The 288358-nt window shown below is 44.5% G+C and overlaps 2 protein-coding genes across 4 annotated transcripts; one reads left to right on the top strand and one right to left on the bottom strand.

Moving 5' to 3' along the window:
* Positions 1 to 14713: 14713 nt before the first annotated feature.
* Positions 14714 to 153611, top strand: NEURL1 (neuralized E3 ubiquitin protein ligase 1). Its single transcript, XM_058810793.1, has 6 exons — positions 14714 to 14859; positions 95249 to 95490; positions 99870 to 100191; positions 138528 to 139208; positions 152246 to 152392; positions 153197 to 153611. Exons 1-6 carry the CDS (start codon positions 14775 to 14777, stop codon positions 153436 to 153438), a joined length of 1719 nt encoding a protein of 572 aa, XP_058666776.1. The 5' UTR covers positions 14714 to 14774; the 3' UTR covers positions 153439 to 153611.
* Positions 153612 to 170200: 16589 nt separating this feature from the next.
* Positions 170201 to 233018, bottom strand: SH3PXD2A (SH3 and PX domains 2A). Of its 3 annotated transcripts, XM_058810395.1 has the most exons (9): positions 232855 to 233018; positions 229037 to 229168; positions 196751 to 196864; positions 192706 to 192789; positions 181618 to 181735; positions 175799 to 176133; positions 174889 to 174938; positions 172683 to 172802; positions 170201 to 172552 (listed from the first exon to the last, which is right to left on the bottom strand). In XM_058810395.1, the coding sequence occupies exons 2-9, from the start codon at positions 229143 to 229145 to the stop codon at positions 170657 to 170659; spliced, it is 2826 nt and encodes a 941-aa protein (XP_058666378.1). In that variant the 5' UTR covers positions 229146 to 229168; positions 232855 to 233018; the 3' UTR covers positions 170201 to 170656. The 3 variants fall into 3 exon arrangements, with proteins under 3 accessions (XP_058666378.1, XP_058666376.1, XP_058666377.1); XM_058810393.1 differs by lacking the exon at positions 232855 to 233018 and having other exon boundaries at positions 229037 to 229480; XM_058810394.1 differs by lacking the exons at positions 192706 to 192789; positions 232855 to 233018 and having other exon boundaries at positions 229037 to 229480.
* Between the last annotated feature and the right edge of the window lie 55340 nt (positions 233019 to 288358).

The raw sequence follows: 288358 nt of genomic DNA on the forward strand, positions 1-288358 counted from the left end.
GTAGCTTTTCTAGGTGAGCTGATGGATACGGCCTCCAGCAGCCTTTTTTATCTCCTTGTTTTTCATTTTGAGGGCTGTCCCACACAGCAAGCAGTCACAGCCTCCAGTGGTGCCTGGTCCCTCCCTCCAGGAGATGGTAACTCTCTGTGGAGAGCCATTGGTGGATGCCTGTGAGCTGCTGTCTGCTGATTGAAACCTGTTGGGTGATTCACTGCCCAGGAGAAACCAGGTAAATCAATGAGCTCATCCGTGCTCCTGCTGCTGCCCCGCTTCTCTTTGCATGTCCCCAGCCCCGTATGGGGCAGGGGGAAGGCAGGGAGCACACACCTGGCTCAGTGTGCTGCAAGCTCAGATTTCCCTATGAAAATGGGCTGAAAGGACCAACCCTCTAGTCAAGAGGATGTGAGAATCCACAGCTTTCAAAGCCTGGAATGGCACCTGGGGGCAAAGGCTGCTCTTGGCTGTGCATCCTGTATGTACTGGGGTATTTGTACCATACCACATCCTTGTCCCCCTGGGGCACTTCTGGCTTCCATCAGAGGGCACCATGCAATCAGAGCAGCTGGTTCTTTCGTCCCATGGGAGTGGGTTATCATCTTCATCAGCTTTTTGTCTCAGAAGTTCATTTTACAGATAAAGACAAGTCATTGCCACACAAGGAAGTTCTGAGGTTTTTTCCTGACATATTGAACATAATTTTCCTCTCCCTGACTTTCCTCTGAAAACACTTCCAAATTTCTTCTCAGCTCAGGTTTCCAAATGTATTCAGGAAAGGGGGAGGGAAAAAGGGTGTTGCTTTCAACTATTTCATTAAAAAAGAGGAATTCTCTCCTATCTGCCAGCACTGTTTCTGCCCATGCTTTCTCCCATTGGTTGCATTGATGGGATCATGTTGAAAGGATCATCAGGGAGGAGGTACCTGTATCTGTACAGATGAATCACAGATGAATGCCATCTCCTCCAGTCTGAACAGCAACTTGCACAGTTGCTTTAATGAAATACATTTGCTTCAACCATAATATTTGTGCTCTCCTTTACCTGTGAGTGAATTGCCTGTTAATGTTCATCCATCAGCAATAAAAACCCCTGGCTAACCAGCTCATGTTTCCATTATAGGACATCAGGACCCCTCCACATTGCTGTTATAGGGCATTATGACCCCTGGCTGAACTCCACAGTTGATATTTAGCCAGGGTGCAGCCGGTCTTGATTCTCAACTGCTTCAATACTCAGTGGGTTTCTCATTTAATGGTTTACATTTATGTGCTGACTCGGCTTCAGAAGGTGTTGTGCACTCTCTGTAGAACAATTGCTTTAGAAAAATCATTTTGCCTTTCTGGCTCTCCTGGGCAAAAACACAGTAAAGGCTAAACAGCTCCTTACAGCTCAGGAAAATAAGACCTAAAAAGAGCAGGAGACTTCCTCTGGACAGGACGATCTACAAGGGAATTTTACTTCTCCCAGGTGCCTCTAACCTGGATGTTAGAGGTCTGTAAAGGATGCCTCAGTGTAATCACTGTGCTCTGTTGTGATTGGGATATCACCAGAGATTCAGAGCTGAGACATGGAGTTGTTGAACTATAGAAGAAAGGGAATATTCCTGAACTTGCAGAGAAAGACATTCAGAGCTTCCTGGGGAAAGAGAGAAATGCCTGTTGAGGTAAGTAAATAGCTAGAGATGGACAAGTGTTCAAAATGTTTCTCAAAATTTATCACATTTGATTAGTCAGTCCTTAGGGCAAAATGAAGAGGAACCAAGGATTAAAATAATCTCTCTCCTGTCCTCCAGCATGTTGACCTGCCCCATTTCCAGCAGTGGGTACTGTGAGGGTGAGTAAGGCACTGGTGAAATGTCACATCCCTGGATGTGGGAGCACCCCATGCTTGCCCAGGTCACCATGGGAGGACTGTGCTCCAGTCTCTGTTTTGAGCACCTCTCAGCTGCTGAGCTGGAAACCCCTTCCACCTGGCTGTGTTTATTCAGAGGACAAGGGTTGGTGCTTTTTCAAGGCTTAGAGGAAATTTGTCACCTTGTGTTTGAGTGAAGGCCATTGCCACTGTAAATGGCCTTTTGCAGCAGCTGTGCCTGCAGACCAGGTTGCTGTTCCTCTGCAGCTCAGCTGAGCCTGTTCCAAACCCTTGGGCCCACAGGGAGACACCCTGAGAGCCTGGACAGAGTACACAGTCTATGCTTGGCCAGCAGGCTGCAGCTGAGCTTTATCTTCTCTGGCCTTTTGGAAACAGTTTGGGGGCCCAGTCCTCCACTGAGGACAGCACAGCAATATGATTGCCTTCTTTTTTCTCCAGATCTGGCAGAGGATTTTACTCCTCACTGAAACCATTCAGCATCTTCAATTTATCACAGCAGAAGTCAACTTCCATTTCAACTGCCCATGAAGATGGACATAGGTGGTATTTCCTCCTATGCAAACTGCTGATAGTCACTGGTAGCAGTGACAAACATCAGCTTTGTTGGCTCCACGGGCAGGGACCACCTGAATTCTGTGATTCTGTGGGTATCTCTGCACAGCTGTGTACTCTGTCCAGGCTAAGTAAATAATGAGTAATGATCATTAAATGATTAATGAGATGCTAGCAAAAATAATGGCAGCATTGTAAAATGTAGTTTATCCTCACTAATGATGATCTCTGGAGATTAAATATTCCTGTGTTCTGCCTTGTAACTTCATTAAAGCACCACCATGCAGCTGACTGCCAGTGAGGAAATATGTGGCTTAGTTATGTGTTTTTCTTCTTAAGAGCTCATTATGTATTGCTGTCCTGGCCATTAACACTTTGCTTTGTGGCTTACTTAGTAGACTTATTTCCTGATCTCTGCATTATCCCAATCTTGACCTAATTCACACCATTTCTGACTGAGAGGGAGTTTTGTAAGGCCATTTATCTGCTTGGCTTGGAGCTGGTGCTGCAGTGACATCATTTGAGACAGAGTCTCTTCCCAGCTAAGAGGGAATTAGGGAATAAGGTGGAGAATGAAGAAAACAGAGTATCTCTAAATATTGCAGCTCAGAGATTTTTCAGACTTTTTTTCAGATTTGCTAATATCCACATATCTATTGATGTTTAGCTAGGGGTATTTTTGTGTGTCTTGTTTTTTATTGTTTTTTATTTTGGGTTGGTTGGGTTTTTTTTTTTTTTTGTTTGGGTTTTTTTGTTTGGTTGGTTTTTTGTTGTTGTTCTTTTTAGACACTCAAAATTAAGCTCCAGCCCTGGGAAATCCACAGTTTACAGGATGAAGACCACTGATAAAAAACTTTTCTTGAGGGATCAGTTTGTCTTCAGTTTGCAGAGATGTTACAGAGACTGTTTAGGTGTTTAAAAGGAAATGGAAGTTGAATGACAAAACCATCTCAGTGCTGTGACTTTGGGAGTCTGTATTTGGATTTAAGGCTGACCCAGTCTTTGTCCAGTGTGACTACTCTAGGAAGCAGACCACATCCCTCAGTAGCCTTAAAAGATTCATGGCTTTTAAGTCGAAATTTCTCTCTGTACTGTGTTATTAATTCACCAAAACCTCTTAGGTAAGTCATATCTAAAAACTATATCTGATGTCACAGATATTTTGTAAGGAGTGATCCTGTATTTCTCTAATTTGTGTGTCAGGAATGGAAAAACTTGTAAGGATAGAAAGAGAAAATTGTAGGTAAATTTTGCTCTTTTTTTCCTCAAAAAAAATTTTTTTTTACTCGAAGGATGAAGCCCAGCTGACCGTGTTTTGCAGTCAGGCACAGGGCTGTGAGGCACATCCCAGTATCCCTGCTGTGTCCTGGGGTGCAGGATAAAACCGGGGAGTGAAGGGTGCCTGCATACAGAGGGATTAGAGCGGGAGGGAAGGATGGAGGGGAGCAGAGCAAAGGCTCGAAACGGTGAGGAAACATCTTTTCTTTGTGCCACAAAAAGGCTGTGTTCGGCAGTGTTGGGTTAGAGCGAGCTGCTGTCCTGTCCTCAGCTTGCAGCGGGGCCCGCCACCACAGAGCGGAGCTGCGGCTCCTCCGGCGCTGCCTTCCCTCCCTCCCTGCCCTTCCCACGCACTCAGAGGCGAGAGGGAGATTTTTCAGCAGTGCCGAGCATCCCTGGAAGCGGAGCCGGGCGGACCAGCCCTGCCAGCGCTGCTGTGGTGCGCTCCGGGATCGGCGTCAGAGCTCCCACAGCACCGATGTGAGGCTGGAGCTGGAGCACAGGTGTCCTCCAGGATGCTTCAGGGCTCACCTCATGTATGTGACTCCACTACAAACCTTCATGAAGTTTTGGCAGATACCAGAAATTTTCTGGGCTGCAAAGGTGCTAGAGCCATCTTGAGCCTTTCCTATGTGCTGCAAATAAACTGCAGAAGGAACTGAGAGGGAGGACTGGGTGGTGGCAGGATCCACTCTGCTGAAAACTGTGCAGCCATAGAATATTGCCAGTTGGAAGGGACCCACAAGGGTCATTGAGTCCGACTCCCTGCTCCTCACAGGATTATCTGAAATTATTCAGGTGTCTAAGAGCATCATCCTGATGCTTCTTGAACTCTGTCAGGGTTGGTGCCGTGGCCACTTCTCTGAGGAGTATATTCTGACTGACAACCCTCTTAGGGGAGAACTTTGTCTTGATGTCCACTCTGAACCTCCCAAGACCTGCCTCTAGGTATATCTGCAAATACAGAGGTACCCATAAAATAGAACTAGTTACTATGGGGATTTTTTTATTTGGTAGACCTTGAAAAAGATTTGCAAAGGGGGAAAAGAACCACAACATTCAGAATGGAATCCATGAAGAGTTTCCCAAGAAAAGCGAGGTATGCATGAAGACATCATAAGTAAAACACTACAGGTATTTTCTTGTTCCAAGAAGACCCAATCTCTCTCCACAGGTGTTAAAATTAATCTTGTCTTGGTCCTCTGAGGTGGGAGCTTTATTCTTCCAATGCCATATGTCTCATGGGAAGTGATGTTTAAAAACCCTGCTCTGACAGAAGGATCTGTATTTAAATTGGTCAGGGTTTGGATTTGGATTTGCCTTTGCTTTCCTTCAGGTACCAGTGCTAGTCTGAACTTGCCTCAGAGCAAGTCAAAGACAGAAAAAACTCAGCTCATTGCAGCATTTCTCTGCAAAACTCCCCAAACCCAGCATCTTTTCCCATCAGAAGCCAGCAGTCGCACCCTTGGACAGCGGCCGTGCCGGTCCCGGTGGGGCAGCCCCAGCACGGAGCGCTGAGCCCCTCACTGAGCCCAGGCAGGGCAGCCCCAGCACGGAGCGCAGAGCCCCTCACTCAGCCCGGGCAGGGCAGCCCCAGCACGGAGCGCTGAGCTCCTCACTGAGCCCGGGCAGGGCAGCCCCAGCACGGAGCGCTGAGCTCCTCACTGAGCCCGGGCAGGCCCAGCACGGAGCGCTGAGCCCCTCACTGAGCCCGGGCAGCCCCAGCACGGAGCGCTGAGCCCCTCACTGAGCCCGGGCAGGGCAGCCCCAGCACGGAGCGCAGAGCCCCTCACTCAGCCCGGGCAGGGCAGCCCCAGCACGGAGCGCTGAGCCCCTCACTGAGCCCGGGCAGGGCAGCCCCAGCACGGAGCGCTGAGCTCCTCACTGAGCCCGGGCAGCCCCAGCACGGAGCGCTGAGCCCCTCACTGAGCCCGGGCAGCCCCAGCACGGTGCGCTGAGCTCCTCACTGAGCCCGGGCAGCCCCAGCACGGAGGGCTGAGCTCCTCATTCAGCCGGGGCAGCCCCAGCACGGTGCGCTGAGCTCCTCACTGAGCCCGGGCAGGCCCAGCACGGAGCCACAGCCGCTCCTCGGCCCCGCTCGGGCGCTGCCAGCCGGCCCTGAGCCCGTGAGAGGGGCGCTGAGCGCCTCTGACAGCTCTCTGCCCCCGGCTGCTGCTGCTTTTCCCAACGCCTTCTCCTCCAGACAGAAACCTCTCTTGCTCTGTGGACTCCTGTGGAGCGAGGGGCCTCAGCTGGAGCACGGCCGGACTTTTAGTTGTTCGTTCAAGAGTAGAGATAACAGGATCGTTTAGAAAGAGGACATCTTGATAATCCAGGCAAATATCAATGTTTTCTCTCAGAGCTCTTGTCCTTATTTGGTACAAATGAGTTTTCTCAAATATCTGGGGTTCAAGTAACAGCTTAAATAGTGTGGAAGTTGGTAGAGTGTACACACACACACACACACACACACACACACACACACACACAGACAGACACTGCTGTCTGGCCATTAGCTCCTCTGCAGAGTAACAGGTGACCTCCAGTCCTAAAAATCCATGTTCTGGTACAAAAATGCCATTTCATATTCCTCCTAATGCCAGGGTCACCTGAAGCACACATCACTGACGCATTTGAAGAAAGTTGGTGCTTCACAGTAGCTGCAATTCATCATCCAGCAGAATTAGAGTCCTGCTTCACCAAATTGTCTTGTCATCTAGCTCTTGTCTTTATCTGCGTTTATAACCCACCTGCACATCGTTAGTCTTCCTTTCTGTGTATATTTATAATATTTGTATGGTGTTGGGTGTCTCTAGGACACTGTGAACACAAATGCATTTATCTGACTTTCCCACAGGAAAATGCCATCCTGACTTAACCTTTTCAGGAGGGTCTCTCACCAGCAGCAGATATTATCTGTGATGGCAAGAGACTTGTGGATAATCTCTGTGGCAGATTTCAACATATGCTTGACCATGATAAAAGGGAAATTAACAAATCATAGGAATCTCAGGATGTTTAGACTTGAAGATACAGTTTTCCTTTCTCTGTTCAGCTCCCATTTCATCTCTCTCACACATTCTGCCTTTGGAACTTTTTTTCAAGCTTAAAAGCTCAAGCTCTAACACCTTTTCAAAGGGAAGATTGGAGGAGGAGGTGTCTGCAGGTGGGTTTACTGCTGCATTGCTGGGCTCTGGCAGGTTCCTGCTCACTGCTCTTGCCACATAATTGTGAGGAGTAATTAATGCATGCTCTTAAAAGAAGCAGTTCCAAGAGAGCAAGAAAAACTTCCTCCAAAACAGCAGGTAATCTTACAGAATCTGTAGGGTAAAACCCACCAACCATTCCAGCTGCACCACCATCCCTACCATCCCCATCCACCCCTTGACAAGCTTTTGTAAAGAGCTAAGGAGAGAAATGTGCCAACATCAGAGACAGATGGTTCATCACAAAAGAGACTCTGTCCTCTCTGTCCTGGGCCTCCTTGCAGACCATGAAATACCTTTTAAAGACAAGATTATATATTATATTAAAGACAATTTATAACTTTACTTAATACTAACAATCATGGACTCAGAGGAAATGGTCTTTGAAGGTACACTACAATTTTCCATATCCTCTGTTCCAAGCTAAATTCTCATGGTTGCACAGACAGTAATTACCTGCAGTGCCTTGTGTTCTGCAGAGGATAATCATCTTCTCCTGCTGCCTTTGGTAACATCCCTAACTACTCCTGTCTTTCCAAAGCAAATAGCTACAATCACACCATGCGGGATGATGGGATCCTGTGGTGCTGTGACAGCCACCCCTCTGCTCCTTGAGGTTTATCTGCTGTAACAGGGCTTTGGGTATGGACCTTTTCCAAGAGCTCTGAACACCCCTGAACTGTTCTGTGTTAAGGTCTCCTGGGGAACTCAGTGTCTTGGCTTTGGTACCACACACAGACTAAACATGCTGTTGTAAATGAATCCCTGTCCCTCATGGCCAGTCCCCATGTCCCCCCTCATGTCTTTCTCTCCCTTCTTGTCTCTAAACCTCATTTTCACTTTCATTTAGCACAGTCCATCTCTGCAGAGTAACGTGCTGTAGTGACTCTGAGGGGCACAGAGAACATTTGGGATCCACATCAGAAACAAGGATGGAGTGACAGCAGAGGTGAGTGAGGAGCTTCATGAGAGTGCTGATCCCTCCCTGGCTTGGTCTCAGCCAGAGCCCTCAGCAGTTCAAGGCTCTCTTGACACCAATTTCCCAGCCAAGACGCCTCACCTTCAGCCCAGCTCTGTGCCTTTGATCTGTTCCTGGTGCTGACCTGCCCTTTCCCAGCCATCAGGCCTTCCCAGCCTCATTTGCTCTTTAGGAGTAAATCATCTCTCTGTGATTGAAGATGATTTTGAGGGGACCCAAGCCAGCACCCAGTGGCTGCAAAGCCACCACAAAGTGGCTTCTCTGGCCCTGGGCACACACAACACCCAGACCTGATTTCACTCGGGTGTTTGCTGGCTCACAGCCTCAGCTCTCCACCCTGGGCAGCACAGCAGAACAGTTCAGCCATGTAAGTGTAAGGCAGGGATTGCACTTTGGGTTATTTCACACTACCACCTTCTCAGTCTCTGGCATGATCACTGTTTTATTGCCTGTGTGCTCTGTTAGCTGCAAGTGCACTCTGGAAGTAGAGAGAAGCATTGCAGATCCAGCTCTTGTTATTGAATTCCCTCCTAAAATGAGGAGACAGAATTTCACAATAAAGGTTTTTGACTACTGCAGAGATGGAGACAGTGAAGAAAAGAACTGTGAGAATAAAAGCAAAAGGAAAAAAGAATAAAAGCAAAAACTTTGGCAATTAGCCTTAACTTCTAGCAAGGCTGTAATTAGGGTCTTGACCTGTTCCATTTGTGCAGAAGAAGGAGGAATGATGGAACTACAATTCATAAGTATCTGCTTTGCCTTTTGGATCAAACACAAAAGTATCTAAGAAACTCCACTGACATGGAACTTGCAACTCAGCAAATTCAGACTGGAAGTTGTAGGATTTTAACTGACAGTCATTAGAGTATTGCAAAAATTAGCCTAATAGTGTAATAGCTTTTCCTTTGTTTTCAGTCTTAAAATTAAGGGGAAATTTGTTCCCTAAATGTCTCAGAGACATTGAAAATATTGTCAGTAATTCAGAGGCAGAGATGCAAAATTTCCTTTTGAATGCAGTAGCTATAACTCATGCAGAAGCTTTTAGAAGAGATTATAATGTCAGGAACATGTTGTCAGTAAACGAGAGCTGAAAACTGTATCTGCTCATGAAGTGAATAATGATGGGTGCTGCTCAGTTACTAAGCTGTGAAGCTGCCTGCAGGATTTTGGTGACAGCGTGAACAATGCGAGTGGTGCTGTTTGAATCGGAGTATTTATTCATATGGAAAGGGAATATTTAGTCCTTGCATCCCCATTTATCAGAGCCCAGTGACAGTACCTGATTTCATATTGTGATCTGTTATACAGACTGGAAATTCTGAGAAAAGAACAGATCTGTCAGCAAGATTATTCAAATAAGTGCTGCTGGGGACTTGTGCTCTCTCCTGTTCCTCTCTGGTTTATTTGAGCATTTCAGCAGAACAGTTTTGATACTCATTCTAGCTGATCCTGGCTGTTAAACCAAAATTAAGGCTAATATTTGTCTGGAGGGGTTAATCCTCACTGCTGGGACTAGATTGTATCCTTGGAAAAGGAAAGAGTTGTGGCTGATATGCTGAATGCAGCAGTTCATGACATTCTCCTGGTGGGAAGTGCTCCTCATCATGATGCTCTTTAAATTGAGAGTCAGTGGAGATTTATGATAGCAAACTTGACATTTCTGAGTTTGTGCTGGCTGGCTTCCACTATTTGCATCAAGGAGCAAAGAGAAATGTTGACTTCAGATGCTACCAGCAGGCTACAGATCCAGTGCCACCAGCAGGGCTCTGTAGAACGAGTAGAGAGAGCTTTTGCTGCAGTTTCCAGGTCATCTTTTTGAGATTCAGCCAATTTCCCTTCAGTCAGCCTGGAAGGCCCTGTGTGGACCAGGAGGGAATGAATGAGCAGTCTCAGCCTTTCTGGGACCCCTGAGGGTGGTGCTCAGCTCCAGGGACTACAGAGGGCCTGACTGACTTGGATGAGAGCTCGTCAGGAGGACACATCTGAACACATCCTGTTTCTATGGCCAGTTTAAGGCTGAGTCAGATGTGGGAAGACCATCTTGGGTGGCTCTTTCATACTGCTTGTGTCACTCTGTGTGGTGGTGCTGGCTGTGTGCAGGCTCTGCAGACTGTGGAAGACCGGGAAATCAAAGCCAAGACTTTTCTTATTCCTTTAAGTTTATTTGGAGCTTGTAGTCTTTGGAACCTGTGAAGATACACTGTTATCCTGGAACCACATGGAGAAAGGAAATTCTGACCAAATACACCAAAGCTGTTGGGTGTCTTTGATAATCTAATCCACCATTTAAGGTACTGAGGATGTCAAACACATTTAGAGGTTCAGACTAACATCCTTAACATCCTGAATACACTTCTCCTTTCTCTAACTCATCACATTTAGTAAATATTTGGTTTTTTTCCCAATATTCCTCAAGCATGCTGACTTCTCAGCATAATGTAAAGTTGGCTTGCAATGACCCATTTAGAAATCTGGGCACCTCCACTCTTAATTTGCACAGTAAATTCAATTAAGAGCAAATATTTTGATGCAGAAATAGGATATGAGATTGACACTGGCATCTGTCATCAAAGTCTTGATATATCCCTCCTTTAACTTACAGCCATTCAGATCTGGAAAGAATGTAGGATCTTTTTTAGAAGGCAAGTATCCCTCAGAGTCTGTGTTCTGCTACAATGGGCTGCCTGCCACCTCTGTAGCAATACCCACCATCTTGACAGAGATATGAAGGTGAGACTAAAAGGAAGGTCCATTGTCTAAGAAAAAGTTTCAAGGGAGAAATTCCCCAAGAGTTAAGTGAATAGCAACAAAAACCCTGCAACACTGGTCAATCTGTGAAGGTGGCAAACTCACTGTAAAGTGCCAGGGAGAAATCTCTGGCTCCTATTGCTGGAAGTAGGGGTTCAGGCTGTTTGACAGCCAGTGAAACTCCAAAGGGAAGATCAAAGACTTGACTATTAGTTGTGCTAAATTCCTGTTAGATTTCTCTTGTAGATCAAAGGACCCTTTAAATAGGGAGGAGCTGATTCCCCTGGAAATATCCTCTGCTCAGTACTGGCCTTTCTAGTAAGCCCCAGCTTAGTGGTGAGATTTGGGCCACAGGATGTGGCACAAATGTCCCCCTGAAGCTTTCTGCTGTGGGAGGAAGCAGACTTGGGGTTGCTCTGAAATACACTTGGGGCTCAACAGGCTTCACTCAGTTTCCCAGTATGAGGGGCACAATAGACTTGAATTAAAAGGTACTTAAACCCTCCTCACAGAGGCATTGCAAGAGTATAATTGTGCTTTCATGTCAGAGCTCAAAAAATGTAAGCAGTGCATGTGGAAGAAATTAATATTTTCCAACCACCTGTTTGTTCTCCCCTGTTTTTTTGGTTCTTTGTCTTCATATGATTGTCTTTGAGCACAGCTCATAACAAATATTGAAGTAGCACTCTGCAAAATGGCTGCTAAAATATGCAAAAGCTTCCTCTTGTTATCACACTCTCAAGTGAATCCATTGCTGATGAATGGGAGAACTGCAAATGTAAAGGTCAGAAAATAAACAGAATTAATCTAAAGCATCAAGATGTCTGCACAAAGCATTTTCCCCAGTCTGCACACTGTACAGTCAGTACGTCACAGAAGATGGACACTTCTTTCCTGTCCCGCTCATATAAAACAAGTATCTACGTTTCTTAAATAAGAGGTGACATGGGATTTAGTTTTTTCAGGGAAAAAGCATGAAATTGGATGATCACTTGTCATGATGGCTTTTTTGGACTGCTGTCTGAGACTAAGCATCTTAAGAGGCTTTATATCTGCAGATCTTTTTTCCCTTCTTCACTTTAACATATTATCTCTATCTTCACATACTCTTCTGGTTGCTGCTGTGAAATCTGTTGTCCTGTTAGACACAAACACAGTTGCTCACCTGTGACTGAGAGTGGTCTCTTGTCATCCTGTCCTATTTTAACTCACAAGGCCAAATTTGCTTCTGTCTCATCTGACTCTTACATCTAGTTTTCATAAGTTTCCAAGGTGACAGCAATGGGCTAAACCTTCCTGATGTAGTGGCTGCAGGGTATTTGATTTTTGTATGATGCATGCCACATCAAGAAGGCCTGTTTCATTCAGGCACTTTAAAATACACAAATTAGGGATTAGCTCAACAATTAGATGCAATGAATATCTTCCAGAGGATCTTTTCTCCCTGCAGTATGCAAATCTCCAGATTTCATGGATAGGTGTGTCCTTTTCTTCCATGTCTGTTGAAGTTCTGATGCCAGTGCACTGATCTGACCTTGCCCCCTTTGCAGTCTGAAAGCACCCCTGTGCACCCAGCCCAGCAGCTGGTTATCTGCCTCATCATCCAGCACTAGATCCTCCCCTCCAGCCTCTACAAATCCTCCTCCACATCCTGTCTCTGTGGTGTTTCTCACATGCCTGAGCTGAGCAGCTGCAGCTCATCCTTGCACCCAGCTCCTGGGTGGAGAATTGATGGGTGGTTTGGTGACTTCTGTTCCATGAGCAGATGTGGCTGTGCAGAGCCTTCTCCTTGTGCTTGCCCATAGTTACAGTCACAGTGCTAGCTGATACTAACTCCAGGTGAAATTAATGGAGTGGCTGCGTTGTCTCCATTGACTTCTAAGCACAAATTACAAATTGGAAATCAGGTGCCCATGCACAAATTCAGAAAGTGGAGAGGAGTTTTAGGTCACTGTAAACTCATCCTGCTCTGCACCAGGTCCCCACTGCCTGGCAGGGCTGGTACTGAGGAATTGCATGTCTCTAATTAGCCAATTCAATTGATAACACTAACACACAAGGAAAGTCCTGACTTGCTGGTGTGAAAGCCCTGCAGTTTTAGCAAGCTGTTTCAATGCTCCCTGTTGCTAAAGCACAGGAAAAGGCAAAAACCCAGAATCAGTGTGATCCTGTTTTGTCTATCAAGGGCCCCTGTGATCACAGAGCATATTTCTCACCCTGCTCAACATTTTTTGCAGGAAGAGCTGACATAAGTTGGCAAGGACAGCAAGCAGCCCCTCCTTCTCCTTCTCCAACCAATAAAAGGAAAAAATTCAAAGGCTCTTTGATAAAGTGAACCAAGGTACAATCACAACAACCCCTGGTGCTGTTTTGCATTTGTCCCCAGGTGTCAGCTGCAGGCTGCTGTGCCAGGCAAAGCAAAGCCCATCCCTCATGGTAGCTGAACATGTTGCTAAAGCAGGTCTGTAAGGCTTCCTCTTTTCGCTGATGGAACTGGGCTTCACCTTGGTTATCCAGGTTGAAAGGGGAGGTGGTTGAGCACAAACCCCACCAGCCATGTGGGGCACAGTTTAATACTCTCACTATGGCACCAAGGTTAAAGTGGTGCCTGGTGTCTAAAGCTCATGGTGGATTTGGCAGAATCCTGGTAGAATTTCCCAGAAAGCACATGGTCCTTCTGGGAACAGGTTCCCCTCGTGTGAGCTATCACACAAGGCACAGTTAGCAGCCTGCTCTCACATGTGTGAGTGCCTGTCATTTAATGGATGACTGCACAGAAATCTTTCCTGTGCTTACATGGATGTTCCCTATGCCTCCAGTCCAAAACTGGTGCCGTTCCTTTTTCAAGATCTCTTTTATACAATGGAAAGATGCTTCTTTCCATTATAATTTGCCTTACATTGACACCTCTTTCTGCCACATTAAACATGAAACTTCCCAGAAAAGTGACAGTCCTTGCTCAAGATCTTTTGCAATTCAAGGACAGGCAGAGAGAGAGATTAGAGAAAAGAAATGGAGAAAGAACAGGTTTTTTTTTTTTTTTTTTTTTGTTGGTTGGAGACAATTAGGTTCAACAGGATGGAAGGTATTGTACGATGAGGAGGTGGAATTGCCCCTCTAAGGGCCATTCCAGTCTTGTGCCACAAATCACAGAATATTCTGAGTCAAAAGGGACCCACAAAGGTCACCAAGTCCAATTCTTGAGTGAATGGCCCATGCAGGGATTGAACCCACAACCTTGGTGTTAGCACCCTAATCAACTGATCTCATCTCAGCATCATTTGTTTCTTTTTGGGCTCACAGCTGGCTGGAAATACAGAGTTCATGTTTACAAATGAGACCTGCTTGCCCCTCAGCCCAGCTGCCTACTCGTCCACTTGCCCTACGACTGTGCAAGGAGCTGCTTGCCCATCTTCGCCAGAGCGTGGCTCTGACATGTTTGTATCCATGAGAATCCTAGTTGCTTTAGGACAGCTGCATCCCACCACAGCCGGTCTGCCTGGGTGAGCGTCCATGCATGATGCAGCTTCTTTGGAGCGCCTGGACTCCGGGCTTGGCCCAAATTTCCTGTCTGGAAGAAGGCGGCTGGGGAAGCGGGTTGAGGGCCAGCAGGTGCGAGGCAAGTCCCGGGTTGGCAAGGGAAGGGAACAATGTCCCTGACCCCGCGTCTGCCCCTCGGGGTTGGTGGTCCTGGGCTCCCTTGTGCTGGGGCGGGGGTCGGCGGGGGCCCCGCGTGTCCCCCCCACCTGTCGCGCCAGCGGTGGCACATCTGGGCGGGGCGGGGCGGCCCCCGGCGGAACAGCTGTGTCTCCATGGCGACGGGCGCGGCGGGGGGGCCGCGGTGCCGCCGCCCCTCCCCGCCGAGCTGAGCCGAGCCGAGCCGAGCCGAGCCGAGCCGAGCCGGGCGGAGCCGAGCCGAGCGGAGCCGAGCGGAGCGGAGCCGAGCCGGGCGGAGCCGAGCCGGGCGGAGCCGAGCGGAGCCGAGCCGAGCGGAGCCGAGCCGAGCCGAGCCGAGCCGAGCCGAGCGGGGCGGGGGGCCCGGCAGGCGGCATCGCGGTTCTCGGCGCCCTCCGAGCCGCCACAGCCCCGGGGACAGAGACCTCGCGCGGTGCCGCCCGGCCCGGCCCGGCTCGGATGCCGCCATGGGGAGCCGCTTCTCCAGCATCCCCGCGCTGCCCCGCGGCGGCCAGGGCCGCCTGCACCGCGCCCGCCACCACCGCCTCAAAGGTACGGCTCGCTCGGCACCCCCGGCACCCCGAGCATCCCCCTCCAGGCGGGCACCCGATGCAGCCCGGAGCGGGATGGATGCTCTGGACACCCCGGGATCGGATGGGCACCCGGCAGGACACAAATCCCGGGTACCGCAGGGAGCCCAGAGTGGGGTTAGACCCCTGGGACACAGAGCACCCTGAGCACCCACGCCGGGCAGGCACCCCGGACACCCGGGGGCAGGTATCCCGGACACCCTGGGACAGGCACCCCGGACACCCTGGGACAGGCACCCCGGACACGCGGGGGCAGGTATCCCGGACACCCTGGGACAGGCACCCCGGACACCCTGGGGCAGGCTGTGCTCCCCGGGGTAGGATGCTCCGTGCCCGGCACCCCGAGCCTCTCGCGGTGTGAGCCCCCTGCCCTGCTCGCAGCACTGTCACTTCTTCCCCAGCACTGCCCTATGGGCGGCTGATGGGTGCAAGGCTCTTTCCTTATCTAGGAAAGCAAAGGACAACGATTTGGGGGAGAAAGAGCACCAAGAGTCCCCGAGTGCTTATTGGTGAATGAAGGCTTTGCTTTGGCGTCTCTTCTGAGAGCTCCATGAATGTGTGTGTGCATGGGACTGTCAGTCCTGTTTGGAGGAGGGCAGGGAGTATTTGGGGTTCCTTGTCTCGCTGATGTGGCTATTCTGTTCCTCAAAAGGATGCCATCCCTTTTCTGAACTGCTGGGGAACTATTGGCACCAAATGGGATGGGGGTCACTTGGGTAATGTGGGCAGGAGAGCCTGCCAAAGGTCTCCTCTGTCTCTGCTCTTTTTTACCCCTTTTGCTGTAAGTTGGGAGGGTGGTAGCAGAAAATAGCCCATCGTTCAGGAATACAGTCTGCTCAGGCAGCAGTACACACATGCTGTGTGTGTTCAGCACTACCTGGATACCTCTTCTCTAAGGTCATTTTCACAGCCAAAGACACTCGCCAGTGGGGGTAGAGGATGTCACACATCTCTCTGTAAGCAGGGAATGAGGGAAGGTGCTGCTCTAACAGCCATTTCAGATTATTACTTGTTGCAGCTTCCTCTATGTGTTGCAGAATTTGCAGCCACCAGCATGGAAAATAGGAATGCTACTATTCACCCTCATTTTTTGCTGGGCTTTTGGATACTTCTTTGGCATGATCTAGAGGAGTGGAAATGGTTAATGATGAGCTGGGCAACTGGTTGTTATGGGGAAGGATTTTCTGATACTTGCATTATTCTTCTGCTGAATCTCTCTGCCCCCTTTGTCTGTACTTGGGTGATTTGCAGAGGTTGTGTGAACTGAGGGTGGTTTTATCATGGCCATGCAAGGAGATGTTAGGAGTGCTCATTGCTATGTCACAGACAAAGTCAGTGAGAAACTCAGCCCAAGCAATGGTGGTGCTTCAAATCAGACTGGAAAGGAGGGGCATGCTGAATCCTAAGCAGTGAACCATCATCCTCTATCAGTGCAAACATGAAGGCACACGCAATGCTGTGGTTGTTGGTATGCAATTGTAAACTGCCAGGGAGGATTTGTCTCTTTAAGAATCATGCTGTCAGCTGGAAGTCTTTCTGGAGCAACCTTAAGCAGATAAGAATTTATAAACTGAAGCCAGAAGGGACACTGCCACTTAATCCATTAACAGTGGCTTACGTGAGATTTGGAGGATGCTCTGTATGAATCACCTGATTGTGGGGGGGTGGGAGCAGTGAGTTGTGTGTTAATGGCACTTTGTTTCTATATTTCTTCCTTTAATTTACATTTTAATTCTTTTTCTACCTGTGCTGAGGCAGCAAGCATAAATATTCTCTAGATTCTAATGCAACAGAGCATTGAAATAATTTTTATTTGGAATAAAGAATGAACAAGGCATTGCCTTTGTTGTAAAAGCTAAGCAACTGCCAGGGACAATATGTGCCTTTTCTGTCTTTTTTGAAACCAGACTGCCTCAGGTCCTATTTAAATGCAGAATAAACAAGTCTGATTGCATTTGACAGGTTTCTGTAAAATGGACTCGAGGCATAGCAGTGAAAGTATGAATGTCACACAGTTTTGTTACATATCTGCCATTTAACATTTTGTAAAGTATATTTTAGTTGAAGGTCCCCAGTTGTTCTTCCTTCAGTGTCTGGCTTAGTGTTAGGGATACAGAACTTTTATAAGTTGGCCACCATGTAATACTTTCTTACTCTGGGACAGCCTCTTCCTGACCTGGTGTTGGGGTGATTAGAGCTCATTCTTGCTTGAGAAGCAGCTGTGATTGCATTTCCCCAGGTGGTCTGCACACTTTGAATTCAGTCCCTGTGCCTTACAAGTTCATCTCACCCAAGTAAGAAGTAACATCTCTGCACATGGTAGAGCTGTCGCCCACTTGTGCTGGAAATTTTTATGTCTTTCTCTTAGTCCTGCTAAAAATGGTCACCTTTAGTTACATAAATCTTCTGAAGACCATGTGATACTTCTGGTGTTGAAGGCATGAGACAGAAATCTCACGAAGGCTGACATGGCTGGCAGAATATTTGCTTTGCTGTGGATGGTCCTGCAAAAGGAGGAAAGCACACAACTTGACTCTCAGGCTTCAGCTGCAGTTTTAAAACCAGGTAACTGAAGTAGGCAGGTCTTTATGAAGGTACCTGCAATAACAAAGCTGGAACCCCAGGCTGATGATTTTCAAGTTGCTTTTGAGTAAGGTGATACTTTAAAATCTATTATGTCCAGCTGTTTATAAAAGCACTTCACATAACTGTTCACTAGGAATCACTAGACTTGAGCACTTTGGAATTATCTATCTGTTCTAGAGCAGTATGTCATATCTGCATTATGAATCCAGACTTTGGGGCCATAGTTGTGCCTACAGGCTTTGCTCTTTTGGAGACAGTGAAAGCTGAACTCCTCCAGGACTGCAGGTGATGCCATGGTCCTGATGTGGCTGTTTACCTTGAAGTCCTGGCCAGTGATTGGAAGGAGATTTTCACTTGGTGATATCATGATGGGGAGGTTGAGGTGAGATTATTTTCAGAATTCCTGTTAGTATTTCCCTTCCCATAACCCAGATGTAGTTTGTCAGGGGTGACAGAAGGTGATCCTTTGTGTACTTTCCTAATGCTGTGCAAAAGATTATGATTATCTGGTAACAATCTCCTTAAGGATGCAGCCAGATAAACTCCAGGAAATTTTTGCTGTCCACCCTCTCTGAAATATGGTTTGTGATAACTATCAAACAAGGTGTGTATGGCTGTTTGGAGGGAAGCCAAGTGGGAAAACTCCAGCTGTATCTAATCTGCTGAATTCTGAGATGAAAAAGATCAGCCTTCTCATCAGTGGCTCTGTGTACTGTTTATTTAGTTGTGTCAGGGCAGTCTGCATTGAACTGTTCCAGCCAATGAGAGTTTTATTATTTCTCAAGAGATGGATCCTCAGTTCAACTCCTTTCCTGCCCTCAAGGTTCTTCCAAGATAGTCTATTCTATCTCCTCTATTAGCCATTTTTTCTAATCCTGGTGTATCATTAAATTCCCCTCCTTGCCTAGTGTTACATATTCCCAGTCTCTGGCTTTTGCATTCTTTCCTTAGGTACTGCTCAACCTTGCTGGAAGTGTTTAACTCTTCCTCCTGTGAGATGTGGGCTGTGTGCCCTGTTTGAGCTGTGGTGTAGCTCCCAGATGTGCTGGGCCGGGATAAAGACATGAAGTTTTTCTAGTCCTTGGGTCAGAAGTGAGACACAGGACTTGAATGCCATCTCCTGTGCTCCATGGACATGTAGCTCTTTATCCTCCTTTGTGTCAGCTTCAAGAAGGCTTAGCCATTGCTGTAGACAGGAGATAAATATTACATTGTAAAAGCTAAAAACTATTACTGTCTTCTCTCTTAAATCCTCTCCTCCAGCCTCCTACTCAGGTTTGGTACTCCTTCCTGAGCCCCTCTTGCCTTGAAGAGTGAGTGGCAGCAAGCAGGATTTCTTCCTGTTGATTTTCTCATAGGTGAATGCACCTGTGATATTTTTGCAAAAGGGTGCATGCACAGTGTTACAGAAACAGCCCCAGCTGCCAGGGATCCTCTTTTCAGCAGTGCTGATTACTCATGGGTTCCTCTTTTTTATTTGTATTCCAGTGGCATCCGGAGGCTCCAACAAGATCTTAGTCACGTTGTGCTGGGTGCTCCTATGGCTGCCTGTACTTATTGCTCATTCGTCCAGACAGCTTTTACTCATGGGTCTGGGGGATGTCTGTACAATGAGGTGGGGTTTACACTTCAGAGTATCACATGAAGCAGCCTGGCACCTCAACAGAGCAGTTCTTAGTCCTTTTGCTGGGACACCTGCAGTCAGTGAGGATCAGCAGTGGTTTGCTGAGGGGTGTTACCACCTCTCTGGCTGCAGCCCCCAGACTGGCAGCCTTGGCCAAGAAGGCAGAGGCTTTCCTGCTTTCCCTCACCCATGGAGAGCACCAGTCAGGATTTCACAGTCCTGCATTTCTGCAGTTGCTGCTCCAAACATTATATTCCACTGACACATAGACATGTCAGACTTTTTCTCCATTTCCCTGGTGCTTTATGAGCTTCTGAAACACACATAGAAGATAGTAATCTGGCTGGTGAAGGCATTTCAATAATTGTTTATTGTTGAAAGACTGTCCTGCTGCCAGCTCCATTTTGTGCACTCTTTAGATAGAGCTAAGGGGGGGAGTAAAAGGTTATCAGCAACTGATGGTCACAGGGCTTAGAAGTTGGGGTGCATCACAAGCATTTTTAGACATCACAGGCAGTGCATTGTGGGGATACCAATAGTGATGCTGTGAGATAACCTCAGCTCCCATTGCTGTCATAATTGGTTCTTCTTTGAAGTATTATATTATTTTCTTCCAGCCTTACAGGGTCAGAAGTTTCATCATTCAAGGCTTTGAAGGATGCCTCCTGCTTCCTGCCCTTCTACTTTTACTCTGTCAAGGGTATGCTTGTCTCCCTCTGACCTGTCTGGGTTGTGGGTTTTTCCTGCCTGAGGTTGTCAGGTTTGTATGACCTTCTCCCAAGCACTAGATTTTTCCTCAAGCTACTGAACTTTGATTTATTGCATTTAAACTGCCTAAAATTGCTCAGTGTTCCAAACACAGCAATTTATTGATCTTACTTTTCCTTTCCTATTGTCTGTTTCATAAGGCGATGAAGCCTGTTGGTGAAGCAGGTACTGCTGCAGCTTTTCACAAATTTCCTACGAAATCATGTAGTTGGTTTCTTGCCTCTATATTTCTCAAGTGCAGGAAAGTCTGCTTCTGAAAACCAGTAGGAACCAAAACATCAGTTGGATGATTGAGCTAAAAATATTAGTGCCAGGCCTCAGTAATTAAATAAAGCAAATTAAATACTAGAAATTATAAGGGAAGCCAAACAGAGGAAAATAGAGGCCATTAATAGATTGTTGTGTAAATGTGTATATTATGTATAGTTCTGGTTCTTCTCCTTCCAAAATCTCAGGAAAGATTCGGAAAAAACTGGAAAAGATTCAGAGGTGAGTAACAAGAATGGTCATAAGTCTGGATTAATTTAATATAAGGAATGATTGAATAAACTAGGACTGTTGTCTCTGGAAAAAGGGACAACTAGAATGGAAACGACTTGCAAGTAAAGAAGGGGCAGAGCTCCACTGTTCACTGTCCCTTCCAGTACAAGAATTTGGAGGACATAAAATGAACAAAAGGTGACTGTAGCCACCTGCAGTAGGTAGTTGCTTGGTAGAGTTCATTATTGATGGATGCTATGGATGCTAAAATGGATCCACTTCTAAGGAAGATTGGAAGAAGTCATGAAAGAGGAATCCTTTGACATTTGTGACAGAGACCATTTGGCCTTCTCATTTTGACTTCCCAAGGGCATCTTCCTAAAGCTACCTGTGTTTATCTGATAAGGGTAGTGCTAAAATGAGAACTTTAAACTTCAGTGAAAGGTGCAGCTGGGTTGTTCAGACCTTGCAGTGGTAGATGGAGGCATAGAGCCGGCTCTCGTGTTGGCTGGTCTCTAGCTGGATCCATCCTCTTTATCCTAAGTATCCCTGCCTGGTTGTTTACAGGGTGGTTCATTGCCATGTCAGTGTCAAAGCCATACACAGAACATCCAGGCTTTATTTGGGTGGCAGAAGAGATTGTAACCAGGTCCCTGTACAAGCTTTCTTGGATGTGACTGTGTCTCCTGCACACTGTGACTTTGACCGATGCAGTTGCTTTTCCATTTGTGGGCTCATTTTGACTAAGACAAAGCAGGTTCTCTCTGCTTACAGTGACCTCCTAATGGCAGAAGCCTAAGTAGCCCCTGCTTCATTTTGCTTCCTAGACTGTTGAAATGGCAGGTTTTGTGGCTATTCCCATATCAGGGAAGATTTCTCATACAGTGGCGTGGAAGATTTCCGGTTTGGCAGCTGTTCTTACCCACTGCTGCTAGGATAATTGCAGGAACCAGCACTTCTGCAATGCTGAAATTGTTGCCTGTGGCAAGTACATAAGTACATGTTGTTTTACTTACAGTATGTATCTTCACAGGGGCTACTTATTTCAAGCTGGGGATCCACACGTGCTCTGACTTGGTCTGCCTTGAAAGTTTAGGACATCTGAGTAATCCAGTTCTGAGCTGTGTCAAGGAGTGGGCTCCACAATACTTGTGCTTCAGGATTGTCTTCATCTAGAAGTGGTTGATCTAAGATTAACCTTAATCACTGCAGTGTGCAGGTGCTCAGTGCTGTGCTGAAAACTGCCAAATCCCAAAGTAGTTTCTCACTTTAATCACAGCACCATGTAGGTGCTCACTTTTGTGCCACAAATACCAAAGTAGTTCTGGGGATGAGAACTGAATTTTCACTGAAAGTTAGGGTCTAACTGTGGTTAAAACTTTTGTTGTGAGTGTGACATATCCATGACCTTAGGCTGCCTTTTGGCCTGGCTAACCAGGGCATTGCTAAGCTGAGCAGGGAGAGGAGGGCAGACACTTACCCATACTAAGATCTGGGTTGCTGCAAAACTGTGGTTAAAATTGAGGTGAGAATAGGTTTTCATCTCCCTTTGTTCATGGGGAGCTCGAGATTGTGAAAGTATGTTATTAGAAGATGCTAGTTCATGTTTACACTCTTGGTTATTTGGCCTTTCAAGTACAGGATTAAAATAGGATTTTGTTTTGAAATTATAGGGCAGAGGATGCCATGGTGGCATTATGTTTATACAATCCTCTATTAGTCCACCTCATTTCAACTTTTTGCTGAAGCATAGGGAAGGAATCTCAGCTCTCAGAAAACTGTCAGGTTAAACTGTAGTGCTGCTTTATGCAAAATTTTGAAAAGTAAATATTAATAGTTCTTTGCCAGCCTCAGAGATAAAATTCCATGGCAGGTTTTTTAGTTTCAAAAAACTCACTTGATGTAAACTTTTTGTTAAAAAACCAATAACAACATTTTAGTAAAAATTTATTCTAAAGTACAGACATTACTTGTGGAGTCTCCCTCCTCTCTTGTTCCTCTGTATTTAGTATTTGAGTTTCACACTGGTAACACTGACACTTTCCAGATGTTCCTGCATGGGTGTAGGCATGGATTCACTATTGACATAATCTCACAATTTTTATGATATGACCACCACACATCCTATATCTAGCACCGGTGCTTGGGAAGATCTGTTCATCAAAGCAGTGGCTGGGGTCAGTAGCTAGCAGTGGGTTAGCAAAGAGGGAGCCTGCTTTCTGAGGAGACAAGGGACAGATAAGGCAAACAGATCTAGAAACAGAGCTAATTTACCATCCAGGTTCCATGTTTTCATCAAAAGCTTAGTGCAAATCTCCTCCTTAGGTGGTATCTTTTAATGTAGCATTAATTGTATTGGTATTACTCATGATTTATTTGGTTTGGGTAAATAGTGCCATTGTGTTTCTAAATATCTATCTTGCAAGATAATTTTTGTCTGTGATGAATGCCTATTTTTTATACTTAACAAGTCTTTACTAGGCAGGAATAGAAGAGATGGTTTCCCATTAGAAGAGATGGTTTCCCATAGAAATACTGAGTCACTGTAGAAGACAGGGCACAAATAACTGTAAATGGTGCAAACAGAATGTTTCTTATGTGAGTGAGTGAGTGAGTCAGTTCAATAGATGTGATAGAAAATGGAAAAGACAAAATGTTCCTCACTAATTGATTGTGTTCGTCAAATACAGAAAGTGGACAAGTAGTTGAAATTTACTTTCTTTATTAAAAATGCAGCAAAAACATAATGAAGGACCCAGGTTACCTCTGATGTTTAGTACTGGATTTCTACATTCCTACTCCTGTTTCTGTATATCATTTAGTGTTCTTGTTTTAATGGTATAACTCCTCAACAATGACATCCTTAACAAGCATGAGATAAAATAAAGAAGTTCTCCCTAATAAAAAACATGAATTTTTTTTTTTTACAAGGTTTAGAGTTGAGATGCTAAGAGATAAGTACTGACAGCTGAGAGCTTTGCTCCTCTGCTTGAAATCTGCCTTACATTAGTTGTGGAAGAAAGCTCTTACCATCTGCTGGGCAGAGATCATCTGCTGTTCTGTGCATCTCCTCAGGATGGTTGCTCTCAGGCCTTACAGGTTGTGCACTGGAGGGCTCAGCAGAGAGGTCAAAAAGTGGCTGCGGGCTTCAAGCAGAGAAGCTGTGCAGGTGGGACCTGTAGCACTGAATGCAGCGAGCTCTGGCTGCTCTTGCCCACACAGAGTGTGTTTGGTGGCTGAGCAGACACTGTCAGCCTCCTGCTGTCAGTCCAACTTGAAGCCCAGGAGGAGAAATTACAGAGTGATGGGTGGGAGCACTGACTGAGGGTGAACTCCCAATTTGGAAATGTTAACGCTGCATCCATCATTAATAACCCCACTGCAAAAGCAAAAATGCTTTGCTGCAAACGAAGCTGGGACCCAGGGAAGTAGCAGGCAAAATGAAAATTTTATACTTGTCGTGGTCTTACAATAAAGGTTTTGTGATACACATCCAGCAATGCTGCTATAAATAGTCTCGTTATCTAATCTTCCAGCTCGGTGTATGACAGAAGATTGCAAGTAAGAAAACAGTTCAGTGTAGCTTTTAGCTGTTTTCCCACTGCTTCCCTTGCTCCTGCTGGAGCATTATTACTGTGTCCCTTGTAATTCATATGGAGACAGCATTATTCAGAAGTACAGAATGTCACTAGGAGGAGGAGAGTTCAGAGAAAACCCAGAAGATTTATGACATAGTTTAGATAAGGCCATGGAGGAGCTGACATGAGGGAAGTAATGACAATTCGCAGCCCAGCAGCATTTCTCAGGGGGTGCTGAGAACTTCTTCATGCCAGCTCCATCAGGTCAGATTCAGAGCAGAGCATGCTTTAATAAGGTGTTCTACATGCTTGATTGCAGAGGAACCCTTTTGCTAATAAATAATCCAGACACACCAAGTCCTGTCCACATGGGTCTAGGACCTGATCCAAAACCAACAGAAAGTCCTTAGAAAATTTCACAGAGGCACAGCTAGCGCAGAGAAAAGCTTTTTTTTCCCTTTTGATCTTATTTCTCATGGGAGAAGGAGGAGCTGGTAGACAGGGAGGTTCCTTTCTTCCCCTCTCTGTGCTTGCTGGTAATGCAAATCCTCATTTCTGACCCTTCCTTGGAGATTCCCCTGGCCTGTTTCACATGGGGTACCTGAACCCTCTGGTGAGTGCTGTGTCCTGGGAAAGCTCCCCTGGAGCAGAGGCAGCTAAAAAGGACCTTCTGCAGCCTCTGTGTGTGGACACAAGCAACCCTTTCCCAGGGAGGACTGAAGATCACTTTCAGAACTGTCACGGAGTTTTGCTGTGTGTCCATAGGAAGAGGCGTGAGGGAGTGTGGCTGTTGTAGATCTGGAGCCCCATGAAACTTGAACCATCCATTTTTTTGCTCTATGAGAGGAGCTAGGAATCCTTTGAGTGTTTGTTCAGACCCCAGCACAGCTCCCCTGCTGCAGGGTGTCCTCCCCACCATGTGTCCTCTCCACCAGCACTGTGCTGGCCTTGTCCAGCCAGCTCAGGGGAGTGTGGTGGTGGGCACACAGGTGTTCTACAGCCATGGCCAACTGCAGGAGTCTTCTTCTGTGCCTTCATCACACCGTCTCATGGAAGAGCTAAAGCAATGATAAAACTTGAGGAACTAAACCTCACCACAGCTCTTGTAGGGAGGGAGGAAAGAACCTCTGTCATCCCCTCATCCTGAAATAGGCTGACCTGGAGCCTGATACTGCTAGGAAATTCTTTACCAGTCCAGATTCTGGTTTTCCATCTTAAATTCCCAGGCACAGGCAATTACAAGCCCTGGCAGGTGAAATCTCTCTGGACATGGGCTCACTTGTGCTGGAGCCTGTTCAGCAGGAAGGAGTTACCTTCTCCTGATTAGATTCTGTAGGCAGATCTAATTTGCTGTTGGAACAGAGATTTTATATATAGTAAAATGCTCCCAGGTGTGCTTTTCAGTAGTGCTTCTTGTCTAAAGGAAGGATTTATTAATAAGAGGCACCCAAACCTTATTACCCAGTGCAGCAGAGCTGGAACAGGGTGCTTTTGCTCTGATTCAGGGAGCTGATTGAATTCAGTGACAGATGCCAAGTATTTGTGTCCTTGCCTGAGTTTATCTTTTAAATTTGAAAGTGTTAAAAGCAAGAGTTATTTTTGGTATAAACATATTAAATAGTGATGGAGAGCTCCATCTGCATGTTGGTGGGATGGTATTTCATTGTTACATGTCGTTGACCAAAATGTACTGCTCAGACCATCAGAACAGAAACCTGTGGGGGTAATACACTGCTCTAGATTTGCATCAAAATACTGGATGTCAGAGGGCCCAGTGACTTTGCTTGTGACATTGCTTGGTACCATGAACAGCACAGTAAAATTATCTTTATTGTATATTTACAATAAATACAATACATTGTCACACAATTATAGTATTTCCTGTGAAGTTCCAGACAGCTGTCCATATTTCTACATTAATGTGTCTGTGTGTGCAGGGATGCTATTTGAATTTTATGTTTTTTATCATATTGACAAATGTCCAAACTCTAGAGAAGCTGTTAATTGCCTTGGAAACCATTGCCACCCCACCTCTTGGTTGCTCACTCTCCCTCCTACCAGTAGTCTTTTGAGCTTCTATATTCAATTTATTCTGCAACATCACCTAAAATAGCCCCTGGCCTTTGTTTTTGTTTATAGCTAGTCATTTAGAGTTTAAAATTATTTCTATTTTATTATCATCTCCATAATGAGCATTTTACTGTTTTATTTAGGGCAAAACAAGTAATTGTTGTTTAGCTGTTTAATCTTTCCATGGGCCATCTTGAAGCCCTTGAATGGTGACTCTTTACAGCTGAACCAAGACTCAGGGTGAGGATGAACAGCTGACCCATAAACTCCAGGCAAGTTGTCGCATTTTCAGTGCCTCTGAGCCATCTTGTGCCTCAAAAATTAATGCTACTTACAAATTGCCTTCTGCTGTGCTCCATCAAATGCTAAGATGCTGTAATTATTTATGACAGTTAAAATCTCCTGATGCATTCAAATAAAAGCCAAACACATATGGAAAACATGTCCTGTGGAGGAAGGTTGCAGCATGAAAGATGGCTTGTTCTGACTGCAGGTCACATTGAGGGGCAAGCTTGAAATGCACGTAAGAGATGGAGACCTAGATGTGTTAGATTTTAGGGGAAACTCCATTGCTGCTGTCATTGGACTATTTTCAGGTGTTTGGATGAGTGAATGACCCAAATATAGTTTAAGCCTGTGACTGTTTCATTTTAATAGCAATGCAAATACAGTAGGTGAAGGCTAAGAGAGCTGCATCTAATTTAGCAGTGTTGCTTTAGCAACATGGTGCAGGATGCAAATAGTCTCCTTGGCAACACTTCCTAAGTGTCATTAGATAAGCCATGCTTATAAACACGGAAGCAGATCAGAAGGAGAGGCATGCTCTTGTGCTGTGCCTTTTTATAGCCCCAGACATCACAATTAGCAGGATGGCAAGAGGAGAGGGGAAAGCTGGGGCTCATAGTGCTTGTGAGGGTTTGTGTGTTGTGGTTTGGGAAGCCACACCAATGGTGATGGGGTTTTCTGACTTGGTTTAAATAAAAGCCTTGAAATAAAGGTTTAAAATAAAGGGAGGTGGTTGTTCCTGCCCTGCCTGGTTGACACAGACATACATAAGTTTCCTCATGCCTCTCCAGCAGGTGCAGATTGCAGATGTTAACACTTCTTCCCTCTAATGGCACATTCGAGTCTTGGTGAGTTTTGAATCTACAGGTTGGGAAGGGGAGAGGAAAGGAGACCCCAGAGCTCAATGTGAGTGTGACTCTCCCATGTTCACCCTGGAAAGAATGTGGAGGTTGAGGTGGTGGTGAAGGATCTGCCTCTGGGCTGGGATTAAGTACAGCATCCGCTCCCCTTCTGGTGATCTTGCCCTGTTCCACTCTCATTGCCAGTGGATCACCTCTCCAGAGCTAAATTTGGCTTTCTCTGTTGAATTCCGAAGACCCTTTCCCAGGGATCAGCAACAGAGTAGAGATGAAAGTGAGAAATGGGGGCTAATTAGTGCTCAAAACCAGGGCAGCTGTTTCTGCTGTTGGCATTGCCATATAGAAAAGACTCATGAATTGAGGCAGAATCCCACTGGTTGGTGCCTGAGGAACGCATCCAAGGAATGTGAATGCTTGATGATGTCAACTGGAGCACATGAAAGACACTGGAAGGAGCCAAGTCCACAAGAGCATCAAAACAGGTTTATTCTGGTTTGGGATGAAAGTCTGAAAGAGCAGATGGTTTATTTTATCATGAGCTTGACCCTGTGTTAGTAGAGGCAGACAACTGGTAGACTTTTGCAGTGTTTTTTTGGAAATTCTCTCAACCAAAGCTAAGCTACACCCTTTCAGCAAAACCCCTCCTGATCTGTAACCTTCAGGCCCACCCACAAATCCTTTTACTGGAGACTGGCCAGTCCAAGCAACCTCTTTTCATTTCAGTGGTGTGTAGCACTTTGCAATTTAGATACATGGCAGAAGACCTACTGCAATTTCCCCCTTTCTAATAGAAAAAAAAGAATTCAAATATCAATAGTCTCTTTTTACAAGGAAAACTCAAGAATAAGCAGAACAACCATCCTTCAAGCCTTTTTTTTGCTCCCTAATCCTCTTGGAATTCATCCATCTTTGTATCACTCATGTCTCGTGGTCTCTGTTGTAAATGTCAATGCCAATTAATGAGACCTTGGCCCTCTGTGTAGCTGAGTAACAATCCCAGGTTTGTTTGTGAGATGGGTGCCCTTCCATGTCCCCAGGGGATGGCACTGGGGCTGACAGCCCCATGTGTGACAAGCTGTGAGAGGCAAGGTCTGAAACACCTCTCCACCTCTGTAGTGTCCAAAGGTTTTCCTTGGAGAGCTCCAATTCACACACAGAGCCTGGCTCTCTTCCTGGGCTGATGTGAGTGCAGAGCCCCACCGGGAGGCTGTGAGCCAGAAATCCCCCAGTCTCACCTTGCACACCTGAGGCCAGAGGGCTCTTGCCATTGTGCAGTTGCAAACTTCCTTAAATCAGAGTTTCAATACAAGCAAGGCAGTGCTGGCTTTTATGAGAGTTTGTGGGGTCTTTTTGTTTTTTGGGTATGGGTTTTTTTTTCGGTTTTTTTTTTTTTTTTGTTCCTAGTGGGAATCAGGAGTTTCACACTTAGTTGTGGCTTCCTAACCCTAAAGGAAATCCCTTCTTTTCTCTCTTGGTCAGTGAATGCTGATGTTTTGCCCTGCAGCCTTGATTAGGGGCGGGGGAGCAGTGTGGGGTCACACAGTGGCTCTGAGGAGGGATGGAGGGATGCTCAGTCCCACTGGGGCAGTGACAGACATTGCTCCAGCTCCTCACCTGCACTGCTCCTGTCCCCTGGGCACTGCTGCCTTGTGTCTGCCAGCCAGGCTCCCCAGGCAGCCACAGGGGCTCCTTGCCCACCTCCTGGCCATGGGGAGTGTCTGTAGATGAGGGCTGAAATGTGTCCCCACAGCAGGATGGCATCCCAGTGCCCAATCCAGCCAGGAGACTTCTCTCTAACCCGCCTGTCCTGATCTCTGGCTCTTGCTCTGCTGCCTGTTTCTGTGAAAATGCTCCTTTCCGATTTTCTTCACAAAAAATTAGAACAGACCACAACCAAGAATCCTTTGGCTTGTGAAAGCTCCCCCTTTGACACAGAAGTCCCTTATTCAGTATTCACCTCTGAGGACAGCTGACTTGTGCCCACTCTCTGCTTGCTCAGATAGGGGTGTTCTCTGTTGCTTGCTGGGCGCTTCCTCTGCAGCTGGGAGCTGCTTTCACAGCATGCCATGACCTGCCCTGTCTTGGACTGTCACCCTTCTCTGTTATTTTTATATTTTTAGTGGCCTTTCTTGTGCAATAACATGATTTTTTTTTCATTTGATAAGCATTTTCTTAGCAGAATATTAATGCATATAATTAAGATAGTATTTGGCTCTTGACTCACACTGTTCATTCTGAAATTGTCTTAATTACACAGCTGCTCTTCTAGAATGAAGCTCTCTTTGTTTAAAAGCTTAAATATGGAAAAAGAGACAAAATTTCTTCCTCTAAGAAGAAAACCTCCATTTCACATTTCTGGCTATGGTGGAATCAGTGGCTTCTCTGTTTTAAGGAAGGGGATAAATCCAGGAAATAATAATGCTGAGTTTTGTTTTAATCCTCTAGCTGGAGTAAATCTAACTCTCTTGATTTATTTAGTTGGTGGTTTTTTTCCCCTTTTCTGCATTATTGAAGATAAAAAATGTTCAAGGATCTTGCAATCTTTGAGGTGGTTCACATGCAGTTTCTCTGGTTTTCCATTCTCTGACATCTGGAAACTCAGGCATCCCTAACAGCCAGATGAAATCTATCAGATAAGACACCTGCTTTTCACCAGTTTCCAGTTTGTGAAGCATAAACCTAGCTTTGACATGAGCCTTACTTAACCTGTTAGTGTTACAATAACATGTTAAAAAATGCCTCAGACAAGTCTATGGAGTTACTTCAGCCTTCTGCAAGGCAGCTGAGAAGTTATGTTCAATTTGCTGTCAATTCTTCTGCTTTAAACATTGCTGCTGTAAACTATAAGCCTCTTCTATGAGTACATTGGTGTTTGGAATGATGCATTAAATCAGATTATAGCTGTCCTTTATTAACTCTGATGCACAAGATTTCAGCAGTGGAGGTTTGATTCAGAGAAAATGAATGAAGATAGTTAAAGTCAAATTATAAATAGAGCTCACTAAGAAACAAACAAACCAGCCTTTGTTTCATTATGTGGCTCTTAATTGTGCCATGAGTGTAGAAGTATCTTTCATTAAAGTCTCCTGGCAGCTGCCTTCTCTTCATCTCCTTCTGCAAACTCACCCACAAACTCCTAGGATTTCCTGGGGACATGAACCCAATTTACACCTTGCAATGGGACACAAGGGGACAAAGCAAGAAAAAGAAGCCTGTGTGCATGTGCACTCAGTAAGAAGAGCATGGCCTTGCCAGCCCATCTGTACCTGTGCATGCTGCCACCCCTCACCTGCACCCAGGACCCCTCTCCTGCACTCTGTCAGTGTGCAGCATTGTCCTCACCTGGCTGGGCTAAGCCAGAGCCCTCTGATCTCTGCTCCCGTGCCTCAGCTGGGCTTTGTGCTGGTGCTGCTCTGGAGGCAGCTCCACGTTCCCCAGGTGCAGCTGCACTGGGAGCACACAGCGTGGTGGGGTCAGCATCCAACCCCAGCTGCTGGGGGAAAACAGCCCCTCTGCGGCCCCCTGAGCCCCACAGCAAAGCCCAGTGCTGCCTATAAAATGAAAACAAGCTCCTTATTGCTGGGTGCAGTCTGTGGGGAGCTGCTGCCATTCCCTCAGCACAGACACGAGGAGAGCTCAGAGTCTGCCTCACATACCCGCCATCCCTGTGTGGGTGGGTTTGTTCATTTCTGGTGGGTTTTTAAGTACATATGTTTTGGGGGAAGAGAGAAAGTGTAAAAGCAGGGATGGAGTCAGAGCCTGGAATAAATCCAGCTTTGGTAGCAAAATGCAGTGTATAGCAGTCTGTGCTGAAGAAGGGAAGGTTGCTGAACAGTACCCAGTGCTTCCAATTCAGTAATGTACCATCCACAATTACCTTTAATGAAGCTTCAGCTATTGCCTTAATGAACAAACATGATCCTAAGTGTGAAGTGAATAGGAAAATAGTCCTGAAGGGCTACTGGACAGTGTTTGAAAGGAAGACCTGTAGCTCTGGCAAAAGAAGCTACTTTTCAAGCAGAGTTAAAAGATGTTTTATTTTAAAAAGAGTCTATTAAAGACTCTGTGAGTCTCATTACTGCTCATGCAACAGCACAAGTGGGAGATTAATACTCCTCTTGAAGAAATAAAACTGCAATATCTCTTGAGCAAATCTATTCCCATATGGATGAGTGAGCTCAAAAGCAAACAGCAGCTTTCTGCTATTTACAATTGTACTCCTGGATCACATGTGGAGCCTGCAAGGGCCCTGGCAGTATCAGTTGCACTTTTCTCATGGTTTCTCCCTGAAGTTCAATCCCACTGTTATCATAAACTCAGTCCCAGCATTACTAGCCCTGGGATCACGAGGCCATGAAGTCCTTGGTGTTTTAAAGCAATGCATCAGCTACTCCTGCTCCCTGCAAGCTTAGCTGGCATGATGCCTGAGAGCCCAGCACAAGGGCTCCCACAGCTCCAACTTTATGTGGAAAATCATTCCAAAGTTTTAATTAGTTTTAATTCATACTCACAGAGCAATTTGGTGTGTGCAGATGGAAATTAGTAGACAAGTGCTAGTATTTTTATGTATACATATGTTTTGCAAAAAGAGTTGCAGTTTACTCAGAACCTGGGCTGGACTGTGACTGTTTAATTACTGTTCACACAGAAGTCATTTGCAAAGTGTTAATTTCTGAAATCAATGCACTCCAGTCCAATAAATATTTAATGCTTCCATCTGCCGTTTTTTAAGTTAGTTACCAACCCTGCTGGATGAAGTCTGTGAAACAGTGATCTGCTGTTGACATAAAGAAGGGTTTTCAGATCCAGCTTTCATGGAAACATAGAAGAAAGCAGGTTTCCTGAACCCAGTTTTATTCTCTTTATTAGGTTAAATGTGGGTATGGACAGCATTGCAGGTAGAGACATGTTCATAGCAGGCAGACCAGTGTAGAATTACATCTTCATTTTATGAGGGAAAATACATTGAGTCTTCCCTAGTAAGGCTATGACTGAAGGTCCTAAGTTTGAATTTTGGGAGGAATCTAGTGGGAGCATGCAGTATCTTTTCCACTGGGAATAGCCTGATAAAGGGAAGGTCATGGTGTCCATCCCAAGGAGCAAAGAGGAGGTGCAGCCCCTCTCCCTGCCCAGACAGGAGGGAGCACACGGGGCCCTGCAGGCAGCTGGGGGTCCCATGGGTCATGGTGGGATCTCAACTCACTCTGCAAAACTGGATGTGGCAAAACCTGTCTGCTTCTGGCTGCATGACACACTATTTAATTACTGATATTCATGGAGGATTTGGAGCTCTGTGCATGGGAATGCCCCGTGCCAATGCAAATGTCACTGCTCGTGGCACAACACAGGGCCCTCAATGATTAGTTCTGTTTTACTGTTTTTCTAGTACAATTATGTTTAATTCATGTGTTGTTTCATCAAAGTGTCTGTCACTCAGGGCTTGGCCTCATCTTCTTCAATAGCTGGGTATAAAATTACAATGTGTTCCTCCAGTGAGACCATATTTCCAGAGTATCATCTCAGCTTTATGATGACACAGGGCTTTCTATTTAGCTAAATAGACACACTGAATCATAATTTTAAAAAATAAATATCTCTTAAGCTTGGATCATTAAACTTGTGCCGTCTCACATACTGGGTTACTCTGAATCAGCACAATAAACAACCTGTGACTTAAACACTTCTTGTTGAGTCAGGGAACACCAGCAGCATCACGGGCAGTTGCAAATTGCAAAGCACCAAACAAAACAAGACTGGTTTCTCAGGAGATGTTCTTTCTTTGAGCCCTTCCCCAGCCTAGTGGCAGCTTCCAGGGGTTATTTGGAAAGTGGTGGATTTGTCTGAATGACCCTTGTGTCCCTGTGGTGCCTAAAGCTCCTGGAGGAGCATTGCTGCCAGCACCAAATGCTTTAAATATCAGATCCCAAAGTGCCCATGTGGGCTGTGGGATGGATGGAAGCCTGTGCCTGTAAATATGAATCTGTAGTTTAGATAATGGTTTTAGCAATGCATTCAAATTATTGCCCAAAGCTATTCCCTCTTGTGCCCTTGCATGTGAAAAGCTCAGTCTAAGCCTAATGGGACCCTAATGAAATTGTTTCCTGTAGCTTTATGCTGTGCAGCTGGATGTAATAACTCCAGCTAATGCACCAGGGACAGGCAACAGCAAAGTTCTCATTGCACTTGATGAGGCTGCTGCAGTAGTGGATGGATGGCTGTGGGGATGGGTAGATGTGTCAGCCAATCTATAATGAGACTTCTGGATTGAAGAATTTTGCTGGATTATGGAAGAAGCTTTTGAATTGCTACTGTGATGGGCTCCCCTTGTGTAACCAGGTACTACAGTCTCTTTTTGGCTTTCATGTGGGTGGTGATGTGCCAGAAAGGAGGAAAAAAAGAGAAGCATGGGAAATAGTGTTGGAAGCATGATTTGCAGTATTGCTTTGGTCCCTATGTTTTATTTGAAGATGGCTTTTAAACCTTCTGGGGCAGGTGCTGAATGGTGCTCCATGGTTTGATTAACCAGCATCTAACCTCAGGAGATCCCCAGCAGCTGTAAACAAATATTAAATTAAGTAATCTTTTGCCTAATGGCTGTTCCTCTACTGCCAGTAAAGTGGTGTCTGGGCAGTTTTCTTACTGCTTTTATCCAGTTTCCTGAGGGAGCCAGGACCACTGTAGTCAGGTGAAGTGCAGGGGGACAGGAACCACCTCTGTGTTTGTTACTCTAGATATGGACATGTGCATGGTGGTGGGGCACTGCCAAAGAGCATGAGGCACTCTGTGTCCCCATTATCTCCTTTGCAGCAATCTCTTCAGGAGAACAGAGTCTGAGCACTGCAGAAATCTGCCTGGTAATGTGAGACAGCATGGTCTACTAGTCACAGCAGGGCTTAGTGGAGATAAATCCCTGTACTTGATGTTCTGAGTTCTCCCATGCAGATACCAAGGCATTTCACCTCTCTGCACCTCAAAATACCTCTATGTAGGGATAAAGGAAGGAGAGATTTAGAGTTGTTGTTATGGTAATTCTAACCAGAAACAAGCTGCAAGAAAGAACCAACAGTTCCCAATTCCTGCTGCTGTCATTTAGACCCAAATTAGTGACTCAGTGTGAATTCAAAGGAGGTTGGAGGCGATCAGTGTTGGGTTTGCTGTGGACCCCCATTCTACAACTGGGCTGGTTGTAGAATGGGGGCCCACCACTCAAGAAAATATTTTTCGCTGAAAAAACAATTCCTTTTCCCCCCACATCTTATTTTGAGAAGTTAGTTTTCATTTGCATCCCTGAATGGACTTGCTGTGCCATGCACATGTCCTGAGGCGAGGGATAGGGCCAGATGGTCTGGCCAGGGAGGGAGGCCAAGGAAGGATTGTCCCATGTGGCTTTGCTGGAAGTTAAACTCCTTTGGGGGGTTGTACTGAAGACTGAAGGCATGTCTGAACTCAGGGTGTGTCATTTGACCAGCTTGGTGCCTTAATTTGATGAGCTTTGGAATGATTTAGGGAAGATTCTCCTCCTGCTGAGATCTCTTCTGCCCTCTGTGCAAGCGGGTTCCTCCTGGAGATGACAGTGTGTGCACTGATTTGCAGGGCAGTCCCTTGCAGGTTCCTGAAGGCTGGATTCCCAGATCTTCACATTTTTGTGAATGGACTGTATCTGTGCATCAGGGATTCAGCAGGAGGAGCCAGCAAGGCAGCCATGTTGTTGTAGTGCTTCCATCCCTGTTTCTCCACCACTGGAACCTCTCTCCTGTCTTGCACAGAGGCCAGGCGAGATGCTGGGTTTGGAGCAATGGGATACCTGCAAGACAGCACTTTGCCTCTTCAGGATTTCTCAGCAGAGGCCTGATTGTGCTGCCTCTGTGAGCTTCAATCTAGAAGCTGGCTTCCCAAGACCATATTAGTATTCTGCAAAGCAAACAGGAATTCTTTCTTCATTGAGCCAGCTCAAGGGACTAGTGTGGGTTGGCTATTGTAGGAAATAAAATGGCTGCTGAAAAAAAAATAGGCATTTAAAAAAAAACAACCTTATGTTCTGCTTTGAATTATTGAGGTTCAAAAAATAAATTGGTTTAAATGGGTGGGGGCTGGTTCAGGAGAGCAGTGTTGAGTGTTGTGAGAGCCAGCAGCCCCCCAACCTGCTGGGTGAGATCCCTGCATAGAACTTGACTCCTGTGGTTTCCTGCAGGGCAGCCAGCACAGAAAGAGCCTTGTGAAAGAGAGAAGGAAAGGCAAGCTGGGGAGGAACAGCACTTCAGTAATACTGCACTTTCTGGATATCAGAGTAATTTTATTATACAGGAATTTAATAGTACAAATCTGGCTGATAAACGTTTTGGTAAATAATAATAAAAGAGCTGTGACAGTTCAGCTCTAGCATGACTAATGTAGTGATTTTATATATCTTGAAGAGAAAAATACACCAGCACAGAATGTTCCTTTCTGCTGTTTGTCAGGTGTGCAGATGTCATTGGGGAACATTTGGGCCCATGCAAAGGGACCAGCAAACACACACCTTTGGGTCTGTGTTAAGCTTGGTTAAAATACCCTGTTTCTATGTTCTGAACATCTGTGCTTGATGCATTTCAGCTCCTTCCCATCTTTAATGTGGGGATTGCCTCTCTAGCAGTCAGGGAGATGACAGCCCAGGCAATCTGTTTCTCCTTTACTATGTTAATAGCATTTGCTGGTGTTAGGAGACCTCTGCAGCCCTGGACAGAAGTAATGGTTACTGTGGTTTTTAATCTAATGACTAAGAGAAGCTGGAGATGGTGATAAACCTGGCTAAGCATCAGGTGCTCAATGACAGGGCTTGTCTCTGACCAGGTGGGAAATGGCAGGGGCAATGACCCTGCCGTATCTTCCAGCACCTCCCCAGGCATACCTTATGGCATTAAAAGCTTGGAATAGTTTTGTTTTGGGTGAAGTCAATTGGAATGGGCTGCTGAGTTAATTGGAATTAAGTAGAATGGGGCAGCTGAGTTATATTTTCAATCTGCATATTAATGCCACCTCACACTCTCCTTCCCTTTCCATGCCCAGAAAGCAGAGGAGGCTGCCTGGTGCTGCCCCTGTGGCACAGGTGGGTGTTGAAACTCTGAGACCTGGCTTCTCTCCCCTCAGTGCAGTAACTGCTGAGAAATGCTGCCTTCCACCTGCACATTTGATTTGCATTTGTCTCCTCTGGTTGCTGAGGTATCCCACCTCTTTTTTTTTCCTGGAGAGACACTGATGTTTTTATGTGACTAGCTTAGGAAAGGTCTGCCTTTAGCAACAAGGGGATATTGGGAGTTCTTCTTTTAACTGCAACTATGCAATTTCTCATCCATAGCCCAGATGAATTGCCAGCTGCATTTTCATTTAAATTATGCTTCTCAGGACAAAGGATACAACATAAAAATCTAACTTGATTCTCATTTACTTGGATGAGAATGGGCTCTGGCTTTCAAAGTGTTAATAACCAGTGTTTTTGGAGTTTATCTTACAGCAAGCCAGGAGCCCCTCTAGGATTATGGTCCATGTGCTCTGGTGCAGTAAGAAATATACAGGCTGTGCCTTGGACAATGTGTGCTCTTTTAAAAATGGTCTCCTATACATCTTTATAATTTGTCTGTCAGGCTTTTAGTGAGCTCTGTGTTTAAAGAGACAGCTTTAAGTGCCCAAAAGTTCAGCTTCATTCTTCTTTCATTATGCTTGTTGTATTTAAAGCAAAACTAAATTAATTAAAATGGCCACTTAAGTAAGGTATCGTTATTTCCAGCTTTCTAAGAAAGTGTTGGAAAGGAAAAGTGCAAACCTTTGCTACATTTGGCAGCTTCCTTGGAAACTCTATCCCTGTGTGAGAGTGCATTAAAAATAATGCTCTCTAGCAGCTCTTTTGGAGCCTGGAAGATTAAAGGTAGTAACCAGCTCTGTATCACGGATATCTTATGTTAAATCAGAAATCACAAATATCTGAGACTTACTCCTCAAACTCATGGGGAGAAAAGCCCCTGGTCACACTTAATTTTAATGATGTTTCAGTATTGCATGTTCTTGCTTTTCCCCCAAGCACCGTGATAAGGTTTGTGCTCTCAAATGATAGTGCAGGATGAGCCTCACTGTGGCTCTCTGGTGGACAGTTCCCGTGGGTTGAGTTTGCTTGGAGCTCCTCTGCTGATGCCTGCTGCTGTATGGTCTCTGCAGCTGGGGCTTCAGCCAAGTTCGTAAGCAGAGATGAGGCTCAGCCTCTGAGTTTGGACCCAGCTCTTGAGTTTCCTCCTGGGTGCCCACTGGCCAAGTGTTGGATACCAAGTGTACCATCTCTGCTAATAAACCATACGGTCTCAGGTGATAAAAATGGGTTTCTAAATCCAGGATACCAAAGGAAGTGGTAGCTCCTATGCAGTGGGAAAATAGCATCCTGCCTCCCAGCTGTCAGTAGTTAGAGACGTGAGCTGTTGGAAAATATGTTTTTTTTCTTTTATGTCTCTTTCACTTTTTGCATAGAGACTTAGCCATTCAATGCTTATCACAGTGCAAGAGTATTAGTAAACATAAGCTTGTTGATAGTTGGCATTCTGATGCTTGACTGGAGGGAAGATCTACAATTTAAAAGGGGATTGGAATAAGAAACCCCCAAGTGTAACCTATGGTTGGGAAATAGCAATGGTTGCTGTTAGCCTGGAGGGTGTTGGGGTTTTTGTGTAGCAGTGAAATAAGATCCTTGAATGAGAGCTATGTAATTGTGCTGGAGCTTTGTGTCTGGGGTTGTGGCTCCTGCTCCTTTTCAGTGTCATGTGTGACCTGAAGAATTGCTTTGCTAAGGACACTGAGAGGTGGTGAATTTACAGGTATCTTTACCTACAAGTTCTCTCTTTGATTCCCTTAAACATAAGAATCAGACACTTTGCCTCTGCTGCAGACAGGGTAATTTCTCTGCTTTTTAACTCTGTTATCCTAACTAGCAATGATAATTATTCAATAGTAGCATCCTCTCAAAAAGAAAAAAAATCCTTTTCTCACTTGGCACAAAGGTTGTACATTAAGGAGAGCTGGATGTGTGACTGGAGAGGAGGATGATGGCACAAATATTGGCTTGACAAGGCTGTGCATGCAATGATTCTGCAAAATGCACCAAGTCTTCAGATCTTGATCCTCTTGGGATCTTCACAGGGCTTTAATATTGCTCCCTTTTCTCTTGCCCAGACATCTTGCTTTGATTTCAATGCTGTCAGCTTGAGCCCCTTTCTCTGCCCTTCACATCAATGGGGCACAGTAAGTGTTTTGTGCAGCAGAAAACACCGTAACCTCCTGAAGAACAGCGCTGTGATATTTTCCCCTTGTCTCCCACACAGCTGTATGAGCAGGATGGTGTCAGTGCCCTCTCTTCCCACCTCTGTCCCCCCCTGCCTGGTGAAGTGCAGCCCCTGTGAGTTGGTGACTCACTGCAGAGCGTCTCAGCACTATATAAACCCCCACAAAACCAACCTGCAACGCAATTGTTCTTTTCCACCAATTTTCCGATTTTTCTTCCAGGGCTCTGGCTTTGCTTGCAGCTGGGTTTTTAGCCCGTGGCCACCTGCAAGGGGCAGAACTGTCACGTTACTTTTGCTCCAGCAGCCTCTAGTGGGGAGAGTTAATGGGGTTACAGCCGGGGCAGGAGTCCTCCTGTGCTGTCACTTTGCTGCCTTTGGAGACCACCCAGAGGAGCGATTTAGTGTCTGGAGTCTGAGATTAACTCTCCTTTAATCTGTGTTATAAGGGAAAGCTGACAAGTAGGAGAAAAGGCTATTTATTTCCCCCCCAAGAGGCCAATATGTTTTTTCTTCCTTTGTATTTTAAATGTGTAGAAAATAAAACTATCTAGAGGTGAATGAGTCACTTTCATGAGTCACCAATAGTGGGAAGAGGGGATTTAATATTTGCGAATCAGAAGCAAAAAGTACAGTCTGTTCCCTGCTTGGTGTGAGAGAGAAAATAATGGACAATTTAAAAATGCTGTTTTTCTCCTGAAAAGAAGAATAAGGATGAGGTTTCAGACTCCTCAGCATCTAGGGGTGAATGGCTAACACCCCTCCTGGTGCTGTGCTCCTGCTGGTCCCTTGACTGACTGCAGTCAGTCCCACACTGCCAGTGGCTTTCTTGGTGTGACCTTGGGCATCCCTCTCCACTGCTTGTCCCACAGTTTCTCCTCTATAGCATGAGACCTTTGCCAGTAACTTAGAATGTACAAAGAGCCATCCTTGTGCCTTCAGCAGCCCCTTTTCTGCCCCAGAGAACACAGACTGGGCAGACACAGGTGGGTGCAGCAGGAGGGGAGGGTGAGCCAAGGAGGGAAATCCTGCCCTGGCCATGCTGGGAACTCTCAAATGCCTGGCTGGTGTGGAACCACCTGAATCTGACTCGTCTCCCCAAGGTTCCGAGGGTCGTGACTCAGCCTAGGAGGAGGAGGAGGATGTGCGGGGCCTTCCTCCCGTGTCCGCCAGCTGTCACTGTTGCTGCACACACCCGGATGGCCGGTGCCTCCTGTCCGGCTGGGATTTACTGCTGCCCCAAAGCACGGAGCTTGTTTGGCTCGCCCGGCCTGTGAGAGTGTTTATCCTCATCTTCACAACCTGTTCCTAAAGCCACAACTTTATTGCCTCTACTAAAAGGCTCTTTGAGATCTCCAGAGATAATTTTAGTCCATACACATTTTCCCCCACCTTGGTTGTAACAGTTTTAGATTTTTTTTCTTTTTCTTTTCTTTTTTTTTTTTTTTTAGGCATTGTTGCAGAACTAAAACTCCCTCGAAGTGCTTCTCTGATTAAACAATGGTTTGTAAAACTGAGGAGGTTGGAAGTAATAGTAAATTAGGAGAAGTGGTCACAGCAGGATCTGTCAGGCTTTGGCAGCATGCATACTCACACAGATACCCACATATCTGTCTCTGTGTGTGTAGGCACTCAGCTTCTTCCACCTTGTATTCCATATGAATTTGCCTTGAATTAATGAGAACTGCTTGTGCTTGTAAAGTGAAGATTATGGATTTTGCCTCCCCAGTGTGAAATAGCTCCAGATGGAAGTATGGAGGTGTTTGCTGAGGGCTATTCTAAAATTACTCTTAGATGCAGTGAGCATCTCTTCAAGTATTGCACTTTCACCATCTGAGCTGAAAAACATGAAGTTTGATTGAGCAGGTGCAGACTGGACACCAGAAAGAATTTCTTCTCTTGAGGGGGGTCCAGCATTGGAACAGGTGCCCATGGAAGTGGTGGAATTGCCATCACTGGTAGTGTTGGATTAGATGACCGTGGAGGTTTTTTCTAACCTTAAGGATTCTAGGAAATTAGCCTGATGTTCACTCTATGGTTTAAGAGACCTTATATCAATATTGTAATCAGGTTTTTCTTGAGTTCAGATATCCCAATACTTTACACCTGAAAGGACTGAGTGAGCATAGTGTTACTTTAAGTTACTATTGATATACTTTGTGGGGATTATGCAGAAGCAAAATGCCCCATCATGTGTTTTTTTACCTGTAACCATGTTTTGGGTTTGAGGTCCCAATACTTATTGAACCAGGTTCTGCTGTGGGAGACACAGATGTAAACTGGAAGTTGTACTGCCCGTCAGCAGTGCTGCAGCAAAGAGCAGCATCTGGCCTTCAAAATGTAATTCTGATAAAAGCAAGCACCAATTGACACAATTTTCTCCATTTAGATTAGATCCTGCCTCGTGCAAACGTAATCCAGAGGAGAAAGTGAGTTCCTGGCAGAGAGAGATGGAAAATCCAGTCCCTGCATTGTGCTCACGTACTTGCTGCTGTCTCCTTTCAAACCTGTGTTTTCTTGTTGGTTGTCTCTCTTGAAGCTAAGCATTAAGAACAGCAAATTGATGGGTTTTTTTATAGTTTTCTTAATTCCTGACCAGATAAAAAGGGGAGGAATCTGTGGGTACATGTGTCTGTGCACAGCCAGACCTGCCTAGGACGTCTCCTGGGAAGAGCCGGGTTGAGCTTTGAATGGGTCTCTTGCATTGATGTTTCTGTATCAGTCTGACCCCTCCTGTGCCAGGTGGCTGTTTGGCCAGAGGGAGAGAAGGCACCTTTGCCATCTGCATTTCTGCTTTTAATTTGGCAGCCCAGAGGCCTGGTTTGCTGCCAGGTGAGTGGCTGTGCTCGCAGCCGTGCCTGTGCCCTCCGCCCTGCTGTGTGTCTGAACCAGGGCTGGGGGAGAAAGAAGCAGCAATTTGTGATCAAAAAGGCTGTTTCTTTCTGTAATGAGGTATTTATACATGCAGTTCAAATAAACACAACCAGAAATGGGGTGTCCTGATGTGTGCTTTGGAAACATGGCTGGGCTTGGGGATGTGGAAGGAGGCTGATAAGGAGTTTGGCCTTTTCCAAGCTCTCTTGCTGCCTGCAGCTCACTGCTGCTGCTCAGTGTTTCTCCAGACTATTTTTAATTGTTTTCTGCTGATGTGGTGACTTCTGTCTGGGTCTCCAGGGAGCAGCAGTAACATGGGTTGTGCTCCCTGCCTAGCAGTAAGGGTGGAATGGATCCTTATCTGGGCTGCAGCCTTGCTTTTCTGCCTGCTGCAGCCCCAGTGTTTCCCACTGCAGGGTGGGGAGCTGACAGCCCACTGTGCTGGGTGTTGGAATAAAAAGGTTTCTCAATAGCTTAATTATGGGCCATATAATGTATTAATGGAATTGATGGAACTTAGTCTTGATTTATGCAAGAGGAGCTGAGGCTGGGTTTCCTTTAAGTTTTTGTGAGTGATGGGGTTTGTGCCCTTGTTGACTTGTAGGGCCTTTCCTTGTTTCTCTTCTGCCTCTCTCCCTCTTTATTTAGCTGCAAGCACTCTATTGAAATTCTGTTGCTGAATAAATGTCACATCCTGGGCAGTATTGTCTTTGTTTTCCATATTTCTTTGCCACATTGAGGCTCATTGTGTTTATCAGGTTTGAATAAACAGCCTGTGGCTGTGCAGAGATGGGGAAAAGCAAAGGAAGGGTTAAGTAGGCAATACACAGATCCTGCCAGCTGGGATGTGAGCATATGTCCATGTGGCAGGCTGAGGTGAATTCAGTTTGCCTAGGCTGAACCTGAGTAAATAAGCTCTGCTGAGACCTGGTAATATTAGGTTGAGCTCAGTGTTGCACAAAAAGTGGTCATGCAGCTTCCTTGTGGATTAGTGGTCAGATAGAGTAAGAATGCATCTGTTCAAGGAGTGCAGCCTAAAAATACTTAATTCAAGCCTTGTAGGACTAAATAACAGTCCTGATAGTTAGAAAGACAACTAAAACCACTTAAATAGCAAGAGGGAAATGAAATGGCCTGTTCTGATTTACATTCATGACAGCAGTTACAAGAATCGATGTGGTGCAAGTTTGCTGTAAAGCAGTGAAACTTCCCTTAATCTGACATTTAATAGATCAACTTAAAAAAATAACAACCTGACTGTCACCCTGGCAAAAATAATGGGGAAATACAACAGAAAAACTGCTCTGGGGGCCACACACTAAGCCACTAAGCCTGGTGCATATTGAGAGAAACTGGAGGAAGACATGTGGTTGCACCAAAATGTGACTCGGGGCTCACACGTGTTTACTCCTCACTGAATCCATCCCAAGGACTCTTAAGAGAAAAGAGATAACCCTGTGCTGCCTTCGCTCTGCTGCGGTTTCCAAAAGAGGCTGCTGGCTGCAGGACTCCCCTTCATCTGCACTCTGGAAACAAACAATCAATTTTTCATTTTTAGTGGTTAATTCTGAAAATATGAAGGTCTGTTTAGTCTTGTCTCCCTAACATAAACCAGCCAGAACAAGGCAGCTTGAGGGGAGTTTGCAACAAGTTCCCTTATTTGGAATAACAGCCGCTGGTGTAATGTGGCAGCTGTGGGATGTCCCCACCCTGGTGGGGCTTGAGGGGTCGGGATGTTCTTGTGATGGATCACAGGGCTGTGCTGGGGGAGCTGTTGGGGCGATGGACACATTTGAGGAAACACAATGAGTCAGATTTGATCCCAAGCTCTGCCTGTTACTTGCACCCAGTTTGTAGGAACAGGTTGTGATGTGAATGGGGTCTGGAAAGGTGAAATACAGAAGAAAACAAAATTTGTGTTGAGCCAAACTTTTCCACAGAAATTCCGTGGCTGTGACTTTCTGCTTTTCTTCTGTAGGGCATAATACTATCCTACCAAGTGTTCCAGGAAGAGCTGCTGTCCCCTGCCAGTCAGGTGCTTGTGGGCAGATGCCACCCTAACAGAATCCTTGTGTCATGGCTGTGAACAGGCTGGAGCAGTGGCTGGATGTCTCTGGATGTGTTCAGCACCTCCCTGTCACTGCCCTCCTTCCTTCTCCTCCTCCTCTCCACAGCTGTTCTCACCCCGCTGCTCAGGAGGACTCTGATCCTGCAGAAAGGAGCCTGGAATGGCCCTTTTGGATGTTGGATTGTCCTTAGTGAGCTCTCCTTTTCTCTAGGCTTCAGATATCAGTAACTTGCTAATTGCATGAGCTTATAAATCTTTCAAATGTGCAACTCTCTGTGGCCTGAAATTTCCCCTTGGCAAAAGGGGAAATGAGTTCTCTGAGCTCCTGCTGAAGGTATGCTGGGAATTAGGGTTTGGTGAGCTGGGCTCTGCTCAAAATGTGAAATGTTCTCCATGTTTGAGGTCTGGTTACTATTTACCTTTGACAACAGAAGAAAAAAATTTAAAGTGCATTTCATTTGGATGTGACTTTTAAGTTGCCCTTTATGCTGAACTCTTAATTTACAGCCCCCTCTAATGCCATCTTTCTCCATTCATTGGTGGTACAAGAGCCCTTCCTTCCTTCCTTCCTTCCTTCCTTCCTTCCTTCCTTCCTTCCTTCCTTCCTTCCTTCCTTCCTTCCTTCCTTCCTTCCTTCCTTCCTTCCTTCCTTCCTTCCTTCCTTCCTTCCTTCCTTCCTTCCTTCCTTCCTTCCTTCCTTCCTTCCTTCCTTCCTTCCTTCCTTCCTTCCTTCCTTCCTTCCTTCCTTCCTTCCTTCCTTCCTTCCTTCCTTCCTTCCTTCCTTCCTTCCTTCCTTCCTTCCTTCCTTCCTTCCTTCCTTCCTTCCTTCCTTCCTTCCTTCCTTCCTTCCTTCCTTCCTTCCTTCCTTCCTTCCTTCCTTCCTTCCTTCCTTTCCTTCCTTTCCTTCCTTCCTTCCTTCCTTTCCTTCCTTTCCTTCCCTTCCCCATTGCACACTTGTCCTATGGCAGATACTAAGTGCATTTAGAATATGATAGTACTTGGGTATGCATTCATCACTGAAAGAGCTGATTTTATTTTTATTTGTTCAGTAAAGCATGAATGACAAGTTCAGATCCCACAAATTCTGTTCCCTCCCAAGATTTCTTTCAGTATAAATAAATTTGATTTTAATACAGCCATCTAATAAATTTGCTCATGAATTTGGAAGGTAAACTTGCCTCTATAGGTAGGTATTTATCAATTTATGGTCTTCTAACCAAACTTCCATAAATGGTGTTTGAAGCACTGTCTAAATTATTTCCATGCCATCTCAGATGTTTCAGAGACTGTTTTCATATCCTAATGATGATTTTCAGACAATGGCAATCTGCATTGCCATGAAGAAATGTTTCCTTTTCACACAGCTTTTTAAAAAAGTCATTATAATCACTTGTATTCCTGCTCAAGGTGTTTTATAAAATCTCCTGCTAGTTCAGCCATCCACCCCTACTTAACAAAGCATTTTAAGTGTGTATTTGAATTATACCTGCTACAAGAGAATGAATCTAAGTTCACATGTCAGGAGCAGGAAAAGGTCCAGAAGGACCAACTCTCTGGCCCTTGAACCATTCTAGAGGATCTCAGGACATTCCTGTGAGTGCTGCAGCTGCCTGTCCAGGGTTTTAGCCACACAGTCACTCCAAGATTTCTTCTAAGATGAGTTAACATGGAATTGGAGGAGCCAGAGCACATCTGATACACTCAGCACTCTGTCTGTTCAGCGTTTGTTAATCAGTAAGTTTTGGAGGAACTGCTGCAATTAGCTCATGTTCTGTGCTTGAAGGATGGAGCAACGTGGGAGTTGTCCTGGCTCCAGGGACAGAGGCAGCGGGGTGCTTCTGAGAGCTCCTCAGTCCTGTTCATACTGCATCATCCCACACCATTTGTGAGCAGCCAAGCCCTTTGCTTTTGCCTGCTTACTCAGATGGGTGGGATGAGCTTTTGTACATTTGCTCTTTTTTCTTAATCTTTTCCTTACTAGCACTTGGTCTTAACTGACAGGCAGAACCACAAAAGTTTATTCTCCCATTCCACCCACCTTTTCCTTTAAAATTCCCACTTCTAGAGGGAGCAATAGTTACAGATGCCTTCAAATTGCATTGCTCCCTCTGTAAACAAAGAGCTGACATCTGGCATATTTTGAAGTTGCTTTATTGGATCCTGGTCATTCCTGTGAATAGGCTCCATGTCTTTCATACCTCAGTGGCAGAGAATCGATGGATTATTCCTGCAGGGACTGAGGGGAGAGCCCTTCCTTCCCCTGTGCTGGCCACAGCCCGGAGGAATGATGCCCTCAGGACTGTTTCTAGGAGAGTGGGAGGGTGCACACACTCTCACAAATACCTTGGGGTTACAATGCTGGTCGGAATCACAATAGGATGGATAAACATAGATGGAGGAGACAAAGTGCTGGTAGAGTTTAGCAACGAGTCAGTTTTTGGGTGAAGCCTTGTTTTGGTAGACTCAGATGTAGATTGACATGAAGCTCAAAATATGTTATCCAGATTTAAAAGTTTTCCTTTATTTTTCCTCTATTCCAAGCTAGTGTAGTATGAAGCTTCAGAGTTTTGAGTGTGAGCCAGGTGTTTAAGTAGGTTTCATTTTTAAAAATTGGGGGAGAATCTGCTGCATTTCCCCCATTGCTGTATAGTTGGAAAAAACCTCAAAAGCTTCAAGCTTGATGGTGTGGAAATCTTTGTACAGCTTGAAATCCAAAGAGAGCCAATGGCAGAGAAACTGGAGACTGAACAATGGTTTTTAACACCAAGGTGATGTCAGCTCCTTACTCCATGCAGCAACCACCTAACTAATTCCTGCTGTTGGATTTAAGATCACATTTCCTGCCTTCCTTATTGCTAATTGGGGCCTTAAAAATCATTAACAGAGGCTATTTTCACATCTTTCTGCTGAGGTGAAAAGTGTTGTTCCTAATTTAGAGGCTGGAGGATAGGCAGAGGGAGGTGTAATGATTTGTCAGGGATCATAGAGGAGGGTTAGTAGGGTCAGGAATTGATCCCAGATATCCTAGGAGCTCACTTTTTTGCTGTGTTGGGGAAAGCAAATGTTCTGCACTTACTACAGGAACTGACAGAGGAAAATATTGTTTTTTTAAGCTCCATTATAAACACAATTCCTTTTCAATAATATGTGTTCGTGCATATCCTCTGACGAACTATGACTGCAATTTATTATGAAGGGCTGTAATTCTTGCACATCAGAGGGGGAGAAATGAAATATTTATCTTCATCTCTATAGCATATTCCATATTTTCCTTGCTTTTGGTTACATTTTTGTGAGGCGAACGATGAATTCCCTCGCCTATTAATAATTTATTGTTACTGGAACATAATAATGTAGAATGCAGTTCGTCCAGGAAAAAGCTTCAACAGGGAGTGACTCACTGATGGTAATAAACTTCCGTTCCTCTCAATAGACCATAGGACTGCTTAGAAAAAATGTTTTTGCCATGATTCCTGAATTGCTTGTGCTCTGTACAGCAGCTGGTAGAGATAAAACTGAACAGAGCTGGGCAGACTCCCTGTCTCCCCTCTATTACTATAGCATGTTTCTGAATCATACACAAAAAATGTTTTGGTATGTAAAAGTGACTTCAGAAAAGCAACCCTGACTAGAAATCAGCCAGCAGTGAGCAAGGATGCATTCCCAGAGTGTGATCTTGAGTGTGATATCAACCATATCTGTGGTGCTCAGGGGGTTAGCAGTGCGTGGCTGTGCAGTGCTGAGCTCTCCAACATTACCCTTCTGTGAGAAGTGTTGTCTCCCAGGAGCCCTGGGGCCTTCAGGAGGCAAATCTGAGCTGAATCTGATGGTGTTTCACAGCTGCCTGGGTTGGGGTGCATGTTTGCATGTTACTGTCTGTAACCTCTGTCTTGTTTGGTGTGCAAGATTTCAGGTGCAAAGGACTGGTCTTGTGTTTGATGGAGCACATCAGGCACGTTCCCTACTCTGCTGGATCCAGGTCCTCAGAAGCAAGTGCCCCATTTGGGTCCTGGAGAGTGAAATGTATTTCTGGCCATGATCTTGTGCTCTTCCCATGAAGAGGCAGTAGGATTAGTGACCAGATAGATAATAAACACCTTTTGAGGATGTTGGCTCTATTAAAAATGGTATTGGTGGGGTCATGAAGGGCTTAAGCATTCCCCAGTCAGAGAATAGTTTCTCTAGCGTGGGTGTTCAATGTGGTGTGAAGGGTTAAATGCCTTTAACATAATTTCCAGCCTTCTTCCATCAGAGTCCTTTCAAGGCTCCTGGTCCTCCAAAATGCTGCTGCATCCACAGGGGAGGGTGCATCATGGTGTTGCTTTCTGGGAGCTGTGTTGTTCTCAAGAACTGAGCATAAAACCATGAGGGACACACCCTGCACAGCTCATTAGATGGTGTATTTTATATCTGTGCACAGGCTGCCAGACATGGAAATGTGATGGGCAAAGGTTTTGCAACCTAGGCCTGAGGGAAGGGAAAGAGTTGATGTAGCTGCCATGTGAACTGTAGGGCTATGGCTGGACAGTCACTTTTGTAGCCCAGTGCCAATGGGAAGCTATGTTGCATAAACAGTAAATGCATCCAGCTTTGCCTGAATAATGCTTTTATTTCTCATTTTTTATATGGTGGCTTTAGTTGACAGATTTTGTGATTCTGTTATCCTTCAGGACATGTCTTCTTTGTAAAGCCTGCAGTTGAGTGACTTTGTGTTCTGTGGTGTTGTCTGTAACTCTGCCTACTGCAGTGCTTATACAAGCTTTCCCCCCCTTTTTTCAGTATGGCATTAAGCCTTTTTTTTCCCCCAGGAGTTAATAAGGTATTACGTATTAATACTTTTCACTACCTCATCATTTTTATCATGTTTAAAAGATTTCCAAATCTTCTTTCATTAGAAGCCTCAGTAGATTTCACAAATTTTCAGAATTCTTTGCCTTTGTGTTCCTCCCAAGTGCAGCACCACTTGTGCAGTGGTGCCCAGCAGCAGCACCATGGCTGGGTGTGCAGGTTAACACAGACAGGCTGTGCAGCTTCCTTGCTGTCACCACCTCACCTACAGGGAAGCTGAAGGACCCATCCTGATCAAACATCTTTGGGTTTTTATCTCCTCTGCTGAAAGTAAGAAGTTCTCTTTGAAACACTGTGACACATGAGGATGATGAAGCCTCTCAAAAAGAACCACTTCCTTCCCACCTTCAACAACTGAAGGCTTTTCACTTTCACATGAAGCTCCTAGCCTACTGTTAGGGATTTGAACATCTTGCAGATACTCACACACCTGCCTTCCTGCTATTTACTAGAAGACACAGTCTGTATTCCAGCATCTCATGCAGGTCAAGGTCACAGCAGACTTCTTGCCTCTCAGTCCAGAAGGTACCCTCCTAAATATTTGGTGCAGCCACTTGAGGCTCCATCATACCTGTTGTGCTCTGCATCTTCTAATGTTTTCTCCATTAGTATGTGCAGGAAAGGAAATTTCACATAGATAAAAAAAAAAGGTATTTGCATTCACAAAATGGGTGTTCATGTGTTGCACTGCTTGTCCTCTCAAGTGCTTCCTCAGTCATAGAAATACTTGATAGATTTCCACAAAACTGTGCTTTATTGATGAGATCCCCATTGACCTGCAAATCCCACCTCCAGTGCAGAGCTGGGCATTCTGGCATTTTCTTTATTCAAACTCCAGCTGCTGAAGACTTGGAGGTGTTGAGTTTAGTGCTGTGCTGCTGCAAGGAGCCTTGTTGAGCCACTGGAGCAAATGGGGCTGAGGTGGAGCTTACAGAGGTCGGAGCAGAGCGGGAGCAGATTCTCCCTGAAGCTCCCAACACGAGCTCAGTGCAGCTCTGGGTGCTGCAGGGCAGTGATGTCTCTGCTGCTGCTCACTGAAGTGGGCATCACTTGGGAACTTGCACCTTCCACGTGGCCCACCACACTGCCTGCTTTTCCTCTCTTCTTGTGACCTGTGTGTGCTCTGTGGTGGTGCTCATAAACAGTTTTGTGGTCGTTAAGATATTCTTCAATGCTCACGTTTGTCCATGAAACAGCAGGAAGGAAAGGGCAGAAGGTAAAAGGAGATGGAACATACTTTTCTTGGCAGTGGATGGGTGCTGGATTGATGTGTGGGAAGGTTGTGCTGTGGGTACTGGGCAGGCAGTGTGCAAGTGTGAACTGCGAGTGCAGGGATACTCTCCTTCCCCTGGGTACGTGCTGCACCCACAGGCAGTGTCGATGCTGGGTTATCACAGACTCCTGACCAGCTGTAGCAAGCTGGCAAAAAACCCAAGAAATTTGGTGCCAGTTCTGGATAGTCTCATGAATCTTAAAAGCCATGAAAGCTGTGTGAATAATCTCTAGAGAAAATAAATGCAGAGTGCTGTGGGGAAGGAAGGCTGGATGCTGGCTGTCTGCTATCCCCAGGTCTTGCTGGCTGCTACATTCAGCTGCCCTTGTAACCCAGCAATGATCCCTGATCCTGTGAGATGTTCTCCTTCCCTGGACCTTGCTGACCAAACTCTGCAATGACTCAGTTTTCTGTATTCATTTCTTTCCACCTCTATCAAATTTATTTTTCTTTAGTACTTGTTAGGATTTTTCAAATGAACAGGTTTCCTTTCCCCACAGAATTTATTTATTAGGGATATTTCCTTAAAATGTACCAAATTTGTGTCCTTGAAGTCTGCTTGCCCTCTGCTGTCTTCTGCCAGCCTTCCTATTGCCTCTTGTTTATTTATTAGGTCTTCCTAGTGATTGCATTTCCTAATTAGTGTGTTCTCTCATTTCACTTACTGTGCTGTGTCTCTTTGGGTGATGTGTGACTGGATGTGCAGCTGTCCACCAAGTGATCCTATGGATACCTTGACTAACTTCCTCCCAAACACAGAGTCATCTGTCCCATAGAGTCTAATTACTGGAATTATCCTGAATATCCTCATGGTTTCTTCCTGTCAGCTCAGCTACTTATATCTGTTAATGGACCTGACTGATGGAATGTGCACTGCTCTCTATCAGGTTTTAAAACAATTCCTGACTTTAATTTAATAATTCTATCAATTTTTTTTCACCCACTTTTCATATAATTTTGAATTTTAGAAGGTTTCATTTACTTTATGAATTAAGTCTCTTTTTGAGATTTTTTTTTCTATAATTGTCACTTTCTGACATCTGGTAAAATATATCCATCATCACTCATATTTTTCCATTAATTCTCTTTCCCAGCTAATTTTGCTTGTAATTGCTTTCCTTTTTGTGACTTGGGTCTTTTTCTCATATGCATTATTCTGTAATTACTGTTTTGAACCTACTATATTTCACATGCCAAATTCAATCAAGTTGAGGAACTGGAGCACCTGGCTGCTACTATTTTTATTCTTTAACTCCTGTTTCTGTGTGGAGATGAGATCTGGTGTGGCATTTCTCCCCTTTCTGGAGACCTCAGGTGAACGCTCAAGTTTCAGCTTAGCTCCAATTAAACCCTTGGGTCTTGGGATGTTGGGCAGGAGCTCCTCACTGCTGGCATTGCTGGGTCAGGCCCTCCCTGCTGTGGCTCTGTGTCCCCCAGGCAGCTGCCAGCCAGGCACCCAGCCCCAGTGGGACTCTCCTTGCTGTCCTTACTGGAATCTGTCCTGCAGAAGTATTTGCTCTGTCTTCTCAGCATCCAAAATCCTTGCTGTGGGTGTGAGGAGCCGAGCACTCACCTGGTGCTCTCCTTGCTGCTGTGCCAGGAGGGCAAAGAACACAGTGCTGATCTCACAGCATCAGGGCAACTCAGAAATAGCCAGGAAGATCCTTTATGTTCTGCCTCTTGTCCTGGAGAGTCTTAAAATGTTTGAGTTGTTTGGTGAAGTAGCCCACTTGTCACGATCTCTCTGTATTGATTATCCTTTGTGTGATAAATAAGATGCACTTAGGGCAGGCTCTTGGTGTGGTGATGCTTCTGAAATGAGTATTGCAAACAAACCTTCCCTCAGGGATAGATTCACCTGCATGGGGAGAGAATCCCTAGTGTTTTACCACACATTTCAGCAGACTGAGAGCTTGGATACCCCCAGTTAGTCTGGCTCACTTGCTAGGAGGTAATTAGTTAAATAACTGGTTATGTGTCCATGTCTGTCTTCAATCCTTTAACTGGATCAGTGACTTGACCTAGCAGAGCAATTCCTAATTCCTTTATGAAACTTTGCTGAGAGCCTGGACTCTCTGCAATCCAAGAGGCTGCTACATTTTCATTAGTGGCTCTCCAGGAAGGCAGCTAAGAGCAGCCTTTAGACTTGGTGTCGAGAGTGATGTTAAAGGAATATTTTTCTTATTTGAGGTGAAGTAAGTCCTTTTAAAAACAATGAGTTGGCCAGAGAAAATCTCTCAATTGATCAAATACCTGCAGGACCCCTCTGCCTACAGTATTTATCTTGCCTTGAGCAGATGAGCTCTGAAACAAAGATATGAGGTATGACTGCTGGAGACTTAAATGAGATGTTTTTTTTTTTATAAGAAATATATATTATATAATTGTTAGTTATATATTAAAAATATAAGTAACAATTGTATCAAAAAGATGATCTGAAAAATGCCTGTGTGTAGTTTTTTCTAGTAGCTTCATACCTGAGGCAGGCCTAAATTCATACAATTGTTTGTTCACTTCATTTGAGTGAAATCTGCAGAAAGGTAAGTGCACTATTTGTTGTACCAGCAGATCAGACTTGGAAGCACTTTACCTACTGGAATCTCAAAACAATCTTAAAGTTTAGGAGGTCATTTGGAATTGTCAGGTGTGACTCGATGGAGACAACAGCACAATGCTGTTCTTGGACAGAAGAACTTGAGGGTGCAGATAAATATTAGTGCAGTGGGAGTCTGAGAGGAAAACTCATGAGAAATTATATCATTCTGTTGCAAAAGAATGAAATTTTATGGTCAGGGGAGGTGAAGCCCCACAGCTGGACTGGGGGAGGCATTCCCCTTAGTGATGAGGGTTGAACTGGGATAACATGTTCACTTTTGGTCAGCATACTTTGAGAAAGGCATGGAAACACTTGATAGAGCCCAAAATACATGAACAAGAACCATGAGGCAGAGGGAGCGCTTTCTGATGAGAAAACTGTAGAAAGTGGATCAATTTCCTTTAGGGAGGTGAAGGGGGGTGAAGTCTTTGTTGGAGAAGGCTGTGAGAAAGGGCAGAGCAACCCCCAGTCCTTCGGCAGGGAAAGGAGAACCAACTTCAGTGGGATATTTTAGTCAAATATTTTGGAAAAAACTTCTGGAGGTGGAAGAGTAGGTAGGCACTAGCACCTGTTACTGCAAAAGAAACCAGTTTCACAGGAGGTTTTGTTATCAAGTCAGTCCACACACACCAGGTCCAGTTCCTACACTTTGTGCCCTGTTCGTGCTGCAGCTCACTCTGTCCCTGCTTCCTCACATCCATCCCCGTGTGCTCTGTGCATCCAGGATGGTTGTACTGATGATCCTGGGCTGATCCTGGCAGAGGAAATCCATCACCAATCCCTGCAACAGCAGTGGCACCTCTGGGACGAGCAAGAGTACAATGGCTAAACCCTGACCTGGTGGGACCACCATGGGAGTGAAAGGGTGCTCAATCCTGTGGAACAGTGTTATATTATAGGATTAGGGTTGATGGGCTTAGGGGTCAGATGGGCAATCCTGGATTTCTTTTAGGAAGGCATAGCTGAAATCTAAATTACAAGTCTAGTTATAAAATTTAAAAAGGGGAAAAAAAATCCCTATTTGTAAAATCAATAAAAACAATTTATAGGCACCTTGATAATCTTATCTCTTGCCAATAAAAAGGAGGAAAAATCAAGGTGCCTGGTCTGCATGTATCTTAGAGTTCAAAAAGCTAAGAGAAGTAGGCAGGTTTTAGGTCTTGCCTTAGGGAATTTTCCTCTTCCTTTTAGATATTTCAGTTTGATACCATTTTATACATCTGCACATCTGACACAACAAAGATTTTTCTGTCTGTGATACAGGAAGTATATTGGGACTATCACTTGGAAACTTTAATGTTCTATAATCTGCTTTTAATGTTCTTTAAACTGCTAAATAGTTGGTTACATTTTCACAAATTTTGAACACAGCACAGTTCTCCTAAACCCCCTCTGAAGCCTCAGGAGTTTGGTCAGCGGGTATCCAGCTTGTGAATATCCAGCCTCTGAAAACCAGGCCTGTTTGTTTATTTGCTCTGCGTGATGCTGGTTACTGTTGTGGGATGGACGAGCTCTGAATGCCCCTGATCTGGTGCTCACCCTCCACCTGTGTGCAAGCCCCAGTTCTTCACCAGTGCCTGCATTCCATGGCAGGATGCTGTAATGGGAGGAAGTGTCAGGGCAGAGCAGAGAGGAGCTTTGTGAGAGCAGATAGGAACAACTTGCGCTGGAGCAGCAGACGTGGCTGTTGTTTTGTGCAAGATTATTCCCTAATCCTCTTAAGGCCAGCCTGGGCAAAATCCCCTTTGTGACAAGAGGCACAGCTCTGGGCCAGGTGGCCCCAGCTTCTGTTGCTGCTTTGCTCTGAGGGATCTTGTGCTGCTGCACAAACAGCCACGCTGCCAGCTGTGGGCACAGCCCTGGGGACAGCCAGCACCAGGCTGCTGTGACACCTTTGGCCAAGTGCAGCCAAGCACTCAGGGCCTCGGAGGCTGTGGGTGTCACAGAAATGCTCTTTCTAGCAAGGAGGGCGGTAAAATATTTGGCCAAAATTAAAAGGGATGACTGTGAGGTGAGGGAGGAACGGGATAGTATGGGAAAAGCTTAACGGTGAGGCGAGGTGGCACAAGGAATATCTTAGAGCTCCCTCTGCCTTTCTCCAGGGAAAGCTCCTTTCACTGATGTGTCTGGCCTGTGTAGTTGCAAAGGAAGATTTTCCTTGTGGTTGGATTGTGACTAGGGTGGTGAAGGAGAGTGAGCAGGAGGTGGAATGGTGGTCTGACACCTGCTATAATTTCCCTGCTGTGTCTTAGACTTTCTATGTGACCTTGTACAAATATTTCACCCTGGAACATGGAAGGGACTCCAACCATGCAAACAGTCTGAAGCAAGGACTTGGAAACTTTGACATTTCTCCCACTTGCCTTAGCTGATATTCATTGTACAAGTGAGTAGTGGTCTTAAAAAGTGTTATTGTCCATTAATAAACCATTTTATGATTTCATGCTTAATGAAAAATACCCTCATCAAAAGTCAAAACCTAAGCCCCATCCCATTGCTTTCTTTCTTTGTGCCCTTCAGTAATTTCTCCTCTCCCACTTTTCTTTGCATTACACTCAGCTACCAAAATCTGCACCTTGCACTTGCCTCCATCTTCTTTGGTGCTACAGGGAGTGGTGAGACCCACTATGAATGCCATATGCCATCTTTGTATTTTTAGCATTACTGTGAAGACAAATGGCTTTGAGATTGTTGTTTTCCTTTCAGTTTGGTGGACACCACTATTTTTGTCCTTGCTTTAACTAGCCAAAGAATTTTGGTAAGCCAAAATTCATCTTTGGAATGACACAAAAAGTATTGTGGGGACCCATTAAGGCTGTGGAGTTCTCTGGATTTTGGTGGGGATAATTTTGGAGGGTGCAGTTCTGAGGTTTTTACTTGGGCAGATCTCCCGCTGACTCATCCAAGACTACCATGTTAAAGTCATCAAGAGGATACAAGACTGTATGTGGTATGTTTCTGTAATACATTTTTTGTGTGTCCAAAGCAACTGGTATTAACTTTATTTCCATGTTTTCTGAATTATTTTTGATTTCTTCACCACTCTTGCTCATCTGTTGTAAAAACACCCTTCCTGACACAAGAAAGGATACAAAAATTTCTGGCCTTGCTTCCCTTGTAAGCGATGGTGATGGCAGTGACTCGAGTTGCTGGTAGCAACTGCTTCCTTTGGGGGGGAGAAGATAACAATTTGTCCAATAAAATTCAACATCCCTTCTGGGGTGACACGCAGCACCCTCACTTAGTCCTTGTAACTCCAGATTCAGTTTATGTAGAGCTGGCACACTGCAGGCATTTCTAGGCTGGATGGTGTTCAACATCTTAGTGTCAGTCAGCTACTCACTCTCTTCTATAGATTATATGGATCATGTGTCAAATGTAAGATGTGTCACTTCACAAAACTGTTTTCAGATAGAGGCTGTGATTTTCTTGCTCTTTTGTGAGTTTAAAGAAACTTAGACATTTCAGAAGAGCTTCTTACTTAAGTTTCCTAACAGTGTGCTGAAAGTCTGGTGTCAGCCATGGAAGCCCAACTCCATGGATCAGTCATGTAAGCAGGAACAAGCTGTCCAGGATTTTTCTCTCTTCATATCTTTCCTCAATGAAACTTCTGTTTACAAAAAGAGACTACAAGAAGGAAAGGAGTCTGGGGCCTGAGCTTTCAGATGTTGAAACAAACACTTGACCTGAAATTTGGCCATTCTGGGACCTGTTCCTGGCTCAGCTCCTGCTTTTGAGGAGCTTCAGTCTTTGTGGGCTTGGTTGCATTTCATTAATAGGTAAAAAGATGATATAGAAAAAAAAAAAAACAAACAGTGTTTTCATTAAATTAGCTTCCTCAAGCTGTAAGGATGGAACTGTTGCAGCCTTACATACTTTTTTTTTTGCTTCAGTAGAGCTACTCTGCATTTTTACTGGTACAGAGAAGATCTGAATCTGTCCTCTTGGCTGCTCCACTTCAGCAATTGATTCTAAATCAGCCTTGCTATGCAAACATGTAGAATTAAAGATTTGTTACTAATTATATAGCTGTAATTCCTGACCATTTTTCTTCCTAGTTTAGTCAAAATCCCTCTGACATTTAGCAGATTGACATTCTCTTAGCATCTCCACAACAATCTGTCCAGTTTGTTTAAGAAGACAACATTTTTGGAAGAAACTGCAGCATCTCTGCTGGAAACTCAAGTACCTGGCAAGAAACACTTGAGATGCTTGTTGAGCTGGCCAAGTTCTGCTGTTATGCTTAGAGATGGGCAGTTGTGTGATCTCATGGGTCTTTGGCTGAGTAGGGTTCACCTTTTGTTTTCTTCTAGAAGGCTCAGGAAGCAGCAGTGTGGAGTTAGAGAGCGCTGCAAGAGCCCTGCTGGCCTGGGTGGTTCATTCTCGGCAGTGCTGCCTGCTCCCTGTGGTGAGAGGTGATGGATGCCAGCATGACAGACACACGGTCCTGTTTCCAGTGTGTCCTGTTTCCACATTTCCTCATTCCCATGGGACAGTGACTGCCGGCCAGTCTGACACTGTCATCAGCACTCAGTGACTATCTCACCCACCTCAGGGAAGATAGAAAGTGCTGGGTGATGGTTCCTGTTCCCGTAGGTCTGGGGAAGCCTGGCCTGGGGCGGGGGGGGGGGGGGGGAAGTTTCCATTTTAGGGCTGTCACTTTGTATTTTAAGGGTCTACCTAGTTAAGAACTAAACCTATCCTAGGCTAAGGACTCAGGATCTGTGTCCTCTCAAACCAAACAACTACTGAAAGGCAGTCATCACTCTGCAAATGAACATGGATAAAATCACATTGTTTAAATAAACAGTTTAACCCATGGTTGTATTTTTTCAGCCACCTGGATTGTAATCTCTGCTGCTGTCCAACACTGCTCCAAGAGCCTCCCAGCATTTTTCCCTGAATAGCTTTGCTCTGCACTTAATTTTATTTCCATCAGTTAGTGGTGATGTGATCTGTCAAAGAGCCTTAAAAGATGTGAAAACATCTCTAAGTGTGTAAAATGTTTTTAAAGAGAATTTTTCTTTTGTTTTCTGTTGTGGGCTGACAAACTTCCAGGTGTTTACACCCAGTGCATTTCACATTTCACAGTGATCCTGCTGACCCCCACTGGTGCCCCTGCAGATTGAGATGGGAATGAGTACATGATGTGTGCTGTGAGCAAGGCTTAGCTTTTTCTGGTTGTTCATTCTTTATTGTAGTTTGTGTGACTGCAGGCATTGTTCCATGTTATTGGGCAGATCAATTATCTTGCAGGATCAGCTGTGCTCATTGCAGGCAAAAGTGGATTGCAAGTCTATTTTTTTACATAATTCAATGCTGAGCAATAGTCACACTGACAGGTACTGAATTCCAGGTTAGGCACACTGAATATGCAGTATTTCTGCTACAGTTTATTTTGGCCTTTAGTGAAACCACACTGAGGGCTAGTTCAAGCAGTTGGTAACACCCAAGGGTTGCTCAGAGTTCAGCCTTTTAGCAGATACTTACCTTATCTGTACTTGTCCCAGGAAGATTGCTGTTTATTTTCATTTTGAGCTCCATGATTTGGATAGCTTTTTACACATTGCTCATTATAAATTATACTTAGTGTGTTTCCATTTGGCCTGGATCCTTCTCTCTTTAAAAGCTTATTCCAGGATTTGTTCACTATCTCTGTTTCATATTCAAGCGTCCCTTTTATAACCTTGGTGAGAATTTACAAGTAACTTCAAGCCTTGTGTCCAGTTTCAGTTTGCATCCCCCTTTCATTTATGGCACAAGCACAGACTGCTGTAGGTACAGCAGTTAAAGCAGTGATGTTGAAAAGTGGCGGAAGATTTGGTTGCAGAGACAATTTACTGACAAGCTGGCCACTGCCTAAATTTCAGAACATCAGTGGAGAAAACATGAGATCTGTGCTGAGCCAGAGCATCAGTGATATCACAGGAGCAATCAGTAGCTCTCAACAAAATATTTACTGGTGGATCCACACTTGTCAAAACCTTGGGGTAAAAAAGGCTGAAATAGATGAAGAAGTACTTTCCCTCTTGCCTGGGGCTTTTTGACTTCATCTAAAGATAGTTTCCTGTTTGATCTTGGTGAAGATTAGGTGCTGCTCACTCTCCCTGTTGCTTTGCTGTCTGAGAGGCCATTTATTAAGTAGTACTCTGGCAGAAACTTACACTCTTTTATATAGTACTTGTCATTTGAATATCTCCAAATCTGTCCAAAGTGTAGGAAATTTATAATCTTTATCTTGTGAATTTAGAAACTAGGGACAGACAGACAGGGTCAGAAAACCATTGCCAGCACTGGAAACAGAACCCAGCTTTTTGTTGTAGTTTCTGATCTTGGTAAAAACTAGATACCAAGTGGGGAAAGGAAAATGATTCTTAATTTCCTTCTGAACCTATCTTGTGTTGCAGTTCAGTTGCTAGGCTGCCATGATCTCACATTTACCCATGCACAATAACAATACAAAGGTGTTTGCAGAGTGTAACCCAGACCACTGCTTTGCACACAGGGCAGGAAAGCCTTGCACAGCTTAGGGCTGGGGGGTGTGGGCCGGTGCTGCCCTGTAATGCAGCCCCAGCTATGGAGCTGGATCCTAAAGAATGGAGATTATTTACCTGAAATGATGGACAGAGCCTGGCAAAATGATGCCTTCAACTTGCTTTGATCCAAGATGAAATATAAATCGTATAATAATGTCTTTTAGATGCAAAGGCAGTGAACTTGTAAGAAGCAAATGGAAAATAATCACTTGCTGCAGCATCCAGTGAACCTGCTATGCTTTCTTGCTTCCACAAGTCATTCACACATACTGTTTCACTCACTGTTAGGAGGTAGAGAAGCCCTTTCAAACCTACTTTGCAATCAAGTAGAAGAAAAAATAGTTATTTGTGCAGAATAGCTTCAGACACTGTATTCTGTATGCATCTGACTTGGAGAACATCAATGCTGCTTTTAAAAACATCAGATACTGTCTTATTGCATGAGGTAGTATCTCATTGGGAAAGACACTCTCCTAAATGCCAGCAGTCCACTGTTAGAGAAAATGAAATTAATTTTTCATTCTTGTCTCTGATGTAGTCATCTCCTTTATGTGAATCACAATTCCCATCACTAGAGAAGGCTGGAACAGAATGAACATTTCATTTGTACCTATGTTCTTAAATTGGTCCCCATCACTGCATTCAAACATCTGCTCCCTGGGGAAGACCATTTGCTTTCGTATTTTGATTTGGGAACTGTACTGACATAAATAGACAGCAACATCAGATTCAGCATCTTGAATGCACTTTCCAGTCTTTGCATATCTTCAGGCTATCTGCTAGGGAAAAAATTTGAAAGTATTTTCAGTGAATTCACTTAGATGCTAAGTCATTTAAATTCTCAGCCTTTTTAGCCATTGTTGTTACCAGGCATTTGTATAATGGCACAAGGGAGTGTTTCCTGCCTCCCCCCCACATTCACCCCAGGATGTGGTCTGGTGGGCTTGAGGACAGCAACTTAAAAGGATCCCTTTGTTAAAATGGGCAAATCATCTCTGAAATGGAGAGTGCCTTGATCTGATTGGAGATGGTGGGTTCTGGTTTTATGGAAAAATACAACAAAATGCTCTTGTGTCACACTGAAATAACAGGCAACTTTCACAATCCTCAGGGGAGGAGTGTGTCCAGCCACCCTGAGAGCAGCCAGGAGTCTGAGATAGCACACATCTCTTGCCTGTTCTCTGTGATAGCTCTGGGAATGTATTTGGCTAATTCTGAAATGGGAACTGATTGAATGCTGAAAACCATTTTTGCAAACTGCTGCTGAGATGAGGTGACAGAACTTCCCAAATTTCTGTTACTCTAAACCAAAGCAAAGATGTGTGCTGTGCTTTTCCAAAAGGTGTCCCAGCAGACTTGTGTTAAAGACAGCTTGTAGAAGGCTGGCCATGCTGTTGTGTTGTCTTTTCTGTTTTATAGCATGTAACTTAATAATCTTTCTTTCAGGTTCTCTTGTTTTGGTTTGGTTTGTTTTTTTTTTAAAGTTTGGGGTGTTTTTTTCCTGATGGATGTACAGGTATCTTGAGGGTTTTGAAGGACTCATTTAACATAAGAAAAGTTGCATTCTGCTTGACCAGTTATTCTCTTGTATTTTTATATCTAGTTTTTCTACTGCTGCTCTGCTTGTGTCAAGGTAGATGTAAGAAATAGTGAACAAATTTAGGATGATGCTAAACAGAAGTTGCACATCCGGTGCTACAGCTGCATAATTTGACTTGGTTACTTCCAATCATGGAAGTATGTATATATATGTACTTGTAAGGTACTGGGTACCTTGGCCTCTGAAACTGTAAAACACTTAGCATTTCTGGGATTTGACAAACACACGGCTATTTTCCTTTCTCACACATGTTCTTCTCTGTGTGAAAAGTGTGAGAAACAGTTTAGAGAAGGGATGAGCTCAGAGGGTAACCTAGGTCTTTTCTAGCTGGAGAAAGAGGGCAGATGTTTTCCATTGGTGCTGTATCTCTCTGTTCTGTCCCTCTAACTCCTCCTGTCTCATTTGCCTCATAAAGCTCCTGGGCTGAACAGGGGCTCTGGGGCTCCCTGTGATTACTTATTTATGGAGCCACGGCAGAGCGAAGCCCACGAGCGCAGAGCAGGCTGTGGTGTTGAGGAGTGCAACTCACACCCACCCTGCATAATGCAGGCACTCAGAGTTCCATTTAGTTTCCTTGTCTCCTGTTTTACAGGACCTAGCAAACAGTGCTCTGCTCCACACGTGGCAAGAGGGAGCTGCCTCTGAGGGAAGAGTGGCTGTAAAGGAGCAGCAAAGGCTGTGCCAGCTGAGCTGCCCCACTGTCCCCTGTCCTTGTGTTTGGGGGACAAAGCCCTGCTCTCCTTGTCTTTTCTTTAGCTCCCATTTGGATAGAGCAGTGGTAAAGATGACCTTGGGCATCCCTGTGTTGTCCCCTGTCCCAAACCACAGATGGATGAGCAAAGACAAGTTTGGTGACCAGGAAGCAGACAGGCGTATGGAGAGACTGCTCCACGTGGGAAGAGGAGTGAGGAATGACCAGTGAGATCCTGATCCCCACCCACAGCCTTGCTCTTACTCTGTCAACAATCAGAGCAGGTTCTGTCCTGCAAGAGATGTTTTGTTCTTAAGCCTCAAAGCAATAAAGTGCCTTAGTCATGTTTTGCCAACAGCTGATGGTGTAAGCACAGTGAAATGAGTGAGCTGCAGTGTAAGAGTGTGCTGTGGATGTTATTCTCTGGACTGGGCATGGAGCAAACCCTCTTACAGCTGTGGGTTTTTCCCAGATTTCACTGCTGTTGACAGTCAGTCATCCTCCAGAGTCCCTCTGGACAGTGAAGACAGCATGTGTCAACTAAAGTGTCTGAGTAGGTGACCCCTAGGAAAGGAGATTTTGCTTTTGATCATTTTTCACATCACAAGCAAGAAAAATCACACTTGAAATTTCCACTTTGCTGGGAATGTGAGCAGAGGAGCCTATAATGGTGGTGGCTGCACAGAAGGTTATCCCTTGAAGGTGGCCTGGGAACATTGGGAAGGGTCACTGTGGGGCTGCAGTGGCACCATGGACTGGGTGCTCTGTGTGCAGTGAACAGTTTGAGTGGTCCCATTCCCAGTTCCTTAACTGACTGTGATAAATCCATTATTTTTATACATGTGTTAGTTATCTAAAGTTCCTCTGCTCCTGGTTGAACAATTAATTGCTTCTGACCGGTTAATAATGAGTTTTCATTCACTGCTCATTTCCCTGGCACAAGACAGAGCTCTTCATGATAATGCCTCTTCTTAGTGGTTGGGTGATTGTAGCTGTTTGGTTCGAGAGGGGAAATACACTTTCTCCAAATATTCCTGTTAGCACAATTTTGCTTGTCTGTGCATTAATCAGTGATGAGTGTAACTTATTTCTGCATATGGTGGGTTCATGTTTGCTGTTTGTGTTTCAGACCACTGTGAATGTCTACAGGCTGGCTGAGGGAGAACTGTGGTGTTGTGGCAATTTGTAAGGCTTGGACAATCCATGCTGTTTGATTTTTGCATCTTTTAACTTTAAAATAGGTTTTAAACAGTTTTTTTTTTTTTTTCTTAATTATATAATTCCTATTTGAATAGGGAGGAATAGCAAACGAACTTGGTCAAGCAGGGAAGCTTCCTGTACATAAACAGTAACCAGAAAAGATGCTGAGCTTAAGCCGTGTGGCATTTGCAATGATTGCCATTTCTCTGGGGCTTGGAATGAGGAACTTGCCAAGTGTCACAGCTGGTCCATCACCAGTGATGGCCCATTAAAAAGTTCTTTTTTGCTTGGCTTTCATCCCTTGTGAGAAGAGGGTAGAGGAGAGGGCAGCTCTCGAGCAACGTGTCCCAGTTCTGTGCCTCTGATGCTGGCTGCCCCTCACTGGGGATCTGACCCTCAGCTGGTCAGCGGTGGCAGCCTGAGGTCCTAAAGGACTTGGGGTCTGACCCACCTGTGACACCCCTGGCCCTTGCTGGCATGTCTAGATGTCTGCATTCATCCAGCATTGCTGTTCCTCCTCTCCACACCTTGCCTGGCGTTGGATCTCTCTGTCTCCATGGTGCCTCTTCGTGTTACTCTTTGCTTATTTAAAAAGGGAGAAGAAAGCCAGGTGGTGTCAGTTTCCATCGTGTGTGCTGCTAGTTCACCCTCTTACAGTCCTACTCTGTAATTTTCCCTGTGACTAAAGGGGAATCATTCCACCCAGTGCTCCATTAAAAAAAAAAAAAAAATTCTAACAAGGCTTTTCAAGAGTGCAGAGAATAAGTGAAGAACCCCCATAATTTCTTCTTTAGAAGACAAAAAAAAAAAAAATTATTATTTTGATTAAAAAACATGAACACCTGACTTGTTAGGTAAAAAACAGATGGTAGACGCTCGAGGGGTAGTGTGCACACACAAAACATCTGCTGTGCAGACAGTATTTAGAAAATTATGATATCAGAGCCTATTGCATCCCACAGGCTGTAAATTGTGGAAATGCCCCTAAAAAACACAGCTCCCAGAATAGGAGGTAACCCCAGCTTTGAGTGCCCTGAAATGCTAGGCCTGGATCTAGTTGTGTTGCCCTGATAATGGTCTGTTCATGCCCCAAGGGTAGTTGTTTAGGGTTAGGTTCCTCACCCCGTTCTTCGGCTGTCCCCCAGTGCAGGTCTGCTGCCTGCATGATTTATCCATGGAGTACGCCAGATGTGAGAGTCCAACTCCTGTTTCTCTGTTCTGCCTTGTTATCTTCATTATATGTTCTGTGCTCAGAGAGATATTAATTTCTGAATATCATGCTTCCCATAGTGACTGCTCAGCAGCCACATCATTGTGGTCTTAAAGATACAAGGCCAGATGCTTTCATTTATACTGGATAAGCCTCTGAGGCTTATATGATCAGTTCCCAAACAATAATTTGCAGAAATATTCTGCCTTTTGCATTCCAAGAAGTTTGAAGGCTACTTTGACAATAAATTACTTACAACAAATTTTATCCAAATTATCTTCTATGTTGTATTTTAATCTATTTTCCTCTCACATGTTCTTTTGCTTGGTGTCTTTATAGACTTAACATGACTATCCAAATGGAAAATCTCATCTTAAATATGAGTCAGCATAACCAGCTTTTACAAGCATGAAAACTCTCCAGATTACGATACCTTTGTACTGTGAAAATGAAAATTTAAAATTATATGCTGCGTATGGTGAATTATTTATCTATCTCATAGGCAATTAACTACAGCAAATTGTATGAGTCTGACAAAGCAAATGTCAGATGTTGTTTCCATTTCTGCTTTTGCTTTGCTTCACTGGCAAAATTTTTACTGATTTCAGAAGTGGCAGATTAAGCCTTGCGTATGTTTAATTTTCATAAGCCAGCAAAAATGTCTTTCCTCTTCATTGAGCCCATTTCCTTTAAATATTTCTGTGTGTCTTTACACAACTCTCCCACTCAAATTTCAACATCTTCCAAGTCTCCTTCCTTGGCTCAAGTTGTCTAAATCCCAACAAGTATTGGCTCAGACTATGGTCTCACCCAGCTAAGGGTCCATCCCTGCTGTGGGAGACAGATACTGCTTCTGTTTGCTGGAAGGTGAAATAAGGTATTGAATAAAGATGCTTTTCTGCATTGCCTAATTTTTGAGCCTCTTAGGTGTTTCACAGACTTGCAAAGCAGCAGATGGATAAATGGTGTCAGCAGTATAGTGTAGGCTGTGAGGAAAAAAGCAGTTACTGAGCTTTAGGCTAGCATGAACAATATCCAGAAGGAGTGAGCATCAGGCAAACCCTGGTGTTTGAGCATCCAGGGACTGGGGGCTCCCTGTGCTCCCCAAGGGCAGCCAGTTCAAAGGAGAGTTGCTCAGGGGCACTGTGGTATGGGTCTTGTACATATTCTCTTAAATAAACCTCTGCCTTGACAGCAGGTTTGGGGTTTGTCTTGAAGCAAAAGCCAATGTCTGGGAAGATCACAAACTCCTAAGTTGTGGATCTTCAATACACTTGAACCTGTTAAAAAGAGCATCATCTGAAATAGCCTCATGTCCATGTAGTGTGCAGACTTGTGCTGCTACCATGGAGCATGCAGAGATATTTATCTTGTCATGCCCATGTCTATTGTTCCTATCTTAATCTAGACAGACAGAAAAAGATTTATACTTCTTAACTGCTCTACATTAATGAAAAACGTTCTCTTCTGTTCTCTCACTGAAGCTGAAGGGCAAATAGTCTCTGAAGTGGGGGTGAGACCACAGTCAGACCTTGAATGAGGTCTTGGAAATGTCAGTGGACTCTGTTCACTGTGTGTGAGTTAGAGGTGTGGCAGAGTGCAGTTTGCTGAAGATCCAGTTGAAGTTGTGGAGCACTGAGCATCAGTTGTCTGTGTTTTCTCTTTGGAGACAAAAGCTGGGTCAGAGTCGAGTAGGGATTCCCCTGGGACGTGCAAGTGTCTCCTGTGGACAAGTACATGCTGCTGCCTCCAAAAGTGGTGCTGGTTCTGGCCCCTCAAGCTACACAACAAGAGGGAATGTGTGAAAATGTCCAGCTTAGAAAATCTGCTGAAGAGCGTGGTGGCTGATCTGCTTTAGAGGCACAGGTGAGAATTTGCTTTCAATAGAGCAGTGTAGGTGGATATTGGGTGAAAGCCTGGTTAAAGACTGTCAGCATTGTGATGACTGTGGCTGCAACTGTGCTGATAAAGCCATTGAAAGATGGACATTTTTTTTGTCCATGGGGCTACGAAAGGCTAAAGTGACAGGAGTCATCATAGTTGGCACGAAGCTGCAAAAGTGAAAATGCTTTTGTGCAGCTAAAATGTCTCCAGGACATAAGAACAGCTGAGTTAAGATGACCTGATAGGGAGGAAGAGACACTCTGTTTGGATTGGTGTTGTAAATGATGTAACTGCTGATTTTTACTAGCCTGGGGTATGGCTCACAGGTCACCTTGAACAAGCAAATAGCTGCACAGAATATCTTTGAGTTTTTGAGTCATTCTGTGGAGCATACACTTTGGTCCTAATAAGCAGTGTTTATTAATCATTGAAACTCAACTTTGATTCTAATCACAAACATTATTTTTAGCCCCTCATGCTGAACAGACTTCAGGTGTATTTTATCTGCTCAAGGGACCAGTTGTGCTGGGGTCAAATCCTGCCTATTATTAGGAATGTGTGTATTTAATAAAATATCTTGTTTATATCTAAGTTAAGCATTTTTTTTTCTTAGATAGGTGTGATTTAATCTTTCTGTTTTAAGATGTTTTTCTCTGTTCCCACAAAACCAAATAATAGTTTGGGAGACCAAGAGAAGGAAGGGTGGGAAGAAGCAGACATCTAAGTAAAACATATGTTGAATGGGAAAAAAATCAGTCATCCTGGGTTCTGGGCCTGTGATTATTTCCACATGCCTGGACCGTACCGCTGTGCTGTGTGCCATTAATGTCATTAGACGCTTTATGCCAGAATGGTTTTTTTGTATGTGCTGGTGAGATTGCAGGAGTGGGACCTTGATGGGTAAACGTTGCCACTGCCATGTGGGCACGGAGGGGGTGCTGCACCTTTCCAAACCCCCTTCTTGTGCTGTGTGGGCACATGCCCAGGCAGCCCAGCAGCCCCTGGAGTGCCAACAACAGCCTGGCTGGTTAAGGAGCCTCCAGGCAGGCAGCAAAGCTCGTCCTCAGCTCTTTTTAAGAAAAACTAACAAGAAAACTGGCTAATCTAACCCCACCTTGTAAAATCTGATATTTTTAACTGGTGCTTGGGGCTGGGAGAAGGTTGGAGAGAAGCTTGACGTTCCTATTCAGAGGTGCCTGTGTGTCCAGAAGAAATACCAGCCCCTCATTTTTGTGAGGACTGATTTGTGAGAATGCGAGGCCTTGGGATCCATTGCCATTCCCTTTGGTTCATGGTGAAAGGAAAAGAGATTTGCTTGCTCGTTCCAGATAAAAATACAGAGGAGTCTTCCAGGCCAGAAAACTACTTTTTTTCCCCCCTTTTCTTTCCTTTTTTTTGTTGTTATTTGAGCTTGCCAGATTGGTCTGCTCTCCACTCTCCAAGTGTGTGGGCGGCACAGAAGAGGTTGCAGAGACAAAGAACTGGGGGAGGGAGGAAGGAGAAGTGAAAAAGCCCTTTGGATTGGAGGCATGGTGTATGGGAGGAAGAGGCACAATGGCAGGAGCAGTTGGGGTTGTTTTGGTTTGCGGAAGCTCGCGGCAGATCAGAAGGAGCTGTGGTAGGTCAGAGACGCTCAGTCTAGATGCTGCAGTGGTGAATACATTAGCATGGTTTAGATCCTGGGGATATGGACATTCTTCTGTGTTTGGTAATATGAGTCTCACGTCCTTCTCTGATCCCTTTTCCTGGAAATGGAGATGTGGGATGGAGAAGTGAATGGAGGGAAACATGACCATTGCTCTGCTTAGTACAATATTTGCACTTTATGTTCATCTGCTTTGTGCTTTGATAAAGTAGCTATAAAACAAGTGGCATTTGGTGAAGGTAAAGCTGTGATCTTTTGTCTGATTAAAGACAGGACTGATTAAGTCCTGTTTTCCTGAGCTGAAGAACCAAAACACTTTTCTCATTCCAATATTAGCTGCCCCCAGTCTACTGCATCTGGCTTGTGACCTTTCAGGATACTTCTGTGAGACTGAGTTAGAGTCACAATGTCTTTTGGTTTGAATAATAGAAGAAATAACAAGGTAGGGAGGCTAAATTTCAGGTAAAATGTGAAAGGCCACAAAGAGTCTAGGATGAGGAGGTACAAAACATTAGTGTCTGGTGAGGGAGAAGTAGAAGAACAGAGATGGTGAGTAAAAGATGAACAGAGGGCGTGGGAAGGGGCAACACCTGTAACAAGCAACAGGTAATTTGTTTGGTATTTACACCAGCAAGATTCCTCTTACCAGGGCTGAAAAATTCACCCTTGCCATGCATTTTGTCCTTGAGGTATTTGACCTCCAGCTCCTTTGGTTCCCTGGAGACCAATGTAAAAGAGCTTGTGAAAGCACCTCTGTACAAGAAAGTTCTGTAAGTAAGAAACATTTCCTCTGAGATGGCCATGTAGCAGGAGACAGGGCAGTTTTGGGGTGAAAAGGGGTGCATGAGAAGCCATTCCTGGATGAGGATCACTGAGTGTCCTCTGTGACCCTGGGAGCCTTTCAAAGCCCAGGCTAAAACTTCTGTGGGCGCAAACAGTGAGGAGCGTTCTCATGGACATGAGGGGTGAGCCTGCCTGCCCATCTTGCCAGCCCAAAAGGTTTCTTTTGGATCCTGCTGCCCTTCACTGTCCTCTCTGGAGGACTTTCAGCAGGGTAATAAAAAGGTGTTCTCAGCTGGGCTAATATTTACATCACAAACATACAGTGCCTTTGCTTGGTTACAAACATGTAAGTGAGAGGCTTTTCTGGGAAAGGGTGGCACAGGAAACAGAGAGGTTATTCACTCTTATCATTGTATCTGCTAAGAAATATCTTTAGCAGCTGCATTTCTTTGACAAGGGAGCGTTATTTAGATTACAAAGTCAGGCTCCCAAAAGCTGTCACGTGCTGGAGTGGAAGTTGTCTATCTGACCTTGGTGCCGGTGCTTTCTGATTGTCGTCTTTACCTCTTTGGTTTCACAGAGGCCAGCCTGTGCCCTTTCTAGAGGGCATTGAATGAAGATTGTTAGAATGAAATAACCTGTTGCTTGAAAAGATCCTTTTTAAAATTTTTGAAAAAAGTCAAAATGTCCTTCTTTAGCTCAGGCAGAGAGGCATCACCATTTCCTACAGTAAACTATTGTGGAAGTGAATGCAGTGCTTGCTCTGCACTCATATGTTAAAGCAAAAATGCCACAAAAATACTGTTGATTCTAGCTGGTGATTTAGTTTTTCAGTGCAGAATTTGGATATTGCCTGTGATAAGGTGTGAACAAGCTACTTATATAGTATAAAAATATATATACTATACCAGTATTCCCTGTAACTTTGTGTGGAAGGACATACTTGGGTTGCTAAAGTCTGCCATAGAACCTTATCATGTGATACTGTTCAAAGTTTCCAAATATTTCATAGCCACAGAACTGGGCTTGAAATAACACATTTCTCAGTCCTGCCATGTTGTCATTGTGCCGTACCTCCAGCTGAAATAAAAATAAGGATATTCTCATGAGATTAAAGAAAATATTTGCTTTAATATAGAAACTTTAGTTTTCTCTGTAGTTCTGAAAACATAAGTCAACTCAGGTGAGTGTTATAAATCAGCATTTCTCTGGTTTTTAAAATTACAGTGTTTCTTCTGGTGATGTGTTTTTATATTCACTTTCCATTTGATTTGGATAAGCCTAAGATTCTTCTGAATCTTATTGTGCTTGAAGAAGTAATGTGAAATGGCAGTGAGAGGCAAAGCTATTAATTTAGCATGGAAATGAAGGTCAGAGCTGGAGGCATTTGAGGGCCTAGTTGGTGTCATGCACAGCATGATACTTGCCCTCAGGAATGGGCTTCTGGCAGATTCCAGGGGACCTTGCCCCAGACAGACACGGTTTTTTCAGTATCATTTAAAAGCTCCTGGTTAGTGTTTTCTTGCCAGGCACATCTTATATTGAATTCTGTGAATTTTAGTCCTTGCTTCCTCTTTGTTTCCCACAGAGTTTTCTCAATATATTATCCCAAAAGTACACAAGGAAGAGGGAGCACTCTTGGCTTTTGGTGCAATAATTTCTTTCCTGACACCTTCATGCCCTGAGTCACTCTCGTTAAAGATAAACCCCCCATCCAGTGGGGGCTTGTGAGCATGTACATGCTGATGGAAAAATGTTGTGCAATTTGGCCTGAGGTCAGTTCAGTTCCTTTCCATAGAAATCCTTCTTCTTGCTCAGCTTTTTGTCCCTCTCCAACTCTGCTGTTTCTCTGTTCCCCTCCTGCAGACAGTCAGGCAGGGAGGTTATGATAAAACGCTGAGTGCTGGCAGTGTCAGGGTTAAGACTTGGAAGCTGTGGCAGCTTTGGTTTTACATAAACAGGGGTGACAGCCCTTGAGCAGTGGCATGAGGGCTCTAGCTCTCCTTCACAACCTGGACATCCATTGCAACACCTCCCTGATGTCTTTATTGCCCTGCCAGAGACAGTCTTTACCACTGTGCTGCTGCAGCTCCTGTCACTAAAGCAAACACAGCTCATGTCTCATTTAAGCTAAGTGCAAATGGGAGGTGGTTAGTCAGCCTAAAGATTTTTTCGTGTCCTTAAATTCCCCTTCCTGCTGTGCCTGCAGAGAATTGTATTGGGGTAATTGAGCCACCTGGGTTAGCAGTGGCAGTGCTGTAGTTTGTAGGTATGAGTCGTGATTTTGATTTTAAAAATTTAAGCCAGAATTTTAAATTTCCTTTGACTTACACTGTGAGATTTGGCTTTCATCCAGAGCTGCAGCTTTATAATAATGCTTAATAATGACATAACTCATTATATTCCCAAATGGCTGCATAAACGTCAGCTAATCAGCATATTGCTTGCTGCAGCAGTATCTGTGTCTTTGCATTGCAGAAAAAGGATTGAAGGTGGAGACACACCTTTTGTCTAAGTCACCTCTGTAAATGGCAATAAATTAATTTTAAAGGAATGCATAGAAGGCAAGGCTTCCTAGCTGTTTCTTGTGCATGTTGGTGAGACTTTATTTTTTGGATGCTTTCCAACTGAGAACATAATTTTTCCTCTGAAGTTACAATGGCATAGGTTCCTGAAGGAAATCTGTTTTCTGTACAGGTGAAACTTCCCCCTAGGAGCAGTCAGAGACTCATGCTGAAAAAAGACCTAAGAATGTGTTCCCATAAATTATCCTATCTTCCCAGATGAACTCCAGTAGCTGAGAGCTACTGCATTGAGTGAAAAAGGGCAATTTCTAGTCAATCTGTTTGTTACCATAGAGTCAAATGTAAGTGGTAATGGAGAAACTGATTGCACTTTTAAACCTTTTAAAAAGTCATTGAGAGAAGATTCCATGTACCTGGTGAACATTAGATTGATTTCCAGAGTTCCCACCTTTTACCCATGCTGATATTCAAGGAAACTCCTTGGACTGTTTCTTGGCTGGATGTCTCTACCTGCAGCACCGTTAAAGGAGGTGAGATCCCCATCAAGAGAGGTTTTAATTCTTGTTTTGTCTCGCTAACAAAGTGTAAACTCCAGTTCTCCATAGAGCCAAATCCAGTTCCAAAGGACTTCTAGCTGCATGAGGCTTGCATGAACTGGATTTTCATTTTCTTGGCCTGGCCTATGCATAACTGTGATCTTATCCTTGATCTCCCTGAGTTTTCATCCTTTTCTTCTCTCTTTGTATCTCCTTCTGTTTCCTCCTGTATGAGACAGGTCTCTGCAGAGCTGGTTCTCCCTGCTGTGGTTCCCTGCAGATATCTCTTCTGCTTTCCCTCAGTCAGGGTTGAATGGGCTCTTTGGCTCTGTTGGGATGTCTTTTCCCAGACCATGATGGTTCTTTGGGATCCTCCTTGCTGACCTGCCAGCCTTCACACCAGGACACCAGGAAAGCAATGCAAATAGTCATAACCCTTCCTGGCCACCCTGTCTGTACCCAGGGCTGGGAATTTTACCCTGGGAGGGCTGGGAGAGGTGCCCCATTGTTTGCTCAAGGCTGCTTGGAAAGACCCAAGGTTTTAGCTATGGCTTGATGTCTGTGAATCTATTTTCAGAAGTGCTCTGCAGCCTCAGCATCCTACTCTTGTGGTTAATAAGTATATTTAGCAAGATCAGACACTGCCTCAAAATACTCCTGCTGCAGATTTCTCCTGGCTTGGACAGCAACACTGCTGCTTGGCCAGAGTTTGCTGGATGCAGTTCATGAATGGAAATGGATTTAGGGGCTGGGTTTTTGTTGGGTCCAACCTAATACCTTTGTCAGTGATTTAGGAGGGTGTGCAAATGGTGATGTTATTGATTTTTATACTTGACGCCAAAATGGGAGGGTTTATCCTTATTGACAAGGGCAAAGAAACAGCCCAAGGGGATCTGGAGTGTATTGACAGAGAGAACTGTCAAACAGGAACAGGGCAATGGGAAGGATTTCCCTTTGTCTAGAGGAGAACCTGAAACATGAAAGACTCAGGAGTAATTTGGAATAAAGATCTGAAATGGGCTTGGAGGTGGCCAGAACAAATCAGCAGTAAGTTTCAGTGTGATGTATCTGTGAAGGAAAGATTTGCCATATGGCAAATAATCCTCAAGGAATTATCACAGAACAGGGATGACAGGCCATTCTACTGCTGTGGATAGGTCTGAGGGTCTGTGTCCCCCAGGAGCAGCTCCACAGCACCAAGGGAAGCTCAGGGGTGGGAGGGGATGCTGGATTCTTTTTGAAAAAAATCCCCAATTTTAAAATCAATTGAAATTGTTTATAATTTTCTGCCAAACAGGATGACTCATTCTGGCAGTCTGCCCTCTCCACCCTCCCCTTCAGACAAACAAACAAAGCCAATAAGTTACAAAAAATAAAATAATCAGACAAGATAGCAATTCACACTTTTCCTTTTGGTGTATTCAAAACAAAGGGCCTAATTTATTTTTTCTTTAAGGACATCATTTCAGAGCTGGATTGAATGACCATAACTTGAAAAAATGAAGTAAAAATAACTCTGAAAATAAAATGGCTCATTTTGAATTAAAGAAACATTTTGTTCAGTGAGACGCACAAAGCATTCATTTTTGGGCCAACATGAAATTATATTTTTTTTTCTAGCAATCTCTTGGTTGAGGCAGTGAACCAAGAAGTCAATTATTCACAGAGCTCTAGCAAGATTAAGGTAAGGATGGAAAGCAGAGCTGAAATGAGAAACTGAGGGAGAAAACTTGGGATTGAATGTCCAAGTCAATCTTCATTCCTCCAAGTGAAACGTGGTATTTGATGTTGTAAATTTCTGGACCCTTTGCCTGAGAGGGTGACGTGCCCCCCAGAAGATGAAAGCAGCAGTGTCCTTGTGGCATCTGTGGGTCCCCAGCAGCCAGGGAGCAGAGCAGGGTGCTGTGATGGGTTGGTGTGACCTGAGAGATGTCTTGCACCCACTGGGGCTGTAGGGGCCCCACCACGGTGCTCGGGGCACGTCCTCACCCCACTCGCTGCTGCAGCAAATGCAGCATCATCTGGGGAGGGGGAAAAAAAAATAGAAGGGAAAAAAAGCGAGATTCTTCTTCTGCCAAGAAGCTGCCATGAGCTCTGCAGAGTGTGACTTTGGGCAGGGATGAGCAGAGTGCTGCCTGTGTGCTGCTCAGCTGAGGAAGAGCTGCTGCTTGGCTCTGGAGAGCACTCTCGGCTGGGCAGGTGGGAGCAGGGGTGAGCTGGCAGCGGTGACTGCATGGAGAGCTCGGGACAGGCTCCTCTTGCAGGTTGAAAATGCTGGACACAGCTTTCCTCAAGCACGCAGCACTAGTGCAAACACCCTGACTATGCTTTTTGGCTTGGGCTTTTTTTGCACTGCCTTTTTTTTTTTTTCCTTTTCTTTTTGTTGTGTTTTTTTTTTTTTTTTTTTTTTTTTCCTCCAAAGTGCTGAGACCTCAGCACACAGACATCCTAAGCAAATAATCCTTACAACACAGGCAAGAGAAAATCTTATTTCCCTTTTTTCCGGTGGCAGAATCGAGGCAGTGGGATGGCAGGATTTGCCCAGCACCATGGTAAGAGTTGGGAGGCAGGGCTGCTCTCGCGGCTGCACAAGTTTCACTGCCGCTCCTTTGCAGAGAGGGGAGCGACTGCGGCGCAGCACAAAGATGCATGAGCTGGTTTCCATCGAGCCAGCTGGGATCTGCCGCGCTGGCTGTGGCAGCTCGGTGCCTGCTGTGTTAATTTACCCACAGAGCAGCGCACAGGAGAGATGCAGGGAGAGGAGCGAGTAGGCAGGGGCGTGCGGTGCTGGAGATGGAGAGGAGGGAGCGAGCGAGCTCCTGCACGGACTGCGGGATGCAGAGAGCAACCGAGGGACCATCCCTGGCTGCGGTGCCCTGCGCACCTCCTCGCACCGCTCTCGGCATCCCCCTGCTTTCCCTAACGCTGGCCATTATCCATCAGCGGAGGTAATGAGCTGGAGCGCAGGAGGCATTGGATCTGGGCTGAGCATGCCGGCCCCGCACAAAAGAGTTTACGGGGGGTAATGCTTTTATTATTTCAGTCTGTGGCGAACCATTCTGCCTTTCGAGCACTTATTTATGAAATAATTAATAAATATTAATATTAGTAAATATTAATATTAATAAAACTATTAAATAATTAATAATTAGCCCGCAAAAGCCGTTTGAAGACTGGTGTGGTGATGTCTGGTAATAAATTTTAGCTTTTCTTTTTCCCCGTTCTAATTTATTCCAAGGTTTTGCAGTGGGGAACGAAAGTTTCACGTGGCCAGAGTCGTTTGGTTTTATAAATGAGTTCTTAATTTTTGTTTTCTTTATCTTTCCCCGTGGAGTCAGCGGTGCCTCCCGCTTTGTTCGCAGCACCGCCGGGTTTGAGCCGGGCCGGCTGCCCCGCTCGTGGGTGCCGCGTTCCGCGCTGCGCGTGGGGAGGGGGACACGCTCAATCGGTGAAACGCCGGCAGCTATTTCAGGAGGCGAAGTCTCCTCCTTCTTATGTAAATAAAGATGACAGCTCGGAGCGCCGGTGCCGCGGCGGGAGGCGCGGGTGTGGGCGGAGGCAGCCGGCGCGGGGCAGCCGCGTCCCGCGGGGCCCGGGGACTGCGGAGCGGAGCCGGGGCCGGGCGGGGGCTGCGCCGACATGGGCGGGCAGGTGACGAGAAACCTGCTCTACGGTAAGCAGCGAGCGCGGGAGGCGGCTGGGAGAGGCGCGGCGGGGATGCCGGGGATGCGGATTCTGCCCGGCTCTCCTCCCCGAGCATCCCGCTCCGGGAGCGGGGCTGGAAGCCCGGGCTGGGATGGGGCTCGTCTGGCTGAACATGGGGATAAGGCGTAGATACTTGCCCGGGCAGCGCTGACAGGCTCGCTGTGAGGTGCCAGGGTGGAAGGAGAAGTAACTGTGTCCGTGTGTATCCGTGTGCGCCGGGTGACAGCCCCGCCGGGAAACGCCAGCCCCGCTGCCAAGGTTACTCAGCGGGTTCCCAGAGCAGTCACCTTATTTCTCCTTCCCACCAGCAGTTTCTTAGCTGAATTGCTAAGGTTCGGAACGAATGTCGGTGTGAATTGTCGGAGCTGAGGCTCTGAGAGCAGCCCTGTCCCTGGGTTTGTTGGGGGATGCACAGCGGGGCGAAGGAGGAGCTGGGGAGGGACCGGAGTGCCCTGCACAGGCCAGCCTTAAACGGAATGTGAATCCATGGACAGTGTGAGACACGTCCCTGCCTGCACAAATCTCGTGCAATTAATACTTCTGTGAGAATATTGCAGTCCTTAGCATGAAACCCGTGTCTTGCTCTGAAACGTTCTGCGTGCGTTTGCACGTAGTATAGTGTGCTGCCTGCTCCGTGAGGTGTGAATGGGGCTTTCAGAAACCCTTCCTTGTCACAATAGTAAACATGGATATGGGAGACACAGGTAAAGCACTGTGGAGGATCTCATATCCTTGAATAGAGATACATGAGGTATATACATTTACACTGTGAATATTCATATTACAGCCCTGATTCTTCTCATATTTTCTACCAAGTCCAGACGCTATAGTTTAAGGAACAAATGGACATAGTTAGGAAGTAAATGACTCTCCCCAAAGATATTTAGCAAGATGATAGTGATTTTTTATTTGTTCATTGTGTGTATTCTGAAGTTTCTGTGGCCTGGCCTTATTTCTTATTTAATCTCATGATATGCATGCAGTATGCAGAATAATTGTACTTCTGGGTCACCCAAAAAAAAAAAAAAAAAAAAAAAAAAAAAAAAAAAGAAAAAAATAAAACCCCTCTAGCTGTTATCTTGTGATTGTAAGTGCCTTTTCCCCTCTGAAGCATTATTTGAATGAATTTTTTTTTAAATCAGTGAAAGAATGAAAAATATATATGTTTCCTGTGTGTGCCAGGGGCTTTTGGCATTCCTGTTGGGGCCTTCTCCTGCCTGCAGCTGGCAGTGCACTGCACAGCAATCTTGCAACTTCTGCCTTTCAGCAATTCTACTCCAGCAAGCATGCTTCTCTTTAATTTTTATTTGTTGGAAGATGGAGGTGGTGTGGCTAATTAACTCAAATTTTCCTCTTCAGAGTGGCCACAGACTGTGTTATATACAGAGGTGATGCACTGCTTTGTTCAGCACAGTGATACTTGAAAAAAAAAATAGGGATTATATATAAAAAAATCGTGCTACAAAGGCACATTTAACAAAAATAGACTACATCTGCACTTGTGGTTTGTCTGTGGCTACTGTTCCTCCAGTTCCATCTTTCTGTTGAATATTTGTGTTTCAGATGTGTCTCAAAATAGCTGAGGAAAGAGAACAGAATCTGTATCCATTTCTCATAAACTGAATTGAAAGTGAATGTAATGATACTGAAAGGAGTTGTATTGATAGCCTTAGGACTGACAATCCTTGTCTTACATAGCACAGATAATTAATTAACCAGTGTCCTTCAGACATTTCTGGTGACCTCTCCGTGTGGCAAGGATGAGGTGGGATTTTTACAAGCACCTGTTCACTGAGAATTAGCTAAACTGGGGAGATGCTGCTCATGCTGTGCTGGGCTGGTCCTGGGCACAGAGCAGGTTTACTGAGACTTGTGCCCAGAGCTGGGCACACCCTGACCTTGTCAGGGTCATAAAAGCTAATTGAGATAAAAGCTCCTGAAGTGGCTCTTGAAGGAGGCACTCTGTCAAAAACGCCATAAAATCAGGTTGTTTGTTTTGAAAACTGTGGTGCCCTGATGTAAGAACAGAGGTTTTGTGTTGGCTGCCAGCCAGCTGAACATGAGCCAGCAGCGTGCCCAGACTGATGGCATCCTGGCCTCTGTCTGCAGTAGTGTGGCCAGCAGGACAGGGCAGGGACTGTCCCCCTGTACTGGGCACTGCTGAGGCTGCACCTCGAGTGCTGTGCCCTGTTCTGAGCCCCTCAGTCCAGGAAGGACATGGAGGTAACCAAGTGAGTCCAGAGAGGGGCCACAGAGCTGGTGAAGGGTCTGAAGGGTTAATCATTTGAGGAGCAGCTGAGGGAGCTGGGGGTGTTTAGCCTGGAAAAAAGGAGGCTCAGGGGAGACCCTGACACTCTCTACACCTGCCTGAAAGGAGGATGTAGTGAGGGGGGGGTCAGCCTAATCTCCCAAGCAGCGAGGGATAAGGACAAGAGGAGATGACTCAAGTTGTGGCAGGAGAGGTTTTAATTGGATAGCAGAAAAAATTTCTTCTTTGGAAGGGCAGTCAAGTGTGGGAAGAGGCTGCCCAGGGAAGTAGTGGAATCACTGGCCCTGGGAGTGTTCAGAAAGCATGTTGGTGTGGTGCTTAGGGACATGGTTTGGTGGTGGACTTGGCAGGGCTGGTTAGGAGTTGGTCTTGGTTGTCTTAGAGATCTTTTCCACTCTTAATGATTCTTGATTCTAGGTTTGCAGCAGTCATGTACAACCACACACAGACCATGAGGAACACCTGGCATCATTTTGGCCCCTTTCACTCACAAATGTGCTCTCAAACAGCAAAGATAATGCAGCAATCCTGCTGGATAGAGGAGACTCAACATCCTTTGGCTCAAGAAAAGTCATGAGTGGGTGACATGTCATGCATGGGGTTGCATGGCCATGGTGGTGGCACTGGATGTCCCTGGACCTGCACTGATGCTTGGCTGTACTGTGTGAAGTCCTGCAAGCCAGTGCTGCTGATCCTGTTTGAGCCACACTGTGAGGTACACACAGGCTCACATGCACAGGCATCTCCCTGGGTGAAAATGCTGCCTTCCCATTGATAGGTGGCTGCAGAGCCATGCTCCTCTGCCCTAAGGTAGAGATGGTGGGTGCTGAATGGGCCCTGAGTCACCTGAAGGAAAGTTTCCCACCTGATGAGACTGGGAGGAAAAATAAACTTTTAGCTAGCATCACTAAACCTAAGAGAGCTCCATTTCTGACTTTATTCCCCTCTACCAAACAAACCCCAATGGCTTGTACCATGAAGAGCAGTATGTCTGTTTGTGAAAGGAGTCATCTGGTGGCTTGAGATGCTGTGTCATGGGATTGCAGTGCTGACACCCACTCAGGCAGTCTCCATCTATGTCCCTATTCCTGGCACTGTGACTGTCTCTGTTCCTCTTTCCCATTCCCCCCTGCTTTCCCACACCCTCTGTAGAAATCTTTGTGGTGTTTTCCAGAGCAGTCTACGCAGCAAGAAGAGAAGTCAAAATAGGAGGTTCAAAGGTAACACAACCTTGATGGACAGGATGTTTACTTGCTACTTGAAGTGTAGTATCTATATATGCACTGCTTAACAGTATTTTAAACAGGAAGTGCTGATATGGTTCCTTGTGATTCATAGAAAGCTGGTTTCTACAAGAATGCCTGTATACTACAATCTTCCTATAACAGAGTCAGGGTTTATTAAATTATTATATTAAACTACTTGCTAGCTAATCATGCTTGAAATAAAGGTCTAATAGATGCATATGTCATAATACTCAGGTTCTTTTTATGTGTTTGGTACAACTTTCATCTGCTGCAGTAGTTTTTCATGCCTCGTACGGCCGTGAGTAAGCTGCTATTTGTAAAAGATCCTATTCTTGATTTTAGGGGCCAAATCTATGAGATTCAGTCTAAGGAAAAAAAAAATCCCCAAACACGTGGCTGCTTTTTATGTCTCTTTCACTAAGAACCAAGCTGACCCAAAGTCATGGTTTAGCCAATGAAGCTGCTGCACTGTGTGGTGGAGGGGTTCAGTGTAGGTAGGCGTGCAGAGGTTATGATGGCACGTGCACATCTCTTCAGAGGACCTTTGACTTGCCAGAGTTTACACTGTGGGTTAGTCCATGTGCAGGGAGTATGTCAGTCTGCATAGCTGCACATTTACTCAATAACTACTCTACCACCACTGGTAATTATTAATAAATCATTAGTTGCAGGGCTTTGTTTCACTTTCAGTTTAATTACTCACGTCACTGGCAATTCATCAGAATTTTGCTGTGGAATCACTTTTACAAGGAGCAGGGGAAAAGGCATCTCATGGCACGTTTTCCAAACTGTAATTGTATGGCATCAATGTAATTGCAAAGCAGTCCCAAGTGAGACATATCTGGTTTTCAGCCCGGGAGGTGGTGCTGACTGACAGGTGTGATTTTCAGTTGGAAGGGCAGAGTTTTTAAGCTGCTTGCAGAAGGTGCTCTGTAAGCTGTGAGTACAATATAAATAATGGCTCGTGGGTCTTTGTGTGGTGTATGCAGAGGATCACATAAGGGCTCTGCATGACCAGATTTATATCCCCCATATGTAGGTCTGGTGAGCAATGCAGCCACATTTGTGTGCTGAAAAATGGAAGAAGGAATCAGAAATTAGGAATTATAGCAGGACTTCATCCACACTGCATGGGAATAGGCTTTTGGGTGGCTATCTGGATTCATTTCCCATTTCATCGGGATCTCATTTTCCATGGACATTCCTTTCCTTCCTGGCTGGTCATTTATTCCTGTACAAAAGAGTGTGAAGCTCTCCCATGATCCTTCCCCCACATTTTGTTCTCCTGGAAAACAGTTTCTGGGTCTTGTTCACACATGTTGGTGGGAGATCTGGAACATCTGAGTGCTGTGTGGAAGCCTCAGCCCCCATGGCAGTGGCTGAAGAGCTCTGGGGAAGAGCAGAGGGTGGAGGCCATTTCCCCAGTGAAAAATGGCTATGGTATGCAAGTTATTTCACTCTTACTTTGCCCTATAGAGCTCTATTTTTTCTCTTTCTCTGAATTCCTTGTAGAATGGTGGATGATGTATCTATATGCATGTGCTGAAACCAGCCCCACACTTCGTGTCTTGCTGTCTGTTCATTGTACTGCAATAACCATTCCAATTACCACAATTTACCCCTGCAGTTAATGTCACTAAACTGCATTGTTCTCAAACACACACATATATTCTAGCTTAATGATTTCCATCTTCTTACACCTAATTAAAACTTTGTGTATCCCAGAAGAAATAAGAAACAGCAACCCAAAAAACCCCAAAAAACCAAACCAACACTAACTGCTAGTGAGATTTCCCTGCAAATTAGTGTTGATTTATATTCTAATAATCTCTGAGTTGTTGTCTAGATTTTGGGGTAACTTGCCATTTAATGGAGTCACTTGTGATGATATCAAACTCACTAAGGGATGAACATCTCCTCTATCCTTCAGACAGTTGCTTGTTGAGAACAAATACAGGACTGAGGAGAAAAGGTTGTTTCTAAACCCCCTCTGCTTTCAGCAATTGTCATATAGCCCTGAAAGCAAGAGAGTCTGTGTGTATGAGGAATTAATCCTGTTCAGGGTTGGATTAACTGGTGCAGAAGACCTTGGGCAGGGTGCCAAAACAGTGTTGGCATTTGCTGAAAGTGGAACTTCCAGAGATTATTTTGGTGCGTGCCTCTGACCCGTGTGTCACCTGCCAGTGTCCCAAGGTGACCAATAATAGAGTGTTATCTGCTGCTGACAACTCTTGTGACAGGAAATGTAGCATCTCTGTATGTGGAGATTTTATGGGTAACCACGTTTATACCTGAAAACTGCTTTATTTATGAATGGCAAATGAGTTTTTCATTAGCTGTGGCAGTTTTTGAGTGTAGGGGTCTTGCTCCAATGCTGAAAGCTAAGGCTGTTCCTGTTCTCATTTTGTCCTTTGCTTTCATGGCACTTTCTCATTAACTTTTCTGCCAGCTTTGATGCTCTGTCCTGGTGGGACCTTGGGAGTGAATGTTGTCAGGTTTTGTTGCCTTATTTGTCTCCTCTTGGACTGCTGCTTTCCCTCCTCTGTGTGAATGCATTCTTACCTCTGATCCTTCTTCACTTCTTCCTTACTTCTCCTGGTTTCTTAAGAATGATGGTTGCTATATTAATCTATCATTCAATTAGTTTAGAGGCAGCAGGTGTCTCTTCAGGAAGGTTTGCAGGGTCTATTGACATGTTCTAGGGAATCATTTGCATATTTAATCAAAGCAAGTACTCCCACAGCCTGAACATTCACATTGTTAATAGTATAAAATAAATTTACCAAACAGATATGATTACCATTGCAGACATAAGCATGAATTAAGAAGAGGTTATCTCTATACATATAATCTCCAAACTTATATGGCTGCTTTAGTTTCAATAAAGAACTTTGCATCAGTGATATCTATATGTGCACAGGGTTGCATGAAGAACAGTCTAAAAATTAACCCTAAAGGAAAGGGAGTTTCCTGTAAAGTGAAAGCAAACCAAGGGGTGGAATTAATGTTTGCTCTCAGGAGTTGTCAGGGGTCAGCGATGACACAGAGGGTGCTGAGCTGCAGGAGTGTGACTGTGAGCCACAGGATTGGCAGTGCTTGTGCCCATGGTTGGAGCACATGCTCCAGCCCTGTGGGTCCCTGAGCTTTGCTCTGGGGTTGATTCCCTTGACTGTTCTTGTCCTTTCATTTTTCGTCTTGTTTATTCACCTCTAAATCAATGTTTTACTTTGAAAATGGTTTTCTCTGAGTCCAAAATGAGTCAGAGCCACCTTCTCTGTAGCTCTTGTTGATTTAGTCTCACCAGTATTTCTGTTCCTTGACTGTGTCTCTTGAAACGACACTGTAATTTGTTAGCATTAAAAATAACATTTCAGATGACTGCAGTTGATGGTGCTGAGGAGAAAAATCCTTTGGTTCATCTGAGATTTACCATGGGCCTGGTAGCTGAAAGGGGGTGGGCTCAGAGTGAGGCATAATTGATTGGATGCATGAACTTACTTTCTTCATTAGACACATTGATAGCACTTCTGTTTTAAAGAAGAAGGGAAATAGTAAAATAGTCATATAATAAAAGCTATACACATCCATGAACATTATACAGTGTGCTCCTGATTGCCTCTCCTCTAAGAGCCAGCATCAGCAGAAATCTGAAGTTCTTGCCCTCTCCATCAAGTAAAAGAACTTTTTTTCAGGAGAAACCTTTGTGCTAAACCAAGGCCCCTTGCTATGAAAATCAGCTCCTTTTTGGGGTTCAATTGACATAATTTTCTGCCTATACCTGTAAGTACAGAGAGGGAACATGTAGGGGTCATGTAACACTCATACTCATGGTCTGACTTTGCCCCATCAGGCTGTAGCTCACAGGGTGGTTCTGCACAGGGGCTGTGGGAGGCAGCTCCATGCCAGGTGACCTTTCCAGACATGCTGGGTCAGCTCCCAGGGCTCAGAAACTTGCTCACAGGAGACTTTGATGAGGTCTGGAAAACAGAAAAGGACCCAACACTTGTCTAAAGGAGAAAGGATGTGACTTTCCTATAAGGTTTGCCTGGAGAGCAGAGGCTGATCCCATCTTTGACTATCCTGACAAGAAAGTTCCCACCAGTGACTTGCAGATGGCTCAGTGTGATTCTGAAAATGCTGGTTTAGTCTCACTTCTGGTAAAGTCTTTGGGTTACTTGCTGTGATTTCATGAACCTTTTTCAGGCTGACAGTGCCAGATTTTCCCTGTGATAGGCCCTGCTGTGCAGCCACGTGGCGCCGTGTGGATGCAACACTGGAGGTTTTGGCCAATAGACTTGTCAGTGAAAACAGGGCCTGCTGTGAGATACTGGGGTGGGACTGAAATTGTGTTTTTCAAGAAACTCTGAGGCTTGTGGCCTGGCTTAAGCAGAGCCCAAGCAGTGTCTCCTGAAGCAGGAGGGAGTTTGAAGGAAACGTGTGCCTGTGTTTGAGCTGCACCTTGGCAGGTCTGGGAATTGGTTGTGGGGTTTTGGCTTGGACTCCTGCAAGAGCCTGTTTGTCAGCTCCCTGCAGTGCTCCCCAGCAGCTGAGCACTCAGCTTTATGGAGTTCAAGTGATCCTCAGGCTACTGCAAGTCCCAGAGCTGTGTTATTGGCCAGGGGGAAGCTGTGCAGCCTTGAGAGAAGTGGATGGGTTTGATCCTGGGAGAGCTCTGCCTGGGGAGAGGAGGTTTCTGCCTACAGAGCAGGGATGGGAAGGTGCTGTGCAGAGCCCCAAGGGAATGCTCTCCCCTGTTTGCAAGAGTAGAAGGGGATTTGAGCTATAAACCACATTGTGGCACACAAAGAAGCCATTTTAATTTCAGTCTCTGCTGGAGGCACCACATGGAAAAGAAAATGCGATTGGTATGAAAAGAAATGTTTATGTTTCTAGGAGCAGAGACCTCCCAAATAATTAGTATCACTTGACAAACTGCTGTTTAAAATGCAAGTGGTTTAAGTGCTGCAGATCAACAGGCATTTGTCAGAGCTCTGGTGTAGATGTGATCCCTGCTCTGGGTTGGTTCCTGCTGTAAAGAAAAGGAGATTTACAGTAAACATCTTTTGCTTAAGGAAAATTTCTCCATGGTTTTATCTTTTCCTTGGTTGGATAACCTAAATGTTACAAACTGGACAAATGGCATCTTGATGGCAAGTGGTGTTTGGGATGCTGTTTTGGAATGAAAGAAATCCTGGATTTTAGTTTTTGTTCATCAGACCAGGCTTTTGGTCGGAAGAAAGGTAGAAATGTCTCATTTTCTTTAGCTTTTGGGAGGAGGAGAGTAAAGGAAAGGCTTTTGGGTGAGAGTTTTGAAAGCCACAGCTTTTGATCTGCCTGTCTGTAATATTCACTGACTCAAAAAGTACTAAAAAAACCCCCTTACTTTTCTCCAGGGCTGTTTGAAAACTAACTGAAGACATAAGGGTTGTTAAGAATTGGTATTTTTCAAAGGTTAAAAAAATGGCAGCTTATAAAGAGACTGAGATAAAAAAGAAAAAGTTAAAAAAAGAAGTCCATGGAAGATGGAAATAAATGGGTGCTTATGATGTACTGAAGCATCCCAAATCAAAATGACTTCTGTCTTTGCACACCAAATAGAATCAGATTATCAAATATAAAATAGAGCTTTAAGAATCTAATTGCTTTTACAAAGGCATCACTGATGATACAAATTTCTTGCAACTTGCAAAAGGAGAATTGCTCAATTTATTTTCTCATTATCTTAAACTAGTTCAATGCCACCCTCTGTTTTTCATCTCTGAAGGGTAAGAGACTATCATTTGTGGTGCCTTCTTGTTTTATGGTTCTGAGTGAAGCTATGTGCTTAGAAGGAACACAAGACACAAGATTGGGAGTCCTGATGGGTGCTGGTCCCATACAGATCTCACATGGAGCTGGAGCTATGGCATGGTAGGAGCTGCTGTTGTTCTTCTCTTAATCTCTCTGCACATCAGTGGCTTTGCAAAATTGGCCAAAGAGACCTTGATCAAGAAGCATGGCTGTGACAAGGTCCCTGGGCAAACCTGTCTCCTTCCTGACCAGCCCAAGGCACTCTTGCTTGAGCAAGGGTGGGTGACTCAGTATCTTGATGCTGTGTCTCAGTATCTCAACACTTGCATTTTGGATAGTTGCTGACTGTAAAATGATCTTGCTCTCTTTGGCCTGTGCTATTTTGTGCATGGATCCCAGCAGTCAGGCTTAGGTAGGAAAGTGGGCAGTGCTGTCTTTGGGATGCTACAAAGGATATTGCCTCATGTTAGAAATTAATTCCTGAAAATGGAGATGCAGTGATTGCACTTCCCTGCATCCTTCCTACACAGGCGTGCAATGGCATTTATCAAACAAAGGATAAAACATCCAGGATATCTGTACCAATGGTAAAAAGGATGAAATTCAGAGAAATATCCTAAAAATGTACTACAGATAGATTTGAAAGGGTGCTAAAGTCATTCACCAAGTTTGCAAGAGCTGACTGCAGATCTCACAATGCTCCTCACCAGAGACTCTGGAACCTCAGCCATTTTGCTGGGAGATGTTTCTATCCTGTTAGTTGTAGAGTGGGTACCTGACCTCTCTTCACCCACTCATGAGTTACCCCAGACAGACCTTTCTGCTCTGAACCCTCATACAGCAAAGTTGTTTCCTGGGGACTCCAGGTCATGCCTCATCCCAAGCTGATTGCAGCTTCAGACTGACCCTGCACAAGTGGTTGCTTGGGGATTCAGAAGCTCTTTAGCATTTGATAACTGGAATATTTTGAGATTTATTTGCTATATATACACATGACAATACACACTTTCCATCTTCTCTTAATGCTGTGCTTTGGAAAGTCCATACTTTAACCCTTGGGGACAGACTTTATCAGTTTTGTCTTTAGTGATGTGTCAGAAGCAATAATCAGAAGCAATAATTTTGTGATACCATGGCTGGTACTGCTGGCTCAGTTAGTGCAGAGTGGGGTGTGTCATACTGAGTGAGCAGCTGTAATAAAGTGTAGATATGAGCAAATTGCCCTTAATAACTTCAATATTCCAGAGATTTTGAAGTGTACCCTCTGGGAAAAAAAATACAGATTGATGGTGGTTTGGGATTTGTGCAACTTCAGTTTGATAACAAATATTTTGTGTTTTTCCTCTCTGTGCTCTATTTACAGCAGTAGGTTCATATTTTGAATTGAGATCTGCTTTTGGGTGCAGAAAGCTAATCAGGGAGATGCTTCATGGCCCAGAGGTCTGGATTTGCAGGCTCCAGTTCAACAGCTGCATCTGCCTGTGCTGTCAGAAAGAGCATCTGTCAGGGATGCAGTGTGGTCCTTATTACATTATAATTTAGTTCTGTGGCTTAGAAAAACAGGAGCGTTTATGTACTTATAAAACAACCCCTGCAAACCCCTAAAAAAATTTAAAGCTTCGCTGATCTTTCTTAGCAGAAGAAATGCCCCTTATCTGAACATTGACTAAAGGATGTTACACTTTTTTTTTAAGCTAAAAAAAGCAAGGAAAATGGATGGATGAGTTGGTCTCCACACTCAATTGCTCCTTGCTTTTCTGAAATAGTGTATGTGTCTTTTCCCTGAGAGAATACAGTCCCCTGAGCCCTTCAGGCTTGTTTCCAGTTCACACGTGATCTTCAAGGCTCTCACACTATGAACGTGGCTTCATCAGGAACAACTGACTCGTGTGGCATCAAATTTCTTCCTCTTTCCACTCTTATCAATACATCAATATGGAAAAATGCCCCCTCTGCATGAATTGTAAAACTGTGTGTTGTTCCCATTCCAGGCTGGCTCGGTTTTCTAGCCCATCTCTCTTCCTTCAGCTATTTAGAAAGCAGTCAACTTTTCATCCTCATGATGTTCCTCCTGTGTCACCTGCTGTACATTACCCAGCTTCAGTAGATGGCAACTGGTCATCTGTGCCAGGAAAGGTCATGCAAGTAAAACCTGCAGCAATGTAAAATTGATGAAAACTGAATTATTGGGAAGTTTTTTCCTGTTTTACGCACCGATATTAAATTTCAAAGCCAGAGATGGCAGAACTTCCTTGGTGTGTTCTCACAGGAAACATTGGGTACCTCCTCTACAAAAGAGCTGACTCTGTTACCCACGTCAGTAGAAAATAGTCATGAAGGTTTGGGAGGGTTCTGTGAGAGCTTATAATGAAAGGGCTTGGAGCTTCTAGTTTGAATTGTATTTTTGTCTATGCAAATCAGAGAGGACTAGAACTAACTTCCATGTGCTGTTGTGGTGACAGAATCAGTCACCTCCTGCTGTCCTCTGGGACAAGGAATAGCACTGGCCATGAGCATGGAAGAGCATGTCCTGACAGATCCATTAAAATAACAGAAAATCAGATAAAACATACACTTGCTTACAAAGATGTGTTCCTCTTGTTCCTATTTATTTTCTCATATGCAGCCTGTAAACACTTCTGGGCAAGACCCATCTCTTCTTTCTGTCTTTGTGAGATTGGGCATGAGGTGGTGGCTAGCAGGTAGGATGGCTTTTAAAGAAATAAAACAGAGCTGTGTGCTCTTGTCCTCAGGCAATAAGAATTCAAAACCCTTGGTCTTCTACTGGCTGATCCATGGCAGCAAATGCTAAGGAAAGCAAGTTCCTGTATGGACTGCTCCATCAGCTGTTTGTAGCAAAACCTGAAGTGAGAACTTCATGGAGCTGGCATGGGAATTGCTGGGGAGGGTGGTGGAATAGTATTCACACTGGTTCTTTGAATAAACACCAGAAATACTGCTTATTTTAGTTAAAATAAACTGTAACTCTATGGTCTGACTGGCTGGTGGAGTTTCATGTTTTAATTCAGTGGTCCAAGTTCAAGTTCTGCTCTGCTAAAGAAACAGAGTTATTTACTGGTAAAGGGTGTTGAAACTGGTGCAAGTGATGTGCTGCAGAGCCAGATGAGAGTGGGAAAGTCAGTAATTTAGATTCCACTTGTGACTGTGGTACAGAAAGTGCAGATTAATGAAGGAATGTGTGCATAGAGGGCCAAATTCTTGCGTAAAGGGAGAAATGTTGCCCTTTCTCCTGGTTTTGCTTCAGCAGTACTTATATTATTTGCCCAGAAAATAAAAATATTTTAATGGTGTAGCGGTTAACACTTCTAATGCTACTGGAGTCCTCCCTGGTCTGGGCAAAAGTTCTTGTTTATAATTTCTGTTTGTGCATTGAAGGTGCTGGAGAGCAGGGCTAGTGCCCTGCCCTGGGCTGGGAGCTTTGCATTGGGCCCTTGTGCTGTCTCTGCCAGTGCACTGGGAGTTTGAGAGGGGATGATGGTGGGACTCAGGCATGGAGCTCTGTGCTTTCATCCCAGCAATGTACCTTAAAAAATGCTATTTTGATGGCAAGCTTTTGCCTCGTTTAGTACCCAGTGCAAGTTACTTTGCAGGAATATGTTACAGATTAACTAGTGGTCTGCCAAAATAAATCCATCTCTTTATAACTTTGTGAGATTGGAGAGCCTTGGTTGATCACAAGGGCCTGTTGTGCTTTAGGAGACAAGGAGTTGGTTTTTTTATTTTTTTTTTAATAAATAAATAAGAGGGTATGAAGCATGAGGAGAACAAACCAGAATAGTACAAGAGGTTGGAAAAAAAAAAAAAAGGAGTAAACCTAAGTGAGAGAGAGAAATGCTGGATAAAGTGGGGCCAGTGAAGGAAGGGGAAGACTTAAAAGAGAGAAGTGGCTGAGAAACTTTAATACTTGTGGCAAGGGAGGAGGAGTAAGAAGGAGGAAGGGATGGCAGAGAAAGCAGAAAGGAAGGTTGCATGTTATGTGAGTTTTCCTGAAGAAGAAATGGACAGAGAAAGAGAGAGTGGAAAGGAAGGATAAAAAAAAAATGTGGCTCCTATAATCCTGAAATATTTAAGAGGATGTTAAATGTGGCCAAATAGTAAAAGTAATAGTAAATTTTGACCTGCCTGATAAGTTGCTAGCTCAAATAACCCCTTACTTTAAGGATTTGTTTGCTGCCAAACAGGAAATAAAGCCAGTGGAATCAATGTCTTTTGGGTCTAGTCAGTGTGCAGCAAGATTAGAGTTTCAGGTAATTTTTCCTTTGTAAGCACTTTCATATTCCATTTCACAAGAACATAAACCCTACAAAACCCCCTGCATAAACAGCAGCCAGGTGACCCTGAGTAGATATATATTTAAAGAACTTCCCTTTAGGACTGCTTTTGGACTTCATATTGAAAGAAAATTTTTGACATTTGGGTAACTGATGTGGATGGAAATAGTTTGGACTCTGTCCTGACTAACAGCAGAGAGCAGTGCAATTTTCTGATGCCGATAAAGAGAGTTTTCAGTTGATCAGAAAGAAATTAAAATAGGCAAAAAACCCCCAACCAAACAGCATAGAAAAGATATACTGGGTGAAGTATTTCCACAGCTGCCAGTCTACAGGAAGCTGCCAGTCTGAGTTTGGGGACATAGCACATCAACATCAGATAATTTTGGCAAAAGATCACTGCACCTCACAAGTTTAAATATGGGTGGGGAAAGGAGCTGGTTGTGGCAATCATGCTCTCAAGAGACCCTGCAAGGAAAAACAGCAGGGGATTTTCAGGAGGAAGGGTGTGAAACAAGAGTGGTTTGAGCACTGTGTTTTTAAAGAAGACCACACACAAAATGACCTACCTTTACAGGATCTTGAAGTGACTCTAAATAGATGTTTTACACTAGAAAAAAGGCACACTCCAAGTGTAATTGTCATGTATGATGGAAGAAAAACTGCCTTCTGAGAGTCTGTAGAAATGTCATTACAAAATAAAACTTCATGATAGGTGGTACTGAACACAATCTAAACTCTCCAGCTGGGTAAGAGGAGATGCTCTTGTGCTGCTCTACCATTCATCCCAGTGCATGTCCTTCTTGATTGGAGGTGGTCTCATATCAGGGAGCTGTGCTAAACAGGACACTGGGGATGGGGAGGCATCCTCCAGCTGATCCTCCACATGAGCATAATTCAGATATGGTCCACAAAATACCCTGTCTCTTTCCACTGATGCAAAGAAAAACATCCTATTATATTGTCAATATGCAGTGGGAGTAGCCTGATGTGGGCCTAATTCCGCATCTTGAGTCTAGGGGCACATCTTTGATTTTACATAGACACAACTCAAAGCAAACTCTAGTGCTTGAGTTCAGAACCACACTTAGCTTCTCTGATTTTCTTTGCATGGCTTTGTCAGTAGGCTGCACCATTTCTACCATCTCTGGGATTTTGGTTCTACAGATCCATTTGCTTGTCTCTACTGCTCTTACCTTTGCTTTCTCCTGCTCTCCATTGCTCCCACATCCTTTCTAATCCTGACAAAAAAATGAAGTTTAACCTTGATAGGTTACCTCTGTTTCTGGTGAACTCTCAGTATTCAGACTTTCAAGCTATTACACTGTAGATGGAAAATGTGCCCAGGATAGACTTTCCATTAAACTGTATTTAAATTGGAAGAGAATGCTGGCACCTCAACAAGTATTCCAGTATTAGATCCCAAAATACTGAAGCTAGCTAATCTTTTGGAAGAACAAAAAACTCTTACTGATTTATATTTAGCAGGGGGAATGCATTTTAAAAACACAGCCTATATGAGGCCCCTTGAAGAAAACATCTTTTACATTGATTTGTAGTGCATGGAAATACTACACAGCCATAAAATATTTGCACTTGGGCTCTGCTTTTATGTCTTTTTTTTTTTTTTTTCCAGTATGAACTGTCATGAACTCTCTGAGAGTGGCTGCTTTGCTGCCTGTGGCTGTGCAGTGAGACAGGGCAGCTTTGCTGCTCATGGTGCTGTGCCCAGCGTTGCAGGAGGGGAAGCAGCAGTGCAGCAGCACCACGGTGGGAACACCCAGCTTGTGACTGTGGGGCTTTGGTTCAAAGTGGCTGCAGGTATTTGTGCTGTACCTGGGACCTGTGTAGAGAGGGACGAGATTAGGCTGGCCCTAATCTCAGCAGCACAGCTCGGAGCTGAGTGTCTGCAGTGACTGCTTGGGCTTGGTTTACGTGATTGTAAATGAGCAGGAATTCTGTAATGGTAATGAAAGTGTAGCGTGTTCTATGCATAGTTCTGATCTATACCAAGGAAATGATTAACTGGAGTTTCAGTGGATGTGAGAGGTCAATGGCTTATCCCAGCTGGGCAGTTTCTGGAAAAGGAGCTATGGTAAGAAGCGGGTCTGTTAATGCAGTGAGTCAGAAAAGCAAACATAACTTATAAATTATATGTAATCTTATGGCCAACAGTGTATCAGTTTATCTTTGAGGAGATAAGGATTATCAACGGACAGAGCATGGAAAGTTCTGGGTGTTTTTCTTCCTTATGTCCCACCATCTGCAGCACAGACAGATCAGCCATCACCCTGGGCAAGCTGTTTCTATTCCTCCTGAAGCATCAGATATTAGAAGAGGAGAGATTAACAAACTGCACATTTACAGGAGGATGATAAACAGAATTTTTGAAACAGCCCTAGACCATAAACCTAACTAGACTTAACTTGCTTTCTTTTGTTAGAAGACATATATATATTATTACGTTTCTCTGCTGACAGAGCCTACCTGATCACAGCAGAGCAAAAATGTTCTAAATCAAGAAAGAAATTTTAGATGCTTCCACAGCATGATTTTTTACTTTGATCTTCTCATTTCCTACCCACAACATCAACCTACAGTAGTAAGTTAGTTGTCTGTAGTAAAAAAAATGAAGTTGCAGAAGCACCAAGATGCAAAAAGAATAAGGTCAGAAATGCCTCCCTGCTGTCAAGAACATAACTATTGCACAGGCAAGTTGTTCCTGCCTGTGGATCAGAGGAGCTGCTGCAGGCTGCTGGAGGGAGGAGTGGCTGCTCCTGATGCAGGGATGACAGATCTCTTTCCATGGATTTGTCTGGAGCCTGGGGGTGCAGCTCCCAAGGCAATTCCTCCTGCCCAGCAGCTTCCAGGGGGGCTGCTCACCCCCTCTCTCCTCACCTGGCAGAAGGCAGCATATGGCTGCTTATGCTCTGCTGTTCTTATGTGCTTAGTGGGCTTATGGTCCAGAGGGGCTCGGGGGGATTTGCACAGGGAGAGGGCAAGGAGGGAAAGGATCTACATCCATGGGAAGTGGAGTGGTACCAGAGGTCTCTGTGTGTGAGAAGAGTAACTGAATTTTTGGGAATGACTGGCAGACATTGAGTAAACAGTGCCTAATTAGGGATCAGGAGCTGATTAAAGATTACACAGCATCGTAACTGAAGATATGAAATTTAAGAATTAATTTATAAGGAGAAGAGATTTCTTCTCAACAGCCTTGTGTCCATATAGAACTATATTCACACTTTTCTTCTTGGTATCATCTATTCTTCAACAAAGAAAAGGGCCTGATCAGCCTTGGTATTTTTTAAGTGCTTGCAGAGCCATCAGCTGGATTGCTCTTCCTGGAGATGGTGTGTGTGAGGATTTGACTCCTCAGCTCAGTCCTGCATGGCTGTCCTCTCCTTCTGCCTCTCCTGCATTTTGAGGGTCATTGTCACCTTCCTTCCCTCATCTGGCAGAGTCTTCTCTAGGCTCCGCACAGAGACGTTTTCTCATGCCTCTGTGTAATTTCAACAACAAACATTAGTTTAGCCTTATCCTTCCTGTAACAAATTAACAGATTCACTTCTCATCTGTAGTACTTAAATCTACTTTGACCAGCCTAGACTTTTGCTCTGAGTATTTTGCCTTTAAAAAAGAAATTACAAACAACTCAGGCTTATTAAAACTGAAGCAGAGCTCTTATTCTGTCACTCCTCAGCTCCTTTCATCTACTTTTTTCAAGCTTTACAAAAGTTGCCACGCTCCTGACTCTTACTGATAGTCAGAGCCTCAGCATTGTCTTCAAGCAAGCTTTTGTGAAGCCTCACTTCCAGGTTCTGAGCAGGGGCACCTGAGTTGAGGTGCTCAGCTGTGTTGCTAAAAAAGCCCCATCCCAGGCCACTGCCTGGCACTCCTGCAGAGGCTGCTGTCTCTGTGCATCCTGTTGGACTGGACACGTCTCTGTTCCTCAGCTGCAGCACTGCAAGAGATGGAGAGCAAAGGCACATCCCAGCTGAGCAGGGAGACAGAGGAAATGCCAGTGTCTCTCTGAGCTCAGCCTCCTAAAAGCCCTCAGACACAGCAGTGTGAGTCTTGCAGATCCCACTTGCATCTGTCCCATCTTCAGGACACAGCCTTTCTCCGTTCCTTTCTGTTCTGAAGCTTTGAAATCATCTCTTCTGCCCTTGACAAAGTCTTGCTGTGCTTGTATTGATTACAAATTTCACCTGTTGCACCTATTTTCCTGCCCTTTGTCCTTGCTGTCACTTTTTGCATCTCTTCCATTAATTTAATTTTTCTTTCTGAAATGAAGAATCAGCTTCTTTACTTTGAGGGCTCTACACAAATGAACCACTCCCTTCCCACCACTTGTCAGTCAGGTTTGAAGGATGGATCCATTGCAGATCATCCTGCAAACAGCCCCAGCTTCTGCTGCCCAAGTTTTATACTGGCTGGAGGGAAGCTTCTCACAGATGCTGTAAAACCACCCTTGTTGTCTTTCATATCTCTCACTGTAAAGACAGCTTAGACAGCTTTGCATTTCAGGTTAAAAAAGAAGAAGGAGGACTGGTACTATCTCCTTTCCTATGCATGTGGTTTGTCTGCACCTGCCTCTTGTCGTGCAGTTTGCAATTTAAATGGAAAATCTTCCCCTGTGCACGAACCTCCTCGCTTGATACATCTTGTCACCTCTAAAATAGCACAGATGAAAATAAGTTATGCTTTGGCTTTGACTTCTTTTGGAGTCGTGGATGGGAATGCTAGATCTGACCAGCTGGCTGAGATCCACCTTGTAGATACTTCCCTAATTCACTAAAGTTTAACCCAAAACGCTCCTTAATTTGGATCTAGCACTCTACAATTAACCCTTTGCATTTGTATCATTGAATACCCCAACACTTGCAAAATAATAGTCTCCTCCTGTGGAGAATCAAAGCTTTGCTTTGGCTTCTTGGTCATCTTGCCATGCAGACATGAGTTCTTCACTGTGGTGACAGCAATCTGACAGGGTCTTTGTCATCCCACAGGCCCAGGGAAAGCTGCATATACACTGGAAATACCTTATTACCTACTCCCTCCAGAGCAGCAAACATGTTTTAAAAGGCAGTGAAGATTTGCATTAATTTATGGTTCTCTTTCTTCTGTGTACATGCCCTGGGTCAGGCTGCATGTGAGAAAACAAGGTTTGTAACCCCTTTCAAGTTTCCACTGGTGTTAAGCTAATGTTTATTTTTAGTAAACTGTATTTCAAATTGTGCTTTTAAGAATCCTTTTGCAAAGCCTAGCACAACAATTTCAATACGTTTTATCCTTCTGAGCTTTTTATTAACAAATATAAAAGGGTATAAAGGATTAGTGTAACTAGTTATTCTGTATTTCACTGATAATTTTCAAAAGTATGGGTCCAGCTCGAGAAATGGTAAGGATTACAAGCATTCATCTCAGCTGAATTTTTTCTCCCTGTGCTGCTACTAACTACCCAGCTTTGGGAAGGCTGTGTGGATGCTCCTTCAGGGCAGACCTTTTCTGCTGTGCTGTGTGGGTGTCCCTGTCCCCACACCCACACATGGTTCCCTTTTCTTCGTTCTCAAAATCCTTCCCTTTTAAGTGCTTATCCAGTAAGGCCACCTGCCAGATAAAGCACTGTCAGCCTCTCTTGATAAGGTAATAACTCTGAAACACTCTTCTCCACGCAGAGTGTGGTGTTTGCCCTGCCTGCTCCTTTCGCTTTCCCTTGCCTGCAGCACAGGTGCCTCTGTCCCACCCCAGACCTCTCCCTCTCCCCAGGTAGACACGAAAATATCATTTCCATTTGCTACTGCATGTCAGTCTTTGGGCTCTGTTTTGAAGTCTTGTTTTCTGTTTCTTTCAATTCTGAATGATAGTTATTTCACACACTTTAAGAAATTTAATACTTGCAGTCAGCTTCCAATCTGCAATGATTTTTTGCAGTATTCTCATAAGTACTCAGCCTGAGGATGTGCTGTTATAGCTTTGTGTAGCTACAAGCTAAGACTACCCAAAATGCTGGCAAGAAGAGGGTCTAGACTTTTTATTGCAAAACCAAGAGTTATATTAGAGGTGCAAGCATTATTTTATAGTAGCTATAGAAAGACATAGCAGTGAGCAATTAGTTTGTGTGAAGAGTATAGATAATTAGTTTCTATAGTTTGCATGTTTGGAGAGTACTGTTTAGTCATGCATCTCTGCAGCACAAACTGGCACATTCTTAAGATCATGTTTGCTTTTTTAGTGTCCTTCAGTCTGTCACAAAATAGTCCTGTATTCTATTGGTACTCTGATTCCAAATTTAGGAGTATTTCCTCCCAAACATGTGCATGATGCAGTGTGTATGTGCACACAAGGAAGAGGAAGCAGATGACTTGTGTTCAGTGGAGTGGTTGTTTTGAGCTGGAATGCTGCAGGCTCCCTGTTGGAAGGAAATGTGCCTGTCCATTCATTCAGGAACAAAGCTGCTGTCGTGGCTGTGCTGATCCTGCCTCAAGGCTTTCTGTAGAGTTTTGAGTGGAGAAAAATGTAATTTCTTCCATCCTTCACAGCCTTTCTCCCTCTTACCTTTCCTCACTGAATCATAGTGTGCTGGCCAATGCCTTCATTTCATGTGGGATCTCAGCTGGGGTTCTTATCAGTGCAGGAGAGAGGAGACTGGATGGGAGTTGGTGGAAAGATCCAGCTGGATCCCTGCTCAGGGGTGCTGGGGTATGAATTAGCAATGTGTGTGCCTGAGCTGTCACATGGCACAGCTGGATAGGGCACCCAGGCACATGGAGACAAAAATCAGTGGAGTTGCTGTTGCAAAGGAGGTATGAGAGAAATGGTCAGGTTGTGTAGGAGTCCTCTGGAAGTGGAAGATTGTTCCCTAGGTGTGACGGCTTTGATAGAGCAACTTTACAAGTGCTTTAGAACCAATTCTTGTGTTCTCTTCTCATCTGTGGCCTCAAGATGGCCTGTGATTTCAGTGCTGAGGTGCAGTCCCAATGTCATGCTCTGTACTGTCAGATTGTCCAAACAGGAGTCTTCAGTATCCTTGCAGTTTTTTACTGCAGAAGATCCTCTAAAATCCCTTGCTGGTTTACAGTTTAAGGATTTGGCTACCTTTGTTTTGTTTTACCTATACTTTCTATGTTAAGTACCTCTGCTTTTTTTTTTTTTTTTTTTTTACTTGAAAATTTCCATATTACTGACAGTATATTTGAAGCCCTTTTTTTCCCCATTCTGCTTTCAGATTCCATTGGTGGGTCGTTTTCAGCTTCCTCCCACCGATGCCACCACAAGCAGAAGCACTGTCTCCCCATCCCACAGTGTGGAACTCTGTCCATCAGCCCTCTGCTGTTCCATCCTCACACAAAGGGATCCCAGATCATCATGGACACAACACAGAAGGCAGTGAAGCGCCAGGCTAGCTTCTGCAATGCCATCACCTTCAGCAACAGGCCCATTGTTATCTATGAACAAGTCAGGCTTAAGGTGAGTAGATTATACCTTCCCTTTTGGCCAGGGGATCTGCTGGGACTGAATGCTGGGGTGTAGGGGGCTTTGGTGCTTGCAGCAGATCTTTAGCCCTTCCTTGAAAAGTGCAGTAGTCAGATCTTGGACTTAAAGGTCTGCAGTCTTCATTGGTACTTCTGCTTTTGTCACTGTAGTTCTTGGAGCCATAGGTACAGGCTACTGTAGAAACTGAGAGCAAAAGGGAAATCCACCTCCCAAAAATACTTACATTGATGTTAGACAAGTACAACAGATTAAATTGAGATCACTTGGAAAGCCAGGAGATAAGATGTCAAAAAGGACCCAGAAGTGAAGGTTCTTACTCACATGCATGGGAGGAAAAACAAAAGAGTTTGGAGGAAAGAAGGAAAGGAGCAGTCAGTGTGATCACTGTTGCTGTCTGAGAAAAGGACCTTTCTGGCAGCCTGCTGATTGCTTTGTTGAATCAGTCACCTGATAGCATTAAGATCAGCGGAGAGAACATTGCAGGGATCACATTTTTCTGACTGGCACAGGCTGATTTCACTTCCTTTGTGTCTGTGGTGGCCTGGAGGATGGAGTTTGTACCCCTGGTACCAGGCCATGCTGCAGCTGGCATGGGAAATCCAGCTTGTCTAAGACAACGTGCCTCCATGAACACCAGGAGCTGCTTTCTGATGAAGAAACTCCTCCATGTCCTTAGGAACTGAAGCACTTTTCAGGTTATTAGCATCCACAGATACTTTCCAATCTTTGTGCCCTCTATTTTATGGGACTGCATTTCTCTGTTCATAGCCAATCTCATGCCTTTATTGGCACAAAAAAGGTCATCTTTGGCCACTTTTGTTCGTGGCACACGAGTGATCTGACTGCAAATCCTTCATTTGTGCAGAAAGAGTTTTCCAGAAGGTTTGTCAGCATATAGATACATGGTTTGAATGATCTTGCTGTTGCCCATTTTTAGAGGTCCTGGAATGCTGGGTCCTGCAGCAGCATTTCAGCCTTCCCTGCCTCTTCCCTCACAGCCAGCAAAGAATGAGGAACATGCTTCTTTTTGTAAATCTGGAGATTTCAGTGATTTCAGGCTCAGGCCCAGAGATAGAAAATCCCCACTACAGGTTTGTTATGCTTCCTGTGGAGCTCTTACTGCTTCTATCCAGGCTGGAAGCCCAGCAGGAGTCTCTCACATTGCCTAATGAGATTTCTCCCATGTTGGCCAGCAGTTTGGACAAGCAACTGTGACAAATAATCTGGGAGAAGATGAAAGCAGCATTTCACTTTTGAAGACACCATCAAAGATTTGAGTGGATTTAGTGGTTTAGGCAAAGGTTCTGGGTTATTTCTTCCTCATTCTGAAACAAGGTAGCTATCTCTGGAAATTCACACTTGTTTATCTGTGTGTATTTGGGGATTTTAGCTTACATAACATATGTGAAGGATATGCATGCAAATCTGCACAGGAGATTTATGAGCAGAGCTCCTGCTGACTCCAGTGGGAAGGTCTCATGGGAGTAATCAACAGGCTTTAGCAGAACTTGTGCTCTAGGGAGGGATGAAATGGGAAAACATCCTTGCTGTTGTATGATAAATCCATCCTGCAACTGCCTCGCTGTTGTTTGTGCTTGTGGAAAACAGCACCTTAGACCTTCTTACCAGCCACACACTAACCATGAGCCCACTCATTCAGGTCCTATAAAGTCTAAACTCCCTCTGGAAAACTGAGGGAAGAAGTAAGGAGATTTCATTCTGTTTATTAGCTATTGTATCTCAGGTTTTACACTGACATTATTTTGCAGATATGGGAATATGGCTGTCAAGCAGCCTCCGAGGTAAATGCTTTCTTCCATGTAATTTGGGGCATTGCTAGGAAGTGTAGCTCTCAAAGACAGCATAAGGCAATAAAGATCAGGAGCCTGTAAAATTTGTAAAAGCAGAATGGTCTAGCAGTTTGCATGTTGATTCTGTATTTTCCTCCCCTTCTGGTACCCAGTGGACCTCCCAAGCTTTTCTGCTAGCAGTGGCTGCTGAAAAGAGAATTTGATCCATCATTAACTGTTGCCTTTTTTAGCAAAACTGTGTGCCCTTTGTCCAGCTGTGTCTAATTCTTGGCAGGCTTTATACTTGATTTTAATTTGGATATTAGTTTGCCTGTGGTCAGACTGTATTGAGAACTGTTTATAGGTGCTGATTAATACATGGAACATGTGCAGCCTCAATTACCATATGAATATTTACTTCACGCTGCCCGTGATTGCTGTGAAGTATTGGCAAGAGGCTGAATTGTACAAATGACAATGAGGCCATATTTATCTTAGACCCAAAAGCTTTTAGGGCTTGCAGTAAATTTGCTGCAAAAAATAACCCAGGCTTCTTCTTGGAGTGTGTTATGTTTCCCTGTTTTGTCATGTGCACACCCTGTTAACCCCACTTCTACTGGGGACATGCATGATGCCATCCCACCATGGCGAGATATATAAAATAGCAAATCTGCTTCAGTCCTTTTTAGTGTCATCCCAGTGTCCACCCCACAAACAGAAGCTTCCCGTGGTTCCTGAGGGGGAGGTCAGTGCTCAAGTGTTTCATGTAAACAGTTCAGGTGCCTGGATGGACTGAGTAGGGATAAAGAGCAGCACTCCCTTAACTGAAAACTTGTCCATTGATTACTTTTTTCTGAGCTCTGAGTTATTTTCTCTGATACTTTAATTATAAAAGAGAAATCTCTGGGCTTTGAACAATGTCTTTGTTGTAAGATTATTGTGACCCCAAGGGCACGTACTTCAGATTTGCCTTGGAGAAATATGTAAAAGAAGAACACAGTATTTACAAATTTGATTAGCAGGGAATTCAGAAGTCCAAAGAAAACATCTTGTAGAATTCCTTGGTGAAAATTCTGTGCTTCCAGGCTGGGACATGTGCGGCTGCTGCCAAGCTTTTGAGAACAAAGTCCTGCAGTCCTGGACAGTTCAGTCTCTGTCATTGCCATTCATCTGAGCCATTAGTGCTTTGGCAGAGCATAAAATTATGGAAAGGTAACAAGTTTTTTGTGGCCCCTGGTAGGTAGGTGGTACCTCTCCATGTTTCTGCCCTTGCCCCGTGGCCAGCAGTGGAGTTGCTTGAGGCTGCCAAGGCATTGACGGAAGATGACTATCTCAGGTGCTCTTGTGTTTGCTGCAGGTTCAGAGTGTGAACAGATGCTCTGATTGTGGGCCAGCTGGCATTCAGGAACTGTCCTGGCCCCACATCAGAGTTGGATACACCATCCTTAGATCTTTCATGTCAGTCCTCAAGCTGACAGGCTGAACCCCTTTGAGAGGAACAATTCCTAACAGGTTCATACTCAAGTAATAAAATGAGAGGAAAAACTTCACCAAGGACATCACCTGAGGACCATACTAACTCTGGAAGACTCCTTGCTTCCATGGGAAAAAAAAGAGACCTTATAACTGGGTAGTAGTGTTTCAATGAGCTGCATGTATTTAGGACCTGCTGCCTGCTCCCCACAGGTCCCCTGCTGGCCAGGGCTCAGCTCTTGTGAGTAGAAGCTGATGACTCTGGAGGTATCTGTGATCCCTTGTCCTGCTGTCTGTCAGGTGCAGAAGGATGGGTATAACACATGAACCATTCCAAAAACCACAGCAGATGTTCCTGACCCTGACACACTGAGCAATTGCATACTGGCAGGTTGGGGTGTAGTTATGCACAACATATTTCACAAAACACTATTCACAGCTGAAATAAGTAGGTTTTCCCAATCATAAGATAACATCTATTGTTGCTTCAAAATTTTGTACTTAACGAAGTCAAATACTTTATATTATGCTTTCCCACACACAAGTTCTCTGCTGTAAGGCTGTGATTTCAATATGTCATCCAATATGACAAGTTAAATAAAGGAAAGACTGTCTTTTACTTGCCTGAGAAGCCCAGAAAACCCTGTGGAGATAACTGTGATTCTGGAGCTTTTCTTTCAGGTCAGAGAGATGAGAGACCCCATCATCTGAGCACCATGTGGGAAGAACTCTGCTGGGATTAAAGGTCTTGTGCCCATTTTTGGCACATTTTGTGCGATGGTTATTCTTAGACCAAAAGGAATTACCCTAGAAATAGAAATGAATCATCATGCAGCTGTAATTACATTTCACCTATCCACATAGATTTAATTTGATTTATTTGGTTTTAAATATGGGCATCGTATCCTAAGTGTGCAGCAGCATTGCTGTGTGCAGCCGAAAAAGCTACAGCAGTGTTGGGTGGGTAAAATGTTTCCTAAATCTGGTGGGGCTATCTGCACGCTGGCCACCAGTGTTGGATGCACAAATCCTGTGGTGTGTGAGTTGGTGTTCAGTGGCCAGCCTGTCATTGCTGTGTTGTCTTTGCAGATCACCAAAAAGCAGTGCTGCTGGAGCGGGGCCCTTCGGCTGGGCTTCACTTCCAAGGACCCATCGAGGATCAACCCCGACACCCTGCCGAAGTACGCCTGCCCTGACCTGGTTTCCCAGAGCGGCTTTTGGGCCAAGGCTCTGCCCGAGGAGTTCGCAAACGAGGGGAACATCATTGCCTTCTGGGTGGACAAGAAGGGACGGGTGTTCTACAGGGTGAACGACTCCCCTGCCATGCTCTTCTTCAGCGGCGTGAGGACGGCAGAGCCCCTCTGGGCCTTGATCGATGTCTACGGGCTCACCCGGGGCGTGCAGCTCTTAGGTGAGTGCCTGGGAACAAGCTCAGGGGTGATGCTAAGGCATCCCTAACAGAGGATGACACTGCCTGTCCCCTCTCTGTGATGGGACAAGTACAGGGAAACAGCTGTCCTTCCTCCCCAGAGTGTCTTGGGATCAATTTGAAACTTAGCAGGTAAATATAACCTCAGTGGGAGGTGGGAAACAGCTCCTACAACATACACTAGAAGCCATCTCTAAGTAAGTGGATTTCTGCTCAGATGTGTAGCTCTATCAGAGAATAGCCTGGAGTGTGTCATATACCTCATAATACTGTATTTTTATATCATCTTGTGCTTTCCCTGTGCCAGAGTGGGGAAGTGCATTTTATGCACTGTGGTTAAATCCTTCCTGGATGGCACTGTTACGATTTTCTGTCAGGTTTATTGGACAGATTTGAAACATGACTATCTTTCAAATTACCTGAGTCTGTGGCTGGTTTTTCCAGGATGTTTTCACAGAGGAGTTTGATTTGTCCTCTGGAGCCTGAAGGTTGCATATACAGCAGGGGTTGGAGGGTGAGGAGTGCTGAGTGTCTGTGTCTTTTGCCATGAAGATAGCTTGGTATTCATGAGGACTCAGTCCCAGATGTGCAGGCTGTCAAGGTTTGGGCTATTTGAGTTTATGCATCTTAAAGAGCTGAAAAGGATCTCTGAGGACTGAAGGGCAGCAAGGTTGCTGGGGGACCAGGAGTGTCAGCACACACCCTTAGAGGTGGCTTTGCATTGTCACTGGGAGGCAAATTGCAGCACTTCTCCATGTAACAGTGGTTTCATGGGTCTTTTTACCATGGAAAAGGTTAGATGGTACCTTCAGGAGCTGAAGTTCCTTCTGAAGATGAGATGATCTGAGGCTGAGAGAGATCCTAGCTTTTTTCTGCCATATACAGCTTCATGCTGTATATCAAAAACATCAATTAAACTTCCTTATGACAGTTCTACCTCCTTCCTGCATTCTGTGCTCTATTAAAAAATATGGTGGCAGGACTACCCATAGCAATCAACACAGCAAGGAAGAGGGATGTTCAGGAGATGAAGAAATGAGACTGATCTTATTGCAAAAAACTCCTGGCCTGAGATTGCACAAGGCAGAGGAATTGAAGAATTTCTCAGCTGCTTTTTCTTTTTTTAGGTGCAGAAAGATTTATCTTTTGTTGTGAATCAGCTTGAATCAGAGCCACTAGTCAACTGTTCATAGGCCAAGGTGGTGATATTTGAATTGGGATGGAGAATTTGGGCAAATGTCATGCCAAGGGTTCAGTTAGGAAGAGCTTACAAATGACTCCAAGTCCTAGGGCTGTACTTGTGAGATTTGGCTCCTCAGAACCACTCTGCCTGATTAATGAGGGTCCATAACTCTGGATTATGTGTTTCCTTTCAAAACGCCCGAAAATCCATTTCCTATCCATCATCTGCCCCTGCATTGTCCCAGCATCTTCCACATCCCCTTTCACAAGGAAAATGTGACTTCTGCCAGCCACTGGCTTACCTCTAGTCCAAGAGGCTCCTGACTCTTTGGTGAAGTCCCTGAATGAAGCAAGCAGCTTCTGAGTTTACACAGTTGGCGTGGAGCTCAGATATGTATTTATAGCTTGTTCCAGCAGCCTTCAGCAGGCTTTGAGCCTGAAACTGTGCTGAAACAGCTTCCACCCGAGTCCTCTCCATCTCCATTCATTATTAAACAGCACTAAAAGTCAGAGAAGGGAAATCATCAGCTGTGTTGCCCCTGGATCCTATAGACATTCCCGTTACTATGCTCTGCATGCCTGCTGGAGTGTAGCAGACCACACATATAGCACAGGACAACTTGCCAAAAACTCCCAGGACTTGACAAATGAATTTCATAGCTTAGCTACAAACATATGGTCGAATTCAGCCTGGTATGGCATGCAGGGCATCTGATGGAGGCTGGGGATGCTGGAGCAGTATGTTGAACAGAAGAGCCTAGCATTTCAGATTCCAGCTCAGTGATTTATTACCCCCTAACCCCAAACATATTTCTATTTCACTATTTTCTCAATGCTTGTAGGGTTACAGGGTCAAACTGAACCTCTGCACAGTCTCCATTTGCTTTTATGCATAAGGATCTCACCAAAAACTTTACCATTTCTGGTGTCTTTCTGTTTATTGCAGAATTACTCCCTTCTCACTCCCAGTAATGTAACTTCACTTCCAAAGTGAGACTTAACAAAGGAAAGACCTGCAGCAGTAATTCTTGTGTCACTGCAAGATCCCAGCTCTGCAGGGAAATGGACAGTGTGCATTTGTGTTCCCAGAAGTGACAGCATCCAAAACTGCACATTTTGATTTGCTTTTCTGCATTACACTGGCAAATCACTTCCAGCCCAAATAAGGGACTCAGTAAAATGGGGTAATGACTAAGGCTAGTGACTCTGTTCCTGTCTTACAGATCTAATAAAGACAGATTGAATGAAGGGAGGCCCAAAGCCTGTGAGAGTTAAGTGACTTGCCAGAGCAAAAGGTGTCACCTGCCATCATCCATGTTACCCAGCTCAGTCCTGCCTCTCTAGCCGCATCGCAGGCATTGCACAACATTCTGGCATCACTGAAAACCAGCTGGTTTGTACCTCAATTTTTCATTTTCCTCTGCTTATGGCTTTAGTGACAGCATCAGCCTTAGTGACAGTTACCCACATGTCAGTACTGCTGTCACTGCACAGGTGCATGTGGCTGTCACAGATGTTCCTGGGTCTGACTGCCCTTGCTGTATGTTCAAAGGCACAGCCCTTTAAGCAGCTTCTTTGCCAGCTGGATTTTGAAATGAGCCAGGTGAAAAGATTTGCACAGTCCACTGCTCTGCAGCCAAGGGGAGCTGGAGCTGAGCTGGGACCATGGTTTGCTGTCACTGCTGGAGTGATTCAAAAGCAGGGACTGGTTTAAATCCACCTTGAGTTGGCTTCAGTGGTGACAGTCACAGGTGAGAGGCTGCTCCTTGCTCTCCTCTACCCTTACTCTCTCTCTACATTCTAGAGATGAAAAGGCTTAAATTCACCCTGGAATCTGGTGTCCTCTGACCCTCTGACCACAGGGTCTCAGCTGGTTTTCTGCTACAATGTAAGGGCCCTCATAGAGGAGTCTGTGGCAATGGAGTGCATGCATGTGCTGTGTTTTAGGGCATGAGTTTCAGTGTAGGTGCAGGCTTACATGACCTGTAAACATGCCCTTATACAGTGACTCTCCTGCTGACATGCTCAACTTGCAGGCAGGGTGGTTTACAGCTCTGCTTTCCTTTTTGGGCAGCTAGTTTTGCACAAGTGCACTTTTACATTCCAGGGTAATTTAAAGTAATATTTACTAAAAATGTGGTTTGTCCTTATGGTATCACTTCAAGATACACACATGCTCATTCACACTTTTAAAAAGAGTCCGAGAAAAATGGAATATAAGCAATCTGCTGTCTGCTGCTATAATAAAGCATCAAAAAAAAAAGGAAAGGAAAGGCCCAGCTGTTTAAATTCTGGAGTCTTCAGAGCTGTGGAGGAAGGATGGCAGCTCATGGGAACCAAGTGGTGATGTTTCATACTAACCTGTTTCTTTCAAGCACTGGGCTTGAGCCTGGCATGTGCACTTTCCATGGATTCACTGCAGGACAGCAAGGTTGGCAACTTCCCTCAGTCACGTGTGCAGCACAGCATGAGTGTTCTCAGCATTTTCCTTTACCTTTGGTGGGGGATTATAGAAGAGGTTTGCCTCTTCTATATGGTGCCTTTTTGAAAATCACAACATTTTTTTTCCTTTTTGAAAATCACCCTGTTTTTTGGGCAGTGACATTGCAGCACAACACTGCAGAGTGGTTAAGATGGGAAAGGCCCTATGAAGATCATCTAGTCCTACCACCTACTGTCTTTTCTTTCAAAGCACAATGCAGGTACTCTACAAGTACAGAAAAATAGGGCTGCAAAACAGTTATGATTCCAGCATACTTCACTTCTCATCCTGTTTTTCCAGTGAGAAAATGTTAGGTACAGTCTGCTAATTTTCCTTGGTCCCATTCTTTGCTACTATGATCAGCAATCACACCCCTTCACTGTTTATTACTCTGTTCACACTCTTCTCCCATCCATCACTATTTTCATTCATGCAGTATTTCAAGAGTATTCTCGGTCTTTTACCAGCACAGGCTTTGAAAATCAAGGATAATTTTATTTAGATTGGCACACTGAGAGGCACCTGTTAAAAGCTAAGTCTCACCACATCTTGTAAATATAAAATATGTGAAAAACTAGTAAGACTGTGCAATATTGGAAAATTTTAAATGCATGTGTATTGAATGTGCATATTAGATTTGCCTGAAGTAGAAACATATATAGTATAAATATATATTTCAGTCATAAATATATGTACAGATCCTGGGAGAATTAAATGGAAAATGGAAATTCTGTATATTGTATTAGATATTTGAGAAATCTCATTTCACCAGATCCTCTTCCTACCTTCTTATTGTTTGATGTTTGCAAAGTATTAAGTCAAAATGTGAACTGATCCTGGATGGAAATGTACCCATCTCATGCCTCAAGCTGGTGTCTCTTTGACAGGGAAGTTACACATTTTTTAGGGAAAGAAAGAAATGTTTTTATTTCTTCATGCCTGTCACTTCTTACGTAGTTCGAATCTCTAGCTCCTGGCCACCTCTAGAAGAAACATTAAATAAGCCTCAAATGAGGTAGATTTATGGGCAAATTTCAGGTGTTAATGGTATAAGACTGTTGATAAATCTAACTTATTGCATGCATCTGCAGTTTTACTGTGTGGTTATTACTGTTTTATTTTCCAAGTGCAAAGCTTATTTTCCATTGCCCACGGGAATCCATTTTGTTGCTATTCTGACAACGTGCAAATAAGCAGACTGATGTGCCAGGAGTGCTTTGCACTAAACAAAATTGGATAATCAGATATGACTGCAGTGTATTTTTATAGGGTATTGTTGAAAGTGGAAGCTATAAACAATTAATCCTTTTTGTGGAAGTCTGTGACTATCTGATGGAAAAGCATAATAAGTGCTTAAACAGAGTCCCACTTAATGAAGGCAAGAGACACAAGACCTGCAAGCAGTCAGTTGTCTTTGTTTTTCCCCATCTCCTAAGGGGAGAGAGAATTTAAATTGCTCATAAAGTTTTATTGTCTGTAGCTGTTGTCTCTATGGCAGCTGCAGGAAGCTCTCTAACACAGCTGAAAATGTGAAAACAGTTTAATAAATAACTTATCTCTTGCCATTTTAATCAATCCCTGTTTTGCCCTAGCACCTCTGGAGGGAAGTGTTTTCCAGATGCAGCAGGCACCCAAAGTAGCCCACAGACCCAGGCAGCCCCTTGTGCTTGAGGGTCTGTCTGTCCTCCAGCTCTGTCTGTCCAGGTTGTGGTGATGAGCCTGCTGGACACAGCACTTTCAAGCAAGCCAGATCTCCTCTTGGCCGTGTGAATGCAGTGGGGATTTTTGTTCTCTGTGTGTTTGTCTGCCAGCAGTGGAGAGTTGTGCCCATGAGCTGGGGAAGGCAGCGTCCGCCTGCCCTCGCGGTCAGCACGGGGCGTTTGGGATGAGCAGCAAGTGGCAAACACCAAGGAAGTCAGAACAGGCTGATGCCAAGTGGAATAAGGTCCCTGAGGGGTCAGCGTTTCAGGCTCCACCGGGTCTGGATGAGGTGTTGGATTTCAAAGTCCCACAGAGGCTCTGCAGGTTGCTGGTGTTTCCTCAGCACTGCAGTCGGATAGCTGCAGTGCTCAGCACTGCTGCTGTCACCTGAAGCACCTTTGCCTCAGCAGGAGCTCTTGGCATTGCCACAGGTGCACAGAAAGGACAAAATCTGACACATGATGTGCTATAAGGCGCTTTGTATCAACAAAGTGTCCACCTCAGCGTCAGGAGAGCCTGCAAGGGCTCCTGGGTAGGAATAAATTTAAAAGGGATTAGTCTGGCTTTTATTTTCCAGACTGAGAAAAATGGAGGCTGCTGCAGGATAAAACGAGCAGTGGAAAAGTACATTCTGTGCTATAAAGTTTCTTTAGTTCTGGTGATCTGAAATACTGTTCCTAACACAGTCAAGAAGGGCCACTTTACCCATAAAAAACCCAAGGAAATATGAAAACTCTGACAGTTGTAAGTGGTGTTTATGTTATGGGTATGTTGTAGTTCAGACTACAAGATAGGCCCCTATGTTAAAAAAAAAGTGGAGTCTTCACATTAAATATCTGTTGTGGTGATTGATTTGGCTGTTGCTTTAAGGAGGTAAATGTTGCTGGTTTACAGTAAGAAGTTCATCTTGCCTTTGCTATGTTGGAAGCATGGAAAGTAGAGTCTGGAAACAGTGGTTCCAATTAAAAAGCTTTTGACTTTCTTTTACTTCTGCTAAAGATACTTGAATAGTTGTATGTATACTGAATTTATTACACACCTATAATTAGTTATAGACATTTCTAGCATGGACAGGGCCTTAGAGAATAATAATCCTCCACTAATGGAGCAGTGTATTCTTTTGAGAGGAGTTTCAAAGAATTCCATATGTTAGCAAAATTTCATACGTTTCTGATTTAAACCATTAGGATATCTATGCTGCTCTTTTTTAATGCACTCTATTAACTGATACTTAATGCCACATATAATTGCATTTTACTTAGTTTGTCTAATATAGTTCCTTTTTTGAAATCTGTAAATCAGAGCTGTCTTTAAAAAAAAGGGAGAGAGAATATGCTGGGAAAGGAAATTAATCTTTGCAGCTTTTTTAATACCTTTCTCAATTCAGCCAAATGGTTTAAACTGTTCAAACCTTGGCCTGTAAAGCTGAAGGCTAATTCCTCTTCATTCATAAAGCTATAGCTTGACAAAAAGAGTGCATTTGGAGTTGGGGCTAAGTTTTGGATGTGAATGGAGTGGTCTGGTAAAAGTATAACAACTAATTGTGCTAATCTTGCAATTCCAGCTATTGCAGCTGTTCCAGCTGTGGAGGCCCTTTCCCCTAAGCCTGTGTGACAGATGATAGCTAAACACTGCTAGTATGATAAAACTAACCACTGTCTCTGTGCAGTATGCCTCTGCTGGCCTGAGATAGCACTTTGTCATTTCAATGTCTAATTGGCCTCACAGCTGCTGAATGTGCAATTTACCATACAGAGGATGTGAATTGTTATCCCTGTAGGTGTCTGGGTTATTAAAAAAGTTTGACACCTTTAATAAAATAAAATTGGGTTTTCCTTCCATATCAGCAATAGAGCTAAAAATTAGGTTGCTCTGTAGTCCAGTCTCCTTCTTTTTTTCTTCTTTTTTTTTCCCCCCCAAGCTGCATAAGCAGAACTGTTATGGAGCTCAGTCCATACCTATAGCCCAACTTTGCTCTCAGTTTTGCCAGCCTAAACTTGTGGCTACCTGTGGAGTCACTCTGGGTTTGCACTGTGAGCAGAGTCTAGCCCTGGGTTTTTGCTTACTCATCCCTTTGTTTTGACCAAACACCGAGCAGAAGAAGTTCCTCCAAAACTGGCTTATCCACAGAAGAAAACAAAACATTTTGACAATGCCGATTTTTGAAGCTGTGCTGATTCAGGCCAGAATTTCTCCTTCACAGAATCATGGAATGGTTTGGGTTTGAAAGGATCTGAAAGATCACCTAATTCCAATCCCACTGGCAGGGGCAGGGATACCATTCACTAGATCATGTTTAGTCCTGCTGAGCTATTACTTCTTTTCTGAAGGTTTTCTACTTGTGTTGAGTCTACTCCCAGTTTTGATGCAGATGTTACATCAGCTCTGCTTGAGATGCAGCTGAGCCTGCAAGGTGCTGTGCTCAGTGAGAGCCTGAACTCCTCTCTCCTACTCAGACATTTAGATAAATCTTGATCTTTCATTCTTCTATGTTGCTCTCTTAATTGCTTGTTCATAAATATGTTCTTCCGACAATAATTTTTAGATGTTTCCCCTCTGTTGTGGCTTTTGGTGAAAATACCATACCTTGTACTGACATGCACTAGGTAAGTGTCGGTTCCTGTTTTCTTGGAAATTATAACAGGGTAGTGTTGGCAGAACTTTGTGAAATTTATACAAAGCATTCCATGTCTATTAGCTACGACAGAATGTCCAGTCACAAGTTTTGATTCTCAGACATTTGCATTATTTTGATGTTAAAGGCCTTTACAAAATAGATTTTTAAAAATTCCATTCCATCTGCTCATATTGGATTTAGAAATTAAAATTATTAGGAATTGGTAAATTTTTGGTTGGTGGCTAAGGATAAAAGATTGATAAAACAGATTGCTAGCCACTGCCTATGTGTTTAAGAAGATGAAAATCTCTTGTGATGCATCTGGCTACCAGTGTGACTGTTCACAGACGATTAATTCTCTTCAGGGAAAAAAAAAAAGTTTAATTGCTCTATCTTTTTAAGAGGATAAAGACCACTCCAGGGAAAAAGCCTTTCAAATCCAATAATCCTATTCCTATGCTGGTGCTGTGCCAATAAATAGTGCACCACTTGCAAGGAAAGATCTGAAGCTTCTAAAATCTTTAATGCGCAGTGCTCCCTCTTTGTCTGGCCAAGGCTGGAGGACCCCAGTGCCTCTGAGCCCCAAAGGTGTTCACTTGAACCAGGAGACTGGTGGCAATTTGTTCAATATGTTCTGAAGGTATTTGCGTTTCCTCCTCATTCTGCAGTGGTGTTTCCCTGGTTGATTTTCGTTGCTCTCTCTGGTGTTTGTGGGCAGCAGCCATCACTCTCCTGAGCCCTTCCCAGACATCAGCAACCTGCTGTTATCCCAGCATGGCTTGTGTGAAAGATCTTTTTGACAAAAACACTGGGCCTTTTGGGTTCTGCCCCTGTTTGTAGCCATTTCTATTCCAGATAGAACAGATTCAGTGTTTCCATACACTGGAATGTGTATGCTCATATCAGAGGTGGGCCTTGACACTGCCTGCATTTGTCAAAATGCATTTTTATTCCTTCATTCCTGACATGGTAGAGTCTTAGAATCTTGCCTATAACACCCCCTGGCCAGGTGGATGGAAATTGGCCTCATGATGGAGATCAAAGCTAGAGATAGCAGGAAAGAAAACTGAACTAATGAGAATTTCATTGTGGAGCTGCAGGGATGCACAATTTCAACTCAGCCTAATTGCACACTCAAGAGAAATACATAAATAGTTTGGTTTTGAGCCATAATCACTATTATGACTATTTTAATGATATTTTCTAGTGCTTCAGTTTTGGGTATGATATGTAGAAGATCAGTGCTGCACAAAAAGCAGACAAGATATGAAAAGTCAAAGTAACAATCTGATAGTGAGGTAGAGGCTGCTCTGTGTTGGCAGGCTAAGGGATGAGAGCTGGTGGAGGGAAAATTCAGTGGGAAGTAGAATACTATATTTTTAAAGGTATTCCAGCTGAGCAATTGGAACCCATTCTCAGGTGCTCAGAAAAGAAGACTGCATAGGCTGCAGGGCCCAAATTCAACAGGATGATAAATTCCCTACCCATCTCCATGTATATGTAGTTATATGGTGTGCCAGAAATCAGATGTATGCCTGAATAAGTATGTTAATTCACATTCCTAAAGATAGCCATGTGCTTAAATGCTTTGCTGGATCCTTTTCTTTGCCATCTGCTTGTTACTGGATTCTCTGCAGGGCTTGCTAGGTCAAAACCTAGCAAGGTGGTCTGTGGTTAATCAGTAATCAATGGTTATGCAGGGATTAGCCTCTGTGCTTAATGGTTTTTCTGGGCAGCAAAGACTCTTTTAGGAGGAGGAGGAGGAGGAAGAGGAGAACATGAGTAGGAGAGGCTGAATGCACTGTTGAAGTTGGAGGGGAAGTAAAAATGTTGCCTCCAGGCAGTGCTTGACTTTCTTGGAAAATGTGTCTGGTTTCTGTGCAGGAAGGATTAAGAATGGGTCCAGATGCCCAGGGTAGGGAAGAAGGAAAATGCAAATGTGGAAACAGGGTGAGCTGCTGTCTGAAAGCAGTGGAAAGGCAGGTTTGGCAAAGAGGGATCAGGTTATATTGATGGGGAAGGCAAGGACAGCCCAGTGACCAAGATACCATCCTTTGCTTGCCCGGTTTCTTCACTGACACCAGTGGCTCATTTTGTCTTTGTGATGGCAATTTATGAGCCATAGGCCTTTTTTTGCCTTTTTTCCCCCCTTTATCTGGACAGCACAGGGTGTTAGGTGTGTTTGAATCACTTTGCATGGGTCACCATGAATGTCTGGCATGTTCCCTGAAGATAAGTGAGCTTTTATCAGGTCAAGCACATACTACTGACATCTCTATCATAGGGATCATGAAGATACAGAAGAAAACAGCATGGACAAAGAATCTGAGTCAGATTTGTTTCTTGCATCCTGAATTAGATTGATGGCTCTTAGTTCTGCTCTTGAAAACACCTATTCCTCTTCATGCAATGGTTCTTTCATCATATAATTAATTTATTGTAGAAGTCTTTTTGCTAAATAACAAATATTGACAAAAAGAAGTATCAAAGTGTTTATTTGGATGAAGATGAGCAGTTTGTAGGAAAAGAGATGAGAGATATTCCTTTTGTGCTTTGCAGTGAGGATTTCACACTCTTCCATCTGTGTCTGTGGAATTTGTTGCCAGATGAACTCCTGTCTATTAAGTTGGACTTTAGAATCTAATCTTGCAATTAGCAGCATCTCTAGCTTGCTTGGCTGAGAAAAAACCCCAAGCAACCATCTCTAAAATATATACTGAGTGCAGTTATTTTTCCAGCAGAGGGTTTAGTTACAATGGGCAACCTAGAAAATTAATTCAAATTAATAGCAAATGTGACTTTAGAAAGAACTAGCTATGCTTACCTGAATAGTTGCTATGGGCAAGCATTTAGAACTGAAATATCCTGATCTGATTTAGTTACATTCAGAGTGAGATCAGCTGACATCTAATTTATTTAGGAGTTTTGTTGACAACCACAAAAGTGAGAAAAAAAATAATCCTAACCCCTCTCTGAGACAGACATGGGGTGAATGGTGGCCACTGGACAAGGCCAGGCAGCTTTTATCTTCAGCTGAAGGGTGAAAATCAGCAGTGACTGCAAGGAGATTCTCAGGCTGTTCTGGGTAGTCTTAAAGACAACTCTGCCATCTCTCCTGGAGATGTGTCACTGATGGTTACTCTGTCATAAGTGTTGTCTGGGACATTTTTGCAGCCAGCAGTGCCAGATGTTTGCAACTGCTGTCCCCTCCTCAGGATGTTCCTGTTGGCAGCTCTTTGACCAAACTATTATTTTATGGTGTATTTAGTTCTTTTTTTATCTTTCCTCACTGTCAGTCTATACAGAACAATAATCATGTTTTCTTCTTTACCACAGCCTCCATATCCTCCTGTCATTCTAAAAATGCTTCTGTGATGTTAAATCTTTTCCAGTTATATGATGAGAATTAATTCATTCTGACACAGCCATGAAAATCTGATTCAATTCCTTTTTTTGGTATCACAGTTTTTGATCACAAATCAGCATGAGTCAGAATTTCCCAGGTTATTGATTGCAACCCTGTCTCCATATTTAATATCCTTTTTCTGACAGAGGTGGAGCAGAGCAGTGGAGGCTGCAGTGATTTTGTCTGCAGACCTGTCTGTTGTTCTGGCATTTGACACCAGGAGGAAGAGGTGACACCAGAGGATGTCCCACAGCAGTTTCAGTGCTGCAGTTTCCTGCCATTAGGGAGTTGAGTCCATGGTGGTTCTACCATGGTATGTAAAAGAAGTGTAAAGAAGACTACAGAACCCATGAAGATTTATTACGCTGGAAACTAAGAAATCTTGGTTCACAGGTGGGGATGGGACACAGTGGCTTTATCAGCATATGCCAGGACATGAGAATTAGGTAGAGTTTTTAAAACTATCCTTTCTAAGCACTACTGTGCTCAGATCTTCTGCCAAAGCAGACTGCCCTGAAATATTCCATATAGATGAGTTTGGAATCCTTTTGGAGTCAACTATTTAAATTAGTAGCTTATCTGAAATTGCTAAAAGTACATCAGAATGAAAAATAGGTAGTAAATACTCTCTTTGGGGCCCTTATATCTCATTTATTGTCTCCAGTACATCTTTGTCTATCAATGTAATGTATAGAGGCCAGGACTGCTTGGACTGCCTATTGAAGGGGGGGATTTTTGGTGGAGTGCTGTCAGTCTGTTTTGTTGGGCTGGGCTGTGGCCAGGAGGTGTTTGGGGGCACGAGGAGGCTTCCCTTTCCTTATGCAGAGCCTCTGGCAGGAGGAAATCCTGCTTCCATTGCCTTTGAACCTTCCTTGTTCTGAAGCTGTGCTGTCAGTGAGCAGGAAGGAGCAGGCAAGAGCCTGAGCTGGCCCTGTGGGGTTTGTCACTGCACAAATTCAATGTCCAGCCTGAGGGCTAAGGAAGCATTTCCATATTTCTGTTGATGGCTGCAGTTTCCTTTTGTGTTTCTCTTGGGTTCTTCAAATAGGGCAATGGTAGCTTTAATGCCCACTTGGGGTTTTTGTTTGCTTGGTTGTTTCCTAAAAGCTCTATGAATATATTTTTTAACATAGAAAGAGTAAAACAATGCCCAGAGAGAGTTAGGTCCACTATTTTTATGAGGGAATAATATTTACCAGGAATTAATTGTGCAGGAAAAGCAATCAGGCACTGCCTGCAGGAAAAAACCCTTACACACTGGTGTGAGTACATCAGATCAGTAAATAGTGATTAGCAGGGAGAGACAAAAAGCCATCCTTAGCTTTAGTGGTAAAGGATCCAGCTCCTGATTCAGGCTCAGATTACTCATTTTCCTGAGACATATCACACAAGTGCCTTCATTTTGCAGGATGGAGATACTGCTTTTCTCCCTGACAGGGTACTGTGGGTTTCAACTCCTCTGAGTTTTTGGACTCCTCACAAGCTAAAGTGGGCAAGCCAAGCTGCTGGTCTGACAGAAATGCCTCATCTTGGTTTGCCTCATGTGCCCTGTGAGTGTGTTTCTGGCAGAGACCTGAGATACCATTTTATTATTTGATTTTGTATTGTGTTGCACATGGCAAAGGCTGTGCTGGGCTGCCCTGCTGGACACTGGTTTTGGAAGCTTAAGGGAGTGAATGCAGTTTCCCCTAAAATTTCCAAACAATTCTAGGCTTTATTGGTGAGGAGAATTAGGATTAGATGCTGAGCAGAATGGGTGGCCTTTGTGAGGCTCATCCATTATTAATCAGCCATGTAATTTCCCTTAAGTGGCAAGGTGAGGTTGCTTTTGTTTTAGGTGCAATTGCATCTTCATGCTAGGAGCAGAGATGGGACCCTCTTGTCTGCATTATTGTGAATTACCCATCTGGGAAATGAGGGTGCTGTAGGTTGGAGATGCTGCCTGGGAGCTTGCTTGTGACACAGGGACACAATCAGATGCTGAATAAGCAAGAAATTAATTCCTCCTTTCCTTTCTGTTTTTCCCCATAAGAGATGGGTTTGTTTTTGCTGGAGCTTTGCCTGTGTAAAGGCTGCAGTGTGGAGCCAGTGTTTGCTGTCACACTTAACCTTTGGCATGTCAGAAAGCAGCTTGTGGTGGAAACCAAAAGCCTTCTCCTCTGATGGTGGTAGCTGGGCACAGGGAGGACCTGGGGGAGCCACCCAGCCCAACCTAAAAATACTGGAAAACAAACTCCTGACAGATGACACAACTGTAGGACACTGATTTAGTACAACATAATAGTTGAGCTTCAAATGCCTTATAATGGAGAACAAATCTGTATACTCTTAGCTAAAACCAGAGTGATAGCATAATAAACGTAACCCTGTTGAACTCCAGGAAGCATAAATCACTTATAAATCAAAATAATTATTAAAAAATACTTATAGTTCACTGCTGAACTCTGATTTACAGTCTGAAAAATGCTGCTTTGCTTTCATAAAGGCATTTCCCTTGATCGAAGTTGCTGCAATTAGAGGGAGTGGTAATGAGCCAGAAGGCAGCTGAGTGATGTTGCCTTTTGAGGATCTCTACAGCTGCCATTTTCTAGCATGAATAGCAATGCTTGGTGCTGCAGAGAAGCTCCCGTGGATCAGTGCTCAGAAATTGGAAATGTTGTGTTTTGTAATACATCCCCACTCCCCTAAACCTACTGTGCTGTTGAATTCCATCCACTTAAAACAGAGCCTATGTTTAACAATAATTTAAATCATTATCCTGCCTGTCAGCTCAGAGTTAAGGGGCTCTGCAACTGCGATTCTCTGTTTAGAAACTGCCTGGAATAATAACTTTCAGATGTCTCAAATATGCACCACTTATCTATAACATCTAAATACAAATGTCTCCCTGCTGAGCAAGCCCAACACTGTTTACCTATCGTGTCCAAGCCATTCCAGAAGGTTTGCTTGGCGTGGAGCGGAAGGCCCTATATCCGCAGCTCCGACGGCGCTGTCACTGTAATGTTTTTCAACTCCTCCTCACCCTTAGGTGATCGCAAAGAAAGAAATAGCCTGAGGCGGAGAGTGACAAGTGAAGGATGTCCCTGCGTGTGCATCGCCCTTCCCCCGCCACGCTCCAAGGGTAAAAGTGCACGGGATGGAGGGAGGGAGGCAGGGATGCAGCCCGGTGCGGCCGGGATGATGCTCAGCCCGCTGGCTCCCTTCCAGCTGCTGTGAGATGATCCAAATGCTGCATCCCGGGCCCCGGGCGCGCTGGGGCCGAGCACAGCCGAGCCGCTGTCGCCAGCTTGGGGGCCCCGGGCTCTTTCTCGGCGTGCAGACCTCGGTGGGACCTGTCAGGTCTCATTGAGCATCAGGCCGGGCAATTGGCTTGCGCCGTATGCTGCCCCCGAGGCGCGGCGTGTGCCGCAGCTGGGCGGCCCCGCTGCCCCGGAGCTGCTGTGCTGGCACTCGGCGGGGATGGGCTGAGCTCTGGGGCTGCCCCAGCAGCTCATCAGCAGGGAAAACTGAAAAATCCTTCCTTGCTTCACTATGTCTGACCTGTGGCTTAATATCCCAGAGCCCTTGGGACTTTCGGAGGCTCTCTCGAGGCATGGAGTGTCTCATGCCACCCACCTGGAAAGAGGGGAGCTCCATCCCCATGGCTGGCATTGGGTACCAAAGACTTCTGCACAGTGCTCTGCAACCTAATGGGAAACCTATGTGGTTTCCAAATTTCCTAATACACTCCAGAGAGCCTCACATGGTACTTGGGGGGGCACACAGAGCACCCTTAGCTGCTGTGCACTGTCCTGAAGCAGTGAATGAAGGTTAAATCAGGAGAAGTGAGAAGCTTTTAATGCATCTTTGCATCATCTTTGGTCCCTAGGTGAAGATTGAGTCACAGGTCTTGTTCATATATCAGGTCTGTGATATCAACATTCTTTCTGGGCTCTTATCCCTTTGCTTTCAGTTAACTCCTGCATTACTTGTGTCCAGCCCCTGCAGCACTGCTGCTGGCCTCAGGCTACACAGCAGCAGGTTTTTTGAAATGAGCACTGAGGGGCCACAGTTCATACCAAATTGTTTTACATGACTAAGGTTATGGAAGCAGGCCCTCCCCCCTTGTCCTCCAGTGCTGCTGCCTCTGCAGTCAGGTTGGGCCCACAATAGTGTTTTTAAGAATAGCTGCAATTAGTGAAGTGGGCAATGGCAGGTTTCTTCCTCCTTTTTCTTTTTTTTTTAATACAGACTTCCTTGTAGGGATGTGGCTTGGAGAGGAATCCTTTATAGTTTGCTCCCAGCCTGCTTAGGAAACCAGACTGGTGAGGCTCAGTACCTGATGACTTTTCTTCATGCAGCACAGCTGCCTCCATGCACATGGATATTCAGGCCAGTTTACTTGCTTGGAATACCCAAACTGTGTTTCTGTTCTTCCTTCACCTTGTGGCTATTGTTAGTCAGATTCTTCAAGTTGTGGTTTCTCTGGACAGAAACATGCACATGTTCATGACTTGGTGCCTGCTTGTCCTGCTGGAGCTGCCTGTCCCACCTGCTGCTCCAGCACTGTGGTGATGCAGGAGAAGTTCTGCCTGGGGAGCTGGAGGCTCTGCCATGCTCAGGAAATTAGCTGCTCTGTCACTGTCCCTCTGTTCTTCCTCCCTCTCTGAATAGTTGGGGGGTCCCTCTTTATGGCCCTGTCCCCACATACAGAAGCATCAGGTAGAAGATGGGAATGAGAGCAGCATGCAGGATCCACGGGCTCTCCATCCACAAGCTGGCCCTTCCTGCATGCTCTGCAACTCCTCAGCAGCTCCTTGCTGGTATTCCCATCATCACTCATGCCAGAGCTCCTGGAGCAAGTTAGCACACTAGAAAAATTTCATCTATTTAATCCATTGCTCTACTGTGTATCTGTGCTGGTGGAGTGTGGCAGTGATGTCCTCTCCACAGAAAATCACATTTACCAGTCATTTTCTGATACTTTTTTGCAGCTTGGCCATGGATGCAGAAGAATAATTTGCAGGCACTGGTGCTGCCTTTATTCTGTTCATTGCTCTAACTGTGCTGGGGTGTTGGCTGCCCAGACAGAGAGAAGGCTGTGATAGCCGTCCTGGCAGCCCAGGTGACTCCAGTGAGAGATGACCAGTGACGTGTTTCTGCCCCAGTGGCACCCTGTGGTGACAGGGCAGAGTGACAGATGGCGTTGGGTGGCACAAGAAGCATTGCTGGCATGAGGGGTATAAACAGCAAGGCTGAGCCCACGTGATCAGTCCCAATCAGTCTGTCCAAGGAGCCGTGGCTAGTTTCAGCTGTTGGGGGTGGGAATTGTTTGCTATAAGCTAAAGGTTGAAAGCTGAATTGAACCTCAGCTCCTCCAGCAGCCCCAGTGCTCTCTGATCTGGTGTTTTGATTAGCTGAACCCATTTTAAATGCTAGCTCAAGTGTCAAGCCCTTGCATTTCCATTTAGCTGTTCAAGGGAAACAATTTTAATAGCTACTCAGCTATTCATCAGGATTAGGCCCTCCTGGAGTAATTTGGATAGCATGAGAGCTAAGTGCAGTGTGATCCAAGCTTAACTTGGAACATCCAGAGGCACCAAAAAACATTTGCTTCTGTAACTGAAGCGCTCTCCTCAGCCCCCGCTCTTCATACCGCTGGCCATGTCCAGGACCAGAGGAGGAGGCGCTGGGGGACAGCCCTCCCTCCTGTTATTCCTGGCCCTGACAGGAACTGGGAGAAGCAGAAATATCAGCAGGAAGCATCCACTTTTGGAGCTCCCACCCACAAGTCAATGTGAGCGCAGAGGAGAGAAGGATCCGTGTGCTGGGGTGCTCCCCACAGAGCGCACCCCCCTGCCCTGGCACTGCGGCACAGAGCACAGTGCCCTCCCAGGAGAGCTCTGGAATTCCAGGGGAGCAGGAGCAGTTAATTTGGTCTTTATTTATTGCCCAAGTTTAGATAGCTAGTATATTGCTCTGCCAAATGCTGAGGGGAAAATTCCTTGTTCCACGTTGTGTGTTTCTTGGAGTGCCCCTTGCTGAGCTGCCAGTGCCCAGCCAGGCAGCGCTGAGCAGGGCTTCATGGTGCAGCTGAAGGTTTTGCTGGTGGCTTCAAGACTTGGGAATGCACATGGATTTCCTCTCTTGTCTACATATGTATGCATCAAGAAGTTTTGGTTACTTAATCTCCTGTGTGTAGTGGGAAAATGCTAGAAAATGTTCTTTAAAATATTTTAAACTTTAAATTGCATAGATTAAGGTTGTTTTTATGCTGTTCTGCTGACTGGCTTTTTCCTATCCAGACTTCACCAAGATTTTTGTGAGAGGCTAAGGCACTAGAAAAATTTTGAACATTTAATGGCTGTGGTGGTGAGGACCTGTCAAGGGTGATGCTGTCTGCTTTCTGTATAATTGCTGAGATCTGAAAGTGGGAGCTGGAAATCCCTTGAGAATCTGGTCTCTTTAAGCACTTTGAGCCTTTGAGTTGGCTGTGGAGGCTCCTGGGACAGCAAAATTTATGTAAGACATTTTGCAGTGTCATCTTTTCTTTTTTTTTCAGTTTTGGGAAGTGTTGAGGCTGGATGGAGTTCAGAGGGTGAAAGGAATGGTTCTGTTGCCTTTAAAAACTGCTGCTCCTTGTTCCTGAGGCTTGTTGCTTGCTTTACAAGGGGAGGCAGGAGGGTATCTGCTTACTGTCTGGTAGGACAGTGACTGTTTTATTCACAGAATGGTCTGAATTAAGACAAATTACTGAATCTTGTAAAAATCATGATGGTGAGACAAAGCCTCTGAACCAGCTGAAAATAATGGCTTTTTGAAGCCCTCTATAAATTTTTACAGTGCTTTCTCTTTATATATATGTATATGTGTAAATGTAAAAGTAAACAAACAAAATACTTGAAACACTGCACAAAGATTAGAAATCTTCCAGACTTTCACCTTTTCCATAAAAAAATAAGGGCAAAGTAACACATTAAATTATTTGCACTTTTTCAGTTGTCTAGATAGTGCTATCGTGAAATAACACAGCTGAAAAGGGAATTCACCCAGGACTGCAGATCACATACAGACAGCAAGGAGGAATTGTTGAAAAGCTTCAGAGATTGGTGAGGGGAAGCTCTCCGCTCTTCACTGTCCACCTGGGCGTTACATCTCAGAAGAGATGCTGCAGCTGAAAGGGACTGCTCAGTCCCTGAAAGGGAGGAGGAGGAGGTCAGCTGGGACCTTCAGCGTGTACAGAAAACTAAAATATCACAGGAGAATGGGCCTCATCTCTGCTTCTCTGAAAAACAGAGAATTACCATGTTGAAAGTGAAGTAAGACTATGAAGGAAGGAGTTTAGCTCTCATAGTTTATGTATTTAAAATACTTTGAGGATCTGAAATAAAGGAGAAGAGGGAATTTGTTGTTGTTTCTGTTGTCTTGGGACTGTTCTCCTGGTGCTGTGCTTTACAGTGCTGCACAAGAAGCACAAGATGCAACTTCTGTGTAAGAGGAAGTGTGGTAAGTCTCTTGGACACTTGTTTCCTTTTTTTTTCTTGGACTCTTGATTCCTCTCCTTGGACATGCATTGGCATGTTCTTGTGGTTCTTTCCTTCTCCTCACCTCCCCAGGAAGAGAGATGGCCAGCACTGCTAGGAAAGCATGGACAGAGATGGAGCTACACCGAAATATTTAGGCTCCCCTGTGTGTGGCTTTTACAGCAGGAGCTGTACAATATCTCTAAATTCTTACAGGCTGTTTCCTCCCTTCACCCTGCTCACCTTCAAGCACAGGATAAAACATTTGCAACTGAACACATGCAATGTAAGGAGTAGAAATCAGAGCAGGACCTGATGTGCTTGAATTTTAGGCATCCTAGAGTTTTGTAGATTCCAACTACCCTGTTTTTTTTAAGATGTGCAGAAGATTCAGCCCCATAACTTTGTCTGCCATCACCTATTGCTAACTGAACTGCCAGGACAGCACTTAGGTGTGATCACAGCAGAGCCTCATGTTGGGAAGCACATTGGCAGTGTTGCAGGACAGGATGGTGGATGCCCTTAATGAAGAAGCACTTAAAAGTTATGCCAAGTGTCTCCTCTGTCTGTCAGCATCCTCTTTCCTGAGCAGGAATGTGCTTAGTGCTGTGTGTTTGTCTTTGGGGAGCCAGGAGATACCTCTGCTGAAAGCTGAGACTCAAGTCTGAGCATTTGAGCCATCAGACATGAAGTCTCTGATGATTTTACTTAGCCACTGGATGGTGAAGACAAATTTGGCCCTTGCAGAAACTTCAAAGCAAAGAGCTGGCTGAGGAGGGAGAGCTGATCCCAGCACTTCCTCCAAAAGCAGGAGCTGAGAGTCCCCTGCAGCCCTGGGAATGCTCACAGTTATGTTGAAAGCCTTTCATGCTCAGCCTCAGGAAGGCTGCTGAAACAGCAAGGGCGGGGGGTGGATTGTGACTGTCACTTGTGGATTGTCAGTGACTGTGCAGACTACAATGGGTTTATTTAAAATTTCATAGGCTGTGTTTCCCATTTAAAACTACAGAGATTTCCAGGAGAAGGTCAGCTGCTGGCCACCTGCTCCCCAGAGAAGTGCTTAAAAGGGCCTTCTCTCCCTTTTAACACCTAAAGCCTTTCAAAATTTAGCAAGGCAAGCGTGGGATCTGGCACTGAGGGCTCCAGACCTCAGTCCCTGCAGACACCAGAGGGTATTCACTGCATCATAAGCTGCTTGCAGGAGGAGAACCCAAGTCACAGGTCACAGGGATTGACAGACCTCCTGAAGGCTCTTTGGGGAGGACGAGGGACAGGAATAGACACTGGGGAGCCAGGCTTTCTGCCCCTCAGTCTCAAGCACAATGACACCATGCCCTGTTCACATGGCGCACTTGATGACTGTAGGTGTGGTGAGTGAGTAGTGGGAGGGGAGCTTTGGGCAGGAGGAGTGAGAGGCAGAGAATGGGATGAGACAGAGGCAGATGATTGTGGGTATGGAGTTACCTTAACAGCAAAAGCAAAGTAGAAAACCCATCAAAAGGGCCATTACAGAAAACACTCCTTTTCCTTATTTTGGAGAATCCATATATTTTGTTAGAGCACCTTCATGGGACGACTTGCCCAGTGTTTGTAATCTGAAATCCTGTTGTCTAACATGTTTTTGACTGTTAACATTTTCCAACCTATTGTGTAAATAGCTTCTATTTTAACATTTTGGCAAACTGCTTCCTGGGAAAAGCCTGATCCTTCCACCACTCCTCCAGGGTCTTATTGTCCGGGGTCTTATTTTTCCTTCCTGTTTCACATGAACGTGCAGAGCTTTGACAATTGCACTTTGTAATCTTGAAATGTGAATACTTTCCAAGTCTGGAAGGAGTCTCTCAGTTTTTGAGATTGACCTTTGATTTCCAGTGACAGCCAGAATGGATTTCTGCAATTTTTCATGTTGCCTAGGGCCTGACATTGACTAATAGGACTGGATATTCAGCAGGAATGTCAGGAAACCTTTGGTGATGAGATTTATTCAGGCTGTCCATGCATAGTTTCAAAACTGTAGGGCTAAGTTCCTGTTTGGGATGAAGGGAGCAGTGTTACAACATGGGTGAACTTAGACCATTGCCCCTGCTTTCATTCCACACCCCTCCAGATCTGTCCTGATCAACAGCAAGCAGTCTGTTCTGCTTCAACTACTACAATAAGGACATGCAAAATCACATGGTTTTCTGTTGAAGACTAGCAGCAATTCCATTGAATTTGCCTTTTGTTTATCTTTCTTAAGAAAACAGCAGATTCTGCTTAGTTTTACTGAAAAAGTCCATTGCTGGCTGGAAATTACTATCCATAAAAAAAAAAAATTGCAGCAAGATGTAGGTCAGTGTGCTTGAGAAAGGTTTCTGCAGAACTTCTACACTGACTTAATCGGGGGATGTGTGTGGGAAACAACTCACAGGAACCAGGGCACATCTATAAAAGCAATTTTCCATTCTGGTTATGTCTTTTTGGCCCACTGTGCATGTGATCTGCTCCTTTTGCCCCTGGTGCTTGGGAAGACATCAGAGACCACCAGAACTCTGCTGCAGGCACAGGTTCTTCAGGGCACCCCAGGGCTTGGCTGTGCCAAAGAAAAGGAAGGGTGCCAAGCGCAGTGGGGGACTCTGCATGGTCCAGATTTGTCTTGGTGCAGCTTCATCCTTTCCAACAGAGCAGATGGGGCTGCAAGGGAGAGGAGAGGGACTCTACAGTTTGTCAGAGATCTCTGAGGCTATCTGCAAATGTAGATAAATGGAATAACTAGACCCTCACACTGAGCTTGTCCACAGAGCACTGGTGATGATGACCTGGTTACATTGGGGCTCTACTTTAAAATTCTTCATTCAGCTCTCCAGCTGTCCCTCAGTACAACCTCACATGACTAAATAAAATTGATGTTTAATGCTTGATTCATTCTTTCCTCTCTTCTATATCTAGGGCAGGGGGAGTGAATGAAACTTTTTTTTCTCCTATTTGCCAGTTCAGCACTGGTTGCATCTAGGGGAGAGTTTGATTTGTATTTTTATGTAAGTGAAGCAGTATGTGAAAACAGTCCTTTTTTATGGGAAGTTTTGTAAAAGATTACTACTGTTTTTTACAAAACACAGATTTTGATCTGACAGTATTGTTTTCAATATAGGTTTGCTTTAAACCGGCCACTCACCCTCCTTTGTCGTTAAGCCACTGCAATGGGTTTCACAGGAGCTGAAAATCACATTTCCATCAGCTGGAATACTCTCAGCAGCCATTAGAGGCCCTAACTTGGTTCTTCCTTTGCACAGCAGCCAATGGGATGTGTGAGATGTTTGTTTTCCCTTCTGTCTCCTTTATATTACCTGGCAGGCAGTGGGTGGGCTGCAGAATGCTGATCCAGGGGGGAAGGTGTCCTGACCTCCTTTCTTTCCAAGCTCTGGCATGGGGCTTCCTCCTGGCCTGGAGAGGATCCCCACCCCAGGAACCAGCCCTGGAGGCTCCGTAGTCCCTGCAAGGAAGGTCCCTATAAAGGATCAGCAAGCATTTACTTGGATATTTAAATACCCCTTTGGGCCCCGGGGATCAGAATCTGGCCCTGGTTCAGGCAAAAGAAGAAACAAACATTTGCTTCTCCAACATTCAAAGCAATGTGAGAGTTTTAAACTGATTTCAAAATAAAGACATTAATTTGGGCATAAACAAACAGTCACCAAAGAAAGATCCTCAGAGAAATTTAGTTGCTGAATCCTTGACCTCTAAAGGACCCCTAAATATAGTATTGTATGCAATGTGCCTCTTCTTGTGGGTGAGATATTAAGAGCTTATTTATTTATTAGAAAGTGGTTTACAATGTAACTAAATTAGTGAGTTCCAAAGCCCTCTCTCAGCTGCCAGATGCTGGGAGGATGTTTATGACCACTGTAAATAATTTCATGGCTTAATACAAACACATTTTTAGAAATCAAGGGCTGATGACTGTGTGTTTATAGTGCAGTTGAGGATTTATCAATTCCTCCAGAGTATGAGAAAGAAAACAAACAGTATTTCAGATATTTTAAAAATTCATAAAAAAGAAAAACCCCAAAGGTATCCTTCATTCACAGTGCTGTGGGCTCAAGTCTGCATTGCCTTGGCTGAGCTCTCCCAAGCCTCATCAAGTCAGTGAGATCAGGAAATGCTCAGCATCCTTCAGGACCCAGCCCATGCATTCTGGACACTGTGGAGGCTGGGGTTTCAACAGCACAGACAAGTCTTCCCTGCACTGCATTTGCAGATCAGTTTGCTGCTGCTGAATGACCTTTCCCAAGGTCAGCTTCACATGACAGAAATCAGATCCTTCCCCATCAGCAGAGCAGCAAGGTGGAGCAGCACAAGGGATTTGCTCTATGTTGTGGCTAAAAGGTAATAAGGACTGAGTAGCCCCTCTGGGTACCAGCAGAAGGGTGGCTCCAGAGGGAAACCTGCTTCCCAGATGAAAGGCATAGGATGAAAATGGGGCTGGAGGGAATTTCCTTTTCGAGGCATGTGTGCAGCGAGGAATTCGAAATCGGCAAGGTGACGTCAGAGCCTATGTGGGATGCTTGGTAGGATTTCTGTGAAAAGTCTCAGTGCCTTGGGGAGGGATGGGCAGAAATGAAGTATTACAGATGCTTCATTTGAGCTTTAAGTCTATTTTCAGCCTTTGTGTGGATGGCAGCGGAGAGCCTGAAAATATCAGCAGAAGCTGTGGGCTGCTCGAGTCATGGTGCCTTGTGGTAGCTGCACGTTCCCATGCTGTGCTCTCCATAGCAACATATTTTCAATGTAAAACCACAGAACCAGCTGAATAGTTATGAGCATTTACACTCCCATGTGCATGGGAAAACTAATGATGCTGCTGAGCTGCTGCAAGGCAGAAATGGTCCTTGCTTTAAACTGCAGCTTAAGCTGTGCTTTCAGTCTAGGGATGAAATGAAGTTTGATGATGGGAAGTGCTTAGGCACATGAATTCACAGGTGCCCTGTTCTCTTTGGGGAAAAAAGTGACCCTTTTTTAATTACCTAAGAAGTTCTGGGGGCAGGAGAGTGCCCTGGATCTACAACAGGGCAGAGTTAGGTGGGTTGACACAGTGAGGTTTGCCTGGGCTAATGGTGACAATTAATTAAGGGCAATTAATTTAGGGTAAAGTATGCTTTTTTGCAGTTTTTGAGAAAGCAGTCAAGCCCAGTGCAGCAATGCCTCAGATCTGGCAGGCTGAGGTTTGGGTGCTCTCATTGCAGCAGTGTCAATTTTTTGCAGTGAATGTTGTCTGGCACCATGCTGATCCTTTTCCTTGATGGTGCTGGGTTGTCCAGCTTTGAATTCAGCTGAGGGGCTGTAGTCTCCAGCAAAGCAGAGTTGGCTGTGCAGTGCAGGCAAGGCACAGCCATGGGCATGGCCCTGGGATGGCCAGGGAGGTAAATGGATGGAGCCTGCAGGGCTCAGTGGCCAATCCTGGCCATGCCTGGTTTCCTTGTGCCTTGAATCATTCCCCTCCTGCCAGTTTCTGGGACCAGCAGTATGTGTGCTGGGAATGGCTTTGAGGTGTTTTGGCAGGTACCACAGTGGCAGAGCATAGCCTGGGTGTGTGTGTGGCTGTTGTCAAAGGAGCTGCTCCCAGGCTCTGCCTCCAGCTGCCCACAGAGCAGGCATGCTCAGCAGGATGGCACAGAGACAGTGACAGCATCTGACACGCCTTTGCTGAATGGCTGGGAGTGCTGGGGAACAAGGCTACTGACCTGGAAAACAAGCCAAGATTAAGAAATGTCAAATTTCTGGGGAGAAGAGGGTTTCCCAGAGGGCTGAGAGGTGGAGAAAGTAGACTTTGGAGGTTACTTTGGGATGGCTCATTTCAAATGGACCATAAACCCTGACATAGCACTGGTGTCTCTGGGAAGTTCCACCCTGACACCCAAAGCTGAGACTCACCCCCAAAAATGGGGCTCTTGGGCGCAGGCAACTGTTGACATCCTGACAGGAATGTAGAGGTGGCTCTCCTCCTGGGGGCAGAGATGGAGGATGATCTCTGCTAATCACAGCCTTTAGGGAGCTCCTGGCAGGGTTGATGTCGCAGTGGGCAGGGTGAGGCAGGCACAGGAGCCACACTGTCCCTCTGACTTGCCCCCAAAGGTGCTGCAGCTGTCTGTGCCCCAGCAAAGCCACTGAGTCAGCAGCTTCTCCTGTGGTTAAAAATTCTGGTAGTCCCATCCATGTTCTGTTTGTTGCAGATGTAAAAGTGAACCCAGCAGCTATCCTGTTATTTGTTTCCTTACTAAATCATGTTTTCTTCATGTTGCTCACAAATATGAATTTTCAAAGCACTGCAAACTCGCTCAAGAAAGAATTGGCATTGCCTGATCTGTGAGACCACGGGCGACTGCAGCAGCCTCGACAGACCTGAGTGAAATGCTTCTGGCAGGACAAATCACTGAAATGCAGTGGGTAGCAAAGTTGTCATTTATCACTGTTCCTGCAGATTTGGGCCATGGTGGCAGTCCCTGTTCACTTGTGTGCAGACAGGGCAGTTTTTCTGCTGTGTCAGCTCTTGCAGCTGTGACAGAGCTGATGTGGCAGAGCCGGAGGGCAGAGCCTGCAGCTCGGGGTGACCCTCACCTCTCCCAGCAGGATGCAGCATCCCCCATGCACTGTGCTGGCTGTCAGCAAGCCAGCAGGCACACACTGGTTCTGTTCTCAGTGCTGTCACTCTGTCCCCCTGTAGCAACAGTGTATGGTGTGTTGGCTGTGGGGACAAGGCTGTAGTGACTTGGAGTCTCTGTAACTCAGGTGTCTCTTTGCCTACTCCAGCAGTCCTGATGATCCCCATGATTTTTCCATGCTATTTTAGGGAGTAAATGCTGTCCCCATTTTCCCCTAGATGCCCCATTTGGAAATGGTTGGACTGCCAAGAGCAGCCCATTTTCCTTGTTGGCAGCATGGAGCAGGACCTGTGTGTTCAGCACCCTGGCCTAGTGGAGGGAGGGATACTCAGTCAGGAGAGATTTCATGGACTTCACAGCTCTTCAGAAGGGCTGCTATCCCCAGGGTGGAGGGCTCAGCTTGGCCTGGAGAAGCTGTGGAACCCATCCTAGCCAGGGCTGAGCAGCTGCAGTATAACACACCAGCAGGAGGTTTGCAAAAATGAGCAGGGATGCAGAGCCCTCTCAGTGTTTAATAGGAAGAATGAAGAGCTGGCAGGGCACATGGGCAGCATCTCAGCATCTCACCCTGACCCTCTTCCCTGTGTTTATTGTACCCTCTCACTGTGTTATGTCTAATAAGGGCCATAAACTCCCCTGGATGGGACTTCCCATTTTTAACTGTCAGGCACAAGGCACACCTAAGCCACCTTATAAATAATCTTTCTGTGCAGAGGGAAACTTGACTCTGGAACAGAAAGGGGTGGCTATGGCAACACTGTCTGGGTGCTCTGTGTCTGCTGTGGGCTCAGAGCAAAGGGGACATGGCTTCTCCTGGGCTGGAGCAGAGGGTGCACAGCTTCCTGAGGCTCTTTCTGCACGTGGCCATTGACTTCTTCCTCAGCATAAATCATCTCCGTGCCTTGTTGGGATTTCTTCTTTTTCTTTCCCCTTTTTTTCTTCCTTTTGCATACTTTGATATGAAAAAAGTTACAGAACAGAAATACAGCAATTAGTAACCCTTTCTTCTCTGTTTTAGATTACAGGAGAATATGATCACATCCTCTGCTTTTTCTGCCTTTCAGAAATGCTTTTACAGGTTTAGCTATGTGCCTTCCCAGGACCACACTATGGTGGCTGGGAATGGGCTTTGATGTGAATTATCCAGGTTCTGATCTGATCACTAGACTGCATCTGTGCTTGGAAACAAAGACATTTATAAAGTCCGAATTGTTTTAGTGCCAGCAACAGTGGGACTGTACTGAGCACAGTAGGAAGAGGTCTTTTTGCTCTGATATCCAGGTCCCAGACAGACCTGGGATCAGTCCCAGGTTCCTTTGAGCAAGGCATTATTGGTGTTGGTGATGATATTTCAGTTGATGCAAGCACATCATACTGCAATATTTATTATTATGTAGCAAGGCTTTGGTAGTCCCCTACAACAGTTCAGAGTAGGTGTAGAAAGGTTCACAATAACATTCTTACCAAATATTGCTTTAAACATTGATGCTGAAGAAGGCAGAAGCTGAAGAGAAATTAATCTACTAATGGGGTGAGAAATTCTTGAATTTGGGAGAGTCATCCCTATATTGGTTACCAGATTGGTTAATAGATTGAAACTGGACAAGTGGATGAATGATCTGTGGATGAAGTGGATGCTATGATCTATGCATTCAAAATACTGATAGGCAATGAAACTTTTATCTGGGGTGGGTGAGAGTGAAATTTGTCTTTTGCTTGTTAAGGAGTTGGCTGAAGCTCTGGTAGCAAGATTCTTTAGTTCCTTTAGATCAGGGTATCAAAATAATTTTTAAAGAAATCACAAGCCTGGGGATTTGCCATGAGAAATCACAAGCATAGGCATTTGCCATGACAAAATACATGAAGAATTTGTAAAAGAGATGACCTTTTCAGTTATGTACCTTTGTGGAAGTGAGCATGGGCTCTTTCCCTGATTCCCCCATAATTTTGTCCAGCAGGGACAGCTAAAGTGGGGGATCTAGGCTTAGTTTCAGGAAATCTCCTTTGCTGTTCTCTCCACTGGCACAATGCAAGGGGACACATGGAAAGTGTAGTTTAACAAAGAAATTTTTTTTTTTTTTTTTGTTCTGTGGAATGTAGGTTTTAAACCTTACCCTGTGCTCCTGGTTTGGGGCTGCTGATTTGCTTATGTGCACATCCTGCTACCTTCAGTGGGATATAAATACTTGTTTGGAGGAAGTGTGTGTTGCAGGGCTGTGTTGACCTGGAACATGCCTAAACACATACAGAACTCTTCAGAACTGGTGCAGACAGCAGCAATTGTGCTATTTTAAAACAAGCTCATATGCAGGGCCTTGATTTGCTGTTTCCATGTACAGCTTTGAGAGTGCATCCTGCAGACTCCACCAGCTCTGGAATAGAAGTGAGAGGCATGGTGTGTAATGGTTGTACAGTCATTTTGTACATGTGGAAAGTGAGTCAGAAACTTTTTGAGAGCTCCTTCATGTTGATTTATGGGTGGAAATTCTCCAAGAAAGAGATGTTAAAATGAATTTAAACAAATAAAATATTCTGGACAAATAGCACTATGTGCATTCTTTCAGATATATGTTTTTTGGATCTTTAGATGAGGAACCAGCTTGGAGGAGGAGAGATATCTATAAACTTGGTTAGTCATGGTTGAAAAATTGAAATACTTTTGGCAAACTCTAGCTGTTTTCTTTTACTATTTTCAAAATTCTATATTTCAATGTTCAGTCTTGAAATAACATTTTAATCTTGAAAAAAATCACTGGCAACAGTGATTTCCAAACAAGCCGCAGAAACCAACTGGAGAAACTCTTGATCCAATATTCATTTGCTTTTATAAAAGGAAGCAAGATAAGCTGAACACTCTGCTTCAGGTTAGCCTGAAATACTGTATCTTCACAATTAATTGATTTTTCTTCAGGCAGGCAGTGAAATATTATGTATTATTACTGCATTTCACAGGCTGCATCTTTAGTAGAAAATGTGCTTTTAGCCCTAAAAGGTAGGTGAGTTAGCAGCAAAATCCTTGTGATGCCCAGGCAGTTTATCATTTAGCAGTGCTCTTTGAATGGAACAGGGCTGCAGCAAGCCCAGGCTCCTGGCATTCCCAAGGAACTGAGTTTTCCCCCAGTGGGATGAAATCAGCTCAGTAAGCAATGGTGCTGGGTGAAATGCTGGCCCTTGGGAGACCCTGCCAGGTAGGAGGTGGTTGTTGCTGGGCTGAGCTCTCCCCCAGCACTGTTTGCAAAGCCACCAGTGGTGGCAGGAGCCTGGCACTGGGAATGTGGGGAGAAGCTGCAGAAGGAGCTTCAGCATCCCCATGGCTGCCCCAGGGCACAGGGGTAAATGCAAGTGAGTGACAAAGGAGAGATGCAGGAAGGGAGGATGACAAATGGGAAGGAGGCAGAAAGTGTTTGTTTTGAAGAAAGTTGCTGTCAGGTGATTCAGGGGGTGAGGGAATGTGTCTGGTTCAGCTTGGAAATGTGCTGTGAGCACTGAGATGCTGTGGAAACATTTGCACAGGAACATAAGGTTGGAAACAGGCTTGTGGGAGGGCTCACAGCAATCTGTGGCAGAGCACATTGAGGTAAAGTTGTGGGGTTAACACTGCCTGCACTTGTGTTCTTACCGGAATAGGTGAAATGAGAGAGACAAAATTCCTAGGAGAACAGGAGGGTAAAAGGGATGATTGTGCCAAGAGTAAGCAACAGAGTCAGAGCTATGAGAAGACAGCTCTATAAAGTTATTAGACAATAAGAACTTGCAATTATTGCCCTAATTTCCCATAAAGAATGTAAAAACAAACAAACAAACAAAACAAACCCAGAGCTTTTCTATAGAGAAATTTACATTTTAAAGATCAGGAAAGATAAGATAAAGTGGCAATTGACAGACTCCTGGGAGAATTAAGTCTATTACAGGTAATTAAAAGAAGTGAAAAAGGCTTTCCATCTATAGAAATAGTCAAAGGAAATGGAAGGGAAATGTGGGTCACCCTACAGAGAGAGGCAGGACTGAGATTAAAATAATATTGGCATGGTCCTAAAAGTGATGATTGTTTTTCTGTGGTTTCCAAGAGGGATAATAATAATTGATCATGGAGGAGGCCTGGGCCATGGAGGTGAAAATCATTGATTGGGGTGGAGTGAGGTTCAGAGACTTCATGTGTTATTCAGGGATGGATTTAGGGGTGAATAACAGGATCTAGGTTGTCTCCACAAAACCCAGGGCATGTGGTTTCTGTTCAAATCATATTTCTCTGACTTTAAGGGAAGTTAGGAAACCCATGAACACAATAAAGGGAATCAGACCAGGAGGAGCCAATATCCAAAGGTGGCTTGTGGTAGTGGATAGGCACATCTTCAACCTGAAGGATGTTTGTCAGTCTTCAGAACTGCTGGCTGGGGAGGATGAATTTGCCCTGAATGAAAAGCCTGAATGAAACTCAAATGTGTTGCTGGTAACACAGATGTTGCCAATACCCTACAGACTCTCTATGAGCATCAGCTTTTGTAGAAAAGAAAACAAATGCAAAATGTAACACACATATGGAAGTTTGTTCTCCATAACCTACTGTCAGACTCTTTCAGAACATTCATATTTTCTGAGGAGAGCAGCAGTAATTTATTTCAGTTTTATGAGGGGAGTTATGCTCTTTGTGCTGTTTCACATGTGCAAATCAATTTGCCATGGTTACAGATGTTAGGCAGAATTGTATGAATATTTGTTATAAAGCAGACTGGTTCAGAGCACTTTATTAGATAATAAACACCCCAAACTACAATTTATTGATCCATGTATAAGACTGTATGCTATCATTCCTTGGATTTTATTGAAGAATATGCAGATGATCAGTTCAATTACTATGCTGACCTGGGAACTGCAGTTGCTCACTCTGGCTTAAAAACAGCCAGAATTCTCTAAAGCTCAGGGATTTTTATTTTCTTTTCTGAATATTTCAGCTTGGAAACTGGCAGCACATGAGCTCACATCCTTTTAGAATCCAGATTGCTTGTTTGTTTTTTTCTGTTTTGTTTTGCTATGATATTTTGTCTGTACCATTGGTACAACATTGACAACCCATGGCAAGAAATCTGTGATAGTCACAGCAAACCAAGGTCATATTTGTGTTCTTGGAAAAGTGAACAGGTCCCAGGGGTTTTCCTGAGATTCATTTACCAGGACACCAGCTGCCTGGTGGTATGAAAACACCATTACCCCAAAGCAGGATTTGGTGCTAAATGGCCACAGGAAGCCATCAGATCCGCACAATGAATTTATCAAAGACCTAGCTGTTGGTAACAACTAAAGACTAGGTTTATTCTCTTCCATCCCATTTTTTATCACCTCTCCAAAAGTGAGTCATGCAAACCAAATAGTTTTAGTGCTCAATATCTCCCAAATGCCTGTAAAGAAATGCTGATTTTTATCCAAGTAAATGCAATCACAAAGCAAAGATGAGTCCAGGGAGATGAACAAAAGCATTGTTGATTTCCAGTAATTTCTGTTAAAGTGGCAGATGTTTGTAGCCTTGCAATTGGTTCCACAGGATGAATGATCTGCTTTCTTTTGTAAACCAGCTTTAAATTTTTGTGACAATTTTTAGTGTAAATATGAATTATTTCTCCCACAGAAGAACTTTGGCTTTGGACTCTTTGTAACCCTTGGCTTGAGCTTTGACTTCTGCCCCTTGGTTATTGTAGAAATTTGCTCAAATACTTCCATCAGTATTGGAAAAAATATCTGAATGTCTTGCCAGGAAGTTGATTTAGGACTGTGTTGGTCACAGGCACACAAATGGACTCAGGTGATTTACATACCTGCTACTCCTGCAGTGATAATGGCTGATATGAAAAAGCAGGTAATTTGCCTCCCAGGCTGCAGTGGGCAGGAAGCCAATATTTGCTTGTAGCAATTAACTCCTGCTTTTCCCAAGTGGATGCGCATGAAATGTGTGTGTGCTCTCCACTGACTGTGCAGTGATCCCAAATTGGCCTGTTGGGGAAGGAGGAATTCTTGGAATGGTGGCTTCCATGTTGGCCACTGGGATCTGTAGTGGATGAGGAATCCAATGTTGACTTTTGAGGTGAGAAGAGCAACCTGCATACAGAAGCAGAGGAGCAGCAGATAGAGAATAATGCAAGAATAATGCATTGATGAAGAATTAGGAAATGAGAAGGTTTATCATGGAAAATGGAGTGGTTTTGTTGTGCACTGAGCTAAACCCTAAGGGTCTTCACTTAAGAGTTCTGCCGGAGGAGCCATCTATCCCTCCGGACTGCTCAATCCATCCCACAGTTTCCAGTCTATAAAATAAGAACACTAATTCTTCCTGCCTGCCACTCACCTCTTATATATACTTTCTGTTTACATGGTGAGGAGTGTCTTCTGCTGCAGAGCCTGGCAGCTGGGTTCTGATCTCAGGTGCAGTTTGCCCCAGAGCAGATTTTACTGTCTCTTAAAGAGCAGCCTGGCATCTTCCATAAATAGCTGGTACAAGTGGTATTGTCTGTTGGCTGTAGTTTTGCAAAGAGAGGAGCCAGAGCAGTGAGAGCAAATGGGGGCACCTCCATTTGAAATGGGATATTTATGCTGTCAATGAAGCAATGAAATGCACATAGCAAGATATTGTGTAAGTAGATTTTGACTGATGTCCTTGATTTGATGTGGGTGTTTTCAATATGGAATGGTTGATCAGAGGCAATAACTCAGTTGTTCATAAAGAGAAATGTACTTTGTAAAAGTGAATTCCTAAGTATATGGCAGAAGACGTTTTTAGTCTGAATCATTCCTTTGAGGGATTTTAAACATTTGCCTCCCACATACTACAGTAATGCTCTGGAAGTGGTTTCATTGTATGGTCCGAGAAGCTGCATTCTGGCGCCTGATGGTTTATGAGAAATAAACACAATGGAGTGGTCTGGGGTTATATAAATTCGCCATTTAACAGCACAAGCAGTGAGGGGAGAACCTGTGTGCAGCATCAGAGCAGGAGGACCTGTCCAAGAGCGTGGGTCTCTGCAGCATTATGCTGAGCGTGGCAGATCCCAGCCTCCTCTCCAGACCTCACATGGAGAGTAAGAGTTTGCAGAAAAACAAATAGTTTTATAAGTATCTCCTCTCACACGGCCAGCAGGGAAAAGCACTTTAGACATGCTCTGTGAGTGGAGCTTTGCCTCTTAATGACTGTGAGCAGGGCCTCAGCATTCTTAACTTCTGTTTTTCTCCTGTGTTTATTTTAAGTAAGGATGATTTTTACTCTCCTGCTTGCAGAGCTCCTCCTGCTACAACAAAGCAGTTAGGAGGCACATGGCAGAAACTGAGGGAGCCTAGAGCAAAGAATCCCATGGTGATGAGGATGTCTTCACACCATGAGTACAGCAGGCACTATGAAAATCTTCTTCCAGTTACCCTTTAATTTTGGTGGGTTTTGAACCCAGGGCTACAGAATGGTCCTTCTCTTCCTAGATCCAGTCACAAATGCTTTTCTTCTTCCCACTGGAGGTGATGCTGTGGGCTGAATGCCATACACGCATCAGGCAAGCTGGCAACCAAAGGAGTTTGAGAACAGGTATTACTCCTTGCCACCAGTTGCACTGATCTCTATCCTTATTTTAGGAGAGATAAATGAGAATATAAGTTGCTTCCATTTTACCACATTTTCAACCCTCAGTCACCTTAAAGTACATAATAAGTTGAGTTATAAACAACATACAGACATTCGTCTGGCCACTCTGCACTGTGGCATGGCAGCCCCCAGCAGTGCACATCAGCTTGCCAGGACTGAGCCAGCGAGGGAGCAGTGAGTGCCACAGCACAGCACAGGGCAGCTGAGCTGAGATTGATAATGCACTGCCATGGTGGGCAGTTGGAGCCTGGGAGCCACAGAAGGGTCACAGAAACACAGGTTTATTTCTTGTCTTACAACTGGTTGCTTTCTCCAATTGCCCTTGAGTGTGATGCTGTTTTACAGCGTGGTACCTCTGCCTCATGTTTCAAACACCTCTCTCTGCAACATCAGAATCCTGCCAAATGGACTCTTTGGTGCATGCAGACCACAGAGAGGCACTGCAAGGTTATAGGTGTTGGAAGGGCAGCTGCCCTCTCTGGGTAACTCCTTGTGGCAGGTAGAGCTGATGGTGGGAAAAAGAGCCTTCATCTGCACTCCTGAGTGGGAATGCAGCCACTCCAGGGTGGCGGGAATAGTACAGTATACATCCTTTTGCAGGTGCAGGTTTACACAGAATATTTTTGCAGGGGCCTCTGATTTCAATGTGTATTTTGGTAGCTCAGTACCCCTGAGGTTGCTTGGTCGTGGAAATTATACCATGAGCACCAGTACTCACTGAAAATACCATTACCCAGTGAAGTGAAGGATTAAGAGAAGAAAATTGCACTTGTGAAAAGTAAAGCAAAGAACAGAAGGAAGGAAAACCATCAGTTTTTCACATGGAAAGGGAGGTATCATACCAGCAAAATTCTGGCCTTGCTAATTTTTTACTCTTGGTTTAGTAGCTAGGGACAGAAATGTTCTCCAGATGCAAGGAGTCACCAAGCACTTCCTTGACTTCTCAGCATTCTCTCTTCTGGAAGGGAGGGAGGATCATTAGAAATGGACTATATTCTTAAGGTTTTCACAGAATGGTCTGAGTCCCCAAATTAAAAGTTATTTTTTTGTAGTAGTAAGAGTCACAGTTGGTTTATTTACACTAGGTGTTCCATAGCTCATTCTGGTGACTGGTTGCAGACCTCATACTCTGAAGAATTACAATTCATGGAGGCCATAGGATTGCACCAATCTCAGGAAACGGATCAAGAAGAGGTCTGTGTCCCTTGAGCTGTAGTTAAACACAAGTCTGAGTTTCCAGCCTGTGTGTGCATCCAGCTGAGTTTGCTCTGCTGTCTTAGATCCTTTACAGGTGTAGGAATACTGGCTGCTCATGACCTTGGAAAGTCAAGCCTTCAGGCAGTAACAGACAGTACTGAAAAAAGAAAAAAGAGGAGGCAAATGGTGATTTGACAGTCTGACAGCAACACATTCCCTTTGGGCATGTGTGGGGCTGAGATGATCTGTGCATGCTGGTGTATTCAATTTGCATGTATGTGATCTCTGTATATTATAGAGATAATGTATGTATTCTACATATTAACATAACACATGTTTAAGGAAATAAATTATTTTGACAAGACAACATTTGGCAGTAGCTCAAAAGAAAGGTGGTAGTGAAATACTTTTGATCTGAGTGCAGTGATTTCAGGTGCATCTGTCTGCTCACCAGCTCCTTGTATAAGCTGTTTTAGAGAGTTGCTGCAGTTGCATTGAGCTTGCACAAAGTGGGAAGCTCTTCCATGCCCTCTGAGCAGGAAAATGGAAAGCTTTGAAACCTCTCACATGAGGAAGATACTTGAAATTATTTTTCTGTGTCAGGAATCACCTGCTGAGAATCTAAATTTTGCAGATGAACCCCACTGAAGAGGAGAAGAAAACAGAAAGCGGCTGAACTGCTCAAGTGCCCTTATTTCTATTTAGATAAATTAATTACTCCTCCTAACCTTTTTCTTAAACAAATCTAGAAAAAAATACAAAGTCATTTGTAAAGATAGACATCCTTTAAATTCAGTGTCTCAGATTCTCCAACTGAGGAGCAGAAAATCTGTATTTAGTAGAAATCCTTTCCACTTTGGCTTTGTGTGTACTGCTACCAGAAACTATAAGTCTCAAAATCCAGAAATAACATCGTAACTGCACTTATGCAGAGCTCAGCAAAACCTCTCTGGAAAGCTACCTGGTCAGCCAGCTCCACTGAGCTGCCATGGTCAGGGCCAGCTGCTGGTGGTGTTAATGCTTGCTCTGGTGGCTTGGGGACAGCTCTGCTGTTCACAAGTCCATCTATTCTCACCCAAGGAGATCTCTCATCAATTGAATTTTCCCAAAGTAACACTGCCAAGTGTCTTATACAAGAAGTTTTATAGCCTTGGATGTTTAATGACGAGATGAATGATTTCTAAATTCTTCAGACTGAAGCTGGGTGGTCCTTGGTAATAGGCTGTTGGACCCATTTTGTGTCTTATAGTCTCATCACATGAAGTCTTTCAGTCTTTTTGATGTGTCCCCCAGATTTGCCTCTGTAAATGTAAATGCTCCTGAACAAAGGAGTCTCTCCTGTGTAGGCATTAAAAATCACTTGTAAATGTTCTGCAGGGCTAAGGCTGTGTTATGGGGCCACTCCAGCATGAAGAGCTTAAATCTGTTTTCAGCGTGACTAGTTTGGTCTGTGTTTAAAAAGTGAGAACTGAAGCTTTAAAGGAAGAAAACAACTAATTCCTGGGCATCTTCTTCTGAAAGAAAGTGGTCAACGTCATCTCATTTGTTCCACATTTCACCAGATCTGTTCTTTCACAGCCCTTGGCCTTCATCAGTTATTGTGGGTAAATGGCATTCCACATTTCTTCCAACCTACCTACTACCCCAAAAGATGAATCCCACTTTTGTTTTGATTTATATTCAATGGGATTTTTTTTTTCCTTTGGCTGGATATTTTGCAATGCAGGCCAGCATCTCTTAGAGACTCATCTCTAAATTTTCACAAACATACTTCAGAAGCCAGTAAACTGCAATCCTTTCTTCCATGGTTATTTGAAAACATTAATGAACTAAGTGTCACAGTCACTTCTATATGCTAGAGACATTTTATTCCTTAGGCAGCCATGCATCTGAGCTACTGAGGGATTTAAGTAAAACAGTTGGATATGTAACCCTGGTTTGCTATCACTGCCATGTGTCTTGTCTGCAGAACTCCATCTCTCTTAACCTCTTTTCAGATGGAAAGAGATATTCTGTCCAGCAGCCAAAGGGAAATGCAAGCATCCTGGTGGAAAACAAGCTGTTTCAAAACCCTGGCTGCAAGCTACCCACACATCACAGTTGTCAGCCAGGCTGCACATGTATGGTTACAGGGAATAAAATAGAGAGGACCTTCTGTTCCTATTCAGAAAGGTCTCTATCCATTCACCTACACAAAAGGATTGTCATCAGCTGCCAGTATTAATTTGTTCTCCTATGTAGGTTTCCAGCTATAGGAGGATAAAATAAGTCCAGTGCTATCCAGCAGGAGCACTTGGAATGCAAATGCTAGCCCATTAATGTGACCCACTTCTAGATTACTTGGGGTAATTTCTGATCTTATTTATTCCTCCTTTTCTTCAATTAACTTCTGAGAGGCTGAAATATCAGTATGCAAAAAAATAAAATATGAGAAACAAAGCCCATTTTTATTTTAGGACTCTTCTTCCCTTGTAATAGCAGTTTATTTAAAGAGGAGCCTGGAATAATCCAGTTTAAGCAAAGCAAAGAGCTCTACTGAAGCCAAACCTTGTGTGGGTGTGCTCTTGTCAGGACTCCCAGAAGAGGAGGACAGGAAAGGCTGTTAGTCAGACCACAGATATTGCAGGAGATGTTGGTTACTCAGTAGCTGGCATTATTCCTTGGCATACCAGTACAGAGCTACTACTCTGGTGTACTGGGAGACAGTACATCCCACTGGGAAAATCCTCAGATAACCTGGTGTCCTGCTCTTTATTGTCATAAAGAAAACCCCAAGGATATGTGAGTGGAAGAGGTGTCCACTTCAAGGGCCTAGCATGTGCTTTAGGGACAACTTTGCCTCTTCCCCTTGTTCCACCTTGTGCTGTGTTTGCAGCACGTCCCACGCTGGGGTCTGGTGTGTTGCTTGTGTTGTGTGGGGTGGTGTCACCTCCTGCTATTTGGACCTGGGCTCAAAGCCACAACAGACTTCAGTCCAATTGGGTCACAGCTTCTTACACCATCCCAAGAGTTTCCACATACTCAATTTTCACAGAAAGTTGGACATAAAAATAAATTTTTGCATTATCTCAGCTTTCTTTATAATTTTTTAATGAAGGTGGTTTTTTTCAGTATATTGTTCTTTCAAATTTCTAAGACAACAGCACAGCTAAGGATGTAGTAAATATAAGTAATTTCAGTATTAAAGACAGGGGAGTATGTTCCTCAGAAAAAAAAATAAATTGATTAGTTCTTGAAGCAGCAGGTGATACTAACAAAGAAAATAAGGTTCAATTTTGTTTCCACTGGTGGATTTGAATGTCTGAGCATCATTTTTCTTAGTTATATATCTGTGGATTTGAATTTTAATTATTTGGGTTGGATATAATAAATTATTGTATTGTATTTCTAAAACCTGGCATATTCTCAAATTCTGCACTGTAAAATGCATGTCTGTACTGCTCTGCACTGAGAACCAGAACACTAATGATTAGCTATAGACAGAAATATTCATTAAATTTCATATGGTGATAAATAATATAGAGCTGAACATAACAATTTCTTTAAAATAAAAAAAAATTGTAGCTAGATATTTATTTCGTAAGTCTGTGAGAATTACTGTAGACAATAAAGAGGGCATGAAAGAGAGCCTGCATAGATATTGATTGATATGTTGAGGGTGTATTTCAGATATTTATCCTCTGCTTTCCCTGTCCAAGGAGAGCCTCCCTTGGGCAATTCTTGCCATTGATTTTGAGTCTGCCTGCTCAGAAGCTGGAAATGTTGTTGCTGGTGGGGAAAGTACAAGAACAGCAATTGATTGCAAATACATTTTATGATACTCTGCTCCCATATTTCAAAGGGGAAAATGTATTAATGGCGGCAGGTCTCGGAGTCTCCCTTTTAAACATATCGAGCAAACCCATATTTTTTCAAGCTCCTGGACATTTTTATTTTCTTGGAAAGTGACCCTTTTTTGTTTCCTTTCTCCCACAGACAGTGAAATCATCCCTCCCGACTGCCTGCGGCCTCGCTCCTTCACGGCCATCCGCCGGCCCTCACTGCGGCGGGACACGGAGGACACGCGCCTCTCGGTCAGCCTGTGCGACCTCAACCTGCAGGAGGACGCCTTCCATGTGACGGCCACCACCTGCCCCATCCCGCAGAACTCCCTCAACTCCCAGCACTCCCACCTGCTCCCGTCCCAGCTGGAGAGCGACCTCCGCTTCCACCTCCTCCGGGGACCCCACGTCAAAATCCTGGATGACCAGACCGTGGCCCGCCTGGAGCATGCCCGCGAGGAGAGGACTTTGGTGTTCACCAGCAGACCCCTTCGGATCAACGAAACCATTTTTGTCAAAATCAACAAGTCCAATGCCGTGCGCACAGGGACGCTCTCCTATGGGGTGACGTCCTGCGACCCCGGCACCCTGCGCCCCAGCGATCTCCCCTACAACCCTGAATCCCTGGTTGACCGAAAGGAGTTCTGGGCCATCTGCCGAGTGCTGGTGCCCCTGCAGAGCGGAGACATCCTGGGATTTATGGTGAATTCCGATGGTGAGCTGCACTTGAGCCACAACGGTGCCGGCGTTGGCATGCAGGTGTGCGCGGACTGCTCCCAGCCCCTCTGGATGTTCTTCGTTTTACACGGCGCCATCATGCAAATTCGATTGCTGGGTATGTTGGGCCCCCTTTTTCCAAACCTTGTGCACAAGAAAGCAAGGAGGGAGGTACATCATGGGAGAGGGAGTAAATGGCTCCCTCCCTGCTCTAGGTTGAGGTACAAATTTTGGTTTGTATTTCAAAGAAGGTCTTTCATAAAAAGAAAAAGAAATGCAAAGGCACAAACATAGCATATGGGTGTGAGTTACAAGACAACCTCCTTGCACTTCAGTAACACCCTTCACATGATGGTCTCAAAGATCTTTTCAGATAATGAATTAAGCCTCAGGGACCTCCATTAAAGTACAGATGAGTCATCACTGACCTAAGACAAGCAAGGAGGGCAGAGGAGAGGTGCTTTGGGCCGAGCTAATGTAAGGCGTAGCCAGCAGGAGAAAAGAGATCTGATGCCCCTCTCTGTGTGTTAGATATCTGGGATGATGGACTCCCAAAAGAGGGGTGTCCTTGCTTTCCCAGGCTAGTATGTGAGAGGCAAGCCAGCAAGCAGAGAGGAAACCCTGTGCTTCACTGAGCATGGCACTGACCATCTCAACTGGAGAAAGGTTTCCTTGTCCTCCAGCCCTTTTTAAGGCAGTGTAGCTCACACAGGTTGAGAGACCTCTGAAGAGCTGGCCTCTTGGTATTTTTGCTGTTTTTTCAGCTCTTTTAGCTGACATACTTCATTGAAATGCTTCAAGTCACAGTTGGAAGGAGTGGAGGGGGAAGCTTTGAAATATCATTTCTCAGGATCAAATTTACTTTCTCGTGTGTGTGTTTTAGACCAAGTATAGGATGTGTTCAATCATTAATTGATACCATATCATGGTTCTGCTCTATCAGTGTCAGACAGTAAAAGATGGATTCTGAGAACATGATGTAATCCCCAGTACCCCTATAAATGAAGACTAAAAAATGCTCCTTTCTGTTTATACTGTTGTATAATTTTAAGTATACTTATATTCCATTTTGCTTTAAATCCTCCTCATACCTAACAGCAAAAAAACCTCCAACAACCTGCCTCTCCATCAAACTCAAGAGCCAACAAACACCTCCTTTTTTAAGGATTTATAGACAGTATTAGAAGATAAATTGTGAACACACACACATCTGTCTGCAGGGTCCAGTTCACCTTAATCACAGTATGAAATGCCTTGTATAATTTGTTTGAAGTTGACCACAGGCCTCTGCTGTGAGTGTTTTGTGGCTGTTAAAGGCTCACAGAAGACAAATGTAATACTGCAATTTATTTCCAGGAGCCCGAGACTCAATCCCTGCTAATTCAGCCTGATTACATTTGATGTGGGTACTGTGCATAATCCGTGGTTTGCTCTGCTCTCCACCAGCATGTCATTGTGATAATGGTAGGTGAAGTCAAACAGAGCCCAGTAAAGCAGGAGATTAAATGCTCCTGTGTATGTTAGAAGGAAAACATACTTAGGTCATTGAGCTGCTGGTGAAACTAAATCATCAACCAGTGCTTCCTTTCATATGAGATCACTGATTCTGGCAGTTTGGCACAGAGCAAGGAGCCTGTTTGCAATGAGCTCTGAAACAGGGCAGCAAGGATGTGTCTTCCCAGAGGGACAGAATCACATCCTCATACTGAGTTTGACAGAGCATGGACATGAGCACAGATCTCCTGTGTAAACCTCCTGCTGTGCATGCCCTGCAAATGTCCTCCCTGCTTATCACAAGTTCAGCCCAAACCAGAACATCCCCAGTGTGTGTTTTAGATAAATCTACACTTGTATGCATGAAATGAAATGTGCAGAGTTGGAAAACCCTTCACTTCTTGGGTTTATGACCATGACAGACTTTTCTAGCCTTGATCGCTGGAAAAGAACCTGAAAATGGGCTATTGTTCCTTAGTGAGATGTAAGTGAAAAGATCTGGACTTGCTGACCTTGCCTCTCTCAAGGAAAGGGTAGGACCCTGCTGAGTGTACAACTTTATCCATATCAGCTTGGGCAGCAAGCTGTTATCTCCAAGTTAAATGCTCTGGAATTGGAGCTTGTCTGTGATTTTTAACAGGTATTAAAACACAAATAGAGCTTTTCATAGCTATATTTCCAGTATAACAATGCTGGGAGCAGGGAGCAGTGCAGTCCCAGTATCAGTACAACATGAGTGTAGTACAACTGCCCAGAGAAAAGCACTGATGCTGTCCCAACAGCATCTCTGCAACTGCAGTAATTACATGGATCAGCAATATCCTGACAGAAGGCAAAGAAAATAATGAACTCCCAACTCTAACTATTGCAGTTTTATTAGGGAGGTGATGTGCACTGTTTGCACTGCAGTGGAACAGATTATGGTGCTTGCCATAATATGTGTCATTATAATATTAGAAAATGTAAGAAGAATGTAAAGTGTTCATCTTTCTAATGACATGCTCCATCTTCAGAATGCAAACAAGAGTAATTTTGTGAGATCTGTCTTTTGTAATTTGGGCTTTATATCACAGCAGAAGACATTTATAGTCATCTTTTTCTAGTTTAAATAGAAAAAATGAAGTTACATATCCTTGAAAGAAATGAGACACAAATATTGCAAAAGGCATAATTGTACCAAATATATCCTAAATAGCAGATGTCATTCTGTTTCTGGGGCACACCATTATGAGATGAACCAAAGTCACATTATATAGTGTTAAAGCAACATCAGCACTACAGCTGACTATAAAATTAAATTAAAGTTTCTGGGTTTGCTTCTTCTCCAGCTTTTCAGTTTTGTTTGGAGAATGGACAGCCCCTCTTACACCTAGATAAGGTTTGTTTTTGACTTGGAGAACAAGATGACTCCAGGTATTGATCACTGGAGACTGTATTTCATGACTGGACATTATTTAGTAGGTCCTGATGCAGAGCAGGAGCAAGCTCAGGTCTCTGCTGGCCTGTGACTTTGCCATAGAAGCTGACATTTGCTGACTGCAGCTATTCCACAATGCTGGAGATACAACATTTATTTCCTAATATCAGGGGAGACCATCTCTACCCAGGCTGGTGATCTTACAGGACTCTGTAGGAGAGGAGGGCAGTGTGGGGTTAGCTGGATAGTAAAGAATTCTGGCTTCTGGTTTCCCCTTATCAATCTGTCATTGTATACTGGCAATATATTTGCTGTAAGAGAAATGAAACAGCTGAAAATAAAGATGAGGTCGGAAACACTATTATTCTTCATGCCATCCCAGTAAAAGTAAAACAAATTAAACTCAAGTCTCACTATAATGCAGTGAGAGGCCACAGTCATCTGTAGAGGAGGCAGAAGAAAGTCAGTTTGTTTCAAAGAAAAGTTTAAAAGGCAACTTGACCACATAGAGCAAAGATAAATGACAGAGAAGGGCACTTTAATGTGGCAGATAATAGCATAAAAAATATCAAGCTGCTGGGAAATGGACACAAATTTTAATTAAACATAAATGAGGCTAATTAACTATGGGAACCAGCTATTGAGGAAGGCAATAGATCTTTTTTGTCAGGGAAGCCCTTCTAAATATTTTATATGTTAAGTGCTGGTCTTAATTTAGTAGTTCTGGGGATTATGCACATAAAAACAACCAAGCAGAGACCCAGATAATTAGACATGTAGAAATGAAACAGTCTTTGTGTGTCCTTTAGGAATTTCATTAGTTGAGGATTGGGTTGGTTTTTTCAGATATCATTCCTATATAGTCAACAAAACCAGCCAATTAAATTTGATTTACTGCTCTCAGCTTTTGCTGGTAAGCATTTCAGCTCTCACACAGTTTTATTGACAGCTCTGAAAGTTTGAAATGAGCCAGTCTGGATACAATGGTCTGGTTTTGGTCAGGTTTTGGTGGTGTAATTCATTTATGAAGTTAAATTGATTGACCCCATAAGGTTTCAGAATGTATGACTCATGTCTGGAGAAGCTATCACAGCAATAAGTTTATATATTTAATGTTTGAGGATCCAAATGGTTGGGGATATTCTTTTATTTTCTTTTGTCTCAGAGTTGAATTGCTAGCAAGTAAAACAACTTCCTTAATATCTTTTTTTATTTTGTGGTTTTGGTTTCCCTTGCGAATTTCATCCTTTCCAATAATATTGAAGCTTTCTTTTGAGCAATGAAATAACATGTTCCATCAACAGTCACACTAATGAAGCCAGGTTGCCAACTTATCTGTCCTTTCTTTCCATGCACTTCAGTAACTCCAGCCCCACCAGAACAGCTGCACAATATAGCAGCTTTCTGGATGTCTCCTAATGCTGGCCAAGAGCCAGTCCTAGGCATGAAAAAAACAACCCAAGAGGCAGCATTTGTTGTGGGCAAGTCTGAACTCACATCCATGCTGGATAAATGCAGAACCTGGGACACTTTCCCACCTCCTTTACCACGGACATGAGCTGGGGCTCCTTCTTGGCTGCCCACTGAAAAATATTTACATATCAGTTGTTGCTGAGGCTTGCATCCTTCTTTAAGACTTTATTGAAATTGGACAATGTGCTCAAAACTGAGGAGATGAGTAAGAAAGATTTGACATGGGACTTGCAGAAAAACCAGCTCTGTGTCCTTGGTTCCTCGGGATTTCTGACAACACCAGTGGGCAACAAACCAAATTGGAAATTAGCTTAGCAGAGTACTGTGGGACACAATTTGCTGGCAAAGGGCTCTTTAAATCAACAGTGAAATTTGATCTGGAGTGGCCTTGGTGCCAGTCTGAAGGACTGCCAGCTGCAGCCAGTCCCAGTCACAGGCAGGCTTACTCGGAGCCGTGCCCATTATGACTCTTACTGGTGGTCAAACTTAGCAGCCCTGGTAGTGCTGCCCTTGTTAAAACAGCCTTTTTCCTGGAGCTGACTGAAAAGACCTGAAACTTCATGGATGAACAGAGTAGTGCCTTGCTTAGGTGTCAGAGAGCAATGGTTTACCAGAAGGAATTACTTTGCTTCTGTGATGTTCATAACACTGCCCTGTTTGGTTTTCCTTGACTTTTGCTCTATCCCAGGTGAGTGACCAGCTCACCACAGACCACTTATGATTCACAGGCCATTGGAGACTGCCCTCTCCCTTCTAAACAAAATTTTTTCTCCATGTCCCAGAATCCTTTACTTAATCTTGGTGATACTGTTCCTGCAACTACTGTCTCCAGCGTGTCCCCATGGGAGACTTTCTCCTATTCTCTCTTGTCCCTGCTGTGGCACTTGTCTGGCCTGATCCTCCTAAAAATCTGTAGGACTTCTTGGGAGATGATCGCATCTTACCTCATCTTTCCAAGCCTTTGTTCTCAGTAAATGAGATTTTTATCCTGTGGTTGATCCTTGACTGTCACAGGACTCCGACATCCAATGGCAGAGATTCCGTCCCTTCCAAAAAGCTTCTCCTCTCTGGTTGCACTTAGGTACTTACTTGGCATGTACAATTCCTGCAGTGAGCACACAAAGTATTTAAATGCTATTTGGTATGTGCAGTTGTTACACACATTGCCCACAGCACAGGCTGTAGGTGAGTTTGTAGAAAAGTATCTCACACAGGTGAGAAGCATCCAGGATCTTGGTCCTCCAGCTCTGAGTTTAGAAGCCTCTCCTGCTTGAGGGAAGATAGTTCTTGGCAGTAGCAAATCACACCCCCTCCTCTCTGATCTCTGAGGGGGTCAGTACATTATCCATTTGGAATTTTGATCATCCTCCTCTTTGGTTCATTGCAGTGACATAGAAATTGTTGAGTTAAACACAGCATAAGAGAAGCCTGATAACTGCCTAGACATTGTTGCATAGAAATGCACATAATGAATCTCTTCCTTTAACAGACTTTCAATTAGATATGCTCCAGAGTTCCATCTTCCATGTTTTGATTTTTATTGAAAATTGCCTCATTTAAGCTGATTGGGATCTAACGGGCCCACATGTGTGTCATTTAACAGCCTGGAATTCCTGTGCACTGCAGGGTACAGGGTAGTTTATGGTGTGAGAGACTGGGGGAAGGAGGAGAGTTAATATTCTGTGCCTCCTGGAAGGCAATCCACTTGTATTAATTGATGCCTCATCATAAATACGCCTATCATGTATGGTTTGCTTTCCCTCTGAGTGAAGTACACATTACTGATGGTAAGTTGAAACAGCTGCAAAGAGAAAACAGCATCCTTAACTGCTTGGCTTGATTCTAGCACTGCACAGAGCTCTCCATTCACCTCTTGTTTTATATTCATTGTTTCAAGGGGGAGTTAGCACAAAGAGAAGCTGCTGTGTGAGAGAGAACAAGTTATAACTTGGGCCTTGGAAAACTGGAGAGGTGGATGCAGTCAAATGCTTGACTTCCCTGTGGTCAGTGCCAGCAATGTCAGTGTTAATACCTGCTCATGGCACCTTTGTACCACACACTGCAGATCCCATCACACATGACACATAATTAACCTGCACTTGGACAGGTGGTCAGTGACATCAGCCTGTGCTCTGAGGTGTGAGCTGGTATCCAGGTAAAGGCTAGGGAAAGCAAACACGTCTTGTCCAGCAGCAGCCACAGGGCTCCCAGATGTCTTGTCCTCTGCATATCATCCTTGACAAAAGTAGGAACTATCATCATCATTAATATAAGAAACAATTACTGGCTGCAGTGAGATTTTCATAGTGAGTGAGGTGTAGATTTCTCTTATCTCATAATACCTTTGCCTTCCTACAGTAAATATACAGGATATGGGATTCCATACCAGCCTCTTTGCCTTCCAACTTGTCTGTGAGGACAGATAAAATCCGCCTATTCTTTGATCTAGCTTGGTGTGAGTTAGTTATTCTGGCTACTGTGAGAATCACATAGCAGATTAAACTCTTTCTTTGATTCTTTGTCAGATCCCTTTGCATCCAGCAGTGCCCATGGAAATCCAGAGAGTGCTGGCCAAGAAAAGTTATTTGTGTATGCATCTACCACCCTATTTATACCTGTCCCTCCTGGAAAAGCACAGAGCTGGGAGGTGCTGGGTTAGGCAGCAATTTTCCTTTTGCTCACAGAACTATCTTTTCTGTGGTCTCCCAAATACCCTTAATTTGTTTCTCTTAAACAAGATGAAAGCAACAACTCTCATTTTTTGTGGTTTCAGCGACTTCATCCAGGCTTCCTTTTTCACCTCTTCTTGATGTAAGCATGTGCCTGGGTGCTTTGTTGCTCTGGAATTTCTCAGGTTGAGAGGTGGAGCTCCAACTCTATGACTCTTTCACTTCAGTTCAGCCATTCATTGCATGGTTTCCATGCCCTCAGGATTTTGCAGGATGTAAGTGCTGAGTGACCACTGAACTTCACCTGTCAGGTTGAGACAGATCCCCTGTAAGTCTGCTGTGTGCTCTTTGCTTCCAGGGAGCACACTGGGTTTGGGCTGTGAGAGCTGCTGAATCAAAAACCTCTGTGGCATTTGGAGCTTTCCTGTTTCCCCTGCTTAGCTGGAGTGTGCCTGTGGCTGCAGGAGGGTAATGGATGTGCTGGTGCCCCGCTGCCCTTCTGGACACAGCAGACAGCAAGGCTCCAGTAAAGCCATAAAGTACACTCCTTTTCTATTCCTCATGAAAGTCTGAACTGTTGTTCTCCATGTGGTTTGGATCTAATTTTACTTCCTTAAACAGTGGTTGTCTGACGCCCATCTGCAAACACAGACCTTATGGTTTTGCATGCAAAATCTGCCAGGCTGCTTTTTGACCTATTTCCGGACATTTCTTTAGCATAATGCAAAATCCTTTATGTTTCTATGGGCCTGTGAAGGACAAAATGTGTTATTGTTCTATTCAGAACAGTTTTTAAGTCCTTCAGGAAATGCTTGAATGCAGAAAAGCCCATGGATCAGCAGCTGACGTGGGTCACCAGGTACTGATGTACCTGAGAGCAGAGATGAGCTGCAGCACAGAGCCTGGGCTCTGAGAGCCCATGGTTGGCCAAAAACCATTGAGCCCAAGGGGAAGGAAGCTCTGGTTTCTGGCCAGGGCAGTATTGTTCCCATCGCCATGGGAACACAACCAATGGATGTGTAAATACATGTATTTTACAGCAGTCAGAAATGATGGATGTGCTCACATCCTTCCCCAACATTATCGTTGATCTTTAACTACCACGTAACCAGGCAGCAACAGATGCTTTGTTCTTTTGTTTTAGCACAATGGATTCAGAGGGCCCTGTTGGGCAAGACCTGATGGGGCTGGGGGACAGAATAGCTCTCCTGCAGCATGGCTGGAAGCCAGAAAATCTGAAGAGGACCTGGATGCTCTGGTGTCCAATATCCAGTGCCAGGAACGTCACAGCCCCCTCACTCTGGAGCAGCTCATGTATTACAGGACAGACCTACTAAGAGAAATGTTCACATGAGCTCAGAACACACATTTGTGCCAGATTTTTGAAAGAACCTGGATCCTGTTTAGATAACAAAATAAATGGCCCTGATACACTCAGAGTGTTAAATATGAGAAAGGGTGTTGAACAGTTTTTGAGACAGGGTAAGAATTTTAGCTGATATGCTTAAACAATCTGTCTCCTAACAAAAGGAAATAATGTTGAGGGTTTCAAAAGGCATCTAAGTGATGCCATCATACAATATACCTATGACTGCCAGGTACCCAGTAATCACTAGGCTGAAATGTATGAGAAGTGCAGAGATGGCTTGGACTCCCTTAAACATGCTGCAGCCAGACCTGAAGAGCTGTACTAACCTTTTCCACTGTGTGCTGGAAGCTCTGGGGCCTGTGGATGGATGGAACAACATTGAAAATCTGTGATTGCTATTGATAATTGCCTCATCTTTATTATCTGTCCTATTCATGCAGCAAATGTGTTATAAAAGAGAAGGGGCTGTCAATTTGCTCAACATGAAACTCAGCATATGGGCAAGTTCCTATGTTGCATAAGACTTTATTCTTCCCTAGAAACTGTGGAAGGAAGGTCTGGTAATTTGTCTTTTAGGAACAATGTTTAAGTTAAGTTTAAGTTAAGTTTCTGGAATAGGTGTCAAAACGATTATGGGTAGAGAAAGCCCATAAAAATTTTGCAGATCATCAAACTATGTGAACTCTGACTTGTAGAGTAGTGGACATTCACTGACTGCATCCTGTAAGCCAGGAAAAACAAAGTTTAGGTGAGGTAGGTTCAAAGAGGGGAAAAAGGATGATTCTGGAGTGCAGACAACTAGTTCTGCATTATTGTTATAGAAATGTATGTAGAAATAATGTTTTTATAAAATAACTGAGAGGGAGAATTAATTGAAAACTGAATTTTTAGGGAGCATTAACTGTATCTGATCTTCTTACCATTATAAGTCCTCCAGCAGTACAGCTCTCCCCAGACAGCTGCCATGAGGAGAGATGCTTGGAAGTTGGGACAGCCTCAGGAGATAACCTGGAGAGTGGATTGCAGGGTTCTGGGAAATCACCCTGTTCACCACAATAGATACAGAGAATCAAAAGCATCTCTGATAGCCACAGCTGCTGTATTTTGGTCACAGGACATTTTATAAAAGGGTAATTATGGATTCAGATAGCTACTCTCATAAAAATTGTAAATGCTGTATGGGATCCCAAGAGACTACTTACTTAACCTTCCTGTCCTGAAAGAGCTCTAATGATGGAGATGCCATGGTCTCTCTGGGAAGTCTGATTGCTTTACAGGCTTCACTATCTACATAATGTCTAACCTTAGCACCTTAGGAGACCGAACCCATGATTTCTTGTCTTACCCAGAACATTCATGAAGAACAGATTGTTTCTTTACTTCATTCATCAGGCTGTGAAAAATTTTGCCATATAAAAATTTAAAAAATCATACAATATTTTAGGTCAGAAGGGACCCCATGGAATTGCCTAATCTAACTTCCTGCTCAAAGCATGGCTAACTTCCAAGGTAGCACAAGACTTTGTCCAGTTGAGTTTTGAGTATTTCCAGGGACAAAGATACCACAGTGTCTCCAGCCTCCTTAATCAGCCTCACATGACCCTGGATTGGCTCAACCTTTTTGTAACAGGATGGTATTCTTGGTTTATGATCATCTTGGTGACCTCCAGCAATTTCCAGGCCTTTTTTCTGTAGGATGTCTGTATTTCAGATAGAATGGACTAATTCCCTGTCCTGTGTTTAGGTAACTATCTCTGAAGTGCTGCATTTTGCATTTGATCATGTTGAACACCATACCATTTATTTCTGATCCTATTTCCAGACTATTTTGAATGACAAACCTTTAGCATACTGGCAGCCTATCCAGGCATGATGTTGTCTGTACATTCCATGGTAAAGCTCTTCTGAAAATATAATACTCTCCTTTGGCAGTGGACAGAGAAGTCCATTTATTTGCACCTCTCCCACAGCAGTGACAGAAGTGTAGTCAAAGCATCAATCTGCATTGGTCTTTGACAATAATTGAACTTTGTAAAGATAAAACAGCGAATGGAATTTATTCAAAATCTATTTAAGAGTGATTCCAGTGTGTTTGAGATCATGCATGAGACAAGTTAGCAGCAGAGACAATTGATCTTAGGGCTTTAGAGAGAGAAAGAATGTTTAAGTTGATTTACTTGAAATTATTTAGTTTTTTAAGTCATGGTTTGAAAGCTGGCTCTTGGTGGGAGCTCTGTGCACACAATGAGCATGTTTGGCCTTGAGCTCATGTATCTGGTTTTAGTTAAGCCAGGCTGGCCACACTCATTCCGCTCTGCTCATGATCTCATTCCATGCTCCTTGTCATGATATCTGCACACCATCCAGCAATATATTAAAGCATGAGTAACATGTCTTATGTTGATTATTCTGTCACCAAGGGAGAAATGTGTCTTGTCTGGTAGGGAACTCAGATGGTTTTAAACAAAGCTCTATACTGACGCTGGAGAAAAGTCAAGAGCTGCGCCTTGTATTAGAAGGAAGAATTGGCAAGGTGTCTGCTGGCCCTTGGGTAAGGCCATTTTGGGACTCAGACCAGCTACAACCAGAGAAAACCATGGTTCCTTCACTGCTGAGCTCTTCCTTCACTGTGGAAAGGCCATTTGCCCTGCTGCCAGCATGCTTCATCAGCTCATACGCTGTGATACTTGGGGCACCTCCAAATTCTCCCATTAGTCCAGGAAGAGAAACACTCCTAACAGCCTTTATTTTGCCTTTAATGAAATGACCAGGTTGGTGTTAGAAATGCAATGTGCTCTGTGTCAGCTGAGTGGAAAAAAATGCCTCCAGGCTGTAGGGAGGAGAGGAAAGGCTTGAAAAACTTGTTCAGCTGCTTAGTGTTCATATTTGTGTGTGCAGTGAACGAGCTGAACCCTGTGTCCTGCTGGGCCTGTGCTCAGTGTGTGTTACCACAGGGCAAGTTTTCTGCTTTGGTCGTCTGTCAGACTGGAGGGGAAGGGCTCTTGCTAGTAGCTGTCATTAGAGGATGCATCATTCTCTTTGCTTATTTACTGAGCTGAACTCCAGCCTCAGCTCCCATCTGTGTTATGAAGGAGGTAGCTCTTTACAGTATCTCAAGTGTGAGAACTCCAGAGCCCTTTATAGAGTCTAAACTTCAGCTTGTGCCTGGAAGAAAAATGATCCTTTTTTTTTTTTGGAGAGGGGTGAAACTGAGGGACTGATGGCTTAGGCTAATTGCTTCTTCTCTCATACACAGTCCTCAAAACAGATTTTGACTCAAACATGACCCCTTCCCAGTTCCTGTGTTGCACTTTCACTGCTCAGTCTTGTTCTGCTAAAAAGAGCAGGAGAATCTGTATGTTTGCTGTTTTTCACAATCCACAGCTGGCACTAACAGTCCCTGTCTCTCAGGTTTGGTCAGTAGCCTCCCTGCAAAGAGGAACTGAAGGACCTTTCTGGCACATGGGGTTTTCCTGACCTCCCACTGCTGCTTTTTCTCTGGAGAATAGCCTCCAACTCATTGAGGACACTGTGGACCCAAACTCTCTGTGCCTCTGGCTCCTTATATGGTAACATGAAGAAGTCTGAACATTTTAGTTCTCATTTCGAGTTATCCTGGTTGTCTTCTCAGCTGGGGAAATAGAAACTTTAAAACCTTAGGCAAGCTGGTTCTTACCATCAGGAAACCATCCCTTAGTTCAAGCCACGTGTGTGCTGCTGTCTCACCACTTGCTTAGCAAAAACCAGGCTGCATTGGCAGCAATGAAAGTCCCCTGCAAAATCTTTGCAGAGGGTAGAGTTTTTTTTTTCCCTTCTGGAAGGCGCTTCAAGAGATGTGTTGTTACAACAGCAGAAGAAGGAGACTGAGATGGAAGGAGGGTGCCAGACAGGCTGTGGGACAGAGGTGGCTTTTCTAGCAGAGAGCGCATTAATACTGATGGTGGGCAGTGGGAGCAGGAAGTAATGGAGCTGGGGATATCTACAACAGACTTGAAGAAGCTTTGCACTCTTGAGCTGCATCCAGACATGCAAGTGAAGAAAACATTCCTGAATGATGGAGAGGTGTCCTTGTTCATCCTAGATCTAAATGCATTTTGGAGACTTATCCCTACCTCTGACAAAAGCCACACAAGAAAGAGGCAGAACAGTGAGCATAGCTAAGGTTTCCTGATTGCGAGGCCCTCCTATTTGTTTCTGAAAAGTCCTTGAGTGCCTTTGCATGAATTTATTGAATGTATTTATTTATTATTCAGTAACAATAAATAAATAAATAAATAAATAAATAATTACTTAAAAGTGCAGTTTTGCACAACTTTTTGACAAAGGGATGTATTCTTGTGTTGGAGTCCAGCCCACCCTTCCGCAGGCTGTGTCCTCTACTGCTACAAGCCTGTGGCTGGCTCTAGTACTGGTGGCACATATGAGCATGAAACCACATAGGAAGTAACTGCACTAAATGATTTGAGATACATTTAAGGGCAGAAACAAAGGGTTATGGTAGCTGAGGGAGCTCCAGCCAATTTCAGGGGTCGTGGGAGTTTGATGTCCCTTCAGGATCAGCTGCTAGCATTAAAAAGAAGGCATATGAGGATTCTTTTGTCTCCTCCCTAGATTTCATGCTGATGAGACCAATCCTGACAAGCACTGAGAGCTGCAACCCCTGCCATGTACCCCCAGTGCCTTGTCAGCCTCAGTTTTTAGAAGTAACCACAGATTTTTTCTCTCACCCGCAGGTTCCACCACCTTAGCAGAGCGGCTGGGACTGTCAGCACCGAGCTCCCCCTCATCCACACCCAACTCCCCCACCGTCCTCTGCAGTGGTGTCTCTGGCCCCTTGCTGTCTACGTGTGGCTCTGGCCCCCTCTGCAGCTCCATCAGTGGTAAGAATGGTGGGATCCCCTGCTGCCTTCCCTTTGCCTCCCTTCACAGTCTCACACTCGTCTCCCAGAAGGGCTCTAAAACCACAATAATCAACAGATTATTATTATCCCGTCAGCTCCCCTGGGGAGGAAGGGAGAGCCTCTGCAAGGGCTATTTTCAGTCTGTTTTATGTGGAAGCTGCTTGGATGCCCAGACAGCAATATTTCTCTTACCCTTTTCATCGTGAAAGGTCCCAAGGGAAGCAAAGGATTTTCTGCCGCATGCATGGCCCTGTGATGCAGAGCTCCTTCTGGAGAGCTGTGTGGCACTGACATGTCTCACACTAGCTTGGACTGGAGCTAAAGGTCGGCCTACACCTCCCCTTTCTCCCTCCACACTCCTTCAGTAAGACACAGTATTGCTATTTCTGAAGTGCCAATAAAGTACAGATATTTAGATAAATGCCCATGCAGTAAAAAAGTGTAGGCTGTTCTGCAGCACTTCTAAAACTCCAGACACCTGCACAATCCCAAGGCATTGATGGTGGGATATGTAACTTACCAAATCCTTGTTGCATGGGAACAGCTGTCTCTTGGCTTGCTCCTCATGGGCAGCAGACCTGAGTAGATGTTGCCTTCCTGCTGCTTTGAGCCTTGGCATGTGAACCAGGACTCAGTGAGTAGGACAGCAGGTCACAGGAAGGAACCCTGGTCCTGGAGCATGCATTTCTGCTGGAGCATGGTTCGTCCCTCTGTGGCTGCAAGGCAGAAATTACCTTGGGATGTCAGCAAGAGGAGTGACCATGGGTTTTTTTTGTGTTGCAGGCACAGGTCCCAACTCTCCAAGCAGCTTGCCTGAGTCACCCATCTCCCCGTCCGTCTCAGGGCCCTGGGTAGATGAATGCACCATCTGCTATGAGAATGTGGTAGACACAGTCATTTACTCCTGTGGACACATGTGTCTCTGCTATTCATGTGGGCTGAAGCTCAAGAAGATGGCCAATGCCTGCTGCCCCATTTGCAGACGGGCCATCAAAGATATCATCAAAACATACCGCAGCACTTAGAGCAGCAGCAGATGCCTGGTGGGGACTGGGCACGTGGGGAGGAGGCTGTGAGACAACACAGGCCTTGGTCTTTATTCATCACCCGGGAGATTCAAAACTCATCAACCACCACCAACCTGACCTCCTCTTCCATGGACAACAGATGAGACAAGCTTAGATGCTGCTCTTCTACCCCCCAAGCAAGCCCTGCGGCTGAACTCCAGTGTCAGGGAAGTTGCAGTGGACTTCTCTCCCTTGTGGATTTTAAACTTTATCTCAAAAAATGCCAGCCAGTGCAATCATCCCTTTCTACACCATGCACAGCAGAGTGGAGTCTTGATTCTTTAACATAGACAGCAAGTGGTAAAAGGTTCAGTGCTACACATCTCCTTCCAGAGGCACCCCACATGCAGAGATAGCTTAGCAGAAGAGATGAGCAATGTGTTTCTGTGTACAGCCAGCCTGACCAGAGGAGGCTCCTTGGAAAGGATTGAGCAAGGCAAGCATTGACCCAGCGAGGGAGGAGCAAAGCACACTCAGAGCAGGGAGGTTGGGGCCAGTGCAGAAAAGAACTCAAGAGTTGTGAAGCAACACCCACCCCATATCTGCAGACTCCTGGCAGCCCCTTGAGGGCTGTTCCCAACTCCTCCTCCATTGCCATTCTCTGACAGAGGCTTTCATGGTGGTTTTGGCAACAAACACTGGCAACAGCTCTGCTCCTTCCCAGCAGCATCAGCCACCTCCTGTCACCACCCTGTCACATGAGGAGCAGCTCCCAAACCCCACCACCACCATCTTGCGTGTGGTCTCCACGCAGCACGAGGCATTCAGCAGCATCTCTTCTCCCCTGGGCCTGTGAGAGAGGGAGACATAACTCCCTCACCTTTCTCCCCCCTGCCATCCAGACAGCACTTGTGAGGAAAAACCCCAGCCTCACGGGGGAAGAATGTATAAACCCACACATCTGTGGGTTACCTTTACTGGTAACTTTATCACTGTGCTTTAAGACAAAACCAGCCAGGTGGTACTCAGCTCTTCACAGCCACACCGGCAGGACACAGCTGTCCTTATGTGTTAGGAAGTAAGGAATGAGAGAAAAATAACTTGAGGGGTTTGGTTTGCTTTGGTTTATTTAAACAAATCTCCTCTGCTGCCTGAGTCAGGAGCCCAGCTGTGCCCAGCAGGGACAGTGGTGGCCCCCACAGTTCCCATGCAAACATCTGCTGCTCTGCCATGGCCACAGGTGTGACCCAGGGCTGCTGGCCCTTGGGGCTGGGCTGTGTGACTTCGCAGCAGCAGGAGCTGTCTGCCTCCCTTCCCAACCCATCCTGCTCCTTCCTGGGCTGCAGGGGAGGGAGGGACTGTGTCTGGGTCCTGAGCAGAGTCAGGGCTAGGGTGCCATGGCAGTGGAGTTTGCCCCCACCACATCACCCCCTGGCCAGACCAGGGGAAGGCCATGGAGTCACAGCATTCCTGCTGAGCTTCCCCTTGCACCCGAGCATTTGGCCATTGATGGGACAGGGGGGAACAGTGTGGTGAAGGGATAACAGTATTAAATGCACACATGCGCTTGCTGCAGGGGACATCATGTTCCCCCCACCCCCCAGCAGCAGGTGGGTTTGCACCACCCACACTGGCAGAGGCTGATCCTAAAAACACCTGGAAAACACATCCTTGCTCTGTCTCTCAAGGAGATGCAAAAAGAGACTGCTCACAGGGAAGCACATTGTAGAGCCTTTCTCTGAAGGTGCCACCATCACTGCGGCCTACCCAGGGGCCTGCAGCTCCCCGGGCCTGCCCTGCTGGCAGCACTAACTTGAATGCTGACACTCTGGGTGACAGGGATTTATGTCATTTCCTGGTATACCTCTGATGTACAGCCCAAACCCAGCCCTGTCCCAGCTGTCAAAAGCTCCAGAGCTCGTGGCTCCCATTCCCAGATGGCCTCACTGAGGGACAGGAGGAGGCTGGTTGGCACAACCTGGGGGAGTCAGAGCAGCCCTGCAAGGAGCATGGCTGGTCCTCAGGCAAACAGCCACTCCAGCTGTGACCAGCACGCACAGGGAGCCTTTTTCAGTAGTTAACGCAAACTCCAGTGTAAAGATTTCAAAAAGGAGGAAGCCAAGGGGTAAGAAGGTGTTGATGAAAGAGTGGATGTGGGGAAACGTGCAATAAGCAGCCTCCCGAGCCTTCACCACACCAGTGGGACCAGTCCCACTCCATGCAGGGAAAGCCAAGCAGTAAATTTTATTTTTCAAGAAATTCCATCCCTGGGTACCAGTGCAGTGGTGTAAATTCCCTTTTCACCTTTTGAACTGAGAGTGTTTTAATATATTAACTGTGTTTGTTTTACTGTGGACCAAACTCTAGGAGTTAAGAGAAGCTGAAAACTCCCCCAGCATCTGAGTTCAAAAATTGGGGTTCAGTCCTACCCCTGCACAGGCTGGCCTCCAGCTGTAAGCAGGGAAGAGAAAAAGGCTCTCTCCAGGGAGGAAAAAAAACCAGCAAAACTAGTAAAAATAACAAAAATCCTAATCTTTTGTTTTGTTTTGTTTGATTGGTGTAGGTTCCCATGTACCTCTGTGTTGTGTCATCTGCATTTCATTGCTTTACTTTAAGATGTTTTGTGTTCTGTTTAAAGACAAGAAAAACTCATTGTGAATAATTGGATAACTGTGATCGTGAATAAAGTTGATTTAGATATCCTACAGCAGCACGCGTCGCTGAGAATTTCCCACTTCACGAAAGCAGCAAAACACAATGGCCAGCACAGTGTGAGGCTGAGGTAAAAGTAAGGGTGGCATGAGAGCCTCTTGCTTAGGGGGAGCTGGGGGGAGACATCTCAGACTTTCCTTTAGTTCTGGAGGATGGGAGGGCATTGGGAGGTGGGTATCAATATCCCCTTGGTGGACACCACACACACGTAAGGAATAGAGAAAAGCACAGAAGTAAAAGCAAGAGTTAACATAATTTCTGAAAGCTTAGGCCTCACACTCCTGAGCCTCTTCCTGCCCTCCCTAGAGAGAAGTCACAGTTTCTTTACTCTCACTGCCTTGATTACAGTCTCTTCTGTAACCACAAAAAAGCACCCTCCACCAAAGAACTTGTGCTGTGAGGAAAGCCAGGACATGCTGCTCAGCCTAGGAGGGGGCAGGTGGGGTGGCTGAAGATGAGGCAGAGCATCATCCCAGCCCTGGCAACAGGGCCTTCCCTGCTGGGAAGGCCCACTGACAATCTGTGGTCTGGCCAAGCAAGATGCTGAGGTAAGGTGCAGATGCTTACTGGGTACGTAGCAAGAGACACAAGGGCACAAAGGGAATTTGGATTCTCCAGAGATCATGCCAGCTCCCTCAAAACCCAATCCTCTGCTGCAGGTATCTGCTCAGAAGCACATCTACAATACAACAAATGTGAGCTTTTTCTCCTCATCTTTTTGTTTAACTATTCAGTAGATGAGGTTATCTGGATCACACTCTTGTCGTGGGACATATTTGAGGTGGCATCTTCTCCCTCAGTGGGGATGCTCCATCTGCCAAGGGCCTGGGACAGCCCAGGAGTGGTGTCCTCAGTCTCTCCAGTTGAAACCATTCTACTCTAACAGTTCCTCAGTAGCCTGAAACATTCTAGGCTGGGTAAAGTGCCAAGCCAGTTTTCTCCAGCACCAGCCTTAGGAGATCCCAGCGGCTGGGACAAGGCAAGTCTGCACAGTTGTGTGCTGCCTTCCAAGAGCTGTTCCAGCTCCTGCTTTCCCGGGGACAGGATGACCTCTAGTGGGTCTGGAAAGCCTCCTCATTCCCTCAGGAGCAAGGGACAGGGTTGCACAGCACAGAAAGCCGTAGGACCTGGCAGCACTGTCTTGCTGGATGTGCTGAGCCCAAGCACTGCCACAGATTAGGATGAGTGAAGTGCAAATGCTCTGGGCCAAACTCAGATCTCCTTCTTCCTTGGCACCAGCAAGAGGTACCGTGGCACATCTGCCAGGTTTCCCTCTGCCAGCCTCAGCCTGTGCAGCCCCTCATGCTGCCATGTGCAACAGTCCCAGCGAGCTTTGCATCCTCATGGGCTGAGCATCGCTGGAGTCACCCTGCCCTGCCTGCCCTCCCTCCCCACATCCAAACCGGAGTTGTAATTTCACCATTGCTCCCCAAGGATTCTCCATCAAGACCAGCTGGGATGCAGAACTGACCTGCCCTAGCCAGGGTGCCCCAGCCCATCCCGCTGCTTCAGGCAGGGCTGCTCGGCTGCGGCACAGCCCGGGCGGGCGAGAAGGAGGCGGAGGAAGCTGAGAGGGAGGATGCTCCGAGACTGGTCCAGGAGCTGCAGCGCTGGTCCAGCATCGCCACCTGGTGCCCGGCGCCCGGCCCGGAGCTCAGCTCATCCTGCCGAGATCGATTCTAACAAACACTGCAAATACACTGAAGTAGGACCAGAAAAATTCAGTCTGGAGTGCAGCACAATTCTGGTAGTGGTTCTCCGAGAAAAAGGGGCAAGAGGTGAGCAATTAACAGTGAATTACAGTGTACAAGGGGATACATTAGTAAATAAATTGCATTAGCCCAAAAAAACCCTTTCAAGCTGATTGGCTCACTCAGCACAAAGGGAAGAGAGGACACAGTTTCCAATCACACTTGGCACTACGTTTGTGCCCAGGACTGTGTACTGCATCAGATTCAACTCCTGGCATCCTTCAGAGAGCAACAGGACTCCTTGGGCACCACTCACCTACATGCCAGCACAGAGGAACATCTACAGTCAGGCTGGGAACTGAAGAGCTAAAAAACAACCTTGTTACCCCTCTATATTACATCCCTTGTTAAAATCTCCTTACCCAATATATCCCCTAATCCACTGCCTTTGGCATCCCCAAGAGATGTCCCTGCATAAGGAGAGGGGATCCATTACCAGAAACTTCAGTTTTACCCATCTGCTGCTTTGCACAGCAATGACCCTCTACTTGCTGAGCTATCTGGGCCTCCAACCTTCAGAGACAGGCAAGAGGAATCAGCAGTGCCAAGACACCTTGCAGGATCAGACCTCAGTATCCCCTGTCCAAGCACCACCTGCTCTGCAGACTGCACACAGGGCTCATCCCACCTTGCAGAGCAACACTAATCACAGAACCAAAGGACCACTTTTGTAAAAGTATGCTTTTGTTCTTATTTTGAACCTATCCTTCTCCAAAAAGCATCCTTCCTTGAGTACTGTGAACCTTAAGAACTTGCTCAACACAGACTAAAGTTCTTCATGTTTGAGGGCTCAAATGACTTTTCCATAAAGTTTGTGGAACAGAAAAAATACAAAAATACAGCATACACTAACAACTTTGGCCAGGGAACAAGACAAGGTCCATTTAGCCTAAGATGAAATTTGCAATTGCATGAACACACAAATTAAAAGTTATTTTGGGAAAGATAAATTCAGTGGAATTCAAGTGGAATCAAAACAGTACTGAAAAAATTAGAAGAAAAACCCCAACAAAACAAACCAACTGGATCACAATTAAAAAGGTCAAAAATTTATTTTTCCTTAGGGCATAAGAGGCATTGTAAACAAAATACCAACAAACAAACAAACAAATCACAAGTCAATTCTTACAGTCTGCAAGCATTTGAAGATAGAGTACCCTTTTCCCACCTCCCCCCAAACACTGCAAGCCTGCTCAAATGGTAACAGGCAACAATCCTGGGCCCCGAAGGTCCAGGGAGTTTTGCCATGTCCCAAGCTGGGACTAAATTTCTCATGTAAGAAGGACACTGCATCTGTTTTATCAAACACTTAAAAAAAAAAAGTCCAACAAAATATAAATATTACAGACAAAGATCAGATTTAGCACCACCTTTGGTCCAAGCAATCAATGAACTGGGAGATGACGGGTACAGTTTGTTTAGCAAGTCCTTTCTGCCTGAGTCTTTGAAAACATTAGAGGTTCATATTGCAAGAACTTGTAATTTCTCTGAGAAAACACTTCTCAAATTCTGGCAGTCCCTCACAACCTCCCAGGGTCCTGCACACAGGGAGGGGGGAGCATCCTGGCTGGGCAGCAGCACCCAGGCCAGCAAAGGTCACTCAGAGTGCTTGGCAGAGCCCTGTGGGACATGGCAAACACTGTGCCAAGGGTCTGCTCCTGCTGTGGCCCAGCAGAGCTCTGACTTCAGGCATGGAGCAGGAAGAGCAGTGACAGCATGAATCCTGAATTTCCCTTTCCACCAACATTTGCCACCCTCCACCACCTGTGAGCTGCCAGGGAGGGAGACGGCAGATGCCTGGAAGGAGCTGAAGTTGCCTCAATATAAGTTATTTCAGCATATCTGGAACATGCAAATCAGGAGTTCTTTTATCAGCTGTAGTTTACTCCAATGCCTTTTTAGGCTCATCTTTTCCAATACACACATGCCCATCAGATGCATGGTTCTGAATTTTTGCAAAGAGGTGTCACTGACCAGCACTAGTGTATGCCAGGACACAATCACAAGGACCTGTGACTTCCTAGAAGAAAAATTAGGTTAATACAGCACCTGGCCACAGTTTATGTTTCTTACAACTCCCTCTCCTATAAGTGTCCAGAACTCAAATCGTCTTTTCCTTTCCTGCAGGAATTTTTGAGCAGTCCTGATTAACCATTATTAAATACTGTTCAGTTCCAAAATAACAATAGCTCTAACAAATGCCTATAGAGAAATGCTAAGATCTACTTTTAGGCACAGTAATCTGAAGTCTTTGTTCTGTATCTTCATATGTACAATTTCCCAAGACAGATGGTATTTCTTATTCTCTGTTGAGAGACCCATGCTGAGTTTCCACCTCTACAGAGACATGATTAAAATTTCCCAAACAAGCACTTGTTTTTACTTCTTTACTTTTACTGCTTTAGAATACGCTGCTCTAGGGAAAAATCCCCAACCTCAATTGCTTTACATTGTTTTGCAGTTCTCTGAGCAAGCAGTTGGTCATGGCACAGAGAGGAGGGCAGCCCCTCTGAGTGCATTCCCTGTCCCACACAGGGCACAGCCATGAGGACGGCTCTGAAATAGTTCTGGTCTGGGCACTGCAGTTAAGTAAAGTCTGCAAATCTGGATTAAGGGGGAGCTTATGCTTTTCACAGCTCATTCCCCCCACCACTGTTGTATCCAGAGCAAATGAAAACATTGTGCTATGATGATTTCATTAATTCTTGATGGGATAAAGCTACACTTCTGTTGTCCCAGTCACAGAAGCAGGCTCTCAGTACCATATATATCAGCTAAATCCTCACAGGTCCCAGCTGATTTGTGCTGAAGCCTGAGGAAAATTTCTAGAGAGTCATTTGGCAAAAAGGAGATCTGTATTCTCCTCAATGCTAATACATCTTTTGTGTTGGCCCACAGAAAATTTGCTCATTTTGTTAACCAGTACTGTAATGTGCATCCAGTCTTTACAAATGTTTACACACAGACTCAGGGACTGGTCACAAAAAGATCTGTTTTGTGGCAGTTCAGACAGACTGGGGCATCTAATCCTCATTAACAGTACATCTTGCCATCAATGGCAAAAGATGCTCTTAAGTGCAGAAAGTGTCACTTTTCTGGATTTCAGTTTTACTGGGACGACTGAGAACGGCAATATTTTTTATAATGCATATGATTTCCTGTCCTAGGAAAACCCCTCACAGACTCAAGCTGATCAGTACCCTTGCAGGAGTTGTTCATTGTACAAACAGTTTTATCCAACTGGTCAGCATCTCAAGTTCATTAAATAAAAACTGAACAATGTTTGAAGCTACAGTTATTATTTCTGTCCCTAGCTCACATTTGTTATGACACATTATGAATGTCATGATGTCTATCACCTCTCTAAGAATTAATTCATGACCAAAATCTTTAACATCTACATGATCAACAATATTCACACTCCACTGCCTTCAGTAGAGCTGGATCAGAGGCCAAAACAAAATATGGTCCAAAGCTGTTACCACAAAAAAGGACTTCCCCAGACTCATTTTCTTTCTCTCTTAGCTTAACTTGCAACCCAAAACAAACTAAATGGTCTCCTGCCCATAAACTCTCTTAAAAAAAAAAAGCAAACCAAGAACAAACAAACAAAAAAAGCTCTCAGCTAACTCCTTCTCATATTTACTGCAACAGAAACCACACCAACTTCTAGACCTTTTCCGAAGCAGAACAGACAAATTGGTTCCCATATTAAAAACAAAACAAACAAAAGACAAAAAAGTGTCACCAACTTGACCACACACACACTAAGACCAGCCACACATTTCTCTACCTCTGGTCACCAACATACTCTCCCAAGACTCCAAGCTACCCCAGGTACATTCCCACCACCTAACCACTAAAAAACGGAGCTCTACACCAACACAGAAATGACAACAGCATCTAGTTTTCAAGGTCACATGAAGAACACCAACCACCCAAGAAACCCACTGCAAAATTTCACTGAGACCAGGCCTAGATCCATTTTTTTTTTTCTTTTTGGTCAACGAAAACTTTGGGACAGCAAACCCTCTAGGAGCTTCTAGTACAGACATGTGTCACTGCTCTGCTAATGCAGAGGAGAACAATAGCTCAAACAAATTTCAGCCTTTCTTCACCAACAGGTTTAGGCTCCCAGGAACTCACTACCCACAGTTTGCAGAGATAATCTGGGCTAATTAACAGCTCTGGAAACAGCTACAGATGTACACAGGCATCTGAGCTGCTTTCAACACCCAGCTGGAGTTATCCACATCCGAACTTTAGCCTAAGCAGCAATCAATCAAGCTGCTGGCAGGGCTTCTCCTGATATGATATTTGATATTGAGCCTTAAGTGAGGAGGCTCGTCTACATGATCCTTCCTAAACACTGCTAGCGGAATAATAAGCACTGCTGTCTGCAATTAAATCTGCACTAAAGGAACAGCACTGATGTCATGTGCAAGTCAGCCAGACAGCAGAAATGCACTTACTCTGTACACTACTGACCCCACTTCGGACCCTCAGTACAAAAAAGTCATTGTAATGCCACACATGCTTTGCTTTTGCAATATTCCAGGTTTGAGCTCATCACGAGTAATGAGCAAGACTTTTCAGCAAGCCTGGTCAGCGTGACACAGAAAAATTCCTCCTAGCAACTGGAAACAATTCTAGCTTCCTCCTTCCCTGAAAGTCCAAGACAGGAAGTAGTTAAGTCAGCTATTCACTTAAATACTTCATTTTTAAAAAGGTTTATTTTTCTTTTCTTTTTTATTTGTTCCAGTTTACTAATTGCTACAGACCAAGCTCCTGTGACTGCACTATTCTTTTCTGTCCTGCTTCAAGGGGACAGAAACAAACTGAATTAATGTGTTCTGGGAGGCCCAAAGTCAGGACAGAATTGAATGCCCCTCTAGGGATTTTGTTTATTTATTACTACTTCCCTGGTGACCCAGAAGCAGTTCAAGAACAAGCTCTCCAACCACAAAGAACTGTTTGCACAGAGAATGCTGCCACATTGCTTACCTTTCAGTCATCAAATACAGAGTCAATAACACCTTTGATGGGAAATATCTGGAGAAACCTGAAATATTTACCTGAATATTAAATATCATATTTTGAAATTTTTCTTTCAGTGCCAAGTGATTCTCCCTTCCACCTGTTTTTCTCCTCCACTAAACAGAGACCAGGACAAGTACCACTGTAACCCAACAACCCTGAGCATCAGGGAAAGGTCACTAAAGCCAACATTTTTCCAGAAGCACTACTAGCACCAGGTTGCTCCTGCCAACATGGACAGGTTTAGAACAGCCATGCTTGCCCAGTCTACCAGCTGAACCTTGGTGTATATAAACTCCCAGACACCCAAACTGCCTCATCTGCAACAAGCAGATAACCTATGTTTGTCTTCTGTTGGTGGATCGGTGGCTTCAGGATACAGGTTATCACAGTATATTAGGGACTGAAAAAAAATCAACTTTTCTCAATAACAAAAATCCTGTTACAGAGCAGTGATGTATTTAAACCATCTATACAGAGAAAGCACCTGCAGTGTCAGACCAAGTAATTCATGGCCTTATTAGAAACATCTTTTTCCTCATATTTTATCTATCTCTCCCCCTGCCAATATAGTTACTTCTAATTTCTTTTCTAATTTCTTTCCAAATGATCAACATAATTCCCATAATTTCAATTCAGTAACAAACAGGAGTCTCAACTCAGGACAGTAGTGGCTTATGCTGACAAGAACAGGTCTGTAAAACGCCAGTGTGAAGCTTAAAACCAAATTTATTTATAAAAAAACCAAACACAAAACAAAAAAGATTGCACTCTCCAACTAAAAATCAACACTACCTTGATGCAAGAACAAATTAAGAACATAGTTGATGGGACCAGCCCAGCCCTGACAATATAAAATGGGGAAACTAATTTGTTCTGACGATGCCAGCCGTGTCCGCACGCAGTGCGGCGCAGCTTCCGCTCCAGGAATTGCTGCAGACTCCCGGCCCTGATGCAAGGGCACCCAAGAGAAAAGAGCTCCTCATTCCACCCTTGGCCACCCTGCAAAACTGACACCCCAAAGCAGAGTTACAGGTGACTCCTTACAGACACCTGTGCTCTGCTCCAAATTGGGTCTAAGATGGAGGAGGAAAAGCAGCAACAGCAACAAACATCCCAAGCCAAAGTCAGCTGACTGGGGGCTCCTGGATCCGGCCTTATGTACAGTACTTTGTTTGAAAATTACAGACACACACAACAGACACGACTGCTGAGCAGCACAGAGGGAGAGAAAGAGCAGCACAAGCACTGGGCAGCGTTAGCAGAGGCCATCAAACAGTTCAAGTGTGCAGACACATTCCCATGCATCATCGCAGTGCTGGTCCCTGCTTCTAGCAAGCAACAAAGAGCAAATGAAAACAAAATAACTTAGACAAACACATGCTCTCAGACCATCCTACTGGTACTGATGGCAGCTATCAAACACTGCACTGATACACAGCACTTCACTACGTGGCTAAATAGCATCTGAAGCGGACAGAGAATGAGCTGCTGGTGATGGAAAAGCACCAGCAAATAGCAGCAAAGCTCCAGCTGGTTTTAAAGAGCTGCAATGTTGGCAGCACAGTGGATCATGGCAGAGCAGCACCAAGGCTAAGCAGCCCTGTGCACCCTTTGGAGGTGTAGGAACAGAGTGCACAGGGCTTGCTTGTGCTGAGAACGGTCCATGCTGAGCACCCACAAGTGTCTTCTGTCAGTGTAACTCTACTGATGCTTGTGGGCCTCTTGCCAGTTTAGACAAGGGCATGTGAAAGAATTAAGTTGGCTCCTCAAAACCAGATTGCTAATTGGTAAAGTATTAGAGGTTCTCCAAAATCACATGTTTGATATACTATTTCAATACAGCTGCAGAATTCCGTTTTTCTGTTTGAATGCAAAGGTCTCTGGTAATATCAAGGCTTTTTGACAAACTTAAGAACAGCAGGACAAAAATTAAGCAGAAAGTTGAGGTACATCTCTCCAGAATAATTAACTAGAGCCACAGGAGATGTACTTTCCAGAGCTCAGTGAGTCAAGTGCTCTGGCTTTCACATTTCTCTTGCACCTTACAAAAATAGTCCAGTTTTTCAAAGGTAGTAGATTTTGCTGCTACCTGTAAAGTCACATTATTTTTGACAGCTGGAAGTTCTCCTTCCATTCAAATAGAATTTAATACAATATCTCTTTTGAAGAGCAAAGTTTCTGCCCAACTTTATTTAGGACCTGACAGATCCACCTTTGCAAGCCAAGAAATATGAAATCAATATCCAAAACATCTGTGAAATTCTGCAGGTGAGAATTAACCCAAATAAAAAGGAGACTTTTTCTTCTTAGGTTAACAATAAGGGCAGAAAAGTAAGGACCTGTAAAAATATTTCCATAGCTCTTGCAATAAATACAAGTAACAATGCAGTAGCCAAACTTGGGACTGCACCAGCAGAATTATTTTCCCTTCTGAAGCTACCACCAAATCTGAAGTGCAACAGAGGACTTAACTAGCAGAGACAAACCAGAAGACAGAATCATGCATGGATGACATACAGAGTGTTTCAAGCATAGCTCAGAAGTCCTGTATTGATCAGGATGTTAATGCACATTCTATCCATAATCCTGGTGACATGCTGCATAATCCTTATGCTTGCATTAACAGGTGATACTTGTTTATGGAAAGCATCCATTCCCAACCCAAGCCACCCCAGCTGTCAGTCTCTACCTACCTAAGGGTCCTGTTTTCATCCAGTTGCCCCCTCCCCTGCATTTCCCCTTCCCTAAGAGTGCATGAATAGAGAATTGCAAACATTTCACACTGCACGTTCCACTCCAAGTCCTGGATGAGGGGCCTGTTTATTCTATGAATATTGCACTTATCCACTCATTGGATTTGCTTTTTCTCAAGAATGCAGAATATTTGGGAAAAAATAGAAAAAATAGTAGGACACAACACAGGAAAATATGAGTTATTAACAAGCTAGCTATGAAGATCTAAAATTAAATAGTACTAGTTCTATTCTGTTAATACTAGTAATATGAAAATAATGAATGCTTTATCAAATTCCCTTGTTTTTCATATAAGATAAAAGCAGTAACTTTCTTTTTAAGTGAGGAAAGCAATGAATATATATTACAATAAAATATGATTCATTAAGATCTGAAAGTGATGAAAACAATTATATAATGCCTTCGTCAAACTTTATAGCATCATAATGGAAGGAGTCTTTGGGGTACACATCCACAAGGGACAAATGCATTTTTTAGCTATACCCATGCAGATATGAATTTCCATTTTGAAGAGTCTAGCTGCAAGACAATCCCAATCTTTCCTTGTTGTGTATTTGCTACTACTGAATACATCAATTTAAAAACTTCCTGTTGACACATCAGTTGAGTACCTCAACATGTGCCCATCATCTCTTTTATCTTGAAAGGTGTGGCTTGCAAAGAACTGGTACATAGGACTGCACGGGGTGACAGCTAAAACAATGAACAGGAATTGCCTCCCACAGGGAAGGACTCCTAACAAAATGCATGACTCTTGCTGTTATGAGGAAGTGTTTTGAAAGGGGAGACAAGGGAAATCAGCAAATAAACTTTTCAGGCATTATATAAACCTCAATAACGAACTCAGAAGTGCTCATTATTATTAAAGTTGCAGTATACAGCAAGACGCAATTTTCACATTCTTTAATTTTGTTCTCTGGCATTGGAGTTTGGAATTTCTGCTGGTCCAAATTCAAGACTTTTTGGAAAATACAGAGAGTGGGTGAGGGCAGACAGCATGAGCAGCTGCCTCTTCCCCCAGAGGAGGGCCCCCTTCAGCTGCAAATGGCTTTGCTCAAGCCCTGCAGACTCTTCCTTTTAACAATCTGAAAGAGAAATTTAAACAGTACTATTGATTTCTGCATTGAGTGTTCACTGAGGTGTACATTACATTTAAATATTGCTCTTGATCCAGTGTCAGTTCTGACAAATTTAGTAAATAAAAGGTGATGTTAACATTTTTAGAAAAGAGCTAAAACACTTCTAACAACACTACACTGCCCTCTGAGTACTCTGCCAGGTTTTCCTGCCCTGCAGTCAGCTTTGCTGATGTAGCTTAAGGCCCTTCCCTCTGCTTCACAGCTAAGAGTGAAGGGCTTGCTATTTCAGGTATCAGTAGAACTGACCAAAACTAGCTGCTCGCCGATGGAAAAAAAATTATTTTTCTGCTATCTCTCAGCTGAAAGCATCAAAAAAAGAGAGAACATCTCAGTGAGAGATGCTATGACAATGGTAAGACAGGAGTGGGAAAAATTACATTTGGAGTATTTGTTTTAAAAGTGCCCTTTTAAACACAAGCAGCCAAAACAACTACCAAGTGAACGGAAGCCCAAATGGACGCTCTTCCACCAGGGTGGAAGCCAGCATGCCAAGTGGTGGCCAACAATAATTTCTGGCACCAAGTAGGCCATCTGCAGCCCATCCTTTTTGCTGGTAGAGGTGAGGGCAGAGGGAGGCCACAAGTGTGGCTCTGCAGCAGCCCATCTACAGGGTCTGGTCTCTCTCAGGAGGGCATGAAGCCTTTGAGATGGGATAAAGCAGCAACTGAGCCATGGAGCTGCAGCTGTGTAAGAAAATCCTGGCAGTACTGCAGGCAGCCTCATGCTGTGCCACCCTGCCCTGCCTGAGCACTGCAAACCACCTCCCTGTAAAGCCAGAGCTGGAGAAGCAAGCCAGCAAGATGGAACAGGAGCTGTGGGACAGACAGACATCTGTCTCAGGCAGATCCTGAAGTCTCCTAACCCGAACCTCGCTGAGAACCTGCATCCACTGGGGCCAGCCCTGTGCAAGGCAAATGGCAGCCAGGCACTGGAACTGTGCCACAAACACCTGTGCCACCCCACACCCTGCAAGGACTCCTGCAGTTCACAGGTGCCCAGGGCTTGGCTGTGCTGGATGCAAATGTGAGTATTTCCAGCAGTCTGGGTTCTTCTGTCTCCTTGCTGCTCTTCCCTCCTTGGATAGGGGCTCATATCAGACCATACCATACTCAGAGAATTCAGTGGCTCAATGCAGAAGATCTGGGAGCTGTGCTTTACATCCCCCCAAAGAGATGACCTAGTGGGAATGTATTTAAACAAAACTTTAGAATATTTTAAATAATAAGTTAATTCTTAATAAATATGTGCTTCAAGAAAATGATAATTATATACTGCACCTTTAAATAATGCACTTAGTTCTCTGCATTGGCTTCCATTTTGGTTTCTTTTATTGTTAAAGTGCATTAATTCAAAATAATGAACCACTTCCGCATCATTATTGTTAAAATAAATCATAACATTAATATGAATCACTAAGTCACTACTATTAGTACTGCAATCTAGCAGATAACTCTATGTATTGCTCTATTTAATACTGTCCAGCAGAAGAATATAATACTTCTATTATAATCTCACAACAGCTCCAGCAGTCTTTTATGGCTGCTACCATATTAGTACAACTAAAAATGGGGAGAAGTATGAGAGACAGGGCCACAATGTCTCACACTGACACACACCCAGTGAGATGAAGCTAACTGGACATGCACTTACACATTGCACGGTGAGACATCAACATACAGAGAGGACCCTGCAGTGGGATATGAGCTGTTGTGCAGTTACACCTCCTTCTCCTGCCACCACAATTGAAAGGGATCCCAAACAAACAGCCTCCCCTCCCCACCTGCATGCAGAGAGCTGCCTGAACTACAGCACTGTTTGTAGCCTGTAGCTGTGGCACCTGAATGTTTTTTCAGCTACCGAAAGGACATCAGCCACATTAGCTGTAGGCAACTCTCTTAGTGTAATCATGGAAATTAATGAAACTCCCAAACCACACTCACACATACACACACAAAGAAAAAAAAAAGAAAAGAAAAAAAAAGGAAAAAAAAGAGGAAAAAGACAAGAATAACATACACGTTTCCTAATTTTTTTTTTTGGCAGTGAAACATCCCCAGTAACATATGGTCTTGTTGTGCTGTTTTACTCAGCCCCTTGATCTCAGCTATTTTGAAACCTTTATAACCTTCAACTTCCAAGCCAAATCAGTGTGAAACTCTGGTGGAAAAAAGGACATGTAATGCATTGTGTAAACCAGTAGTGAAATGGTCTTCTGTCCCCCCCATCCCACCCTCCCTTAGAACAGATTTACAATGTTGCCTATTATTTAAAGGAATTAGATATTGATCTTGAGTGATTAACAAGGCCATTTAAGAAAACCCCCAAGCATGACTTCCTTAAGCACAGTAGGGATTTAGTAAATTATGTTTACAGTACAAGGCTACCACACAAATAACTCCATGTTCCTAGCCTCTTCTGATGGGTATCTCTTCCACTTCCCACACTGTGTGCCACATTTCAAAACATGAGTTACAAAAGGCAAACAGAACTGGAACTAGAAGAGGCAGCTTCCTGGTTAGATGCATTGTAGACCAAATCGCTTTGATATGAAACCTCTGAGCCTGAGAAGCCCAGGCCCACTTTCCAGTACAAACGTACTCTTTGGATTCAAGTGGGAACAGAAATACATATTTGGCTCCTACTTCAGTTTTAAGCCTTTTCTGGTAAAACTAGACACACATACTAAGAAAATACAGTAAACCCAGAATGCACAGAAAAGACAAAAACAAAACACAAAATCAATTCCCCAAAAATATACAAATTATGTGCAGACTGAGTTTGATGGCTTTTTTTTTTTCAACTCATTGTAAACAGTGATGTTGCGGAAGGTTACAAATTTTTCTCACTAATATCTTGGTGGGCCCTGCCAGCAATCAGCACCCTTGGATTTGGACCAGAGGGCAAAACAAGAATTAACACATCTGACAGCTTTGTCTTTAGTGTCTTAAGGGACTTTGTTGACCAACAAAAAGTTGGATAACTTTTGAGAAACCTAACTCTGGGAAGAGAATCAACCAGTGTCACCTGGCAGGAGTCAGGCACAGAACCAAACATGAAGCCTACACAGTAACAGACATGTTTAAGCAAGGGGTTTGTAGGTTTGTTTTTACAAGCACCAGTAGGCATCACTGCCCTTGAACACCTGAAATCTCAATTCAAAGAACAAGACAGAATGAAAGGAAACAAAAAGCCCCCAACCCACACCACCTCATGGCCTTTTCCGGTGAGTTAGTCATAACAATACTGAAGTCAGAGACCAAAACTCTCCATGATGAAATGATGAAAAGGCTCCAACTCTGGACCTACCAACTGTTGAGTATAGTAAAAAAAAAAAAAAAAAAAAAAAAAAGTGAACATCTCCAAAGGATTAGAGTCCCTCTGTGTTTCAGAAACTTTCATTTGCTTCTCACTTTAAGTTGTGGAAAAGCATCCATAATTCTTGAGTATTCCACGTATTGACAAAAATGAGGAGAAAGGGAGCCAAGATTGTAAAACAGTTTGGCACAGAACTCCCCAGGTAGATGCATGTGTATTTCTCTCACAAAAGGCACACATTTGGTTTCCTATCAATAATGGGAAGGATGGGATGTCATACCCTGTTACACATACAAGATTATTAACAACTTCACAAAAAGGCATTTGACTATGCTGCATCTTCCTCGTAGTTGCTTACAAAATGTAAACCCCACAAACCTCTCCAGAACATGGCAGATTTGTCCTCATATAGACTCCTTTGTACAAACTGGAGCACAGGGAAACGTCTTTTTGTGTAGCAATTGTTTTTTCCACATGTACACAGCAGGAACAGTATAAATTAGGGAGGTTAAAGATATTGCAATATTAGTTCTTTTTCTCCAAATAATTTGAGGGCACCCAGCCTTTGAATGGCTTCACACCACTCATTATCTGGCAGTACCACCAGCCGTTCGGGTTCCTTTCGAGGACCTCCATGCAGACACCTTCCTGAAACCCCGCAGTCTCCTCATCCCCTTCATAGTCTGCAATGGAAACATAGATGTCCTTGAGGTTGTTGTGGATGAACTGGGATTTCTCAATGGGCTTTGGCCTGACTGTGGACACAGGGATGCCATTCCTCTGCGTGGGGAGGTTGGAGGTGGTCTCAGAGCTCTCTGTGCCCAGCTGCTCCAGCTGCTTTCCCTTTGTGTCACCGGGCTGTGACCAGGCGTTGCTGAAGGAGGAATTCCGACGGACGGTCCTAAGTTGATCTGTGGCTGTTAAAGACTCATTCCTGCGCAAGGAGCACGACAGGTTGTTATCCTTTGGTGGTGGAGACACAAACACTGACTGCGGACGGACAGCAAGTTGCCTCACACCATTCCTCATTTTAACCGGCCCTGATGCTTTGGAAAAGCCACCAGGAGGTTTGCTTGGGATGGGTGGTGTTGCACGTTTGCTCTGGTTGATGGTGTTCAAAGCTTGAACCCTCTTCTCTATCTTCTCTAAACTGTTTGACTTGTTTTCATTTTTCCTGTTCCTGGCAAAAGAGGAATCAGTCTCTGCTGACATAGTTTCTCGCTGGTTATCAGGGAGAGCCAAATAATGGGAAGGAGCCCAGCCTTCCATGTCTCCATACTTCAGGTACCACCATCCACTGGCTTGCTTTTCCAGCACTTCCACTTCTACTCCTGCTGGGAAGCAAATTTCAGAATCCTGTACCTTTTGGTATGAATCAGTGGTCACATAGAAACATCTGGAGTCATTTTCTTGTTCAGTTTTGGCAGTGTGGCTGGAGCAGAAGACGCCACGGGAAGGAGCTGTGATGAAATCAGCCGAGCTTCTCCGAACAGGGTCATCCTGGTTATCAGAAGCGGTGCGTGGGGGGCTCGCAGACTCCTCACTTCTTGAACCTTTGAGTCCACCTCTGAGCTGCCCAGTTGGCCTCAACTGACGCCTTAAAGTGCTAATATCCATCTTTTCTTGGCTCTGAGAGTCTGCCTTGTTCAGGAAGGGTTTGGGCCTAACGATTGGCTTTGCTCTGATGGAAGGACTCTGCCCGGGATCTTTCTTCATGCCTGTTCTTGGCACGCTACGTAAGCCAACATCTGAAGCTGATCTTGGTTTTGTCTCCTCACTCCTGGAATAGTGACATTTTCCAAGATCAGGCTGAATGTTTTTATCTGTTTTGAGCTTCATGAGTGATGATTTCGGAGAGCTGGAAGATGGAGAATTCCTTCGGATCAAGGACAGAGAGGAGCTTTTCTGAGAATCAGAATCCCCACTAGATTCCTTGTTGGACAAAGCATCTTCCACATAACGCCTGAACCCCTCGTTCTCATAGATGGTTTCTTCTTCATGAGCAACTTCTTCTGAAGACTCTCCTACTTTGAACTTAGCTTTCTGAAGTGATGACACAGGTGAAGGCTTGAGGGGCTGAAACAGTCGTTTTTCAGGAGTGCCCTCTTCATGGTGACTTTCACTCACTTCACACTCCGAGTCAAAGCCAAAGGCAGGTACATCATACTCAGGTTCTTCGTATTTCAGCTTGTGGGGAGAGTCCTGGGCATCTCCTGAAGAAGCTGCTCCAGGAGTTGTTCCTTCTTCAGAGTCCTTTGGTTTACTGGGAGGTGCTGGGGGTGGAACCTTTGGGCGCGTTAAAGTACTGGTTCTTCTGTTCAAATTTGGTTTCTTTCTCTTGTCAATGTAAGATGCTGGAGCCCATCCTTCCTTCTCTCCAATCTGCACATACCACCAGCCCCCAGAATTCTTTTCGATAACCTAAGAGGCAACAAGGAACATGTTACTTAGAAAAAAATCTCAACTCACTGCTTCCCACTCCTCCCCTTCCAATCCACTCCCATGCAACAGATATATATTACAATTTTTCAGATACACTGTTAAGGCTCACCTCTGCTTTTTGTCCTCCACGAAAGCTTATGCCATCAGAGATGCATGACTGGAACTCAGCAATGGTGTAATATTCCACTTCCACAGAGGGTGGCTCTGGTGGCTTGGGTAACTGAAAACCCTACGGCAAATAGGATGCTTTGTTCATTTAAACCAAAGACACAGTCAGCTAAACAGCAGTATGAAAAGTAAAAAGCTTTTATTCACTAAGACTCTTCCTTCTTCCTGCGCCACTTCCTACTGCTAACTGCCCAGTTCTCCTGAGCAGGAGCTGATGTATTGATATGGGCCAAAAGAGAAAAACCTCTCAACATATGCACTGCTCATGCCACCTTCACCAACTATTAAAACTGTAATAATCTTTACCTGAATAGTAAAATGTTGTACTTGTGGGTGATGAAGTATGAGCTGCCACTGCAGTCACACTAAGAGCAGCCAATTTACCCTCAGATTTTGTCCAGAAAGACTCAGCTCTGGATAACATGCCACAACTGCAGAAAATTGCATTGCAACAGACCCCTAACAGATTCTGCCTGTCATTAAATACACTATCTTAAAATGTCATCCCAATGAATCATTGCTCTGTATCTGCTGCTGGACTTTTTAAACAATCTGAATTAGTGAGTAATGTGAGCTAATGGGCATCTCTTCTAGCAAGAAACAAGGATAATATCATAGACCCCCCTGCTTTGCCCAGGTGAAGTGCTAGAAGGGAAGGACTTTACTGCTTGATCAAAACAATTCCAAAAAGACCCAGAACCTCTACTCAATCCTAACACAACCTTGCTAAAGGTTCTATAAGAAGTGAGACACTGCTATTTACAGCCATTCTGGCAGCATAGCAGGCTCCTCCAAAAGTTAAGTGCCTTTACGTTAAGGTGTCACATTTCAGAATTTGCTACAATTATTTTTTAAGGTGATAAATGTGAAAAGGGTCCTTTCAGGAATTTCAGTATTGAAAGCTTTTCAGATGGGCACAGTGCTCATCTGCAGGGCAGCTAGGTGAAGCTGCACAGCTTCTGCACTTCACTACTTAGGATTCTGTGAAAGAACCATAGGTCAGAGCATCCACAGACATAGCACAGGACAGACAAAGACACAAAATGATCCTGAGCCATCAATGCGAGAAGGGCAAATCACACACTGTGCTTTATTCTCCTGCTCCTCTATTTCTATGATACCCTTTCTGTAACTAACAGTCGATGTTTCATCACGCACAGCATGTGGCATCTCACAGAGAATGCAGCTCTGCACCTTAGGAACCATGTCTAACAATGTTATAATTGAATGTTTCTGCACTATAAATGCTGAAATACAGCAGAAGCACAGCATAATAAAATGCTTTCAGATAATAGGATAGTTTGGATTAAAAGAAGATAATTAAAACCAGCAGATATGCTCAGGGTTTCACATGCAATATCACTGTTATTTTTAGCATGGGATTAAGTGTCATAGTCTTGCCAAAACAAAGTCTAATTGAAAATAATGCAAAGAAAAATAGGAAGAAAATGCTAATATGCTATTCGTGTAGTGTGTTAGGAAGCATCTCTGGTGACAGAAAAATTACAAGTCGCATACGGCTCATAAAGGGTACAGCGAAGATTAAACACTATGCATTGCCTAGATAAACAAGCTATTAGCATGACTTTTTGTATAAATATGCTACTGACTAGTTCCTATTGAAGATGACAGTTCTAACCTCAAATTGGTACAAACTTCCAGGATTCTAGCTTTGGGGATAAGAAATCATAGGGGGTCTCATTCCTGTAGCACACATCCTTCCACAGTATTCTGAGCCACTCCAAACATGCACAAGAGTGAAGCTCAGCCACCTCAAAGGGGGCAGCAATGGAAACAGGGGACACATTCCCAGTGGCTTAAGACAAGAGAAGGTTGGAAATTTCAGTCTGGGCTAAAGACACCCAAAAGACATTTAAACCTCCTGAGTCAGCCAAACAAGTTTTAATGCACAGAACACAGCAGCTTTATCCTATTCTCCCTTCAGCCCTGATTAGTTGGGGTAACATTTTGAAAAACAGAAAATGTGATTTATCATTAGGATGCCCAGAGGTCTGCTCAACACTTAAACAATGAAATGAACAGGTATGCAAATAAAGGATCCCTCCCACCTTGTAGAACTGCACAAAGTCTCGCAGAGCACCCAGACACCTACCCACTGCTAAGATAAACCATAAACCAATACACACCAGACTGGACTCTCTTCGTGGGGGTGGCCTTGTTCTTAGATTTGGAGAACCTGAGTAGGAAAGGGAACAGGGAGAGTTTATTTAACTTCACAAGTACTGCTAAACACATTTTTCAGCAGCTCTCTGCTGTTACATAGTTTGAGAATAGAAGCCAGTATGTGCAATATTTAAGGCATCTCTATGAAACAAGATAGGAAACTATGAGAATATATTAGAAATACCAAGGTAGCTTAGCTATTCATCTCTGCTAAGCCAGCAAATTTAAGAGGAAATCACTGCCAGAAAGCAGTGGATTGTATTTTCTCCTGGATCTGACCAGCTCCATTGGAGACTGGATAACAAAGGACTGACTAATACCTATTTTTCCCCCAGCAGTAGAAGTAATTCACTAAAGACTCACACTGTCCTGTCTCCTGTTATTTTGCCATTCCTTGCACAGAATAGCATCAGCATCTGCATTTTGCAGATGAAGTAGTAAAAAACATCATAGCAACTTGCCCCCAGGAAACAGCAGAATAAATGCAAGAGACGACACAGGTGGTTTCCTCAACTTGAACATGCTATCACATTATCTACTTTTCTGGCCTAGAAGGGCACATTTTAGAGCTTTCAAAAGGGAAAAAAGTATTCTCTGGTAAAATTAACAAAGCAAATACATGTAGGCTAAGATAAAGAACCACCAGTCAGCCCCTGCATAAAGTGAAGTTAAATTTTATCACTACTAGTGAAGGATCACATTCTGGAGTCCCTCTTGATACATCTACAGGCTATGCAAAGGTCTGCTTGTGTGGACTTGGCAGTATGGCCAGGACATGTGGGACCTTAGCTGACAGGCAATGCCAGCACTGAAAGTCAGAGAACAAGAATTCACTGCAAGCCTGTGAAAACCCAGACTAATTTACTGCCTTACTTATTTGAGCTCTTTGTGGTGCTATCCTTGCTATGGCTGGGGATCCCTGGGCCAGTTTGGAAGCCTGCTTGTCTGCAGTCATCATAGCATTGCCATTAGAGTCATTGCACAGGATGGGCAAACTGATTTCCTTCTTGGTGATGTGAGTTTCTGCAGACTCGTTTTCTACTTGAGCTTCCTTGTCAGTAGATGATTTCTTGTTCAGGAGGTTACTGATCTCCATGATGTTTCCTATGATTTCCACTGGCCCAGTTAAGTTCTTTTTCCTAGATGGAAGATCATCTTTAGCCTTCTTCAGATATGAAGCTGGGGCCCAGCCTTCTTTGCCCAGATACCTGGAGAGCCAAAAGGAAAAACCATCACATCAAACACAGCCTTCTCATGCATTTCAGGTAGAACAGATAAAGCAAAGTGATGGATGAAAACATCAAACAAAGTTTTCAGTTCTCAGACAAGATTTTGTAGTCTCTACTAATTTATTATCTATTGATTAGACATATCAAAGTCAGTTGAGCCAGCAGTGAACTGTGTAGATGAAAGCCACTAATCATCCTAGGGAAGGAGCCTTTCTGGACAAGAAATAGTTACACACAAGGTAAAGAGCTTCACCAGGTTGTTTTATGCCTCCTCTAGACAGTACCAGGCAAACTTTGTATTCTCCCACACAGTAAAAAAGCAAACTAGTAAGTAAAATATTTTAATAGTTTTAAACTTCCTAGTAGCAACACAGATTGAAAATGGACTAAAACAGGGGTGAGCAACACCTTGTACAGAGAACCTGCACTGCAGTTTAAGATCCTTGTGCAAACCACTCTCCCTGAAACTATAAAGAACACTGGCCCTCCTTCCGTAATTCCCAGCCCTGCATGAGCAGCTTTTTGCCATGGAACATGTGGGACCTTAAACTACTGCAGCTTCTTCTAGCACTGCAAGATCAAGAAACAATTTGTCTGAGGAAAAATGGCTTTAATGGAGACTCATTTTCCTGAACAAGCTAGAGGCAATTTGAAGAAATAAACTGGGAAATGTGAACAGATACCTGAATCCAGTACGTGCTCCTGAAACACCACCCTGAGCTGATCATGCTACACTTCAAACTGAGGTCATTCTTCCATAACTGGGCTTTAGGGAAGATTTCTTTTTCTAATTCCTGCCATTCCTAACACCTCAGCAGGGACTTCAGATTACAATCAGACTCCAGGGAGCACCATGTGGACGAACTCTGCTTTCCCTAATGAAACCCTAACTTGCTACAGTGAGAGTCACTGAAAACTTTTTCTCTACTCTCTCAAGATACCCAAAGCAGGCACTTGAAGTGTAAGTGAGAAAGCAGGCATCATTAAAATCCTGATGCTCAGGAAATCTGCAGGAAATACAAAGGTTAAAACAGGAGGACTCTAAGGTTCTTTATTGAAAAGGGAGCCTCATTAGACAGCAGAGGAAAGAACAGGGGCACATGGGATATGAGCAAATCACTTCTGGGCAGGTGAGCTTCTTTGTCATGACAACACTTGGATTCTGAGGTTTCCAGTGAGATTTCTGCATCAAATCTCATCCTGGTCTTCCTCACGACATCCACACACACTGGGTCTGAGACTTTACAGGGAGAACAGGAAAACTCAGTGTAGATTTGATTCTCTAGATTTCTTTATCACTCTTCCTGGATAAAAGCAAATACAATTCTAGTAATGACTACAAGGATCTTTCTGTCCAAAATTCTGCCTTTTCCTCCTCACCCACCTAGACCAGGCAGGATACTAGAGATTCTGCTTCTCCTTACATACTTGCCTTCTGTCACACATGAAGGTAAATATCTATGATCTCTCCTGCTCAGAGAGTTTAGTGCAAGGTTTTCCAGTGATTCTGATGTCAAAGGAAAGCATTCCAAGAGCTCTGAGCTTTCTGTGATGCATGGAGACTAACAAGAAGTAGCAGCCTAGTACTAACTTGATTTGACTTCAAAAATATACAGAGCATCCACTGTGTGATGCTATGTCAAGAAGCAATTTGGATCCATTCAATTTGGTCCCTTTTGAGGCTTTTCTGCTAGGCCTCAAACCAAGCCAAAAAAGGAAAAGGAAAAGGAAATAAGGAAATGCCACAATTCCTGCTGTGTCAAGGCATCACCCAGTGCCATTTTCCAGCCCTGAAGACTTTTGGTTTCATTCCCTTTTCCAGCTAACAGCCCTTTTGCAGAGACCAATGCTCCCTGCTGCCTTTGCATCAAGGAAGTTTTTTTAAAGGACATTTTTGAGTTTATACAATGTGGAGGTGTAGAGGCCTCCATCTGCGAGAAAGCCACGGTGGCCAATGCACTGAGCACTCCAGTTCCAAAGGTTACTTTCAACAGAGCTTGATTGTGCAAAATCACCACGAAAAAATAGTTTACATCCATCTTAGTTTGTAGGAGACTTAGCACGTTTGAGATCAGAAAGGCAGCCACAGGCAGGTTCTGCACTGGCCTGTCAGCTCTCCTGCCAGCTGTAGTATTTGGATAAGCCTGGGTAACCCCACTGCTACAAACACCTCTGATCTCCCACAGTTTCTCTCCATGAATAACAGCAGCAAGAGATGGACAGTTAATAACTCTGAGCAACACATCCTCAGTAGAGAGGCTGTTGTAGGCTACTGCCTCCTGTGCCAGCCAATTTAACCTGAAGTTAATGCTGAGCAGTAGTTACCAGAAACTATTGTTTTATTTCTGCAATATCACAAATAAATACTACTTATGTAAGCGAAATATGCTTACATTTTTTACCTTAGTCCTTGAATTTGTTCATCTTTAAGCCCTTTGAAGAATAACCTTGGAAGATTCCTTGATCTTCCCCATTTTATAGGTGAAAGAACTGAAACAGCTGTTAATAAATTTCAGCCAAGTTCTGAACCAGTAACAATTTTCATTTCACATCTTAAGAGTTGACTCACAAGTATCCTTCCTTCCTTTATATTCAGAACCTACTGCAGTCATTTGAAACCCCATCCTAGACTCCTCCTCATTTCAGTGCTGCCAGCACCTCCCAGCTGTGCTTCATTCTCATGGGCTCAGAGCAACCACAAAATGAAGGACATGAAGGCAAATAAAAAAGCTTTACTTAGCATATTGGTACCAACTTGCCCTGCAGTCAGTCCACTTGGGCACCACATGATTGTACCTGCTGCTGACACCTGGAGACAAAGTAAGATCTAAATGAGGGATGCTAATGCCAGCTGTGGGCACCCTAGGAAGCAGAGATCTACTGAATTCAATGCAGCAGTAAAAAGGATCCCAGGACAGAGCCTTTCTTTAATTTCTCCCTAGTCCTGATTTATTTAAAGTCATAATGCATGTGGGGCAGCATAAAGACAGACAGCAATATTGCCTCTAGCTTGTACAGCATTGAATTGGGAGGGTCTCAGAATTAGGTGCAGTGATTTGGTTCCTTCATGCTTCCAAAATCCTCCCTGTTTATATTACATGAAGGAAAAAATGGATTAAAACCATAGGAATGTTGAAAAAAGTCAGAAGTGCCTCTGTAAGTCTGAGAGTCACATCTGCTTTCCAGCTCCAGAGCACTGGAATTACTCCAGAGGGAAGCAAACTAGGGAAATAAAAAAAAAAAAAAGAAAAAAAAAAGAAAAGAAAAAAGAAAGAAAAGAAAAAGAAGGACAGGAAATGAGGATCAGCACATGGCCAAGATTTTGGAGAAATTACATATTTAAGGTGGAACAAGCTAATGTCTTTAAGGTGGATTTAATTACAAACTACTGGATTTGTTTTCCTCTCTACACATTGAAGTGTGTTCAGCCTGTTACCCAGCCCAGGGTTCAGCTGCATTCTCCTCCTGCTCCCTCTCCCCTCACACTCACAAGAGGAGGAGGAGTTGCTCCTTCAAAGGCATTCAATACCCAGAGAAGCAAATTTCTGCAGGAAGGGAATCCTTGTCGGAGGGGTACCTAACAGCATTCAGGCCAGTTTACATGTAACAAACAGCACAACAGCTGGAGATCAGCTACCCAGGCTGCAAAGGACCAGCTTGCAGGATGGATCATCAACATTTCTGGAAGTGTTGCCCATGGGAAAAAAAAAAACCAAACTGTTTCTAAGAGTTTAATCCTCCAGGAGGAAAGCAGCACAGTGGAGCACAGTTGGCACCCCCTATACTTGTCACACATACGGGAGCACATAACATCTTCCAAAAAGAAGAGGGGTTCCTCAAATCAAAATGCCTCTTCCAAAAAAGCCAAGTACATGCAATCCCCACCCATCATGGGGTGGCTGGGGTATGCACTGTCCTTTCAGCAGATTCCATGAATGGAGATGCCATGGAAACCACTGCAGCAAGTGTCATCATGCTTCAGAAGGCACTCCTGGCATATAGAAAAATGTGTATTTTGGGTTGACTCAAAGAGGTGTGTGAGAAAAAGGGGAAAAAATTCAACTAATTGTAGGAGTGCTAATATGGCAAAGGGAAACCTACAGTAGTAACCAGGCTACATTGCAGAAATAAAATAAAAAAATAAACTAGAGGTGTCTTGCAATGGTTCTCCCCTCAGAAAAACCTATGAGCTTGATTCCCCCATCTGAGACTTTGGATTCCACTTCTGTAGACAATTAATGAAGAAAAAAATGTGACCTAACCAAACCCAGGCATTTCTGAGCTCCTCCTATCTAGAGTGCCTTCCTGGCTCCACTGCTATCTTTATTAGCTTATTTACTCCATGGGATCATTAGACAGAAAAGGGATTTTTTTTTTTTCCTTCTAAGTAAGGGAAATCAAGAAAAACAACAACACTGCTTCAGTCAGCATTTTTACAGTCCTCATCCATAGCCAATAAATCAAGCAGCATTCAAACAAAAGCAAGCTATAACTTGGGGAGGGAAAGAGGAAAAAAATCACTATAATTACATGTTGAATGGAAAAAGATGACTGTATGAGATGCTCTGCACTGCTGAGAGATCAACCTCCATTTTAAGCTACTTGTTGCATCACATCTCGTTTGAAGAGAAATGAGATGTCCCAGCACTGAGAGGTTCACACACAGACATAAAACAAGAGGCAGAACCACAGAAGTGCACTAAAACCCAAATGCTGTGTGAACCTAGATGAAGAAAACTCTCATCAAGTGCTCATCCTGACACCCTACATCACTGAGGCAATATCTAACTTACAGTCTCCCCATAAGCATTTGCAAAGGAGATTCTTAAGTCAAAACTCTCTGCTAGGACTGCTGTTCCAACTACATAACAAAATTTGATATACAATAACAACTTCACCTGCCTTTGGAATGCAGTCCCTCTACATTAGGAATAACCAATGTAGACAGGTAAAAATCAAAGCAAAATAGCTGAAACCATGGATAAGCTTGCACAAGGGCTATAGCCAGTGAATTGATCTCATATCCCTGAAAGTAGCACTACCTGCCCCAAACAGCTCAAGAGATCACAATCAGCCTTTCAGCATTGCTATAAATAAATTTAAATAGGTTGCAGAATAACTCTTATACTGGAAACACATGAAAATTATACACAACAGAAAGCCTTGTTAGGTCTCACAGATCTTAACTTAGATATGAGCTTTTAACTTGAAGCAAGGAAAAAAACTCTAAAACTGCAAGTTAAGGCATTTCCTCACTGGAATGGCCCACAGCCTTTGCAGACACTCTAGTGTTACTTTAGTCATCCTCCAATTGCCTCTGACTTTTCTTTATATTTCTTCAAGAGGCATTATGAACAATTTGGGCTTCCCTGTCCAGCTACAGTATGATTTAAATGCTAGCATTGAGTGAATGACCAGAAAGGCTCATTGTCACAGTTTCTGCAGGTTGCACAGATCCTTTACCTGATGTACCACCATCCTTCCAGGTTCTTTTGGATGACCTCCACGGTGACCCCTTTTTCGAAGCCAATCTCATCCTTCCCCTGGCTGGCGTACGGCTGGATGGTGACATATTTCTCTTCTGGTGAGGGGAGAAAAGGCAACATCAGTTAGGGTCAGGATCAGTCCAGCTGCTTTTCTGCACTGCTTGCTTTTAAACTGTTCTGCAGCGATTACGTGAAGCCATCACAAAGGCGGAGCCCTGCTCAGGGGCCCACTGGTTATTTATGCTGACGACATGACAGATAATCAGCCCCTTGCCACTACCCTGCTGCTGATAATCACAAAATGTTTCCATGCCAATAATGACACAAAGTCCCCAGAGAGCTCCCCCCCTCTTCTTCCCACCTCCCTCTCCTCTCCAAGTTCCTCGAGCGGGTAAGGGAGAGGATTTGAAGCTGGACTTAACTCCCGGACTGTAACTTGACAGAATCAATCCTGCTGCCAAATCAGCCGAGCATCGCGGCGGGAGCTGCAGCCAGTTGGCTCTTTGCACACACACATGGCTGCACGGAGCATTGTGTTACTGAAACCTGAGCACTGCATCCCCAGGGGGACACAGCTCCCAGCCCAGAGGGGCTGGCCCAGCACGCTGCTCTCCTTGCACCTCCCAAGCAGCACAGGTCTACAGCAACGAGCTTGAAACATTAAAAAAAAAGTGACAGAAGAACAAAAGAGGTTTGCATATGACAGGAGGTGACACAGCATGTACATTCATAGGTTGAGAAGTGTTTTACAAACATACTTTTGCTAAATATGACTGCAGAGAAATGCTCATGTGACACTGGTGAAGGAGGGCCAGAACTAAGACACACACTTCAAAAGCACAGACTGGATTTCAAGTACAGTGTTGGAGCCAAAAACTTAGCATCCCTATTCATCTCCAGCATCTATCCCCTTCCCAGCTGGGCAGAGGTTTTAAGCAGACTTGCTGAGAGCAAGCCAATAAGCAGAGCAGAACAGACACTGGTCAACATCTTCTTCCACCTACCCGGGAGTAATTACTGCAGCATTCCCATTACACCCGAGGTCACCCTTTCCCTCTGGAGCTTAAAAAATTACACCTGCCATTGAAAACTTGAACTACCATCCTTCCTGTGCAGCAGCAGACATGGGAAGTGTCACAGAACCCCTCTCCTCAACCCGAACTATGGTGCATGTGACAGTTTCTGTAGCCAGATTAAAGGCAGGGAAGGCAAGCAATGAAGTGCACCCCAGCCAGCTTTCCTAGCACTTCCTACCAGCAGTCACAACAAGGCAGGGAAAGAATAAATGGAGGGCTGTCAGTGCAGAGGAATGGGGAGGAAATGAAGTGAATCCAAAGCTCCTGACACTGCAGAACAAAGGAGCCATGAAAAGGCTGCAGCAGCTTGAAGTGAGCACTCTTTAAGAGAGTAAAACAGATCCAAGCAGCTGTTTGGTTTTGTGGCTCAACTGTATTTTGTTGCTGGGTGAAGCATGGAAACTAATGAAAAATAAACCAAAGCCCTTACTGAGATAGAGTAAGAAATAATACCTCAGAAAAGGGAAAATAATGTTGACAGAGAATCTGATGCCAGTGAACTCAGCAAAGCTACATCTCTGAAGTCAAATTCCCTTGATTGGTCACATTTGGATCCTTCTAATTCTGATGGGGCAAAATCTGTCAAAACCTTTGCTACCAAGAGGAAAAGACTCTCTGCTGCTCCCCCCTAGGAGGGCTGCTTAACTGGCTTATAACTGGTAAGAAACTCCAGCTAGTTTGTAATTAGCACCATCAGCTTATGACACTTCCCCACAGAAATATTCTACTACAACATGGGGCCTGAAAAATGAGACCTGGCAAATGAAATCCCAGCCTCCAAGTCACAGGACAGGAGAGTTTTCCTAGCTAGGTTTCTGCTCTGGCTGGTAGAACCGGACTAATTTTCCCTCTATTTTCAAGTCTGCTGCAGAAGGAGCTCCATGTCTGGTTTCCACTGCATGCAGTCCACTAAACTGAACTGCAGAAGATCCCATGGCAGCTAGATTGTGTCCCTGTAAGGGCCAAGGGAAAGTTCAGAGCTGCTCTGTCCAGACACACAATGTTTCAGACACTTCCAGGGATGTTTCTAGGACAGTAATACTGAGCTAAGCATATATTTGCTGAGTCTTGGAAGAAGGCCCTCTTTTTTCTTTCCCCCATACCAAAGCTGCTTTATAACCCAGGCTGTCAGAGGTCACCCTTGCCACTAGATCTCCCACAGAAATTGCTGTGTTTATTCAATTTTCCCTCCAAAAAAACACCAGGCTCTGCTTCAGCTAAAGGCAGCTATTCAGCTCCTCTTGCTGGGCAGAGTGGTCCCACTCCTCAGGGATGTGGCTTCCCTTCTTCTGCAGATAACGATGCACAGGGTGCTCATGCCTAGCTTCCTACAGAACTTCCCAAACTCGTGTGGGAGGAACTGAGACAGTGGTCACCCATCAACACCAAAGCACTGGAGGCTGATCACTCAGGAGAAACAGAAAGGCTCTTCTGAACTGCCACTGTCTCATTCTGTACATGAGCACCCTTACTGCTTACATCTTCAGTCCTGTGGCTGTTAATTCAAGACTACTGCTTTTTGAGAATAAAGCCCTTTAGGTGACTCCTCCCTATAGAGAAGAAATAATTTTTAAGAGTGCATGGAAATATGGAGGGAAGAGAGAGAAAAAGGATCTCCTATGAAGCAAGACGATCAAAAGTGTTGAAAATCAAGTCTAGAAAAGAAGGTCCCACAATGTTTTTGTTTAGCAGCTCTATTTTTAAGCCTACAGATAAAAGCCAGGAAGCCACCATTACAATTTCCCCTTGCAAACTACTTTGACAGCAAAAATTACATTTCCAAGATTACACACATTTGGTTCCTGTCAATGCTGCAGGAGATACCACAAACATACATGAGGTTTGTAACTTAAACAAACTGGAGATATGGGCCCCCTTGTAATCAAAGTGTAAATTCTGTTTTGTTTCTCAAAGATTATCTCTAGCCAGTGGACCCTCTGTATAAACCAAAATTTGCTGAAGGGAGCAGGGGAACTCTCAGTGGACGTGTCACTGAAGAGGACCGATAATAGCATTCAACATATCAGATTATTATTCAAAAGTCTTTAGAAAAGATATTTGACACTTCATGACTGATATGTAAAGTTACTGTAAAGACTTAACTCAGATAAATGGTTTCATGAGAGAATCAGCAGAGCGTCAGACAGCAGAATGACACTGCTGTGAGTTACACTGACAAATCTGATATATCATGCTGGCTTCATTCAGCTTCTGTGACAGGCAAGAGTATAAAACAGAAGTCAGTGAACCATCCCAGACCTACCATTGAAGTTATATGCTCAGATCTACAGAGAATACAAAAGCATATAATTTTGGTTCATTAAGTTTTGACTTCAGAATTACCAGGGAAAAAAAAAGACAAACAAAAGGATAATTCGTATTCCCCAGCTGCAGCTTCTGTTACATCAACCTCAGTGTTGAGGTCAAGTGGGCAGAATAAACTTTACTACATGCTACAAAGCACACACACCAGCTAAAAGGCTGCATTCAGCAACACTGGGATCAAAGTCTTACCCCCTTTGAGCTAAAAATGGCAAGAAGGCAGCTCTGCTCTTACTGAGTGACATCCAGAGATCTATTAATTGCCAACTCCACTCCCATTCCTTTATCACTAATTTCAAGGCCCTAGACACCTTTCCCAGCTGAGCTGAAGGAGGTTCCTCTCTGGATTTTGAGCTGCCCCAGTAAATCCAAACAAGGCATGCATGAAGAGGCAAAGCCCGCTTGGCAAAGAGCTACAATACACATCTGTCACATCATGCATTATCCAACTGCAACCTGCTTGGGTCGGAAGGAAAGGATTACTGTGTGTCATTCTCTCTCCTCCCCAGACACAGACACTATTTAAAATACACACAACCAGAATTTTTGCACTATTTCAACCACCCAGCTCATACCTTGCTGCTGTAGCTGTGCTCTCCCAGCCCTCCCAGACACCGTGGCAACCCAGTGCTCAGTCCACTACTTATTCCAAAGCCTCAATTCCCTGTCAATGTACCTTTCTCCTCTTCCTTTTCCTCCTTCCTAATAGAAGGCAGGCTTTTATTTTGCTCTGGTTCTACCTAAAGTCTCCTGAACAAATACAGTAGAGAACTGGGATCAAAATATAGGGACAGATCTTGGTGGATCACTTGGAAAACAGCATGGACAGCAGAGAGCAGTACCTGTGTCCTTGGAACAGCTCACAGTACTACAGAGAGGGCTTTTTTATAACAACAAAGACTTTCCCCCAGAAAATGCAGCACAGGTAGGGCTGTCCAGCAGGAAGGTGTGCACATACACAGGACAAAGGATCAGAGTTGCACAGTGCCCTGCATGACAGCCACATAACACCACATGGTCTATACAGATGTACACAACAGCCCTGGTACAAGCAAATCACAGATGTTTAAATGTTATGGATCACTTTCTCACAAGTTTTTAACATCTAATGTCCTTCTGTAACCACTAGAAGAGGAGAAAAAAAGGAAAAAGGAAAGAATACAAAAACCCCGCCAAAACAGGAACACAACCATTTTGTGTTCCTCCAGCAACACCGTGGTGTTTTGCCAAGCTGAGGCCTCTTCTATACATAAACAGCAATAGCTCTAAAACTAAAAAGACACTTTAAAACCAGTTTTTGAATGCAGAGCAGAGTCAAAACAACTCATACAAAACTTAATCTAAAATCTGGCTAGTTTAGGCACGCCCATGTTTCTTGTCCCACCCATTTTAAGATGAAGTTTAATGAAGTGCAACTTTTCACATAAAAAGAATTTATAATACAGCTATTAAACCATCATATGATTTACAGCAAAGCAAGATGACCTGTAGCCACCTTGGCAATGCTCATCATGTAGCAACAGGTCACCTCTGCAGTCACAGTGTAATAAGGACTGAAATACTACTTCTGTCTTGCCCAGCCCGTTCACTGGCTGTGATACAACATACTGGCTGCAGAAAAATTAGGGATGAGACATCTGACTTCTTAAATTTTAGGAGGACTTAATGTCAATGACAGTTATTTTTGGATAATTGCAGACCTTGACAACTGTGCTTTTTTGGTTTTTTTTGTGTAGGATCACAGCTTGCACATGGTGAGCAGTTGGGTGCATTCCAACACATTCCCTTTAAACAACCTATTTCTGAGTAAGCTTTCTTTTGTTTCACCTGATGTATTTCTGTCAAGTAGTAAAGGGGAATCTCAGAAGAATTTTTAAGCATTGGTTATCGCATTTTCCATACCAAGCAACCTGTTAGGACACCTCTCTCACAGGAAAAACCTCAGGACAGCTAAGATGAAGCTCCATTCCCTCCTGAAGAAATTGTACTGACTTGGCTGACAAAGCAAGACACTGAACCTGACAGAGCCTGTGAGGCTCCTCCAATCCCATCTGTCAAACAAGAATTCCATATTTTGCATGTGTGACTGAGCACATTGAAGTTATGAGGTGTCTTGAAATGGCAACCTGGTCCCTCCTCCTGGCTGTCTGGATTTATACCTAAAGTCAGGTCAAGGAAAGCAGACCTATGGTTTTACAGCTTGAGTTGTCACAGAGCTTCAGTAGCTCTTTCAAAATCTCCTTCATTCTATCTTCCCAGTTCCCTTGGCACTGTTATTGCAGATTCCTCCTAGTCTATCACTGAGGTGACAGACTTGCCCTGACATTTTCAAAGTTCTCCACCACTGCTACTCCTCACTGTCCCTTCAGTGACTCCTTTGTACAGCCACTGCAGCCACCTCCTGCCTGCTTTGCTTCCTTCCCAGCCTTTCAGCACACACTGCTCTTGCAGAAGGCCCTTGGCACAGCACTTCTCCGGCATTTCAACCAGACTCCTACTAAGGACATTCCCAATTCAGTTGCTCCATCTTGAATTTTCAAGCCTGTGTGCTGTGCCTTGCTTTAATGCCCTACTACACACACTCACATGTTCATGTGGATTTCCCCCTCCTTCAAATTCTGTGATCTTTTCCCACTCAGCCTCATGCCTTTCATATGATGCTTCATCAACCTGAGCACGCTACTTCCTTGATCAAATATCAAATAACCTGAGGCTCTCAAATCCTTCCTAAAAAAAGCCTTACCTACCCTGATTTCCTGCCTTCCCAAACAAGCTTAGTTTTAGTCCTTCTCTAAAAGCTTTTAAAAATACTGAAGAAGGATCATTTTACACTGTGAAAACCCCTTTGGTTGCAGTAAGATTCATGCCAAATTGCCACTTGCCCACGTTCCTTTGATGCACAGATCTCCCTCTCTTTGTTTAGGCTGTAAACTCTTTGGGACAGGAGCCTTGCCTTGAAGCAGCTAAAATACCACGCACGTTTCCAGCCCTGCACAATCTGCCTCATCTTTCCCAGGCAAACAGCCAGTGCTCAGACATTTCTGCTTCCAAGTTCTGAGAGCCACATTTCACATTCCTCTCCTTCACCTCTGTTTTGTAAGTTTTCTCTTTTCTGCCTCCATTAATAAGCGTGGAAGTTAGCAGCAGTGCTCCAGGAGCCAACCAAATAAGGGAATCATTTCCTTTGCTCAGCTGGGGCTTGTACATGCCCCCAACTTTCTGTGACCCCCTCCTGGTTTGATATGTAGGAGTAGGGGAAGGGATAGAGGGGAACTGGGCTAGAAATTAGCCAATTAATGATTTCTCAGCAAAATGCAACAGCCCCAAACCTACATCTTCCAAACCACAGAAGAATTTTCTTTCAAAATACTTTCCCCTCTGTCAGCAGTCTGTGTTTGCCCTCCCCCACTCCTCCGCTCCACCCCCCCTTTGTCAGACCTGCTTCTGGAAAAAGTCTCTCTGTTCCAGAAAGCAATGCATTAATTCAACATGGACTTTATTTTACTGGCCTAAATATGCAGAGAGAGAATGACTATCCAGTTATCAAATGTGTTCATCTGCAGACAGAAGCTCTTCAGCCTTTGTCCCTCTTCCCTTCCCTGATTTTTGTTTTAAATAATAGAAAACCTTGTGCCAACAGATAGAAAAGAACAGTAATGACATTTCTTCTAAACAGCTTTGTATTGTGCACGCTCTTACTTCAACCAAGCAAGGACCAATAAGCATTTACTACTTTCCTTGGAGAACAGAGTAAAAGAAAACCCAAACAAACAAACAAACAAAAAAAAAAACCAACCAAAGGAGAGAACAAACTAAGTCTGAAGCTGCTCTGTGCTGGTTTGATTTAGCACAGCAGTGTCACTCACAGTCTTCTGCTGTGATTGACAAAGACTTCATCACCATCAAGCACAAGCAGGAAAGAGCGAAAACAAGGGGAGAAGTCCCATGGAGGGGGCTTCCAAAGAGGGCAGAGCAGCTCTGGTGAGATGCAGGAAAGTGTAAGAGTGCACAGGCACATCAGCCAGGCTGGATTATCAATACTGACCAAGTGCTCTTTCCACAGCTACAAAACTGGCTGAAGAACCACTCACCTGGGCTAGGACATGGGGTTCCAGTATTAAAACCAAGTCAGGATCAGGTTCAAGTATCAAGACCACTGGGTTACACGGCTGCCTTCCCTCTACACACCACCTTTGCCCACCAAGCTCCCTCACTCCCTACGACAGGCAAGCAGTGGGAAGTTCTAACTTCAACTCTTTCAATGAATAGCTTATTCCTTGTGCTAGGAGCTACTCCTAAATACTACTTCTGCTCATTTGGCAGAAATTCAGCCCATATGTCACTATATTGTTGGTATGAATAACTTTAAAGTGCTTTTCTGCATTGTAACAGCTCCAGTTGAAAGCATTGGGCACAGAACCAAAGCAGCAATAACTTAGGTCAGATATCTGGCATAGAAGACAGGCATGTAACATCCCAATTTTGCCAATCAAACTGTAAAAGCACAAATGACTTTTCATTAAATTAAGCCTGTAAATAATCCTAAATTCTCTTCCAGGGGAAGTGCCAAATAACTGCATGCATACAATTACTATTTAACCCTGTACAAAAATGAACTCTGCAGCTTGCAGGTCTAATGAGTGTCAAGTCTGAGGAAAACTACAAACTTTCAGGGTTCTCCTCACAACCCATATTGTATTACTGGAGTTTTAGAATGTATAGGAAAAAGTTTAGAAAATGTACCACATTTAACATTAAAACAACCGCAAGCTTTGCAGCTACATAAGAAACACAAACCAATGTAATCTCTTAGATCTGGGCACACCACAGACCATTTTAAAGAGAAAAGTTCAGCAACAAAAGTCATCTGTTTCTCTTTGTAGAAACAGACTACAGCTGTTCCCGTGCAGATTTTTTTCAGGTTTAAAAAAGGAGGACTACCATGATATTCAACAATTTGTCTTTCATGCTTCTTATTCACAGACCCAGTAACATTGCTTCCAAATATCTGGAGGTCAGAGATGCCTAGCCTCTTCAAATGGCTTTGGAAAAGTTAGAAATAAATACGCCATATGCTACCCCTAATAATTTTCCCCCATCAGGCACAGTCCAACAGGGAAGCAAACACCCTTCTCTTCTGCACTCCAGCTTTCTCAGTGTTTTCAACATTCAAGTCACTTAGAACATTCTGCCCTTCAGAAGCAATGCTTAATTCCTTTGATTCTAGCCTTAAAGTGATTCTATCACAGGCCTAACTGATAGAAATGCTTATTAAAGGTACCCAAGCATAAATACAAAGGGAGGCATCCTTTACAGCTTGCTTTTAAACTCCAGTGAACTCCTGGAGCTAACCCTTCCAGCTTCCAGCAGCAAGGACTATTTCAAGCAGAATATTGCTGGGTGGGAAAAATTTCAGCCAAAATGTTTAATTGAGTTTGTTTCCAAGGAAGAGGCCAAGTGGGGAAGGGGAAGCTGTTCTGCTTGTGTTGAACAATTCTGGCAGCCTCCTGTTTGAACAACTTGACTTCTTCTGTGCTTTGGAGCAAGGACTTGAAGGTTGGCAGGGGAGTGTATATGTACACTTTGTGCATTCTGTCATTTCAGTGCAAATTCACCCAAATTTGGCCTTGTTAGAAGTCTTCTGGGCTGGGATGGGAGGGGAAGATGGGAGAAAATCTCTCCTGACCTCATATAAACTGTGTTTTGTTAGAGAACAGCAGGCTGGACACCCAGAGAGACTCATACTTCCAACAACTGCAGTTTGGAAGGAGTAGATGTCTGCACAGGCTGCAGCTCTGCCAGATCATGAAGCCACTGTCTCCAACTTGTGCCCATTTATTCAAGTCACTTTCTTTATTTCCAGTAAGCCTGCTCTTGTAAGGATTCCCTAAGCTATCATTTCTGATGACAATAAACAGCTTATTTTTAGCTAGCTGTGGCTGAAATACATTGCAGAGACCTTATAGAAGCAGCTCAGCCACAGAGGGTGCCCCAAACCTTGGACAAAATCACAGATTGCTGAAGTCTGTGCCAAGTCAAAGTGCCAAGATTCAGTCTGAGATAAAGCACATATTCTCCAACACCCTCAAAACCCCAGCCCTGCTTGGGCCTAATAGGGAAGAAACTGTAAAGCAAGAAAAAGGCAAAGATTCAAGAGATTAGGGGAGCCTGTACTGGGGAAGACTGCCAGGGAGGACACTGACACTGGTCTGGAGAAGATGCACACATGGTGGGCATCAGAATGCAAAAGGGAAAACCTGGGAATGCATCTTAGGTCCTTGAGTCTTACCAGCTGACTGCTAAGGGACTGGTTATGCAGTCTTAATATTTTATAGAGTTTTGTTTGCAATATTGTACAAATAGAAAAGAATGCATTTGTTTTCACCAGTAAATAAATTGTTTAGAAAACTGATTCTCATAAATTCTCCCAGTTAAATTGCCAGGAAGCATCTAGCACAGTTTGACAAAACAAAGTCAGTAGCTCCCAAACAGCTGGGGCACAGAAATAAGCACACTTCCCCCCCCCTTCCCCAAGACAGCATGTGTGCTTACGAGGGGTTTTTGGTGCCTTCAGAGTGCATTTGGTGGCTGAGAAGCAAGACCTTGTCTTCTAATGGTAGTTTCAGTTTCTGCAAGGTCAAGCTATGGCAGGTAGAACACAGCTATTGTTGCTTTTGTTTCCTCAATAATAATTTGAAACAAAGTTAAAGGGTCTGAAAAGCTGGGTGTGCTTGAGACAGGAGTCTGCACATGGTATCATCATCAAATCCAGGATGTAAATTTGCCACTTTAAAAGTACATTCCTTAATAGGAAAAGGCACCTTTCCATTAACTGAGGATCACCTCTTGTGCTTACATCAGTAAGGTTGTCTTAAAGTTACAGAGGTGCAAATGGTGCCTTGTCCCACCTTTCCTTTACCAAGGGCAATGAAAACACCGGATGATTTTCCAAGTAGAGCAGGAGGTAGATAGGGATACCTTTGGTTTGGGAAAGATGATTCATCTGCCCTTAAGAAATATTTTACTTATAGGGCTCCTCAGGCTTCACCCAAACACAAGGTGTTCCCCCTTACCCTGCCACACTCACTGTTAGACCAGCAAAAGCTGAAAGAACACACAACAAACCAAACCAACTAAAATGCTGCTACTGGTGGCATTTTAAATACCTGGGAATGATGCCAAAAACTCCCAAAAGTTCTCAAGACTCTCTTTAGTACCAAGCACTGCTTGCAAGGAAGAGAGGGGAATGCAACTGGATTCTCATCTTTCCACACCACACGCTTTTCCAGTGTTCACATCTCCAACCATGGCTTTTTGGCATTCAACTAATTTTAACAGCCCTGAAAGTATCACTTGTCCTTACTGAGGCAGGAAAGACTGAGCACAAATATGTCCAAATTAAAACACAACAGATGTGAGCTTCCCCGGCAGCACAAAGTCAGGCTGCAGAGCTACCCCTGATGACCAGCTTCCAGCTCCTGGGGTGGCTAATCCTGGCTCTGAGCCACCCTCCAGGTGCCACGTAGGAAACCCACAGCTGAACTCTGGAGCTTTGGCCCCTCACTACCAAAGTGCCAAAGATGCAGGTCCTGCCACACAGCTGCTGAATTGCAGTGTGGCTTTTGGTGCCCCTGAGTGGCTGGTGCCAGAGGAAGCTGTGAATTCACCTCGGCTCTGCTGCCTGTTGACTATCCCGCCCAGCGTCCATCGCCGGTCCAGGCGCCTCAGGTGAGCCTTGCGTCGCTTAGAAACTAGTTTGGAACATGGATGGAAACAAAACAAAGGGGGAAAAAACAGAAGAAAAAAAAAAGTGATGGGAGGGTGAGGAATAAAAACAAAACATGGCATTTACAAGCACTGGTCTTGTTAGTGGGAATGGGTTAGGTGGGATGCAGATGTTTTGTTTTAGTTTATACAATACAGTGGAACAAGTTAACTTCTTGAGCTTGAGCAATGTGAGCCATCCAGAACTGTCACAAATTGCTACTCCTGCTATTGGCATTTCTTAAAAAGCAGTAATTATAATAATTAAAAAAAAAATCAAAAACATAGACACACTCCAAAACAAGCTGCACAACTAAAGACAACTTGTCCAAGGAGAATGCAGTGGCAGGACACATCATTATCACTGTTGTATCTTCTAATTCAGCTGCATGATCTTTGGGGAATTCAGTCTATTGCACACAACATGAAACCCAAGGGCTCTAAACCTCTCTAAGAAAAATTATCACACTATAAACAAACCCACAAACTCTTATGTAAGTTCCCTCATAAGAGCAGCACTCAGGAACTGAACCCAAGTGAAAAGTCTGATGTGCTTGCAAGACATGACTTGCATTCATTGCCACAGCTGGTTCTCATGATCAAAACTTCCAATATACAGATTACAATATCAGGAAAAAACTAACCTTGCAATTTTTCAGCAGGCTCAAGAAGCTAACAAGCCAGGACTGAGTGTCAGTTACATACTCAAACAATACTTAAAACAATGCTTAAAGTATAAACAAAGACAAGACACTTATGGAAATGGCACTGTGAGAGCAGCTGTGCACAGAGGACACCACTTGTTTTCTGGAGCACATACTTAGATCTCTACTCAGACTCTTCCTTTGCCTGTACAGGTGTGAAAGACACTGGAACCATGAGACCGGCACAGAAACACAGACAAACGTTTTTCCATTCAAGGGCTTCCATCCCAATTTGGCAACTACTGCAAGGGGACTAGATGCTGCTGCAAAGCAATGCAAGATATTGCAAGGCAGTGATAGCTGAAGTGCAAACAATCATTTTACCAGTGGTGCTGGAAAGCTGTTCATAAACTTTGATATCACATCATTAATAATAATTCAATTCTGTATATGTGCACTTATTTAGGGATTATATCCTTATACTGGAGTAAGCACTGTTGTTTCCTAGAACTGTGTTCTGTTGGCAATCAGGCACAGCAAAATTACTTGATTGGGAAATCATAAGCTGGGCAAGAAAAAAAAAACTTCACCAACAAGTGGCTTTTGACTTTTTGTCCTTTATATCTGTCAGGGACTTAGACCAGACTTTTGCATCTAGCCCACTCTCCTCAATTTCTCCTTTACTGTAAGGCCCAAACCTTTCCACACCACCCTAGGTGGAGGTGTGGTGAATGGTGTTGAACAGGTACATTATCTAGTCTCTGGTACTCTGTACTTTCCCTTTGATCCCACGTTGGTCAAAAATCAACCACAGATTTTCAGATGAGCCAAATCTCAAAATTTTAGATAGCTGTGGTTTTGGCTCATGGAAATCACTGATCCTCTTGGAAGCCCATGGAGGGACAAAAGATGAGCAGATTTAACCTGGTGACTTTCCCCAAATCAACAGGACATTAGACTGCCAGTTACACACATGCTACACAGGGAGACAACACAGGACACATTGCTTGACACACAGATTACAGCAGAGAGAGAAGTTGCAATAAGGCTGCCTGGGTCACACAGATCCACCACACTGTGTCCTCACAATGCATGGCCATCCCCAGTGACAGCCCTTTTACAATGATGCTTCTGTATGAGCCAGGGTTGTTAACTTAAAAATACTGAATTTTGTCATTTTGCCCAGACTTGGACTTGGTTGGTCATGCCACAGTCACCAGAAAGGTTGCCTATTAACAAGTGTCTATGCCTTTCCAGAGATTATTTTAACATGTTTACTTTATCAGATCCTGTAGCTGTTAAATGTTTCTTTAGATTGCTGATTGTTTTCCAAGCCTGGCAAGATGTGTTGGTCTAAACACAGGCCTGGGTAACAACCTGTCTGCCTTCATCCAGACAGAAATGTTGTGCAAGCTCAGGTGCAGGGAGGAAACACTTCTGCCCTTCTCAGTGAACAGGCTTTTTAAGAGACACATGAAAATATTACTGTTATATTAGTAGAGGCAGGATTATTAGCAAGATGTGTTCAGCCCCCTGCTATCTTTACTGGGCCTGCCACAGCAGAGCAGACTTCAAGGTTTGCCTGGCTTGTGGACTTGTTCCAGGCCTGTTCACATGGGGAGGGACAAGGGGCTGATACACAAAGCTCCCTACATCAGTGTTCCTGTGCTTTCCAAGTTGGGGGAGCAGAGAGATTGCACAGTTGCAGGAAGTCAATGTCTGTTGGAGTCACTCTGAAACTTGTGCAAGCTCTAAATTGTGGGGCTAAGGCATTTATCCACTAGAAGTGCCTTCCTCCTCAGTTACATCTGAGCCCCTTTCTCCTGCCTATCTGGAGAGAGCTGGCAAGTTTTCTGTCTAAGTACAGTCACTTTGATACACCTTTTAAAAGATAGTGAATCCAAGTAATTACTTCTCCTATGAAGTAATTATATGGAGAAAAACAGCCCAAGTAGAGAAAAACTGGAGGGGAAGAAACAAAGAATGTAGGAAGTCTCAGCTTAGACAGCTAATAATATAAACCAAAGTTACTAAAAAGCAAGCAAGCAAAATCTGGGGCACATAAAAGCAGCTGCAGAGGTTATGCAATTACATCTGTCACTGAGATGGAGCTGAGCAGAAAGGGAAGGGCAGTCTCAAGTTTCAGCATACCTGGATTTGGAGTGAGGCACAGAGCAGGACTGCTGACCATAGCTGAAGAGAGCAGTGTAATGGATTAAAAGGGACAGAGAGGAGGAGATAAGGAATATTTGATAGATTTTCCATTACCCAGAAGAGACTGCTGGGTGGCAGCATCCCTGTGCAGAGTGCACTCCAGAGGGCAACATGAAAGAGGAGGAGAGCATGAAATGAAAGCAGTTTAAGCTGTAAGGCTGTCAAGCACACACCATATTTAAGAGTCAGGAGAAGGGAGGGAGCTAGAGACCAACAGTCAAGGCTTTCTCCAGTGCTTGCAGAGCAGAGCAGTAAAGTTCTGTTCTTTAATAACAGAGAAGTTTTACTCACTGCTTTTGCATCCACTGAGATGTTGCATCATACCAGACTGGTCCTGACCTACCAGTCTAGAGCCAGTCTGTCTCTAAACCAGGATATGGGTAGACTTGAGCAGGGAAGAATGAGTTGCAGAGACCAAGCTTTCAATAAGCCACAGATGTCACCCTTGGAGCCCAGCACAAAGTCTGGCTCTGCCTGTGTGCTGTGTTAGTGGGCAGATGGTCACCCCAACACATCTCTAAGCCTCCTGCCTGTGCTAAGGAAAGGTCAGCTGAGTTTCCACATTCATTTTACATAAGTGTCAGGTCAAGAAGACCTAGGTTTAGCAACAGATTCACTAGAATGGAGCAAATCATAATAAAAGTGTCCTTTGTACACAGTTGCTACATGAGAAGCCCATTAAGATGTGGTTAGTGTTTCATAATGGAACTGAGGAACATGCAATGCTGAACTATTTCATTTCTGGAACCTGAATTAAGCATCTTTAGTTAAAAAAAAAAAAAAAAGAAGGAAGCAGTGTGGCTAAATACATATACATGACAAATGGCATCTCACTTTTAATAGAATGAGACCTTACCAATTAAAATTACCTTTCCACACAATCACAGACCATAGCAAACAGCAGTGAAACTATTTCAAAGATTAATTTAAAGGAAATTATGAGAAGCAACCATTAAAGTTAAACCTCACTCCTTTCAATGGCCTGTGGCTCTATCATGCATCTCCTACCAATTAGAATCTCTCACTTGGGGGAAAAAGCATAAAGCAAGAGAATACCAGTTTTCTCTTGGTAATAAAAATTTTTCCATACCTTCCCCAAATTTAGATGTGTTGATGTCAGAATCATCTCTGGTTCCATTTTGGGATTCCAGGTATGTAGCAGGGACCCATCCCTGCTCCTCTGCTGTGCTCACAAACCACCAACCTACAGAAAGAAGCAAAAGAAGTTTCTCAGTCAACATTCAGAGAAACAAGAATAGTAAAATGCTACAGAGAAGATGACAGTCAGCAGCTTCAGTGCATGTTTGAGGTATTCTGCAGCTTCCTAGAACAAGAAAGGGTTTAGTGCTATCACACCATTTCTAGCAGATCATCTCCCAGTGGTAGTGTGCAATGAAGAAAAAAGGTGCAATGAAGCAAATATCAATTTACTTTAAGAAATTCAAAGTCCATCCACAAATTTGAGTGAAATTCCCTAAGTCAGTCTCACCTAGCTGGTCTTGCTATAAGCACATCTACAATATCAAAACACTTTGTATATGTAAATATGTACATGGGCACATATTAGACAGCAAAAACACTGCCCAAATCCTAATATGAAGTACTACGAAAGGCAAATGAGGGAAACAGCAAAGACATTCATAGAAGAGCACAGACTTCAGAACGGGATATAAAAGTGCTGCTAGAGCACTTGTAACCACAGCTGGTGTTTAAAAAACATTACCTGAATTCAATACCCTGGGAAGCTAGAAAATACTGCATAGAACAGAAATAAAGACAGAAAAGCCAACTGAAATCTGACTTCAGGCCATAAGCACCAGTTATTTGTCCTCCCACCTGAACATCCAAGTTTCAACCAGTACCTACAAAAATGTTAAGCATTCAGTAATATATATGGATATAACCTTTGGGTCCTATCTGTGGACGGATGAATAAAATTATATGCATGCCAGTTTCAGATTAAATGCATTCCAACTGCAACTATCCTTGCCTCTTTTTTTGCTTGATTACACGGATTTATTGAATCCTCCAATAATTTTGACATAGACTCACTCACCCAAGGACTTGCTGCTCTCAGATAAAAGCACAATTAGATTCTCCTCCATTCAGATGAGGTGTGAGTTAAGACAACAGGGAAAAAAAAAGTCTAACAGGTAACCAAACCACTTCTTTTGCTGTCTGTGATAGCCCAGTTTCCCCAGAAAGCATAAGCTGCTTTGTCAGGACCATGCAAACTGTTGTCCATTACCACCCTTCCAGCTTCCCCAGAGGGAGTTGGGAAAACAGCTATTTCTGTACATGCACCTCAGAAGAGTTTACACTTTGATGGCTGTCATAAACACAGCAAATTTCACACAAGCCTGCCTGTGAAGAGCAAAGGTGCCAGCCTGGGCTGTAAAGAGATGGGCACCAACACCAGCGAGCTGTGAGGTGGCCACACATCCCTCCCAGAGCTGGGACCCCACAGCCCAGCCCAGCGAGGGGGAAGAAGGTCTGGGCTCTGCTCCCATGCCACATGCAACTGTCTGTAAGAGAAAAACCACCCTGCTGAAACAATGCTCAAGTGTTCATGCTAGAAGTCACCCAAGTTCATTCCAAATCCTGTCATGGAAGATTTTACCAGAGAACAGTAGCTACAAGCCCTTGCTTTCCTCCCTGGGGCATGTGGCTGTGAGACAATGGACCCCAAGCAGCAACCTCTCACATGGCCCTGGGCAGCTCCTAGGCAGCTCTATTTATTTACTCTCCAAATTCAGACACAGATTTCCATCTTCTGGCCCAGCAGAGGTTTGGAAACTTTGCTTCACGAGGCTCATGGTTGGAAAGTTTAAATTTAGTTATTCTCCCTCAGCAGGAGGTGGATTCTCCTGCCATGAAGCCCACAGCAGTGAACATGCAGGATCTGCCAGACCGTTTCAAAAACACGTCCTCATGGTTGTTCCTGATTTCACCAGTAACATATCAACGTGGGTAGCAAACACAGTTTAACATACACTTATAATTAGGCACAAAATGTGAGAAGCTGGCTTCCAGCTGACACTAATTAGACTGGAATAGTTTACCTACTTTCTTCCTCAGAAAGAAATTAAACACAAGCGCAAAAAGGACTTGCCTACACTTAAAAATGTACATTTGGGCTGAATTCAAACCATGGTAAAACCATCTTTGGAGGACTGGAAGGCACTTCCTTGACACCAACCTCGTGCTAGCCCATTTCACAATACAGCTCCTCTGGTTTGGCTCACTAGCCCCAGAGCCAAGTTTAGATTTTTGCTTAGGGCCATAGTGTAGCTGAGTCTCCATCCATCTAAACATGACTCAGGTTAAAGCTCCTAATTGCCACAGAACTCATAAAGCTATAATTTCTTTCTAAAGATTTCCCTTATAAACTCTGCACAAGGGTAAAGTATAAATGAGAAATCTCCACAACTACTGAGAAATCACAGCATTTGTCCAAGCTCAGGGAAAACCAGCCCCCCACTCTGAAATTCTCTTCCCCAATTTCAAGCTTGCTTCTCACAAGGACAGAAGAAAGGCTTTAATATAGCCCATTGAAATAGCATGTCAGCAGAAAAATGTGTGTTTTGCTTAAACAGACTCAACAACTGAGAAGACTGAGAAGCTTCCAGCAACACCCCCTGGCAGCAGAGAAGTCACAATTGGGTGCTCACAGGCAAGATGTGCAAAGTCTCAGAGTGGCCAAGGAACCACTACTGAGGCAGCACATCCCTTATGAGACCAAAACCTAAATTATAATGGCACATCCAAGCCATAACCCTACAGAAAGGAAATTACAGCACACAAGATTTGACTCCTAGCAGAAAATGGCTGCAGAGCAGACAAGCTCCTCAACACAGCCTGTGCATGACAGCCACCAACTGCAGGACTCTGCTGGCTGATCATGAAGTACTTGCTCTGCACCATCCCCTCATTAGAAGCATTAGGGCAGCTGCTATTTGGTGCCACCATCCCTTCAGCCTGTCACCCTCAAGTTCATGGGTATTCATGGTTTGCAGGCAAATTAGACAGAATGGTCTTAGTTTGCACCATTATAGCCCAAGCCTTTTGCAAAGAATCCCTTGTACCATCTCCTGCCATCTTTCCCAACCCAGAGCATCACAGAAAACTTGCTTTTGAAACACAGAACAAAACATTGCATTTATTTTGAGTTCTCCTTCTATGCTGGAGTTTAGCTTGACTTCACAATTCATTATTAAAACCATTCTGCAGCAACATCTGCAGGGAATTATGTAAAGTTATCTCTGTGCACTGCCAAGCCAGACTGAGGTTCACTCTTTCACTCACACCATCTGTAAAAATTAGGCAGTGCTTTACAGCTTGAGTTAACCCTTACAGGTGCCCCTGGCTCTCAGGTACCAAAAACAACTCTAACACTGATGAGGCATGGATGTCTAGACTGAGACTCCCAAGCCCTCATCTCTGATGAGGATTTAAAGGGCGTTTGAGCTTCACAGAGCCACTGTGTCCAGAACAAGTTCAACGTGAGCTTTGCTGCATCACTCCAACTGCCTTAACACTAACCCAAGAACAGAAATTTTTAAGGTAGAAGTGTAATTTTGTCCCCACATATGTTGCTGCTTTGGTTGGCATCTGTCAGCATCCCTAGGCTGCAACAGCCAAGATATCTCCTCATTCACAGAGTCCACCTAGGCTCAAATAACTCCCAGGCATTTCACAAGTTACCAAGAAACAGCCAGTTCCTCTTGACAAGCATATAATGCACACTGCAAGATGGTGATTGCAAAATGGATTGGTCACACTGGAGAATGACTAAATGACAAAAATACTTGGACTTTAAATAATCGTGTTCTTGCTCATAATTGCATTCCAAGTCCTCTTCCCGAAAGGCTTTTGGAAAAGCAAAACAATTAAGCAAATGTTAGCCACAACATGCATCATGGGAAACTAGTGGAACCCAGTTAAAGGAGTGTATTTTATGCCAGTTTTGCTCATGTTTGCACGCATCCTTACCCATCCATACTTCAATGGATGTTGCACATCAACAGGAGAACAAGCTATTCCCATTGAAGCCTGTCTGATCATAAGATGCTACAAAACACTTCAAATACATAAAATTGCAGAATCATGCTGAACTTTGGTTTCTAATTCTCTCCTCAACCATTAATTTCTCTGTAGACTTTGACTGTCATTTTATGAGCTTAGCTAAAGTAAACAGGACTGATAGCACCACTGTAAAAGGGCATGACTATTTCTCTAGCATGAGTAGACTACATGTTCTTCTAAACAAATACTTAAGTAACACTCCACCTCTCAAGAGTCTTGAAAAAATCCCACTCAAGCAGCAGTCTGGTACATTTGACACATGGTCTATGGGCTTCAGAGAGCTGTTCATTTTTAAGTCCCTTCGCCTTGGAACTCTCTCAAGAGGATTTTTTGATCCAACAACATAAATTGTCCTACAAAGCAGTACTAGGTGCAATTAGGTCACTTCCAGACCAGTCACAGAGACCTTTTCATGTTGATTACTTTTCAGGCTGATTACTTCCCTTCAGAGATATGATCTACTCATTAAAAACAGCTAAGACAAGGGTGCTGCTGCACAGTTGAAGGCACTTGCTTTTTCCAGCCCTCCAAAGCTCTTGCCACACAGTACATATACATTTGATACACATAAGGCAGTCTCAGTAATTGCCTCTGACAGACCTCTGAATATGTAGAAGCAGATGTATAAAGGCAACAGAAGTAGCTTTTACAAGAGGGATTTTCTGCAGTAAGCTTATTCTCACACTCACTCCTGTGTCTGTGTGCTGTTAGACACTACCATTGTCCATGCTGGCCCTGCTCTCTGCAAAAGGCTTTTTCAGTCCCACACACTTGGAAAAGGCACAAGATTGAAACCACTGAATTCATATGAAGGCCAGTCTCCAATTGCTGAGAGTTTTATTCTTACAATTTATAGAAAAGGCATCTTTGAAATATGGAGATACATGCAAGAGGTCTTTCTAGCACAGAGCTGACTGCAGTTGAGGGTACAGCAATCTGTGAATGACTCACTGCAAGGAAGAGTAAGGCTGTCATTCTAGGATGAATTTTTAAAGCTGCTGAAATATTAAAGGCAGCTTTCACCTCAAAACACACAATGTTTCCCAGCCTGTGTACACTGCAGTCTTCACTGCAGCCACCCCTCAACCATGGAGCAATGTCTGTCTTGTTTTAGAGATGAAAGTGGGGCCCAAAAACATGCCCCAGGAAGAAAGATATTTGTGGAAGACATCCTGCTCAAACACAATTAAGATCCACAGCACAGCTTCATAGCCTTTTATGTGCCACATATTTATGGGCCATAGATTAGGATTCCAAATTAACCACGCATTATGATCCTTCCAGCCAGTTCATGTCCTAGAGCTACAGCTGGGAGTGTGGCTCACATGGGAAACCCTAAATCCAACAGCAAGTGTTGCCACCCAAAATGTCTTCGCCTGATTGCTCTAACATTCAAGAGTGAAGGCTGTTGCCTTGCAACTACTGTGTTTGCACTCCAGGTACTAAATCCTGCTTTAGGAACTCAGGAATAAAATACAGCACCCCAAGTTACTGCTTAACACCAAGAGGCTTTTTTATTTGCTGCTGAAATACCCCACAGTGCTGTGATAGGGCAGAGCTGTTGGCTTTTTTTTTCATGTAAGAGAAAAGTGAAAAAAGGATCACACCTGTCCCTTCTTTCCTGGTAGCCTGGCATGGGAATTTGGAGATTCTACATGGGCTAAGAAAGCAGGTCTTCTACCATAGTGGTAAAAAAATTAATGAAGAAATACAAACACAGAAACTCTGCCTTTTTATTCTTTAAAGAGCACTTCTTGTTTAAAGAAGACAGTTAAGATTTAAAAGCAAACATTTTGCTCCTGGTACCAATAACCCAATACCTGAAGGATATACCTTAGAAACCACACATCTATTCAACAGTAACCACACAGCCACAGGCTACAGTCTGCCCAGCAAGCTACCCTCAGTATTTAAAACTGAGTAACAGTTTTAATATTTAGTGAAGAGAGTACACATTGAAGGAGGATGAGAGGTTGCACACTCCTGTGCCTTGTGTTCAACTGAAAATTTACAGGTGTCCCTACAAAAATGCAATAGAAACCTGACCTTAAGAGTATCACTCTGGAACCCTGACAACCCAACCCTGGAAACACTTTCCTTTCTCTCCTTAGGGAGGGTCTCAAAGCTGAGTTATGTTCTCATCAGAGTACAGGCTGCAGCAGTTTTTGCTTAATTTGTTGATTGAAACAACACTTGAGAGCTTCCTGAGGAGAGGGAGAAGATGAGGAGCAGGCAGGGGGAGGTGGAGACTTCTGGAAGGCTGAAATTTGTTGATATCATTTTTTGGCTATTAACAGGACAGCATTCTGCCTTATGGAGCTAAAAGCTGGAACAAAAGGCCAAGAGCTGAGACCACAGTTTGCTTTCTCCACCAATATTTGATAGTAACTGCCAATGCTTAGGGCTCAGCAGCAGCATAGGGAATTGCAGTCCTTGCACTGCTTCAGGTGTTACTAAGCACAAGGAAAACTGAAGTGAATCCCAGATTTTAGGTGCTATAACATACTCTTCCTGCAGTGACTGGTTGTTAAGGTAACCAGCTGGATTTGCTGCCCTAATCCTTCCAGTCTGTCTTCTTCCTACACTTCTACTGCCAATCTTGTGACATATGTAGACAGAGAATTCTCAGCTGTGCTGCTAGCAAATCCCATTGCTGCTGCTCCTACAGCTGGCTGGCATGGAGAGCCCACTGCATGGGAATTAACATGGTAGTTAATGATTCTTCCTGGGCCCAAACCAGCTGACTAGGTGTGTACATAAGTGTTTGATACAGAGTCCCAAAGTGCATCACAGATTCTGGCTGAAATATCTGGCTTGTTTGAGTTGGTTTCACATCACATTATATGCATAAACACACATGTATCTATGTGGAAATTCACAGCCTGACCTCTGCTCTCAAACACACATTATCCTTGTCTTCTGTTGGGATTGGAATTGTGTTTCCCTAGTACTTTTGGAAAAAACAGAAGTGATCAGAACATGGGAAAAGTTCATGGGAAAGAGAAAACTGGATAATATACAACTCAGCTCTAATACTTTATGAGTTACATCACTAGCAGAGACGATGGATATTCCGAGTATTAGACAACTAGGAAATACCACAGTACTGTATTTATTCAAATCTTATAAGCTAGTAGTCAACAGGCCTTCCAGAGGTGCACATTTGGCAAAATACTGATATATTTATCTCTCATTAGAGTGACACACACTTCTGGCGTCTATGTGCACAGGGAGTTGTTCAAGTGCAGCACACAGTTTATCTTTGTGTTCTGATAATACAAACTGATAGCTACAGAGTCCAAGTGCTATATCTGCAGCTATTTGCTAGGACCCAATTGTTACCTAGGGGCTTCCCCTCCCTGTTTAAAAAATGGCCTCAGATTTGTGTATTGACACAGCTGGAACACAGCAATCTGCCAAACACGTTTTCTAGAATTGGCACGTACATCCATAAAGCCATCACATAATCCAGTACAAATTACACATTGTGTTCTTAAAGCAAGGGAATCAACACACTACCTACATTAACAGATAGGGAAAAGTCTTTGACATTGCCTGTAAATCCCAGATCAAGTCCCACCACATTCCACTTCACCAGTTCTTTTAAACTGTGAAGTACTCCAGTCTCCCCAAGACAGGAGAAGATGAAAGCATCATTTGCTAAGCCTGCTCATGTCCAGCTCCAAAACACACACAGCCAACATGCCCAGGGGGTGGCCAGCATCCCCAGACCCCTCACTTTAGGGGATCTACAGAGTAATAAAGTCAGCCAGTTCTACAGGTGAGTCAGCAGCCAAGAAGCTGGAAAAAAATATTTTCCAAGGCTCAAACATCCTAATACCTTCTAAAAATAAAATTTAAATAATCTTTTCCTTCCTGCTTTTCTTTCAAGAACACCTAATGGTGAAACTGTCTGTGCAATGTCAGCTGCATTCCACATAGTCCAACATGTCCGTGTATGTCGAACCTGCAATACCAACTCAGTCGTTACAGAAAATACCTGGTTACTGATCACAGATCTTCCTTTTTTTTTCTATCTGATCCATTTGGATACCAAATTTCCTGTCTGACCTCAAGTTCTGGTCATACTATACATCTATTTTCACCTTCTTTTGAATTCTTTTCTCTTAAGAAGTGAAAGATTTACACTGATCCTTTGAAGATGAAGTCTTTGTGATTTCAGTAACCACAAGGCAAGGTAAGATTGTGGAGATCACACAGACTGAATAGCCAGTACAAAAAGTTCTGCATTAAGCCTCTAGGGGTAACAAGTGGTACTGGAGGGTCTCTTTCTTCTTTGCCTTTCCCTAAAATTTTGTTTACTTCAGATGGTCCCAGAAGTTGAGCAGTGATGATACTGCCTGCTGCTAACATTTTCCAGTACAACCTTCCTGATCATGGGAAGTTCCTGGGCTACCTTCCTTCCTCCATGTTCAATTACAGCCCAGAACCATTAATTTTCTCCTCCAAAAGGACTTCTGTCCTAGATTTCCTTTCGTATTGCTATTGTTACGAAGATGCTGCTCAAGTAGGCAAGTTAAGCAAAAAATCCATCTGCCACCCTCCTTAAAGCCTGTCCCCCATCTCATCTCCAGCAGCCCATCATTTAAAGGTTGAAATCTATAGACATGAGGCTTTAAGGAACCTGCCAAATTGATGTTGTTGTCACCATGTTTATATAAATCAGTAATTTACAAAGGCTCCCAATCAAGTGGGTTTGGCTGGGATGCAGAGAGAGGAGGACTGTAGCAGAGAGGGCAAAATAAACAGAAATCTGGTGGGCAAACCCAACCCATGGCAGAAAAATAATCCACTGCCTTCAGAAAGGCTACGCCAGCATAGTCAGTGCCTGCAGCAAATGTTCCAGAGCCACGAACAAGAGATTCCAGTAAAGGCATGCAAACAGATGGCTTTCCACCCCACGGGGCACTGGAAGCCAAGGGAGACTCTATTAGTCATGACCAGTTGTGGGGTTGTATTTTCTGTGGTCAGCCAACGGGGTGCAACCATCAAGCTCACAAGTAATTTCCTTTACATTCACAGGACTTAATCTTAAAGAAAACACATTTTGTGTCCAAGCTTTCTCTAGGAAAACATGAATAAGCTTTCAAACGGGCCTCACAGTAATCTTGTCCAAAGATTACAAATTACTTCCTAGTGGTTTAAAAAGTTACAGACCCCTAACCCCAGCTGATAGGAAATGGCCTTCATAGGCAGCAAAGAATGGCCAATATTTACTTCCCATACAGAGTGACAAAAGTTGCTCTTGTTTAAATTTCTTATTCTGAAGTCTGTAGAGAGTGTGGTGTCAGTTGGGACATTACTGGGAATTCCTCATAATCACACAGAATCAGAATAAAGAGTCTGAGAACTAAGAAGAAAACCTAGCAGAGTACAAAACAGCACTGCAGGTGCTAGAGTCAAGATCATACAGGAATTCCTTATTTAATTTAAAAACACATTTGCTGCCTCTGAGGCAAGCTTTGGTTATGTCAGGACAGAACAGAGCAATGCTACACAAGAGCTTGAAGCAATGAACAAAGGCTATGGAATATCCAGCAGAAATCTGAGGATAAAGCAATCAAACAGTAATATTAGTTCAATCTGAAGCCCAGCTGAGTCACCAGATTAAAAGTGCTGGCTTTTACAAATAGCTTTTGTGGGATCCTTCTGAACCACAACACTCCTGCTAAAGGAGCGGAGACACCTCGGTTTGCTGTGCAGCACTCAGATAACCATCTCACAAATGACCATTTCCACGTCCTGGCTGTTCCTAGAAGCTCTGCTGTCCAAATACAGCTTCTGTCCAGCTCTATTTATTAGCTAGATCTGACAAGATGGTAGCCCAGATGCTGTGTTATCACAAACACTGATGTAAGCCACGTCCAGCACTCTGCTTTCTCTCTGATACTGCTCATTGCCTTCCTCCTGAGCTCCATTCACGGTTTCTGCAGTGACCCCGGGAGCTGAGCCTCAAAGAGCTGCCTGCACACGGCTGCAGGAAATGACAGCTTCGGAAATGAGCACCAGAGTGATGAATAGCTGGCAACAAGAGCAGCCAGGGCGTTAGTGCGCTGCCAATTCATAACCTACATTGTGCTCAGCAGGGACATACATGGGCAGGAGTATCACTGACACGCCCCAGAAGAGATTACAAACCCAACGCATTGTGTTCTGAAGGGTTCTCTAATATTTAGAAACTCAGATTTGTTACTATATTTTGTTCAGTGCGAAGCTGAACTAGTCCCATTTGGAGCAGATTATGGAAAACTGGAAAAAATGGAAAAAGGAGAAAAAGATTTGCCTTTTATCTTCATTCATCGTGAAGTCCCAGACAATGAGTAGATTCTGTGCAGGTGAAACAGAAAGAGGTATTGATCTTTAAGGAAGGGGGAACTGAGATCATCCATGCAGACTTTAAAAACACAACCAGGAATAACTGTGTCCATCAGCTCCAACAAAAAGGTGCATCAGCAGTGCATAAGAAAAGAAGGTAAATATAGCAAAGTTACTGAGGCAAAAAGTTCAGGTAAGGCAGCTTCCCCCCAGCTCAAAAACACTCCTATATTGCAGAAAATACTCTCCATACAGCCAAGTGACTAAGCATTAATTTCTACTCATTCTGGCTTAGCCTCTGGATACAAAGGGTACAGAGTTGGCTCAAGCTCCTTTGCAGGATTTTTTTTCACCACATGGCAGAAAGCACATAATTTCCTGTAGCTTCCTTGGTTGTCTCACCTTGGATCTTGACTTTAAAGACTGACCTTGAGGCTTTGGTTGCTCCTTACAGACTGGAAAGGCAGGCTAGACTCAGAGCAGAGAATCACTGTCCCAAGAAACCAGAAACACCTCACTGAGTTAGTCTTGCACTACAACATCAACAGCAATGTTTCTATTAACACCCTCCTGATGGAAAAAGGCCACGCTGTGGCAGCTTCAGATGCTGGTCTGCCTCCAGGAAGGTACAGTTAAGTGCACAATAAGTCAAAGTCCCAGTACATAAATATTTTCATTTTCTGACTCTCCTTTCTGTCTCCTGAAGCTTAAACAAAGCCAGAGCAGGCGCTAAGCACAGATTTGCTGGCAACAATCAGGGAAGTTGATCTTTTGATGCTAAATAAAGGTTAGCAAGGCAAATTAATGACGTGAGATACAGAAGAGCTGTCAATCTCCATACATTTCACGGATCTGAGAAAAGACAAATAGATCATTGTGAGGCTTATTCCTTTCCATTAGGAATAAATCAACCATGAAACAAGGGCAAGAGTAATGCTGTCCTTGGGCAAAAAGCTGAGATTTGCAGACCCTTCATTACAAACACACATGCATTACACAATACAGCACCATTTAAACAAAATAAGCAGCACAGTAAGGGATTACCTAAACCTGCTAGACAGATGATATAGAGGCACAGTGTTTATCTTTTCAACAGGGAGTCACTTAAGCTTACCCTGTGAGTGAATGCTAGATTAAACCCTTCCCTCTCCCCAGCACAAGGCTACCAAAAGAGGAAATGCTGGACTGCCTGTAACTACACCTGGCCGGAGCCTGCTGCAAGCGCTAAACTTTGATGTACCTCCTGCTATTCCCCAATTGCTCTGAAAATCTTCAACAGAAAACCTTCATTTCAGGCATTTTGCAATCTTGCACTTTTCAGGATCTCACTCTTGGCAGACTGATGGCTTTTTTAGGGGTCCTTTTGAGGATTTTAAAAAAATTTTCTTTCCCCTTCTCTCAAAGCACATTGATTTCCCCTTCTTGCTTTAGGAAAGGTCAGTGATGGAGCACAGAGGCTGCACATTCACTGCAAACTGAGAAAGAGGATGGTCCTGCAGCTGGGGAGCTGGCCCAGCTTTGGGGAGCTCTCCACAAGAGAGCTGAGAACCAGACCAGTTCTTTACGTGGGAGGAGTTTTTCCCTCCCCAGTTTCCAAGTCTTAGTTACTTCCCTTCCCCTCCTCCATCCCCCAGATCTGAACAGCATTTCCTTTGTCTGTTCCCCATGTAGACTTCCATTCTCTGGAGACGGGGCCTAAATGTCTAGCACAACAGGACCCTGATCTCAGCTGGCCCTTAGGCACTGCCATAAAAAACAAACAGATCACAGAAGCATGGCTCTTGCATTGTAAAACAGCCCGGATAGCAAATAAGTCTTTGGATAGGTCTGTTAGCTGACATACTAATTACACTGTTGGAATGCTATGCTTTCACAAAAGCTTGTATGGTCTGAAAGTTTATTCCAAAACATCCCCTTTAGTGATTATGAGTGCATTTGGAAAGGCAGCTGGAGCTCACTACAATGCTAACAAAGTACATGCAACACTGTACCTCCAGCAACACCAAGGAGGTTTCTTGCACACTTTAGGATGACTAATGAATTGAAGTTTCCTTGGCATGCTTCCCTCCTCACACATGTGGGCAAGGACTACAGAGTGGAAAGAACCCAACCTGGGGAGAAGCAAAGGGCAGACTCTTGTAGCCCTTAAATCCCTACTGGGGAAGAGGTTTTCCCATTGCATTTCAGGGATGTCTACCCCCTCCCTTGTTTGCATGGGCTGTTTGACACACACCCCTGAAATTCTCGGAGTGCAGCTCAGCAATACATTGTGCCATGCAGCTTGCAGAAGGCCAAGGCCACACATTTTTGGGAAGGACAATCATCACTTCCACTTATGCACAGATTCCTAACACAACACATGAATTTCTTTGTCAATATTCTGGCTAGCAACTGACACCACATGAAGGTTCCACATCCTCCTGATGTTCCTCCCTCCCATGTTAAGTTATAGCACAGCTCTCCTGCTCACAAGCCCTTTTCATGGAGATCCTGCTTTCTCTGGCTGAGCCATTTGTCATTGATTGCTAATCCAAGTCAGTGAGTGGGGTTGCCCAGTACCAACACCTGCAGCCTTCCAACTGCCCTGCTAATAATCAGGTTAATCCAGATGCCAAACAATAACAGGAACTGTTTTAACAAAATTTGGAAGTCAAGCTTTACATTGTCCTAACATTAAAATTTAACTCTCTGTTACAGAAGTGGTTAGATTTGTTGGTCACCAACCAGCACATACCACCTCAATGCTAAGATATGCATCTACTTGCTTGGCCACACATAAGCTGAAGGAAAATGAAAACTCAAAGGAGATTCAATGTCTGGTCTTCAGAATATTTCTGGCCTTTAGCTTCTGAGAAGCATCATTAGGGCAGACCAATGATTTTCCTATATTTATTTAAAAAAAACAAACAACCATGCAGAAGTGTGAGCAAAATGTGACTTCAGATCATTGTTTCTGTGTCTGTAGCTGTAGCATTTAAAATGAGATCAATCAAAGCAAATGAGATGCCTGTCTTTAGCCAGAGGTCTCCGGAGCATGGCATTTCATTCAGATATTGCAAAGGACTTGCAAAAGAGATGAGGTATTGATTAAAAAGAAAAGCGGCTGATGCAGCCCCTGCTCGCTCAGGCAAGCTGTTAAGTTTGAAGAAAAGGAACAAAATGAACTTTGGTTTGACTCCTCTGTGCCTGAAATTACTCTGCGATGACGATTCCCTGCTGCCAACACACACTCAGGCTCTGAGAGCAGGAACGGCGGTGGCCAAGCCAAACACACGCGTGGCTGGAGAGCCTCAGAGCAGATTAGACAGCTCTTCTTTGTACCAATACATGAAACACATCTGGGGCACCCTGGCCATGTCAAGGGCACATTCCTTGGCTGAGCTGATGCTCTCTGAGCACCGCTGCAGGCACCAATGAGGCTCATCTCTGGAGCACTGATGCAGCACTTCCAGCAGCTCCCCAGGATGGCAGATGGACATCCCTGGGAATGAGACTTGTGAAACAGCCCTGAACCATTGATATTCTCACCCAGATTGTCTGAATCCCAGTGTAGGAAACATGCCAAAAGCATCCTTTCTCTGAATCACAACGAAATGCTCAGTAAGAGGCTGGATTTACAGAAAGCCAGCCGCAAGCAAACACAGTCCTTGATCACAGTGTCCTGAGAAGTCTACTCAGATTAACAGATAAAACTTTATGTGCAAGTCCAGTTCCCACCTCAAAGTGCAATACTTCAGTCAGTTGGGCATCTGGAATCAAGCTGTTGCCACTCCAGACACAGTAACTCTCCAGAGGGGTTGGTTCTCTAGAGGCACAGGGCTGCAAACAGCCCATTTCTCAAGGGGGATCTTTTGGTGGTTTTCAATTTCTTTTAAAATGTGTTGTTGGGGTTTTTTTTTAAGGGAACAGAAATATTATAAATTGTTATTATAGTGATGATGTCATCCAATAAGAAAATAAAAAGATATACAATATGGAGTTCCCTTATTATCCATTTCCTGAAATATCAGAATGTTTTTAGTCACTTTATACTGGCCCATGAAGAAGGCAGGAAAATTAACACTGGGTCAGAGTTTAATGGCCAAACCCAAATGAAATGTAACAGGCCTTTGAGTTTATACACCATAGCTTTTTCATGGATTTAGCAGTAAAAACTTTCAACTGTATACCATGAATGTTCAGTTTACCATTAGTAATAAAAGTTACATCACTGCTCATGTAAATCAGAAGTAATTTGATGGGGCATCAGAAGATTTAAGAGGAACACAGACATCTCTACCAGCAGGGAGCTCTTGTCCAAGCAGCACAGCCTGACTCCAGCACCTTCCAGTCCTCCCTGTGCTACTCTTGCCAGAATGTTCACACTTTGCAATGGTTTCAAGTTTCCAAATCAGGACCTTTGCTGGATTTTCAATTTTTATACCTCCCCATGCCAGCAGGAGGAAAAAAAAAAAAAAGATTCTGAAGAATTTTAGTTTTTCCAGACTGCATACCAGGTTTAATTCTTTATTCTCTGTTACTATTGTCTATAAGCTCACTTGACAATTTTCAACTTTTCAGATTTACAGCCATTCCTAGCAAAGTATTTCATCCACAAATAAACGCAGCCATCCTTTTTCTGAAGGCAAGAGAAAATATATAGAAAGCACACAGATGTTTGGCAAGTACATCAAAGCTAGGCTAGTCAGTACAAAAATCCCCCCCAAAAGCCTTGACGTTCTCAGTGCTTTAACAATACAATCAAATTTTAAATATGAACAGAGGGGGATTCCAAACGGGTACATACCACCTACAATAATAAATTAATTGGAAGTGCACAGAAACTTGGACTACAGAGAGCTGTATACTAAATTAGATGTGCCACTTCATTCTGTGAGACCAGGCACACTGGATCTGAATAAATCTTTGTTTTTCACATTAATATGAAATTAGATGAGGTTGGCCAGCGATATCAACTCCTGGCCAGTAGGTATCAACTTACTGTCTTTGGCAAAGTCCTGCTCCTGTGTTCTCTGCACAGCTGGAGAAGATGGTACTTGGCTCCCTGAGCCTGCTGTCCCAAGTACAGTCACTTTAGACACTCCTGGATCTTTGGCAAACAGAGAGCACTTCACCCTCCAACAACATTTCATAACTTCAGCATGTAATACCTTTTCCAAGGGAGGACAGATGTGCAGGAGTAGTTTCAGTCTTCCAAGAAGTTTTCCATCAGGATCTTAATTTTTCTTTGGCTGTGCAGTCCAAGAGCATAACCACAGCCCCTGCAAGGCTGAAGACAGGAGGCTGCAGCCTGAGCAGAGCCTGCTGCCAGCACACCATCCAGCTGCCCATCTGCTCCTCAGGGCTGGAGCTGCAGCTGTGGGGAGCCCTGCTAGCACACAGCTACTCCACTTTTCTGGAGAATTTTGAACAGGGTATTGTGCAAGAATAGCTTGAGCCCAGCTTGTCCTACAAGGGAAATTTCAGCCAGAAGCCATTATGCCAAACATTCAGGTTTTTTAAGGGATAGAGAGGTATCATACAGAATGGGTGGGGGAGAAAGACTATTTTCTTTTCAGAATACCACATATCCCAGTTACAGTAAAGAAACCAGCAATAATACCTATCTGCATTCACAGGTTTAGTTTTAGGTTGTTTTGTTGGTTTGGGTTTTTTTGTTTGGTTTTTTTTTTTTTTTAATTATGCAATCTTTGAAGAGGAGAAGGATAAAGACAAACCTTCTGAGCTCAAAATATTTCACTCTTGGCATGCCAAAGCCAGCAGTAGAAATGCCTGGATCTTCCACAGTGGCTTGGATATGTGTCACAGTAAAAGAAGCCACTTCACAGTGAGCTGTCCTTGAGGGAACACACTCCAGATCATTCAGCTTCAGGGAGAAGGGGCTACTTCACTACAGAGAGCCCCAGCCTCTGTGTGTGTACATGTACTGCCCCTACCCAAACAGCCAGCAGGCTGTTCAGTCGGCCTTGGGGACTGAGGCCACAAAGAAATTGTCATATTCCACAGAAAGGCATCAAATCCATTATTATATTCAACATGGATCACTATGGGCTAAAATAGCAGAAACCCTGCAAAAAAGTGGAAGGGAGAAGAAACTGATGGGGAAGAAGATGGTTGCACCCCCAAAATAACAGTGAAAAGTCACTGGTTTCAGTAGGAGTTGGAGGTTGAAAGCTGAAGGACAGCCACAAGTAAACTTTGCAGATGCTGCATCTACCTTAGGAAATGTTATTTGTTTTCGTAAATTACTATGAGGACACATCAGTTTTGCTTACTATCCTTTTTTTTTGGCCAGGAAACCTTGATGCTGCCACCACATGATTAAGAAGTCACTCAAATTCAGCAGAAACCCAACACTCCAGTGTCTTTGGCTGCAGTCACTCTACAAAGAGCAGTTGGGATCTTGTGACATCTGACAGTTTTCCTCTCCTCCAAGACTGACATTAACCAAAAGTCTCCTATTCAAAACAAAATGCTAGACAGAGCACAACCCACATTCCTATTTTGGGAAAGTCTGGATTGGAAACGTAATTTCTCATCTTGAACCCATGTGTAGCTGTTTGAGTGTAGTTCAGGAGCCATATGACATTTACAGTTTATTCCTTTGAATACTATAGAAAGCTAATAAAAGAGTGAGAATCATCAGCAGAATGTACTACAAAATGCAACACAGAATAAACTGGAGCAAACACTGATCATTTCATACCAATGCTGCCCACCAAGGACCTTCTGCAGCACAGAAGATATACAGTTTTGGGAAACAGCAACTTCATGACAAGCTGAGAGTGAAAAATGCAGGTTTTTGAAGGGAGGCTGGGTATTCTGCTCCCAACCTCATCCCAAGCCTGCTCCTCATTTTCATAAGGAACTGTACTTGGATTTTCCAGAGTGGCTGCCACCTAATCAGAAACTGGTCTTGAGCAGAAACAGCAAGGCTACACTGCTGCCAGCTCTTCAGCCCCTGCCTGGTCACGCTGTAAAGTCCTCTGCCTCTGAAATCCATTCTACCAGCCTTCAAATGGTAATTTCTGAACACTTCTAGGCAAAATTCCACCAGCAAAACACTATTGCTTTGAAACAGAAGAGGACAGCCAAAAATCCAAACAGAAATTGAAAGCACCTGCTGAAGAGACTCCACTAGTATCTCCACAGTCCTTGACTAGTCAACACCTTACATTTTTATTTTTAAAACCTACTTCCGCCATGGTTTTTGGACCCTTTAAACCAACATCATCAAATTCCACTACGGATTTAGACTTCACAATGTGACTTCACTTCTCCAAGCACAGAGCAAGAGTCTTGTGAGAAGGCTTCGCTTCTGCCAGCATCCACTTCCAAGTTCCCAGCCCTGGACAGCAGAGAATCCAAACAAACCAGGATAGCTGCGTAACAGCGCTCAGCCTCCCACGCGCCCCAGGGCCTCCTGCTACTGATGAGTTCTGTGAGCTCCCAAACAGAGCTGGGCCCAGCTGCCTGCCTGCTGGTTGTGAACTGCACGGCCTGGGCCACCACGGGCGTGCCCATGCCATGTTCTGTCCTGTGCATGGGACAGGAGGCATGGCTCAGTCATTTCAGGGAAGGTTATGAAGCTGTATGAACACCCAACTAAACAAAACCCTGATATGGTCCATCCTGAGAGATGGAGAGGTGCACACGAATATCATCCCCAGCTGGGCACCCAGTTACAAGAACTAGAATGATCATGGAGCACTTATTGACTTGAACAAAGCTGATATCCAGACCAACTTACTGGCAAAACTGTAAAAAGTCCAGTCAATCACTTAATCACTGTCTCAGTGCTGGCATTCCTGAATGGAAAGCAGCAAAAGAGCAGAGAAAGGTGGATGGAAAACATGACCAGCAATGCAACTCATTTTCCTCCTCCATACTAAAAGTCAACACAGACAGCAGAGAGCACAAGAAGGAAAAATTAAGGAACAGAGAAGACGGCATGACAGAAGGATACATCTGAGTAGCAGACATCAGGAAAGAGAGAAGTTGATTTAAACTATCCTTTGCATTTCAGGCCACACAGCACCTCCCACAGCTAATGCACCTGGACCACTTTCAAGGATGCTGGCCACACACTGCTCACATAAACTTCATGGGATTAACACTACAGCCTGTGGGATGAATCATTCATATATCTTTCTTTTTTTATCCCACATTAAAATCTCAAAAGGAAGAAAACAGTGGCTTGCTCATAACAGATTTTCTCTCTCTACTCTCCAAAAACATGCAAAGGGCTTGTTACCAATTGGATATGCTGGGGCTACAGATACATTCCAAAGGAGTATGTAGCACCAAAATAAAAGCTCCTGAGTTACTTTACGTCGTTTGCTGTACTGTCTTCTGCTGTTCTATAGCTATTTGTTGCATTACAAATAAAAGCTGTCTATCTCCAGTGTGAGCTGGCCATTGGTGAGCATTCAGGGGACCTTGCCTTACTGGGTCACTTTCTCCCAGAAAGGAGGATTTTTCAGCTTCAGAAATCAAAGATAAGTAGTTCTGACCTCAATTACAGCTTCAGTTGAACAGTTGTGACTAAAGTTGTGAAATTTGCTTTCTGAAGTGATGGTGTTTTTACCAATCTAGGTTCAGGCTTCACTACAGCAACTGAGGCTCCTTCCTGCCAACTCAAAAGAAAAACACGAAGCACCAATGGATGGTTTGACTCCAGAGCTCTACTTTTTAAGTGCAATTCCAGTCCATCCACCAAGACCTGATGATGGCACAGCTTTACAGCTACAGAAAAATGCCTCAGCATCACATTGTCAAGGCTAAAGTAAAACTTCAGTCCCAAAGAAACACAGTGCTTTGATTTCCTTAAACTGAGGAACACGCTGCGTTACATTTCCCTAGATTAGAATGCGCTCCTGACAGAAGAAATTAGAGAAGGATTGAGCTTGCACAAAAAAGCATTAATCACATTAGGTTCTTGACAGAAGGTATAGGAGATCAGTGAAAAGGAACTAGAGACACAGCAGAATAAATGATACCCAGGAAGGAAGTCACTAATCTCCACCTGCCCACAGTTATCCTCCTTTCAGATCTTCCCCCCCACATGCACATTTAAACTTCCACCAAATTTACCTGGGGCCACTCAAGTGGTCCATTCAGGAGTCTGCCCAAATAAGAGGCAAAGAGGAAATAGAGGAAGGATTATAAGATTTGAGAATATGGAGAAGAATTAGTAGGTTTGGCAAGTTTCAGCTGTAGCAGATGGTTTTCCTGATGTACCACGGACCGGCACTGTTTGTCTGCAGAAGCCAGAGTAGCTCATCTGGCAGCCTGCAGCCATTGCTGAGGCACAGGTGAGTTTGGCCCAGTCACTATTTCAATTCCTGTCACTGCAGTGCCTCCAAGACACACTTGCCAAAGGCAAGTGCATGCCCAAGCACTCAGCCTCTGCCACATCTACACAGAATTGGTGGAAAAAAGGCTCTTGGACAACTCAAGTGCACCATGCAAGGAGGTGGCTACACTGGCATTTGTCACAGCATTACAAAGGGTGGCTCCATCTCATCTGTAATGGAAGTTTCTCTGAAACCACCAGCATTTTCCCTCAAATGTCTCTACACAACAATTCCCGGTATCCAGAGCCAAATTTAAACCAGTGTCAGCAGGGATCTTGCAAGACATCCCCAGAACCATTCAGATCCCGAGATCCCACATGCACATTCTGCAGACAGTGTCCTTATTGTGGGATGCTGGTTTCTGTTTGGGATTGTTAGCCTGGGAGTCTCTGGGGTGGCATGGGGAAAGCAACGCCCTTTCATGTGGCTGCCTCTCAAACCTGGACACTTCTGTGAAAGAGATACTTAAATTCCCAGCTCTCAGTGAAGTGGAAAGGTTCACACGCCAGCCCCAGAAGCTCACTTCTTATTTTAAAGCCAACAGGCTAACAGCCCAGGAAGTGTACAGTCAGCTCTAAAAATACAAAGTCATCTGGAATGACCAAGTGTGTAATTTAACTTGTAGCTGGTACAGGAACCAGTTTTGCTTGCTGTGTTCAGGAGGAGCAAGAGGCATTTTCTACAGGACTCAGTTATCCCATTTGCCTGGCAACGAAAATAACGTCCTATTTCTGATCATTCTACTTTTATTCAAGGACATCTTGGTCACAGACTACTTGAAGCAAGGGAATAACTTCCAAGCTCACCCTGAGCCTACAGCCATCCTGTAATTTTAATTCTTCATACTCTGCAGAGCATTTCCTTCTCAGTAACACTAAGGAATTTTAGTCAGAATTAATAACAAAACATGAAATTAACTGTCCCTCAGACTCTTGATCCTGTTCTCAGGCAAACAAGCAAGATTCACCTTCCCCAACATGAATCAGTGTGTGCAGTTTTGTCCTTGCAGACACCCAGAAATGCAGACTCTTCAGAGTGGTTTCCAGGACACTGAATAAACTGCTCTTGAGTTTAATCCTAGGGTTTCAATGGTCAGTGATGGATCTTGCTAAGTTCACATTACCCATACTAAATCTCCAGCAATACTCAGTGAAGACAATTGGGTTGAGTCTCTCCAAGCAGCTCTGCTCTTCCTCGTGCATGGAGGCCTCCAGTAACATCCAAAAGCCATGAAAGTCCACGTGGGAGAATGAAGTGTCATCTCTGAACCTACCAATGTTCAAGCCAATGATTCAGGTTTACTGTTAGATGCTGTTCTTCCAACCTTAGGGTCACCACTGCATGGAGATTTACCATGCAACACCCTCCCCATCACTTCCATTGTGTTTGAGTAGGAATCATGTTTAGAGCTTTCAAAACTTCAGTTTCAGCCCATGGAATACGTCATTCCAACTCCATTCCAGGTTTGGTCCCTGGGAGCTATCATTCTTTAAGAAGGATACATTTCACCTGCACATATGGTCACAGTTTAAGAGCCAGCACAGCACCTCAAGGCCTGGACATCAAATCATGAAGGTGTCACCTTACCCTCATCAGCACAGATGTGTGCCTGACAGCATTGGTCTGGCTAGTCAGGCTGCTGCTAATCACGAGAAAGCAACTTTCTCTAAGTACCAAACCAGTATGTGATTCTTTAACAAACATATGGCAGGTGGGTTAACAAAGGAGCAAAGTGAAGCTCAGTCTGCAGCCTGGGTGCACTCAGCGCTGCCCTTTCTCTCCAGGGGCTGGGAAACAGGATTGCATCACAGACAATCCCAGCAGCACGCTGACCAGAAAGGGTATGCATGTCATGGGAGAAAGATCAGCTGGAGACAGTTCTGCAGCTGAATCACAACAGCTTTTCAAAGCAACACATCAGGGCATCCCAGCACACATTCACACTCTAGGGAAAAAAGGGAGATACAGACCCAAGTGAGGTCTGGGAAATACTTGCTGTTATCACCAAGATGAAGTTCGACTACATTGCCAATACAACTGCAGTCCAGCTTCATTTGAAATAAAGTGATGTCCCACTGCAGGTGCAACTTTCAGATGAAGTCACACTGTAACAAGATACAAAAACCCGAACTTGCCAGCAAATGCAGTAACAAGAAGCCAGCCAGTAAAACAGCGCTCCAAGAGAGCCCATCTCATCTGCTGCCTCTTCTAGAACTGCTCTGGTTAATCCAGCCACGAGCCAACATCTTTCTACCAAAAAAATAATTAAATTCTCCACCAACAATGCCAGAAAGTCTGATGTCCCAGCCCGGGGGAGTGGATAGGAAGAGCCAACATGCGCCCTTTTGTCAAGCCACCCCCTAAACCTCACTGTATTATGGCAATCCTAAACAAGGCAATTACTCCTATAGGTTTTGCTAAATCTGAAAATGGACAAGAAACTGGTTTGTGGCAAAACTGAACTCTTTTTAACATGAAAACCAAAAGCATGGAGTTATGTTGCTGGTCGTAACTGAAATGCGTCTGCTAATGATTAAAGCTTCCATTTTCCTGCCAAAGTATTATTGGAACTGCTTATTTGCTGTGCAGCTTGGGAGAAAAAAAAAATCTCTTCCATCCTTTATTAATCTTGTCCTCATCTGACACAACAAAAATGCACCATCAGTCTTTTTCTTACTTGGAAAAACAGGCCTGAAAGTCACTCCAAGAGCCAAAGTCTTTGTGTATAATTACTGTCTTGATTAACTAGAACAAAGGGCAGAAAACATCAGTTATTATGCATTAAATTCAGTATTTTGGGGACTTCTTTAAAGACATTTCATCAACCTGCTTTCTTAAAAGGAACTTTGATATAGCACAAATCCATGAAATAATTAAAAATAAATAATTTTTTAGGTATTTTTGGTTGGTTGTTTTTTTTAAAGCAGTCACATCCAAAGGAATGCAGCTCACAGGGTAACTATGGGACTCCTTGGAAGGCCTCAGCAATAATACTTGTATCTTCTTGGCCCCAGGTAGTTTCTTGCAGCAGTGCTGAGCTGGTGACCTATTTGGCTGATATAGGAAACTCAATCATTAGAAAGTTTATGCATTCTAATATAAAAAGCAGATTTTCCTTGGAAAGATTTTCTTGGGGCAGGTTTCAGGGTCCCAAAACTGGCAGTGACTGCATAAACAGAGTAGGTAATGAGTAAAGGCTCCAAAAGGGGATTCTATGTAAATTTTTTCCTTTCCAGCCTGCCATCCTGGGCTCCAAACAGGGTATGCAGGAGAAATGGGGAGTTTAACTCTGCCTGAGCATGAAGTCTCATCAGAGGAGGGTTAAATGAGAAGGGAAAGAGGAAGAAACTTGCAGGCAGCTGGAAATTTCAGATTTGAAGTTTTAAGAAGCCTGGTAGATATCCTACTGCTCAGGAGTAGCTGGATGTGTTGTACAGCAAACTCAAAGGCAGCAAAGCCTGTGTCCACTGCTCCTCCACCCTTACCAACATGCCCTGTTTTTCCAAAGCTGAAGTGCCTTTATGCACACCTAAGTCTTCAGGTCTGTGGTTTCAGTGGTCACATCCCACCCTCTCCCCAGCAGACAGACTAACAGGGCAGTCTCAGAAATCCTGGAACACATTTCATGCCCACAGCTAGCAAATATGAAGCCCAGACAGGCTTGCTCCCCCTCCTGCTCCTAGAGGAGGTCTGGGGGGGGTTTCAGTGCCTTGGATTTGGAGAAATCAAAACAGATGCAGAAGAGAAGCAATCTTTGCAAGGGCTGGCATTGATATCTTTTTTTCTCCTTTGAAATACACTTTTTGTGGTTTGAAGACAAGAAAAATCTCCTCACATGCTGACCTGGGAACCAGAACCTCTTTCAGTGCTGCCTGTGTGAGGGCTTGGCCCCAGCAATGGGCTTGCTCTGCTGGCACTTGTGAGGCAGGGCAGTTCCTTCCTCTCTTTGGCCTCCAATTCCCATTTTTGAGAAATCAGAGAAATGTAGATGATATCCTCTAACCTACAACTAGATTGGAGATCTAACCACAATTAAATGAATAGTACATTGTTCTACTCAAGCCAGGTGGACAGAAGTTGAAAAGGGAATCTGCTTATTTCAGTGGAATGCTTACAAGATAGCATGGAAAAAATCCAGCCCTAGAGATAAATGTTTAATATACCTGGTGACTTCCCAGTCACAGCAATCACCCTTCTCCTGAGCTGTGAGAAATTTAGAGGTGTGGGAAAGCTGTTCCTTAGAGGCATGATATCAGCTAAAGAAAAGAAAAATGAATGCCAAAGTCAAAGTGGTTGGACTTTAGATGTCTCCACAAAATGGAAAAACCCTCACATAATTGAACTAGCCCTGTCAGAACACCAGTTGCTCAAGATTAAGACAAACAATGGGAATAAGACTAGAAAAATGAATATAAACCACATTGCAGCCCAAAACATTTGAAAAAAATATGTTCTAGAGGGACAGTTTCAAATTGGAAGCTGTTTTATGGCTTAATCTGGAGAGATGTTTCTTTAAAACTCTTTAAAAAGTGAACACTACATAAAAGGGATCTGATGGGTCGTGTTAAAAAGGAGAATGCTTTAGAGAAACATGACCCCATGACATTTTTTTGTGTCCCTATAACTTGTTAATCCATCTTTTCCCTCCATAGGGGAATGAAATGAGGCAGTGTTGCTTGGAAAATAGTAATTAGTTTCTTACTACTCTGAAACCTTCAACTACAAACCCAAGAGAACACCAGTACTAGTTAACTTTGCAAGGCTTTATAAACACACTAAAGGTCACTTTAGTGTGACATTGAGCTGCTCCCAAATGAAGGAACCTCGATAACCCAAGCCACAGTCAACAACTCCATCCCAACAGGCAAAACTCCCCCAGCAGCAGAGCTCCAGAAGGTGTCCCAGGAAAGCTCCAGCCAAAGGAGGCACTGCAAAGGGCAGGGTTTTAGCAGACAGACATATTTCAAAAGCTCTTAATGAGCTTGTCATCAAGGAGGCAGAGCAAATACCAACTGCAATTTGAAGCTGGGCAAAGGAAAACCAAGCAAGGATGTCTTTGAAATGCAGAAAAGCTTCCCAGAAAAGATGGAAATGTCACAGCACAATTAAAGGGACACTCTCCCCTTGTCACAGGGCTGGAACAAATAGCACCAGCAGAAAACCAGGAGCCCACCTTAATCCCTTGGCACAGTCACAAAACAATAGGTATTTCAGAGGGGGCAGTGGAGAACAACCTCATTTTCCACAGTGATAGAGGACCACTACAAAACTAACAGAGTAGTAACAACCCTGCAGTGGTTCCAACACAGAACTGCCTGCCAAGCTCTTAAACAGAATCAAACGTCAATTGCCATGAAAGTTACTAAGTGGGGCAGAGGAAGCCATTTAGACATCACAAGATAGCAACATAAATATCACAAAACATTCATAATTCAAGAATTTTGTTTTATGCAGCAACAGTCCAAGCTGGTGTGGCGCTCAAGCAATATGCAGGCCCAGGAACTTCAGTCCCAACCCCTCATTATTCAAACCCATGTACAGGGCAGTCTTGAATTGCAGCTCAGAGGTAACTACTTCAGAAGTGTTGTGGCATGATTCCTTTCTGGGCACAGTAAGTTCAAGTTTAACTGCAGAAAATCAAAAGAGGGCTTCAGCCATACCAACACGTTTTGGCTGCTGAAATAAAACAGCCAGAAAAAGAAAGCAGCTGCCATCCTCCTTATTGAGGCACAGAATTAAAAATTCAACCAGACAAGGAAAAGGTAAGAAAAAAGGTGTTCAGAAAATAGCTTACAAAACAATCACCAGAGAGCTCAGGGTAGGCTGTCAAGGGCTGCTTCCAGCTCACTCCATCTGCTAAAGTCATTAGACAGTGTCACCCCACCCTTGGGCTCCCTAGGGCAAGAGCAGAGGAGGGAGGGCTCCTCCTCATCTCCTGCTGACCCAGCTGTTTTGGTGTGAGTGCAAATTATCTCCATCCATTCAACATTTAGCAAACAGGCCACTGGAAGAGGGAGTGCCTGTTTGCAGGGTTGGTCAGGCACTATATTCCCAGAAAGGAGCTAATTTCCAGGAGAACTTGGCTAGAGCAAATCATCACATCCAGTTTTACCTCTCTGCTCTAAGTTTGTTCCAGGCTTCCCTTGGAGCCAGCACAGAACCTGGGTTAGTGCAGATGTCCCTGTTCCTCCTATCAATACTCCATTTCCATTGACTACTTTAAAACAAGGCACCCAGGCTCCTTCCAGAGACAGCAGTTTCCAAGACAGCTAAAATTGAAAATAAAACCCATCCTTTGCAACCAGATGCACCAACAGGATGCTTTGCTTATACTGTTGCAGAACAAAGCAATAGAACAACCAGGCTTGATCAGTGCCTCCAAAAAGCCTGAAGACAAAGACACTGCTGCAGTGAGACAAGAAAGTGCCACTGAGCATCCTTCCTCAGAGCTCTGAAGCTCTGCCTGCCCAGAGCAGCCCTTCTCCAGCCCAGAGCTGCAACCATTTGAAGGAGGAAAGCGTCTCTGCTTTGCCAGTATCGTCCCTGTTTGGAGAGAGAACTTCTGCAAACACTGTTTTTTATGACATTAAACAACTTTCCAGTAACTCCTAGCCAAAAATTCCGAATCACCCATCCTGCCTCCTCAGATGGCCTGTGTTTGACTGCATTAGTACACACATTGGACAGAAACTGCAGCAGGGCAGGAACTGATTCATAAGTGGATCAAGTAACCTCTGCTGCTGGGCTGGTGCCAGGAAGGCAGGACACATGGCAAGGCAGCCCTGCATTCAGAATGCACACTGAAGGATACACACCTTTGTTTTCTAAACAGGGGCTTGGGGTGGTCCTTCCTTGAACTTGGCCCTCCTTGTCAGAGAGTTATGAACACTGGCACATACAGAAGCAGCTGGACAAGCTGTCCCAGGTACCTAGTGGGGGCCACTCACCTAAACCTGTCCTCTGGGATAAAGCCAAAGTGCTAGAGGAAAAGTGTTCAACCTACACAAGTGTTTGCTTCTTCTCAAATTCCAGGCACAGCTCAAGGACTGACCAAGAAGGGAAGGGGCTCCTGTATGAGGGAGTATTTACTTTTTATATCATGACCTTGGTCTCTTACAAGGCTTCAAATTCAAATACACAGACACACTGGGAAGAAGTGGAAGCACAGAGAACTGAAGTATTTCTCAGAACAAACAGCAGGGCGAAGCTGGGTGTACAAACAGAAATCAAGTCCGGCATCATATCTGGTGAATTACACTCTCTTGAAATGCTACATGAAGGGAAAAAAACCCCTCACTTTCTAAAGGAAGCCAACACACACCAATTGCACCTGAAATAAAGCACAGTGTTGGCAATTTCTGTGTCTGGTAGCACATCTGACCAGCGGATGCAAAGCTATTGACAATTCACAAGCAAACTCGGAAATTGCTTTTGCAATTTGGTCTAGAGCTACAGTCACATTTGAAACCTAGAAAGCTGCTGGACTGCCACTTATCTGATAGAATAAACAGAAGAGTACTGGGTTTGGCCAGCTTTTACATGACAATACTAACGCTCAGAGACATTTTCTAGCAGTGCACACAGTCCCTTCTGTGTATAGAGGGGGGATCATGAAGACAAGGACCTAGAGAAAGAGGTAGACCAGCAAAAAAGTAGATGCAAGATAGAAACAGTGATCTTTACAACATTTAAAACAAAAAAGCCTGACCAACACTAAAGAAAGGTGACTAAAAATCAATGCTACTTGCAAAAACAGGCATGGCAGAAGGGATATAGAGATGCGAGATTGGTCCATGAGTTGCAAGAAACCCTGTTCCTCTGTTTCTACTTAGAACACTTTAAGGGTGTGCCTTCAGCCAAGATGCAGCAGTTAACCATGAAAGTAATGGTTCCTTCTGGTACCAAATAAATCCACTTAACCTTGGAAAGCAACACCTTCAAATTAAGGGTGCTGTGCTCCCCATGAAGAGGCAGAAGCCTAACACCAAAAGGCCTCAATCTAAGAACAGGGAGCTTGCAGTACAGAGGCCAGTGCATCCCCAGGAACTGAGAGTTGCATCCCCAAGGCCCCAGAGTTGTGGCCTTTCTGTGTCCCTCTCCCAGGCCCTGACTGCAGCCAGTGAGCAGCACCAGTGAAACCTAATGGTGTAGCAGAGGACACTGCCAGGCACACACTCATCTCCTGACACTGTGTGGACAGTCAGCAAGTCCCAGGACCTCTAAGCCAGGACTCCCAGATGAGCAAAGATCTTCCTCAGCGCCAAACCCACAGCCCAGATAGAGAGAAAAGCAGCCTCCCTTCCCAGCGATTCCTTTGGGCCCTGATAAAGTTACACTAACCATAATAGCCTTGTTTTACGTATTACATGTACTGTAACACTGAAAATTGGTCTGCAGTTATGTAATTGCAGAGGAAATGGCTACAGCCCGCCTCGGCCCAGCTGAGAACGCCGTCCCACGACGGCTCCACCGCAGGCAGGGCTCCTGGGGGCTGCAAGGAAGGAGCTCCCATCCTGCCTGCAGGCACAGCAGCAGAGGCAGAGGCAGAGGGGCTCGGGACTGTGCTCATACTTCACTGTCTGTCAGGTTTTCCATTGCAAACACTGCCGACACAGTTTATAGCTTGACCATTTCAAGCCACATCCATGCAAAACTTGGCAGAGAGGGAGCTGCTCTGGCCCTTCCTCTTTCACCTTAAAGAAATCTGTCAGATTCCTGCTTTAAAGTCACAAGATTATTTTTTCTGCAACAGAAATACATTTTTAAGTCATTCCAGGAGGCTTTTTTGGGTTAAGGTTTAAAAGAAGCCTATGTAGTCGACAGACAGGACTTACGTCAACTACTCACATAGTTTTTCTGAAACAGCTCAGAAATGTTTAGATAGTGTTGGACAGAGCAGGTTGATTACACCATGCCTTTAAACAAATCACAGTCACTTCTAGCAAGAAACACAAGCCCTGTAACTACAGCTCTTTTCCAGACAACATCTGTAGAGACTGTAAACCTCCTTTTTTCTCCTGATGCATTTGTAACCATTTCTACAGGCAGATTTTCCTCCCAGCTAAGGAAAAAAAGAGACGAGTATTCATCAGATACAACAGGCACATTGGGTATTTTGATCTTATAAACAGAATTAAGGTATGAAAGACAACTTTTGTTGAGCCAAGATAGGTGTTTGCTGCAAAAACCAAATGCTGGAGTCTGAGAGGTGGTACACTACTAAATAACTTGTTCTGAAGTACAACAGCTTTATTTACGTCTAGCAAGGCTTGCTTCCACAGTAATTGCAGCAACAACCAGGTTATAGTGACCCAAAGGCTTCACAAATCAGATTAAGGGTTTTGGAAGTTATTCACTGCATATACTACACTGACCTTGCTCCTGAGTCATAATACTGGACAGAAGTTTGAACTTCAAATAATGTCCAACAGCACAATAATGAGGACAACTTGTCCAACTCTTTCAGTGAAAGAGAAAGCCAAATGAGACAAGGCCCATCTCCTATAAGAGAAAATTAACACTGAGCAATACTATACAGTAAGCATGACACACTTAAGGTAAAGCTAAAGAAGCTTCATGAAATACCAGATAAGACTTCAATAAATCAAATGCCAGATATTCCCCCTCTTCTACCTATGCCCTATACACTGGGCTCTGAACAAGCACAGTTTATGTTCTTCAGGAAAGCACACAACTTGGAAGCAAACATCAGAAAAGATGGTGACTCTAGCTCAGGCCCTAGAAGTGTGCAGAAGAAAATATCCAGCAGGATGAGAGATGTGCACCATCATTTGGAAACGGATTGTGAGGTTCCTTGTGTAAAAACATAGGGACATTTGACCAGAAAAGAGAAGGTGTTTCTTTCCTACAAAAGCCATGCAACAAAGACAAGTTGAAGTTTTTTCTGCTCCAGAAAACAAAAGAACCATTTAAGTGTCCTTGGCATCAGCAGGCAACCCTATTCAGGCAAGGTTTTAAAATGAAACAATCATCTGTGTGTCTTCACACATCTCAGCTCCTCAAAGTACAGTTAAACACCCAAAGCAGACATGATATGCTATATACATGTCTGTACATACACGGAAGTTCAAAATATTGGCCCAACATCACATCCAACACACACTGTCCAGTCTGAGAGCACTTTTCAGCTGTCAGCTAACAAGCTGTCCAGCAACTCTTCGTTCCTTTCACTGAAGACACTGTCCCTGCTGCAAGTGACATCCAAGTCACCTTGCATCTCCTTTGTATGGATTAGAAGAATGAGCCTCATTTATACATCACAGGTAGAGCTTCACAACACTTAAAAGGTCAACATAACAATACAGTCAAATGAAGCATTAAACATGTGCATAGCCCAATAACCTTATTTTCTTGGAAATTATATCCCCGTGTTCTTAGAGGTCATAACCACATCTTCTAGGTTGGCTTGCTTACACTAAGCGGATACTCAAATTCAAGCCATAATTCATATGTTCTGAGAGTTGACTTTTGACAAAATTTTGCTAGTTTCATTACATGCCATCCAAAGGTTCACCTGTAGCTGAAGAGACAAGATACAGTATTGAAGTCATTCCTGTGGTATCCCTAACCTAGGGCAGAATTAAGAGACAGTTTGGAGTCCTGTTATTGGAATAGCTAAATCATGAGCCCCCTACAAGAACTGTCAAAAAAGGCATCCAAGCAAGTGATGCTCTCTCCATCACCAATCTGTGACTTATGAGCTTATCTGATGGGTTTTTTAAAGGATATAGATATCTTTATTTTGTACATATATAAGAGCAAAATCACAGCATGGAATTCCAGGCGTAAATTTCCTTTTGTGTTTACGAAAGGAATCTGGTTGCCAAGCATCAGAATATGGTTTTAAGAAGTATAATCCAAATTCAAGGATGTTCCCTGAGAACAGTCCCATTCCAGGACCACCTAATTAATTTGAACCCTACATTCTCCATTTCTATCTCTGCATACCATGTGGTTCAATACAATGTGGTCTGAACTGTGCAAGGCAGAGAGGCCACACTAAATGAAAACACAAAGGAACTCTGACTGGAATTCAGACACTTCTTGTATTATTTAACAGCCCAATTAATTCCCTTGGCTCCACAAGCCATTATCCAGTACAAGGATACCATGAATAGGAATATAAGTTGCCACAATATAACCAGACTTGCTCTGATGGCAGGGACACCCACTACTGACAATGAGAAGCCACAGGCTTGGAAGGGAGGATGCTTGTCCACTAGGCCAGACACAGTTCAAGAAGTGAAGACATTTTTCCCTCTTCAATCAAAACTACTGCTGTTAAGGGGGCAGATGAGCACTTTGGTTTCCATTAGTTCTGCAAGTGATAGTCAGTACCCAGGAGATGGGTATTTCTGTCCACACTACCCTGTGCCTTGCCACACACAATCCTTTTGGACTCCACACAAAATCACCAGCCAGCAAATGACTGTATCACTTTGAGCCAAACAAGCATGAGGCTCTCATACAACAGAGAAATCACCACTCCATTAAAAGAAGGAGAAAAAAAATACAATGCATGGTCATCCCTGTGGATAACCTGACTCAGAGCTCTGAAAGCTGAATCTGAGCCTTGGATCAGAGTGGCCCAGTGTCCCCAGGCTCTGCTGTGCCCAGCACACTGCAGAGCCTGCCAGCGGCAAGAGCCCTGAATGTGTAGGCACCACAATGTGAGCCTTGGCTTGAACAGATCCAAATGTCAGCAGCTCCTCTGGATGAGGACACACAAGTCACGAGTGGGCTGGAAACCAGTCCTGGACAACAGCTCTGGAGTAATACACAGGGAGTGCTGGAGAGGAGGAGGGGAGCTGCTGAAGACAGGCAGTTATTCAAACCAGCTGCTAAGCCACTCCAACCACTCACACGTACACAGTCTCCTGCATGTGTTCTGCCCAACTCAAAGCTACCAGGCTTTGTTCGAGTACAGAAAAGAAATCTATAGAAATGCTTGCCAAAAATCTCATTTTCCAAGTGCAAGCTGGTTATTCCACGCATGGCAGAACGGGATTTCATCTTGCTTTTACATGACAGCCTCTGCCTCTTTGCCTCAAAATTCCCCAATTAACACTTCTGCAAGAAGTTTTGAAACTGTGCATGGCCACGTATTTATCTACGCACATTCTCTCCCCTCCCTACTGAGCTCTGGGCCACAGGCTAAGCTGTCAAGCCAAGTTTCATCCCAAGCAATTTTTAAACACTCATCCTATAAATCCTCTGCAAGGGGAGTTACTAATGGAAATACTGACAGAAACTTGAAGAGACAGCAGGGCAGCTATAGCAGCCTACTATACATCAGCTTCATTAGCTGCAGATTCTTCTCCCCGTCACCTTCATTTTCCATTAGCATACCTTGGCTAATTAACACACAAAACCTATGAAACATTCTTACAGTAGAAGGCAACATTTGGCCCCCAGCCCAAATCAACAACAAAAAACTTCAACATCCTCTGCCAGACATAGTAACTGTACCAGATGGAGCAAACGTACAGCTAACAAGTAGTGATGAGGAAACTGAAAGCAGAGGAACAAATGCAAAAATCAGACCATCAGAAGAGGGAAAAGCAGCAAATACAACTTACCGCTTTCATTTTTCTCTATGACATCCACGACCTCTCCAGCCTGGAGGCTAATCTCAGAGTTCTCCTGCTTCTCATAGTTGGACACCACCACATATTGCTCCAGGATCATGGGTTCAGAGCTAGCATCAGCACCTGGGGAAGGGAAAAAGCAAGCCGTAAGCCAGCTTCCAGCCATGGCTCCTTGAGAGCGACCTCCGTCCATCCGATTCACAACAGGCCAACTTGTCACCAGAGCCAAGCGAATCAGCAAACAACCCTGGCTCGCAGCATGTCCCCAAATGGCTGGCCATATAGAAACAGCCTCCTCTGGCCCACAACCCAGCAGCACAGAGGGACATTGGAGAGAAGAACAAGAAAAAAGGGGAGGAAAAAAAAATACAAAAAGGAGCCAAAAAAGTGAATTAGTTGCACAGTTTCATGATGGATTCTGAAAATAAACCTCTTCCCAACATGGTTTCCACAATGCTTGCTCCCATTCAGAGAAAAAAATCCTGGGCAGAAGCAGTATAAATCCACAGCTGAGCCATCCCCCCAGTAAACCCAAAGAAGAAACAGCTCTCCCCTTGGCGGCTCAGCTCCTTCTCCACTCTAAAGGCTTGAGCTGAAAGTCAAGAGGGGGCTGTAGATGCCAATCATATTCGTCTGCACTGCAGCCCTTAAATAGAAACACATGAGCGGGGCTGAAAGAGAGGGAGGTGGGGTGGAGGGAGCGAGGGGAGGGCGGGGAAGAGTGTTTACTTGAAACAGAAGAAAAAAAGTTATAGCGCCAGATCTGTGCTCACACACGGCCGCCCCCTGCCCCGGCAGCCCCGCGGTTCCGCATTCCCCGGCGGGACCGGGCTCGGCTCCCCCTCTCCATCGCCCCTCTGGAGCCCTCGCAGCCGCCCCCACTTGTTTGGTTTCTCTCCCGAGCAAGGGCTTTCGGCTGTCACAGCCATTTATGAATGAGAGCAGGCGCTCACGCCAACAGGGGCCACGAAAGGTGCAAAATAACGCTCTCCTCCCTCCCTTCCCCCACACCGCTGCTCTTTTTTTTATTATTAGTATTATTTCTGACTTTTTCACCCCCAAACCGAAATCATGCATTTCGAGGTGGAGCCACGAGGCAGGCACAGCGCAGTGCCAGATGTGGAGGGAGCCCTCGGGCTGCTGCATCTCGGCTCTGCAGTGCAGCACAAACAGACCCTGCGCTCCCAAACCCGGGCACAGACCGGCTGTGCTCGGCCTAGAAACCGCCTTGAAAAGTCATAAGAACCTCTCCGTTTAGGTCTTTACTTTGTAAGAGCCAACATGCCTTAATGCAAAATTATTTTACAGGTTTTCTCAATTACAGCAGTTTGGGACACTGGCACTATTAACATTTTACATGTTAAGAGGCAGTTCCTGTTGCTCTGGATTAAGATGCCAAATAAAAGGGAGGACAGAAGCAGATACACAACTTGCTGAATGTCCCATTTTACACAACAGGGACACAGCCAGGAGCAGACTTTGGGTTTTCCTGAATTTCTGATGACAAATTGGCTACAAGAGACGGGAAAGAAGCAGCATGGTCTGAAACTGTCCACCAGAAAAGTCAAGGGACTGACAACCAAGCACAGGATGCTGGGTTTCCAAACTCAGCATGTTCATATGTGTTTGGACTGGAGATGCAAAGTGATTCTACAGACAAGTAATTAGCATCCCTGCCAAGAAAAAGGTAAAGAATGCATCAGCCATTAAAACAGCATCCTGTGAAATGAAAATCCTAGAAAAAAGGCAATTAATACAACTGTTTCCTGAAAGGAAACACTATCACAATGCCTCCCCTTGGACCAGGTTTAAGAAACCCAGAAAATTAGAAGGCTTCCTTTCTCCCTAAGCATGCCTCTGCCTCTCCTCAAATTACCTAAGTTAATTTTCTTTACAGAGGAGTCATCTCCTCTAGAAGCTTGTGTTTAAGAGATTTAGCTTTTCTATAGCTTGTTGAACCCCAGCCAGTAGCAGGAACAGGAGGAGAAGACCATGAACTGACAACATAGAAATTTATAATACAAATTTTCAGCACAGCTATCCATTCCAAATCAGCATGATGTTTCTCTTCATGATCAGTCAACCTGACTCATGCACTCTGGTTTAAACCAGTGCTAGTTGGGCTACCTGAAGTTCAATGAGATGCTTTCCCCTGTTTCACACTGTTTCCTACACAGTCTTTTCTCCAGTCCAGAATCCAGCAGCATTATAATCTTCCTTCAACCTGCTTAGGCTGGTAAAACCTACAACCCCTACTTTGTTTTAGTCTTAGAGATAAATCCAAGGTTTTTAACCAGAAACAAAAGCTGTCATGGACTTATGTATATGCACGTGCACCAGCAGAGAATTCAGTGTGTAGAAAGGCAAGAAGGACCAAACAGTGGCAAGGGGAGCAGGGCACATGCAGGAAGCTAAACCAACAACTCAAATGCCTTCTTTCCTCCAACCTACTAGGCAGTTTTCATGGGACTGGAGTAAGGAAAAAAAAAATCCAAAAGACTGCATTGGCTCGCTGGCAGGAGCAGTGTTCATGTGGTGCATGTGGGGAATGCCCTTGCCAGGAAACACGGAGAATCAGCACTTCAAATCCACCTCTCAACTCTGCTTAAAAAAAAAAAAAAAAAAAAAAAAAAAAAGCACTTAAAACAGTTTGGCAAGATAGGTTATATCTGCATTCTCATATCTGAAACCCAGCAGGGTTTCTCTGCCCTGCCTTGGATAAGGTAGTCACTGCAGGAGGATTTCTTTGTCACTACAGGGGCTGGAGGAACACATACAATTAAGAGATTGTTTTAACAGACGCTTGTATAACTGCTACAGGGCTCCTATTAAGACCAAAAAAAAATAGGGTGATAAATTCCTTGTTCTAGGAAGTAACCAAGGTCAAACAAACGTGTTCATTTACAGCTGCAGCAGATCATGCCTAGAGGATATCCCCCTTTCGAGGCGTGGGGTCCCTGTGGCTCCTGGAGTGATGGTCACCCAAGATTAGGTACTCCACAATGGGGATTTCAGTAAGAGCAAAGAAAGGAAGAAGAGGAGGAGGAAAAGACAGAGAAATAATTCCTTCCAGTAACCAAAAGCTTTAACCATTTTCTGGGTAGCCTGGTTTGGGTTGTTACTACATTCCCTTCAGGCACAGTCAGTAGAGTAAGGGACTCTAACCCTCCTCAGCCTTCCATCCCCCACAAGCTTTAGATGAATTACTGCTCAGTGACACTCAGGATGCCCACAACATTGCTGCTACACTATGTCAGACTCTCCAAAGGGGATTCAAAAGAACAAGACAGGCAACACCACAGGCAGCACAGCACCAATTACACCCGCTGCCCTGGGCGCTTCCGCATCCCTGCCAATTAGTTCAGGTCGAATTTGTACCACAGGACACAGCATGCATTGAAGAGTAGCAGCCTGCTCAGTGTGAGCACGCCAGGGGACAGGGATGCAGCGTGGCACAAGTTCCCCAGCAAGCTCACATGCAGCTGCAATGCCACCCTGACACAACAGCCCTACTTTTTAAAAAAGTGTCTTCAGCCCAGGCAGGAGAAATGGAGAGCAGAGGACAGGATAACATTGATGTGCTAGGTAGAGGCCCCCCCCTCCTCTCCCTCCAAAAAAGCAGAATTAGTGTTTTGGTTAAGCTCCAACTTGCAAGCCCTCCCCAGAGCAGAGCACAGATTGCTGGCTGAAATAAGAGTTTGCTTGCCTCTCCATTTCTTTTTGCCTCGAGTCCGTTTCCCGGTTAAAGTCTTGAGGATACCCCTCCTCCTCTCCATAGGGCTCCACTTTACAATCCTCCCGCTCCTCACCTCAGCACTGCTCTTCCTGGGGCGGAGCAGGAATGTCACTGGAGCTTGTCCATGCCCCTCGCAGCTGGCACTATTAAGTGACAACAGTTGCACCCTGTCCCCCTCACCAGGCAGCGAGGAGGGAGCATCATTCCTCCTGCTGCACTCGGAGACCAGCAACTACTGTGAAGCCTCCTAAATAAGAGCGCAGAACGTCCGCTCCAACATCATCCTCCTCCTCCTCCTCCTGTGTTGCAACAGCTACGACCTATGATGGTTTTGCAATAGCCAAAAAATGAAAACCACCAACTGGACTCCAAAAATAAAATCATCTGGATATGGGAATGTGAGACTCCTGATCTTTGCCAGATTACTCTGTTGTTATCGGGCTATAAACATGTCTGCTCTTTTAATCCAGTGCACAAGCTTTTATATCGCTCTTTCATGATTATCAATCAAATGTTTACAGATTAAGACTAAATGAATTAATACTGGGCTGGTCAATGGAAGTGCTGCAGCAGCAGCCAAAACCACAGAAACGGCCAGTGAACGCCATGAGGGTGAGTCACAGTTGAAGCACCAACTGCAGGTAGTGCAGCCCTGGTGCAGGCACGGGCACAGCTGCTGGGGACACGTGCAGAGCCTGAACGCTGGGCTGGCTGGCACCCACGGCCCCCAGTGTCCTGGCATGCCATAAAATAATGGCACAGCTCTGCACTTTTCCACACACAGGGAGGAGTAACTGTGGCAGCTTGGATCTAGAGCTGCGGTTTCTTGTTAAAGCCAGTTCTTGAAGGGTAAACTTTTATGTATCTCTGGAAAACTCCTTTTGGGGAAGGATGAAGGGAAAAAAAAAAGCCCAGAATAGCAGCAAGCCTACTTAAAATCCTCAGATCAGTCTAACCTCTTACAGCAATAAACCCAGCTCTAAACACATGGAATTTCTTCCCCTAAAAACTTCACCTCTTTTCTTTCTTATCAGAAGGACCACATGACTATAAGAAATAAACATTAAAATTGCATGTTTTCTTTAAGCCTTCTCCCCGTGATTTATCCTGAGCTGTGTTAAGATAGAGAGCTTAGTTCCATCTAAAAATTGGGTTAAGTGTGCACTGCACACAAGATAAAACAGACTTTGCCATGTAATGCATGTGAGAGTACACAAGAGTTCATCATATCTCAGCAGTGTTGGAAAAGCAGTTCTTAAAATAACCAGTTCCTAGAGTAAGCAGTGAGATGAGACTAATGAAGCCTGATACAAATCTCTATGAGGACAACATGGATTCAGATCAAAACTGTGTTTCCCAGTCTGGGATCTCTCTTCTATTCAGTGAGAGTGTTTTTGTTTTGTCTTGGTGTTTTGGATTTTTGTTAATTTTTTATTCTTTGTGTGCCCTAAACAATCGGAGCTTTGACTCATCTCCTAGATACTCTTGCACTGCAGCCTGTCATGCTTTAGCCCCATTGCCACTTACCAAAACTCAGACTGTATTTATATTTCAATTATTCCTGAAGGTAAGACTACTACTGCAACAAGCTGTGAGTGAAGGGGATTCATCCTCATCCCTCCTGCCAGATAGCAATCCTCCCAATCCTAATAGTGTTTAGCCTCAGTGCTCAGAGGCTCTTGGTGTAGCAGCCCTGAGCCACAAAGCTTTAGGGACAGAGACAAAAGTTTATCACCTCCCACAGTTACTTCAGAGACTCAGTACAAATCCAGTCTCAAGGTCTGGATTATTGCCAAATATAGAAGAAAACAAACATTTGGGCAAGTTTATCAAATGGGTTATTAATACACTGTGATTTCTGTAGTTCTTCCCTCAGCCTGACCAGGTAGCTCTTCTACAAAGCACAAAGACACTCTACTGCATTTTCAGAAGAGAATTTCAGAAGCAGGTGGCACCCTGCTATTAGATAGAGATGGGTGGAAAGCAGAAAGGGAATGGTTTGAATTTGACCACCTAGGTAATGCAGAAGACTCAAAGCCAGAGAAGTTTAGCCTAAAACCTTGTCCAAAGCCCAAAAAATAAAACAAGATTGAGCATCATGCACTGAGCAATGGCCAGGTCAGTGTGCAAACCCTCTCACCCCAGGCTGGCAGCTGTGATTGATGTGCAAGAAATTTCTCCCTAAGTGAGCATCCATCCAACCATCCACCTTCCTTGCTCATGTGCTCTGCAAGCCTTTCAGGACATGGGGCAATAGTAGCCAAAACTCTAGCCCTTCTTGCTATCTTTTTGGCTAAACATGCCAAGATCTGGTCTAGATGGTAACTCCATGAGCTGCACGAAGTCTCTCCCAACCTCCTGCCTTGCTGCTACAAACAGCTGTAGGGGGCCCATGCCCACAGCACACATTGCCACCAAGAAGAGACTATGATCAGCAATCATAGCAGCAAAAGATTAACTGGATGCCTGGATTCATTCCCCACCATAAGACACATATAGTACTTTCTGTTACTTCCAAGAACCAAGATCTGGGTGAGCCTTCAGGAGTCTGGGACAAGTGGTAGCTTTAACTGTGGACTGTGGCTTCCAGCCCTGGAGTGTGTGTGACACAGAGCTAAAACCAGCAGCACAACACAGCCCCCATGGGGGGCACCTCAGGAATGAGCCTGGCTCATGGTAAATGGCAGGAGCTGTCTCAAGCAGCTGCTCCAGTTCAGTTCTTCCCTCTTTACAGCCCTCAGCAGCATTTCCAACAAAATCCTGACCAACAGAAAAATTCAGTGCTGACCTTTGCCAAGTGGAGCCTATTGGTCTCGGGATTTTTATTTTTTATTTTTGATCTGCTAGGTTTTAAAATAAAGCCAAGAAAAATTAGAGGCAGGAGTGTGAAAGTAAAAAGTTGAGTCCTCTTTCCACTCCTTCTTGGAAAGTTGGCTCTCTGAACAGTGATTCCAACCAACTAGGTTACAGGTAGCAACAGTTAGGAATACTTAAGTAGTATTTTGCACACAAATCTGTTAAACTGCTTGGAGATTTTCACACAGCTGCCAAACTGGGTCTTCCACCAGACTGAAGTCACCAATATACTCTGGCATACATCCTAGTCCTGCTCAGTGGTGCAACGCATTCCCATCCCTCCACAAGGCACAAAGCAGACCGGCCAAGGATTTTAACAGCAGGCAGGGTGACCAAACTAGAGTCCCACCACAGCACCTCCCAGGGTGTGGCTGTGTGGCACCCATCTTTTTCCAAAGTACAAAATGAAACCAATTTAATGTCTTGGTTAGAGTCTCCACTTCATGGAGCAGGTCCATAACCTCAGCTAGAGCTTGGGCAGCATGAAGCTGGCTTCTGTTCTCACCTCCAAGCCACAGCCCAGCTAGGACACAAAAATGTACTACATAGGTAAAGATCACATCCAAATTCAAGTCTGATCTACCTGCTTGACATGTCAGGATACAGCCTATGGCAGATCTGGACTGAAGAACAGCTATTTTGGAAACTGAGGATTCATTTGGACAAGAAACTCAAAGGCCACATGAACTAGAACAGCATGGGGAGCTAAGAACTTGCCAAATGTACACAAGACTTTGGAGCAGCACTATGTATCAACATTCACCTTCTCAGACACCATGCAATGCAATTAATCACTTATATTTGCACACTCATCATGCACCCTTTTTTTTGCCATTCTAGCAACATGCATTTAGCTAAAAGCAGTAAGCAGAAGGAAAAAAATTGTATCTATTAGAAACTTTGCTTCCTTGCCCTTTGAGAAGGCCAAAAACTTTGGCATTCAGTTTGCCATTTTATATATCACAACATGAAACGGTCCCAACAGACCTATTGAGTCAAAGAAACCAACCTCACCCCCCAGCCAGGTAATCTGAGGGGTTCTTGTCATTTTTCCTCAGGGACACCACCTCTTCTGTCTCCTCCTTAACATGTTTCTCTTCTGCTCAGTCTCATTCTGTTTTTCTCTCTCAACTCCCCCAAGACCTATGAAGCAGCAGGCTCCTGTGACTGAATACTTTGGATATTTCTGCACTTTTATATCCAGTTACCACCCTCAAATTAGACCTATTCTGTAAATATGAGGCAGAGCCCCCAGGAAATATTCAACTTCTGTCAAGAACAGTGTTTCTGCAATCACAGCAGTCTTGCTCACAAAAAACTTCAGACAAGCAAGCACTCATCCATCAAGGATGGTGGGATTTTGTTCACATACTTTCAACAGGGCATGAACTTGAATATTTACCAAATCTGGTATGAAAATCAGCAGGAGTGTTTCCATCTTTCCTTGCCCCAGGACCTATATGTAGCCTTAACAGCTTGAGTGACCAGCCCAGCATCCTGTACAGACACAGGATCTATCACTTGTGATCTCTTCTTCTAAGTCTGAAGCAGAAGAGAATTCTTCTGTGATATTCCATGTCAAGTGACAAATGTTTGCAGAAGAAATCCACTGGTTACACAGCAGAAGTCTTGATTCCTTATACTATAAAGCTGAGTTTTTGCCTTGTGTGGGACTATTGCTCCCAAGCCCCTGACACCTCACCTAAAGCTGCTCCCCTGCTGCCTCCTCCTTCCTGACCCACTGCAACAAGGAGGATGATGCTCCCTTGAAAATTTTGCATCTTTATCAGTTTCAGCTTTTCCATGTGAAACCACTTCTATTTACTGGGGAAATGGAAAGAGCATTTCAGAAGGATAAGGAGCACACAGTCATGTTTCTCTGCCTTATCCTGACCATAAAGTTTCTCCCATGTAGAATAGTGAGAGCACAGCTGTGCAGGTACTCAGCTGTAGCCAGACTCGACCCATCACAAAAGGGGAAGCTGCCTTGGAATGAGGCTTTGAGTTGGGCAAGGGAAATAAAACCCTGCAAACTACTAACCCCTGCTAGCAGCAGCATCAAGGTGAGGGAGTCATCAGAAAAGCAAAGTTCTTCCTTACCAGAAATCATGCATCATGGAAAACCAAAACACAAGCAGACAACAGGTCCTGGGTATTCACTGTCAGAGATTCATATTCAACACAACTTCAAAACCACACACAGCTTGAACTAGAGAATTCTGGTTTTAACAGCATGCAGAACACCAAGACACAAGAATTTACCTGGAGTGACACTCTTTTTTGGAGTCTCAGACAAACTGGACATCCAAACTTGAAATCCAATCATAGGGCAGCCATGAAAAAAGAAAGTAATTAGAGACACAAGAAAACAGTCAAAACCAGTCATATCAGAAAGTCTGAGAGTTAGTAAAGACAGCTTTGAAAGAGACAAAGTTTTTCTTAAGAGTAGTGTTGGCATGATGGGGACTCAGAGGAAGGTCAAGTCATAAGAAACACCCAGGTCATTTTTATGTTTTAGTGGATTTGCAGAACTTCTGAAATTGATCTGTAGGTGATCCAATTTTGAGCTCTAAGAAAAAGATATGCCCTGAGCTTATTCCCAGTAGCTCAAAAGACACATACCAAGAGACAGTTTGACTTATTAAGCCTCAGACCTGCAAAACTATTTATCTTTGCAGCTGTTAATCATACCCAAAAGACACGCAGACAACTGAAATTGAGCTTAGCAAACACATATAAGTTTCTACAAGCATTTTGTTACTCTGAAATTGCATTAAGGAAAATAACAATAGACAAATATAGAAAAGAGTACAAAGCTCAAATAAAGGTATATTCAGAGTATAACTAGAAAACCAATTTTTAAAATAATGAATGAGACAGAGATCAGGTTAAGGAAAAAGCTGATAGGAGTTGCTGCCAACAAGGTCAAAATGTTTCCCTCCCCCTCCATGAAATGAGGTGGAAATACTTGGCTTGGGAATTTAGGAATAATCTTCAAATGTTAAGTGTTAATTTTTTTCTTAAATACACTAGAAATATGTTTGGAAAGTCAACAGATTCCCCCCCATTTCTAAATAACAAACATTCCCTTTCTGGGATGAAGCAGCAGAAGGGCAGCTGTTACTCTCTCTTTACCTGGGACAAGAGACATCTAGAAAGAAATGTTTATATGGCAATCTAAGAATTTCCTAAATTCTGACAACTCCAAGATGCAATTTGAAAAATTTATTTGCAATGGGGAACCCTGTTCTGGACCCAGCAGTTTAACAACAGAGAAGATGCACCCATCAACCAACTGGAGAGAAAAGCAGGCTATACTGGTGGCCTTGTCTATTTGTCACTGTATTTTGAATTGCAGAGTATCTCCAAGACATTAAAAAGATGAGCAGATAGTAATGTAACAGATTCACAGTACATATGTAACTGAGGAATTGCTAGCATGATACAAACATTAAGAAACAGCTTTCAAACTTTCCCGATGGAAACCAGAGGTCCAAGAAACACATTGCTGTTTTCTCAGCACTGAGGGAATGCTGAGGTTTTGAAATCCTTTCCTTAAATTAGGGATACAATTTTCGTTGTGTAGTTGCACTGCAATTCAAATGGATTCAGTACTTTGACTACTTTGCAGCAAACTCTCTATAGTGGCAGCTTGGAGAAAATCCTGAACTCTTTCAACCATCTGACTCCCAAACCCATGTGCTGCACTGTCACAATACACTGCAAAATACACAGTGGTAAATAACAATAATTTACTTTGGACTGCCATTTAAGAAAAAATGAAAAAGGCTTTGCACTGGTGGAGTGCAACAGGAAATAATCTGGCAGAGTAACTTGTGCTGTAGCTCATGGAGGGAATATACAGCATGTTTCTGTTACAGGCTCGGGGCACGCACGGGAAGGGGTGTGAAGGAGTTGTTGTCAGCAACTTGTCTATTAGCTTTTGAATAGACTTCCACTGCCTTCAGAGCACGAGTATGAACTTCAGTCAGCTGTCAGATCTTTTTCCAGACAGAAGAACCTGAATACGACAATGATAAATCAAGCAGATGATGTATTGCAGGAGTAACTGAGGAAGTTTCAAAGTTTGCCCCCACCCAAGCTGCAGCAAAAGACAGAAACACCCAAAGTCAGAGGAAATACACTGCACTTAACACAAGTTTAGGGCTACTCTGGATCTGTCTACCCAAGAAGAGGGAGTTTAAACCTAGATCAACAGTAGCCATATCAACAGACACCCATGTGAGACCTCACCATAAATAAAGCAATTCTGTTAGCAATTACCAATTTCTCAAAAAACTTCTTTTTAAACAAAGTATTTTTTCTCCTTGTCAGAGCTCTTGGCTTAAGCCAGAAAAGAAGGGCAATATAGGTATTAGCTGGTAAACAATCCCACAGGTCACCAGTGCGGGCTTCCCAGCCCAGGAAGCAGCAGAAAAGCAGCAGCACTTCTGAGCTGCCCCAGCCTGACAGCAGCTAGAAGTGGATGAGGTTGCTTCTGAAGCAGAAGACAGCCAGCATACTTCAGCTGCTCCTGCACATCTGCTTAGCATTAAACTTCCTTCTTGGGGATTTTTTTTTTATTCCAAGACGTTTAAGCTCTAATTGCTACCAGCTTTTAAGAGTCCCCCCTACAAATAATAAAAATATCAGACATTAGTGATAGATTCCACTTCACAGAGAGCTCAAACGAAGAGCCGCGGCGGGAGCCAGCGTACGGGGAGGAGGTCAGAGGCCTAAGAAACATGCTGTGCCTGAGCCAACAAAACACAAGCTTTGAACAGCCCCAGGTTTCCCCTTTAGGACTGGGTTTTACTGGAATTCTGCATGAGGCTTGGACCTGGTTTCCAATGGGATTGGTAACAGTAAACGAACAAACCTTTGCTTCCTGCCACTCCTCTCCCCCAGTGCCACACGGTTGAGCACTGGCTGGTCTCTGATCACTTGGAAGTGCCGAGGGGGAAATTTCAGTATCTGGAAGGAGAATTAAAGTTGCCTGCTCAAAGCAGGCCACTCCTAGGGCAATGGCATCCCAATTCTGCTCTTAACACCAGTCCCCACAGCCCCTGCTGCCAACTTCAGTTGGAGCCAGAACAAACTCCTCCTACCGGAATTATTTTTAAAAGCTCAAAAGGAACATGAATCCATAAATTACAGCTAAGTCACGAGGCCGAGGCAGTTGTGAAGAGCGCAGAGGAGGCTTTCCTTCAGAGCCACACTGCACAGAAATAGCAGCACAGCAGGCATGTCACTGGAAGTGGCTGCTGAGCCCCATCCCATCACTTTCAAGCTGCCACGATGGAGTTGGGCAACCCTCCCACGGGTCAAGGGGGTTCCTCAGGTGGGAAAGAAAAGGAAGGAGTCGAAGGGCAAAAAGCTTTGAAGACAAAATTAAGCTGGTTGCTATGGTGAACATGAAACATATTATTCTAGATTTCAGCAGAAGCTTTTGTGCTGCCAGTGGGACTGGTTTGTTTGCTGCTCCTCCCACCTCTGGCAAGAGAGCAGGCGCCAGACTGCTGGGGACTAATGCTTTATGCTTGTGATACAGCTCCACTCATCTCATTTTAGCAGCAGACTATTTGTCTTCTGTACAGTTAGAGCAGAGCAAGCTTCCACAAAAACCTACAATAGCTGGAGTCAGTCTAGAATTAAATGCACAAGCTCAATCTGCCAAAATCCAGATACCACATTCATGGTACACATCAGTTCTACACATCCAGGTGGGCTCCTGCCCCAGCAGGTGCAGAGGAACTCCTCCTCCATGGGCATTTCAGCAGCAGCTGCTGGTACAGGTTCCTTTTGTTAGTAACCCTGTCTGAAATGTTCAGTTCAGTTTTGAGCCCAGCATCCATGATTTGACACTGCTGCCAGCACCAGGAGGACACTCTCTTGCAGAATCACAGTTGCTGGGCTATCAGGGACCATTATAACAAGCTTTTTTTAAAACAAAAATCTGTCTAGCTTGTTAAGCTACATATTTCTCAATGACAGTCCTGCAGTAACTGTGGGCAATTGGATCATACTGGCCATGAGTTTCAGGGTGGTTGTAGTTCTGGCAATGTAACCCTTGCCCCAAATGATTTCTGTGCATAGCTGAGAAATTAGCACAGGCCAAAGACAGGCCCCTACCAGTGACCTGGATGTGGCTACCTTGCTTTGGAGGGCAAAGAGTTTAATTACACAGGTATGGCCTGTTCTTTGGAAGTGGCCTTCCATAGAAGATAACAGTCCCAGGGCCATTTAACTAATAAAACTATTTTGTTCTCATGTAGCCTTTAACATCAACTGGGAATACCAAAATCTCCCAGCTGTTCCAGTGCAACTTAAATTACTGAGAAAGGGATTATAAGAACAAGTGGCCATACTGAAGAGATACTGACATCTGGTCCATTTCCAACAGTGCTCTGTTCCAGGAGTGCAGTTGAGTGCTTTGCAGACTCATTTTGTAGACTTTTATCCTTCCTGTCTTAATTGGAGGGGTGAAAAGAAAACAAGCAATGCAATCAGTGATTCCTCGGACTGGAGCTGGGGGAAATAAATGCTTCTTCTGAGGAATGGGTGTGTTCTCATGACAGCAGTGGTATCTGACAAGTCAGCAGAAAGCGGGCTGACCACATTGTTCCTTAAATGTGTCCACTTCTTAGAATTGGCCTAGAGCCTTGTTGGCTGCAATGTTCATCACATATGGCAGAACAGAAAACAGAAGTTGAGCCTGTATTTCAGTTTACATTTTGGAAGACAAGCCTGTGTACATGAAGCACCATGTTGTTGTCCTGGGGGCTCTGGTGGGACAGCTTACTGCCCCAAGCAGGTAAAGAACCCAAAAGCCAGGCTCAGTCTACTCAGTCCAGGGCTTCTTGCTGAGGTTTTGCCTCCACTTTCCCCCCTTCTTGCTTCCTTTCTGCATTCTTCAGACAAGCAAAGGAACAACCTCCTCCTCCTCCTGACAAGGTGAGGCTGCCCAGTCAAGAGCAGAAAGCTCAGTCTCAGTGAGGAACCCCAAAACTGTGGGGCTTGTTTCTCCTTCCATCTGCAGACAGTGCACTATGCTCAATCCCTGTGGCCCTCTCCAAAATCTCCATCCCCCAGATCCACTGACCATCCTCTGTCAGCCTGTCTCCAGGTTTCTCTCCTCTAATCCATTCCCCTTCAGCTGGGGCTTGACACTTCAGTTAAATGGGAAGGCACTGAAATGCAACATTGCTAGACTAGGGGAGGAAGACAGAAATACTTGGTTTGCTAAGCTCTCCTCAGAAGTAGAAGTACTTTTACCAGAGAATTCCTCTGCTACAGAGTCTCTGTGCAGTTTTACAACACAGCTGGAAAGAGTAAAAATGCAGATGAGCCTTCCTCCAAACTGGAACCATTGTCATGCGTTCTTGGCTCACACAATTAATTCATTCAGTTAGGCAGAGAACAACAGATAGTCAGAGAAATGGGAGGATGGCACAGAAAGGTTGCAAGCGTTTTGATCTATCTCACTCAGTCCTGCTCAGGGCACCCTGTTGAACTGTGCCATTGATGCTTCTCCCCTCAGGCTCCAGAGAGACCTAAACAAAACCAACATTTGTGCCCGGTGCCTGGCTCAGTGTGAGCCTGGTCAGACATTAAACTTCTTAGGTACCACCACAATGACAGATTCATTTGTTACTGTAATTGCTGGGCAAGCAGCTGTCCCACACTAGGGTAGCTTAAATAAGCTTTCCTTGCTATTATGTCTGTGGGATGTTGATGCATCATATTTAAAGCAAGTATTTTAAGATAGTTGTTGAAGGAATACACTTATATTATTTTTCTCCCTAATAGGAGAGTGCATTTTAAAGTAAACCTCTCATCCCTGCTGAGATATCTCCTCTTCTATACATTTGAAGCTGAACATCACCTCCACTCCCCATGCCATCTGTTCAAGAGGGCTGTATCTTGAAAAAATATTTGACTAGCGGATTATCAAACATGCAAATCCAGCTAAAGTATCTGAGTAAGAGGATTGGCAGCAGGCATTAAATAAGGCCTTTAATTTTAGTCTTATTCACCAAGTTCAGCTTCATCACGAGCAGCCAGGGAGGGCCTGTCAGTGTGGGGGGTGGGGGCAGAGGTGCTGGGCTGCAGTGATGGGCACAGCCAGCAGCTCCCTCCCTCCCTGGCAGAAATGATCCCACCGGGAGCTGTCGGGCACCACCACGCCGCAGACCAACCTCAGACCACGTCCACTTGCCACGTAGGCTGGCGCAGGCCAGACCCACACACACTGCCTGGAAAATGCTCACATCTGGCTTTCACGTGACTCCAGCGTGCCTCAGCAATTCATCATCTGGATAACTCACTCCTGCAGGGGAGAAATCCACAACCAAGGAGCCCTTTCCTGAGCTGGAACAGAGGAGTGGGGCCAGAGGATCGTGTGCTTGACAAACTGCACAGTGACACTCTCACAGCTGCAGTTTCACAGCCTCATCCAGTCCTTTATCCTTTCTAAAAGTACAAACACAAAGAAAACTTAGTCCCAATTTTCCACTCTGTTTACTTCTGCAAAAACCCATTTTAATCCCGTTTGCAGACCCAGAAGTATCCAGGACTGTTTAGTTTTTGTTCTGGCAGCCATTGCTCACATTAACTCTTTCCACATGGCAAGTGAGGATTGTTTCCCACATGATCGCTGTGGTACAGCCCCTGCACATACAGTTTTGTACCAGTTCCAAGTTTTGCTGGGAAGTGCCTAGAATATCTGAATGCTAATCCACATCTACAGCTGTACAAACTTAGAGCATCACCCCTCTGAGGGAAAAACCAGCCTCCAGCCCTGCCAAGGAGGAGGGCAGAAAAGCCCCAGACGTTGCACTTGGAAACTCACAGGTATGTACACATGCTGGGATTCATGTGTGGCTCAAAAAATGGAGCAAGAGTCAAGTGCCAACTGTGAAGGAGCCATGCTGCCAAGCACAGAACACTCAGCAGCATTGGAGTGTCCAGGCAGAGCTGGCCATAATCAGTGCATACATTGTAACCCCTGCTGGACACCTCTGGAGGTAAAGCTTCCAGCCATTTCTGGTTGGGTGAGCCACTCCATCCAGAGTGAACTGGAGAGAGGATTTGTGCTGTCACACAGCCTGGACACAGGCCAGCTCGAATGGGCCAGGTGTGAAGCCATGCACAAAGCTAGATGCATTTAGGGAATGCTATTTTAGGGGTGAGTGCTCTCAACTGCTAAGGACACACATTCTACATCCGGATTTCCAAAATCTGGGGACAGAGTGCTCACCAGCATCAGACTAAGTTACTCAAAATGCCCAGGGAAGATTTTATCTGCTCCTCTCAGCCAGCCAGACTCATCTGTGCCCCATACAGATTCCTGCAGTGGCTGAGGATCATCACCCTCTGCTCCAGCTCCCAAATGCACTTCTCACCTGCCTTACCCAGTGTGCCAAAATCAAAATACCAGCACTCTCTGTGCAAGAGAGGAAAAACCCACGCAGGCAGCGTTAATACCATCTGCCACTGACAGACAGAAGAGGGAGGAAGAACAGGAGCAGATGGAGAACATAGAATTTCTTAAAACCAAGAGAAACGCCATTATATGCCCTAAGGTACCAAGTGCTTTCTCTGTGCTCGGCTGAAGACACTCTGAGGCATTTGCAGGGTTCAAACTGTTCTACCACAGCTGTGCTGAAGCCACACCTCATTCTTCCAGCCCTGCCTGCACCCAGTCTCCCTGCCCTCCCTCCTGGACACAGGGCTCTCTGCAGCACCGATGCTGAACTGGGAACGGCAAAGAACACAAACACATTCTTTTCCCTAATCCTGCACCCTGTCCCCACACTTCAGTTTAAAAGCCAAGGAGCAAGACAGAAAACCCACACAACATACAAACATCTCTTTCTCTCTTATCCCATCTTCCTTCCACCCCAGCATATGGGCCACCCAGAAGATGACAGTGATCCTATACATCTAATGGGCCACACGCCCTGTCAGCAGAAAACTGAAGCAGTGCAGAATAAAGTCTCCTATCTGCTCTTCTCGTCAGTAGCCTCAGGCAGAAGTCCAAAGCACTTCAGTTTAAGCAGTGACTTTAAAAATATGGTGTACAAGGAGAAGTGTGAGATCAGCTTCCTTCTGCCAGAACACTACAGACTGGCTTTGGAGCATGGGATTGGAGTGGACAGATCCACATCTTGACTGAAGATGCAGAATTGGGTCACACACGCACAGATGCTGCAAGGACATGAAATCTGCCTGACTTAGCAGCAGCTCTTCCTCAAATTCTGCTCTCTGCTAGTGCACCTGAGCACAACAGCAGTAGTTTTGCCTTGGAAAAAAAACAACCCAAACCCACAGAATGGATGCTCCTCTAGTTATATGAAAAACTTGTTTTAAAAAAAAGACTTACGGTCTCGTTAAAAAAAAAAAAAATCAGGGAAGAAAATTAGGTCTTTGGGGAATAACTGCATCAAGCAAAAGCCAATAGACTGATCAGAAGTTTAGCAAATTCACTACATGAGAAAAAATAATTGTCAGTCATGAGAAGAGGAAGCTCTGTCACTGATGACTGAATTCAAGATGCACATTGAGATCATTAACTACTAACTTCTTCCAGAACCAGGCCCAAGATGTTTATCCCCAGTAATTAAATGAAAAGGTTTGTTTGGTCATTAACTGCTATGCTTTTGCCTACTCTATCCTTCTTTTGTTACTAACTCCTTTATCTTCCTGAAGAGGAACAGAAAAAAAAAAAAAAAAAAAAAAAAAAAGAGAAGCAGCTATGTTAGAACCAAAATGTTCTGCCAGAATCTGCTGTTTTTAAATTCCATGCAGTAATTAGTACACACAGCCAAGAAGGTTAATCGTATGATGAGGGAACAGATCACAATTTCTGATCGAGAGCAATCTTGTCAGTACATGCTTGTGAAGTTATAAAATACTGACTGGCAAACTATCTCATCCAGTTATCCTCATCAACAGGCCAAGTGGCACCAAGGAGCCAGTCCACCATCCCTGCTTCTGCCCTAATTGGAGGAAACAAGGCAAGGAGCACAGGGCACACGTGTGATTCATCAGGACACAAACAAGAGCACATGCCTCAGTCTGCAGGGATCATGTCATACCACAGATTTCTTACAAGGATTAAGACACCAAGTTACATTATTTAAGATGTTCCTGGGATGTTGCCATGGGCTTGGACAGATTTGCATCCCTATTCACCACCTTAAAAAAAAACAAAACAACCTTCCAAGCTAAAGCTTTCAGAGGAACTGTAGGGAGACAGACTTCAGAGACAAACACCATGAGAGCAGAATGACTCAAAGTAACATTTGAGTTAAAAACCACATTTGAACTTTGTTGCTACCACCTGGGCTCAGATTCACTGAGCAATGACCAAGTCCCTGCTTGGGGCAGGTAGCCCCCAGCATCTGCTGCAGTCGCCACTCCGAGAGAAGAGGCATTGTCTCATGCTGGGATTGACCATGGCAGTTAATTGGATTTTTCAGCCTCTTTAGTAACACACTTAGATTTGGCTTCTTTGAGAACCCAGTTAAAAGGCTTAAGAGTTCTTCTGGCTGAGAAGGTAAAACTGAGACAGATTTCACAGTCAGCTGGATTAGTTGAGGCATCCCCCAGTTCTAATACTAAACACAACTCCAGAAGACATCCCATCAATACTGCAGCAACCTTAAGGCAAAGGAAAGACAACACTATATGCCTCCAGGAGCAGCCCTTCCTTCTCCCTCTACTGCAGTCATTTCCCACAATATTACCAAACACCTGCCAGGGCTGGAGGCTGTATCTTCCCTGCTCACCCTGTACCCATGTGTAGCTAAGTACTTGCCACAGGCCTGTGAAGCTGGCAGAGACCTCCACACTCAATTCCATCAACCAAGCTTTGTTCCCAGGGTCACCACCTCAGTCCTGGAACACAGTCACAGCTCCAGCCACACAGCCCTGCTGGTCCAGCTGGGAGCTCACACATTTGTCACCCCATCGAATGATTAAGTACAGAAAGGGTGGCACACACTATTCATTTTCTCTGCATTGTCTTAAAGGAGGCAGCTCAGATTAAGTCAAGAAAATAAAGCTCATTTATAAAAAGGAAAAAAAAAAGACAGCAAGCAAGACATGCCATGGAACTCTAAGTGCAGGCTAGACACATGCAGAGTGACAGGGTTAGAAAGGTTAAGCTCTGAAGTGAAGAGCACAGCTCAGCTGTAAGGACAGAAAAAGCCACAAGTTGAGCCATTTCCCTTGGTAATTATAAAGGAAACAGAAAAAAACCTATCCCAAATAATGCAAAGAAGCAGCAATTAAGGCACTCCCTGAAGCTGCCAGAGTGCACATCCTTGGTGCACGAGGGCAAGAAGGAAAGTTTCTCTAGTAATGCAGAATTAGGCTGAGGAAGCAACTTGGGCCATCAGCTCCACCCATAATTCCTAGGCAGCATCCCACAAAGTGATCAGCCACCAGGGCCCTTGGTGTTTTCACAACAATCTGCTTGTTTCTCACTTGAGGCCCCACTTCTGTCATTGCTGAAACTCTCTCAACTCTGCTTAGTAATTTCCCCACTGAGGGAAAGACAGCATTACAGATGTTTCTATAAAAAGTTTGTGAAGTATCTTCCAATGGACTCTGAAGTTTTTATTTACTTGCCAGCAGATATATCCTTGCTAGTTTTAGATTACAGGAGGGAAAGAAAACAGTGATTGTTGGCTGTGTGTAGCCATAATCTTGCTAGTCCAAAAACTGGACAGGGAAACCCAGCTGAAAGATGGTTTGCTCATTCAAGGAAGCCTCATCAGCATCCTGAGGCAACACTGGCTTGAACCAAATCATTAACTTAATATTCTAAGTGCCCAATTACTACTTAAAATAGGCTTCAGCTGCCAGACTCAGCCAAAGCACAGCCAGCTCCATGCAGACAGGATCTGAACAGTGAGGGAAAGGAAACACTGCAGGACTGATGGAGCCATAACTTCCATTTTATTAAAGCTTATTCCCCTTCACTCGGAGGAGCATCCTACAGCATAGCACCAAGGTGCCAGAGGAAGCCACCAAGCAAAGGCTGTGCCCCCAGCAGCCAGGTGGGCAGTTTGGTTATGGTTCCAGAAGGGGGTGGCCAGCAGTGCTCCTGCCCAGGCACACTGAGAGCTGTGACCACAAGCGCTTGGTCACCTACAGGGCAGGTGACAGAGATCACTTTGAAAGCACCTCTTGTGCTGGATCTGACCTCAAGGGTAGCAAAGAGAGTCCTCTCAGTAGTTGAGAAGCACTGAGATTCAGCGTAGAAAAGTTGTGGAGCCCACACCAGCTCCCTATTGCCACCAAACAGCAGGTCCCAGATGCTTCAGCTTCCTGACTGGGATCTGACTGCTTTGGCATGAAACCAGCCAGGAAAGATTCTCAGCAAGGGGAGAGGGCAAGATATTACCCCAGGAGTCTGTAGCTTTCTCTAGCCAGCAAGGGTGTTTGTGAGGTGGGTGACACAATGATATCTTTGGGGAGAAACATACTCCAACTGGTTTTATAAGCCACATCAGGATTAGCAGATATCTCAAGGGTTAATTAGTTCACCATGCACAGATGGTAGCTGGTAGGGTTTGCAGAATGGATTAACCTAATCTGTTGCTTGTAATGTACCATACAAATATCCATTCCTAGATTTGCAGCAATTCTACCCTTATTTTGATTTGAGGACAGAAAAACCACACAATGGATGCCAGCATAGAAGTAATGCCTGTTTTGATGACAAATGAGTAGCTGTTCACTTGGCTAATGCAATTGACAAATTGGAGTTTGAAAAGTAATTCCTTCCCATTTTGCTGCAGAGGGTCCTTGAGTGGACCAAGAAGAGCCCATTTGTTGCCAGTGTACAGAATATGCTCATGTAACCTCTCACAGTTGTACTGAGGGCTCTCCAGCACTGACAGATGGCCACAGAGCAACAATTCAATTGCCTGGAAACACGAAGGCAGCTTTCTGAGCAGCTCTGCAGCGTGTCAAATAAAGCCCCCCAAGTCCAAGGCACCAGCACATGTGGCATTTCAGGCCACCGCAAATGTCTGTGCCTTCACAGAGCCCCAGGTCTCTGAGCTGGCTGCAGGTTAAAGCATTTATAATTAGATCACATCCAAGCAAAGGGCTGTGTGTTTACACAGCCCTTTGCACAAGAGGAAGCCTGGCTCGGGGCTGGCATGCAGAGATGCCCCAGATCAGCACAAGACTCCCCTCTGTTTAGCTAAGGACATGCCACGCTATTGCATTTGGTTCAGAAGGTCTCAAATGTTTACAACCAGCATCAACTGCAGCGGTAAATGTTTCCATAACTCCTGTTAAACTCTGAACTTATCCAGTTTCTCCCTGCTCTAAGGGGTGAGAGCAGAGGACTAGCTAGACACTCACTCTGGCAAGGCAGAGGTCAGGGTAGAGGTGATGTTGGCTGTCTGAGGCATTCTCTGGATGTTTCTGCAATTGGCCACGCTCGTGTCATGCCTGCACATGCCTGAGACACAGCAGCTGTGGGATTCCTGCTGGACAGTGTGGGACAGCTGTGCTCACACCCAGCAGCCTCCTCCCAGCACAGCTTTGGTCAAGACACAGGATGTTCATAAGGTCTCATTTGTTGGGAGGTGCTTGCATTTAAAAATGCCTATTTGTCTCTTGTTTAAAGATGCAGTAGTTCCATGCACCTACAGAAGAAACTGCATTTCAAAGCTGTTTGTTATCTTGAAAGACCATCACAGCAATCGTGAAAATCTGTGCTTATTTACCCCATCCCTTTTTCAAGTGTCATAAAGCTGATCTTTGTTAGAGGCTGGGACTGGCAATGCCCTTGGAATGTTCCTTTGCTCGTTGCGTGCATGCTCCCACAACATCCAGCTCCAAACAGAAGGAAGCATTCCTCTGCCATTCCAAAATCAAGCAAGGAGATGGCTGAGAATAGAGTCCCTTTATGCAGCTCCATTTGTTCGTAGCACTGCTTCACATTGCTCTTTGTACGGGGCGAGTGCAGAAAGGGTGTCCCTCAGCTCCAGTGTGTCCAAGCCCTGGCTGCACAAACAGCCCAGCACCAAAAGGAAAGAAGTGCAGAAGGAGATCTGGCAGCACAAGCAGCCACAGGAGGGAGCCCAGCCTGGGTGCCCCTGGCAGGGATGAATGACCATGTCACTTGGGGTGCTCAGGGCAGGGGACCAAAGAGTCCAGCAGGGCCAGAGCACCCACAAATGGCATCTCAGCTACACTGACTCTACTGCTTTTCTCATGATGTCATGGCAGATCAGCTCCAACTTGCCCCAGAGCCACTGGAATGGAGAGGGAGCAGTTTCCTTCCACTCCCAAAGCAGTTCCTCACATCTCTGGCACATGAATTGCAATACTCTTTCATGTAAACTGGTGCACTGAGCCCAAAGCTCTATGTGCCTCCTAATGCTGTTCCAGGTCAGTGCTAAATCAGGTTGCCCCAGAGACTTCAGCATCATTTTTCAAAGATTTTTACATGGCCCAAAAGCCCCCAGTGGTCAGGATGTGGCACTGAGCCAGGAACTCCCACACTCAGCTCTGCCCTCTACCAAGTCACTTGGACTTTTTTATTTATGGTCAGCCCCTCTAGAGAAGGCACTGTGGCCAAATTAATTCACAGGCTATTGTGAACACACACTTTCCTTAATATTACATTTAACAAGTCCTAGAAGTGCAACCCAGACAGAAGCTTTGCAGATTAGGAAGACCAAGCATGCCCTAATTTATTTGTGGGACCAGCACCTTGTACCATGCTTGCCCCTTCACTACCACACCCCACCTCAGGGAAATTCAAGGAAAGGTACCAAAAGTATTGGCCTGCAAAGGCAGCTGCCAGTTGATACCCAGGCCACCAGGGTTGAGCAACAGCTTCTCTTTAGTGCATTACTCAGCTTATTACAGGATGGCAGCTTAAAAGCCCTCATAATTATCTAACAAATCAATCTAGACAGTGATATTCATTGCAGTCCAGTATATTACATTTATTTTCCCTTCCCTTCCAGAGACTAAGCCACTGCAGTGTTTCTTTATCATCTTAAAAAGCAGGAAGAAAAAAAAAAATCCTCCTCTCCCTGCACACAGGCCAGAGTTTTCCAGGAGTCAGTATTGGTTTGAAAGGCTTCTCTTTGGATGCCCTGAATGCAATTTGAAGCATCCAAGGCTCCAAACAAAGTCAATGAGAGTTGCAGGTGCTCAATGCTGCTTAGGGAAAAAAAAAATTAAAAAATAGAAAGCCCTGACACATCCAGCTCAGACCAGCCAAACCCAGAGGCCCATAATTGCACATCCCTATTGAAAACACATCTGTAAAAATCACTAAGACCTACATGGGAAGGGGTAAAATTGGATTTATATAGTCTCAAATCAGAGTTTTATAGGACATTTCAATCCAGGATTTTAAGAGCAAAACACTGAGCTACAGCCTCTGAGGCAGCCCAAGCCCAGACACAAGCACTGAGAACATTTTGCATCAGAAGCCGCACCAGAGCATTTTGGAAAGGCATGACAAACGATTCAAATCAGCAGAGAAAAAGATATCCTTCCCCTCCAGAAAAGAACCCCAACTCTGACTCTGCACTTTGACCATTTGCAATAAAAAAAATAAAGTAATGCAATGATCATCGCACATCAGAGATGGAGCTGTATAAATACAGTTAGAGAAAAGCAGTCATTTTAACTGCAATAATGTATACGGTTTATGGTATACATATAGCTATATAGCATACAGATATAGTTCTTCTATACAGTGCAAAGGAAAGAAACTGATGCTTATCTCCAGCAGGATTCAGCAATAAAAAGTTAAACAGCTACACAATTTCATACTACACGAGATAAACAGAAGGGGAAAAGCAGGGGGCTAAGGACACCTCTAGAATCATGCAGCACATAAAAAAAGCCTGGTGTCTTACCTGATTTCCTCTTTGAAGATCCATAGTCCCTGAAAAAAAGACAACAACAAATAGACATGGTTAGAGCTGGGAACGGTGCTGGGAGAACGGGTGCCTCCCAAATTTCCACCCATACGCTCCAGGGCTGGTGCTGCGCCCTCTCTCCCTCCCCGGGAGCGGAGGTGAGGGCACCGGGCAAGGCGAGGGGCACGGGCAGCACCGGCCCCCGGGCAGCACCGGCGGGGCTGCGGCAGCACCGGGGGCTCGGAGCATGTGATCAGCCGGGCAGAGCGAACCATCCACCGCCGGCGAGGCAGGGGAGAGGGGTGTCATTCTTTCCCCTTTAAATTGCGCTGTTAAATGCACAGCTACTGGATTAACCCTTAGCGTGCCCCGGGAGAGGAGCGGGGGTGGGAGCTGTTTGCTGCAGGGATGCGGCGGCTGCGGGCTGAGCTGGCGCGGCTGGCAGTCCCGGGCTAATTAATTTGTGAATAACCTCCGGTGCTCTCCTAGTTATCTCTGACAAGCACTTGGAAAGCACAAGAGGGGAAAAAAAACCCCAAACAAACCTAAACAAACCCCAAACTTTGTCTTTTCTTCTTTCTCCCAGCGTAGAACACGCACCCTTACTATTCCATAGTGATTTAAAGGGTGCTGGCACCTCCACTCATGCACAACAGCTGAAACCCCAGACAGCTGCTATGGGAAGGGAAGAAATTATAGAAGGAGCTGCAAGAACTGATTGGGATAAGCAAAGCTGAGGGCAGACACACTTGGCTGATGGCTGTGCTTCCCGGGGTGCCCTCCGGAGCCGGTGAGCCCCAGCCTGGCACGGGCAGCGCCGCTGTGCCCGCACAGTGCCCAGCGGGCACAACCACCCGTGGCAGGCTCTCCTCGCAGGAATCCCACCGGAGGGGCAGGCAGCAGCCTCTACATTCTGGGGGGCTGGGCTGTCAGGAGTGGGGTTTTGTCCTTTGCACCTTGCTCCATCCTCCAGAGGATCAGAGAGGGATTATCCCAAACTGTTTCTTTAAGGAGAGTTTGGGGGCTCAGCTGAAGAGCCCCCAACGCTGTCTTGAGGGCAGAGTTATGTCTACCTGTAAACTCTGTTTCTCCCAGAATTTTGTGTGCATCCCCATTTTGTGTACATCCCCCCATGACTAGGAGACATGTCTAGGATTTGCTTCCAGTGAGTAATAATTGGGAATTTTTTGCACTTTTTAAATTTCCCAGTGTCATTCTACTTCAATTAAATGGTCGTTTTCTCAGCCATATCTGCAGCTGTATTTGATGTGATGATGCTACTGCTCATGAATAAGTTGCTTCTTCTACAGAAGTGATATCATATGCAAATACAATTCCTGCTATATGGTGCCTGAAACAGATCCCTCAGACCAAGCCAGGGATGGTACAATCCCCAAAATGTAGTTCTCTACCTCAGCTTGGCTCCCATGCCAGTCTGGAGCTTTGTAGAGCTGTCAATACAGCTCTCCTGGCATGCAGATCTCAATTCACATGATTAGAAATGAGGTAATGATTGATGGATTGATTGTTAACTAAAAGAAATTAATTAATAATATCATTATAAAACAGTTATTTGCATCACTACCACCACCCAATTCACAGGGCTTAGTGAAAAATAAAGAAAAGCCAAACAACCAATGGGGCCAGTTTTCCTCTTTCCATTTAATCTTTCTGTATGTTTTAAAGTCAGCTTTATTTGGGTTCTGATTTTGGAGTTCCAGAAAAAAGCCCAGGTACCCTGTATCTCCCTGTCTTGTTACTTTTTTGTGCACCCACATTTCACTCATAAAGTCAGAGTAAAGCAGTATCATATAAAATGAAGCTTGAAATAAAATCTTCATCTCCACAGTGAAACTCTGAAATCCAAAACTTGTTCCTCCCAGAAAGGACAGAAAAAAAAAAAAAAAAAACCAGAAAGCAAAGATATAGCAAATAATCTTTCTGGCTGTGTAAAGTGCTCTTTGTGTTTATATTCTTCAACCCTTTTCTGCTAAAGAAGAAGGCCTGTGTTCCTGTTTTGCAATAGCAGCAGAAAGGAGCCCTGCCTGGCTCCATGTTTAAATTTTTTAATGTCTTACTATCCTGCATATGACTCATTGATGTATCTTCCCTCTCCCAAGTGATGATATATAAGGGTAATTCTTCTCAGCCTCACTGTTTTCAATGAAGCATTAATGTGAGGCTGAAGTATTGGTTTATGTCTCCAAACCAATAGAGGAAATTATTTAATGGTTTCTCTTAACTGTAACAATTTCCAAGTAGAAACTCTGATCTCCTGCAACCCAGACTGCACCTGGCACACTGTTAACCCTTAGATCAGACAAAAAATGTGATCTTACAGAAGAAAAACCCATCCATGGAAAGGTACAATCAATGTAATATCTGTAGCTATGCAGGGAAGCTCACTTTCTTTTCAGCTCTTGCTCTTTTTATCTTTTCATCTTTATACACACACGTATTTCCATTCTTCTTCCATTTCTGTATGAGAACAGACACCGCCATCCTAACTCCACTGCCAGCCACAGCTACAAGAATAACAATGAAAGCAGCGGGAGGAACTAAAAGTAGCTCTGGCAGGTCTCTTCATCATCCAGGATCTCTCCATACTGAACAAACACCTATCTCAAAAATAGCATATTTCTAGCCTTTTCTGAATTAGAATCTAGCAATTTTGTTTAGAGTCTTCCTGTGGGGCACCACCTTTAGCTGATGCTGAGCCTCATTACTGGCAGGGAAAATATTTCCTGCTGCCAATGGTATTAAAACACAGCTGGTGGCAAGCATGTCAAGAAAGCTGGATACTCTCCTTCAATGACAAAGGAGAGGGAAGCTGGATCTCCTTTCTCATCAGCATTACCCCAGGATGACATTACTGATTTGAAATCTAGCAATGAATGTGAAAGGAGGACCATGGACATTGCTATAAAGCTGACTGCCTTATTAGCACATTAAGCTATCCAGTCTGGAAATTTCTGAATCATAAAAAGATCTTATGTTGAATTAATATGTCACTTGCAATCTCATTTAAATATGAAGGTTGTATTAACAATGTTATGGAAAAGTTTTATGGCACATCTTTAGGGACTGACTTTGCTGCTGCATTTAGTGAGAGTTAATAAACATTGATATGTGTGCACATGTGGTTTGATCTATCTAAATACATACAGATACAAACAGTGGCACAATCAGAAAGTTGTTTAAAAAGTGAGGAGTATCCTGACATTTGTTCAATAGAGACTAAGAAATGTTCCAAGTGGAGAGGACTGGAGGTGACTAGGTGCATTGGTGACAGCTGTGCCTATCTGTTTTCTAATTCACTTTGATTTATATCCATCCCAGAGGGTTTCTCCTGCATCGCCTCTGGAGACCTGGCAAGTCTGCAAAGCCTCCTGCAGGACCAGCTTCCCTTGGAGGTGATGGGTTCAGTCAGGGCACCTCATCCCTGTGGGACCCATGGTGCAAAGGCTCTTTTGAAAGCTTCTCCCCCTTGCTGTGGGACAGCAGACCCAGAAAGTTCACTCTCTGGGATTCCTCCTTTCCCAGATATGTCACACTTTAGCCCGGGGCCTCTGCCTGTCAGTAAAGCAAGGCTTGGCTTCAACTCATTTAGCAAAGATTTCAGACAGCCATGAGTTTCAGCTATGAGGGAAAACAGTGCCTGCAAAGCATGAGGAGCTGTCAGACCCAAAGCTGGGGGAGCTACACAGCAGACACTGCAGCAGACGGGACAGAAGCTAAAGGAAGAGTAAATCATCTTCCTGTCTCTTTCTCAGTGTTCTCTGTCCAAAGGAGATGAGACAGTGACAAACCCTGAGTAATGGAGGTCAGCCTGTATCCTCGAGAGTGTTTGAATACATAAATTGGAATTATTCTGTATTTGTTGGCTTTTGCTAATTCATGTTAAAGTACATTGTAGTAATTTCTGTTCCCAGGCTCCTTAATTCCTAAAAGTCTCTAGTGGGGTGGGCAGACTGTGGTGAAGATATATGACATTTCAAGCAAACAACTCAGATTATCATTTAGTCACCAATGATTTGCCAGGCAGATTAAAAGCACAGAAATATTTTTACAAGGAAGTCCACTCTCTCCTTCCCAACACTTAAGTTTGCAGTCAGTAATGAAGACGGCTTTTTCACAAAATGTTTTTCTTAGCACTGCTATCAGATTCTGTGACACTATTTTTAAAGTAAACCAGTACAAAAATACTTTGCTACTACTCTTTATGTGCACAGGAACTCGAGCCTGGAGAATATATTTGTATCTTGAAACACTCCTTATTTTCATCAACAGCCAGACTGTCATTTTCTATTTGAGACAAGGCACAAAACCAAGTGTTACTGAGAACCGGCACCTGCCTATCACCAAGGACTATGGTTGAATGAGCACCTAACACCTTAATATTATCCAAACACACAGGAGCTATATGGAGAGTGCAGGATTGTAATTCATACTCGTGGTACTCAGAGTGCAGAAGCTGAATCATGTGCATGAAGGCATCTCCATTCCCAGTGAGCTCTGAGACCCATATGACATGTAATAAAGCAAAATTAACTCTGTGTGTTATGCATTGGGAATAGAAACTCAAACAGATGGATGCACACAGCTATACATTTTACCCCTACAGCATTCCATGCTCTGATATCATGAAACCACAGCTGATCTCTTTCCTGAGCCAAAGAAACAGATGAAGGCTTTCTTCCTTCTTCTTCTTCATATTTTTTTAGAAAGCATTCTGTTCATTTCCTGACATAAATCGTTGCATTGTGGAGCCCTCTCCACCATGAATCTGTCCTTTCTGAGCAGAGCTTGAGCTTTCCAGCCCTGTGAGAAAGGGCCCCATTGTGGTGGTCCCAAGACTCCAGAATTCCTTGCCGCAAGCAAGAGGGACTTGTGGGGCAAGAGGAGAATCTGACTTCCACCCCAGGCATTTCTCACTGGCTGGACATGGCCTCTGCTGCTGCTAAGAGGGGTAAACCACTGTGCAATCGCATCCTTAAGAGAACAGGGACAAAACAAAAGAGAGGATTTTGCCTTCCTGTCACCTTCCTGTTGTCTTCCTGTTGTCTTTTGTCTGCAGAGCAAACAGCCCAACTAAATGTACTCTGTACTTCTGCTTAGGCTGCAGTGACTTTCTCTGCACTCCATAACAAAGGTGGCCCAGTTGGCTCACCAGGACCCAACTGGAGATCCTGATTTAGTGCTTTAGTGACTTCTGACAGCTTGCTTGAACACAGCAACTTAAAATCCAACCAGAGTTCTCCCTGTGAAACTCCAAGCACAACACTGGAAAACTTATTAAGTGCAGAAGAGATCTCCCCTTTACCAGTAACCTTAGCTTGCATGAAAAGGCCAAGGTTGGAAGGAGATGGACACTGTCTCCTCTCCAGCAGTGCTCCCTATACCTGAATCCATGGATTTCTGTCATGAGGCAGAGATGCAGGACAAGGAAAGGCAGCATCCTCTGTTCTGCACTTATCCTGGAGATTAGCCCCCCACCAAGTCCAAAGTGCAGGGGATGCAGAAGCTCCAGGACAAGTAACATCCCCATGGCCATCTCAGCCTCACACGGACACACTGTGCTGGAGAGCAGCAGCCACTTCTTTCTTTATGTAGAATGGGTGTTAGAAGGCCAAAAGATGGTTTGAGGCACCCAACCCTTTCCCTAAATGAGTAAGAAATGCCACAGATTTTTGTCCCAGGATTCCTCAGCAGTGAAGTTGATTGCTTGGCTCCAGAGAGCAACTTTAGTATTTGGCTCAGGCTAAAGAAATGCAGAATTAGCCTCTCGCATTTTTACAATTATATTTTTATGATGAAATTATCCTCCTGGAGGAAGACAGAGCTTTGAAAATGCACATTCAGCATTTCACCAGGCTGTGAGGTACAGGGCAGGGTGCTCTGACAGCAAAGCCCAGCCTCTCTGGCACCAGGGAGAGATGGCTCAGCACAGGCTGGGGCTGCAGAGCACTGGAGCAATGAGCTAAGGCCATGTGATCCTCTACTGCAAGCAGCCTTGAAAAAGACAACACAAATGTTTATAGCAAGTTTTTCTTGGAAAGAAGTACAAAAACAAGGTCTTGCCTAAGAGTCACATCCTCATCTGTTTCTGGTTTACCTTGTTTATTCTTACAGATGGCAAATCTCTCCACAGGACAGAAAAACCTATTTACCTTAGCAAGAACTCTGGGTGGATGTGTTCTTCGCCTCCTCTAAACTGACCCTGCTTGTCCCTTGTGTGGAGGCCAAATTTATCTCTGTCTTACAATGACCAAGCATGTGTCACTTTATTATAGCCTTTACAGCATAAATGCTGAGTGATAAAAACAAGTTAATAAAAATTAATCATTCTCATGTGCACGTTTTCCAGTTATGCCCTTCACTTGGGAATTTTATTACAAACAGCTACATGCAGATACAACATGTATAAAAGATGCATCTAATCAGAGTTACAAATTAAGTATTGAGTATCAGAGTAATAAATTCAAATTTACCTTATAAACTGGTTGGGCTAATGAGCTTGCATATACATCATATGAATCTGATTAAGAGCTTAAGAAGTCTGCACAGGCTTTGAATCTTTACTTCATTTTCTTGAGCCCTCCCTGATTTGAGGGTGGGTGCCTCAAATTCTCGTTTCTGTAGATGTGGGTCCAATCTCTGCTTAGCAAGCACATCGTCCATTTGGGTTTCTAAACCGCAGCCCAAAGAGTCCCCACTGCTGTCCCTCTCTGGGGACATCTGCTGTGTCACACTAACTCTGCCAGAGCTGTGTGTGCAGTGCCTGGCCACTGCCTCCCCCACCTCCCTGTCCCTATGGGTGACCTGCCCAAAGGAGGCAGCCAGGCTGTGCCTGCTCATGGGAGGCAGGATGCCATCACCCCCAGCACAGCATGCATGGAACTAACAATGTCACCCCCAAAATGCCTATCCCAGAAAGGCCTTGGAAATGGAGAGAGGGAAGGAAGAGGAGAAAACTCCCAAGTGACAGACTACCAAGAGTCAACTCCCGCTCCAGACACAGCTTGTCCAAAAAGGCTTTTGCCCCTGAATTACTGCCCCAGGAAGAACAATTGAAGCACAGCAGTTTAAATCAAAGTAAGAGCAGAGCTTCTGCATGTAACACAGCTGAATCAGGGTACTCACTGCCGTTAGACTTTGTAATCACCAAAACCAGGCACAGGTTCAAAAAGCCATGAGATAAATTCATGAAGCAAGGATAAATGGTAGCTATTGTACTCCATGCTCTGGATGTTTTGACCCGAAGAGTCCCATAGAGGCTGAATGCCAGAAACAGAGAGGATACACAAGGGAAGTTCACTCTGTATTTGCTTTGTTTCTTGTATTGGCTGTAAGCCACTGTAGGAGACAGGAGGCCAGATGGGGCCCAGGTCTCACCTAATTGTGGCCTTATAATATATTCTCCTGTAAAAGATCAGACTGGATTAGGATAAATTACATCCAAATCACACTGCATTACTCAGCACATTAAATTGTCCTTAATCAGGTACTTTGATGGTCTAGAGTCCTGCTTAAATTTACCTCCTGTGCATATTTCTGTGCCTATTCTGTTGAAATCACAGCTGAATTTCAACTGTACATAACCAGGCTCTAATGAAAAGCCAATAAGGCTCTTTGATCAAGCTTTAATAGGACTCATCATGGGGACATACTCTACTGTGGCAAATGGTTTCCTCATCCTGTCTCTTTCAGAAATGTTTTGTGAGCCTTTAAAAGCAATTTAGTCCGGATTTATGTTAGCTAAGTGATTTCTGTTGCACATGTGAGTTACAAGAAAAGGGCTCTCATCTCTATTTACTACACTGTTCAGGAAATCAGTTATAAATGCTGTAGTGCCTTCAATGTCTCTGACTTCAATGCAGTGGAAACCAGCAATCTGAGTGAATACTTCATCATCCCCAATTCTCCCACATGTGCATCCACGACTTAAAGAGGCAACCTATAGGATATTTTTTTTTTGTAAAGGGTACTGAGATTCTCTTGTCTAAGCTGTTTACCTAAACTTTTTTCAGCAGATATTCAGGGAAACAAGCATGCAATTTTTAATAGAGGGCATATGAAACATATTGATGAGTATCTTATAAAATTAGGTGTGTGTTCAATAGGAGTGAGCATCTCATCACACAATCAGAGGTGAGGAATGTGGAAGGGGTGACTGAGCAAGCTCATGTGGTCAGCCAGGGGTGCAAAGCAACCCAAAATTTTGATGGCTTGACCTGACCTGCCAGAGGCATCCAGCAAGCCCTGGGCACAGGTTAGAGCAGGTCTCTTCACCCCAGGGGACAGATGCCAGCAGGAGCCATTGCAGAGTGCCTGTGGCCAGTGGTGTAAGTGCTGCAGCTGCTGCTACTTTGTTAATGGGGTTGCTGAGCAAAGACATTCCCACTTCTTCTCACTCCTCATCTTGGGCAGAGAGACCTGAGAAAGGAGAAGTGACCCAAACAACAGTGCTTTGGGGTGCCTCCTCCTGCTCTCCCCTCCTGCTCTTGAGAGAAAGCCCTTGGGACATGCAATTCCCCTCACACACCACATCCCACCTGTGAACACAGCTCCCCGTGGTGAACAGGGCTGGTGACATCGAGCCCTTGGAACACCCACAGGACCAGGACCCTTTCACAGGGAGACAAAGCAGAAGAATTTCCTGTCTGCCCTTTTCCTTCTGACTGCCCAAGGCATGAGGATACCCACTCACAGCCTCCTCTGAGCACTCTCCTTTGCCTCACAGCCCCCCCCCTGTGTGTGCTGGGTTCCTCATCTCTCCCTGGGATTCCCCACAGCCCATCCCAGTGCCTGGTGCAAGTGCTGGCAGCAGCTCTCATGCTGCAGGCTCGTACGGGGAAATCCCAAGCTATCACTGGCATTTTTGACATTCTAAAGTCTCTTACTTGGCAAAATAAGAATTTATGTACAGGCATTTCCAGACATGGCCCCAGCCCTGCTGGACCTCTGGGCTCCCATTACAAAGGAGAGTGTGCCAGATGCTTGGTATTGGACAATTTGGCATTTTTTTTCTGGCTGTGTTTTTCTGGTGTTTTGTACTTCTGTATACTCAACTGACTTTTTAGCAACATGATGCTTGGACTTCTCTGTCTTGCTGCTCCTGCTACATGTCCAATGCAGTTGGACCTGAAAGATTAGGACTGCAGTGAGCACAGACAGCAGATGGCTGTTGCATCTGTACTTACTTTGCACTGCTAAATACCCTATTGCCCTACCTAGTTTTACATCCTTTTTTAGTGGGAGATCTCCCCTGAATTTTTAAAATCATCTGTTGCACATATGGCCCTAGGCCCTAAGAATGGTAAATATTTTTTCCAAGAGAGGCAAAAACTTATGATGCATGTGGGAAGGCAAGATCAAGCCCACAGTATGAACTCCAGCTTCATCTGGTGACTGCAGTCTTTCCTCTTTACATTTCCTTCAGTCAGAGCAGGGAGATTAAAGCAGGGCTCCTTCCCAAATGTGCCTCAGCAGCATGTCCTCAGTTCACTGTCTTGCAACATCAAATGTCTTTTCAGAATACTAAGCAGTGTAGTTCTCTATAAGACACCAATTTTATATTACTTGGAATTGTTTTCTGCCTGTTTCTACAAAGCAGCACATGGAAATATCTTTCAAGTCATTGGGTTCTTTAATTTACTAGTCAAGAGACATAAATCATGGCATGTAAGATCTACTGCAAGTTCATGAACTCTAGGAAATTTCTCTAATCACTATCCTTTGAATGGAGCTTTTGAATGGACACTGTAAAACTCCAAAACATAGCTAGTAAATTTTGCTGGATTGGCAACTACTAAAAGCAGACTTGTCTTCCCTGATTACCTACCAGGATCAGACAGTCTTAAAACATCCTCTGTGATTCTAACATTAAAACATAAAAGAAAAAAGAAGTCCTGAATTTGTCCTGCCCAATATAACTGTTGAGTTTCATTAAATTATTCCAAATTATCATTGACAGGCACCAATTTTGGGAGAAAAATAGAGATACCTTCCCAAAGATAAAACCTTTCAAATACAAAGGTTACTTTCCAAGGTGACCAAACCCCTTTCAAATACCCAATTCTGATAGCAGGTCCAACTCTTTTGGAGGTTTTTTTACTTTGTTTACTTTTTTTTTTTTTAATATAATTACATGATACTTGCAAAGAAGCATCATAAAGTTTCCAGAGTATTGCACCCTGGGAAGTATCAGACCCACTGAGAAAGGATTTATTGAGCACTTCAGGAGTGAATGGAGATGCTCTTTTTTTGTAACAGGGTATGAAAAAATATATAATAAATATATTTTATTTTATATATATATATATTATATATAAATATATATAATAAATAAAAAAGTAATGTACTTCAAGATGGTGTAAGAGATTGTTTAAGTCTCAATGCTCAGTTCATTTTAGGAAGGAAACAAAGAAAACAGCTATTTCACCCTGGATATACTGCAGATATCCATACTATTAGATTCCTGAAACTAAAGATAAAGAGATACACCCCAAGTTTTATAGCCCTATACCCAAAATTATCAAAACTTCCAGTGAATTTTGCTTGACTGGTATTTCTTAGATTATAATAGTAAACTTAAAATTAGATTTGCAGAAGCAGAAGATGGTTTTGCTATTACATGTATGGATCCATCCAAACACTTTCTTTTGAGCCTTACTCAATTAAAAGGGCAAATTAAAAACATCATGTTACCCTCAAATATATGTTTGCATACTTGCCTCAAAACACCTCAAATCATGTCAGCTGACTTTCTAAGGTGACTAGCATTAAATATTAAATACCTCTGGAAAACAGAAGAAAATATCTTTTTATATGCATTTACAACACATTCAGATTGCACACAACATGAAACAATGCAATGTCTGAATAGACAAAAATTTTGCTGTTCAGTTCAGATACAAATTTGGATGTTTTTCAGATGTGCTCATAAGGGAAACAGTCAGTTTCTCCTTGTTCTTTTTATGCAATTCCTGTCCAATTCTCCATCCAGACATTAACTTTTAATTCACCTCGTACATCTCCAATGAGTGTGTGTGGCATTTCCAATATCTTTTTCCATGTTCTGTGTTCATAAAAGTGAAGAGGCATAATGAATGAATGTAATTACTTCCATCCATTCAGCTGGTTATAGGATCAGACCTTTAAATTCAGCTAAAGGATAAATAATTTGTTCCTTCAAAATGAATGATGATTCAGGGAGTTTTTCTGGCCTGAAACATGAAGGATCTCTATTTTGCAGAGCTAAATGGCCATTGTCAGCTTATTTCTGCTTCAACTGTTCATGTTATCTGATATATAGATATCACATGTGGGCGAAGGGAAAATGCCATTCTTTGTCAGGCATTACACCCCCTCATTTTCAGTTGTTGATCTCACTTGCTCAGTATTATCCCAAGCTTGGAATATCAATGAGGTTCTGCTAATGCCATGCCCTGCAATCAGCTTTTGTCCACTGTTTTCTCCCTTTGTTACCTGAAATGCCAGAAGCTGCACAATAATAAACCAAACCATCAGCAGGAACACTGCCTTTTCCACCAGGGCAGGCCATGCTATGCCTGGCAGTAGCATCTACCACAGGATCACAGGAGCATCCCTGAGGTCCTGAGAGGTTTCTGTATTCTGAAGTTCACCCTGTGGTGTTCAGTTCCAAGTCTGAATTCAGTGCTATTTTGAATAATCTCTCATTACAGTAAAATACTGCGAGATTCAAAACTGGAGTCTAGGCACACCAGCCATGAGAGGCAGCTGTGGGGATTAGGAATCAGAGCATGAAACTGAGTCTCCTACTGCCAATAACCTACTTATTAACAATTTCTGCCCCAGTCATCCTCTGGGATAAAGCCAATTCCTGGAACCTTCTGCTTTGCCTCTGCCCCCTCTGCAGCACCAGCTTCCCACCCATCCCTGCCTTGCCACTTCTGGCCTCGAGCTGTTCTCTCCTGGGCAGCTGATTGCCTCCCTCCCTGCTGACAGCACACACCTCCAATGCAAAATGGCTCTGATCACTGCATGAACACCCTGAGCCCACAAAACCCAGCTCTGACCTACTCAGCAACAGCATGTGCAGCACCAAAATTCAGCTTCAAGCCTTCAAGCTCTGCTGTGCATCCCTTCCATTAGCAGCGCCTGGGGAGCTCTGCAGAGACCTGCCTCATGATTAGATAAAAGCTTTTCCTTCTAAATCATTGTACAGAAGGAAATAAGAGCTTGAAAGACAGAATTCCATGCAGATTAGAGGCCAGGCATATCCCCTCAGCTGGTTATTTATGTATTTTCATTTTACACTAAAAAATGCAAGGTTTTGTTGTAGGGAGTAAGTTGCTTAATTTATTTATTGTGGTAACACTACCAGGACCCTTTTCTCAGTAAGACACAGAAAAGAGAAAAGTTTTTCACAAGAATAAATATTTTTTTAAATAGCGTTAAGAAAATCTTAGAGCTCTACCTGCACCAAAGCAAATCTGGGGTGGTGATGAGAAGGAAGAGATTTTTGCCTACCTCTCTGCCTCCACTGCCCCAGAGCCTGCAGGTCATATCATGCCCAACAGGTCCTTGAACTGCTCTAATCGGCAGTGAAACAGCCCAAAATGCAAACATAACACCCTGCCCCTCATCCCTCCTTTGGCTGCCCTGAGGGTCTCCAGAGGGTGAGCAAGGGGGCTGTGAGAGGAGCCAACCTGTGGAGCACAGGGCAGAGGACACACACAGATGGGACACACCATGCACACCATGACTGTGGCTGTGCCTCACCACCAGCTCCAAAAAGTCCATCTCCAAAAAGTACTTGAAAAAGAACTGCAACAATGACAACAGAGCTCCAAATATGTCTCCAGGTGCACTTCTATTCAAAGCTTAAAGTCAGGAACATTTCAGAAGGAAAACTGCAGTTAAGGTGGGGAACAGATCCCACATGAAAGAACTCAAGAGCATCCAGCTGCTAATGCAACCATGGCTGTGTTATCTTCACAGCTGAGCACCCAGGAGCTCCAGTGGATCTCTCTCCTCTGAAGGAGGAACAAGAGCCACAGCATTTCACATGAGGAAAGCTGAAAGTCACGAAAAGTGGAGGCTGGGGTTTAACTTCTCCATCCCTCAAAGGCACAGACTCAGTCATGCTGACCTTCCTCCTATCCCACAGTGTGAGTTTAAAAATACATTGCTCCTCTTGAAAGTGTGTCACAGCTCTTAGAAGCAAGAAAATCAGGTTGTGGGTAGGAGTAACTCCACAGTATATCTGCACCATGTGTGTATATATATACAGATATATATATACACACACACACTTTTGAGCAACAGTCTTTGAAATTCTACTTTGCAGAAAGCAGACTTTTAGCACTTCAGGAGTGGAACACACTGTTATTATCAGAGGCTGGAAGCAGAACTGTTTTAAGAGGCAGGGGTCCTTTTCTATTAATTTTTTAAGAAACACAGTTTTTTTTATAGCTCAACTTTTCTAAAATATCATTATTTTATGCTCAGACACAGCTCTTCACAAGTAATGCCATGCCAAATTTGGAAGATATGAGCACTGAATTATTTGGCAGAGGGATATACTCAAAGGAAAAGAAACTGCTTACAATTTATGATATGCTTTGATAGCAGTGATTTAAAAATGCTGGTGTTTCATTCCAGCAAATGGTACAATAACAAGCACAAGACTAATGATCTGATGCCTTATCAGAGATGTTCACAGGTCAGATAAAACCACACCATACCTGCAGGACCCAGCATTTCACAGACAGCTCTGTTTGAGTTTCTCCTGGGCTTTCATCCTCACAAGCCATGCATGGACACTATCATCCCAAAAGCTGCCCTCACACTGAAGGTTTTTCTGCTGACACTTTCAGATCTCTGAAATACATCTGGGCTGTGCCACCTCCCAGCCATGGCCACCTCAACCACCTGAGCTTCTTCCTCCATATGAGGCAGCAGTGAGAGAAAAGAAAATGTTCAGCCCACATCAGGCTTTGCCAAACAGCTGGCAAAGAATAACCTTAGAAAAATGGATACTTAAGCAACTGTGGAGGAGATCTGTCAATTTTAGAGGGGCAGGATGAGATCACCCATTGCCTGCTGTTGTCCTTTGGCTGAAAACAGCCAACAGACAGCTGGATGGCTCCTGATCCTGCACTCACTCAAACAGAGTCACAGAGAAATTTGCATCTCATCATCATTTTGCATTTTTCTTTTCTTCTCACAGGCCTTCCCTTGGCTTGCTCCAGGGTTTCCAAGCCTGTATCACATCCCTTCACATCTGCTGGGGTCTGTTCACATTTAATGTTGAGCAGTAACAAATACTTTTCTTATATTCCTTCATTTAATTAAAAACAAAACAAAAACAAAAACAAAAAAAAACCCAATTTTCAGAGTTCCCCTTGACTTAACATTTTTTTTTTGCAACATATTCTGTAGAAATAAGCCAGATTGTGCTCAGAGGTGTGTGTGGTACCAATCTGTGCTGAATCACTGCAGTGCAGACTTGGGCTGGTGATGCTGCTCCATGGATCAGGACATGCAGGCAAGATTTCAGCAGCACCTGAGCTTTTCAATCATTTCCTTTGCTAAGGAAAAGGATTAATTTCTCCTTCTCTTAATTTCTCTGTGGCACTCAGACTCCCTCATGCTGCCAGCCTGTGCTACCCTTGAAGAGGCTGCACAAGGACCACGCAGGCAGCCCTGTGTGATGTGAAGGGAATTGCTGCTGTTACTTAAAATAACCTGACACAGAAATGAGGCTCTGCTGGGACTCTCTCATCTGTCTGTGGATGGGCATGGTTGAAATTCCTCCTCCTGGGGTACTACAGAGCAGCAGCAGCACTTGTCCCAGCACCTGGGGTGAATTGTGACCATATCTTGGGCAAAAATTGAGTTTCACCCTTTACATCTGAAGCTTCTCTCACCAAAAGATAGAAAGACATGTACTGGGTACATTCACATTTAAATATTACACTGAGATATGCAGGGTACCAGCACACGTGGTCCTTCCAAAGCTCACATGCTTACAACTTCTGATATTTATAGAATCACAGAATCATTTAGGTTAGAAAAGACCCTTAAGATCATCAAATCCAACTGTTAGCCAAGGACTGCCATCAGTAAACCATGTCCATAAGCACCACATCTACCTGTCTTTTAAACAGCTCCATTATCCTTTCCTGGATTCAACTCAGCACCCTGAAATGTCTTTCTTGTGGTAAGATGCCCAAAACTGGACATAACACTGAGGTGCAGTTTCACCAGAGCCCAGCACAGGGGGATGATCACAGCCTGGCCCTGCTGGCCACACTATTGCTGACAGAAGCTTTATAAAGCATTTTACAGATCAGCTTGCCAGTCCAGATGGATCTTCTGATCTGCTCTAGTCATGGAGGGATTTAACAGAGTTTGCCTTGTAGCATGTGACTGGGAGAAGACTACAGACCAATGACATTAAATGGCAGTACTGGAAAAAGTTAAGCAACAAAGTTTACTGAGAAACTTTTATTTCAGCATGTGCTACATCCTTCCCTCCTGGGGCCCATGTCTGACTCTCCCCCTGGACTCATTGTGCACTCAGACATGTTAAGTCTGTCAAGAGATAAATGCCCAGAGACACAGTGATGCTCATCTTCCCTTCCTTCTGCATGATGCTGAAGAGCAGCTGAAGCCTTGACAAACCCAGGCTGCTCAGGGATGACTTCACACCCAAACTTCACCAAAGGCAGCTTTCCCCTCCTCAGTATCACACAGAACATTTGCATTCAGATTTTTCGCTTCATTTCATTTTGATCCATCTGCTCCTCCTGGCTCATTTCCTCTTGTCTGGTCAATACTTCAGAACAACTTGAATAATTTGTCAAATGAAGGACAGCGAGTCAGGCCCCAGGAGCAAGGCACACGAGGAGAGGCAGGCAGAAAACAGAGCTGGGGCACAAGGAGGAAGGACCCTGAGGTCCCCAGGGAGCAGGGGCAGAACACAGAGCACAGCCCGTGACATGCTGCTGCCTGATGAGACTGGGCCTTGGTCACTATTTCTGCCACAGCACTACAGCTCTGTCTGCCACCACGTTTTCAGCTGTTTGACAACTGGTGACGAAGATGCATCCCCCCTCCTGGCACTAGATTAAATTTTCCCTGCTGTGATACACAGGCTTTTTAACTATGTGTGGCCAACTCCTGCTATGACCAGCTTGCTTTGAATGATACGTGGTAAATGTGCTTTATCCCTGTACACAGGCATAGCCCTGAGTCCCTGTCACGTGTCAAGGGCACTGACCTTTGCTGTCTGCCCACTGAGTCCCAACAGGATTCATCTGGTGCCCATTTATGCTCAATTTCAGGCTCCTTTTTTGCCCCACTGCTCCACAGCTCCTTGTCTCTGGTTAATGTGCTGTTATCACTTCGGATCAGCAGACCCAGAGCGGGGTGAGGGTAGGTGCTGACTCCAGGGAGCCCTCCTAGCCTGCCTATCCTTGCTTTTCAGACCAGATATCATTTTCCAGGCATGTCATGGCTCACAACAAAGTCCTGGCAGCACCCAGCTGTCACGGGACAAAGGCTCAGACACATCATCATCTCCTGCATCCTCTTCCCTCTCCAACTGGAGTCAGCCACAATGTGGAGAGGCCCAAGCCAGCCCCATGGGGACACCAAGCTTGGGTTGAAGCCTAGACGCCAAGGCTCTGCTTTATCTCTGCCTCAGAACAGAGCACAGCAAAAAACAACTCTTGGGACACTGCAGTGACCCATTAAAATTAATGGGGTTAAATCATCCTGGTGTAAGTCACCAACTTCAAAAGATTTACACAAGGGATGAATCTGGACAAATTATTTTTCTTCTTTGTGCCTTTCAGAAAGATGATCTGTTTTCCAGACTGCTGTGCTCAGCCAGTCTTTCTAACTAAATTAACTACCCTCTTGTCGGTCTCTTATTCCATGCTCTTGTCTACTGTCCAAGTAATTCCAACAACTGCTCACCTGCTCTGTTTTTCCCCGTGCAAAATGGCCCTCATATACTTCCAACTGGCCTAATTAATTTCCCTTTTCAAGGAAAAATGAAAAAAGACTTTAAAAAAGCAACCACCCCAAACAAAGTTTCATTAGAGAAACAGGAGAGCTGCATACCCTCCAGGCACATTTCTTCTCTACCCTTGGTTGGAATAGCAGGTAAAGGAGCAGGGAGAAGTGTAAAACCTCTACCTCTCTTAAAACTACAATGCACAAAACCTGCCTGATGTATGCCACATATACTCTTCTGTAATAGGCAGCACTGACTTTAGCTAAGGAGGTGCAGGGGACCACAAGACAGGCAGAGAAGCCTCACGTGTAACAGATACAAGCTCCCAGCTACTCTGTCCTCTGGAAGCCAGCCTTTATCCTAAGGAGGCTCGTTCACTGCCAGTGCAGATGGCCTTCAACTCTTTCAGCAAAGAGCTCAGTAACCTTAAAAAGCATAAATCGAAACTGTGTAAAATTGGCAGATGATTTGATAGGAAGAAATTGTCTTTTGGGGACTGCTTTATGTCTGCCAAATTCACCCAGACACAGAACCACATATGGATTTCTAACCTATGCCGGTTTCAGTGGTGATTACAGTAGTGATTGTGGTATGAACCATGCTAGACATATTATTTTGGGAGAGCTGATGCATTAGAAGTAGACAATGAAAAGCTCAGAGTGTATTTGGTCCGTGACTTAACCCACCTCCATAATTCCCAGGTATTCAGCTCTGCGGATTTTGGCACAGAGGAAGTGGATTTGAAACTCAGCTCCTGAACTTGTTTCAAACTTTGCTGAAAGTCCGGAGGTGTTTGGATCTGGAATATTGACTAGTAGCTCCCAGAAGAGGCTGCTAATTTCTCAGGGTGAGGCAGCAGAGGATGGAAGGAACCAGTGTTATTTCACTCTGCTCTAAGCGCACTGCAGCCATCTGTGCAGCCGCTAAACCACAGGGCCTTGAAGGAACTACAGTAGAGTCTGACTATAGAGTCAGGCACTGAGGAGCAGTGCTTGCCGGGCTGACACAGCCTGCTGGTACTCCTCAAACCCCTGCAAGAAATGCTGCCTGACAGCTGCTTTCTATCCCCCGTGCTTTGGCCCCACCGCGTCCCCGCCAGCGCCTTCTGCAGCCCTGCTCAGACATGTACCAACCACGGATCAACATGAGTAACGGACTAAAAACAAAAATACGGGGCGATCAGGAGCTGCACAAAGCTGCCTGTAAATCAGCCGAAAGTGGCGTGTTTCCATAATAAACACTCCGTTATCGCTGCTGCGCTCCCCCCGGGCAGCGTGCGGGGAAGGAGCCGCGCTCCATCTGCCGGCCGCGGCCGCCGGGACGCTGCTCCCTCCGCCGAGACCAGGCTCCGCCGATCCCTGCTGGCATGGGGGCAACATCTGCGCAGGCACCGCCCGTGAAGCGAGACCAGCGCTGTCAGGATTTGCACTGATAAAGAATAAAAGCGACAGCGCCTGTGTGAGAGGTGCTGGGCTGTGGCTGCGCAGGGATGAGGAGAAACTCTTCCCAGCTGGGACTGAGAAGTCACTGCTGCCACCTCTGTGAGACACAATCCGTCACCGTGCACAAAGCACGCAACAAGGCACGGTGGGTTCAGCGGGTGGGAAGCAGTCTGGGAACCAAGAGGTTTGTATTGCTGTTACAGGCAACAACACCTTTGTTTCCCTTGCCCTGACAACATTTTTCCATTATCCCTGGACATGCAGGGCTCCATAACAGCAAAAGCCATCTGCCTTCCCAAAGGTCTTCAGGTGAAATGTATTTGTCTCAATATGCTTGATGATGACATGGCAAAACTGTTGACACCTGAAAATACAAATGTGTACAGACACATGCAGCTGGCAAAGATCTGGGACGGCACATGCATGTACATATACTCATATATTTCATGTTTGTAAAGTATGGATTTCCAAAGGACAGGCTCAGTGACACTTCCCAGCAGGACTTCAGGAAGTCCAAATGAGAGAGCAGAATCACTATGTTACCCATCAGCCACAAGTGACCTCTGCTGGGGGTTGCCTTGAGAGCTAAAATAGAGCCTAAGCTACGAACAGAGAGACCAAGAAGCTCCCTTCAAGCAAATCTGCACCAAAGGGAGGATGTGAATTCAGGACTTCTCCATCCTTATCTCCCATTCATCCTATGAGTCCTGTCACACATAGCCCTATCCAACAATGCTCCCACAAGGCAGAGACCTTGCCCATCCAACAGCAACAGCAGGCACAGGGCACCTCAAACCTGCATCAAACAGCCTCTTCCTGCTAATTACATTGTGCCAGCTAATGGGCTTTAAAAGCCTAATCCTGACTTATTTTTCCTACATCACTTTTAATATAATGGGGACAAAACAGCTCACATCATTGTTTTTGAGGTATCAGGCAGTTTAATTTCTTGCTAATCTCCAAGCAGTCATAGCCCTTTTGATGTCTCATCCATATTTTAAAAGGATGTGGCAATCCTGACAGTTTAGAAATGTGCATGCAATTATGAATGCTAATACAATTAACAGTGAAAGACTCATACTTGGATCACAAACCCAGCTCTCTTTCAACTCAAGCTCTCCTTGGAGGCTTCCAAGTAAATGGGTCAGATAGCAGTACAAAACTCCAGATAAAGAAAACTAATGTTTAAGCGATAGAAAAGACCAACAAAATTCTTCAAAAAGCCCTGACTAGGCACTGTCAGAGAGATTAAAGACAGGAGCAGCTCCCTAGCTATCAGATGTCAGGGTCAAATTTCATGTAGGGTAACTCGTGGTGGAGTTACCCTGGGGATGGGAAGGATTTGCACCAGCTATGAACTGAACTGCAAGTGAGTCTCAGCCCTGTGCTGAGTGCAGCTTCAGGATCAGTGCCTGCACCCCCTGCACAGCACACACACACACACACAGAGCAAGGGATGAAAAATGCATGATCAAGTTTATGGCAAAGCTCCTGCCAAGGATCAAAGCTGCCGCCCCCAGCAACACTCAGTGGCCCCAGCCAGCTTCACATGCTGCCTTCTTGAATTTTCTAACATGGGAAAGCACATCAAAAGCCTTGAAAGGGGAAAAGCACTCTCCAAGGAACACCACCTTCAGCAGACAGGCATTATTGAGAATGAGAGGGGTTTGTCAGCACTCTACAAACACCATGGGCACAAAACCAGTCAGTTTCCCAGAAAAGAAAAAATCTCACTTGTCCAAATCCAGCAACAATTAGCCCAGGGACATCCCATTTGAAGCTGGCACTGCCACAGCCAGGAATGCTCTGTGGTGAGGCCACACCAATTGGTACAAATTTCATCAGTTCAAGTCAGTGGATTGAGACTGGTGCCTCTTCTCAGAAGCTTTGAGGAAATTTCTCTTCCCAGAGCTGGGGGACCACAGGCAGCCAGCTCACATCAGAGCCTTGTCAGCCCACAGCTCTGCAGGCTGGGTCACATCTCCCCTGCTGGGGGGTGTTCCCACTTTTCCCTCCCTTCCTAGGACACTGACTCACCTGTAGTGAGTGCAGAGTAAGGAGGCACTTTGCTCAGGTGCAGCCTCTCCTGTGAGGAGACACCCTGTGGCCAAGGTAAGCTGCTGCCCCAAGAGCTCAGCTGGGAACTGCTCTGGGTGCTGCTGGATGGTGGGAGCACATAGGAAGGGCAGAGACCCCAGCTGTCCCACCAGCAGCTGGACATGGCTCTAAAACCAAGAGTGCTGCTGCTCAGTTTGTAATTTTTCAGTTCATAGTTTTTCAGCTCATAATTACAAATATATTTTCCTCTTAAGACCATTTTACAAACAGTTCTTAACTCTGTAGCTTACAAATTGCCCAGCTTTGGGTCAGATTGTTGCTTGCAATTGTAAAACATCAGAAGCTGCTTAATTAAATCAGGTTAGTGAGGTCCCAGGCCCCTTTCCCACTCCCCTAGTTGTAGTCATTCTTTCCTTTACTCCATTGTTTAAATCTCTGCACAGCTCCTGCCCTTGCAGAGTCTTCCATTTCACCTGCAAATGAAGAGTAATTTTCCTTCCAAGCAGCATTTGGAGAGCTTTGATTGGAAATTTGCCCTTGTTCCATTGTTTTTCAGAAGTTTTGTGTTCCAACCTGCTCCCTGCTTCGGGTTAAATGGAGCAACATGGAAAATGGTCTTATTGCAAGGCAGGAGCAGGGCCTGGCAGGGAACAGTTCAGCCTGGCTGACAAATTCCTGCAAGGACTGCATGTGTCTACAGGTACCAGTGTGCTGGGGATGGATGGATGGATGGATGGATGGATGGATGGATGGATGGATGGATGGATGGATGGGAATCACAGGACAGGCAGAGGCAGTCCCTGCCATCTAGGGAAGAGCTGTGTCTGGGAAGCTGTGGGGAGGAAGGCCTGCTCTGAGCTTTGCTAAGGAGCATCAGTGTGATGAGGCAGCAGTCCAATGGAGCTGCAGCAGATGTGGGGTGGGGTTTCATCCTTCCTGGGTCAAGCAAGGAGGCCAAAACCTAGATTAATGTACAGTGTGTCAGGCTGCACATGCAATGCCCTGGCAATACTATTTGGAAACAAACACCCAGATTAGGTGCTGACAACTCCCCTAACAGGATCACACAGGAAATCTGGCCAGAAGAGCTGTCACTGACTTTCACAGCCAAAAACACGAGCAAGCCAGTGACACCTTCCACACTGAAGCTGTGCTGAGTGTCCTGGCACAGCCAAAGCTGGGGATGAGAAAGGTTTTCCTTTCCAAGTTGGCTCTTTAGCTTAGTGGAGCAGGAGCAAGGAGAGCCTGGTGATCTGCACAGCTTCCCAGGCCTGCAGAGATGATTCAGTCTAGTACCAAGTATTAAGGAGACAATTAGATAATCTTCAATCTCTTCCATATGCTTACAAATGTCTGATCCAGGTGTGCTTCTGGAGTTGTTAGTATTGATATCCAAGACTGCAGGTCTGCTTCTTTCCCATTCCTTCATCAAGTCTTAGATGTAATGGTATTAAATACCAAAAAATTACTATCATATGACTGATGGAAAAAGATAGGGCTGTAACACCTAATAAGAAGCCAGGTGGAAAAGCTATTTCATATCAGTTCATAGCAATGTGTCACAGCTTTCCCACTGCTGTCCAGAGGAATTTCTGCTCTCTGGGGCATGGGAGCCAAGACAGAGTCAGCTTCACCAGGTGAGCATGGCAAGGGGTGAGGCAGAGCACGTCCCTGGAGAGAGCAGAACACACACACCACCACGTCCAAAATCCAAGCAAACCAAATACATTTTTTCCCAGCTCAGCTAGTGGTTTTTGCTGCACAATAAATGCATGTAAAGCACCATCTCCCCACGATGTGGCAGTAGCTGTCTGCGGAGCCCGTGACTCAGACCCTTCCCAATTCCAACCCTTGCCATCAAGTGGAGCTGTTTATACTGCATGCTCCAAGCTGTGCAACAAATGTGGCTTTGCAAGAGGGTTGCAGAGTTCTGCAAAAAACACCAAATGCAAACCTTAAAAATTGTAAGTTATCATCAGACATAGGGATAGTGAATAATGGCTGTGGTAGAAGGACTGTACACATCACATCCACACACATGCACACGAGAGCAAAATATTATTTCCTGCATCAAACAGCTCTTGACACAAAAAGGGCTTTTGGCTAAATTTTGTGTGAAAACCTGCCAGAAATCCCTGCCCTCTGGGGCAATGTTGAACACAGAGCATTTTGTGGACAGGGGATAGATGTGCCTCTTGATGTCCCTGGCTGCCCTCCAGCTGAGGAAGTCCCTCTCCTGGCTTGCTGGGAAGGGAAGGACACTGGGCAGGTGAAACCCTGCCTGCCCTGCTGGGTTTGTTGTACCAGCTATTGCTGGTGAGAGATGTCAGTGGCCTCTCCCAGGCAAAGCTCTTTGTAAAACAGATGCCAGCAATAGGAGGAACACGCTAGACACCAACCCAGTGTCACAGCAGTCTCAGTGTAGTCTGCAAGAATGAAGGATAGGACACGCAGGAAGAGCTTGTGCAAGGCTGGGATAGGAAGCTGTTCCCTCCCTACTGGTGAGTCCTTCTGCTGACATAAAGGGCCCAATTCATCCCCTGACACCTGGTCTCCATGGACACAGCTTTTACTGACGTGATCTTCATGCTGCCCTGCTCATGAGTCCTCCCTGTAGTGGCACTCACAGGATCAGTCCTCTCCTCACCCTGCTCCTTCAGAACACATTGGCCCACCCACACCTCAGGCTGCTGAGCGGGGCCCATGTGAGGCCTCCACTGCTGGATCTGCTGGGACACCAAGGAGTGATGTCACCACTGACCAGAACAACTGCTGGATTGAGGGGACAATAAAAAAAGGCAATAGAAGAGACAAGGTGTTCATCAAGGGTGGGGGGCACAAGAGCAGCAGATGAGTCCCATCAGGTATCACAGCATTTACCTTCAAGCAGTGTTAAGAGTGTTAGTTCAGTAAATGTTACAGACCTTGGATTCACGAGCCATTTTCAGCCAGCAAAGTTCAGAGGACCTATGGACAATCCACTGCACCCTAGGCCTGGTAAGCAGTAACATTCAGGCAGCAACACCACTCCCTTGCCCAGGTGTTGGCAGTCTCACACTGAGGTTGCTCCTACATGCTTTACCTGTGGCACCCTGCCCTGCTTTTAGAGCTAAGGAGGCTTTTGGGAATGCATCCCTAGATCAGCGACACAGGGCAGTGAAAGGACTGCTCTGCCTTCAGCAGAAACTTCCAGGCCAGCACAATTCTCTTTCCAGCTCCCATGTAACCTGCTCCTCAGGCAGAGGGGCCGAAGGACACGCACCGGGCTTACTCTCCCATCTCCTTCCACCTCACAGTGCACACATGAATGAGGATTGAACTGGGTTGAGACAAAATCTGAAATGGGCTAGCCCTACATATTGGCCTCTGGTTTGTGGAGGAGAGCAGGTCCTGCCCAAAATGCTGCCACGAGCCAAAACCTGGCCAGTGTGCAGCGGCTGGAGCCCAGGCAGGACACAAAGCTGCTCTCTGTGGCACACAGAGCCTGGCACTTCACTGGTGGGCATGGATCAGCCTTCCCCACACAGTGCCTGGGCAGTGGGAGCTGCTCCATGCAAGGACCAGCTTTCCCCACACAGTGCCTGGGCAGTGGGAGCTGCTCTGTGCAGCCATGCTCCCAGGCAGCCTGGTGCTCCCTTTCCTGTGGCTTGGATGGCACTTCCTCAGCACTGCCAAGCCATGAGCCCTGCTCCTTCTGGCACACAGGAGTACCTGCAGGCAGGGCTGGTAGGGCTGTGTGCTGGGGTGAGGGAGGCTCCTGGGCTGGAGGTGAGCTGCAGGGTGGGGGGCTCAGCAAAGTGGGATTGGCTCCTCTCCAGCTGCCCCCAGCAGGGCTGTTCTCCTGTGATAAGAACCATCCATCAGCTCAGCTCTGCTGCAGGAAGTTTGTTCCTGTCACCCCATTTCCCACCTCCCTCCCCTCTCCCTGCAGGTTGGGGAGGTTGCAGCCCTGGAATGTGCAGAGGAAGAAGGGACACAGGAGCAGGCTGACTCTGCCATCCTCTCCCCAGCTGGCCCCCAGTGCCTGTGGCAGGACCCTACAGCAATGTGCTTACAGAGAGAGGAAAGCCTCAGAGCAGCTCTGGGGGTTTGGTTGCCTTCTGACCACAGGCCTGCAGCAGGCTGTTTGTGGACAAACAAGCCATCCCCTTTATAAATCCTTTATTTATTCCATTCTGCTTCCCCATCCTTCTGCCAGAGAGTTTGTCCCTGGCACTGTGCTGGGCAGGACAAACAGCTGATTCATCATCCAGCAATAGAGGGGAAGAGGTGGGAGCCCCAGAGCTGCCCGTGCTTGACACAGGACTCTGCTGGCAAAAATAACTTGTCTCCCCTTTGAGAGCCCCTCTGCAAGCCCATCTCCCCACAAAGTGGATCCTCTGCATCCCCTGATGCTCACTCCTCTCCATGCTGAAGAGCAACAAATCAACATTTCCATTCTTTCTCATTTGGGTCACTGAGTTGAGTGAGAGGAGGCAGAATGTTTCCCAGCTCCCAGGTCAGCACTTTGCAATGCCTCTGTTTCTGTGAGTGCTACACAGGCAGGTTCCAACCCTTCCTCCAGGTCAAAGCAGCAGAACCCACCAGGTGCAGCAGCAGAAGCAGGATGCACAGTGGTGCAAAGCTGAGCAATGAACTGCCCCACCTCACACCTCCAAAAAATGCCTAGGGATTGATGTATCCCCAGGGTAACTCAGGGATATCAACAGCATCATCACACATGGTGTGTGCCCAGCACTGTTACACAACCCCTGCGAGGCTGCTCACTGTGCCAAACACCATCTCTGCCCCTGCAGCAAGAACCAAGAGTTTGTTGCAGGATCTTCCCCAAGGGCTGGACTTTGCTGGCAACCTGTGGGGAGGTGGCTCCCTGCCTCTCTGTCCCTCACTGCAGTTTAAGGGAAGTCCTGGCAGCAGAGCACAGGGAGATCTCCAGGATCACAGAGGAGCTGGAGGCATGGAGGGATGGATCCTCTTTGCCATCTGTCTGAAGGAGCAATGCAGCCTTGACTCTTAGGCAGAGTCTGCAGGTGATTCCTCCCTTACAGTGACCCAGGTGACTTTTGCCCTGCTGTGCATCCACTGATTCCTTAAAGTCTTGTCCTGAGCCCCACGGGCAATCAGAGCAGACCTTGCCACAGGCAGCAGCAGCAGCACAGAGGAAATACATGGGAAGTCCAATCCTTTCTATTAGTATTTCAGAAAGGGGAGAATTGCTGCAAGAATCCTGTACTGAATCCAATAAATTGCAACTCTGCTTCTTATTTCTACCTCTGCAACCTTAGATCAAATGGCATTTAGAAACCAAGAGAACAGGGCTGAAGGTGCTTGCAACCTGCAAAGCTCAACCAAGAAACTCATCTCCAAATGCTGGCAATGGCTGCCCCAGCTCTAATGATCCCCTTGGAGGCTCTTCTGCCTCTCAGCTAAGCACAGTAATACTGCCTTACATTTATTCAGACCATATGTAATACACACAAGAGCCCATAAAAGCTTAAACAGCACAATAAACATTTGGAAAAGCACAGTGACCAGATTTATGGGTTTGGATACCTGCCAGCATGACCCACCAGAATCAGATCCTTAAGTTTTTGTGTAAGTCCAAGACATACATGCAACACAAACACGAATGTGCTGTTATCCTTGGAAAAAAAGACAAACAGCCCCCAAAGCCCATACCCAGCACTGGAACATGACGGCCTTTCACTGCATCTGATTGGACTTTGTTTAAATCAAAGCCATAAAGAAGGTCTTGGCGAGGAGAAATAAATGTAGCACAACAAAACTTCACCCCAGAGCACACTGTAAAACTGACAAAGAGGGAAAGACAAAAAGATTTAGACACTTAATTTCCACTGAAGGGGAGATGAGTCCTGCTGTAGAAAAAGAGCTTTGCTTTGCCAAATTCCAAGATACTTTTGTACAAAGTTTCCTCCACAGGGATGATGTGATACCTCCTGTGCCACCTACCAGTTTGGAGGAAGGGGGTGATGGCTCAGCAGAACAGAAAACGTGTGAAATGATGACAGATCCCAGGGTGTGCAAAACATTTTTACCCAAGGAACTGCAAAAACCTTGAGCTTTGAGTAAAAATTACTTTGGGATAGTGGGAGGGCAAGGCACCAGCAGGATGTAGAAGTTTCTCTACCAAGCTTAAGAACAGATGAAAGAGTTCCAGTTTCCTGGCTTTTTGGGCATTTTATGGCACTGGGGTTTTTTACCTCTTTTACATTTAATAACATCTATGGCTAAACACAGTATTTTGAGTACCTACACACCTTTCCAGTTCACAGAGATACTTCACAAGCAGGATTTAGCACAGTCGTGAGCATCCAGCACTCGAGCCAGAAACCAGGAGTCCTGAAGCCATGTTTTGTGCCCTCATCCAGGGCAGAACCCCATCCCCAGATTTAAAGCAAAAGGAAAGAGATAAAAGAACAACACAAGATACTGCTTTTGAGAAACCTGCCTCATTTGTTATGATAAAGGAGAGCCATTACGGATTCACTGGCAATATATGGAAGGAGTTGCCCACCTCCCACGCATAATTTCCCCTGAAATGTTTTTACAAGTCTAAGATGAGCTGCTACATAAAGTTATACAAAAGAAAGACTAAAACTTGATGACAGATTTACTCACATAAGGCTCAGGACGTGATGATGCCCTCGCTGTTAAAGGAGCAGCTCAGAAGCACTGCTCTGCTTTGCTCACTGACTGCAGAAAAGGGCTGTTTGTGTTTGCCTGCTGCTCTGGGAGGTGGGCTGTGACTGAGAACAAAAGCCACATGCAAGGGCACATTCTCTCACCCACTGGCACGGGCACACTCAGGGACAGCTTTGCTTGGGACAGGGTCTGTCTGCAGCACCACTGCCATGGAGCAGCTGGGCACAAATGTGGGTTCTTCTTCCCCATCACAGCTACAGCCCACCCTGCTCCCTGTGCTGTCCTGCCATATAAAGAAGCATGGACTGGTTGTTGTTGCTTCTGCACAGGTACCTGCTGTTTATCTCAGGGGAGGGACTTCAGATCAGGCAATTCACCACAGTTTGGGGAAGAAGACAACAGGGTGAGGTCAATCTTGAGCTAAAGATCCCCCTTCACAGGCTGACGAGCAGGGGGTGAGTGTGTGGTTTTTTTAGAGGACTGTGAGACCAGTGGTTGAAGCAGAGAATTCAAGGGCATCCTGAAGACTAGTCCCCCTGAAACCTAGGGCAAACAAGTTAAATGTTGCTTTAACACATTTTCCTCAAATATAGAATTTTGCAAAAATTGCCATTGACGCTGACCCGCTCCAGTAGATCCTGAAGTAACATATCAGCAAGTCAAACTGCTGGCATGCTAGGGGTGTTTGCAGAGGCAAATGGCAGAAAGTATGCCAAGAGTCTCAACATGAGGCTAAAATCCAGACCTTCTGGCTCCTGTTCTATCCTTGGTGACCTTTCAAAACCACTTTCATACTTTTGCTTCCCTAGTTCTAAAATAAAACCTGTATTTCACAGTCTAGCTGAGAGGGTTCATGTTTGGGCCATACCTCAAGGTGTAGAGTGAGATAAGTCTATAGAAGGGCAATGCAGTACTATTGCCATTGCTGATACTGGATGACTTACATGATGCTTTCTTTTCAGTATTATTATTAGGAACAATCCCTGGGAAGATTTTAGTTTCACTAAAAAAAGAAATAAGATAGATTATAGACAGCTAGTGACAAAAATAATCTGTTCCCATGTGGTTTGTGCTATTTAAAGGGACATAATACCTATTCTTGAAAAGACCAATTTCAGAAGACAAACAACTGACATCTGTCAGCATAAAAAAATTTGGAAAAATAGACTTAATACCATTTTCCAGAAGCTTTAGCTGTGCCTGAGATGACCCACAGTACAGCAGCAAGCGGGTGAAAGCATGCCCTGTGCAACAGAGCCCAGCCATCTCTTCTGTCAGAACACAAGCAGGGAGTAGTTTTTCTAGCCAATTTTTGGAGGAGGATCTTGGTTTCAAGCCAGGAGGTTGAAGGGTGAACAGAGCAGCACAGGGCTTGGTGCATAGGGAGAGTACTTTGAGCCACGTTCCCACATTTCTGTTCACTGTCCCAGCTATGGTCAGGTGGGAAAAAAGCGATGCTGTCTGTTCAGCCTGAATTTCACTTCCACTTCTCTTCTGCTGAAGTATCTGGTGGTTGGACAGAAGCCACTGAGCTAACAACATCTGTGCCTCACAATGAACAACAGTTGGAGGCACCAAGAAACTGGCAGAGAGTGGGAATTTGCCCCAGACAACATGAGATAAAGCAAGAAAGTCTTATTCCTCTTGCATTCCTTCTGCATCCTCCACGGCCATCTGCTGGGGAAAGCTGTCTGCTGGAATCCAGGGGTGCAACCATGGGCTGAGCTGAGCGTGGGGCTGGAGCTGGAGAATGTGAGCAGACTGAGCAGGGGGACACAGCTGTGAGTGCACGGATTTCCCAAATCACTTTTGGTCCAGTCACGGCCTGACCCTTATGCAACTGCAGTAAAGCATTGATCTTGTCCTGGTCTACAACCTGGAGGTAATTTAGAGATGTCCACAAAGTGGAAAATCCCAAACCACACACTCTAGAGTTAGTTTCTGTGGGTTTATATCTTTGTGTTTTGCTCTGGGACCAGCTAAAACTGCAGCAAAAACATTGGTAAAGACAGAAGGACACGTTCAATTAGTGCTGGTGCTGCCCATACAGTTCCTGTCACTAACAATCACTGGGAAGTCAGTGAGAGATGTCTCAGACAGCATTCAGAGGGAGATGCTCAGAACATCATCCACTGCTGTCTCATTTATTCCAAACACTTAAAACAGAATGTTGGGGCAACTACAGAGAGAACAAGGCTGAACATAGAAAAGTAAACTGGCTTTTCTTTGTCTCTAATATTAATAGGCATATTATGTAATTTTCTTGGCTAACTGATCTAGCAACTCTAGTTACAAGACAAGATGGGATTTCCTTGAGGTCATTCCCCCAAACTGTGTGAGTTGTTATTTTCCTGGCTTACCCACAAACAGAATGGCTTGCTCTTCTGAAATACTAATGTCCAACTGTTGAAAGGTTTTGCCAATCAAAACATTGTGGCCTTACCCCGATTTAATAATGTAAGGCATCAATCTCCCCTTTAGTATTTGTTTGATGTGTCCTGCACCCTGCTGAAATATCCCCTCCAGACCTCCCTGAGCTCAGGCTCTGATTGAAGAGAGATGCCATGCATCAGGCCTGCAGCTTTCTCTCTGAAATGTTTAGCAGGGGATGGTGGTAAAATGTATTTATTTTCATGTATTGAGGAAAGACCATATATTCCAGTCTTTTTTTTTTCCATCACTCAGAGATGGGCCTGAGGCCAAAACGGTGCTGCTAAGCTTGTTTTCTATTTAAAACCTTCATTTTTATTAATAACCCTTTACAGCCTCCACACCAGCACAGCGGGAGTTGCATTTCCGTGTTATGTCATCGTGAACCGTTATGTATTTAATTCCTGTACCCACAAACCCATGTGGACATCATTAAACACGCACCATACAGCATTAAAACCCTGTTCCATAAAGTGTGATTTAGTAAAAAAAAAAAAAGAGCTATGAAGTGGGGATTTCTCTCTTTTTTTTTCCTAAGGTCATGGGAAAATGGAGAAGTAGGGGAGAGAGAAAGGGTTCAGCAGTGCTGCAGGTTAGCTCACAGCTCTCCACGCCTGCAGACTGAAAACCCAGCCGGCTTCATCCGCCCCAGAAGATTAATTACCCAGGAACTCCAGGCTGGTGATGATGAATTTCTGTTTGGCAGACCACAGAGACAACTTCTACAAAAATTACAGGTTACAAAACAGCAAAAATCCTTGGTGATTTTATTTCTGCCAAGTTAGTTTTCCATGACTTCTTTTCTCCCTAAGAGATGCCTCCAGCAAGGCAAAAGAGCAGGTGTCCTCACATTGCTGAGAGTCAGTTATCAGAGCCACTAACACGTATGAGGGTGGCACAGGGTTTGCTCCCAGTTTCTGTTACAGCCTCAGGCTGTACTCTATGCAAACATCTAATTCAGTAATGAGACAAGTTGTGTACCTTCTGTCATCCCTCTGTTATCTCATATGTGGTATTGGGGATGAAAAGGTATGGGGAAGGGAGAAAGTGATAGGAGAAATACATCAGAGAGCAAATAAAACCAATGAACAGAGTACCAGTGGGACAAATAGAAGTAAGGGTTGCAATGCTGGGGGAAACAGCACAGAACATATTGAGAAAAAAGAAAACAATATCCAAGGGATATGAGGGTAAGGAAAAAAACAAACAAAGAAAAAAACTAAGCAAAACAGAGATAGCTAAAAAAGACACAAGAAAAGATATGCCAGCATGAGGCAGAGAAGCTGATGCAGTCAGAGATAAAGCAGCCAGGTAAGAAAGCTAAAAGAAAGCAATGGATAAGAACAAAGCACAATGTAAAAATGTCATGTAAAAGATTTAGATACATATGGAGAATTGGAGACAATAAGCAAATTGCCTACAACACACACTAGACACCTTCCAATGACCTAGTCCATTATACTGGAATGAGGCCTGCCAAGCCCTGTTTGATGGATGAATTCCCTCTGCTCACAGAGCAATGCTGGCTGAAGTGAACAGACCCCAGTGGAAATGGTATCTGACAGGATGTTTCAGCAAGCACAGCCAAACAAAGGTGCTCCTCACAGCCTTGTGCTTATGGCTTTCTCTCAGAGAGGCTGCTTTCCCTTATGGAGACTGCATTGATGCTTCACTGATTTTACAGCTACAGAATTAAGAGGCCTCCTCAAGGATACAGATGAAGATATACATCTAATTGCTTTCATGCCCTTTTTAGTTGGGTTTTGGAATTTTTTAAATTAAAAAGTTGTAAAAACAAATGCATAAAACCAGCATCCAGGGCACACACAAATTATTTGCTATATCAAACCTCTAAATCATCAGGCCAATTAAGCCTTTCTCCTGTTTTGTGATATGTGTGTTTAAAAGTCTCCACAAGTACATGTTACCTACCCTCTTCCCTTGAAAGCCGGTGACTTATTCCAGTTAAAATTGTTGTGTTGGCCCCAAAGCCTGTGTGTACATACTCCATACCTGCCCATCTCCAGGCAAGAAAGAAGAATTAATACATGATTTGTAGAGGGGGCTACTGATGAATGAACCTCCTTTGTATCCCAACCCTCTCCAGAATTTTTATTCCCATCAAACAAACATACACATGCATACACACACAAATAACTCTGGGAGCACATGTGCTCCTGTTGAAGTCAATACAGTTACTCACTGTGTAGGAAACTACCCACGTGCACTAATGTCTGGGGGAGGAGGAGGAGGCTGCTCTGGGGATGAGGCTGACAGCAAGTTTAATGTTATCTAGCTGCATTACTCTCGAGGTGAAATGTTTCTGACATGTGTCTCTGTTGGGCTGTGTCCTACTTCATTCAAAACCAGGAATTTGCTTTGATGTTTTGAAAATAAAGCCTTAAAAGAAGAAACAGACGTGACTGGCAAAACTTTTTCAGGAAACCTGCAAAGGACCACTAGAGCTGTAAGCTGTTAAATGGGTTTATTTTGTCTGTTTTGGGTAAGTCCTCTTTTAAACTGATCACTTGAGCTGAATGAATCTGAAGTGGAGGTAAGACTGGAGACTTTCTGAGCATATATTCAGATAGACAAAATCATGTCAGAAAGCAACGTTTGTTTGTTAAAGCCCAAAATTCTCTGTTTGCTGATATTAATTCAATCTTCTCTCAAACACTGCTTATCCTGCCAGAGATCAGGATGTATTGGGCAATAAACCAGGGCTCAGTAGTTTATATGCCTGCCCACAAAAACACTAAATATAAACTACTTGTCAGGAATCTGCAAGGACAAAATTATCTGATTTATGAGGATGCTGAATGATTGAGCCAAGACTGTATTAAAAAAAAAAAAAAAAAAGCCTTAAGAGAAAGCAGGCAAAAAAGGGAAGAAATACAAGTACTAATTATATAAATCACTGGAGACCAGCCTTCCATAAGAAGAGGGGGAAAGGGACTGCTCCTATGATGCCATTTCATCCCTTGCCTAACAATCCAAAAGCACATAACTTTCAAAGAACTGCATTTTTTCACAGGCTGGAAGCACCACAAAGCATCCTTCATCAGCCTGGCCTTTTGGCTGTTCTCCTTCTCCAAATGCAAATTCTACATCTGGAAAAAGCAGTAATCCTCTCTCCTGCCTGAAAGCCTCCTTTTATCTCCATTCTCCTCAGAACTCCTACTTCTTGCAACTCTTCACTCTGACATACGACTTTATTGAAGGGATTCAAGGCTTTCTGCTCATCTGCTGAATGTCTGCCTCTCATTAAAGCCCAGGCTCACCTTTGGGGCTCTCTCACTGGCCAGCACAGGTCACCCTGTCCTCCCTCGCCAAGCATCTGTAACACAACCCCCTCCTGAACACCCAGAGGGGCAGAGCACAGTAACAATGAGCATTAACAAAGCTTATTTATCAGGGCTGGCAAGAAAAGCCTCTCATTAGCTGGGATGGTCTGTGCAGCTCGGGCTGCTCCTCCCCCAGGGGATGGCACTGCTGCATCGGGAGCATCGCTGACACCCCAAGTGCCCGTCCCACAGAGCCCGGCTTTGTGCAGTGAGACAAACAACAAGAGAGCTTTCCACTGACCTCTGCTGCAAGAGTTTACAGCTGTGGGCAGCGTCCCAGCAGCAGCCTGGCCCTTGGCTTCACTGCTAGGTATGTGTGGAGGAGAAGGAACCAAGCCAGATCCACCATGCAAGGTGCCTCAGCACCCAGGTCAGCTGCAGGCACTGCAGAGGTCATGTGCAGCTGAAGAACCTTGTCATTGGGACTATACAAAGTGCTCAGTTCTCTTACTCATGTGACACCCAAATTTAGCAGCTGTGTTGCTAACATGTCCCATCTTGTAGGAAGAAATGTAGAACACTGGCAAGGTGTACCAGTTCCCCCTACAAGAGTAAAAGCTGCCCCAGTTACTACTAATTTTGCATTTGCCCTTACTTTCAGGGGTTGATGACAGCCTTACACCCCACTCTCTGCTCCCGTGTTCTGAGCAGCTGAAATAATTCTCCTGACTTGGGGTAAAAATTCACAGCACCACTGCCAGTGTCACAGTGCTGAGGCTGGGCTTTTTCACAGCAAAACCCTTCCTGCTCCTCCTTTACCTCCCAAATATTCCCAATGCCCCAACCAAGGGTTGCACCAGGGCTTACACTGTGATGCATTCATGAGTTCTTTTTCTGCTGGCCAGAGGCTGGCACAGGAGAAAGGGATCATGCACGTGGCTGATGCTGTCCCAGAGCTGCCTGCTGGAGAGTTGAGGAATTGTGTAGGCAGCACCAGACACACCTCAGGACTGCCAGAGGCAGATCAAGTCCCAGCCCAGAGACCTGGGCACCACTGCAGAAGGGTCACCTGCAAAGCGGCCTGCCAGACGTCTCTGCGCATGTCTGTTCACTCCACAGCCATCCTGCTCCTCAGTAGGGCCAATGAAAACTATTCGATTTCAGGGATTTGGGACCACATTTCAACAGGGACTGAGAGGCTCATTTTTGGTTCAACAATCTCATGAAAAGAAAATTCCTCTTTTAGTTGGATTGAGAGAATAATTGACATCTCCACAAAATAGTGTGTTTTGAAATTTTAGCATCCTCAAGAACTATGCAGCTTCCTTAGAAAGAAAGGATGATGTTGGTGAGGATTGTTGGTAAGGATTTCCTTCTAATCCTTAGGAAAAGAACCAGCAATCTGTCCAATGGGGAACAGCAGAGACAGCAGCACTGCTAATTCACTAGTGCGCCAGGAGAGCTTCAAGCCTCTGATGAACACTGTCTCTGGCATGAGTCACTCACACCTCACTCCTGGCATGCTTGGATGGGAAAGGAAAAGGTTTATCTTTTAGATATGGTGCCCCAGCTGTTCTGATCCTACAGTTGTTGCCATGGTTGGCTTCTCATAAAGCAAAATATACTTTTTTTGGTCCCCACCATTCAACATTTTATTCTTCTTTTATATTTTCAAGTACTAGCTATCTCAGGTTACTGGTGATTTTTTGTGGTGGTTCCCAAATGAGCCTGAACTGCCCTGATTTTTCAAACCCACAAGACTGTAATTGAAAGCAAATGTAATCAGACATACACAATGTTCTGAGGCTCACCACAGTGCACTGCAGTCAGCATTACTGCAGTGGCTGTTAAAACTCTTTGGAGCTGGGAAGAAATACAGCTTGCAAGAATCCAGCAAATAACCAGCATTTATTAGATTATACTAAAGTATTGCAAAGCCACAGTCAATCCTCTCTTCACTAAATATCTAAGGTCTGTTTAAATGAACATCTTCCTGAGCTTAGGCCAATTGTTTTAAGAGATGAACAAGAAAACAAGGAAAGAATTTTACTTCTAACACAGCAAATTCTGCAATCCTTACATCACTGTCGATCTTATATTGTCCATTACTGTCAGCAGGGTCAGTCCAATCAAACTCTGCATAACTGGAAAGAGGCCCAAAACCAAAGGGTATCTTTGAACCCAGACACACAGCTCTAGCTGGAGATAAGCAGTAGCAAATCCCTTCCATAAAACTCCCCAACAAGATGCAAGCATTAAAAGAGAAGGCGGTGGTGTGATGGGGCAGGGGGGAAGGGAGTGGTTAATTGAATTCCCACTGCCTCTTGAGTCTGCACTTAAAAGCAGGTCTAGGGTTATCTGTGAAATTTCAATTAAATCAAAAGCTTTGATAACATGATAAGTCATTCCAGAGTTTGGAGTCAAAACACATTGTTATTTGATCCTCTGCTTGTGTTTCTGGGAACAGCACGCATGAAAGACAGTCAGCAGCAGAGCAGTCAGGAAGATGGAAAGGGTGGAAATGAATCTACTAATAGATCACTGTGTCTCCTTAGCCAGAGACACTTGAGGTCTGGTATTTTTTTATATATACAGAGTCCTAAAGGTACCCCATTTCTTATGAGACCGAACACAGAACAAAAGAGATCACCTGGGACATGGGCAGCACTCCAGGGGATGGCTCCCTACTGCCACAAAAGTTGGGCTTTTTTCCCAGGCTTGCTGTAAACAAGATTTTTACCTGCAACAGCATTGGGAGGTGAATGCAAATCTCTGTGACAGACACAAAACACTGGGCCCTGTGTATGTAATGGAATGGATTTCTAGCACAGACTCTTTGGAGGCCTGAGATGAACAGGTAAAGACAGGTACACTGAAAAACAATAATATGATTCAACCAAGCCAGAACCAAAACCTA

Source organism: Ammospiza caudacuta, chromosome 9 (genome assembly GCF_027887145.1).
Source record: "Ammospiza caudacuta isolate bAmmCau1 chromosome 9, bAmmCau1.pri, whole genome shotgun sequence".
NCBI classification, from domain to species: Eukaryota; Metazoa; Chordata; class Aves; order Passeriformes; family Passerellidae; genus Ammospiza; species Ammospiza caudacuta.

Bases quoted from the DNA above. Each gene is read 5' to 3' on its own strand.
- SH3PXD2A (XM_058810393.1), bottom strand. From the start codon at position 229,238: ATGGACGGAGGTCGCTCTCAAGGAGCCATGGCTGGAAGCTGGCTTACG. The intron at 176,134-181,617 runs GTAAAGGATCTG...TTGGCTCTCCAG, and splicing joins GAAGGATGGTGGTACATCAG to GTATCTGGGCAAAGAAGGCT. The intron at 172,803-174,888 runs GTGTGTATTGGT...TATTTGCCGTAG, and splicing joins CACGAAGAGAGTCCAGTCTG to GGTTTTCAGTTACCCAAGCC.
- NEURL1 (XM_058810793.1), top strand. From the start codon at position 14,775: ATGGGGAGCCGCTTCTCCAGCATCCCCGCGCTGCCCCGCGGCGGCCAG. The intron at 14,860-95,248 runs GTACGGCTCGCT...TTCTGCTTTCAG, and splicing joins CCGCCACCACCGCCTCAAAG to ATTCCATTGGTGGGTCGTTT. The intron at 152,393-153,196 runs GTAAGAATGGTG...TTTGTGTTGCAG, and splicing joins CCTCTGCAGCTCCATCAGTG to GCACAGGTCCCAACTCTCCA.